Here is a 288,358-nt window from a genome sequence, read left to right on the forward strand (position 1 = left end):
CAAAACTCAGCTTAACCTGTTTCTTGATAGATGAAAAAGCATGGATATTAATGATTTGGTCATTCTATTGGTCTTTACTTGCAATCTGTATGATGATGTATATGAAGACGTTAACTTTTAAGGCCCTTGTTGGTAAAATAATTGAATGGTGAGTTTTGGTAAATAGTATAGAATGAAAAAGGGTACACAAATGACTAGACAGGGCCACATCTGAATCTGGGAAAAGTTAGGAAGCTTGTATAGCTGAATGTCTCTTGATTTTTTTCAGTGTCTAGTGGGATGGAAAAAATGGTTAGTTTTTTAACAATGAGGTTTGAATAACTTGTCTTTAAAAAAATTGTAGTAAAGTGAAAAATGATTTAGAAAATAGTATTACTACAGATATGAGCAATGGCTTACCTGGGGGAAGATTGGTTAGTTGGTTCTACCTTGAATTATTTTTCTTCGTGGAAAAAAATGTCATGCCAAAGGATAAAAACATAGATAAGAGGTAATAATTCAAGTTATTGTTTGCCTTCATAATAAGGAAGTGGCTGAAATTAAAAGCTTTAGCTCTGTGTTCATGTGGAACAACCTTCCACATTGGTCAAGTGGAGAGAAGAGGGCAAGACACAGGAGTGTTCATAGTGTGCTGTCATTCCTATAAAAATACATAAGCTTGATTATGCAGAGTATCTCTGGAATGATCCCCAGAAACTGGAAATAGTGGTTTGCACCTCTAGGGAGAACGATTTCCTTTTCACTATCCTTTTGTAGGTTGTACCATGTGAATGTATTACTAATACACACGTTATATATTTTGTTGTTGTTGTTTTCTATTTTTATTTTGGCTGCATTGGGTCTTCGTTGCTGCACACGGGCTTTCTCCAGTTGCGGTGAGCAGGGGCTACTCTTCATGCGGTGTGCGGGCTTCTCATTGCGGGGGCTTCTCTTGTTGCGGAGCACGGGCTCTAGACGCCTGGGCTTCAGTAGTTGTGGCACACAGGCTCAGTAGTTGTGGCGCACGGGCTTAGTTGCTCTGTGGCATGTGGGATCTTCCCAGACCAGGGTTCGAACCCATGTATCCTGCATTGGCAGGCAGATTTTTAACCACTGTGCCACCAGGGAAGCCCCACAACATAGTTTTTAAAAGGAACTCACAATATTGTGTTTACAAGATTTTTCTTCTCAAGGATAAGCGTTCTCAAAAACTCTAAAGCTGTCCATTAAAAAAAACATGGTATAACTGCTGTGATTAAGAAATGGATAAAAATAGTTGGCTGTAAGGATGATGAGCTGTGAAAATTAGTATTATTATCAAAACATAAGTAAAAATAAACCCATCTTTTTTTACTACTTAGGGACCTTTTGAGTATTTCCGAGACAGTAGGAGACTGACTGCTGTTTCAGAGACCTCTGAAGTCCGCTACCTTAAATAAACACTGACCTCTTAGCAAGAAGGTCCGCTTGTTAAAAATTCTACCAACAGCAACCTGAAAACGTTGTAATTTACCACTTCTTTCCAAGTATCTGGGCATTGTTCACTCATTGGGAAAGTCACAAGAACGGGGGAAAATGTTATCACTTGTGTTTGATTCTTAAAATATTTTAAACCTGAGAGAGGAAAAACTGGATGTTAAATCAGTGAGCAGTATCAGTCTCTTCCATTCAGCCCTGATTTCCAAAATGGAGAACAAGATTGAATAGCATTTAACTTATTCACTGGAAAATTTTTGTTTTTTCCTTCATGCTGTGTCATTTAAAACATTGAGATAAAAGTACATTAAAGAATGGAATGTAAAATGTGCATGAATTCTGGAGCTGAGATGGGAGTGAGGAGGACCCTGATTTCGGGCTTATGTAAGCGGGTGGATGATGAAGCCCAGAGTTGAGGGTTGAGGCGTACGGAGCAGATAGAGCACTGTAACTGGAGTCATTCTCTTCCATCTCGCCTGCCAAAAAAGAAAAGCCTGGTTCTGTGCTGCCAGGAGCACCACCCTGGCACTGGTCCTAACCTAACACGAGGAGCCTGCCTCAGTGTACACCTCTACTCCCCTTGCCCCCAGTCCTTTCCCTTCCACAATTCCTCATGAAACAGTTAAACCTCAACTACTTTGCTAGTCTAGGAAGGGGAAAAAAAGACCTAGTGGGGAAGTGAGAATGGTTTAATAATAATAAAATTGTCGGGGGAAAACCATTATTAATTTCATTTTTGACATGGCTGAGGTGCCTGTAAGACACCCAAGTAGAAATTTCTAACAGACACCTAGTAGAAAAATCTGGGTATATAGGTAAGAGATTTGGGGTCATTCTCTTACAGTCAACGAGGCCATGAGGGTAGATGAGGTCACAGGAGAGTGTCCTGCAGTGGATCTTGGCTGCACATTGGAATCAACTGGAGGACTTAAACAAACAAACAAAACCACAGCACAAAACTGATGCCTGACCTTGCCTCCAGAGATTCTGGGGGTGTGGCCTTGAAACTTCTGAAAGTTCTCCAGGTGATTCTACCAAGTAGCCAAGTCAAGAACCCTTGGCTTTAGAGTTGGATGAAAACCCAGGCCTGATCCCTAGCCCAGAGAACACAAACATGTGAGGATTAAGCAGAGGAAGGAGCCTGTAAGGGAGAGTTGTGGCCCCTAAAAGAGAAAAACAGAGGTGTGTTTCAGAAGCCAAAGAAAGACCATTTAAGGAAGGAGGGGTGGAGAGTCACTGCAGGGAAGGCTCTAAACGTGTCCATTTACTACCATGCTGCCTAGACATTACTAGAACGCAGTAGAAAATGGCACCCCCCAAAGCTGTCTTAGTTGAAAAATCCATGCAAGTGATGCATTCTCTTCTTTAATGTATTTTAATTTTAATATAAAGGTAATATTTAAAATGACTTAACCATAGAGGAAAAATGAAATAAAAACTCCAAATCTTATGAGCCACCTCAAGAGATTATCTCCATCTTCTGGATTCTTACACTTAAATTGCAAACAAATTGCAGCTGCTTACAGCCCTGACTTACCTGTTCATACTGATTACTTGCTGTAGAAAATTCCACATTTTTGCAATTATCAATAATTTTAAATTAAGAAATAAGGCATAAATCCCCTGGTTAGGTGAGCAGGTTCTAGTGGGAACAGGTCAACAAGTTTTCTCTAATACTTATCTGTGAAGAAGTTTAGTTTCAAAGTGTTATACGTGCAGTTATTTCTTAATGCTCTCGTGATGAAAACTAGTTTTCTTATTTAAGCATTATTGACATTAACAAGGCTTCCACATAAATAATTATTGCACTCGTAGGTTTTCAAAAGTTTGTTGGATAAACTAATACTTGTATTGATTTATATGAGTTGTAACAGTCAACTCCTCCCATGTCAGGAAAAAAAAATCCATTCATTTTGCTAAATCAGGAAAAGACAGGGAGAAGTACACACACCACCTACAACCCCAAGAGTAATGCTGCTTTATCTAGTCTCAGGGAAAGTATTCTGAAGTTAGGCAGTTTGGTATCAGGTCTTAGTCACACCACCCAGCTGGGGCTTTTTTAGCTGGAGGTACCTTTGGGATGACAGGGGCAGGAGGCAGAAAGGAAGAGGAGGGAGGGGTCAAGCCCCCTTGGCAGTCTGCTGCATCCGGAGCAGCTCACTTTTGTTTAATATAATGGACTCCATTATATTGATTTCACATGAAAATAGGATTCTTTGCTTAAAAAAAGTTTGAAAACCACTGGATTAGACTCTAAAGTCTGGAAAGACTTTCAAATTGCATATATTTAAATCACAATATCTTTGACATCAGTTAACTACGTTTCCAATATGTTTTTGGCAATCTAAAGTCTGAGAAGATTAAAAAAAACCCACAACTAATTTCCTCAAAGATTGAAATGGAAATATAAATAGGTAATGTCTCAAAACTGCAAATTCAGGATACAAGCTGTACTGAAGAGAAAATAAAGGAAAGGAGTTGAAATAAAACAGATGACACCTCTTTTTCAAATGTCACATTTAATGTTTTCACCACTGTACTTCAAATCTACATTGTACAAAGTGACCAGTAAGTGTGCCACGGTAATTGACCAACCTCTGAGATTGTACCTTTCACACCAGTGTCTTCTTGGGCTCTTTTGATACTAAACACGTTTCTCATTCAAGTGAATTGAAATGCTTCAGTTGGGTTGATTCTCAGGAGCCTCATAAAAAAAAAACAAAGATATTGCACCATCTTTGTTTAGTAATTCAATGTTTGTTTCTTTCACAGCAAATAATTACTTCATTGAAGTTAAAACTTCCAAACATAACTTATTAATAGTCTTCAAATTCAGCTCAGATCACTCAAGATGAAAATACTCTGCTAAATACAGATAACTTACAATAACTTTAACAGTTAATTGTCCATAACACACACCAAGGTTTTTCCTAGACCAATTTTAAGACGATCCATTAGTATTCCTTGTACAGGTGAAAAACGATCTTCAATTTTCTTGTCTTTTTATTTTTAATATAAAAGTTGGAAGGGACATTCAAGTTTCAAGTCTCCACATTGAACTTAAAAAAAAAAAATAGTCATCATCAGCATGTGGAGGTAAACAAGCCAAGTTGTATAACTCCAGGAGGTAGAGGCCTTCAATTTGTATTCATATATACATATGCACAGAAGAATTCAGTGTTCCAACAGAAAAAAGAATTTGTCAAAAAGTAATAAGTTATTTACTAGTGTGACATTTCAAGACTCCCACAGCTTTGCCTAAGGACACAAACACATTTGACATAATTCCCTATGTGCCTTTTTTTTTTGTGGCTTAAATTTTTTTTTAAATTTGTTTTTGTCTTTTATTTATTTATTTTTTACTGTCCAGTGCAGGAAAAGTCTCACAAAATTTCACAGACCTAAAATGTGCAAGCTAGTTCTCTCTCTATACAGCAATGTTGGGATTCTTTTGAAATTAGCCCAGAAATGAATTATTTACACACATGAAAGATGCATGCTTGGGGGTTCTTTTATGTAAGAAAGAGCAGAAAAACTTCTAATAAAAATAGATTAAATATATATATATATATTTATACTGGGTAAGGAAAACAAAAGTTTAGTCTCTCCTAGTCACAAATTCATTCTCTCTACCAACAACATTGGATTTTAGACAGCACACATCACCGTCACGGCTCTAATGAGAAGCTAATTATAGGGCTTGATCATTAGGTGGCATGCCCCTCCCCCCTCCCCCCTCCCGAGGTGCAGCCACGATCAGCTCACGTGGCTCCATGATTGGTCGCAGGCAAGGTTTCCAGATTCTTTCATTTTAGAGAACCCCAAATTTTCAGGAATGGCTCAAATATCAAAATGTATGACTGTCCTTTGTGTGTGTGTGTGTGTGTGTGTGTGTGAACAATCTCACTTCATTTTAAAAAAGAATAACAAAACAAAAAACACAAAACCCCAAACTCCCAAATTTGGTTCAATTATCTTTTGTTCTGAGGTGAGCCATAACAGCTGCACTAAATTCATAAAACATGTGCAACTCTGGGTAAAATATTTTTCTTCTAAAAGCACAACCACTTTACAAGATTAAAAGTCTAGTAACATTTCTAAATATTATTCATATCATACAAGTAGTGGTTGTTAATTTAAAACTTCATTAGTAAAATTACAGTACAAGCATGATTAACCTCCAGAATTGCAAATCCCAGACTCCAGTGGAAAGCTACATTACATCTTCAGTAGTACATTATCTTCCACCGTCACTCCCACACCAGAGGAGATGGGGGCATCTCAGACGGCTGAGCAACAGTGGAACTGGAAGAGAACAGAGACACGGTGAACCAGTTGTAGCACCACAAAAGGCAACAGGGCAATTCACTGCTGCCTGTTTTCCCCCTTCCTTTAAAAAAAAAATTGTAAAGTCCATTCCTGGATTTTTATTTGTTTCTTTTCACTTCTCTAAAGGTGCATTTGTTCCAAACTGTCCATGTAAGGATCTGTATCTATAGTGAGGCGATATGGTACAGTAGCTAATGAGTGGGCTTGAAAGCAACACATCATTTACTAGTTGTATGATACCGAGCAAATGCCTTCATCTTTCCTCTCCTGGAAAGGGATGCTATCCACCTCATAGGATATTGTGATGAATAAATGAGATAATGTATGTTTTTCACAGTGCCTACTTCATAATATTAATGGTAGCTATTATAAATAACCTTAAAGGATACAGAATTATCCATTTAAAAGTAGCTTCTCAAAATAAGGTGATTTTAAGTGGGAACCTATTTTGAATGAGCCTCAAAAGCATTCTTTTATCAAGTTTTAATTGATAATCATTTAGCACTTGTTATCCACAGATCTGTTTTATCAGTTATTTCACATGTCTGTCTAATGTTGCCAAGATTATAGACTTGAGGGGGTTGTGTCACTTTGCTTCCTAGGGGCCCAGGATAATGAATAACTTGCACCTGAAAGGTATTAAAACCCCTAATTGACTCTTAGGGAAAAATATTAAAACAAAGTAATTTTAAACCACAGGGAAGTAAAAAGGCAACTTAATTCCTTCTTTCTACAGAAAAATACATGGAAGGAATGAAAGTCACCTGATTTTAAAAATTATAAACAAAAATTCTTGACCTTGGTTCAATAAATTCAATCACCTTCAACACTATATCAAGGCCAATTAAAAGGAAAGGGAAGGGAAGGGAAAGACAAGCAAGGAGGAGAGGGAAAAAGGAAAGGGAGGGAGGCAGGAAGAGTGTGGCCTCTCAGATCAAAGCCTCCCTTCGTGCTGCTCTGTGATACCTGAGCCAGACCCTGTTCAACTTTTTCCTTCGCCACGGGCCCAGTGATAATCTTTGCCAACAGAGGGCGCTGAAAGGGCATTGCAAGGTCTTTTTTTTTTTTTTTTTTTTTGCTGTGGAAGGCCCAGCTTTGGTCTACCCAAACTTTCTGGCAAGTTTCTCTCCACCTAGCAGGCTCTTTGATGGATCAGCTCTGCTCACCCCTTTTGTAAAGTTTCTTCACCATCATGCTGTGTTCCTGTGGCTCCTCTCCAAAAAGGTCCAAATCTTATTAGCCTTGGGTAGAGGGGCTTCCTCTAAGTTCTCAACTTCTCCCTTGTTCACTCTCCCTCAGTCCAGAGGGAGTACTTGCTTTCCACATTTGCTACTTTGGACTCTTCAGAATCCTCTTGCATGCCTTTTAGTAGTTAACCATCTTTTCCTAGTTAATGCTTGTTATTAAATTTTCCCTGTTCATATTACTGGGTGTGGTTTCTTTCTCCTGACTGGACCTTGATTGATACAAGGAGTTAGGGAAAAAGAGATGGAGGAGGTAAGGACAAAGAGAGATCAAGAGAATGACGCTTTCTAGATTCTGAAGGAGGTTTATAGCTCTATAACCAGTAAGACTATTGGTTTCTCTTTAAACAGGGTACACCAGCAGTCCACCTATAGAATAGAATTTTCTTGCTTGCCGTTATTATTATGGTGGTGGGGATGGCAGTGGGAACTGAGACGACCATGTGCAACTCCAGGACAGTGGCTGCCACGCTGCTGGCAGAGGAAGATCCCCATGTACTTGACCAGGCAGCTTAATGGGCATCTGGGGAACTGCCAAGGCAGCCACAGCGAACTGGAGCTAGTGTAAGAACAAATGCTTACATTTTTAACATGCTTTTGACTAAGTCAGAACTCACAACAGAAACTTTCTGTTGGACCTTTTATCTATGTTATCTAATCTAAATAAAACCAGAAATATGCTGAATGACAAACTCACAATGGCATCCTTTTAATTCTAACAAGAAAGTCAGAATTACATCCATATAGTTACCTAATAAAGCTCTTAAAAGCAGCAGACTGAGGGTTGATGCAGAGAGGCACTCTGTTTCCTTTCTGCTGTTCCAAAATGAACTGATGAATAATTTCTGTGGAGAAAACAAATATCATACAACCCACGCCAATTTGCAGGCCTGGGAGCAGTGGATTTTCAGGTTAACTCTAGTCAGCATCTGAACGGCATTTCCTAGTGGTTTAGTTAAACACACACGTCATCTATCAGGCAGAATCCAGTGGAACTTTTCTGAAACCAAAATGACAGGTGCTGCTAAACATAGGCAAAACCCCGCACAGTGCCATTACGGGGGTTGGAAACCCCATGAGTGGGAGGTGTAAAATGGTCTATAAATTTGAGAGTGACTCCACTGGGTTGGCATTATAAATGAACTCTTCTAAATTGCTGGTAATTATTGCCTTTTTGAAAATCACTTAAAAAACCTCAGTTGGTATTTCGGTACATAGTTTCAGGCTGGTCACTTTGGGGACTACTCTCTTCTAAAATGTCCTAGAGCAGACACTTAAAACCACTCAGAATTCTGGCTGTCTTTACCCGCCCCCCAAATAGGACATCGTGTCAGGAAATTTTATGAGCAGACTATTAGAAATCCCCTTCTTGTCATCATCCAAGGAATGATTCCCTCAGTGGATGTTTATCCTTTTAAAAACTTTGCATGTTATATAAAGTCTAATATGTATCATTCCATGAAATCACACTGAGTGAATACATATTAAATATACTGAGTCACTCTAAGTAAGTCAGCTTTGAAAACAAGAACAAAATGTTCATTCCTCTGCCGTACCTTCCCCTGGATATAAAATCAGTGTTTTTATAACACACACAGCTTTCTTGGCATATGTGCTCCGGACAAACAGCTGTATGCAAGTTTGTAAAACAAACATATAAAGGAGCTTTGATCTCCATCCAGAGCTCAGCTTTCCACAGCCACATAACAGAAAATGTTACCAGTCACCCCACCTGGCGGAAGACCAAAAAAGCAAACTCACCTTTAACCTGTCGGACAGAACTGAGGTTCTTCTCAAAAGTGTCATCAAACTTGGGATTGGTGATGGGCTCAAAGTCACTGGTATAAACTCTTCCAGTAGAGGTGGAAAAGCAACATTTACACATACACGTGTGATATCGTAGTCGCCCTTCATCTAGGTAGGGGTGGGCTAAGGCATCCTTAGCGGATATTCTTTTGGACTGAAATCAAATTTAGAGACCAGCACATCAACACTGCAGATAAACATGACTGTCCACACAGGATCTTTCACGAGCCACAGTGACTGCTTTACACAGCTTATACTTAATTTATGGAACATCCTGTGTAAAGGGATAATTGCGGACGGTGAGGGTAAGAGAGTAATTGAATTTGGAGGTGGGTAACGTAGCAGTAGAGGGAGTATATGACATAAGACAACAAACTACTGTGATAAACCACCATACGCCACCAGAAAGCACTTAGAAATGAGCCTGCTAAGATCCTGAAAAGTTCCTACCTTGAAATAGATATATGCAGGGTCAAAAATGACAAATATCATGACATTCAAATATGTAATGCTTTGGAAGGGATATATTTACATTTAAAATAACAGTTATATTTTCTAAATATGTCTCAGCATTTAGAAGAGATGTGATCATGGTGGCAATTTTACAAAGCTCCTTGAAACTTTTATCCTATTGGATACCAAATCAACTTGGGCAAAAGCTTATCTGAAAGCGGCTGGAGTTAGGCATCAGCTAATGAATGGCCTGTATGCCATGTTTTGATATCCAGCCCAGTGTGAGGTATCAGCAGCCTGGGGTTTTCTGGCTCTTCAGATTAGAACATTTAATATACTAGTTTCAGGTTACATAAACCATAAACTTTTAAACTCATTTCTCCATGAAAAAAAGAAAAAAGCTGTCCCTCCTTTTAGCTCAGTGGGTATGTAAGTACTACTGAGAGAAGGTGGATTTTAAAGGATTTAAGGATGACTCAATAGTAGAGAGTAGAACACAAACTGACACTTTGCCCTGCTTATAATATGATCCAGCACTTGACATAACACAACTAAAAAAAAGAAAACCATCTGCACTCAAACCAAAAATAACTGGATCACCGCAACTGGTTCTGGTCCCCCAAATAATAAAATGTTAAATATTTCCCATAAACCTGGATTCCCTAAAAACACTTTATCTCTGATTTTTTGCTATGCTAATGTTAAAAGGCATGTCATGACATTTTGGGATATGATAATAACAAGAGAAAGCTGCTGTTTATCCACCATGAAGAGATGAATGTAAGCTTCACAATCCTGGTTTTGTTCTTTTGCTACTTGTCATGTTTTGTATTTGGTGATGCAGCCCTTCTGAAGTCTGACTCACTAGGCACGCTTAGCAACTAAACTTTTCCTTTTCTTCCTAAATGAGCCCAACTCTTCCCAGAGGTTCCACTGGCATCAAGGTCTACTGTCAGAACCAAAAGAAACAGGACAGTACACCTTGCCTGGGTCTGGGCCCCTCTCAGTCCTCAGCATCTCTGGCCAGTCTCATGTGTGGGATTGAGCTCTTTGGCTTTTGCCCACTAAATCTGGTTATTGGCCAAGTCTATTTCTGTTTCTGACTGAGCATGGCTGATTGTGTCCAAATTGGTGGCAGCAGTGATTGAATCTGGGTTTTAATTTTATCATATGACCATTAAGTCACTTCTGTCAGGTGGCAGATGTCAGAAATTGGGTCCCTGTCAGCTGCCACCAGCAGATGGAATTTGGTTTCACTGTTAGTCTTTTTTGTTTGGGAATTCTGGTATTTCCTGAAATTTCAGATGCAGAGCTGAAGAGATTTTGGTGTTTTCCTAACTATGGATGGCACGCTCTGTTTGTATGTTCCTTGTGCACCAATATGGGGTTCTCTAAAGTGTCTTACCTAAGAGAAGCCTTTGAACAAAAAGTAAATCAAATCCCTAGCATGCAATGATCAATTTTCATTTCTCTAAACAAATTAAGGTCTTTTTGGGACTTCTGAAACAAGGCTAAAGAAAGGAGACTCATTTTTTAAGGGGTATGAACACTGAAAAGAAAAACTGTCCTGTTAAACTGAGGAAAAAAAATCACAAAATTTCTCAGATTTAATAGTGATGTTCTTTTGAAGGAATTGATGGTGCATAATTATGTCCTCTATGTCTTAATTACATCTCGTTTAAGTAATCAACATTTGTAATAGATACGGACACTTCACTTGTTTATATCCTAGATTTTGTTACTTTATCAAAATTGGCTCTTCTAGTTTTGAGTAAGTGATAAAATTTTCCATTTTACAAATATAAATGGATGTACTTCGTATACTTCTGAGGGGAGTTAATACATCATATTATGAGATCTCTTAAAATCCAATGGAGCAAACTCCTATTGCAACTGGCTTTTAGAAACAGTATCAACACATTAAAGACATAAAAAAGAAATGGAAAGATTTAAAAACATTATTCTTATGAATAAAATATTTTGGCTCTTTAGAAATTTTTGCTTGCTCAAGTTATAACTCAAAGATTAAAAAAAGCTTTAATTGAGAGTTAAAATAATACTATTACTTGATTACTAGATTACAAAGTAGGCAAAATATTTCTCTTAATTAACTTAGAAGTTTTAATATCCGGTATATAACTGTATAAGATAATTGTATACAAGATGACTCTTTGGACAAATCAGTCTGAGTTAATAGTTATAAAAATTTAAAAACACCTGTACAAATAATGCTAATACAATATTCTCATTTATATAAGTTTTAGGTTTGTTTTCTCATAAAAAGCCTAATCATTTTGAATTTGATTTTTTTTCCTACTGGTTTTGCTGGTCAGATAAACTAATATTACTTTGTCTAAGATTATGGAATTGCAAATTATGTGTTAAACTAAATGAGATGAATCATAATAGGTAATGTGTTTCTAAAAAGAAATTAGTTTTTTGTATGCTACGAATCATAAAAGACTTAATGAGTCAACTAAAATTTCAATCTCCTAATTCTTAGTTAACATTAAGACCTTACTAACATTAATTTGAGTTAATAAATGGTCTTTGGATATATGGACAACATAATTTTAATATACCTAGGCTCTTCATTAATACAGTATTGAGTAGCCATCAATTAACAGTTAAAAAAGATGTGCAAATACCTTTGGGTTAAAGTACATATGTATTGTTTTAAAGAATGTAAAAGAATGGGTGATGATAGGAAGATGTGTATACAAGATAACAGTGTTTTTTTGTTTGTCAAGAGAAAAAAGTAAATAATTGTCTAAATTCCTAATAATTATTGTTGTGCTTTAAAAATATTGCTTGTAACTGTTTACTGCCTTTAGATAAATTAAGGTCTCTGGAGATTTGTTTAATGTCATCACTATTTTGAGGTAATAAAACCCTCATTTCTTTCTTCTTACTGTATCACTAACCCTCAAATTTAACAGGTTAAAACCAGAATGAAACATTCTTTAAAAATGGTATCTATTTCTAAATGAACCCTCAGAACTAGAAAAAGAATCCTTAATATCAATCATAAACTAAATTCAGTAAGCATATGTCAGAAATAATTCCAGATAAATCATATCTCCTTCTTATTGATAAAGCATATCTCTTTCTTATAGATAAATCTAATTTGTAACTATGACCACACCAAAGGTTTCATTTAATTAGGTGTGACATCCCACTGTTAAGGAATAAGGACTACATTTCACATGTAGAACTGATGTCTAAAAGGCCTCCCAGGAAATATGCGTGGTATCCGCTGTATAGTTCAGTAAATTCCAGCCTTAGAGTTCCAGCCATGAGCTCCTGGCAGGTCAGGATCATAAATAAACATGGGATCTCAGAGAAAGAGGATACCCAACAGCTGTAAGTACTGCGGGAAAAACCTGGTACAGGTGAATTACATAGTTCCTCGTTCTTAATCTAAGTAGAACTAATAAAGAAAATAACATATTTCTGACACAGAAAAGTAAATTTAACCTCAGGGCCTTTAGAAAATCCTCAATGGGCAGACAGAAATTACCTGTGAAACCTTAAGTTATTGTGCCTCTAGTTTTGTTAACCATACAAAAGGTCTTTATGTACTAATCAACATCTCCTGTTAGCTACGCAGATAAACTTGCAAAATAAAATATCAAACTAATGACACTAAACCACTAGCTCATTCAGCAAATTACGTGGCTGAAACTGTCTTTAATGGCAGGAACTTGACCACAAGGGACTATGGGAACAAGAACTGCCACTCTGTCTTGCTTCCCGTATCACTAAGTACCTCACATGCCAAAGTAAACAAACAAAAGGAAAACAAAAACACCAACCAAACAAAAAATCCACTTTGCACCCTGAGATGTAATAAAAATAACTTGATCACTCTGATTGGTTCTGGTCCCCCAAATAGAACCCTGTTTCCCACAAACCTGGACTTCCTAACAAAACATTTTTATCCCTAATCTTTGTTATGCTGACATCTGAAGATAGTTCTGACCTCTGTGGATTTAATAATCATGTGAGAAAGTTGCTGTTTTCTCATCATGAACAAACCAATGTAAACTTAACTGGTAATTTTGTGGGTATTTTTCCCCTTTAAATACCTGTTGTATTTTATATTTGGTGACTTCCATTTACTCTCAGCAAGTAAAATTTTCTTTCCTAAATGCTTCTGTTTTTTAGTCTTCTTTGACAACAGTTATTGGCATGGATGTGAATAATGAATATTCTTTGGACAAATGAATAAATGAAGAGCTGAACTTTGCCCCAGAAGAGTCAAATCTAGAAATGGCATTTGGAAAAGCCACCATTTCAACAACCCAGAGTAAATATTTCCTTACGCAATACAATGGGCAGATTTTTTTCAAATAATATTAAAAAAAATTTTTTTTTCCTAATTCAAATTGGTGTCAAACTCCTTTTACAAATACTGAGATAAATAAGGATGGTACCGTTCCTTATCTCTCTTCACCTAGACTCTTAAGTGTTAATACTCAAACTTCTGTGTGATGGGTGAGCATGATACACATGGAACTGGGGGCTGAAGTTTATCTTTTAAAAAGTCATTATTCATTAAAAAAAAAGTCACTATTTACATTGCCCATCTATTCAAAGCCAGGATGTTTTTCTTAGAACACATATTTTTAATTCATTAAAAAGATATAAAAACAAACACTACTTACTGGATCAAAGACCAACATCCTGCAAAGGAGATGAACAGCTTCATGTGTAGCCTGGCTAGACAGGGTATAAAGTACAGGAAGAGATGGCTGTGAAAAAATAAAGAATTCAAATATGCAAGTGAGTCTTTGTGTAAGTAGATGTGGAATACAGCCAATTTATGACAAGGTAAGTGCGCAGCTCAAAAGGTGTGTGCACATGAGTCTCAACTCAAAGGAAATGAGTATTCCCCTCATTAACCAGTCTTCAAAAGCAACAACTGTCACTGACTTGCAGTGGCATATTTTATATTGCATGATTACCCATTGTAGGTCAGAGCACAGAAGAGCCTATGAAAAATGAAAGCTAATCCTGAAAATATGGAGCTCCTGTTAGCCTTATATCATACACGCTTTGGCAAGAAGGGAAGACCAAACACGCCCGAGGACGGGAGAAAAGAAGATTTAAAACCTTGGCTACATGCAAGTAAACTGTGCAAAGTAGGCATGAACTATGTCTTACGGCAACATTACCTTGCTAAAACACTAAAGGAGCCTTAGGACACTCGGGAATTTACAGAATCTTCTAAGAAAGGATGACACCAGTTTAGCACTGATTACTCTCACTCAATAACTGTCTTTTTTAAGTGGCAGGCATATCCACATGCCTATATCTAACCCTCTTGCACGGAGGCAGGGAGATGACTCTAATGACCTGAGAAGCCACAGAGCTTATAAAGCTTTTATTTCGCTGCTTGGAGAGTCAGGGATGAGCAGGTGAATGGCATCACTGCACTGTCTCTCACGCAAGTAACACTAAAAGGTCTCCTTATATCTCAATCACGGGCCTAGAATCCTACTATGATAACCACTAACATCAAGTATTTTACATATCTGCCTCCTTCCCTCAGTTAAGCTGTAGAGGAAAATTCTACAAGAACAACAAGACACCTCAGAATCATCAGGAGGTAATTATTCACCATACAGATGTTTTCTTCAGGATCAAGAGTAACAGATGAGATGAGATGGGGGTTCTAGTTTACTAACTAATTAGATAAATCAACATCCTGAATCTCAGTATCCTTAAGTATAAAATGAGGAGGTTGGACCAAATGATCACTGAAGTTTACTTTAGTTCTAAAATTGCATGACACTTGATAGGATTACTATAGGTAAAAAGCATTATGTGCACAGAACCCATACATAGTTGGCATTTAAATATTTGTAGATGGGAATTCCCTGGCAGTCCAGTGGTTAGGATTCTGCACTTCCACTGCAGGGGGCACGGGTTTGATCCCTGGCTGGGGAATTAAGATCCTGCATGCTGTGGGGTGCGACCAAAAAAAAAAAAAACCCCCAAACCCATATATATATATATATATATATATATATAATTGTAGACCAATTTACTACTCCTTGATGCATTTACATGTTTTCCTGCTCAAAATATGTAAATCTATGGCAGCTCTGAAATTATTTGTATTAGTCAAGATAAAGGAGGGGGGATTGTGGAGAGCGTGGGGAGCGGTTTTAACTTACAATTTACATATATTTTCCGTAAGAACTTTTTTATTGTGTAAAATGAAGTAATTTGATATTCTTAAAAGATTCCGATTCTTGGTTTGGCTGTGAATAGCTGTGCTTTTTTTCACTGGCTTGTGCAGGATGGCAGCCAAATTCCAGTCAGTTTTTACTGACCAAAATGTCTCTCCATAAGCAATTCTTTTCTTTCCACTCTCAAAGTGAATCTACCCCTCATCCCATTTTTGTGGTGCAGGCAGGTTATAGGGAAGGGAACACTGGAATGAGTACTAGAAGACGTGGCTTCAAATTCTAACTCTGCCACCACTAGACTCAGATAAGTCACTTGAACCTTGGCTTTCTCATCCATTAGACTGCACAAGTACAGACCTGTTTACCTACCACCACCACTGCTGATCATCTCCTAACATCCACCAAGTGCCAGACCCTGAGCTAGGTGCTGGGACAACAAAGATGAATAACACCTCTCTGTGGCCAAGGAAAACATATAAACAAACAGTTCCAGAGGCCATTGAATAGAGGATATAAGACAAATTAGAAGGCAAAACTTACGACTCAAGGACAACTGGGTTATGGGATGGGGAGCTTGTGAAAATCAAGAGTGGATGTTTAAGGCTACCTGAAATTTTTAAAATCCACCCCCCCATATTATCTTTCTTTACAGAAGTATACCCCAACAAATACACTAAAAATAAGCCTGTTTCATTTCAGCCTAAACAGTCATCTGATATGCTTTCTCCTTTCCTGTGTTTATATTATATATGCAAGTTAAAAAGAGGGACAAAGAGTCAGTTCAGTCATGCCGGTACCTCTCTAGAATGACACCTATTAATAATTTAGCATTGGCTCCACAGGAAAGATGCAATACTAGAAATGCTGCATTTCTAATTCCATTTTCTTCCCCTCTAATTTACCAGCCATTATGCCCAGGCAAGAGGCCCTAGATGGTATATGCCACAGTCATCATGAGGCAACTGCAGAGCGTGGTCACCCCAGCAGCATGGGCCAGGCTGCACAGGGCCTGTTAGATATTCCTGATAGTCTTCACCCAGCAGCAGAGAAGCTGAGCTCCTCAGTCAGCAGCGCTGAGTTGCACCATGCGCAGTGCACTCTAGTAAGCATTTTTGGGGTTATACAAAAGAAACCCCCAATTGAAACATAAGAAGTTTGAATTGAATGAACTCTCTACCGTACTCTGAGTCTCTTAACTGTAAGTAAGGTCCCTGTCAGGGGACAGGACCATTTTCACCTCAGTGAAAATATTTTACCTATTTCTGACACAATTAGCTGAGAACAATCTGAGGAATGATGAAGATCTAAACCTTTTAAGAGATGAACAAAGGGACTAAGGGCTGATAAGAGACTTTTCAATCCTACCAAAAACGGCAGTGCCTCAACAAGTATCTGCCTTAATAGATCCCTGGGCCATGGCAGCTAAGATTTTGAGTTGTGGAAAAGAGACACTAAATTAAAAATGCCGGGCCTCCCTGGTGGCGCAAGTGGTTGAGAGTCCGCCTGCCGATGCAGGGGATACAGGTTCGTGCCCCGGTCTGGGAGGATCCCATATGCCGCGGAGCGGCTGGGCCCGTGAGCCATGGCCGCTGAGCCTGCGCGTCCGGAGCCTGTGCTCCGCAACGGGGGAGGCCACAACAGTGAGAGGCCCGCATACCGCAAAAAAAAAAAAAAAAAAAAAAAAAAAGCCATATAGTGTTCTTGTCTGCCCCCCGTTTCCTGACTTTAAGGGAACCACTCCCTTTTTCACTCTCAAATCAAGTGGTTTGGCTGGGCTTGATTTCAATCTCTGAACTCCAAGGATGGGCGTCTGACCCAGGCCTGGCCAATCATATGGTATATTCCCCTGAGCACCACGACTGGTTCCAGGATGGGCACACAGTTAATACAGGTCAGGAACATACAATGGAATGGATAAGCTAAGCCGCACCTCCAATCCTTTTATCCCTATCTACCTTTATTAACTGGGATAGAAAAGACCCATTTTTTTTTTAGCTTCTCTTGCCATCTCAGAGGCCACACGTCACATAGTTCTGGACAATGACATGTAAGCAAAGGTTTGCTAGGCAGGCTTCTGGGAAAACGTCTGCTTTCCTGATAAAAGGAACCAATAGTGCTAGTGCTCCCTCTTTCCTCCATTGTTTTCCTTTGAATATGGATATGATTTCTGGACAAGCTACAGTCATTTTGTGACCATGAGGTAACAGGCAAGAGACTATGAAGTCAATATTCTAAAGATGGCAGAGCAGAGAGAAAGAAAAAAACCAAAGCCTCTATGACATAACTGAGCTGCTATGCCATCACCAGACTGCCTACCTCTGGGACTTCATGATATGAGGAAAAAAATAAACTTCTATTTCTTTAAACCATTGTAAGCAAGGTTTTCTATTACTCATAACCAAATACATTCCTAATGGAATCAGAGACCTTCTGAATATTTTTATGGATCTCTTTGGGAAAGCTCTTTCCTGAGGATTGATATGCTAATAGAACGCAGGGCTGGACTACTGGTTCCATTTTTGCAAACACACGGGGGAAAGCCTGTCTGAAAATGAAGCCACCACATAGGAAAACAGAAGAGAGTCAGATTCCTGGCATGAAATATCACTTGACTACCTGAATCCAGCAGAGCCTGAAGTCAGTGGTAGCTCACAACTTTTCAGTTATATGAGCCACTAAGTTCCCTTTTTTGCTTAAGTCAGTTTTAACTGTCTCAGTGGAAAGAGTCCTGACTGATGCCACATGCAAGTATGTATATTAATCAACCAACACAAGTATATTAATTTGAGGCAGTAATCTGTGACTTTAAGAAGATAGCCAATAAGGTTCTCCTGCGTATATATATTTTTAAAAAAGTCCCAACAAGTAATAGTACATATTTCTTCTGTTTGTACAAATTATGTAAATAGATGCATAGAAAAATATGTCTGCAAAGATACTCTAAAATTAATCCAGAGGAGACTAGGATGGCGTGGGGGTTGCTATGGATGACTAACTCTGTAAAATTTTTATTTTACATGTACTCACGTATTACTTGCATATATACCACAAAATTTTTAAAAATTGCTTTGAAGGTATATGTGCCAGGTATTGATAAATTAGTTTAATATTCCTGATACTGGCCAGTAAACTGAACATAACACATCTTGTTAGTTCTTTCTATTTATATAGAACCTTCCTCTAGGTTAAGACTTACTGTGCTCTTCTAAGGCAGTTAGGGCCCAAATGATTCTATACTTCTAAACTAAATGCAACAGAAGGACATAACCAGCAGGCGGCTATTTAAAATACCAGCACCTACATCTCTAGTAGTAAATCTACGTTTACTAGTTCGGGCTGGTTTTAGAAGATAACACACTTTACCCATTGCCCTTTTTGCCTGTGAAAATGGAAGCTCTGGAGTCACTAGAATCACAAGGGAACCACAAGGGAAAGGTAAGGCCTTGACCAAATGTCTGGCAGATAATTTGAGAGGACTGTCAAACTCAGTCTGTCATTTGGTCTATCAATTAGATCAACCAGATCTTCTAATGATCAATCAGATCATCTAAATGCCCAGTTTAAAAGAAAGCAAGGCAAAGCCCAGGAAAATTAGTTGCCGAGTCTTCCTGTTCAAGCCTTCTCTCTTCTGTTTCGGTTTGTTGTTCCTAGGAAAAGTATTCCCCTTACTCACTCTTCACATCATTAAGCTGTTTTGTCCAAAGGAGATTAGGAAAGTGCTTCTAAAAAATGCTGCTAAATCGACAGGGTGGAGATAATAACCATCTTGTCTTTCTCAGCAGTGACTTGGCTGGTTGCAAGTAATATTGATCAGTGCAAATCTGGCAATCTCTCTTCATACTTCTTTTCTAACAACATTCACATCTGATTCTGTGTTAGTGGCAAGAGTGCAATAGAAACAGCTTCACATTCCTGGCTGGAATAAGAGATACCAGGTATTTCGGCTCAGTATGTGGAAAGGATATCTTGAGTATACATGCACTAGGTTATGGTACTGAGGTCAAAGCTCCACCCCCAGTAACTTTTCCCGGACACATCAAAAACCAGGATACAAAAGCCAGGGGTCATTTATTAGCAAAGGTGCTACAAAAATATTTACTTTTTCCTATAGCATTGGGAATTACTATATTCTATTGGGTTTGACAAATATCTTAACATTTTCTTACTTATGGCCATGACATTAAAAAAATTAATAAAACCTACAAGTAATGCTTTTGTTTAAAAATTCTCATTTCATTATTCTGTTGGAAGAAAACTCTGCCCAAACAGATGGTTACCAAATACAGAGCCCTCCTTCTCCTCTTACCTGTTTGTGAGGACCCCTGAGTATGTGTGCCTTCGCACCTTCACAAGCTGTCCTCATTGCTTCCAGTGATGGGGTGCCCAAGAGATCTGTGATCAAATCCAACTATGAGGAAACAGGAAGTACAGATGGATAGTAAGCCCATGGAAACATTTCATTACTCTTAAATCACAGTGTTAGAGATGAGGACCAAATTTGGGGGAAAAAAACATTAAGGCGACGTCCAGATTAACTGGTAGGAGCCTCTATGTTCACTTTCTGGCCTTTTTAAAAAAAAAAAAAAAAAAAAAAACCAAACAGATAAATGTTTATTAGGAATCCGTAAGATACAAATAGAGAAAACAGTTTTGGCAAGCGTGGCATTCTAAGGCTATAGTAATTTAGGGTCTGCATCTGCCTGCCCTGTGTCTTGATACCGCAGCCTCTATGATCCTGGTAGAAACGAGCTCTCTCGGTGATGGCTAATGACTGTTCTGTTCAAACAGCTAATCAATGGATTCTGATGCTTCAAACGGATTCAGGCTCATCGAGGAGCTAATCCAAACCAGGCAGCTGTGATTTAGTAAATACTCAGAACATTCACACCTGAAATAAAAGCTAAGTTTGGGCCAGTGCAGACCCTTTACATTCTAGTTATGCTAGAAATCTCTTACACTGGTGAAAAACCGTGTGATTTAGAAAACTATGACACCGCATAAGGCCACACCTAATTAGCTGTGCACAATAAAGGAGACCAATAAAAATGGTCTTCTCACAAACAAGTCTTTGTAGGTAGCAAACTACCTTAACAATTTTCTTTAGTGCTATGATTGTTCTAATTTCATAACCCAATTAGCAATAACATTTCATTCTAATTCCTCCAGGATGGAAAATTCTTATCCAGCGAATACTTATTTTCCTGGTTCTGGGGTTGCCAAATACAAAGCACTATTTTCTGCACTTAACTAAGCTATGGGGTAGCCATCAGTATCACTGCCCTCCAGGATAATAGAGATTCTCAAGTAGCTTGTTTTGCACAGAATAAAAGATCTCTATATAAAAGCTCTTTGGGAAAAGTGTGTTGGCGATACTTTTGGACCTCTAACAACTACACTAAAGGCCGAAGGAAATGACTGGCTCATGAAAACAAATGGAAGTATTGAGAAAGTTGTCTAAAATGGGTCAGACCTATGGATGAGAAACATTTTTATGAAGTCTGCTGGTACTACAGGACATAGGGTATTTATTTCTCGAAGATAAAGGAGAAAATGCTACAGAAAATATCTACTTCCATTTAGAAGTTAGACTCTTTTTTTCATTTTAGATCTTGATTTCTCACTCCAAAATACACTGATGACTGATAGATGTGAAGGAGACTTCAGTGGCTACATCACACTGGCAAACTCAAGACCTATGTTATCTCTCTAGAAAATGAGATATTTGAATTCCATTCCAGTTGCTTCACACTTTCCTTTGTACATTCTTTTCAGCAGCAACCCAAGATCCTTGTTCAATATACAGTATTTGAACAACATCTTAATTTTTACTTAAGCTTTTCTGTAATGGCAGCTTATGTCCAGATATGACATATCATCTTACAGGTAAGTCTGTTAAACTCTACCTTCTAAAGAAATTGAACAGTAAAGTGAATATTATCAATAGTATCCAACATTAGATTATATATGATAATTTTTTATCACCAGGATCAATTTTAAAACATGTAAACTTAAACAAGAAGACTGAACATATAGCAGAGAAATAGATTTAGATGTTGATCAGAGCATATATAGTTTCTAATGTATCAGTTAACAATTCTTGGTAGATAGAGCATAAAGGAAATGATTTCATTTTTGGTCAAGTGCATGAATTATTTGCGAAGATACACAATAGTTAGGTTGATCTTTTAAAACGTGATCAATCAAATCTTAACACTCCCTTGCTCAAAACCCTTGCTCAAAAACAGAGAGCTTTCCATCACACTTGGACAGAATAAAATCCAAAGTCCTTATCAGGTCTCCATGGTCAGGCTCCTTCTCTCTGACCTCATCTCTTACATACTCTTCCTTTAATCAAGCCATCCCTCCAACACCCACACTTGCTCCTGCCTCATAGGGCTTTGTTATGCTGGTTGTCCCTTTTGTCCCAGGTATGCTCCTGGCCTCACCTCGGTCCAGGCACCTTCTGGTTGTCCCTTTCCCTGGAATACTTCTTCCCGGTATCTTGCTGCCTCATTTCACTTGGGTCACTCCTCAAATGTTATCCCTTCCAAGAGGCCTTCAGCACTGCACTGCTCCATCATCATTCTCTATCCCTAACCTGGTTTAATTGTTTTCTTCATAGAATGTATCATTACTTGGGATTATATTTATTGGTATACTTATTTTCTATCTCATGTGAAAGTTTCACAAAGCTTTGTCTTATTTATGGCTGTATCCCTCACACCCTGGCATACCACCACCACCACCATCATAACTGCTAACATTTACTAAGTGCTTACTAGACCCCAGGCCTTACTTTCAGCTTTACTACTTCATTTAATCTGCACAACAATCCTCAGGAACAGTTTAACTTGCCCAAGACTTGACAGAGAGCAAATGGCAGAGCTAGGATTTGAACCCACCACTTTGATTCTACGGCCTGACTCATCATTGTTACGTTATTCTCACGCAAACAATATTGTTAAAATTTATGAATAAAAAATACTTAGGAATTACCCCAAAGAAAATATGGGTAGTGATGAATTAGCTATAAAGACAGACAGTTAAAGTATAATATCAGGAACGGTTTCCTAAAGCTACAGTTTAATCAGCTCCTGATGTTCTCTGCCACATTTAAATATTTTAGCTCAATAAAGGTTAGAAAGGGTTTCTAAATGTTCATATTTAAAGAAGTCAACACTTAAAATTTATATTCTAAGCACAAAGTGTAAGTACATTAAGTCACCAAATACATTTTCATGTCAGATCCACTCAGTTAGAAAGAACAGAGGCCCTCTAACCACTGAAGATTACACCTGTGCAAACTGTTACATCGGAGTCTGCTGCCATGCATCAATGCGTGTAATAAAGTCAACATTCCCTCTAATAGGCTCGTAAGTTGCAAAATCAATATCTCTGTCATCTTCAACTTCATAACTTTCTGAATTTTAAGTGAACTTGAATTTGTTAAAAGCAATTTAGACAGTACAATGAATAAGCCCAAGACATGTGTGCAAGATGGCTTTTCCTTTAAATCTGTAACAGAATTGAAAAGCTCCTAAAGCCTAAAGTGAAATCATACCTGCTGAATGGGACTCTGTGCCTGAAACAGTATTCTTCGTCCTAGTAGTTCTGCAAAGATACATCCGACAGACCAGATGTCAATAGCATTGCTGTAATGACGGCTGCCCATCAGGATTTCCGGAGCCCGATAATACTGAGTAACAACTTCCTGAGTCATGTGACGGGATTCATCTAATTCTTCCACTCTGGCCAATCCAAAATCACAAATCTAAATAGAAAAGATTATCAAAATAGTGTCAAACAAATATATTTACAAGTGAAAAGGTAAAACAAAATAACAAAAAACTAAAATCTTGATAGACCTCTGAACTTTGAAAAGTTTTCAATGATATAGGCAGAGTATATTTGTGTCAATATAATTTGATCTTATTTGGATGAAAGGGAAGAAAAGTCTCAAACTTCCATATTTCTATATAAAATGATGTATTATAAAGATATGCTTTTCACTTTTCATTTGTTTTCAACTGTAACTAACTAAACAAACAAAAAGCAGCTGAATGCATACTTCTAGGTTTAATGAACAAATCAAGCTAATTTATTTTCAAGGCTGGCTTATGGAGGAAGAAATTACAAGGAAAATCTTAAAGACCTCCTGAGCTAACTATGTTCACTATCTTTTGTTTGTTTGTTTGTTTTTGGCCACACCACATGGCTTGCAGGATCTTGGCTCCCCCGACCAGAGGTGGAACCTGGGGCCCTGGCAGTAGCGCCAAGTCCTAACCACTAGACTGGAGGAAATTCCCATATGTTCACTATCTCAATGGAATATATATAGTAAAATTTCTTTAAAGCTATGGGTTTCAAATGGAGTCCTGCTGAATCCAGTTCTGAGGAGATACTTCAGGAGTTCTGTAAACATTTTACCTAAATTTCACATGTATCTATTTAATTTTTTTTTTTTTTTTTTTGCGGTATGCGGGCCTCTCACTGTTGTGGCCTCTCCCGTTGCGGAGCACAGGCTCCGGACGCGCAGGCTCAGTGGCCATGGCTCACGGGCCCAGCCGCTCCACGGCATGTGGGATCTTCCCGGATCGGGGCACGAACCCGTATCCCCTGCATCGGCAGGCGGACTCTCAACCACTGCGCCACCAGGGAAGCCCCTCACATGTATCTATTTAAAATACACACTCAAATGTGTGAATATGTCAAAGTGTAGCACACTGTAGAATACCAATGCTAACAGGTTCCTTCATTTCTTCACACCATAAACATTTAATTAATTGAGTGCCTGTTATATTTTAGACAGTATGCTAGAACTTGGAGACATAATGGTAAATGAGAAAGACTGGTTAATTTACATGCAGACCTAGGAATAAATCTTTTCTTGCTCTTTCTGTTTAAGTGAAAAGTATTTGGAGGTTGCAAGGTGAGCTGTCAGTAAATAGCAGCAGTGCCACCACCAGCAACTTCTGCTTATTTTCAGCAATTACGATTTTCTTGATACTGGGCAACCAAAACAAAAACTGGGAGCACTGAGGATGAGATAAGAGAGGAATGACCATCTAAGTTCCAGCGTTGTCACTGATGAACTCTGAGTCAGTGTTTGTTTGTTTGTTTTTTTTTTTTTGTGGTACGCGGGCTTCTCACTGCTGTGGCCTCTCCCGTTGCGGAGCACAGGCTCCGGATGCGCAGGCTCAGCGGCCATGGCGCATGGACCCAGCCGCTCCGCGGCATGTGGGATCTTCCCAAACCGGGGCACGAACCCGTGTCCCCTGCATCGGCAGGCGGACTCTCAACCACTGCGCCACCAGGGAAGCCCCTGAGTCAGTGTTATAAGGGACAAAATAACACTTTTTATCTGTCTTCTAAGTTGAGGTCCCAGCATAATATTTCATTTGAAAAAAGGGTCTGGAGGCTTAAAAAAACTTGAAAACCACTGCTTTAAAGAAAACAAATTTTACCCCTAATTTTTGGTAATCCTCTCTTTTTATCTTGAATTGTGCTATATCTGGTCACATCAAATGAATTCATGTTTGTAGGTGGGGATGAAGAAGTATAAAGCCAACATCTTTAAAACTTAAAAATGAAAGTAAATTTCCAGACCACACAGAAAAAACTATACCAAAAAGGAAAAAAGGCATATGTTGTTTATCAAATCCTCCCAAAGGCCAGTGTTCAAATAACACATAATCTTTAAACGCTCTATTACTTGGCAAAAAAATTTTAGGATATCTTTTAAAACAAAACTAAAGGAAAGGACTGAAATCCACTTTACTTTTCTTGTATTTATACTAAAAAGAAAAAAAAAAAACAACCAACCACCTACCCAGCAGAAAATGTTTTCTCTTATAAAACAGATCTGGAATCATTTTTGGCAATTTATCTGGAAGACAGGCTAAATTCAAAGTAAGAAGCTTATATGGTCAGATAACCAAAAAGATATTCGATTTCCAGCAAAATTATCTGTTTTGTGCCTAATAGTAAACAAAATATATTCACAATCTGAAAGGACGTTAATTTTTAAACAATGTTTTATCATAATTATTTTCTATGCATTTTTACGTTTGAGAAGCGAGAATTACCATCAACAGACTGGCACTCTACTCTGGTTTTTAAAAGTAGGCTGCTAAGACAAGTTAAAGAAACAGAGCAAAATTTCAATTTGTTCTGATCTGTATGTTGTTTATTCATAAATGACATTTTCTTTTAGTTATTCATGTAGCCAGAGGTTACACCACCATAACGATTTGGAAAATGGACCGCAAGCAGTTAATGGCATCAAGCATGACAGATTCTACACAAAAGCTTTGTGAAGTTCTCCAACCAGAAACTGAAATAAGAAGAAACTGGCTTAAATCGTCATAAAGTGATTTGGTATGAATAGGACAAAGGATTCCTGACTATAAGGTTTTTTTGTTAAGGACCAGGATTTATTTATTTATTTATTTTAAAAATCTTTTTATTTATTTATTTATTTTTGGCTGTGTTGGGTCTTCATTGCTGTGCACGGGCTTTCTCTAGCTGCGGAGAGTGGGGGCTACTCTTCATTGCAGTGCGCAGGCTTCTCATTGTGGTGGCTTCTCTTGTTGTGGAGCACGGGCTCTAGGCGCACGGGCTTCAGTAGTTGCAGCGTGCAGGCTCAGTAGTTGTGGCTCGCGGGCTCTAGAGCACAGGCTCAATAGTTGTGGTACACGGGCTTAGTTGCTCCACGGCATGTGGGATCTTCCTGGACCAGGGCTCAAACCCGTGTCCCCTGCATTGGCAGGCAGATTCTTAACCACTGCGCCACCAGGGAAGTCCCTGACTATAACGTTCTTAATGTTTTTTTTTTTTTAAGAATTAAAATAGGTTATGGGGATAGGTTACAGCTCTTTTTATTTTTTTTATTTTTATTTTAAAATATTTATTTATTTGGCTGCGCCCGGTCTTAGTTGCCACACGCGGGATCTAGTTCCCTGACCAGGGATTGAACCGGGCCCCCTGCACTGGGGGCGTGGAGTCTTAACCACTGGACCACTAGGGAAGTCGCTACAGCTCTTTTTAAAAAGTGAAAAGGTGGCAGGGGAATGAACTCAATGACCTATAGAAGGAATATTTACTTTAGTGGTTTTTGGGACAATTAATTTTCTGTGGAAACAAAAGAATGAACTACAATATTAGTTGTTTTCAGGGAAGATATGAAAAATAGGTGTTTTAAATCTTCCTAGAGTTAAAACAGGAACAGACTTCTTCAAGGATAGAGTGAAGGGAAATTTTTTATTCAAAAGCAGTATAACACATCAGCTTTTGAAGAAAATTGGCCCACAGTTTAAAGAAGGCATTTAAGATAAAACTGAAATTCATTTATATACTTGGTTTTAAGGTTTAGTTTAACTGCCAACAAGCTAAGTACTAATGACAGTCTTGATTATGTTTAAAATAAGACAACATTTATAAACAGTTCTTTTCTTTTTCAAATATATCAGTTGAAATGTTAAGAATATTTACTGTGGGGCTTCCCTGGTGGCGCAGTGGTTGAGAGTCCGCCTGCCGATGCAGGGGACACGGGTTTGTGCCCCGGTCCGGGAAGTTCCCACATGCCGCGGAGCGGCTGGGCCCGTGAGCCATGGCCGCTGAGCCTGCGCGTCCGGAGCCTGTGCTCCGCAACGGGAGTGGCCACAACAGTGAGAGGACCATGTACCGCAGAAAAAAAAAAAAGAATATTTACTGTGGACTGAAGCACCATATAATACTTTAGCCACTCATAAAATAAGAGGAGTTTTAATTTGCTTACACAGAGATGACTCAGCTCTAGGAAGGCCCTTATCTCTAATTTCTATGATAGGGAAAAATATGGTGGGCCCCTCACTATTTAGGAGTTCTGCTAATACACATCTCTATTAGGGGTAGGGTGTATGTACACATGTGGATTTTGCTATTCGTGAACCACTCTAACAAAAGACAATGGGGTAGGGATGGTACTGGGGTAAGAATAAAAAACTGAAATTGACACCTTGAGATTTGCGGGCCGCTAAACATAATAAATCCTGTAATCAATACCCCTTCAGAGGGATAACTGAGAATTGGTTACTGTATACCGTGGAAATACATTTGAACCTTTCCTGGCTTAGTATTTTCAGTTTTAAATGTTTCTATTTCCCTACTTTGCTGCCTCAGTCAAACAGCATATAAAAATGTTAGCTGGGCCTCCCTGGTGGCGCAAGTGGTTGAGAGTCCGCCTGCCGATGCAGGGGATATGGGTTCGTGCCCCGGTCTGGGAGGATCCCATATGCCGCGGAGCGGCTGGGCCCGTGAGCCATGGCCGCTGAGCCTGCGCGTCCGGAGCCTGCGCGTCCGGAGCCTGTGCTCCGCAACGGGGGAGGCCACAACAGTGAGAGGCCCGCATACCGCAAAAAAAAAAAAAAAAAAAAAAAAAAAAAAATGTTAGCTGTGCAAAAACATAGTCTTCTTAAAAGCCACACTTGATTCTTACGTAAGTAGAAGCTTACTGGTCTTCCAATCTTTCTTCTGATATACACTTCCTTTATAATGGAACAATCTGAAAAGAAATCACCTTCTCTATTCTTATTTCTAGTCACACTGAAATTCCAATTCCAATGTTTCCAAAACATGTGCAAAATATCACAAAGAAACCATGAGCCAAGACTACAAATTAGTTACTATGTCCATGACTAGTGATATTGCTAGAGAACACTGGGTTCTTTAAATTTTGGTAAAGTGATGAAAATAAATTTAACCATTTCTTTCACAAAAACATGTTCTTTAAACATGCCTTGATGTTCCAATTTTTTCTTACATGTTTAAATAAACTGAAAAGCTACCTTTAGAACACAGTTGCTGTTCACAAGGAGATTCCCTGGCTTAATGTCTCGATGTAAAATGCCAGCTGAATGGAGATATTTCAAACCTGAAACAATAAACAGATTTAACTGAAGATACTTAATTCTTTTTACTCAACCAATGATTTGGGGAAAACCATAGAAACAAGAGTACAGGATTTTAAATTGTTCTCTAAATAACTGCATAATGAACATTATTAAAAGCTTGACTTAGTCCTACCTCAAAAAACTATAGTTTTGCTACAGTAAAATAAAATGTCATCAAAGGTTTGCACAGTCTAGAGATAATGTCTATAATTCGAAAGATTATCGAGGTTTAAGTATATAGACAGGCATTCCAAGCACTGGAGTTAAGGCTGACCAGACCAATAGCCTTGAATTGTTCACAAGTGTGGCTACTGGAGCTCTGCTATTGATACTCTCAACCTGTGATTGTGAGCTGCTCCCACAAAATAGTTCCCATCGACCAGCAGGGAGCCTTTCCCAGGACAGATCTTCACTGATGAGACAAAATTCAGAAACTTGCCCAGGTTTGTTGGTAGTATTCTCCACCACTAAGAATCAAGAGGGTAATTAATTACTTTAAAAATATTTTTGACATCTTGAAAGACTGTAGGCTTTAGCACTGCGAAAGATCACAGCTTCAAGGCTGAGCCTTCTGAATAAAATATAGCAAATCCCATTTTTTTTTACAAGTGTGAAAAAAAGATCCAATATCCAATATCTCCCCTCTACCCCCACCCCACCCCCATCTCCAAATATCAACAAATCTATAGAAGGGGAACTTTCTAGCTTTAACACTGTGTATGTGCTTTAATTCTTTTGGCAGATGCTTGTCAATTTTTATAAAGAATGTCTTAATTCTTTGAATCCCGTGGGAAAAAAAAAGTACTTTACTAGGTAAGAAAACTGTTTCAGCTTTAAACAACTCTCCATTTGTAATGGCAAAATTCTGAGGGACACACCTGATGGCCAGAGGACGCTCCAACAATGTCAGCCCATATCACTTTTCTGTCAAGTCAGTGCTCTTTAATGAGCCAGCCTACAGAATTAGTTAGCTGGCTGTTTCTATCAGTCTCCTCCATGCTTGAAGAGTCATTTTGCTTTTCTAGAGTTGAACTCAGGCATGCCTGCCAACACTCAGGCCAGGCCCACCTACTGCTGGCTTGAAGAATGTATGTTATCCATAGGGAACACAGTTCCTTTTCAATTTAGTCATCTGATGCCAGCCACACACTCCTACTAAAGGCTGTTTAGTGGAAACTCTGTGACAAAGCATTCTTGTTTGACAAACCATCTTGCTTATTTACCTCTCTATATTAACCCCCTCGATTACCTAATGAATTAGATAGGGCCTTCTCTTCCACCACTGAAAATAAGAACCACTTGGCTACCCTTAAAAGCCTCTTATTAAACGTCAAGTACAGAAATTATTAAATATACCTTGGTCAAAAGAAAGAAGTTGTTAGGGAAGAAGTAAGCCTTGGAAGGTCAGATTAGTTCAAATAAAAAGCAAAACATTTCATTTATACAGTGACACTACCTTTTTCTTCATAAAGAAAATCTTACCTCGCAAAATCTGATAAAGAAAAACTTTGACATGATCTGAGCTGAGTGGTTGAGGAGAGACGATAATTTTATGTAGGTCACTCTGCATCAATTCTGTGACAACATATCTTGAGGTTTCAAGTTAAGGAGAGTTCCGAGAATTCAGCCCCCAATCCCTGCAAAGTAGGTACCAGGTCTAAATAACTTCTGTTCTTAAGGCTGGAAAAAGCTTAGGGAAAAAAAGCTTCTAGACAGCATTGAAGAGGTGACAATTCCAGCCCTCACAAGATAAAACACTGCCAAAACTAAAGAATTTAAAAAAGTTAGCAGAAGTAAACAACCAAGTGACTTCACTATAATTAGCATTATAAAAGAGAAAACTAAGGGTAAATATTTTCAACGACAGCTGGGCCAGGAAGAGTGTGAAGACCAGTCTGAGGGTCTATTCAGACGTGTTACTGGAGTGTCCTTTGAACCCCAAGAGAGGGTTGCTGGTCTCACCCTAGGCCACCATGGCACCAATGGAACAGATGACAACCTACCTATTAACTGTGGCTTAAGTTGCTCTATAAAGCATGGTACTCCTAAAAATATGCAAAATGGTTAGTTCAAGTCCAAATCTCTCTACAATCTTCACAACTGAATTCTTTTATTATTTAACTTTTTATACATTTATACTTCCCTTACTAAATTTTAAGCTTCCCATGCTTTGCACTCTGTTATACCCTCAGGGTTTTGCTCAATCAACATAAGGCAGATGATCAAAGGCTGGGGCGCAGGGAGCAATGGAGATGGGAATTCAGGACTCTTGTGAAGGCATCACCTTTTGCTTCATCTAGAAAAGGAAAGATTCATGTCTTACTCTGCCTGCAGTTAAGAACTCCTTAAAAGTCTGGGTGAGCTTTATGATTTAAATAATATAAGTTTCCTTAAGACAAGGGGAGACGGCCTTTGACTTTAGGAGGCTCCTACCAGGATTCAAATTCTTTTGACATCTTGTAAAAGTCAGTTTCACATTCTGAGTAAAACAGTAAGGCTTCCCTGGCCCTGTGTACCTGAAAGCAGGGAAAGGCAAGACAAAAAATGTCAGTTGTTTTGCTTTCTTACATAGTTCCTCAGATCCTAAAATTCTTCTTCCAGAACGATATTATGGAGGCTGTAGTCTTAGGGTGCTTACCATTAGCTGTAAATGAACTAAGAGGCCCTGGGGCTCTTGTTTTAGCATTTACATGCTTGTTTTAAGGGTAAATGCTGGGCTTATAAAAATAAAGACGAGAAGGAATCTGCCTTCAAAACTTAAATTTTCAAAAAAGTGATGTTAGGCTTTGTATCTTACCCTTATGAGCTTTAAAAAGTCTCTTGTAGTAAGTGATTATTATTTGGGGAGAAGGATTTAAAAACATTTCTAATTTAATGTTTTAGCAAAAACAGGTAGGAAAAGGGACAACTTGGGAGTAAGGAGAATAACTGATAACACTCGACACACCATAGTTGGAAACGCCCTCCTCCTTGAGACATTTTCTTCAACTGGCTAGCAGGACACCCAACTGTTGACTTTCCTTCTCCCTCTCTGGTTCTTTCTTCTCAGTCCTCCTTTGTCGGTGCTCTTTCCCAAGCACTTAATGTTGAAATGCCCCAGGGCTTAGTCCTCTTCTCTCTCTCTTTTTTTGGTCATGCAGCATGGCTTTTGGGATCTTAGTTCCCCAACCAGGGACTGAACCTGGGCCCTTGGCAGTGAAAGCACAGAGTTCTAACTACTGGACTGCCAGGGAAGTCCCTGGTGCTCTTCTCTTTCGATACTCACTCTCTAGGGTAATGGGATCCAGTCCTATGACTGACGGACTTTCTTTCTTTCTTTCTTTCTTATTTATTTCTTATTTATTTATTTATTTATTTATTTATTTTTTGCGGTATGCAGGCCTCTCACTGTTGCGGCCTCTCCCACTGCGGAGCACAGGCTCCGGACGCACAGGCTCAGCGGCCACGGCTCACGGGCCCAGCCGCTCCGCGGCATGTGGGATCTTCCCAGACCGGGGCACGAACCCACATCCCCTGCATCGGCAGGCAGATTCTCAACCACTACGCCACCAGGGAAGCCTCCATGACTTTAAATAACATCCATGCTGATGACTCCCAACTTGGTACCTCTAGTTAATCTTCTTTCCTTAAGTCCAGCCTTGTCTATCAAACTGTCTACTCATCATCTCCACGAGATGTCTAATTGACAGCTCAAACTAACATGTCCAAGATGTATTCTCTATCTTTTCCCCACCACACACTTTCTAGGTGCAGGCTTTCCCACAGCAAACCTATTTTTCCAGCAGGTTGGTCACACCACAAACCACAGACCTTGGAGTCAACCTTGATCCCTCTCTCACTCTGTCTCCAATCCTATTGGTTCTTTCAAAACTTAGCCACAGAATTAGACCACTTCTTATCATGTCCACTATTACCAGCCTGGCCCAAGACCCCTAGATTTCTAAAACAAAGTAGCCAGAATACATTTCTCACTGTTATATTTTATCTGTATATTGAGTCACTTTATTATATAGAAAATGCAATTTTAAGGTATTTATACTCTTAGGTTTAACTTTTATGTTAGGTTTTATTAACCAGGCTCTTTCCAAAGAAATTAGTGAGGAAATGGGATTTGGCATGTAGAATTCTTAATAGTTAAAAAATCTTTTTCTTATAAAAATTTCCTAACACACAGAAAACTTGGAAGAATTAAACAGTGATCACCATATATATGCCTACCACGTAGATTTACACTTAACGTTTTGTCATATTTGCTTCAGTGCACATTTATCCATGGCCCTTTCCATTCACCAATTCATCTTATTTTTTAGATGCACTTCACATAATCATGCTTTAGAACGAAAGCCAGATTATGTCACTTTCCTGCAAAACCTTCCCATTTCATATAGAGGAAAAGTCAAAGTCCTTAAAATGTCCTTGCAGGGCCATAAATGATCTGACTTTCCTCCTTCTCTAACCTCCTGTCACTTTCCTCTTTGCTGTTCTCTGAAAATGCTAGACACACACTAACCTTAGGCCTTTCCTTCTTCTCTGCCTGGACTGTGCTTCCCCAGACATCTACTTGGCTAACTCTTTCACCTCCTTTGTATCTTTGCTTCAATTTTATCTTTCGATTGAGGCCAACTCTGACTACTCTAATAATGTGTCCTGCACTCCTCGTCCAATTGCTACCCTCTCGCACAGCCCTACCTTTTCTTTTTTCCTTTAGTACTTATCCTATATAATTTACTTATTACATCTATTGTTTGTCTCTCCAATCCTTCTCCATGAGGGCAAGGGTTTTTTCTCTGTATTGTTCACAAGTCTATCCAAAAGTCTCAGAAGAAACAATGCCTACATATAGTAAGTCCCCTGTAAATATCTGTTGAATGAATGAATATATATTGAGCACCTACTAGGTATTAGCCACTCCATTAAGTATTTTAAATATATCATCTCATCTAATTTCCATGGCAGTCCTACAAGATAGGTAGTGGTATCCCCAATTACAGATGAGAAAATTGAGGCTAACAGAAGGCAAGTAACCTGCCTAAGGTTACATAATAGTGAAACTGACTATGTTTAAATTGTTTCAATGGACCTACACAATTTAGGATTTTACCTTCTTTTCTTTTGAGTTATATTTTTTAAAACTCTAATAAAATATACTAAATGTTGAGTGTTCTTTATAGAAGAATTTCAGCTAATAAATACAGAAGTAATGATACATTAGGGGAAAAAAAAATCACTGTTTTGCAACCTCTATGACACCATGGATCTAAGGTACCAATTATCAATGGTTGCTAAAACCACTTGAAAGGAATGAGACCCACATCAACTCAATCCACCACTCAATCTTAGCAGCACTTATTGTGGGACAAGATATTATGTCCCTGTGATATACACACCACTGCCTAGAAAATATTCATATCTTAAAAAACAATATAATCAATCTTCTAGTTCTAATTATCAGTTTACTAGAAATATGGGAAATAAAAAGACATCATGAGGAAGCAATCAGCTAAACACACAATGTGGATCATTCTCCAGGAAAAATACCTCCAAAAAATCAATGAGAAAGAAAGAAAGAAAGAAAGGGAGGGAGGGAGAAAGAAAGAGAGAGAGAAAGGAAGGCAGGAAGGAAGGAAGGAAGGAAGAGAGAAAGAGAAAGAGAAAGAGAAAGAAAGGAAGGGGGGCGTTGTGAGGGGAAGGGAAGGGAGGAATGTTTGGGATAAAAAGTCTCAAGAAATATAATAACCAAATGCAATGTATATTTGTTTAGATCTTGATTCAAACAAACCTGATTAAAAAAAGAGACCTTTGAGGCAATCAGGGAATTAGCTAATTTTATTAGGTTATGATGGTTATGTTAAGGCCCTTACCAGTTAGAAATGCATATTTAAGTATTTTTAGGTGAAATAATGTGATAGTTGGGATCTACTTTAAAATAAGACAGCTCTCCTTTCCCCCTCCTCTCAATAAAAAGGAAACGAGACTGGCAAAATGGTTAGTAATTGCTGAAGCTGGGTATTGTGTACATGATAGATATTATACTATTGTCTCTCCTTCTGTGTATTTTAAAAAATTTTCCAAAATAGTTAAAAAAAATTCATCACAGAACTAGGGAAATACAAAGAAGCCAAAGAGTATAAAAACTACATAGAATCCTACCTCTTTGAATTAACCTATAATATCTTCATGTAAAAGCTGTGTATGCATACCTATATGTATACTTAAAACTGGGATTATAGTATACACATGGCTTTGTTGCCTGTTTTCTTGCAGAATTTTTATTACTGTAGAGGGTTCTAATGTATGGATATATTTATAATTCATTTAACCAATCTGTCATTGTTGAATATCCAAGTTATTTCTAATTTTTAAAACTATTTTTAAATAGCCAGGAGATAAATATCCCACATATATAGCTTTATGTGAATCTGATTATTTCCTAGTGATATATTCCTTGTAGTGGAATTATCGTGACAAAGTAGATCATATTATACACACACACACACATATATATTTTTTAACTTAAAATATCTTGTGAATATCTTTCCATGGTATACAATTCTTTTATATCATTTAAAGTGCTTAAATAGGGACTTCCCTGGTGGCGCAGTGGTTAAGAATCTGCCTGCCAATGCAGGGGACACAGGTTCGAGCCCTGGTCCGGGAAGATCCCACATGCCACGGAGCAACTAAGCCTGTGTGCCACAACTACTGAGCCTGTGCTCTAGAGCCCGCGAGCCCCAACTACTGAAGCCCGCGTGCCTAGAGCCCGTGCTCCGCAACAAGAGAAGCCACCGCAATGAGAAGCCCGCGCACCGCAAGGAAGAGTAGCCCCCGCTCGCTGCAACTAGAGAAAGCCTGTACGCAGCAATGAAGACCCAACGCAGCACCCCCCCCAACAAAAAGTGCTTAAATAGTATTCCAATTTATGTAATGTCATGACTTAAGCAATCTCCTATCAATTGGCCTTTAGGTTATTACTGTTTTGACTGTAATGTAGCTTTGTGTGTGTGTGTGGTGGGGGGGGCGGCGGCAGCACAGAGCTTTAATTTTGTTTCACGAAGGATCCTCAATTACGATCCTCTCGGGTTAATCCATTTCTCTATAGAGAAGAGCCCTCCAAACTTTTGTCTTGGAGGGCACAGGCCAGGTTGCCAGTGTTCTGTATAAGTGGGGGATGGGGCCAAAGACACCACAGCTCCACTCATGCTGTCTCCAGGGAATAAAGCATTATATGGTCTCCTGCGGAATAGGAGACGATCTGAACATTTGAACATCTTACTACTTCTTACACGGGCTTGCAACCAATTCTGTGTTTAGGCCTACCTGCATCCCTACTTTCTGAGATACTTGATGCCTCCAAACCCTGAGCTGCTCTGATGTTCTGAGCAAGAACTAACTTGTTTCTGGGTTCTCATTACTGCCAGCAGAGGTTTCTGCCTCTTCTAGTTTGAGTTCCTAACCCTTTACTGACATTTTAGGGGGGGCTGCAGGAAGAATTGGCAGTAAAGATCTGTGTTCTATCAACTGTGTTTTCAGATTGAAAACTGTTTACATGTTTATTGGCCATATATATGTGTGAGTATGAGAGAGGGAAAAAGAGAGGAAGAGTGAGAGAGAGACTTGTTTCTTTTCTTTACTCAATTTTCTACTGGGGTGATAATTTATTTGTAAAAGTGCCTTACATATTAAGGATATTAACCCTCTTGTATATACTAAAAATTTTTCCCACTAGGAAATCTTAATCATAGGATAGAGACAGGAAAAAACTTCTATTTGCACCATTAAGCCTTAATCAGAAGTGCTAATATTCCTGAGTTGGTTCCAGAAATCTCAAGGGACGAAAACAAAGGAACATTACACAGGAAAAAAACCAAGACAGAACAACAGAAAACCAGAAAAACTTCACAACTGCTATCCCTGTATTAAGTACTATCAACTTGCAGTTTTACTCAGGGAAAAAAAATTCCTAATGAGAGTACTCATCTGTATGGGATGTCAGCCATGTCTTCTGAGTTTATTGACAATTTTTTCTTCCTGACAGGATTGAAAAGTTCTTGCATGGAAGTGAAGAGCAGGTTATATTATATTCTATTCTGCCTCACATATCTATAAAATAGGCAGCCAAGTTGCGATTCCAGAATCTTTACTGTTACTGGTGACAGTTGGTATGCATGCAAACAGCAGAGAGAAAACATCTTAATTTTCAAGTTATCAGGTTGAATTCTCAGTGCTGGCACCTGAAAAATCTTGCTTTGACTTATAAAAGGAACAAATTGATACAAAAGCCAAAAACAGAGAATAAGTATGAAATAATGTCATATGCTTTCTTCTAACAGTGACTACATTTTCAAAGAAAAGGGAAAAGCAAAACACTGTCTGGTTGGAATGGGTACTGTTCTAATCAGATATTTTATAAATAATTACTAATTTCAGAAAAAATTCTTACATTTCACTTAGCATTACGAAACCTATATTTCCAGATCAGGGTGTTGTTCACATCCTAGACCTGTTGGATTTGAACTGACAATGTTGGACCATTTTGACCAACAAAAATAGTAATTTCACATTGTTCAACCTAACACAGAGCAAAGTATTACCAGATATCAAAAAAATCCTGAAAAACAAGGCATTCAAAATGAATGATTTCAAGTGGTAAGTCAATTCTTCTATACTAAGAGCCCACACATACGTGCACAGTTTCTTACAAAATATAAACCAGCAGGTATTCCCTCTGTTAAATGCAAATAACTAGATTACTATGTTACTGTCCTCAGGATCTGTGAATTTAAAAAACCTTTCATTCAACCTCCTGTTACAATATTTAAGAAAGAAGAGTTTAGAAGAGTGTTACTTTCATATCTCTGCTTCTTGAGAAGATGACATGCTTGGTTAAAAAAAAAATGAGGGTAGGTTAATAAACTCTTAATTTAACCAGAAAGTCCAGGGCAAAACCACATACAGTCCTGTCTACCTTGACCATTTTGTTTACCTTTGTGCAGAGATGCTTTCCCCTCCTCTAATATCTTTTAAACATAAAAGTCTGATAAAATTTAAATGTATGATTTTTACAAAGTGATTAAAACAGCCACTCTGCAGAGAGTAAGTTCTGTCAAGCTTTAGTTTAGCAAAGTAAATTCTTCAGGGTTGAAATGAATATTTTTCACCTCACGAATAAAGCATTTTTTTCTTCACAGAAAACAAGCCAACGACCAGGCCAACCTTAAAATATTTTATTTCTCTGGAAAACACAATTCCTGAATTTGGACATTTAACAATATAGCTGCAGAAATTTAGAAGCAACACACACAACTTCATGATAAGGTTTCTGCTTTGCTCTAGCAGAAATCCTCTGAAGTCTCAATCCCTAGCATAATGTCTCCCAGATGTCTCAACTAGTTGCCATGCCAACTAAAGCAGCTTAAATTAAATGAGGGCCTGAAAAGGCACCTGCATCACTCCAGGTCTGTTGCGCATTAAATAAAGCTCTCTTGACAGGGACTCAGAGGTGCCATTAACTTGAACAGCAGCTATCTGATTATTGTTTCTGAGTAATTTAATGAGGGTCTCCAAACAAGAAGAAGAACAGGGTGCGCTTTCCCTCTCCCGGTCCTTCTAAATGGGACAGCCTCTCCGACAGCCGGTGCACCCACTAGGTCAATGACTTTGCTGTGGCCTTTTAAGTTAGCATTGGGTAAAGGTAAAACACAGGACCAAAGTTAGGACTTTCAGGAGAATATCAGCAGATTAACCATTTTCCCTTATTAAAACTCATCATTAAAATTATGGTTGTAAAAAACACACTGTGCATGGTATGCCAACCTCAGAGCGATCTGAACAGCGCTGCTATAAAATAAATTGCTGCTGATTGCAGCAATTAGTTAAGTAGCTCCATGAAATATGGATTTCAAAATGTACTGATTTGCTTCAGAAAAACGAATGATGCAAATTAACAATTACAACCGCAAGGGTGGGGGCGGGGGGGATGGCAGCTCTTGATGCCTCAGGTGCCCAAGAGACACAAACGTTTCTGTGTTGTTTTAAAGAGTTAATTGTGTATGGTTTTTTGTTTTGGTAATACTGACATTTCAGAAGCTTCTTTATATATAACAGGGTAGAAAATAGTCCCTTTGCTGCTTTCTCAATTATTAGTCGATGGGGAATATCACTTAAGAGAAACACAAACTTCAGCTAGAGAGGTTATGTGATCTACCCAAGGTCGCATTCAGTCCCGACTCCTAGTCTAGCGCGCTCTCTACCCCACCAAGCTGCTTCCCATAGCAGCTTGCCTACTATTCCCACTTCTTAACCAAATGTCACCACAACATGCAGATTACTTTGAAATAAAGAATAGCTGAATTACTTTTAATTATGTGCTATGAGGAGAAGAAAAGGAAGCTAACTTTCTGTTGAAGCTACTTATGTGCCACTTTATATGTCATCTCATTTAATCCTCACCAACAATACCTAATTTGTAACTATTTCTACTAAGATATGAGCACATCGAGGCTGGGACAGGTTAAGCTGCTGACACAGAGCTCGGATTCAAACCCAGATTGTCATGAGTTCTAAGACTGACCCTTTCCATGAAATTCTGCCTCACTCTGTTTACTATCAAGAGAGAAAATGAAATCCGTAAGACTGACATTATTTGCATGTTGCAAAAACCAGGTTCCAAGCAAAAATCAGAAAATCAGTACTGCATTACATGATGTGGCTTTCAGAATCCCTCCCTTGCCGTGTGTCTTCAAATGGGAAGTCACTCTCTTCGTTCTTCAACAAATATTCTCAACAGCAGCACGTGCCAGACACCGTTCTAGACACTGGAAATTTGATGGTCTATAAGAATGTCACTGCTGTCACTGAGTTCATAGCCCACCAAGGGAGATGGACAATTAAACAAGCAATTACAACAGATTCACTCAAAGATCACAACAGTGTTATGGCTGTTAATCTCATAAAGCCCCTTAGGCACTGCTTTGGGATTGAATACGCCAGATTTGCCATCACACAGCCAACAGGAGTAAGAGGAACAAAGTAGCACAACCAAGAAATATTCTTCTAAAAAGATAAATCTCTAAATTATTAGAATTGCTGAATTCCAATAACTAGAGATTTAAACCTTTAGTTAAATATGTGAGAAACCATCAAGATTTCTTCAGTTCCTACTGAACTTCTAATTAGATGCACATTCTAATTGGCAGTTTGCCTATATCTATAAAAACACATACATACTTTCCTTAGGTTTCCTAAAATGGTTCACCTTAAGACTTTTTTTAAAACACATGAGAAATAACAAAAATAAAAGCAACTAACACTTATTGAGCTTTCTCTATGTGCCAGGCACTTTCTAAGCACTTCCTACGAATTATCTCTCTGAGTTCTCACAGCACAAGTGGTAGGTTATTCTGGAGACTACTTGTTCTCTTTTTGAGTTTTAGTCTTTCCTTTTGGAAGGAACTGAATCCGAAGATGCCTGAAGTAACTGCCCAAATCCACACAAGTACTCTTATTAATTTCTTCTAGGATCTGTAGTCTTAGTTCTGTTACTAGTAGGCCACAACCTCAAATAAGCAGCAATCCCACCTTTTGCTGAAGGATGATCTCAGTTTGGTGAAGAATATTTTTGAGCCTACTATGTGCCACTTTTAACACAGGTCACCGCATTTAATCCTCATAACAACCTGGAACTACTCCCATGCAACAAATCTAGGCTGGGGGTGAAGGAATGTCAGGTGGACAGGCTAAATAATGATACTCCTTTGGCCAGCAACTGAAAAATAATACAAAGTTTCAAAAACAAAATCATAGAGGCAAGTTTTTCTACCTTATACTTTCTCTGCCTCTGTCTCTTTCTACCTCCTGAGTTACTTCCTTCAAGTCTTATTCTTTTCACCCTTTTTTCTTTTTAATTTATTTTTGGCCACTCTGTGTGGCATGTGGGATCTTAATTTCCCGACCAGGGGTCAAACCCACGCCCCCTGCATTGGAAGGGTGGAGTCTTAACCACTGGACTGCCAGGGAAGTCTTCTTCCACCCTTCTTAGTCAAATCACAAAGCTAAAATTGACAATTCAATAAACATTTTTCTGTACCTATGAATCATGTATGCTTACTTGCATAGCTTCATATTCCCTATTTTTTTTAACGGATAAGGAGAATTTTAAAAATTCACGTGTGCGCACGTCTGTGTACATATAAAGAAGTCCCAGCTAACTTTTTGTGTGTGGTGGGGTAGAGGGTTGGGCTAGTAGTCCTTGAGAAGAAAATGGGAAAAAAAGAAAAAAAAACTGAACTAGAAAAATCTCTGAACAAGAGATTGCTGGAAATATAGGACAGGCTTTGGTGGGAGATCTAAATTGAAAATATAAGTTTGTATATTATATTACATTAGATATGGTAAGAAATAAACAAGTCTCTACTAAATGAAATCTGCCACAGATGGGGTGTTAATTTTGCTTTTGGTTACGATCTTTTTTTTCTTGCACAAAGTTTTAATTTTTTTATTAAATTTTTTTCCCATTCTTTCCTTCTTTTATTAAAAAAAAATCTGGATTTTGAAATTATGGAAGCATGTCATTTATAACCATGAGTTATAAATTCAACCTTACTGATATGATGTTCTTTAGAATAATGCACATCAGTGTCAAGAGCTGAGTTGTTAGTGCATAGAGCCTAAATATAATATGCAGGACACCCTGCTAGACTCCCACAGGGGTTGCTGAGGAATAAAATGTGTTCATGGAGAACAGAGGTTGAAGCAGGAAAAAGCAAAAATAAGAAATCTTCTGAGGATCAATCAAAGAAATGAGGTAGGAATGTATTAGAGATACCAGAAAGGCAGAGAAAAGGGAGGAGTGTTTAGGATTAAAAACAGTTTTGTACAATTTTCTTTGATGCAAGAAAGGATTATGGGCAAGATGACTAGGGAACTAATGTAGATGGACAGAGCCTGGCAGTCAACTACCCCTCAATGGTAAGCCTCCCCTGACCTCTTGCTCCAATTAAAACAAATCTGTACTACAATCAATATTTGTTTAACCCACCTTTATGATGCTGCATCTATTTTAGGAAGTCTTTTAAGAATGCATGATAATCAGCCTCATGTCAGAAAGCCTGACTACTCCAACTGTCAAGTAATTTTGCAGAAAAAGCTATATCATCACCACAGAAACAAATGCTGACATCAAATTCTGACCTTCAATTATGAGTAAGATGATTGAGTCCTTTTCTGTTTTTAGGAGTCATGGTTACTCAGGCAGTCTCAGAGGCTGCAGGACTGGTGCCAACAGCATCTTTGTTTAACCACCATCATTTGCATCAATAAATACTGACTAGGTACACAGTGGGTGTAGAGAGCATGCTAACTCAATGACAAAACAGAGAAAAAAGATGGATGAATGCAAGGCAACATTCAAGAGATTAGAAAAAGCCTGAGATTGATGTGTAAAAATCAGGTAGAGAAAACAAGAAGGAAGCAAAAAGATTTTAATGTACACAGCCACAGAAGCTTGATCAAAAAAAAAAAAATAGCTGATATTTATTGAGAGTTTTCTATGTGTCAGACTTCCAGCTTAAACTTAATTTGCCTCATCTACCCCTAATTACTCTAAGTAAGTCCTATTATGATTCCCATTACACAAATAAGTGAAGAGGTTTAGAGAGGTGCAGGAACTAGCCAGAGGTCTTAGCTGGTACACAGAGGAGTTGCTGCCAAATCCCAGCTTTTGTTCTTGACCTGTGCTCTGTCTTTCAAAAGATGAAACCTCAAAAAAGGTGAACAAAATAATTCTACTTAAGAAGAAAGAGAGCATATTTTTAAAATGAGGAGTTAAACGGGTTTAGGCAGTGTGGTGTAGGCTTTGGAATCGAAGACAAGGTTAGAATCTCGACTCGGTCACTTACTGGCTTGGTAACATTAGGCAAGTTAAATAACTTCTCTGAGTTTGTTTTTACTTTTATAAAAGAGGCACAATGAAAATAAAAACAAAGGAAGAGGCACAACGATACCTACTACACAGGGTTACTGCCGGGTTTAGATGTTGTATGTGAATCACATATAAATGCCTGGCACAAAGGGAAGAGTGATTACGTGGAAGCTGCTGCTACCATCATCACCACTGTTATGGGAAGAACACATGTGACTATGTTCTTATCTCCTCCTAACATCCCCCCCCCACCCTAAGAAAAAGCCAAAGGAAATAAGTAAAAAAAAACAAAAACAAAAACACACACACATACAAAACAGGCAACCAATTTAAAAAGCTCTTTTAAGGTACTGATCTTAAAAAGAAAGATCAGAATCTCAAAAGGATATTACTGCTGAAAAGGAAAATTATATTCACTTCTTATTAACGGGGTCTCATGTATTAGTTTTCTTGGCACCAAAAAACAGTACGTCCATTCGTGATAGTCACATTCCTTCATAAGAGGACAAAAACCCTTTTCTTAGACCAAGAAAAGTTTTCTACAGGGCGTACTGCGTATTACTTTTGAGAAAGAACTAGGGTTGGTTTTGGACAGACTGGAAACTCAAGGGAGCAATTAAAAGTGTTAATCTCTGTGAGACCTCCACACAGGGGACTCCTGGTTTTGGTAAAGGGCTTCTAGTAACCTGAAAAGTTTCTCAGTCTGAGCTCAGGGTGGTAAAAATTAGCTATCATACTGGTTTCCCCTAACTGATTAGTATTCCACATATCCAAACAACACACACATGAAACAAAACTCTGCTTGGCTCATGCATATCATATTTCCTTTGGAAAAATGCCACTTCAACCTAATCCTATTATCTACCATCTGGGTTCTCTTGCCACCTCTAAGTGATGTAGTAGTAAGAGGAAAACTGTCAATAAAACACACAATTATTAAACCTATCACCAACAATTAGGCACTCTTAATTTTTAATAATGACATTCATATATTATACAGAGAGAAAACCAATATAATAAGTAGTACATAAATAAATTGTACTCCAGCTAAAATACAGATTTGTGCTAGTGCACTGTAGGTCTATTAAGTTCCTTGACGTACTGCTCTCAAATAAATTGAGTTGGTAGCTGGAGACTCAGCTGGTCTATGAAGTGGCTAAAAGCCCCACTGCTTCCCATATCCTCCAATTAAGGCAGGTCTGATATATTTAGTGGCTTCTGAAACCTCTGGGCATGTAACACATGCCTCCCTGGTGTCTACCAACCTTAAAAAACAGAAATAAAGTCAGAACAGTGGGATAGGACAAAAAGATCAAATAAATAGTCCTACGAGCATCCCTAAACTCTCATACCTGAATTAAGTGTGTCAAGAGGCTAATAATCAGAAGGTTAACCAGTTCAAGAGAATGATAATGGGGTTATTTAGGTATGGCTTTGTTGTTATTCATTATTACCCTCTATTAGTTGGGAAGTCTGACAGCATTTCATTCCCACCAGCTGGGAAGTTTTAGAGGTTTATTTATTTTGTAATAGAGGTGAAAAGACTAGATTCTAGCTTTAGACTTTTTTTGGCTTCACCTGAAACACATGTGTTTCAAAGAGCTGGTATGAATAAGTTGCTCTGACTATAGTGACTCTCTTCAAAGCAGAGGGAAAAAAATTCCAACTGTGAGCTGGAACTTTAAACAGTTCTTTTAAAACAACCTCAGGATTTGCTAGTACACTAATGCCGAGGTAATCTTTGTGCAGTCAGGAAGGGACTACTACGAGGAGATGTGACCACTACTTTAGGGCATAACAAGGGGAGTGGTTCTGGGACTGTAGGTTGAAGGAGGAGGTTAGGTCTTATCTTTCTAATTAATAAGAAAGGTTTGGTTAAGGTAATGGAAAAAGAAAAAGTAGTAAGAAAGATATAATGTGGATGCAGTCTGGATGGAAGGCTTGGAGCTGCTAGCAAGTTGTATACAGAATATATTTTCTGGTAAGAGGAGACCACGTAAGGGAATATGAGGTACTGAGGTTGACAACCCATTCCTCATTAACAGCTCACATCTTATTAAGACAAAAAATCTTTCTATAATTAGGCTCGGTTTGTTACTGACAGGCGATTATGAAAGTCCATTTGTTTGTGATGAGTACTTGCTAATGCCATCTGTTGGTAGTTGGCTTGGCGCACTTTGTTTGCATCACAAAGTTCATAGGAGTTCCTATTGTCTTCTAGCTTCACTTCCTCTGTAAGGCCTTCCCTTACTACTTTTATAGCACTTAAGTGCCAGGTACTGTTCTAAGTCTATTTAACTATCCCAATTTATTCCTCAAAATAACTTTATGAGGTAGGTACTGTTATAATTTTCATTTTATTAACCAGGAAATTGAGGCACAGAGAGGTTAAGTAACTTGCCCACGAAAACACAGGTTGGACTTCCCTGGTGGCGCAGTGGTTGAGAGTCCACCTGCCAATGCAGGGGACACGGGTTCGAGCCCTGGTCCGGGAAGATCCCACATGCCGTGGAGCAACTAAGCCCGTGCACCATAACTACTGAGCCTGCACTCTAGAGCCTGTGAGCCACAACTACTGAGCCCGCATGCCACAACTGATGAAGCCTGAAAGCCTAGAGCTCGTGATCCACAACAAGAGAAGCCACCGCAATGAGAAGCCTGCGCACCACAACAAAGAGTAGCCCCTGCTCGCCACAACTACAGAAAGCCTGTGCGCAGCAACAAAGACCCAACGCAGCCAAAAACCAAAAACCAAAAACCAAAAAAACCCCAGAAAACACAGGTAGTAAGAGGCAAAGCTGCGATTCAAATCTAGGTGGTCTGGTTCCAGACTCCATGCTCTTTGCCACTATGGTAGATTTTCTATTACCTCAAGCTAGCAGAATGCTGACTAGGTCGGCCCTGAACTGATGATAAAGATTTTGAAATAAACAGAGGATAAGGAGCTTGTTCCCATTTCATGATGTGATAGTAAGTCACCAAACTCAAGACTGCTCTTGTCAGGCAGCAGAACTAACGGATGATGAAAGTATGGCAAGCAGAAGGAGTGGGAATGGCACTGATTTCAGAGTGCAGTTATTTAGGCTCCAACATCAAGAACATGTATTGGAGAAGCCACCAAGGCTTTGTAAGGAGAAGAAAGGGAGATTCGTGGTGGTCAATTTCCTAATATAACCATCCTCTAAGAATATGTAATGAAGGCCAATTTTCCATATTTCCATGTTCAGGCCTGCCAATCAGTCTATAACTTATATTGTTTCCAACTCTCAGACAAAAGAGAATAAAGCTGATTCATTACCCAGCTTCTACAGTCAGTAAAAACCAGGGGAATTTATAAACTCTTATGAATAAATGACTGCTATTGATAAGGGCTATGCAAATATTTCATAAGAAAGCACTGCTATATAAGTACTTTAATAATAGAGAGCTAACCGTTCTGGACAGCTCAAGTTGTGCATATATGTGAAAATCTGTGATGTGGTCTTATGTAAAAAAACTACCTATCAGCTTCAAAAACTCTGGCCACCTAGAGTTCTGAACTACAGCGGCTGACCTGTCTGCTTAACTGAACTGAAGTCTGAGAACACATTTAATGTTCTATGTGCAATCAGCAACTGAGGTTGTATGAGAAACTATTAATGATGAGTTAAAAGCCTTCAGATAGCAAAATAAGGGTATTTAACTGGTTTAGCTGGGTTGGGAGAAGAAAATGGAGAACCTGCTGTATCAAATTATTTCCTACAGAATGAATATAGACAGAAAGCTTTGAAAACACAATTTTAATCCCTGACTTCAGATATTAAAAACTGGACAATTCTTTCTTCCATTTCATTCTGGACAGAGACCAACACTAAGCCAAATTATAAAAAAGAAATCTTACAATATTAAATATTTATCAAGTAGGAGCCATCCATGTTGGTCAACAGTTTTACAACTATTTGTTTTAAAGTCTTCATCTTTATGCAATATGAGTTAAAACAAATATGAAAATCAGGTGATTTTTCCAAAAGGACGTGGTGAATTTTTGGTTTAATAAACTATAGTATGTAGATACCCAGGTCTGATTCCTGGAGACACAGATTCTCTTATATGAGAAGTCCAAGAATGACAGTTAAAATATTCTTAAACTCACATTAAGCACTAATTCTGAAATCCTGCCATTCCTGTTGGAAGGAAAAATCTCACAACCATAAATATGGGAGACTTAACAGTATCCTTTTCCTCACATTTTTTTCTTCCAAAATCAGGTCCACAGAGGAGGGAAATTTCAACCTCGATCTCAGATATATAACTGCCTATGAAATAAAAACGAGGGCATTAAATAGCATGGATAATGAAAATCTGGTTTATGGGTATTGTTGATTTCAAACAATGCTTTCCATGTGAAAGAAAAACAGCAATGCATCACAGAGAAAATTGCTTTCTCTGGTAACAAATGATCAGCCCTAAATCTCATCATCTTCTTTGCAACAAAAACCATGGGCGTCTTTGCAACCAGAAAAAAATTGGTGTGTGCTTCAATTAGAATCACTGACCTTTTCTGAAGCATGCCGGTGCTTCTCTATAGAAATCAATGGAATAAAAGGTCACGGTGTTAAAATGTTTGAATATAACAATCTCTTTCCCAGGCTAAGGCAAATTCCTCTTCTTTTTAAGGTAACTAATTTGTTGTATAGAATATCAAAAATCAAAAAATAAAAACTACCTTTAATTTGCGATTTAAAATTGACTAAAAAAAGAAAAAGAAGTCTATTCTACCACCGGAAAAAAAGAAAAAAACCCTGGAAAGTTGTCATTTACATCCCCTGTCATGGCCCAGAAAATTCTGTTGGCTGAGTCCTTGTCACTAAGGCTATAACCACAAATGCAATGAAACAGAAAAAGCATCCTAGAAAATATTACGTTATTTCAAACCTCAGCTCTTTTCTTCCCAAAGTACCCTAGAGAAGGCAAAGGCAAGCTTCTGCGTCTGTCAAATGTAGGTGGTAGAGCCTGGGATTACTAATCTTCCATCATCACAGCCCTTCAAAGCACGTAAATGCACATATACACAAACCCAGACATTAAGAGCCAAGGAACAGGATTTCCCTGGTGGCCGCAGTGGTTAAGAATCTGCCTGCTAATGCAGGGGACACGGGTTCGAGTCCTGGTCCGGGAAGATCCCACATGCCGTGGAGCAACGAAGCCCGTGTACCACAACTACTGAGCCTGCACTCTAGAACCCACGAGCCACAACTACTGAGCCCGCATGCTACAGCTACTGAAGCCCACACTCCTAGAGCCCGTGCTCTGCAACAAAGACAAGCCACTGCAATGAGAAGACCTCGCACGGAAACGAACAGTAGCCCCTGCTCGCTTCAACTAGAGAAAGCCCACAAGCAGCAACAAAGACCCAACACAGCCAAAAATAAATTAAAAAAAAAAAAAAAAGAGCTGATAAGTAGAGAAGGAGTAAGCTGCCTTCTTTTCTCCTACCCTTTCCAGGCTATGGTTGGTCCCACTGCTATGCTCAAAAACCTCTTAAAAAATACACAACAGAAGCTAATTCCACATTCCACATTCTCTCATCCTTGTCTTTTCTAGCAGCCTATACAACAATCCTGATTTTAGCTACATGACACAAAAAGCTAGTTTACATTTGTGTATTCAAATTCTCCCAGGTGGTCACTGGTAACTTCAACATTCATACTGAGAATCATTCCAGTGCTTTAGTCTAGTGGATCCCAACCCCGAGGCCACATTAAGTTCACTGGAGGGAAGTTTAAAAAACAAACTGACGGATGCCTAGGATCCAACTCAAACCAATTAAATCAGAATCTCTGGTGCTCAACATTGCTAATTATTAGAGAAATGCAAATCAAAACTACCATGAGGCACCACCTCACACTGGTCAGAATGACCGTAATTAAAAAGTCTACAAATAGCAAATGCTGGAGAGGGTGTGGAGAAAAGGGAACCCTCCTATTCTGTTGGTGGGAATGTAAGCTGGGGCACCTACTATGGAGAACAGTATGGAGGTTCCTTAAAAAACTAAAAATACAGTTGCCATATGATCCAGCAATCCCACTCTCCCACTCCTGGACACATATCCCGACAAAACTATAATTCAAAAAGATACACGCACCCCTCCCCCATGTTCACAGCAGCACTATTTACAATAGCCGAGATATGGAAACAATCTTAACGGCCATCGACAGATGAATGCATAAAGGAGATGTGGTACACACACACACACACACACACACACACACACACACACACACACACACACACACACACACACACACACACACACACACACACACACACACACACACACACACACACACACACACACTGGACTATTACTCAGCCATAAAAAAGGATGAAATAATGCCATCTTCAGCTACATGGACAGACCTGGAGATTACTGTATTAGAAGTAAGTCCAAAAGAGAAAGACAAATACCATATGATATCACTTGTATGTGGAACCTAAAATATGACACAAATGAACTTATCTACGAAAAAGAAATAGACCCACAGATAGAGAACAGACTTGTGGTTGCCAAGGGAAAGTGGGGTGAGGGAGGGCTGTATTGAGAGTTTGGGACTAGCAAATGTAAACTATTCTATATAGAATGGATAAACAACAAGGTCCTACTGTACAGCACAGGGAACTATATTCAATATCCTGTAATGAACCATAATGGAAAAGATTATGAAAAAGAATGTGTGTGTGTGTGTGTGTGTGTGTGTGTGTGTGTGTGATCTCTGGGATGCAGGGTCTGTTCATTTCTTCTCTTTTTTTTTTTTTTTTTTAAGTTCCCTAGGTGAATGTGATGTGCAGCCAGGGTAGAGATTCTCTCTACCCCTCAGTTTCTCAACCATCTGAACTCTAAAGACTTTCATTATTATTCTACTTCATCCACTTCAAAGCGTGGCTTTAGATCTTGAAGGTACTACAACTTGTTCTTCCTTTCTTAGAATAATCTCCATATTCAAACCACACAACTACTCCTGCTGAGCCTGCTATTTGCTGTCATCCCAACATCTGTCTTTGGATCTTGCCTCTCCCCTTTCTCAGAGTACGCCAAGTCCTCTTCTGATTTCAATTGCTTCTCTATCGATGTGGCCAGCCATTCTGTAATGTTCTAAGCAGCCCCTCAGATTTCTTCATTTCCTTGTCTTGCCTCTGTAAATACCCAACCAGCCATCAACTCGACAACCTAGGCTGTTGAGTACATGGCTAAAGAAGTCCCAATCAGCTGCCAAAAATCCTTCTGTCCTTTCACTATATTGTGCACAGCAGTCACTACCTCTCAGCCCCAAAAGTCAGGTCCTTGTTAAGATATTTTTAATTAAAAAATTTTTTTGGTAAAATATACATAATAAAAATTACTATTTTAACCAATTTTACGTGCACCATTCAGTGGCATTAAGCACAATCACAGTGTTATGCAACTATCACCACTATCCAATTCTAGAACTTTCTCATCACCCAAACAGAAATTCTTTGTTAAGTTTATAAAGTACGCTTCCAATTCCGTCATTCCTCACCACAAAAATCTTTCATTGGGCCCTAAAATGCCTACTGAATAAAGATGAATTTCCTTAGTTCAACATTCAAGGCTCTCTATGACTTGGCCCTAACTAGCTTAATTTCTCATTATTCGTACATTCTAAACTCTAGCCATTCCCTAAAAGATGCTAATACTTACTCCCTCCATTTGGAATATCCACCCTCCTCAATGTTACCCATCCAAATCCTTCTCATCCTTCCATACTCAACTGAAATGTCTTTTCCTCCACGAAGTCTTGTGTTTTCTTTTAAAGTCCCACATCACCTGTCTATATTCTTTTGGCACATTCTACCATATATAATAGTTTTTTCTTTACATCTTATCTCACCCCACAGACTTGAGGGAAACATTGTTCTTGAGGGAAAACATTAAGAGGCATCAGTGGGTTAAGAGCACTCTTGGCCCACTGGACCAGTCAACATGGGTTCAAATCCCAGCTCTATCATTTTTAAGTGACCTTGATCAAGTTATCTACCTCTCTGAGCTACAGTTTCTTCATTTTTAAAATGGAGATAAAGGTATTTAGAACAATGCCTGACACACTAAATTTAAAAAAATTAAAGAGCCAAAGAGTCAGCAGGTACTAAGGTGGTTAAAGTCAGAAATTTTGCTGTTCTTGGATTGTTCTGCTAACTCTTCCTTGGTTTTGTCTTTCTGTGTCTCTGTCCTAGGCTTCAGGGCTAAGGAGCCAGAATTGGTGACAGTGGGTAAGTGAAAGTTTTTGTTTTAAATCATCAAATGCTTTTCAAGTAATCAGCTTGGAAACTAAAATGAGAAAGAGTAAAAAATCAGATCCTCAACACTCTCAGGATATGTAGATTTTTTTCTATCACTATACTTTCCAACCTATATTATAATTATTACTTACATGATTGTATCCCCCACTAGATTACAAACTTGAAAGGCAGAGACTATCTTATTTATTTAGCACCTACTATATGTTAGGCACTGTTCTAAGTGCTGGGAATACAACAGTGAGCAAAACAGAAAAAAATTCCTGGTTCTAGGAACATAGTTGATGCTTATGCTTATCAAATAAATGAAGAGGAAATTCTAACAATATGGGAATCTTCAAAACTCCTAAAATGTAGATTTCTGGTCCTTGCTGGTACTGTTGTTGCAGAAAGAGTGTACTTATATATGCATATACACATTTTATTTTGTTTGTTCTTAGCTTTTCACTGGCTCCTAAGATTCCCTGAGGGTTATAGAGCTGTTTCATAGCACTAGGGAATTACATATTGTGTATATAAAATATAGTATACTAACACTATCAAGTAAACTACTGCATTTGGGAGTAGTTTAAGTGATAGCATTACATTATTGCCTACCAAGGACTTTAACTGGCTGAACTGGATGTGTAGGTTCCCTCACTGCCTTTACGACAAGAAATTCCTGTTTAAACACTGCCTGCACAAGCTAAACCTATTATTCAAACGGACATTTCTGAAAGTGAAAGGAGAAACTTATTTAGTACTTATACCAGGACATCAGGTAAAATCCAGGAGTCCTGGCAAACTGGGATATATAGTCATCCTGTTAGACTTCTTGTTTCCATTGGTTTTAGGTTGTAATTGTTTCTAGCACAGAAGACCTGTACCATCCATATTCTTCTCCATAAAATGCTAAGACTATGTTTCAAGTTAAAAAGAAGCTTTTCCCAAAGCAAGCCAAATTTTAATTTCTAATCCAGTCGGCATCTAGTACTTTCTGGGAAGGGGCCTGTTTATGTTACAGAGTCCAGAATCCTGATGGAAGCATGATAAGAAATGTTTTCCAATCAAACAATTAGAAACTTGTTTCTCTTGGATGAAATTTCAGTAGGCTCAAAGTAATTAAATGCCAAACTGCTTTCATACACATTTCCAAATAGGAACTCAAAGTGCAAAATGAATAATGTAATCCTTTAACAAGCTGAAAGCTCAATTCAGAAAAAATATAATCTTTCTTAATTATTAAAGAATATATTTTCTAGGTGTATATATTAGATTTTAAAACTATGAAAACACAAAAGCTAAAAGATACAGAGGTCATAGTAGAATTTATTGCTCTTTCCATACCTGACTCATCTGTTGAACCCTGTAGGAAGATTTGTAAACAGTTATAATCACTGTCTTTTTAAAAGTTGCTTAAGGAAATATCTAAAGATGCATGGTCTTTCAAAACCCAAGCTAAATCTTTGGTGAGCACTGATATAATCATTTTTATTACAGTTTTAGGGGAAAACATATGATTAACTATGTGATACCCATGTTGATACTTATTGTGATTGTGACACTTGATTACATCAAAATGTTCATAGACCTCAGATTTTCGAAAATGATATTAACTATTCAATTAGTTTAAAAAAGACCTGGTTTAAAATACTATTTGCAAAAACTTACATATGCAATGTAACATCCCAATTTTCTAGTCTTAGAAAAAAGTGTAATGATATGGTACTGTATGTTCAATGGAAGATTACTAAAGATTATTTCTTTCCCTTTACAACTTAAATAATATGATATATATTTTTGACTCTATAAACTGACTCCTTTATTGACTAAATATTAGAACATCTATTAGATGAATAGCTATATGTGTACACAGAACTTACCTAAAACAAGAGCCTCAAACAGACCTCAAAAATAGTTTCTTCAAAGCACAATTCCAAGATCATATATTTAAAATTCAAAATATTATCCATTCTAAAATCCTCCAACTTGAAAAAAGCACTGTCTGAAACAATGTGTAATGTGTATGCCATGATTTTGAGATACTATAGCGGGAGCTGCTGGCACAGAGGGATAATATGCTAAGTTGAAATCAAACAGTAACTTGAGATCCTATTAATCCTCCATATTTTTGTGCTGTAGGTAGTAAGTTTTCTTATTTTTCAGAGGGAAACTGAGGGGAAAACTTTTTTTGCTTTGACTACAACAAATTTATTTGTATTAAAAAGCATAGGACACAGAAAACTTTCTATTTAGAATATTAGAAGAATCAGGCAGAGCATATATGTAATAACTAAGGCATTTCTTACATTTCCATTTAATAGCTGTTGTAAAACACAAAATTTTAGTATTCTGTTTCCCAAGCTAAACCATGCCTTCCTAAAAAGTCTTTATAACCCTGTAGAAGCTATAGGTTTAATTCTTTTTTATGTTAACAGGATTTGGTGCTTTCCAAATGGCACCACCACTGGAAAACACCTTTTTTCTGTGTATCATTCTACATATAGCTAAAAATTATATAACAGAAAAAAAGAATACTGGGGTTTAGGTTTGAAGGTTTTTCCATCTGTAGCCAGCTAATTACTGTGAAAGCACAGGTGTCAATCTTTTAACCTGAAGGTAAATAATTAAATAAAAAAGTAAAACATGTAAGTAAATGGTGTACTAGGGGTTCCATGAATATTTTATGACAAAGGCTTTTAATTTAAACATTCATGAACAATTTTAGGGAAAGAATTTCATAGAAACATTCTGCTAGCTAATGAAATGTGCTGAAATCAGCTACCAACCACTCATGGTTTTAAACCATAACTATGCTAAAATTTCCTCTGCTCTGCAAGTATTTGAAATAATAATGAATCCAGGATCTCCCAGACTCAAGTTATGGCCTATAATAATAAGCGATTGAGAACTCCTAGCTTATAAAAGCACACATAGGGTTTTTAAAGGAATGACAAACCCAAGTACAAAAAATTAATGCCTGATGTAAACAATTCATGCTTGAAGTATAAGACAGACATGGATATAATGAATTAGCTAAGTTCAGTGAAGAAAATCTAAAAATATTTGACATTTGTTTAAAATACTCATATTCACCAATTACATGAAAACATTCTTTCCCCACAGATGGCCTAAGTGCAGTAAAGGGTTAACTCAGCAGATCTGGGTTGCCCCAAACCTACACATTCCAAAAGCCTTTAGGACTGGCCCCCGACTGGCTCCTGGGAAATAACCTCTGAACTCTTGCAATATCCTGCCTCATATGATTGTCTTAGTATACCTGATGCTTTGGCCATACCAGATGGCTTATGCTAACAATGTGATTTATGGTGAACACCTGTTTTTGTTCACCTGGGGCCCCAGCTGTATTAGTTCAACCTCTGGGTGAGGAGAAGGGAGGAGGGCTGAAGGCTGAGTTGCTAAGGTCAGTCCCTAAGGCTCACTGACCTCCAATAAAAGCCCTGGACACCAAGGCTCAGGTGAGCTGCCCTGGTCAATAACATTTACCTGTGTTGTCATACACTGTTGCTGGGAGAATTAAACTCTGTGCAATTCCACTGGGAGAGGACAACTGGAACTTTGTGTCTGGTTTCTCTTGGACTCTGCCTTACGTACCTTTTTCCTTTGCTGATTTTAATCGATATCCTTTTGTTGTAATAAACTGTAATTGTGAGTAGAATAGCTTTCCTGGGTCCTTGAGTCCTTTCACTGAATCATCAACCCTAAGGGTGATGTTGGGGACCCCTGACATACCTGTAAATCCAGTAAAATTCTTATTTAATAAAGAAAATTTCTTAATTTCCAAAGAGGCAGAGACAGTATGACCCACTCAGAGGAACACCTTCAAGTATGTGGATGCCCTTCCCACCAACAAAAAGGATAAAGAAAGTGGCTCCTGGCCAGGTGTAGAAAGTTGCTTCTGCTGAATGAAACAAGTACTGCCCCCATCTTACCAGCTTCCTTCTTTTCTTCAGTGAGGAGCCAGGTAATCTTCAGGAAGTCTAAGAAATGGAATCCTTAATGCTCTCACCTCAGTTGCTACCACTGACCTATAGCTGAGGAGAAAAGAACTTTCTCAATCCTTCTATTCTTAGATTAATTTTATACTTTAAAAAAAAACATGTGTAGGGCTTCCCTGGTGGTGCAGTGGTTGAGAGTCCGCCTGCCGATGCAGGGGACGCGGGTTCGTGCCCTGGTCCGGGAAGATCCCACATGCTGCAGAGCAGCTGGGCCTGTGAGCCATGGCCGCTGAGCCTGCGAGTCCGGAGCCTGTGCTCTGCAACGGGAGAGGCCACAGCAGTGAGAGGCCCGCGTACCGCAAAAAAAAAAAAAAAAAAAAAAAGGCGTGTGTCAGAACCATCTGGCCTGGCCCAAGATCTCATTTTTGTATACCAAGAGGTATACAAAGACACTCTATCGGCCAGGAGCTGGTCAAGGGCCAGTCTCTTCTTTGGAATATACAGGGGTGGAGCACCCCAAGTCCACTGAGTTAACCCTTTACTGCACAAAGGGATTAGTTCCACAAAGAACTGGTGGGATAAAATATCACCAAGAGTTATGGTATTCAAGAGCTCTCTTTAATTTTCACCTTACCCCAAGTGGTGGATAAAAGGGCAGTATTACCTTCTTGACTGATTGGCAGTTGTTGTATAGTGATAAGAGCACTTTATTGAGTTCTACTATAACACAGCTGCCTCAATGTTTTCACCAGCAAAATGGGAATAGCAATACCCATCTCACAAGGCTGTGGGGATTAAATGAAATATCTGTTCAGAAGTCTTGTTTTGTGGTATCACCACTCAGGATATATTGATAATGTTGTGCTCTGTCAGATACTGGGGATTTCAAAATTACCTGGTTCCAGGTACTCAACCACTTCTGCAAGGATGAGATTTAATACACTTCAAGGCATGAACCCCAGAAGATGCTAGAAGAACAAATTAATAAAAAATTGCTCCCTTCTTTCACATTCCCTGGTTAGGATACATTTCTTCAAAATAGTCAATGTGTGGAGGTTGGAGTATGTCAAGGGCAGAGAGTACCTGGGAAAAGGAAAAAAAAAAAAAGCCAAATTTAGAGAAACAAAAAAGAAACAAAATATGACATAAATACAAAAAAAACTATTAACTCATTAATGATTTTAGGCTTGGCTACAACTGAACACTGAGATTAACAAAATTTATCAATCAAGAAACATGGTCTAAAACATTAAGACAGGTTTTGTAAAATCACTATCAAAGACAATTTTACTTACGCCAATATGAGAGAGGCAATTGGGTTATACTACATGCTACCAGAACCCCTGCACAGGAGAGTGCTGGAAAGAAATGCCCTCGTCAGAGGATCTCAAATACAAAAAAAAGCAAGCAGACTTTTAATAATCAGTGTTGCTCTAAGAGCATGAGGAGCCATATCTACCATTCATTCCTTTACTCCTCTGTTCAAAAAATGTTTACTAAGTGCATTCTATCTGGCAGGTACTGTGGGAGGCTCTCGGGGAAAGCTGATGAATAAAACTGATAATCATCCTTGTTCTGGAGACCACGGGAGAGGAAGGCATTAAACAAATAGTTACACAAAAATATAATTGTGACATTTATTATTATGAAGGGAAAAAGTAAAGAGGAGTGGGAGAAAGAGCTTCCCTGAAGCAAAACTACTCTAAGAGTTGAAGGGTGAATACGTGTTGGTCAGGCAATGTAAAGGCACTGAGGCAGAAAGAACCAGGCAGATTCTAGAAACAGAAATGCCAGTGCTTATGGAACATAGTGGGTGGGAAGAAAATAGACTAGGATAAAACAGAAGAGAAAGGCAGGGTTATATCACACCAAGTCTCTTTAAATTATGGTAAATGTTTTGGATCTTATTCCAAGTACAAAAAAAGAAGTCACTAGGGTAGGAAAAAAAGACTTTAAGGCATCTGAAATTCAAGTCCTTTATAAAAGCAGCACACTACCAATGTAACTTCTGCCATCGAAACACAACAAATAGGCCTTCTTTCCCTACCAGCTGTTTATCTACTCTTTTAAGCCCCATCTATGATGTCACACCTAAGAATCTGAATCTATCTTGCTAATGAGAAATACCAGGCTCAAAGGATATAGAAGAAATTATTTAACAGGAAATAAACTGTGTAGTACAAGTTCAAATTTTCTGAGCTTAGTTTTTTAAGAAAAAACATTTTTTATAATGGAGAATTTCAAACATATAAAAGTGGGCAGAATAGTATAAAGAATACACATGTAATCAAGACCTGGCCTTAGCAGTTATCTACACATGACCATTCTTGCTTCATCTATGCCCTCCACACTCCCTATACAATTTTGAAGAAAATACAAGACTTATTTCAGCTATACATCAGTAAATATCTCTAAAAGATAAAAACTTTAAAAAAGTACAATTATCAAATCTGAAAATTTACCATTTTTCAATACCATCAAATATCCAGTGCTCAAATTTCTAATTTTCTTTTTTTAAAAAAAGTTTGTTAATCTAAATCAGGAGCTGAAGAAGATTTATATATTATGGTTGATTTATGTCTTTCAAGTTTTACCTACAGATTTCTCTTCCATTTCTTTCTCTTTTCCCCTTGCAATTTATGTATGGAAGGAACCTTGTTCATTTTAAAGGTTATTCTTTTTTCAGCCAAGAGTTTGTCACTTCAAAATTTTTAATTAAACTAAAACCTCCTGTATTGAAAAAGCTTTCACTCACTTTAAAACCAGTTAAATATAAAGGTTTTAAAATAGTTTAGATGTTTTATAAAGAATATCTATATTTCCTTTCTGAATTAAAATGTTTATACTTAGACTCTTCGTATAAATATAAATAACAGATTTTCCAGTTCCTTCAAAGAATAACTTTTATCATATGAAAGATAAATTATTTCATTTCTATATTTTTAAAAACCTATAATTAGCTAGTGTCACAAATTCACATAAATTCATTTCTCATTATGTGATAGAAAAAATTTTAACATGAATATTTGATGCCTGTGGAAGGCAGTTAAAAATTAATGTTTTACTTGACATCTTTTGGACTCTAAGCTCTGTATCTGAACAACATACATCCTGTCTTGGGGGAAAACAGAATGCAATGAGTGACAGCGTCCATTAGACAAAGCTATTTTACACTTCAAATCTATCTGCTATAATTAGAGGTTATCTAAAGGAAAGTGACAACCATACATTTTAAACCTTGATAGAGAAGAATGAGGCTTTCTTACTCCAAATTTGATGAGGCTTTTTGTAGAAAAGCTGTATAAAACAGGGTTAGACATTTGCACCAAAGCATTTAGCTGTGATTCTTAGCTTCGAAGGTACAGTATTTTAAACTCTGCCTGGAATTTTTGAAATGGCTGTTGTCTTATACTCCTGTTCTTTCTACCACCTCAAAATGTTTATCAGATGATGGCATTCCACAGTGTTTCTAGGTGGCAAAAAACAGTGCTTAGACCATTAGAGATGATCCATGAATCTCAGAAGTGGTGTAAATGAGCAAGTGAGAAGGAATAGTAGCAGAGTTTCAAACTCCAGACTTCATGCCTGACTCACTATTTAAAGAGCCCAAGTCCTTCTATAACCCCTCTACTATCTGTGGGAATAAAGTACATGAGATTAGCCTTATGATGTAAATAGGAGGACCCTTGTAAAGACTTTGACTTGTAAAGAGTCAAAGTATCCCAAAACACCACAGACTCGTCAGAGGATCTCAAATACAAAAAAAAGCAAGCAGACTTGTTTAATTAAAAAATGAACTAAAGCTACATCCTTAAATAATAGTCATTACCAGTGTCTCAGCATACTTCTCAAATCTTAAAGAGTTGGACAAAAGCTCATTCAGTAGCTGCTTTCTAGAATTTTAACCTCTGTGATGTTAGAAGATTCACTATCAATTGGCTACATGATGAGTTAATGGCTTAGTGTCCTTTTTTTTTTTTTAAATAAATTTATTTATTTATTTATTTGGCAGTGTTGGGTCTTCATTTCTGTGCGAGGGCTTTCTCTAGTTGCGGAGAGCGGGGACCACTCTTCATCGCGGTGCGCGGGGCCTCTCACTGTCGCAGCCTTTCTTGTTGCGGAGCACAGGCTCCAGACGCGCAGGCTCAGTAGGTGTGGCTCACGGGCCCAGTTGCTCCACGGCACGTGGGATCTTCCCAGACCAGGGCTCGAACCCGTGTCCCCTTCATTGGCAGGCAGATTCTTAACCACTGCGCCACCAGGGAAGCCCGGCTTAGTGTTTTTTTTAGTTAATCCTTTATCAAAAAAACAATTGCTGTGAATAATCGCAATCCTAAATGTAAAGACTAAAAATTTAACTGTTTGTAGAGTGCATTCCCATAATTAAGCAAAGGAGCTCCCACCTCCCCATTCTCTCACCACCACCCCCACCGGTATAGATTTCAAGTTCTTTCAAGTAGCGACTATTACTATTTTTTATAGAGTTGTAAGATATAAAATAAAGTATACAAATCCTAAGCGTATAATCTGATTAATTTTTACATACAAAGTGTATATCAAGATAAATATTTACTCCATGGCTAAAATCCAGATCAAGAAATTAAGGATTTCAAGGCCCCCCTTGCTCCTTTCCAGTCAAAACCCATCTCTGCTCAGAGGTGACGATTATTCTCATTTCCATCACCATAGACTCCTTTTGCCTGTCCTTGAACTTTATACAAATTGAATCATAATGAGTGAAGACCTTTGTATATGGCTTCTTTCATTTACTGTTACACCTGTGAGATACACCCATGTGTGGATCCTCATCCTTTTAATTGATGTGTAGTATACCATTATATGAACTAACACAATGTATTCATCCAGAGTACTGCTGGCAAACTTTTGGGTTGCTTCCAAATGGTATCATGATAAAGTTTCTATGAACATTTTTGTACATGTCCTTTGGTAGATATATGCAGTCATTTGTCTTGAGTATACCAAAGAGTACAACTGCTGGGTCATTGGGCAGGTGTATATTTAAGCTTTAGCAGCAACTGCCAGGTTTCCTAAGTGGTTTTAGGAATTTACATTCTCACCAGCAATGATGAGTTTCGGCTGATTTGCATCCTTGTCAACACTGGGTATTGTCAGTCTTTTATTTAAGCTATTCTGGTGAGTATATAGTAGTATCTCACTAGTCTTAATTTACATTTCTCTGATGACTAACGACTTTGAGCAATTTGTCATATGCTTATTAGCCATTTGGTTATCCTTTTATGTGAAATTCTTGATTAAGTCTTTTACTGATGGGCAAAAATTCTTGATTTGTAGAAGTTCTTTATAAGATATATGATGTTTAGATACAGAATATACAGTCTGAAAAATGTCAAGTAAAATATTTATTTCTAATGGTTTTCCTCAAATGCTAAATATTTATTTAAAAACTTGTTCTATCACATAATATATTCTGGAAACAAGTTTTCTGTTGGATAATGCCTGAGGTCTGTCTTTTCATTCTCTTAAACTTCTGATGAGCATTAATTTTTAATGTTAATGTTAATGGTGTCCTGTTTAACACTTTTTTTAAAAAAAGGTCAATGCTTTACTTGTCTAGTTGAGAAATCTTTGCTTATTTCAAAGTCATGAAGACATTTTCCTATGTTTTATTCCAGAAGCTTTGTTATTTTACTTTTCATATTTAAGTCTATGGTCCATTTTGAATTAATTTATGTATATGTCAAGAAGTAGATTTTTTTCATATGGATATCTAATTGATTCCTAAGTCTTTATTGAATTTGTTACAATAGTGCTTCTGTTTTATGTTTTGTTTTTTTGGGCACAAGGCATGCGGGATCTTAGATCCCCAACCAGGGATTGAACCCACACCCCCTGCATTGGAAGGTGAAGTCTTAACCACTGGACTGCCAGGAAAGTCCCTGATTCCTGTTTATTGAAATGGCTATCCATTTACCTCTGGATTGCAGTGGCACCTGTCTTGTAAATCAGGTGGACATGTATGTGTATCTCAGTTTATAGACTCTGTTCCATTAATCTATTTTTCTGTCCTTGTGCTGCCTTGATTATTATAGCTTCACATGTTTCAAGTGTGAATCTCCAACTTTGTTCAACTTCTTCAAGATTGTCTTGAGTATTTTAGGTCTTTTCCATTTCCATAAACTTTAGAATGTCTGTCAGTTTCCACACACACATACGCATAAAACCCTGCTGGGATTCTCTTTGGGATTACACTGAATACATAGTTCAACTTGGGAAGAACATGGGTATTAACCACAGTGAGTACTCCAATTCATGAACACAAGAGCCTGTATTATTTTAAATGCATCAAGGATCTGCTCAGTACCACAAATTTTAGGCACAGAGCACACAAAACCAAATCCACTGATAAGTAACTTATTCTAAGTATCCTTTGCCTTTTCACACTCCTTAGCAGCAGACCCATTAGCATTAATAACGTCTGCAGCCAAACAGCTTATCTGCGTTCCGAGAAGGGTCCTATTGGTATGATTCTTTATCCTACTTATGAACCTAGAGAGGCCTTATTTGGGTTCAGTCAGACTATACAGAGGAAAACAAACGATCCCCCTTTGCCTTCACTACCTCCTCTTTTGCCTCCTTTACTCCAGAACTAAAAGGTTGGGAAAAAGTAACTCCAAGAGAGATCACTGAGGTTATCATTCCAGACTCCGAGATTTCATATTTTTTTCCCCTGTCACTTTCACTCACTCACTCACTCTTCAATAGACTGACTACCTACCGTGTGCTTAGTGCTATGGCCTAAGGACAAGAAAAACCCAAGAACTCTATTACAGGGGCTCTTAGCAGGAATCAATGGGTCCTAAGGAGGCACTGGGTGGGCATTAAAGGACTAGTAAAGGTCTAAAATGACATAAAAATTATGTGTATATGTATTTTTCCAAAAGAGGGTTCATGGCATTCATCAGATTGTCAAAGAATGAAAAAACCTCAGTCGTCCTTTTTCCATGCTGATAAAATGACAACTCTGTGTGTGTGTGTGTGTATGTACACACATGCACAAGTGCACAGATGGGCAAAGTAGAGAATATTTTGTCAGATTTTATAATAGCTCAGATTTTGACTAGACACTACTGAGAGGCCGAAACGACATCAATCTTTAGAAAGTTAAACCCATTTCTGTTTCTCTAAGTTGCTACATCAAGGCGAACCTATCCCTTTAAGATGAACAACCTTTAAGGAAAAAAATGTGCGTGTGTGTGTGCATGTGTGTGTGTGTGTGTATGTGTATCTCAATCAGTCAGATCACCTGAAATCAATGAATATGATACAGTGACTTTGAAGGTTCTGTTCAAAAGAAAATCTAAAGGCTTCCAGGGTTTTGCAGCTATTCTCTGACACATAAAAAGCCATCCAAATTAAAATCCAACCTTCCTACAACAGCCAGGTTAATCTTTCTAAATGCCATTTTCATCATGACATTCCTTTCTTTTCCTTCTATTCAATCAAATGTTAATCTCAAAAGGCTCATCTTAAGGTTTCTCCCTGTTTAAAGAATCTTTGAGATTTTAAGTCCATGACAATTACTCTCTTTTTCTTAATAGTACAGTACTTGTCTGTCATCTTTCACCTGAGAAGCTTTAAAAAAATACAGCTACCTGGGTCTCAACCCCAGAGATTACAATGTAGTAGGTCTGGGATGAAACCCATGAATCTGCATTTTTAAGGCTCACTTGGTGATTCGAATATATTTTTAGGTTTGGTTGCCCAGCTTTTCACTATGTGCAGAACACACAGTGTCCTGTATTAATGTTTAACCATGCAGGCAGTCCTCCCACAGCACTGTTATCACAGTATCACATTACTAAACTCCTTTAGGGTAGAAACCCCTAGAAGTTGATGTAGTTTAGGGATATAGGATGTGCACAATAAATGTTTACTGAATTAATGAATATGGGCCCTGAAGCAAGACAGATTTAGACTTCAATCTCGTGCCACCTTGACATTGGGCAAATTACTTAACTCTAAGCTTTGGTTTCCTCCTCTGTAAAGTAGGGATAATAAGCCCTATCTGACAAGACTTTTAAGTATTAAATTAATATATGTAAAGCATCTACACATTTTCTGACACTTGGTAACAAATGCTTAAACACCCGGTCCACTTCCTTCAAAAAAGGACAATGTTTTGAACTTTTTTTTGTATTCTCCACATGACCTAGCACTGCACTCTGCACACAGGACACAATTAATAAACATCTGTTGTCTTAACTACATCAAATACCAGTTGCCTCTTAGATCGGCATTCCACACATACCAGGTAGGCTGGCCCTCAGATGCTTTTGTAGATCTCAGTGCACAGCATAAATTCATTATGTATAAAATAGTGGTGCCATGATGTCCCATCTCCAACTATTTGCCTCACTTTTGAACATTCCCACAGAAATCACAAGCACTCTTTTACGATACAGCTCAGGAGCTCGAACAGTAGTTGCTGTGTTTTAATATGTGTGATTTTCAAGAATGCAGTTTGTTTCTTTTCTTACACTACTCACTCTGACACTATCTTTGTAACTTAATTACTCTATAGGAATGAGTCATGAGCAAAGACAGCAACATATACAGATAGCAGCCTATTACACCACCCCTCCTTTATAAAAGAAGCCAAGATAAGTTTGAATAAACCATTGAAACCCTTAGAAAGTATATTTCTGATGCCAACTTCAAAATATTTATTGTGGACCCCTTTACTTGAGTCTCTGACAATGTACATACGGTTTGTACTCTTTGATGCTGGGGTGGCACTCACTCAGGCAAATTCAAGAAATAAATAACAAAGCAAGCACTAGACATCATTCTAAAATCACTTCCAAAATTTCAGGAAACAGTTATAAAATAGCAACTGGAATGATGTTTTCAAAGTTATTGAAAGAAACAAACACATTGCTAGGCAGTTCCAACTGAATGAAAGATAAACAGTTACTTTCTAAAAAAGTTTAAGGAAAATGGATTTCAAGAGGGGTAATCAATAAAGTGAAATGTGTCAAACCAAGGAGCTTCAAGTGAACATATTATAAGTTTGATATTCCTAGTTTTACCAAATAGTTCAAACTGTTACAAATCTCTCTCTTAAAGTGTGACCTACACTTCAGCCAAAGTCCTTCAGGTTCCTGTGCAAACAAGCAGTCAGACTCACAAGAAATTACTGTTTTCCTGATTTTTATTTCAGCAATTAAAATTGCACTGGTTGAGTACCAAATGCAGAATGTGAGGCAGTTTTTCTTTTCAAATGAAACTGAAAACTAATAAGAGTCCAATGCTAACATCCCCCAGGTAAATTTTATACATACCAAACTTTTAATTCAGGATTAGTTGAGAAGAAGCTCTCTCAAACCACTGTGATTCTATTTCCCCAAGAATCCTGACATCTCTAAACACAGCCATAAATAAGATAAACTATTATCTTTAAAAGCTGTATTATTTTTAAGAGGAGAAACTTTTTTCTCACATCTTTAATCTCTGGTTTAAAATATTAAAAGATATAAATAAAGCATTTAAAATCAGGGGCCAATTACTTCTATTTAAATCACTCAGACTACATATTATACTCTATTTTTATGTTATACATTAGTATTGTTCCCAAGCTAAATATTAACATTTGCTTTAAATGAATTAATATTTATCTGTCAATCAATAAATCCTAGAATTCACTTAAACTTGCTCATTCACAAAAAAGGTCTAATTTGTCTCAGGTTTCCAAATCCCTTAATATGGTACATGTACCCTTTTTAACTCTCTTTTGCTCTTTACTAATATAATCAAACATACTTAGGAAATAGTTTATCCCAAACACTGATTTCACTTACATTATCATGTTTAAAAAAACACAACATCTTCAATTCCCGGAAGACCCTTTTGCAAGAGACCAGATTCTGGAAGACGTTGGGCATCTTTTTGAGTGCTACTCTCTTTCCATCTCTTGGATCTGTTACTGACCTAAAGACACAATATTTAGGGGGAGAGGAAAAAAAGACAGAAAAATCAATCCCAAACTTTGTTCTTCAGTGTTTCAGAGAATGACAAATACCTTTATGTTAAAACACTCAATATTAAATCCACTTAATAATGTTTCAGGTATCAGTGAGAAAGATAAACAAAACTATAATCAAAGAGAATGTTTAGCCCACCCAACTCATTTGCCATGCTTTTTTCTTTTTTTAAAATCCCTGTCTAAATTTCTATAAACACTTAACCTTCCTGAGAGGTCACTTAGCAATACATCTGAGGTAGGAGGGCTACTAGTGGTAAAGCCATTTTAAAGACGGGAGAAAAAGTATTGAACATTAACACGACTGAAGTCAAATTAGTTTTATGCTTTATTTTCAGAACCAAATTCAAGATGGAAGAGGTGTTCATTCAGATGTGGTCACTTTTAGTTGAATGTAGAGAATACAATTTGAGTATTTTGGTTTCTTATATAAATGAAACATCTTTTAGTAATACGGGTTTCAGGACACAACAGTGTCCCCTCATGAGTCTGAGTGGCAGCTTAGGAGCTGTAGCTTCTAGGTTATGGTAACTTCTTCCCTTTTGTTTCTCAGTTCTTGGTATGATGGCTGCCTCTTGTGGTTACTCTCTCTTTAATAGCTCAGTGTCCACCTTTTCTCTCTTTTAGCCTTCTAACACCTATATTGCCAACTCCTTGTATTATATTTCCCTGTGCTTGAAGTACTAATGTGTTTCCATTTTTCTGATTGGACCCAATCGATACATATTAAATCAAAGAGTTTTGCTAAACATGGCCAATTGGCCATCTGGCTAATCGAGTTTCCATGAATTAACCTAAAGCTTTTTTCCTTCCACCCATCACTGATGACTGGTTGTCTTTGTAGAATTTATTCCTGTCAGATTTATTTTGCTAGATTCCTATAATGCTCGGCTACCATTATCTTTCATTTTCTGTTTCAGCCATTCAATGCTTTGGCTATTCCTCCCAGATTTGTATCATTTTGAAATCTGGTCTGTATGTCATCAATGCCTTTATCCAAGTTGTTAATTAAAGTTTAGAACAGGACTGAGGACAGAGCTCTGCAACAGATACAACACTAGAAGCCATCTATGAGGCCGGCATCCAATCATTAATCTGTGTATGGTTAGTCAATTATTTATTTATTTAATTAACTGCAGTCACTCAGTTTATTTCTTCATCTTGTCCACAAGGAAATAAGACACTCATCAAACTGCCTTCCTGAAAATAAAGCATTCCTAGTTTTTACCTAAAAATCATACCAAACTTCTTTATGAATATCATCACTTCTTTATAAATTTATCTTAGTGATTGCTACTTCCTAAGTTCTTGTAAAACTCTTAAACAGTGCATTCTAGTATTTTTAAAACAGCATGAGGACTTCACTTTCTCCCACTGATTGAAAATTTGCTGAAAATTAAGTATTATCATTTTCAAGTCTTCAATAGCTTGAAATGTAATTCAAGTAGGCTAAGAGACCGAACATTTTTGACTGTTGTTTAAAAAACACCAACAAAAATCCATAACACTGCTTAGAATCCACATAATCTAGGAAAGTAAAGTAGGAAGGAAACCAAATATTACATTGACTATTAAAATTTTTTTCCTGTTTAAATACACCACTTCTGTAGCTAGATACTAGAAGATAAAAGTCAATGAAACAGCAAGGAAGGGAAATTCTGGATCACACATTGCACAGTAGTCACTGCCTCTCGAGTCTTCTTTAATCTAGAACAGTTAATTAGCATTTCTTTATCTTTTATGACATTGCCATTTTGGAAGAGTACAGGCCAGTTAGTTTTAGACTGTTCCTCAGTTTGGGTCCATCTGTCATTTTCTTGAGCTTAGATTCAGGTTCTGTATTTTTCACAGGAATAACACAGATGTCTTCTTAGCGCACCACGTTAGGAGGCCCATGAAGTCGATTTTTCCCATTACTGGTGATAACTTTGATCACTTGGATGAGGTGTCTGTCAGGTTTCTCCACTGCAAAGTTACTATTTTTTCCCTTTGTAACTATGTAAATATGCTATTCCTCATCAAACTCTGACCCACTACCTTTAGCATCCATGGATTTTTTTTGCCTGAATCAATGATTATTACTATGATGTTGCCAAATGGTACTTTAATAATTTTTAATATGTCTAACAGCTAGCCTGCACAATAAATATTAATTTTTAAAAATGAGTAAATTGATTTAACACAATACCCTTTCCAAAGACCTCATGCAGCAATACTTTGCAACTTCTGACTTCTTACTGGTCTTGACCCTACTGTGGTGAGGAAAGCTGCTTTAAGATAAACCCACTCCTGGCTCAAGGTTAGTACTGTGCCTTGTAATGTTTTAAGGTAAAATTCACAAAGCAGCATTTTATTTTATTATTCATGCAAAAGCCAGTCATGCCTGTGGCTGGTAACAATATAATCTCATGAATGTGAATGGCAGTGCAGTAATTTCACGCCATGTTGAGTTTGTTCTCTCTTAACTTGAAGTAGCAGATGCTTTAGTTCAGCACAAACAGTATCACAGAACACAGATAAGTGTGGAAGCCTGTTACACAGGAATTCTTTTATTTTCTTTGTTACTGAAAGGCTTGCTGTGCTTAGTTTCTCTGCTGCTGCAATACCCTGGTTATTTCAACTGCACTTGTTAATGAAGCTCCAGCTGTAGAGATAATGAACAACATTTAGGGCAACTTTCCTCATTTCAGAAAGTGGAGCCATCCTTCGACCTACAATTCACTTATGACCAGTTACTTTCTCTAAAATACTGTTCGCTCTAAATGAAAACAGTACATCTGTCATTTCATCTGATTACCTTCATAATCATTCAAGTTATATTAACAGGCACTTACGTCCTCAGTTTTAAATTAACATTTGATTCTGTAAACACTACATTAAAAATAATGTTTTAGAAAGAGAAAAACAAAAACAAAAAAATAAAGTTTTAAGGGTTGTGAGAAAGAATCTTTTCTTACATCTGCTCTGGGTACATCAATCCTTCTCTGCACTTAGAATTTAAGTTCAACTGCTTTTTAAACAGCCAAAAGAATCCATGAGCCATTCTTCAGAGAGATAGAGTCAGTCAAAAGAGTACAATATCAAAACAGGAAGCGTTTTAGATCTGGTTGTGGTCGTTTTTTGTTGTAGTTTTCTTAATCCCAGGAAACTGTGACCACTGCCACAAATCTGCTTATATTACTGACAAGCAGAAGGGGTGAAATGAAACAAGAGTAAAACTTATCATTGGGGGTACTTTCCCAGGCACTAGAATGTTACATTATAATATCTTTTTATTAGTATAACTAATCAGCAAGAGTCCCCAAGAAATTAAATGCTCCTCATTCATTTTATGTGAAGAATCTTTCCCCCATGTATTTTAGCAGTTTTAAAGTTCATGGTGCTTATACAGGTTTTTAACTATCCAAAGCAAAAAAAAAAAAAAAAAAAGAGAGAATGCTTCAACTTGGATTAAGAAAATCAGGTTCTTCTAATTCTAGTCACATTAACTTGTAATCAGCAATTCTCTACTTTTTGCTATACATACTACAATTACTATGTCAACTGTACCAATACAGTACACATCTCAGTAATAGAACTTCCTAGCTAGACTCTAAATATTTAATTATTGCCTTCACATTCATTTCAAGATTCACTTCCTTAAAAGTTATTTTTACTTGTATGTAGATTAAGTTTCCTTGAGAAAACAATAGCAAACTATGAGACAAAATTTTTGACAACAAATAAGTCTAGAAAATGTTTATTTGTCCCTAGTACATATTATATGTTCATGGACACTACAGGTTAAATATGGAATTTATTTGTATGACTCTGGTTTTTATAACCAGAACTTCAACTCTATCTAGCTTGTGTGCACTCTGACATAATATACAGAGTTGCAAACTATTTAGAAGCACAAACCTTCTAGGTTTCCCTGCCCCCACCCAAAAACACATAGAAAAGGATTCTCATCTTTCATATTTAGATAATTTGTTCCATCAGTTGGGGTTTTCTGATGTTTGGTTTTTCTTTTTAAATGTTTATACAAATTTGGTATTTGCTGAGTTAGCTCTATACATGAGAAAGCAATCCTTTTCCTTTAACTTAAGATACTTATAAATGATCCCTAAATTTGTTAATCTGATTATTACAACGAAAAAAAGGTCTTACACAGTAGCCAAACCAAAGCAGTGAAATAGTTCTTTCTTTCCCTCCTATCCTAACACTACCAATCAGGAGAAGCAAAACATCTACATTTAACTGGGAGAGTTAATAGGAACTTATCCTCTAACTCTGTGTCTAAGTAACTATAAACAGCAATGATCCCAGCAGATGAGACACAGCACTGAGCCATTCTGATCTGTAGGGAGAGACCCAGGAAGGGAAGGAGGAAGAATAAGGAACAGGCAAGCCATCCAATATCAAGCTGTCACATTTATTCTCAAATACTTGTTATTGTAAGATCTAACTTTTAAGACTGTCTCAACTCCCCAAACCAATAACCACTGAATAAGTTAAAATATAGGTGAAAAATTATTTAATGCTAATTATTGTTGTCTTGGGAATATTTTATGGTTCTTTAGAGCATGAATTAATTAGTTCCATCCTTACTGTAGATGCCGGGAAGACAGAGAGACTCTTCCTCCTCAGTCACTGTCAAATATCGCTGTGAGAGGGCCTCCCTGGTGGCACAGTGGTTGAGAGTCCGCCTGCCAATGCAGGGGACACGGGTTCGTGCCCCGGTCCGGGAAGATCCCACATGCCGCGGAGCGGCTGGGCCCGTGAGCCATGGCCGCTGAGCCTGCGCGTCCGGAGCCTGTGCTCCGCAACGGGAGAGGCCACAACAGTGAGAGGCCCGTGTACCGCAAAAAAAAAAAAAAATCTCTGAGAGTCTGACCGGCCTGCACAAAAGCTGTCACATTGCCTTTTCAAGGGGGATTTTCTCATGTTAGAAGGTGAACATGACATAGCCTAGTCTGCCAAGTCTAGGAAGTTTTCATGGCACACTACCCACAGTCTTCTAGAAACAGACCTGTGAACATTGTATGGGGAGGAAAACCAGCTGCAGTGAAGGAAAGGTTTCTGTACAAAACCACAGAGGAAAATAATTCACAACTGCAACTCCTTCTTGCATTTTAACAACTTTGGGCAACAGGAGGTTACAAAGGGTAACCAAAACGAAAACTATGTCACACAAAAATAGGCTTGCTTTCAATCCCATTGATGAATTCCTGAAAGATATGTATTCAGTAACAGGAACACTGAGGAATATAAAGATTTTTAAAAAAAATTTAAAGATGGCAGTTTCTGTTGTACATTAGTTTCATAAATGTTGAAGACATCAAATGAAAGAAAAGGACAGTTTTACTCACATGGTAGGTTTATAAGATTATGGCTTTATCAATGTCAAAAATTGTAATGAATTTAGAAACAAACTTCACATCATCAGAAAAAGTTTTTAAATTATTATTATTTTTTAAGATTATTTATTTATATTTTATTTTTGGCTGTGTCAGGTCTTAGTTGTGGCACACGGGATCTTTGTTGAGCCCACGTGGGATCTTTCGTTGAGGCAGGTGGGCTTCTCTCTAGTTGTGGCATGTGGGTTTTTTTCTCTTCTTTAGTTGTGGCACACAGGCTCCAGGGCATGTGGGCTCTATAGTTGTGGCGTGCGGGCTCTCTAGTTGAGGTGCACGAGCTCAGTGTTTGTGGCACACAGGCCTAACTGCCCCACGGCATGTGGGATCCTAGTTCCCCAACCAGGGATCTAATCCGTTTCCCCTGCACTGTAAGGCGGATTCTTTACCACTGGACCACCAGGTAAGTCACAAAAGTTTTGTTTTTAATTGCCATAGAGAATGCTTTATCATTTGATATTTTAGTGGTTAAGCTAATATTTTAATAATTACTTAACATAAAATGTAAGCCTCAATATGCTGTAAGTTAAAAGTAAACTGTCTGAACACACCAAGAGTAAACTGCCATTTTTGAAATAAAAGGGAAAATTTGAATATGGTTTAAAATTATGATTATAAATTAAATTTCTATATTTCTAGAGATGTATATACTAAGTATACATAGGTGAAATGATGAGATCTAAGATTTGTTTAAAAATACTTCAGTAATAAATATTGTTGAAACAAAGCAAATCTTGAAATTATTGTATTTGAGTAGTAGGTTAATGGGGTCTAATTATTCAAAACTAAAGAAAGTGTATATTTGCAAAATTGCAAAATAAAAAATTGAATGAAAAAAATTTAAATGTTATTCATAATAATGTTAAAAATATCCAATATTGGGATTAAAACTAAGAAAAGCTAAGCAAGACTTCTACACAAAAGGACTAAAAAACATCACTGAGAGAAATTAAAGACATAAATAAATGGAGAAACATACCATATTCATGAATTAGAAAACTACTCAATATTGTAAAAATTTCAATTCTCCCCAAATTGACTTATAGACTCAGTGAAATTCAAAACATGAAATGGTTTTCTTTTTGTGAAACTACACGAATTAGTCTTAAAAGTTTTTATGGAAATGCAAATATGCCAAGGACAGCTAAGACACTCTTGAAGAAGAATAAGGTGGGAAAAGTTGCTCTACCAGATAAGAAAACTTATTATAAGGCACAGTAATTTAGCTAGTGTAATAGACCAATGAAATAGAAATATGGTTCAGAAACAGATTCTCCCATATACAGACACATGGCTTATCATAAAGGTGGCTCTGCAGACAGGAAGGTTGAGCCCTAAGCTAGCGTTTCTCAATTTCAAGCCCATCCATCTAAACACGGCTCTACAATACTGGGGCTAAGACTCTGCAAACCATGTTTTGGTTTTTCCAGCTAGCTCCAGGGTAGACTCTGCTAATAGAGGGCTTTAGAGACTGCAAGGCTGGAGGAGCAAAAAGGAACAGAGGGCTCTTATCCAGATGCGTACAGAATTCCTACAAATCAAGTTTTAAAAAGGCTTGAATAGGCATTTCACAAGAAAGGATTAATTCAAATGGCCAATAAACATATGAAAAGGAGCTTAACCTCATTAGTCATTTGGGAAATGAAAATTAAAACCAAATGAGAAAGTACGATATAACCACCAAAATGACTAATGTTTAAAAGTCTGACAATGCCAAATGTTTGGTGAAGATGTGGTGCAATGCCAATTCTAATACACTGCTAAGTAGAAGTGTAAATTGAACAATCACTTTGGGAAACAGGTTGGTTTTATATACTAAAATGAAAATAAATATACACTGGAACCCAGCAATTTGACTCTTAGGTATATACCCAAAAGGAATTTGTGTACCTATACACTAAGACACAAACAAGTGTGTGTGTCCATGGCAGCCATATCTTTAATACCCTTAAAACTGGAAACTCAAATATCCATGAACAGCAAAATGGATAAACAAATTGTTGTATATTCATATAATGTAATACTCTATAGCATTAAAATGAACTACTGCTACATGCAACAACATAGATAAACCTCACAAACATAATTTTGAGCCAAAGAAAACAGTCACAAATGAATAATAAGATTTCTATATAAAAAATATAAGCAAAGTTAAACTCTAATGTTTAGGGATGCACACTTGGTAGATAGAAACTATTAAGAAAGGAAGTGGTTATCATAAAAGTAAGGACAATGGTTATCTTGGGGGGTACTTAATGATGGGGCAGAGAAGAGAGGACTTCTGGGTGCTACCAATGTCTTATTTCTCATATGGATGACGGCTAGAGGTGTGTACTTTGTGATAAATCACAGAGCTGTATGTTTTATTTCGTATTGTTTCTCTCTGTGTTATTATATAACTAAAAAGGTAAAGGCTAACTTCCCAGTTAAATTTGAGCATAAAAAAGCATTTTAGATTGAAATCTATATAATGAGTAATTTTTAAAGAGGGTGATTCTTTACTTTTTTCTTTTTTTTTTTGTGCTATAGATACACATCTACACCAGCCCAATGGATTCTATCATACCTTTCCTTGTGCCACTGGTTCATTCTGTAGAGAGGAGTATACATAATATCTTCCTTATGTTTTGATTGAATTCCAAAAGAATTCGCTTGCTTAAAAAAAAAAACAAACGTTTTCTTCATCATTACACAAGAATATGCTATTAAGGAGCATTCCACAGAAGAGTGCTGTCAGCAGAATTATAGCAGAACTACAGTCCCACCCCTAATCTAATCACAATCTCCTAACTTCTATTGTGAAGCAAAATGCTGAAGCAGCTACAATATATAGATATCCTTCAGGTTTTTAATTAGTTAGGCTTTTAAAAATAACCAAACCCCAAAATATTGCAAATACAAAACAGGAGGCAAGACTTCCAGCTGTGGCAAACTGAAGAAATCAGCAAATCCTCTCCCAACAAAACTACTACAAAACTGGACAAATGTGTCAGAAACAACCATTACAAAACTCCAGAACACAACTAAAGTCAAATGACAAATTTAAAAGTGTTTAGTTATGAAAAATGTGGAACTCTGGGTAAGAACAGTGGAAGTCAGTGGTGTTACTGCTTTGGGTTGCTCCTTATTCACCCCCCACCCCAAGCACAGTCCACGCAGTACCTGGGAAGTGCTGGCCACAGAAACCAGCGGCTTCACTGCCGCTGAAGTGATTTGAAATGGAAGGCAAAAAACCCATACCCAGTGGCATTGAGAGTAAAACCATTAAACCCAACTAGAAAAGAAGAGATAAAGCCTACAGCTCTGCTAGCCTGAGGCTGCTGTCCCAGTTGGGAAGAGGTGCAGACTAACAGAAATCCAGAAACTTAATAAGGAGATTCTGGAAATGAGAGCCACAGGGGGCCTGGTAAACTGTCTATGCATTCCTGGCTAACTGGGGGCTGCGTATATGCTCAGAGTTGACTGGAGAGGTCCTAAGCTCTCCACCTATCAAGGGCTGACTAGGAGGCTTCCTACATATGAAGGGAAGAAATGAGAAGCTTAGCAGAAAGTAAAAGCTGAGGCATGCCTGAAAACTAGATGAGCTCCCTAATACACTCACAGAAGGCTCAGCAAAGGGTAGAAGCCTTACTGGCTCAAGATGTTTGAGCACAACCTTTAACTAATCACTGGCTGACCACTAAGCTATGGGACTCCAAGAAGGCCAAGGTAAAGATGAAAACAAAAACAACTGAGCAAAAACTTGAATGGCTACAATCTATAGGGGAGAAAGATCCCGCATATTAAGTCAAGTTACTTAAATATAAGCAAACATACATAACAACAACCTTCAGACATGGGAGGAGGGCTGGGGAGGAATCAGACCCAGGGTTGTTACAATATATTACCAAATATGTCCAGTTTTAACAACAACACCAACAAAAATTATAAGACATATTAAAAAAAAAAAAAAAAAGGAAAATGTGACCCATATTCAGGGGGAAAAGCAGTCAACAGAAACTGTTTCTGAGTGGGCCCAGATGCTGTATTCAGAAAAACTTCAAAAGCAGCTATTATAAATATGTTCAAAGTATTAAAGAAAAATATGGCGACAATGACACAATGGAAAATCTCAATACAGAAATAGAAACTACAAAAAAGGAAACAAACTCTAAAGTTGAAAAATACAATTAGAAATGAAAAATTCACTAGATTGGCCCAAAGCAGATTTCGGATAGCAGAAGAAAAAAAAAAAATCAGTGAACATAAAAGACAGATCCATAGAAATTATACAATCTCAAGAACAGAGAGGTAAAATCTGAAGAAAAATGAACAGAGACTCAGAGACCTATGCAATAACACTGAATGTACCAACATACATCTAATGGGAGTACCGTGAAAAAAGGAATGAGAGAAAGGAGCAGAAAAAAAGATATTTGAAGAAATAATTGTTTAAAACTTTCAAAATCTGATGGAAGAACAATATACAAAACTCGAAAACTCCCAAGTAGGATAGACGCAAGAATTCTGCACCTAAACACTTCATAGTCAACCACAGATCAAGTTAAAGACAAAGATAATAATTGAAATATGAAGAAAACCAAGACAATTAATGACTGACTTATCATCAGATATAACGAAGACTAGAGGGAAGTGGAACCCCATAATTGCAGTGGTGGTAGTGGGGCAGGCAAAAATTCTATATTCAGTTAAAAAAGACCCTGTCCTTCAAAAATAGAGGCAAAGTGAAAACAATCCAAGATAAGTAATGACTAAAAGAGTTTGTTGCCAGCAGGTTTGCCTTACAGGAAATAAAAAGAATCCCTTTGGTCTGAAAGGAAATGACCCCAGAAGGTAACTCAAATCCACAGGAAGAAATGAAAAACAAGAAATGGCAAATACGTGGATAAATAGCACAATATATTGTTGGTTTTAACATATATAGATGTAATATATATGACAATAACAGCACAATAGGGGGAGGGAACTGAGCTATATTGGAGCAAAGTTGTTGCATTCTACCAGAATTAAAATACTATTAATCTGATATAGATTGTTCAGAAATTAAGATGCATACTGCAATCCCTAGAACAACAAATAATACAATAACTAAAAAACCAAAGGAGGATTAAAAAAAAAACAAGAGATGAGTTAAAATGGTCAAATGAAAAATAGTTGACACAAAACAAGAAATACAATTTTGAAATATGGATTTGTTTAACACAAAAGATAAAAAGGAAGGCCAGAGCAACAAAAGAAACAAGATATATAGAAAACAAATACTGTAGCAAAATGGCAAATGTAAATTCAATCAATAATTACACTAAATGTGAATGGATTAAACACTTCAATAAAAAGCAGAGATTGGGGCCTCCCTGGTGGCGCAAGTGGTTGAGAGTCCGCCTGCCGATGCAGGGGATACGGGTTCGTGCCCCGGTCTGGGAGGATCCCATATGCCGCGGAGCGGCTGGGCCCGTGAGCCATGGCCGCTGAGCCTGCGTGTCCAGAGCCTGCGCGTCCGGAGCCTGTGCTCCACAACGGGGGAGGCCACAGCAGTGAGAGGCCCGCATACCGCAAAAAAAAAAAAAAAAAAAAAAGCAGAGATTGACAATTTTTAAAGTTTTTAAAAAATAAATATATTTATTTATTATTTATTTATTTTTGGCTGCGTCGGGTCTTCGTTGCTGTGCGTGGGCTTTCTCTAGCTGCAGCAAGCACAGGCTACTCTTTGTTGCAGTGCATGGGCTTCTTATTGCGGTGGCTTCTCTTGCTGCGGAGCACGGGCTCTAGGCACGTGGGTCTCAGTAGTTGTGGCATGCAGGCTCAGCAGCTGTGGCTCACGGGCTCTAGAGCGCAGGCTCAGTAGTTGTGGTGTACGGGCTTAGTTGCTCCACAGCATGTGGGATCTTCCCGGATGAGGGATCGAACCTGTGTCCCCTGCATTGGCAGGCGGATTCTTAACCACTGTGCCACCCGGGAAGTCCCAAGATTGACAATTTTTAAAAAGCAAGATTCAACCATATGCTGTCTACAAAAGACACACTTTAGATTTAACAATAAAAATGTGTTGGAAGTTAAAAAAGGTAAAAAGACATACCACAAAATGGTGACCACAAGAGAGCTGCAGAAGCTATGTTAATACAAAACAGAACAGATTTTAAGACAAATATTACTAGAGACAATGAGGGACATTTCATAAAGATAAAAGGGTAAACACATATACGATAATTATAAATGGTCTACATAGTTAAAAATAGACTCTCAAGATTCACAAAGCAAAACTTGACAGAAGAGAAGAAACAGACAATTCAATAATTATATTTGGAAGTTTTAATACTCCACTCTCAAAGATAAAACAACTAGGGCTTCCCTGGTGGCGCAGTGGTTGAGAGTCCGCCTGCCGATGCAGGGGACACGGGTTCGTGCCCCGGTCCGGGAAGATCCCACATGCTGCGGAGCGGCTGGGCCCGTGAGCCATGGCCGCTGAGCCTGCGCATCTGGAGCCTGTGCTCCGCAATGGGAGAGGCCACAGCAGTGAGAGGCCCGTGTACCGCAAAAAAAAAAAGATAAAACAACTAAACAGAAATTAAGCAAGGACAGAAAAGAGTTAAAAAAAATACTATCGACTAACTTTACCTAAGTGACATTTACAGAACGCTCTACCTAACAAGAACAGAATACACATTTTTCTCCAAGCACACACAGAATGTTCTTTAGGAATGCCCAAATGCTAAGTCAAAAAACAAGTCTCAGTAAACTAAGAAGGACTGAAACCAAAATATGTTTTTCACACCACAGTAGAATTAAATTACAGACATTAGAAAGAAATTTTAGAAATCCCCAAATATTAGAATATGAAACAAAACAAAGAAGAAGTCACAAAGAAATTAGAAAATACCTGAATTGAATAAAAATTAAAACACAATATATCAAAATTTATTGGATGCAGTTAAAGCACTGCTTAGAGGGAAAATGTATACCTTTAATCAGTTATATAGAAAATAAAGCCCTCAAATCAGTGAGATATAAGCTTTTACCTACAGAAAACTAGAAAAAGAGCATATTAAACCCAAAGCAACCAAGAGGAAATAACAAAATCACAATGGAAACAATAAAGAAAAAAACACATCAAGAAAATCAATGAAATAAAAAGTTCGTTCTTTGACAAGGTTAAAAAACATTGACAAACCTTTAGCTAAACTGATCAAGACAAAACAAAGATACAAATGGACAAAATCAGGAAGTAAAAGGGGACATCACTACTAACCCTACACAAATTATTAATTAAAAATATTCCCTCAATGAATGGCCCACGTCCAGATGGCATCATTGGTCAATTATACCAAACATTTAATGAAGAAACAGTAGCAGTCTTTCACACATTCTTCCAGAAACTGAAAAGGAACCACTTCCCAACTCATTCTATGAGGCCAACGTCAGACAATGACAAAAGGACTGAGTTCCTTTATCACAAGAGATAAAAACTATAGCTTAATATCCTTCAAGAATATTAATGAAAACATCCGTGAGTAAGAAATCCAATCCAGCAACATAAAATCCAACCCCCATTTATGATAAAAACATTCAACAAACTAGAAACAGAAAACTTCTTCAACCTGATAAAAGGGCATATGAAAAACAGAGCTAATATCTTACTTCACAATGAAAGACTGAATGCTTCCCTTTAAGGAATAAGGCAAAGATGTCTGCTCCAGCCATGTCTATTTAAATTTTACTGGAGGGTCTCATCAGTGGAAAAAGCGCCCCCCCCCCCCGATTTTTTTAAAAAAAACATCCAAATTGGAAAAGAAGAACTAAAACTGATTTTATTTGCAGATGACAAGATCCTCTATGTAGAAAACCCTAAGGAATACACAAAACAGTACTTAAACTAATAAACAGGTTTATCAAGGTTGCAGGATACAAGATTATTATACAAAAACCCATTTCTTCTACATGCCAGCAATGAACAATCTGAAAATGAAATTAAGAAAACAATTCCATTCACAACAGAATCAAATCAAATCAAGTACTTAGGGAACAAGTTTAACAAACGAAGTGTAAGATATACAGCAAACTATGAAATATTGCTGAAATAAATTACAGAAGATTTAAACAGAGAGAACACTTCATATTCATGAATTGGAAAACTCAATGTTAAGATGGCAATCTCCCCATAGTGACCTAGATTCAGTGCAATTCCAGTCAAAACTGGAACCCTCACATATTACCAGTAGGAATGTAAAATGGTACATCCACTTCGGAAAACAGTTTGGTTGTTTCTGAAAAAGTTAAAATAAACTTATCATACGATTCAGCAAATCTACTCATATATTTACACAAGGGAAATGAAAATATATGTTCACACAAAGATTTCTATGTGAATATTCATAGCGGTACTATAGCCGAAAAACTGGAGTCAAATGCATCAACTAGTGGATGGATAAACAAACTATGGTACATCTATACAACAGAATAAAAAGGAACAAACTACTACTTCCTTACAAGCTACCACTTACATGGCTAAACCTCAAAAACATTATGCTAAGTGAGAGAAGCCAAACACAAAAGACCATGTAATATGTGATACCATTTATAAGAAATTTTTGGAAGAGACATTTAGAGAGACAGAAAGCGTAACGGTAGTTGCTCAGGGTTGGGAATTGGAATGGGTGATTGACCACAAATGGTTAAGTTTTGCGGGTAATGAAAATGTTCTAAAATTGGGTCGGGGTGATGATTGCACAACAGTGGAAATTTACTAAAAATTACAGAATTATTACATACTCATGATGGGTGAATATTATGGTATGTAAACTATGCCTCACTAAAGCTGTTAAAACAAAAACGACACCTCAGAATACTGACTGTTTACAACATTCTAGACCCTATTCTGATTTTATGCTATATAATTCCCCCCTTGATATTTATATAGTTTTTCCATTTACCGACAGAGATTTCATATTTCAAAGAACACAGAAAAATCATAACTTCTCTTTTTTTTTTTTTGCGATACGCGGGCCTCTCACTGTTGTGGCTTCTCCCGTTGCACAGCACAGGCTCCAGACATGCAGGCTCAGCGGCCATGGCTCACGGGCCCAGCCACTCCGCGGCATTTGGGATCTTCCCGGACGGGGGCACGAACCCGTGTCCCCTGCATCGGCAGGCGGACTCTCAACCACTGCGCCACCAGGGAAGCCTTCCTTTCTTCTTTTAATATCAGCGTTTTGTTAATCTCTAATTCACTTGGAAATTCCTATAATGTATGCAATGAGGAATTAATTTTTGGAACTGAATGAATGAATCCATGAATCAATCTGTGGAACTGCTACTTTGTTTTATGGTTTACTTGTTTATTTTTCAACCAATACTATTTGATAATTATCACTTAATATGTCTTATAACTTCTTCATATATACATTATTGCCATATAATCAAATTCTTTGAAGCAGCTACCATCAAATTTAGCACATCAGAATCAACTGGTAGGCTTTACGAAAAGAAACACAAAAACAGAACAACCCTATTTCATTACTTCCTAAGAATTTGTATTTTTAAAAGCTCCCAGATGACTCTGACTTTACTCAGATTCAAGAACTACTGCTTTAAACACAGTGCTTTTGTAACTTTAGGTACATAAGAATCACCCAGAATTCTTAAAGTCTTAAGGTGAAGATTGATTCACTAAGTCTGCAATGGTGAATTAAGGTTCTGCATTTATAACAAGCTTCCAGGTGATGCTGATTTTACTGGTAGCAAGGTTCTAAGATATGTATCTTACTTGGTTAAATATTAAATATTAAATACATAAGGTAAAAACGGGATCTTAGTATACTTGGCCTTCCCATTAGCCAGGGTATAAGTCCTCATTTATTCTAACTTTTTTTATGCTTGCCATTAAAGTTTTATTGTTCACATATACAGAGTAAGCTAAAGTGTCATGTCTAGTGCCCTAATTTTTGTGACTGCCACTTAGGGGATGCCTCTTGACTGCCTGGCTCTGGAGGCCAGAGGATTTTGTGTCCTGGTCCCATGGGACTGTAATGATTTGTGTCATCCAGAAAGCAGCTCATACCCCATCTGGTGCCTTGATTTTTGTTACTGCTGCTGGGGACACCTCTACCCTTCCTGGCTCTGGTGGCCAGCAGGGCTTATACGTGTGGTCCCAAAAGACTGTATATATTTGCATACATTTAAAAGCTGATGCCTGAGGATCTGGCTTCTAGTTGTCCTGAATCTGGGTGCTGAGACCCTCCCTTTTGGAACACTGACAGGTCTTAGCACATCCTCAACTACTAGGAACTATTAAAAATATAGGGGACTTCCCTGGTGGTGCAGTGGTTGAGAGTTCGCCTGCCGATGCGGGGGACATGGGTTCGTGCCCCAGTCCAGGAGGATCCCACGTGCTGCGGAGCGGCTAGGCCCGTGAGCCACGGCCACTAAGCCTGCACGTCTGGAGCCTGTGCTCCGCAACGGGAGAGGCCACAACAGTGAGAGGCCTGCGTACCATAAAAAATAAAAAAAAATAAATAAATAAATAAGCTGCTCGGACAATCACAAAGGTTTGAGAGACAACCAAGAGCTGAAGTAGGGTTGAATGATAAGGTTCATCTCCTACATAGGCCAGTCCTTCAAGACTGGGAGATGCGGTTGCTTCATCTACTGTATAGAAACCAACAGAGAGTAAAGCAAAATGAAGACACAGAGGAATATGTCCTAAATGAAAGAACAAGATAAAACCTCATGGAAAAAAAACCTTAATGAAACAACAGAGATAAGTAATTTACCTGATAAAGTGTTCAAAGTAATGGTCCTAAAGACGCTCAGTGAACTGGGGAGAAGAATGGATAGACACAGTGAGAACTTCAACAAGAAATGGAAAATATTAAGAATGTACCAAATATTTAGAAATCACAGAGCTGAGGAATACAATAATAGCACTGAAAAATACACTAGAGGGGTTCAACAACAGACTAGATGAAGCAGAATAAAGAATCAGTCAACTTCTAGAAGGCAGTGGAACTCACCCAGTTAGAACAGCAAAAAGAAAAAAGAATGAGAAAAAGTGAAGATGGCTTAAGGAACTTTTATGGGACAACATCAAATGGCCTAACATTTGCATCATAGGGCTTCCAGAAGAAGAAAACAGAGAGAAAGGGGCAGAAATATTATTTAAGGAAATAATGGCTGAAATCTTCCCCATCTGGGGAAGGAAACAGACATTCAGATCCAGGAAGCCCGAAGAGCTGCAAATAAGAAATATATAGAGACCCATACCAAGGCACATTATAATTAAAAATGCCAATTTAAAGACAAGGAGAGAATAGCAAAGGCAGCAAGAGAAAAATAACTTGTTACATAAAAGGTAACCCCCCCCTAAGGCTATGAGCAGATCTTTCAGCAGAAACTTGTAGGCCAGAAGATTGTGCATGATATATTCAAAGAGCTGGAAGAAAAAAAACTTGCAACAAAGAATATCTTTCCGGGACTTCCCTGGTGGTCCAGTAGTTAAGACTCTGCACTCCCAATGCAGGGGGCCCGGGTTTGATCCCTGGTCAGGGGACTAGATCCTGCGTGCCAAAACTAAAGATCCCACACGTGGCAACAAAGATCCTGCACGTGGCAACCAAGATCCCACATGCTGCAGCTAAGACCTGTTGCAGCCAAATAAATAAATATATATTTTAAAAAAAAGAATATTCTACACAGCAACTTTATTAATCAGAAGTGAAGGAGAGATTCCAAAAAAAGATTTTCAGACAAGCAAAGGAGTTCATCACTGCTAAACTTGGTCTTATAAGAAACGTTAAAGGGACCTCTTTTAGCTGAAAAGAAATAGCACTCATTAGTAACAAGAACACATATAAGGGGACTTCCCTGGCAGTCCAGTGGTTAAGACTCCATGCTTCCACTGTAGGGTGCATGAGTTTGATCGCTGGTTGGGGAACTAAGATCCTGCATGCTGCATGGTGCAGCCAAAGAAAAAAAAAGAACACATACAAAAGAATAAATCTCACTGGAAAGGTAAATATATAGTAACAATAGTGGATTAATCCCTTATAAAGATAGTATGAAGGTTAAAAGACAAAAGTAGTAAAAAATATCAATAACTATGACTATGATAATTAGTTAAGGGATACACAAGATAATGATGATTGCTGGATCATCTGGCAACTCTATTTTCAGTTTTTTGAGGGACCTCCATACAGTTTTCCATAGTGGCTGCACCAATTCACATTCCCACCAACAATGTAGGAGGGTTCCCCTTTCTCCATACCCTCTCCAGCATCTGTTATTTGTAGAGTTTTAAAAATGACTGCCATTCTGACCAGTGTGAGGTAGTACCTCACTGTAGTTTTTATTTGCATTTCTCTAATAATTAGCGATGTTCAGCATCTTTTCATGTTCCTTTTGGAAGACTGGCCTTTATTTTTATGTTCTGTCCTTATCAGGCACCATATCTGTCTGCCTCACAAAATAAATTAGTAGCCTTCAGTGTTTTGTAGCTAATATGATATAGGTATCATACGTTGAAAAATATTCACCAGTGATCCTAGCAAATTGTCTTGTGTTTCCTATTACAATTGATTTATTCAAAGTATCTAGCTGTGTAGTGTTCTAGATTTTTTAAGTCTAGTTTCTAAATTTTTATAAATGCTATCCATTTCAGTAGTTATGCTAATTTTGTCTACCTTATCACTCTGTTCTTTTCATAGATCCTTTTGAGATTAGCTAGTCCATTATATATAGATATTTTTTTCTTGTCAAAACAGGCAGGTAGAGTTGAACAAAACTCTAAGTTTAGCTTTGCCAGTCTTACGAGCTGAAAAATTGGTGATGGGGGTTTTTATGCCTTTCAAGTAGTACATAGCCTTTTGTAGTATGTATTTCTCTTTTTCGACTGGTTGAAAACCAGCTATGTTTTGCTACTCATTTCTTAGTTTTTGTACCATAATATGAAGATGCTGCATGTAAAATTTATGCTGAAAGTATTTACTTAAAAATTGTGTGTATTCAAATCTGTGCACTAAAGCACACACGCCTACTATTTCCATTTCATTCTCTCAAAAATTTACCTTATTATGTTACTGAGAGCAATTAGTTTTTGATTTATTTGAATTGAAATTTTAATAGTGAGGGACTTCGCTGGTGGTCCAGTGGCTAAGACTACGCACGCCCAGTTCAGGGGGCCAGGGTTCGATCCCTGGTCAGGGAACTAGATGCCACATGTCGTAACTAACAGTTCGCATGCCACAACTAAAGATCCCACATTGCACAACTAAAAAAGATACTGGGGGCTTTCCTGGTGGCGCAGTGGTTGAGAGTCCACCTGCCGAGGCAGGGGACATGGGTTCGTGCCCCGGTCCGGGAAGATCCCACATGCCGCGGAGCAGCTGGGCCCGTGAGCCATGGCCGCTGAGCCTGCATGTCCAGAGCCTGTGCTCCGCAACGGGAGAGGCCGCAACAATGAGAGGCCCGCGTACCGCAAAAAAAGAAAAAAGAAAAAAAAAAAAGATACTGCATGCCACAACTAAAAGATCCTGCATGCTGCAACTAAAGATCCCACATGCCACAACAAAGAGATCTGGTGCAGCCAAATAAATAAATTAAATAAATATATAAAAAACCAAATTTTAACAGTGAGATGTTGTCTTCTACTCAGCTGTCATGGTATATAGCTCTTGCATTTATCAGTTTTTGTTTCCCATGGGGTCCTCTTATGTAACCTGGAACACATCTGCTGGCATATAAGAATGGTGAATAAGACATATCCCAATTTTACAAAAGAAATTTTGAGATACTTCATGTATTTTCATTATATATGAATTGAAAATGATTTTAAATGTACAGGAAAGCACTATTTTGTTCACATAAAGCATACTGTATAATAAACAATTTAGTTGAGGATAATAAGTTCTGAATATGCAAAAATATTCTCAAAACTAAGATAATTTTCTTTTCGGCCGCGGGGCTTACGGGATCTTAGTTCCCTGACAAGGGGTCGAACCTGTGCCCTCGGCAGTGAAAGCATGGAGTCTTAACCACTGGACCGCCAGGGAGTTCCCAAAACTAAGAAAATTTAAGAAACAAATTGTTTGAGGTATGTTTTCTTTTTTTTTTTTTTTTTTGCAGTATGCGGGCCTCTCACTGTCGTGGCCTCTCCCGCTGCGGAGCACAGGCTCCGGACACGCAGGCCCAGCGGCCATGGCTCACGGGCCCAGCCGCTCCGCGGCATGTGGGATCCTCCCGGACTGGGGCACGAACCCGTGTCCCCTGCATTGGAAGGCGGACTCTCAACTACTGGGCCACCAGGGAAGCCCTTGAGGTATGTTTTCAACAACATAGATATAATGAGGCACACAAATCATAATTCAACGTATTTTATGCTAGGTTTTTCAACCATAATATGGAAATGAAATAAATCACCCCCAACAGGAACATCAAACATTGCAAATAATATTTTTCATATCTTGGTGTTCTAGCATAGGGCTAAATTCACCCTTGGCTCTGGGCAGAAAAGCCTGCTGGCATAATGCAGGGAGCAAACTGACTCTAATGAGCAGGGTGATCATAATTAGCTAACAATGTCTGCCACAGACCCACCTGGGGAAATGGGGGTGGAATGGAATGCTACTGTTAACAGATAACAAGGGCTTTCTTCTATGGCCAGTGATGGGTAAATCACCAGGTCTTCTTCATGGCTCACTCAAAGAATGACAGGGGGAGGATTTGGCTGCCCAAACATCTGGCAGGGGTGTAACTGATGACTGACTCCTTACTTTTTCCTAAATCCATTTTTCACCAGCAAATGACACCTGCATCCCTTTGAAGAGTAATCCATATTTTCTCCCACTTGAAAAGACAGCTAGAGGGAAGAAGAAAATACCATCCTAGGTTTAGATCTGAAGCATACCAGCCTTTGGATCAAACAATGATTTAAAATTTTTATATTACCAGCCCATATACATATATATATAATTACAAACTATAAAATCTCAGGTAAAGAGGAATTCATTTGCTTCAGCTACAGCTCATTAGCCACCTGTTATACCACAGTTAGACTATCAGGTGTACATTATTACGAGGTAAGAAGATTTTTTTCAGTCCTCCTCTGGGATATGAATTTGAAAAACAGCACTGGGTGAAAGTAGGTGCCTGTCTCCTTTCTCTTCAGCTAAGACAGAAAACCTTGAACCAAGGTGAAGATTCAGTGTAGCAATCAAGATAGTCATGCAGAATGCAGCTGAATACAGGAAAATGGTCTGCTGCCTGGCATTTTACTGAGGAGAACACCTGAAAAAAAAACACCTGACGAACAGAAGCCTAGCAGAATTAAACTGGGATTTAATGGCGCAACAGTTTTAGTAGTGGAAGGTCAGAGAAAGCGACCACAAGAAAACCACAAAATGGATTTAGAACTAGGACAACCTGAGTTTGTTCTTAGAGTTTCTTTTGCTAATTATATCCAAAATACCATCCCAGGAAAAGGAAAGGCTTTCCTTAACCTATAGGGTTCCATATAAAAAGATTCCAAGACTATTACTACCACCTCCTACCAAATAACTGCAAATTACTTCCACACGAATCCTGAATCATCCTTGAGAGCCTTGCTCTGCTTATTGTCAGTTTCACTTCAGGAAAGATGAAACTCACCATCAAAGTCATGAGGATGAGAAATGTCAAGTTTGTTTGCCAAAAAATGTCTATCTGAAAACCACCACTTAAAACATCTAATAAAGATAACTAAAATCTAGCTCCTGTCTTCCAGTGACTGGCCCCACTTTGATAAAGTAAAAATGATTGTTTATATATAGCAATTTGTTATCAGGTCACACAAATCCCCAGTAGAAACAAACCAGAGAAATAAGAACTGCCAAGGTCTACCTAAGAAAGAGGCTAGAAAGGCAGCTTTACATCTAGTCCAAGATGGTATCTTAAAATCTCTGCCTGCTATTAGAGAATATAGTAGTTTTGGTGACCAATATAATAAAGTGAACATCAGGCAGGAAACATTCATCACTAGACAAAGGGTAAATGGGGAATCTCAAGCTGAAAAGGAATTCTGAAGTGTTTCACTTATTAAGTAGCAACTACAACCAATAATACAAATAGAATGAGAGTATACAAAATGATAAAGGTATGAGTCAAAAAAAATTAGTAGGTAAAGTGGTCAGAATAAATTCTTCAAAGAGCTTATCAATCTTAAAACTATCTCGCTTGGAACAGAAGTATAACCTACAAACCTGCTAAGTTTAGGAAGAGAGTAGAGTTTTGCCTGTTTTCAAAAGTATTTATTCAGAACTTAGTTTCAAAAGTTTATCAATGACATTAATTTGCCACCACTGTGATAACCAGACAAAATTTAAAATGTAAGCATATTTCCAAATCCGTTATTATATCATTTATAAATATACATTAAAAATTCCCTTAATTAAATCTCTAGGATTTTAAATATGTAGTGACTATCTGAACCAGCTCTCTTGAACTGTTTTTAATATATGGCTGAATACAAATAACTTTCAAACAAAAAGTTTCACATTACAAAAGTTTCAAAGTTCAGAAAAAAGAATAAACCATAATTTTAAAAGGTGAGTGCAAAAAATATTTTAATTTTTTAAGTAAAGAGGCACACAATGTATAATCTCAATGTCTAAACTTCCAGAGAGCAATCTACAGGACTCATCCTTGTCACTCTCACATTTGTAACACTATATATAAAGTTGCAAGACTGATACAAAATAAAATTTCCTTTCACTTCACCACTGTTGTTATTATTATTATTTTTTTTTCCAGACGTGCAGGCTCAGCGGCCATGGCTCACGGGCCCAGCCGCTCCGTGGCATGTGGGATCTTCCTGGACCAGGGATCAAACCCGTGTCCCCTGCATTGGCAGGCAGATTCTTAACCACTGCACCACCAGGGGAGTCACATAGTTATATATTCTTAAAATGGGCAAGACCTTTCTAAGTAAAACAAAAAGCATTACTCATAAAATAAAAATCTGTCAAATTTGACTATATAAGAATTATAAGCACTATAAGAAAAAAAGAAAACCAGGAAAACATTTTAAAATATGATAAATAATACTTATCTTTCATGTATAAAAGTTTTTACAAATTGATAAACAGCTCAATGGAAAAAAAGTGGACAAAGGGCATAAATAGGGACTTCACAGAAAAATATATATGGTCCATTATTTAAAAAAAGAAACACTGATTGGAGGAGAGTAACAGAATCTAGACACTACATAACACAACATTTGTCATGTCCAGGATACAACCCCAAACTATCTGATATATGAAGAACCAAGATAACGGAACACATGCTCAAGAGAAAATAAAATTTGGCAAGTTTGACTCTGAGATGAACCAGAGGTTTAAACAAAAAACAAAGATTTTAAAATGGCTGTTATGATCCTCAATAAAATAAATCAAAACATGTTTTTAATAAATGAAAATCTCATCAGAAAAAAAGAAATCTCAGTAGAAAAATAAAGCCAAAAAGACAAAAGCAAATTCTAGAGCTGAAAAGTTCAGTTTCTGGGAAAAAAAAAAAATTCAATTAATAAACTTAACAGCCAAATGGAAACAGCAAAGGAAAAAGTTAGTGAACATGAAGATATGTCAACAGAAATGATCAAAGATGAAGAACACACGCACACAACATTTTAAAAAAATAAAAGAACAGGGCTTCCCTGGTGGCGCAGTGGTTGAGAATCTGCCTGCTAATTCAGGGGACACGGGTTCGAGCCCTGGTCTGGGAAGATCCCACATGCCGCGGAGCAACTGGGCCCGTGAGCCACAACTACTGAGCCTGCGCGTCTGGAGCCTGTGCTCTGCAACGAGAGGCCGCGATAGTGAGAGGCCCGCGCACTGCGATGAAGAGTGGCCCCCCCCTTGCCACAACTAGAGAAAGCCCTCGCACAGAAATGAAGACCCCACACAGCAAAAATAAATAAATTAATTAATAAACTCCTACCCCCAACATTTAGAAAAAATAAAATAAAATAAAATAAAAAATAAAAGAACAGTCTCAGGGACCTATATGATTAGATTAAACAGGCCAGCATATTTGTAACTGGATGCCGCAAGGAGTGGAGAAAGAAAATGGGACAGAAAAAATATTTTAGGAAATAATGATTGTAATTTCCCCAAATTTGATGAAAGCATCACAGTCAAACTATTGATATACAAACATGAAGAGCAAATCTTGAAGGCAGCAAAAGAAAAACAACATATTATACATAAGGTAAAAAAATACACTGATCTACAACCTACTTCTTATCAGGAACCATGGAAGGCCAACAGAAAGTGGAATAACATCTTTGAAATGCCTTTGAAAGAAAACATAACTCATACTTCCATATATTCAGTGAAAATATCCTTCCAAGAATAAAGGTAAAATAGAAATGTTCACAGACTTTTTTAAAAATTAAGAAAATTAATTGGCAGCAGACCTACAATACAAAAAATGCCAAAGAAATTTCCTTAGACTTAAGGGAATTGATACCAGATAAAAACTTGGATCCTCAGAAAACAATAAAGAACACTGAAAATGATAAATATCTGGTTAATGCAAAAACTTTTTTCCTGATTGCCTTTTCCTCTTAATTCCTTATAAACCATTAAACAGTTCAAAGAAAAACCTATATCACTATTTTATGGTTCATAATGCACTACATATAACAACTATAATATAAAGGATGAGATGGTTTGAGAGCTATAACACTGCAAGATTTCAATATTTAATGAGAAGTAGTATGTTATTAATTGTAGGTGAGCTGTGAAAAGTTAAGGATGTATACCACCATCCCTAGGGCAACTACCAAAAACATAATGCAAAGAAGTACAGCCAAAATACCAAAAGGAAATTGAAGTCAAATTCTAAAAATATACTTCAAATAATCCAAAAGTGAGGGGGGTAGAAAAAAGGAACATAAAAACAAAAAACAGGTGACAACAGAAAACAAAAAATAATATGGTAACCCAAACCTGACCACATCACTAATTATGTTAAACATTAATGGACTAAAAATTACAATTAAAAGGCAGAGACTGTCAGAATGGATAATTACCCACTCTGTGCTGTCTATAAGAGACACAGGGACTTCCCTGGTGGTCCAGTGGTTAAGACTCCACACTCGCAATGCAGAGGGCCCGGGTATGATCCCTGGTCAGGGAACTAGATCCCGCATGCTGCAACTAAGATCCTGCATGTCACAACAAAGACCCGGCACAGCCAAATAAATAAATATTCAAAGAGACACAGTTAAACCATAAAGACAGATAGGGTAAAAGTAAATGGATGGAAAATAATACACCATGTAAACAGTAAGCATAAGAAGGCTGGAATATTAATATTAGATAAAACAGATTTCAACACAAAATTTATTCAAAATACAAAGAGAGGTATGCTATATACATAAAGGACAATTTGTCAGGAAGACACAGCAATCTTAAGTGTGCATGTGGCCAATAACAGAGCTTCAAAATAAATGAAACTAAAATTCACAGAAAATAAATGAAACTAAAATTCACAGAACTAAAAAGAGAAGCAGGGCTTCCCTGGTGGTGCAGTGGTTGAGAGTCTGCCTGCCGATGCAGGGGACACGGGTTCATGCCCCGGTCCAGGAGGGTCCCACATGCCGCGGAGCGGCTGGGCCCGTGAGCCATGGCCGCTGAGCCTGTGCATCCAGAGCCGGTGCTCCTCAACGGGAGCGGCCACAACAGTGAGAGGCCCACGTACCGCAAAAAAAAAAAAAAAAAAAAAAAAAGAGAAGCAGATCATTCCACAACTATAATTGTGATTTTAACACCTCTCATAGTAATTGGCAAAGCGGCTAAGCAATGTATCAGAAAAGACATAGCTGACCTTTCCTTACTTTGTATTTATAGAACATCATACTCAACAAAAGCAGAATAGAAATTCTTTTCATAAGCATATGCTATATGTTTACCTGATAGACCATATCCTGAGCTGTAAAACATTTCAATAAATTAAAAAAGATTAAGATTATATAAAGAATGTTCTTTGGCCATAATGGAATTAAATTAGAAATCTATAACAATAAGATCAAGAGAAAAACAGAAATATTTGGAAATTAACAACACACTTCTAAAAAATCAGTGAGTCAAACAAGAAATCACAAAAGAAATTTGAAAATATTTTGAATGGAAGGAAAATGAAAATACCACAGAGCAAAATTTGGGATGCAATTAAAACAGTGTTTACAAGGAAACTTACCACTTTGGATGACTGTGTTAGGAAAAGATATCCGACATCAATAACCTGAATTTTCACTTTAAGAAGCCAGAAAAGGAACAGCAAATGAAACCCAAAATAACCAGGAAGGAAACAATAAAGGGCAGAAATCAATTAAAGAAAAATAATAGACAAAAATTAATGAAACCAAAAGCTAGTTCTTTAAAAAGACTGATAAAATTGCTAAGCCTCTGGCAATACTGATCAAGAAAAAAGAAAAAGTAAGAGAGGCCACAACTTATCAGTATCAGAAATGAATATGGGTATATCACTACAGATCCTGCAGCTATTAAAAGTATAAGGGAGTATTATTAAAATTTTTATGCTAATAAATTTAACAACCTAGATGAAATGAACAAATTTCTTGTAAGACACAAATGACCAAAACTGACCCAAGAAGAAACAGATAACCTTAATAACCCTATATCAACTAAAGAAATTGCATTCATACTTTTAAAACTTCCTTTAAGAAAAATTCAAGACATAGATGGCTTCCCTGGTATATTCTATCAAATGTTTAAGGAAACAAAACCAATTTTACACAAACTCTTTCAGAAAATAAAGAAGGCAGGAACAATACTCAATTCATTTTATAAGATCAGTATTATCCTAATATAAAAGGCAGACACAGACATCAGAAGAGAATTATAGACCACCTCAAGAACATAAAACATAAGTAGTAAAAATCTTTAACGAAATGTTAACAAATTGAATCCAATGGTATATACAAAGGAAAATCCATCACAATCAAGTGGGGTTTAATCTTGGAACTCAAGGTTAGTTTAACTTCTGCAAATCAAAGCAATTCACCATATTAGCATAAAGGAGAAAAGGAACGCAACTGTTTGAATAAACACAGAAAAAGCACTTGACAAAATTTAATATTCTTTCATAATTAAAGGTACATGATAACTTTCTCGACCAGATTAAAACTAACAGCTAAAATCATACTCAATGATAAAAAGCTCGAGAATTCCCTGGCGGTCTAGCGGTTAAGACTTCACCTTCCAATGCAGGGGGTGAAGGTTCAATCCCTGGTTGGGGAGCTAAGATCCCACATGCCTTGTGGCCAAAAAACCAAAACATAAAACAGAAGCAATATTTTAACACGTTCAATAAAGACTTTAAAAATGGTCCACATCAAAAAATCTTAAAAAAAAAATGACGAAAGGCTCAATGTTTTCTAAGATCATGAACAAGGCAAGGATGTCCACTCTCCCCACTTTCATTTAAACAGTGTTCTGGAGTACCTAGCCAATGCAATAGGGGGGAAAATAAATAAAAGGCATATGGGTGAGAATTTAAGAAGTAAAATTGTCCTCATTGATAGATGACATGTTCACGTACATATCAAACACTAAGGAATCTACAACAAAGCTACTAGAACTAATAACTTAATGTAGCACAGTTCCAGGATATGAGGTTAATAAACAAAATCCAAGTGTATTTCTATATACTATCAATAAACAATTAGAAGATAAAAATTTAAAAAACAACCCCATTTACAATAAAATAGAATGAAAAAATAATATACTTAAGAATAAATTTAACGAAAGATGTGCAAGATCTATACACTGATAACTACAAAACATTGCAACGGGAAATTATAGACAACCTAAATAAAAATATACTATGTCCATGGGTCCATGTTCATCGGCTTCAAGGCCTTAATATTGCTCAAATAGCAAACTTCCAAAATTGTCTTTATATTCAATGCAATTCCAATCAAAATTCTGTAATCTTTTTTGAAGAAATCAACAACTGATTTTAAGGACTTACAATACCTGATTTTGAGACTTATTATAAAGCTACAGAAATCGAGATGGTGTGGTATTGGCATAATGATAGACACACAGACGTAAAACAGAGTAGAGTCCAAAACAGACCCATGCTTACATGTCAACTGATTTTCAACAAAGAGAGGCCAAGGTAGTTTCAATGGAAGGAAAGAGTTTTTCAATCAGTGGTGCTGGAAAAATGGGATAACCATATGGGGAACAATGAACATGACCCTTAACTCATGCTATATACAAAATTAATCCCAAGTTAATCACAGACATAAATATAAGAGTTAAAACTATTAACTTTCATAAAAAATAGCAGGAGAAAATTTTTGTGACTTTGAGTTAGACAAAGATTTCTAAAATAAGACAAAGAAGCACAAACTATAAGAGGAAAAAAAAAAAGATGAAATGGACTTCCCTGGTGGTGCAGTGGTTAAGAATCCACTTGCCAATGCAGGGGACACGGGTTTGAGCCCTGGTTTGGGAAGATCCCACATGCCGTGGAGCAACTAAGCCTGTGCGCCACAACTACCGCATGCTGCAAATACTGAAGCCCCCATGCCTAGAGCTCATGCTCCGCAATGAGAGAAGCCAGTGCAATGAGAAGCCTGCGCACCGCAACAAAGAGTAGCCCCCTACTTGCGGCAACCAGAGAAAGCCTGCGTGCAGCAACTAAGACCCAACACAGCCAAAAATAAATAAATTAATTTAAAAAAAAAGGTGAAATGAACTTTATCGAGATAAAAAAGCTTGCCTTTCTACAACTAACAAATGCTGGAGAGGATATGGAGAAAAGGAAACCCTCCTATGCTGCTGATGGGAATATAAATTGGTGCAGCCACTATGGAGAACAGTATGGAGAGTCTTCAGAGAATTAAAAAGAGAGTTGCCATATCATCCAGCAATTCTACTCCTGGGCATATATCCAGAAAAAACTATAATTCAAAAAGATACATGCACCCCCTACGTTCACTGCCACACTATTCACAATAGCCAAGACATGGAAGCAACCTAAATGTCCATCAACACATGAATGGATAAAGAAGATGTGATACACACACACACACACACACACACACACACTGGAATATTAGCCACAAAAAAGAATGAAATAATGCCATTTGCCGCCACATGGATGGACCTAGAGATTACTCTACTAAGCGAAGTAAGTCAGAAGGAGAAAGACAAATACCATATGACATCACTTATATGTGGAATCTAAAATATGACACAAATGAACTTATCTACGAAATAGAAACAGACCCACAGACATAGAGAACAGACTTGTGGTTGCCAAGGGAGAGAGGGGGACAGGGGAGGGCTGAATTGGCAGTTTGGGGCTAGCAGATGCAAACTATTATATATAGAATGGATAAACAACAAGATCCTATTGTATAACACAGGGAACTATATTAATAACCTGTAATAAACCATAATGGAAAAGAAAAACGAACAAAAAAACACACACAAAAAACTTTTGCTCTTCTAAAGAAACTGCTGAGAAAATGAAAAGGCAAGCTACTAAATGGGAGAAAAATTTTTTAAAACATGACAAAAGGCCTGTATCCAGAATATTTATATCTCTTTCCATAGTAAAAAGACTAACAATCCAATTAAAAATGGGCAAAAGACGTGCACACTTTATAAAAGAAGATATGCAAGGGACTTCCCCAGTGGCACAGTGGTCCGCCTGCCAACGCAGGGGACACAGGTTCAAACCCTAGTCTGGGAAGATTCCACATGCCACACAGTAACTAAGCCCGTGAGTCACAACTACTGAGGCCTGCGCTCTGGAGCCCACGCACCTAGAGCCTGTGCTCCATAACAAAGAGAAGCCACCGCAATGAGAAGTCCACATGCTGCAACGAAGAGTAGTCCCCGCTCGCTGCAACTAGAGAAAGCCTGTTCACAGCAACAAAGACCCAACGCAGCCAAAAAAAAAGGGAGAACATATGCAGATGGAGAATATGCACAAGAAAAACAAAATTCAACATCAGTAGTCAAAGAAATGCAAACTAAAGCCACAGTGAGATTCTACTACACACTCACTCTAGAATGACTAAAGCTTAACAAGACTGACATTTTTAGCACTAACCACACTACACTGTGATTATGGACATGTCTCTCTATTCCAATAAAATATAAGCTCATAAGGGAGAAAAAAAAAACACTGACAATAAAGAGTGGTGGTGAGGATTTGGAGAAGCTTGAACTCTCATACATTGCTGGTGGGAATATAGAATATACAGACACACTGGAAAGCATTATGGCAGTATCTTATAAACTTAAGCATATACTTAGCATGTGACCTAGCAATTCCACCTCTAGGTATTTGCCCAAGAACAATGAAAATATATATCCATGTAAAGACTTGTACACAGAAATTCGTAACAGCCAAAAATTCAGTGCACTCCAAATGTCCATCAAGTGATGAATGGTAAATTTTAGTACATCCATAGTATATGTAATACAACTTGATATTACAAATAATTGAACTGTTACTAAACAACATGATGAATCTCAAAACATTATGCTAGGTAAAAGAAGTCAAACACAAAAGACTATGTACTATATGATTCCACTTGTTTGAAACTCTAGAAAAGACAAAACTATAGGGACAGGAAGTAGATCAATAGTTGCCTGGGGTTGAAGGTGGGAGAGGGGACCAACTGCAAACGAATGGGAAGAAACTTTTTAGGGTTAGAGATCCATTCTAATGTCCTGATGGTGATGGTGGTTGCACAAATGCATATAACTATCAAAGTTCATCAAAGTGTACCATTAAAATGAGTCAATTTTACTGTATATATAAATAAAACTTTAAGAAAAAGAACACAGTCAGAAAACAAAAGAAATGGTGCTCCACTTCACTAGTACAAACACTCTGATGATATAAATGTTTATGTCCCCCCAAAATCTGGTCAGAAATCACTTTTGATTTTCTGATTAAGTTAAACAGTCTACAGTAGGATAGAGTACTGGGTACAAGCGGCCCAAAGTAAGATAAAAGACTGCGATAAAAATGCTAGATCTTTTTAAAATTAATTAATTAATTTATTTATTTATTTTAGGCTGCGTTGGGTCTTTGTTGCTGCACGTGGGCTTTCTCTAGTTGCAGCGAGCAGGGACTACTCTTTGCTGTGGTGCACGGGCTTCTCATTGTGGTGGCTTCTCTTGTTGTGGAGCACAGGCTCTAGGCGTGCAGGCTTCAGTAGCTGTGGCACGCAGGCTCAGCAGTTGTGGCTCGTGGGCTCTAGAGCACAGGCTCAGTAGTTGTGGCTCACGGGCTTAGTTGCTCCGCGGCATGTGGGATCTTCCTGAACCAGGGCTTGAACCCGTGTCCCCTGCAATGGCAGGCAGATTCTTAACCACTGCACCACCAGGGAAATCCAATGCTAGATCTTAACAAAGAAACTGGTTTATGTACTAAACGTTTTGTGCCTTGGTCTAATATTAACATGATGTCTGTGTAAAATGACAAAACGAACTACTGTTAAATCACATTATATTTCCTGTCATTCTGCATTATCCCAGATTGCTAAATGTGTTCTTTCCAAGAAGTTTGATTGAATTACTGTATACATTTACTGTCCTATGTGACAGTTTTGTCACTGTTAGAGATTTCAGTAATTAAAATGGGAAACAGAAGTTTAGGTTATTTTCCTTATCAAAACTATCTTCCTTGGAGCCACATTATTATGATGGTTTTCATGCTCTTGTACATTGCATGTCTTAAGCTGAGTGCAGTTTAGGGGATCCTCTCTAATTTCAGGAAGGTACTTCTTTCCTTCACCACTGTGACCTGACCTGTGACAAATCTGTACTATACACTATGTAAATGGCTAACAAGTCAATTGCTAACCAACTGAATGTACAAATCTTAGTGCTGGTGCTAAAATCTCTTCATAATAGTCACCATGATCTCAAAGTTTGTTTCAAAATTTGCAAGCATCAAGTGTCAATCAAATGTGAAGATGAAACACTAATGAATGTTGAATTCTCACACTTTAGGTGTATTTCCTTTTTCAGATTTTTTGGTTCTCTGCTATTTTTACAGTACTGTTTCATTTAAATTTCCTACATGCCAACTTCGTTTGTGTGAATGAAATAAAATTGCAGTATATACATGTTTAAAAAAATAACTTGTTGTTTAAGTCAAAAAAAAAGAGAGAAAGAAATGACATTGAAACCAAGAGCTATTGTTTTTTCTCCAACTGCCTTGGTAAATACTATACTAATGATGAAAGGCATTAATTAGTACAACATTTCTTGAAAGTAATTTGGCACTGTACACCTAAATTCTTTAAAAATGAGTGGACCTTTTGACCCAGCAATTCTATTTCTAGGAATTTTTACTACAGAAATAATCATAAAAATTAAATAAGACTATATACAAGAATAGTATTGGAAAGCTTTTCATAATGATGACAAATAACTGGAATAAAGCCCTGTATGTCCAACAACAAGTGATCAGTTAAATAATAAAACATCCATTCAATTAAAATGATGTGCCCAATAACACACGTGTCCTTCCCGATGTATGAAAATATACTTCTTTACTGCATTTTACGTTGGTACCTTTCACAAAAATGTTTATCCTCTACCTGTGGGAGTTATGGTATAAAGAAGTGACTAGGGCTTCCCTGGTGGCGCAGTGGTTGAGAGTCCGCCTGCCGATGCAGGGGACACGGGTTCGTGCCCCGATCCCGGAAGATCCCACATGCCGCGGAGCGGCTGGGCCCGCGAGCCATGGCCGCGGAGCCTGTGTGTCCGGAGCCTGTGCTCCGCAACGGGAGAGGCCACAGCAGTGAGAGGCCCGCGTACAGCAAAAAAAAAAAAAAAAAAAAAAAGAAGTGACTAATAACTATCACAACAGTCAGATTTCTAACATTAGAAGAAAACTAATTAACCATTACTGTCCTCTTTTACCCCAGATTGGGCATATGAAGTCATATTTTCTGTCTAATTCTTACAACGATTAATGGAAAGAAGGAAAAAAAGAACCTTTGGACTTAGTATTATCACAAAAGATCTGATATGAGCAACTATTTCACTTCAAAAGGGCTTTGACCCACAAATTTAATTAGTTATTTTAATGATTTACTTAACAGTTTGCCCTGTAATAGACAAAGGAGTAACAGAAGGTTCTAGTATACACTTTTTAGGTTTGTATTACTTGGGTCTCAGTTCCTTATCTATAAAAGAAAAATGGTAAGGTGCAGGATTGGTCATTTCTAGTTCTAAGGAAGATTAATATACTAAAAATCAGTCAATGCTTTTAAAAATTATTGGCAAATGCAAAGTGTTAAGAAATAAACCTTTGTCAACTAGTCTGGGATATCTTGTAAACATTCACTTAAAGAAGAAAAAAAGAAAGAAAGAAAAGAATAAGATCCTTATTAAATCCTGGTGAATTTAAACCCAGGGAACATTCACTATCAACCTGTCAAGGAGACTAACAAAGGCAGGAATCACAACTAAAAAGTGATATATCCTCAATGGTTTCCTAGTTGCTAAAATTTAAAGTCAGTTATCTTACTTGAAGACAGTGAAAATGTATAGCATCTATCAATATAACCACGTCAGCATCAGGAAATAAGATGTCTAATAGTCCCACAACTACAGGTAATTCAAACAGAAAAGAACAATACACCAACAGTTATTTGAGGCTAATAATTTATTGTGCCTGCTTTAAAGTAATGTTTCCCAATCCAACGAGGTTCAGATATTCAAAGTAAGGATAATTAATTTATAAAAATGAAATACAACTTGGATTTCCACCTAACAAATAGTATTATGCCTAACAAATTTGCCCTGCAACTCAGCATATTTTAATTCAAAGAAGAGAGTAAATAACCTATGTAATATGTTTGTAAATTTGACTATGAAGATTTGAATTTCATTCATTTAATGCCAAATCAAAGAAAACAACTTAAATTTACAAATACTCAAGAGATGAAACTTATTTATTAAACCTTCTTAATAAAGGAAATAATTACATTTGGGAGAAATGGTCAATTATAAATATTATACATTAGTTAAATTTAAATTTTTCCATGATCAATCAATTATCTGAACTATCTTTGCAATATGAACATTTTTTATTGTGCAGCTGCCTTCAGAAGTTACACGATAAAAATAACTTTTGGGCTTCCCTGGTGGCGCAGTGGTTGAGAGTCCACCTGCCGATGCAGGGGACACGGGTTCGTGCCCCGGTCTGGGAAGATCCCACATGCCGCTGAGCGGCTGGGCCCGTGAGCCATGGCCACTGAGCCTGCGCGTCCGGAGCCTGTGCTCCGCAACGGGAGAGGCCACAACAGTGAGAGGTCCGCGTACCGCAAAACAAACAAACAAACAAACAAAACCAAACTTGTAATATGGCCCTTTTACCTTGGTGCCTCATTTTTAAGTTAAATTACATCCCAAACCAAAGTGAAATACAATGTGGAATCTAAAAAAGATGATACAAATGAACTTACTTACAAAACAGACAGACTCACAGATTTTGAAAACAAACTATGGTTACCAAAGGGGAAAGGTGGGGGGTGAAGGGATAAATTAGGAGTTTGGGATTAGCATATACACACTATTATATATAAAACAGATAATCAACAAGGACCTACTGTATAGCACAGGGAACTCTACTCAGTATTCTGTAATAACCTATATGGGAAAAGAATCTGAAAAAGAATGGATGCATGTATAACTGAATCACTTTGCTGTACACCTGAAACTAACAAAACATTGTAAATCAACTACACCCCAATGTAAAATAAAAATTAAATTAAAAAAAAACAAAGGAAATAAACAAAAAAACCAAAGTGAAACACAAGCATTTGGCTCAAGCAAAGTTCCATCAGGTGGAAGAAGAATAAAATGGTCATTAAGTGTGACTGGAGATGGTGGTGATGGGATGTGATGCTGCAACATATTAAGACACAACCAGACAAAACAAAGCATGAAACAAGGGAAAGGCTCCATCACATCATTGTTTAGACCCCATAGTGTTGCATTCATATATCCTACAAGGCAACTGCTGGGAGAAGAACGCACCTCTTATTTTCTAACAGAAAAGCAAATGATTCTTTAATTGCCAATAGTAAGGGATTTCTTAAAAGTAAATTTTTATTAGGGCCTCATTTCTTTATTGAGGAAGACAAAGATGTTTCAATATTATTTTTTTATATTTTATATTTTTTAATAATATTTTTCAATATTATTTTTCTTTTTCTCTCTGCAGTCTGGAAATAGAGGTGGGAGTGTGTAACTAGAGAAGTGTCTTCAAGATCTATGGGAGCTTTTAACTGACTTATATCAGTGGCCCATTGAAAGCATGTCTTTTGACTGCCAGGTGTCAGGATTCCAACATTAAAGTTAAGGTAACCTCTCAGTCCAAGTGCAATGGTTGACAGACATTTTCTCCTCCTTCAGTACTCCTTTGATTATATTTCCTTAGGTCCAGAGATCTGAGGCTATACTAGAGGAAGATTTTTAAAAATTTAAGAACACTTCGTTTTCAAAAACTCAAGTCTATACCAAGTGAGTCACAATAATAACAGTTCTGTTAGGTTTTGGTCGGCACATTTTTTTAGGCTTAATTAAGTAAACTAGTGTAAAAGTAAACTATATTGTACTTTTTTTCTCATGTGTGAAATTATAATTTTACATAGTAGAATCAAGAACATATGCATTTTGTGATCCTCTTCAACAATTCCTATTTTCAGTGAGTCAGTATGAAGTCCAGAATGCTACTTAAGCCTTGTTTCTGTAGTACAGTGGCTAGCATGTTCATGTCACAGAATGCTGTTTAAACTAGATTCTTCTGAAACCAGTTAAGTAGCTACCATTCTTTTTCAACTTTTTCAAAAGAAGTATATTCTTGACCTATAAAAGAATGCTTGTGCTGACAAATGCTTGAATATCACTATTTAATAAGTAAGGCATCATGATGAATGTGCAATTACATCTCATCTGTGAAAGAGACTTCGATGAAGAAACATGGGAAATTTTGGAAAAGTAAATTCTCCATTCTGGTGTTATCATTTTAAGAAAAGAGCAACAGTTGAAACACAACGAAGAGAAAAGGACAGGAACATACTTGAGGGAAGATGAATTCTATTTGAGCCAGCTATTTTAGAAAATCCTAGAAAACTTACAGTGAGTGTCAGAATGCCATCTGGCTGTACTACTGATGTAATTTTTTTTTTTCTTCTTTTTTTTTGCGGTATGCGGGCCTCTCACTGTTGTGGCCTCCCCCGTTGCGGAGCACAGGCTCCGGACGCGCAGGCCCAGCGGCCATGGCTCACGGGCCCAGCCGCTCCGCGGCATATGGGATCCTCCCAGACCGGGGCACGAACCCGTATCCCCTGCATCGGCAGGCGGACTCTTAACCACTGCGCCACCAGGGAGGCCCTGATGTAATTTTTAAATGCAACTTTAAGGATTGATGCAATCCAGGGGAAGCAGAGGGGAGGGAAAACTTAAGGGAATAATCACCTCCACTATATTTAAGTGCAGATTTGGCATCATATGATACTTTACATCCTGATAAAGAAGTGAATTTTACTGACACCTTGCTTTATAATAAAGCCCTTGAAGATTAAGAAATTACACAATAGCAATAGGATCCTTGACTCTAGAATTGAGCCTTGGATAGACAGATGCATCTTTTCCAAAGAACTCTAAATTTCTTTCACAACTATGTCAGTTATAGTCTGGGGAAGAAGAAAAAAAAAAGTAAAATAATTCCATCACATGTAGAAGCTACTAATCTGTGTTAGAAATGGAATGAATCAGGTGCATTGCCATGTCGAATAGAATGGTCAGCAAACTCTTCCCTAGGGTCCAGGTGACTGTCTAAGTTGACTACCCTCCTAGTTGGAGGGGTACTGCATTGCTGGGGAGAGAGGGAGATAAAACAGGAGGACGAGGACCAGGAGGCAGCAACAGTAGTATGGTACCATATATAACTCAGTCTTTTCTCCCATGAATACAATCCTCTCCTAGTACACACAGCAACCATTTCCACTTGAGGTGGCTGATGGCTATTACTTGTGCCTTCCCAATGCTCTTTCTCATCTTAGACTGATAAGCAGATCACATTCCCCACCATCCAAAAAGACTTCTTAGGAAACTCAAAAAGTGGAGCTAGGGCCTCCCTGGTGGCGCAAGTGGTTGAGAGTCCGCCTGCCGATGCAGGGGATACGGGTTCGTGCCCCGGTCTGGGAGGATCCCATATGCCGCGGAGCGGCTGGGCCCGTGAGCCGTGGCCGCTGGGCCTGCGCGTCCGGAGCCTGTGCTCCGCAACGGGGGAGGCCACAACAGTGAGAGGCCCGCATACCGCAAAAAAAAAAAAAAAAAAAAAAAAAAAAAGTGGAGCTAACCCCTTTCCTCTTTCATTAAGGAAGAGCTGTAAGGATGTGTACTGAGAACTGCCTCTGCCATGTGGAAAAACCAATTCAAGAAAATAATCACAATTTGCACAGAAAGAGAAAGGAGACAAGAATCCTGATAATATTCAAGTCTTACATTTCATTTATACCTAAGGCTAGTTCTACTTCTATCCATCTTGAAGTCTGGTTATATGAGCCAACAAATCTTTTTTGCTAGTTTGAGTTGAACTTTTGTAATCCAAAAGACTCAACTCTTACACCAACTTTTACTAGATGTTCATTTTTACCTGTATAAAAATATTAGCTTTTGTCTCTCCTTCCCTTCCCCTCACAGATCATAAACATTGTAATTTGCCCTTCCAGCAAACCCCTAGGAGATGTCAATGTCTAAAATAATCTTTCTTCAGATATTTAATCTCTTCATGACTGACCTTACATTATATATTATCATGGATGCAAATCAGTAGCTCCTTTGTCAACTCCCTATATCTCTCCCCAGACTACTTCCCTTTCTGGTATGCAAGCCTTGGACTCAGCCAGCAAAGGACAAGTGGCTATAGCTGGGTTAATAGTGCACTGTTTATAAATGTACCCACGATAGTCATTTCAAAGGTGCAAAAGAGAAAAGCAGCCTTATTGAAATGTGTTCTCGCTTTTAGATTCAGGACGGGAACAATTCGACATCAACTTTCAAACTACTTGGGCTCAACTACTTTTGGATTTGTTTTGGGGTGGTGTATTTGTTCAGAAATCTGAAGAAAGAATGTAACCATTCCCTATATAGCAAATCCTAGGGACTTGTGGAAAATTATAGCCTTTTCAGAGAACTTAATTTCACTTCACGTAAATAAAAACAAATCATTTTACTTGTTTAGAGGTTATGAAGTATCATCTGGTGAGGATATAACTGCTACGGGCAAAACTTGCAAATCTATCATCTTCTAGTAAAAATATTACAGCTTCTTTCTGCTACCCTTGTTACTGAGCAATAGTCATTTTTTTGTAATCTTTCTTGTCATTCTCTTTTTGGAGATGTTGAGTTGAAATTCTAATGTGTTCTAATGCAAACCATATCCTGACTTTGGCAGTCTGACAGCTGAATAAGGCCTGACACAATGTTCATCAATTATTAACACTAGCAGGAACCATTAAGGAGTCTAGTGCAACATCAATAAATTAGCTGAACAAATGAAATAAATGAATAGTGAGAGCCTTTGATGTGCAATTTTCATGGGAAAGATTGTTACCTTCATTTTTCAAAAAGGAAAATTGATGCCCAGAGAAGTTAACAAATTTGCCTTGGGTCACAGAGAATAAATCGCAGTCCTGGGATTGGATTAAAGTGTTCTGTTTTCTATACCAGGCAGCTTCCTCTGTACTCTGAAGGTCTACGAAGCAGCAATGACAAAGCCGTCACTCTATACCTTCTAAGGACCCCTTTGACCACAATTACATGTCACAGAATTCTCCTTTTTATTATAAATCGCTCCTCTTGATATGCTTATAGAGTAAGTTAAGGGAATATGCAGTGAGGACAGGGAGGGAGAATTAATGGGGACCGCCCACAAAAGCTCTACTTTTGGAAATGCTATTATATATAGATCAGCCTACTTTAGGAGTGCTCAATTTTGGTTTCATTAAGTATGTATGTATTTCAGAGCCAGAACTATATTTTAAAAACCCATTGTATATTTTTCCAGCATCTGGTCACAAGAATATTTCAAAGAAACCAAAGTCCTTTGTTTCATTAACGTATGTTCCCACCTCCTCCCAAACCCCTTCCCAGCCAGTTATCATTCATTAGTTGGGAGACAGCATTTCTCAAAAATGTAGATTAGGAAAAGTATAAAAATATAACAAAAATTAAACCATTTAGTTTCTTAGCTGCTTCTGCACAAGGACAGGACAGTCTGTTTCACCTTTATCTCCCTACCACTTGTTACACGGTAGGTGTTTGTTGAAAGGGGAGGCTTTACTAATGTAAACTTGGTTAGAAAACAAGGAGTTTTATAAAATACGTATTGTTCACTGAGCTTGAGGATAGAAAAACCTTAGTAACAGAAAGATAAATCCTAAAATACTGTTCCAAAATATTTATGTAGTTAATGGGAAAAAGAAAATTCCTTGGCAGGGACTTCCCTGGCGGTCCGCAAATCCACTGCAGGGGGCGGGGGTTCAATCCCTGGATGGGGAACTAAGATCCCACAAGTGGCCAAAAAGCTAAAAAAAAAAAAAAAAAAAAAAAAACCATAAAAAAGAAAGAAAGAAAGAAAAGAAAATTCCTTTGCAAACTATGGTTTCCTCCAAAGAGAAAAATAAATATCACCAAAATGGAAAAATTACCACATACTGAGAAAATGTTCTAGATTGGTTTTTATTTGTTGTAAAGAAACATGTATATCTATAAGTTTTCTGAAACTGCTAACATATTAAATGCTACATTTCAATTATCTAAATTCTTTTTCCAAGACAAAAATGCTGACAAGCCTTCCCTTTCCCTTACCCTCCATTCTCCCTTTCCTCACCTCCCCCGCTTTTTTAAAGCTACAAACAACATACCAATCTTGAGGCATTAAGACCAGAAGCATAGGACCAAAGAAAAGTTGGTCCTGACAGCGGAGCATTTTACTTTAAAAATGGGAAGAAAAAGCCGCTGTGCAGGTGCTACATGTCACCAATCAGAAGAGGTTTTGCTCTTTGGCAGCACATTTAAGAAAAACATGTATATTGTTAGTTATAATGATTTCTAGGTCTTTCTTGTTCAACAAGGGGCACCTACCCGGCAACATTTCAAAAGATGATTAGAATGACATTCAGGACATAGAAGACAGGCTAGTTGTCAAAAGAGAAAAAAACGTGATGCCAGCATGACAAAGGCTTTTTATTTTGGAAGATATATAACAAGTGTATTATTTTTTTAAAAAATAAAATAAAAGGCTAAGAAGGGGACATTACCCAGTATGATCTATTTTACTTGGATTAAATGCCATAAAACTTGCAATGTGTCTTTTGGGATACCTCAAAGGGTAATCAACAAGGGTCTCCTAACAGGAAAAGGAATGGTCCCACAAAACAGACACACGCATTTTACAGAGTGCTATGAAAATTCTGACCATTACTTTTTAAAGGAGACTAACTGGAAACAGGTCTTGAATCTATGGGAATAATTTTATTTGGTAGATTATCAAATGTAGCTAAATATGGGGATGAGATTTATGTGGGAGCACTTATTTTATATTTAATAAAATGGAAGCCATGGAAACTATAAGAACTATATTGATATCTGTTCAAATCAGTGATAATATATTTCAGACACAAATGTAAACAGAGAAATTAGACACTCACGTACTCATTGCCCAGATAAAATGTTTGCTACATCTGCTTCAGATACCTTTTGTTAAAATATGAAATGCTATATAGATGCATCAAAAGACTCTCCGTCCCTCACTCTCTCCCTACCCAGAGTTAACCAACATTCTGAGTCTGGTGTGAATCCTTGATATTCATACTTGAAAATGTATCCATGTTGATCCGTCTACATTGAGTTCACACATTTTATGTGTAGCATAGTATTCAACTGTATGAATAAACTATAAGCCCACAGATCCAAGAAATTCACTGAACCCCAAGCACAAGAAAATTATACTAAGGCACATAATAATCAAATTGTTTAAAGCTGGTGGAGCATGGGGGAATTGGATGAAGGTATGGTCAAAAGGTACAAACTTTCAAATAAATAAATAAATAAATACTGGGGATGAAACGTACATGATGACTACAGTTAACACTGATGTATGTTATGGTATGTTTGAACGTTGCTAAGACAGTAGATCCTAAAAGTTCTCATCACAGGGTAAAAATTTTTTTCCTTTCCTTTATTATACTGCATGCCTTAAACTTATACAGTCCTATATGTCAATTATATCTCAATAAAACTGGGGGAGTGGTATTGCTTAAAACCACTGATAAAGAGAAAATCTTAAAAGCAGTCAGAAAATAAAGACATATTACATACAGGAGAACAAAGGTAAAGATTATAGCCTATTTCTCAATGAAAACAACAACATGTGGAAGACACTGGAGCACCATCTTAAAAGTACTTAAATGAAAAAAAGTCATCCTAGAATTTCAAATCCAACAAAAATAACTTTCAAAACCAAAGATGAAATAAAAACTTTTTCAGTCATGCAAAAACTGAAAGAATTCATCACCAGGAGACTTGCACTGTAAGTAATGGCAAAGGAAGCCTTTAAGCAGAAGGAAAATGATACCAGACAAAAACCTGGATCTACACAAAGGAATGAAGAGCATGGGACTAATAACAGACCTTTTAGTATTATTTAAATCTCCTTAAAAAATAACCAGTGTTTAAAGCAAAAATAACATGTGGTGTAGGGTTTAAAACATGTATAAGTAAAAACAAACAAAAAAGTTTTAAAAAAACAACGATAACATGTGAAAGTAAAATATATGACACCAATAGCACAAAGGCTAGAAGGAGAGCAATGGAAGTAGACTACTGGAAGGTTCCTGTAAGGTTCTTACGCTATGTATAAAGTAGTATAACACCAGCTGATGATGAGTTAAAGATGTATAGTATAAACCCTAAAGTAACTGCTAAAATAACAAAGCAAAGAGTTATAGGTGAAAAGCCAAACAGAAAAATAAAATGGAGTCATAAAAAGTATTCATGCTCCATATTTAAAAATTGATAAATTGGAAGTCATCAAAATTAAGAACTTCTGTTCTTCAAAAGACACTGTTAAGAGAATAAAAGGCAGGTCACCAACCTGGAGAACTTATCTGAAAATCATATAGCTGATAAATGATTTGTATTGAGAATAAAAAACTCTCAAAACTCAATAAAAGTAAACAATTTTTTTAAAAATAGGAAGAGAGTTGAACAGACACTTCAAAAAAGATATACAAAAGGCAAATCACTAGTCATTAGCAAAATGCAAATTAAAACTACAGTAAGATACCACTACATACCTATTAAAATATCTAAAATTCAAAAGACTGACCCTACTAAGTATCAGCAAGGATGCAGAGAAACTGGAACTCACACTGCTGGAGACGTAAAACGGTAAACCACTCTGAAAAACTGCTTAACTTAAGAAGTTGTACAGGGATTCCCTGGTGGCACAGTGGTTCAGAATCCATCTGCCAATGCAGGGGACATGGGTTCACGCCCTGGTACAGGAAGACCCCACATGCTGTGGAGCAACTAAGCCTGTGCGCCACAACTACCAAGCCTGCGCTCTAGAGCCCGTGAGCCACAACTACTGAGCCCACGTGCCGCAACTACTGAAGCCCACGTGCCTAGAGCCTGTGCTCCGCAACAAGAGAAGCCCCCACAATGAGAAGCCCACGCACTGCAACGAAGAGTAGCCCCCGCTTGCTGCAACTAAAGAAAGCCCACGCGCAGCAACGAAGACCCAATGCAGCCAAAAATAAAAAATATTAATATATAAAAAATAATTTCAATTGTTCTTGAACTACTAAAAAAAAAGTTGTACATACACTTACCTTAACATCTAGCCATTCCATGCCTAGGTGAAATGAAAACATAAGTCCGTGCAAAGACTTAGACATGAATATCCATAGCAGCTTTATTTGTAGTAGCCCCAAACTAGAAATAACCCAAAACTATGGTATATCCCTACAACAGATTACTACTAAGCAATAAAAAGTTATTACCTATTGATTTGTGCAACAACATAGATGAATTTCAAAATAAAAATGCTGAGTGAAACAAGTCAGATGAAAAAGAGCACACTCTATATGATTCCATTTATATAAAAATCTCAATTTTATGCAAATAGATTTTATTTTCTAAATGCAAACTAATTTATAGTGACCAAAAGCCTGGAGGTGGGGTGGGTGAAGTAGGGAGGCATGGAAGGGAACGATTACGGAGAGACAAAGGCATCTTTCTGTGGTGATGAATATGTTCAGAATCTTGACTGAGGTGACAGTTTCATGAGTGTATACATACATCAAACATATTGTGCAATTTAAATATGCACAGTTTGTTGTATGTATTAAATTATAAATTATACATACAGTATTAAATTATACTTTAATATAAAGCTGCTTAAGTAATCTTAACCTGTTTTCTAAAAAGGTACAAACTTTCTGTTAGAAGATAAATAATTTTGATGATCTAATATATAACATGCTGACTACAGTTGATAATACTATATTGTAAAACCGAAATTTGCTAAAAAAGAACTTTAATGTTTTCACCCAAAATAAATAAATAAATAAATACAAGAGGTGACAGATGTGTTGATTAACTCAGTTGTGGTAATCCTTTCACATGTCAAATCATTGCACTGTACACTTTAAATATATTAAAATTTTACTTGTCAATTATACCTCAATAAAGCTGAAAAAAAATCTTCACTCATTTTCATTAATGACATTGGTGTTGGTATGCTGAGTGCTGTGTATGTACTACAGAATGAAACAAATGCACACTTATGTGATGTTTTACTTCTGTCATTTCACATGCCATTGAAGACCAGGATTCTCAATATGTGAGAAAGGAGATACAAGTGTAAGATCAGAGTTTAAATAATTAATTTCTATTTGAAGTATCAGTATAAACTCCTGATGTTATTTTATCTTAAAAAGATCTGTCCACTGAAAAAGCCTTGGAAACAATAACCAACCCAAAAAGAATGAGTATCTCTTATGCCCAGGGGACACTGGACAAATGGCTGATTCTAGGTCTGGGGTAGGAAATGTACAGGATGAGCCTGGAACATTTTGCCATATCTAAACTACCAGGATTATGTCAAAAGGACAAAGAAGACCAGTGCCAAGACAGTATAATTTGTACATCAATAAAGATAACTGCAACAAAATTAAAATATCAAATATGTTTAAATCCGTAAGTTAATAATTGGTCACTTTTGGACGATGGTAGTGAACCAATACATCATTTTGAAAACAGATAAAGGGGACAAATAATGCATTTATCCTACTTTTACAAATCCTACCTATACAATCTATACCTACCAACAGATAATCAAAGAGAAGAGGAAGCTTCACTTTATAGAAATATTTCAGCTAATAAATGAAGAGGAAATGGTAGAATCAGAATATCACTACTTTGCAAACCTCAATAAATCGATGGACCTAGGTTTTAGTCATCAATGTCTACTAATATCAAAAAAAGAGAGATAACCCAATATTATGTGTCTCCTGATCAAGTACACACCACTATCTAGTAGTCATGCCCACCCATGAAAAAACACCAAAAAACAAAAAAACATGGACATGATTAAGCCTCTAGATCCAACTACTAACGAACAGAAAACAGAACAGAATAACATGCTAAACCACATGGATGCAACCAGTAAATCTCAGTAAACTCTAAGAAAAAACCACCTAGATTCCTTAAAATTAAATTATAAGAAGAAAAAGGGGAGAAATATGGAGAGGGAATCACTCCCTTGATGTGGTCATTCTCAGAGTATTCTAACCTTTCCTCCTTGATGACTTCATCCTCTGTATTAAGCTATAAGCCTGAGAACTGATGACTAAATCTCTTAGAGCTGACACCACAGAGGTGACATGGCCTCATCATGGGTTATAAATTCATAGTACTAAAAAAAAATCTTAGATATCATCCAGCCTAACCATCTAACTAATACATTCATCTAAGGCAAACAAAAACTTTGAACAAACAAAAGTGAATAAAATCCAAATTTCTTATCCTAACATTCAAATCTCTGTTTCTAGTTTTATCTCCCTTCTCTAAATATATCCTATTCTACTGCCAAACTAGACAATGAAATTTGTGTAGCACTCACAATACTGCAAAAGATACAAAAAGCAATGATATATAAAATTTAGTCCTGTTGACAAGTCACAGCCTAGACAATTCTGAAGCCTGGAAGACTTTAACCCGATCACTGCCCCTTTTTGGATTAGCAGCTAGGTGGTTGAGTTCTTTCTGTTCCCAGCTCTAGCACTCAATCAGCTTTCAGACTTGATTCTAGAAATCAAGCCTCTTCATTGGTACACATAACTCTGAAAACAAATGGAAGACTTACCACAAGACAATTTTCTACATATCAGACAGTGCAAGGGATAGTACAGAAATGGGAAAAAGCAGATTTAATATACATCATAAGGAAGTTCTTTTCCTCTCCTTATTTCTAAACCACGTGACTATTATTTCAAATAGTTCTCTGCATACAGTTTTTATGATCAGTCAAAATCCTTTTAGGAAGGCCCACAATAGAAACCATTGCATTTAACTACACAGTATAACCCATCTTAATGGTTAAAAATTTCCTTCTAAAGGACTATTTAGGTGTAACGTTTAGGATAAATAAGAAAACCCTGAGATGTGCACCTGCATATGTTATGTTACTTAGTCACTACAAACATGCTATTTCCTCAATGTTTGCATTTTAAAGCTTTTACAGCCAAAAAGCACTCTACTCAATTCAAAAATTGACAGGCTTCAGGGAAGACAAATAAACCCTTTTGGACCATCAACTTTAGAGGTCAACATTAAATTCTGCTCTTCAATTTCATCTCACAATCCAAACTGATCCCAAAATAAGAAGAGCAGCAGGAAACAGAGGATTGTGCCTCCCTAACCCCACTTAGCCTTTTTCCCAGCTTCCTGTTCACAAGGACAGGGAGGCATCCTGGTGTTGGACAAAAGGAAACGATAAAAGTTGGATGAACATATTAGCAGAAACTTGTAATTAGGCATCTGGGACTTGGAAAGATGCATTTTGCCAAAATATCTTCTTACAATCCAGGTAATCCAAGTGAACTTTATCTGCTATGCTAGCACCCTTTATTTTTCTTTTGAACAGCTAATAATGTTTAAAAAATACAAGATTCCATAGAAAACTATTTTCTTTGTCTGGGCCTCTTAGAAAAAGACAATCATAATATGTTGCAGATGCACTATTTCTGTTTAAAGCGTTACTTTAAAAACAGCAAGAATTTCGGGGGAAGGGGGACACCTCCTCTGGCGTGGTTGACAAGCTTTCAGTGACAAGGGGCATAAAAGCATCCCTAACACATGCTCCTGAATGGTGATTTGCTTAGGGACTTAGAATGTGCCTGGAGGTGTCAATATCAAATGACAACCCGACTAAAAAGAAACCTTCAAATCAACACAAAGCTGACTGCCTTTGCTTCTGCAGCATACACATCATCAGTCTATGTGAAGGGTTAACAAGAGAGGCTTCAGGATAAAGCTCAAAGGTAAGCTTTATTCAATCTTGCCCCACAATGGAAAACACTATGAATAGTTCTCTGTGGTTTATATTTGTTACTTTGGGCGGGGGAGGGCAATGGGGGAGGGTGGACATTCTAATTTTTAAAATTCATTTAATGTTGCAATATAATTACCCCCCAAGAATGTATAATAATCATTATCATTTCTTTAAAAATCCAGCTCTAAAAGCAAAACTGATTACATCAAGGAATCAAGTCCCTTGAATAAAATGCATACCATTAAAAACATAAAATAAAAATAAATAAAATAAGATTTTTAAAAAGCAACTAGTTCTAGCATTTATATGTTTGGCTTTCTGTTTTCAACAAACTTTCAAAATATATAGCAAGATATATACTATGTTTATCTACCAATGTGGTTAAGGAAATGCTACAAACAGAAGAACTAAAGTGCTTGCAGGATGCTATACTTGGTACTGTCCCCATTGTGCTTCTCACAGAGGTTCTCTACTTCATTAGCAGCATGAACTTATGCTGCATTCATAAGTGTGCTATGTTCCAATAATTTAATGATCTCTTTTTTTTTTAACTTTTTTTTTTTTTTTAATTTATTGGCTGCGTTGGGTCTTCGTTGCTGCGTGCGGGCTTTCTCTAGTTGCAGCGAGTGGGGGCTACTCTTTGTTGCGGTGTGCAGGCTTCTCATTGTGGTGGCTTCTCTTGATGCGGAGCACAGGCTCTAGGTGCGTGGGCTTCAGTAGTTTTGTCATGCAGGCTTCGGTAGTTATGGCACATGGGCTCAGTAGTTGTGGCTCACGGGCTCTAGAGCACAGGCTCAGTAGTTGTGGCACACGGGCTTAGTTGCTCCGAGGCATGTGGGATCTTCCCGGACCAGGGCTCGAACCTGTGTCCCGTGCATTGGCAGGCGGATTCTTAACCACTGCGTCACCAGGGAAGTCCCTAATGATCTCTTTTAGACTGTCACAATCCTAGCCTTGTGGGGTCGGTGGGGTGGTGGTGGTAGTGGTGAGTATTAGGGATCACTTTTAGAATTGGATGAAAGTTAATGGGTCCTCTTAAAAAGTCACGCACGCACAAAACATTTTACACAATTTCAGGGATTCACAGACATTCTGAAGCCACAGACCTGCAGGTCATAATACTGGGAAAACTAGATATCCACATGTAAAAGAATGAAGCTGGACTCTTACATCATATGCAAAAATTAACTCAAAATGGATTAAAAACCTAAATGTTAAGACTGGAAACTATAAAACTCCTAGAAGAAAACATTGGGAAAAAGCTTCATGATACTGGATTTGGCAACAATTTCTTGGATATGACACCAAAAGCACAGGTGACAAAATAAAAACAGACAAATGGGACTGCATCAAACTTAAAACTGCACAGCAAAGGAAACAATCAACAGAGTGAAAAGCCAACCTACAAAATGGGAGAAAATATTTGCAAACCATATATCTGATAAAGAACTCCTACAACACAAAAACAAACAAAAAACTCGATTAAAAAATATGCAAAGGGGCTTCCCTGGTGGCGCAGTGGTTGGGAGTCTGCCTGCCGATGCAGGGGACACGGATTCATGCCCCAGTCCGGGAGGATCCCACATGCCACGGAGTGGCTGGGCCCATAAGCCATGGCCACTGGGCCTGAGCGTCTGGAGGCTGTGCTCCGTGGTGGGAGGCGCTGCAGCGGTGAGAGGCCCGCGTACCACAAAAAAAAAAAAAAAAAATGCAAAGGACTTGAAGAGACATTTCTCCAAAGAAGATATACAAATGGTCAAAAGCATATGAAAAGATGCTCTGTATCACTAATCATTCAGGGAAATGCTAAAGCATACTGAGATATCACCTCACACCATCAGGATGACCATTATCAAAAAAACAAATGCTCGTGAGGATGTGGAGAAACTGGAACCCTTGTGCATTGTTGGTGACTATATAAAATCATGCAGCTGCTATGGAAAACTGTACAGAGGTACCTCAAAAAATTAAAAAGAGAATCACCATATGATCCAGCAATCCCACGTCTTGGTATATATCCAAAAGAACGGAAAACAGGATCTCAAAGGGTTATTTGCACATCCATGTTCATTAAAGTAATGTTCACAATAGCCAAGAGGTACAAGCATCCATCCATCAAGAGAAGAATAGATGAAGAAAATATGGTTGTCAAGTTGACCCTTGACAGTGCAGGGGTTAGGGGTGTTGATGCTACATTCATGCATATAACTTTGCAGTCAGCCCTCTGCATCCAAGGATTCAACCAACTGCAGGTTGTGTAGTACTATATTTGTTTTAAAAAAAATCTGTGTATAAGTGGACCCGTGCAGTTCAAATCCACGTTGTTCAAGAGTCAACTGTACATAAAATGGAATATTATTCAGCCTTAAAAAAGAAGGAAACCCTGTCATATGCCACAATATGAATGAATATTGAGGATACTATGCTAAGTGAAATAAGCCAGTCACAAAGACAAATACTGCATAATTCCACTTATATAAGGCATCTAAAGTAGTCAGATTCATAGAAACAGAAAGTAGAATATGGTTACCAGGTGCTGGGTGAGGGAGGGATTTTTGTTTAATGGGTATAGAGGTTCAGTTTTGCAAGATGAAGAGTTCAAGAAATCTGTTACATGACAATGTGCATATACTTAATATTACTGTACTATTTAAATATGGCCAAGATGGTAAATTTTATGTATTTTTAAAAGTAAACCAAAACAAGAGATAACAAGAAAAGAATCCATAACCGTACAATAAATCTAGGGTGAGAGGATGAGGCTGTTTTTTAAGGGTCCTTTAATGCCATGCTAGGGCTTTGAATAAACTTTTTAAACAAACAACTGAAAGAATGAGATAGAGGGGGGGCTACAAACCAAATACTTAATGACTACTCTGAGTCTGGCACTGTACTTAGGCACATTACACATATCATCTCATTAAATTTTCCAGTAAGCCTGCAAATGAGTACAAAATAACATGGAAAGTGGGTGAAACTGGCATAAGGAGCCCAACTAGGAGAACACTGCAGTAATGCTGCTCTAAGGAGATAACAACAGTGATAACATTTACTAATGCTGCAGCTGGAATGACCCCTAAAAAGTCTTCAACAATTTCCTGAACCAGGTTTAATTTTGCTATCAAGAGGAAGATTTTGCAGGTTTTTGGTTTCTTCTATATAATTTCTTTTTTTCAAATGGTAACGTGATCATACAATCCAGCAATTGTACTCCTTGGTATTTACCCAAATGAGCTGAAAACTTATGTCTACACAAAATCTTGCATATGAATGTTTAGAGCAGCTTTATTCATAATTACCAAAACTTAGAGGCAACCAGTATGTCCTTAAATAGGTGAATGGATAAACTGTGGTATATCTAGACAATGGAATATTATTCAGCACTCAAAAGAAATGAGCTATCAAGCCACAAAAAGATAAGGAACCTTACCTGCATATCACTAGGTGAAAGAAGCCAATATGAAAAGGCTACACATTACATGATTCCAACTATATAACATCCTGGAAAGGGAAAACTATGGAGAGAGTACAAAGATCAGTTATTGCCACAGGTTGGGGGAGAGGGAAGGATGAACATGTGGGGCATAGAAGATTTTTAGGGCAATGAAACTATTCTGTATGATACTTTAAGCTTGGATATGTCTTTATACATTGGCCCAAAACCATAGAATGTACAACACAAAGAGTGAACCCTAATGTAAACTATGGATTTTCAGTGATAATAAAGTGTCAAAATTGGTTTATCAATTGTAACAAATGTACCACGCTTGCGTGGGATCTTGATGTGGGGAGGAGGTTTGGATGGGGGATGAGGGCAGTAGAGGAGTTGAAAGGGATAGCTGGGAACTCTGTACTTCCCACTTAATTTTGCTGTGAACCTAAAAATGCTCTAAAAAATAAAGCCTATTAATTTTTAAAATGGTAACATGATTTATTTTACAATATAATCAAAGGAGATGCTTTTCAATGCTTGAAAAAAAGAGGCATGTTACTGCAGGAAATCTTCTAGTAAGTAAAATTTAACTTTCTCCTATTGGATATGCAATGATCTAAACTCCCGTTCAGCTACCTTTACCAAAAATAATTACATATGCTTTCTAGGATGAAAAAAAATGTACAGTACTTCTTGGATTGAAGCAGTCCTTTCATAATTTTAGCTGACTGAATCAATAGAAGCGTTAATAAGCTTCATTCAATGCAACTTTATTTGCTTATTCTTTTCAGTGTTTAAATAACAAATGTATACTTTAAGGTAGAACATCCTTGTAAGAATTCTGTTCCATAAACCCAAATTATAGGATGCTTGAGAAAGACTGGAATTTTCTGTCTCTATTTGTTAAAAAGAATTAATCTTGTTTCAAAGCTTACAGAAAGAGAACTATGCCAGTACAATAATGTAAGGTTAATGTTATAAAACATGAAAATCTAGAATTCGTTTATCACCTCTGGTAGAATGAATAATAACACATCACTGACAAGAAGAAGCTGAAGTTTCCAAACATTATCTTATTACTTCCCTCCATACTAATGCAAGGTTTAATGTAACAGTATTCTCTGTGTCAAATTGATCAAGATGCCTGATTTTAATCTCTAGATTAATGTTTTAGATTAATTTACAGTGCCAGATGCCTAATAGGCTTAGAAGCAGTTATAATTTAAGTATCCCAAGACAATTCTCCAGAATGACTTTTGTCCCCAAGGGCTGGCAAACAGGGGAAGGAAGGGAAAGGAGGTTTGTATCTAGTATAAGAAAGAAAAGTACAATGCAAAGAAAGACAAGAATAGGAAAAGGAAGGAAAGGGGGCACAGGTACTAACAAAAGAAAGCACCAAGAAGAGAAAACAATAAATAGAAAAAGAGCTGACATGACACACAGTATTAGATTAGTATAATTTTATGTATATCTCTGACTATAAATCTCAGTCTTTCATGCTACATTGTTAGTTCAGAGGCAGAAGAAATAGGGAGAGAGTAAAATATGCCAGTGGTGAGGTGAGTCCAATCATCACTTTGGATTCTTATCTGGTAAGACAGAGGACAGATATTTGAATAAAATGCATGTACCAATAATTGCTAACCCTCTCAATCCCTAGTTCTTTCCTTCCATTGTTTTATAAACCACAGGTTCTCTGTATTTTGTTCACATAATTAACTTTAAACTTAAAATACATACACATAGATGCACAAAAATGAAATACCTTCTCCATTCTCAGGCAAAATACCTGGAGAAAAGGACCTTTTCTGTTAGAAAAGAATATAGCTCTCTCTTATTATTTAAGCTGATCACACTAACTTTAAAAGTATTCAAATTTTAAATTATCATTATCATTTCCTTTAAAAACCCAGTCTCTAAATTAGAAATAATCTGAAAAGGCTCATAATCCTTTTTCGCCCCCAAACACTGTAACAACCACAAATGTCAGCAAAACAAAATTCTCCTTTCCTCAAAACAACTCACTTTGGGACTTCCCTGGTGGCACAGGAGTTAAGAGTCCGCCTGCCAACGCAGGGGACACGGGTTCGAGCCCTGGTCCGGGAAGATCCGACATGCCCCGGAGCAACTAAGCCTGCGTGCCACAACTACTGAGCCTGTGCTCTGGAGCTTGTGAGCCACATCTACTGAGCCCGCGCGCCTAGAGCCCGTGCTCCGCAACGAGAGGCCACCGCAATGAGAGGCCTGCGCACTGCAACGAGGAGTGGCCCCCACTCTCCGCAACTAGAGAAAGGCCACATGCAGCAACGAAGACCCAACGCAGCCAAAAATAAATAAATTTATTTTAAAAAAACAACTCACTTCATTTATGACACAAATGAAGAAAACAAAAATGGACTTTCCACTTCACTTGTTTTAATTTGCTGTATCGCTACATTAGAAAAAGTTTTTAAAAGATAGATTTCATTGATTGTTTTAGTCTGTATTTATATCCACCCCATTCCAAAACAAATGGGAGATATCTAAGAAAGAAAGAAAGATTTAAAAAGAAGAAGAAATAAGAGTCGAGGGAAGGGGAAGAAAAATAGGAAAGTTACGAAGTGAGGATGGGAGGCCTAGAAGGTAGTCTGTAGACAAAACGTAAGCTAAAATATTCTACATTTCTTAACCAAGGAGGCTGTACATTTGGCTGTGAGTCTTAGAGCAGTAAAAGCAAAAGAGGAAAACCTAAGAATGGTTTTTAAGTTGAGGCAGTTTCACTCAAATGCCCAATTTTGTCAAACAAGACAAATCTGTGAGCATGATAGTTACGTCAAAATTCCAAAGAGAGTCAAGAAGATAAAACAGAGATGAACCTGAGGCACAAATTGTAGAGATGTTGCTGTTTAAGCACTGCTAAGAAGTTGCCATACAAGTTGTTCTTGCCTGTATATGTAGGTGCTGCATGGAAACAGCCCCATAACTAACACAAATGAGGAAAGGTTACTTTCATTTCTAGTGATTACTTACATTTGATTCAGAATTTCTGGCAATTGCAAACACAGCCTGTTCAGTGGCAGACCTTTTAAAAAAGTTGTTGCTAGTTTCACATAAATCATCTTAGAGAGGAGAGGCTTCTACTTGAATAACATCAAGATTCAGTTGTCTGAATCAGTTTAATGCTGAGTCTAATTCTGAACGTTTTAAGAAATTGATTCGTCTGCCAGATCACATGATATAAACTCACAGGCTAATACAGCCAATACTCCCTCTTATGAGGAAGGTAAAGTTACACCATATTTCATTAACTGTAAGATGCCACCACTGGTAAATGTGCCATTATTTTATGTACCACCAAAAAGGAAAAACACCCACACTGTTTATTAAGCTGTGGGATACAACTGATTGTAAGAAATGTCCTGATTGTGGAGATGTTAAAATGAAAAGTGGGTATCAGAAAAACGTTTACATGTGAGACACGCTCCTTTGAGCAACACGAGCCAGCATGCTATCCATCCCCCAGCCTCTGGTACTGGCAGCTCCTCTTGCCTTCTTCTCTGACCTGGGCCTTTCACTATTGTTAAGTCATCCCAACCTCTGCTCTAGTTGGTCTTCTTGCCAACCTGTCTGTACTCTCTACTCTCTACCAGGTATTCTTCCCATCTCTTTTTCATACCACTACTTAATTCTTTTCCTCATCTGTACATCTTCAGCTATGAGAAAGAATGCTAGGCAGAAGGGATATGTGTTCACAAAATTAGCTTCTCAAATAGACACCATTATTTTTTCTTATTGTAGGACAAGTATATAATAGCCACAAAATGACTATGTAATTCACCACAGAAAGAGAGACCTAAATTCAGGAAACAGGAAACAATAGCACCCACTATCACCCCCCAAAGTAATCAAGGTCATCTAGGAAACATCCTTTAAAAAAAAAAAAAAGTATCCCAGGGGCTTCACCTGGTGGCGCAGTGGTTAAGAATCTGCCTGCCAATGCAGGGGACATGGGTTCGAGCCCTGGTCTGGGAAGATCCCACATGCCGCGAAGCAACTAAGCCCGTGCACCACAACTACTGAGCCTGTGCTCTAGAGCCCGTGTGCCTAGAGCCCGTGCTCCGCAACAAGAGAAGCCACCGCGATGAGAAGTCCACGCACCACAACGAAGAGTAGATCCCACTCGCCACAACTAGAGAAAGCCCACGCACAGCAACGAAGTCCCAACACAGCCAAAAATAAATAAAATAAATAAATTAAAAACAAAATAGTATCCCAAAGGCAAAAATTCCCTTTGATGTTCCAGACACAAAGTTCTGCTTCCAAGAAAATTCTACATATTCTGTAATTTTAAAGTAAATTGGAATTGGGACCTAAATCTCCATTTGTTCCAATATCATACCACCCCAACCCCTCTGGAGATTTTAAGATAGATAACATTTTAATCATACTTAATCTCTCCTTAAATATGACCAGCCCAGCAATTTACCAAACACCACATAAAATTATTTTATTTTCAATATGCTGAATAAACTTTAATTGCTTTATAAGTTATTTGCTAAAAAGAAACAGCAAATTAAGTTATAACAGTCCTAGCTAAAAGCTTAAAATTTCAAAATTTGTTTTAAAGGTTTTGAGAACTCAATCCAACAAACTTTAGTGATTACGTATTACATGCTAGGGACATAGAAATAAATAAAATCCAGTCTGTATCTTTGTGTCTACAGGGATATCTCCCCTTTAAGAAAGACAGGTATATAAAGCAGGATGGAAACAAATGTGAGGGATTAATTCATTCTATCTTGGAATAGATCGGGGTGGGACTTGAGCCAGGAGGAGAGAATACCTAGAGAGAAGAACATCTGAAGTGAGTGTAAGAGTAGAATGCTTTTTTCACAGTGGAAACGAGGGAAGAACATCCCAAGTTTGGAGAAGGCCTGAATGTGGACTTTATTTTTCCTCTATATTATACCTTGTCACAATTCAAAAACGTCTAGAGGTAACACACAATGATACATCGAGTATAGGCAAAAGGAAATTAGGTTGAAAAATGTACCTGAAAATGCTATATAAAATATATGGCTAACCTTGAGGGGGAAGCAAAGGAATTCCTGAGGGCAGAAACAAGAAGAAAGCATAAATTCACAAGAGTGAGGAATACTGTAGCCAAAGTTTTCCCTAGAGTTACTGGCCAATCCTTGGGGGACAAAAGTCTAGGTTTTAATGGGCTACTTGCTGAGATGACAGGAGGCTACTCGGGTCCTACCATGGAGACAGACTGGATTAACAACACGTCTATAAATATGCCAAGACTCCCCAAAAGGCTGTATCCTTACTAGGTAAAACAGGAAAAACCTCATTCTGCAGAGGGAGATGATGGGAATAAAAATCTTTACTGGCTTTGGCTCATGGTAGAACAGTTAAACCAATATATATCTTCACTATAATTCTTAACCACAGTCTGCACCACTGTGGGGCTAGAATTCAAACTAGTTGTGTGGCCTGAAAAACTAAGGTGAAAAATTTGCCTAAAAATAGGTGGTACCTCTAGACACTCAAATTATCTCTGAAAAAAAAATCTGATTTCTAGCCTCAAAAAATTACAAGTTCCAAAGACCATGAGCTCGCAGTTTTAAAAAAATCACAGGAAGGAACAAGCACCTATGAGTCAGAGCCAACTAATAGTAAACTATAGAATTAGACCAACAAAGACTACAGATAATACAATTATCAGATGCATAATATGAAATAAGGATTTTTAATATGCTTGAAGCAATAAAATAGGGAGAAAAGTATTATACAGGAATAGGAGACTACTAAAATTGACCAGGCAGATTTGAAAATAGACAATATATATTACCTATGGACTTTAAATATGCATGTTAAAATTTCTAGGGCAACTGAAAGAACAGAAATAGGGTATGAAACTTAAAGATAAAAAATTTAAGGGCTTCCCTTGTGGCGCAGTGGTTGAGAGTCTGCCTGCCGATACAGGGGACACGGGTTCGTGCCCCGGTCCGGGAAGATCCCACATGACGCGGAGCGGCTGGGCCCGTGAGCCATGGCCGCTGAGCCTGCGCGTCCGGAGCCTGTGCTCCACAACGGGAGAGGCCACAACAGTGAGAGGCCCGTGTACCGCAAAAAAAAAAAAAAAAAAAAAAAATTAAGTATGTATTGTTTACCAGCAACGTATAAAATATAGGACAGAGAAGTGTTGAAAGTAAACAGATAATAAAAGAAAAGCTAAAAGATATACCAAAACACTAAACAAAGAGAACTGGTAGCGAGTTAACCATTTCCAGTTACGGTATAAAAGTTAACGAGATACTTCTTCTAACAAAGAAAAGAGGCTGGGTAAAAGCAACAATATCAGAGTTTTTTGGTTGGTTGATTATATACATGAAAGTTGAGAATTCAAAGAAATGGAAATGAACTAAATTCCAGAAAGGAATGAGAAAACATCCAAAGCCCCTTTCATTCCAAGACACAGTGGAAGGAGAAAACTGGCCACTAAGATGGGTAAGGAGAAAACCACAGAAACATTTTAGCAAATTTTACTGGCTGAAAATAGGCTGGTTTGATTGCCTAGAAACTTGATGATCTCTAGACCCAAGGTTTGTACCTTTTCTGCCAATTCTTTCTCATGGGGTCTTCACAGTAGGATAGAGCAATACGACTGCTGAAAGAGATGCCACTCAAGTGCCATGGTGCCTTGAGTGTAAAGTTGTGGTGGGGCAGGAGGGTCTACAATTAGTCAATGACGTTAGGCAGTGAAATTAAAAATTCAAACATCATTTCCAATAGCAATGAAAAACATTAGTTAGGGGTAAATTTAACGAAATGTGTACAAGATCTCTATAATGAAAACTCCAAACTACTGACAAAATAATTAAAGACAAAAATAAGTGGAGAGATATACCATGTTCATGGATTAGAAGACTCAATTTTATTAAGATGTCAATTCTTTTATAATCTATATCTTTTATATCACCCTAATCAAAATTTCAACATATTTTAAAAATAGAAATTGACAAGTTAATTCTATATTGATATGGAAAAGTAAAGTTTTAGAATAGCCAAAATAATCCTGAATGAGACCATGAAATTTGAAGGGCTTTCATTATCTGCTTTCAAGAGTTACTTTAAAGAAGTGGTTCTCAATTATGGGTGATTTGTCCCCTGGGAGACATTTAACAACGTCTGGAGACATTTTTGGTTGTCACAACTGGGAGGATGCTACTAGCATAAAGTGGATAGAGGCTAGGGGTGCTGCTAAACATCCTATAATACATGGGATAGCCTCCCACAACAAATAAGTATGAGGTCCAAAATGTCAATAGTGTTGAGGTTGAGAAATCCTGCTCTAAAGCTACAATAATCAAGACAGTACAGCATTAACATAAGAATAGAGAAAAAGACCAATGAAACAGAATTTAAGTCCAGATTAGACTATACTTACACAATCAATTGATTTTTCCACAGCAGAGCAAGGCAATTCAACAAGAAAAGGAAAGCATTTTCAACAACAGGTGTTGTAAGAACAGGTCATCAGTATTAAAACCCAGTAACAACAACAACAAAAACTTTCAAACCTTTACCTTATTTCATATACAAAAATTAAATTGAGATAGGGAATTCCCTGGCAGTCCAGTGGTTAGGACTCTGAGCTTTCACTGCCAAGGGCACGGGTTTGATCCCTGGTCAGGGAACTGAGATACATACACATATACATATATGCATACATAAATAATTAGTTAATTTAAATTGAGACAGAAAAGTGACCTAAACATAAAAACTAAAACCATAAAATTCCTAGAAAAAAAAGAATATTTTTATGACTTTGGGGTCAAGCAAGAAACATAAATGAACTGCAAAAACATGTAGATAAAACAAGACTGGCACAAAAGAATACATATTGTATGATTCCATCTACATAAGATCTAAGAACAAGTAAAATTAATCAAAGAGGATAGAAACGAAAAAAGTGGCTGCCTAGGGCAGGACAATGACAGTACATGGTTGAATTCACTAGGGTGAACTTCTTGGTGATGAAATGTTCTGTATGTTGATTGGGGTGGTGCTTACTATTGTCAAAACTCATCAAACTGCATACTTAAGATCTGTATATTCTGTTACATGTAAATCACAATTTTAAAAAAATTTTAAGAAAAAGTAGCAGTTGCATTACCAAAAGATAAACCATGGAAAAAGAGTTTTTAGAGGTAAAAGTGAGTACATATTCAGAAGGCTCAACATAACAGAAACATACAAATTCTAAACCTGCCTGTAATATGAGCTTCAAAATATATAAAAGCAAATATTGAGAGAAATAAGAGGAGAAATAATACAAATTTGCCAGAGTAATAGACTTTAAAAATACGTTTATCAATTGAAAGGTTATGCATATAAAATATATTTGTTTACATAAATACTTAATTATATAAAGTATATATATTTAAATAACACAACTAGCAAACTTCATCTAGTGAACATACACAAAACATTACACTAAATAACTGCAGAACAAACATAAGTTTCAAACACAATAGAATATTTATAAAAAGTGATCATATACTAGGCCATAAGGTAAATCTTGACAAATTCAAAGAAAATAGTATTATGTAGACCACCCATTCAAATCACAACAAAATGTTACAAGGTAGTAACTTGAAAATAAGTATCAGTTTTGAAAAGTAAAAACACACTTCTAAATAATCTACAGGTTACAGAAGAAATAAGGGATACACAAATATGGCCAGCTGATTTTTGGGAAAGGTGTAAAATCAAATCAATGGAGAAAAGATAGGCTTTTCAACAAATACTGCTGGCAAAACTAGACATCCATATACTAAAAAAAGGAAGCTCAGCCTAAACATTACACCTTATATAAAATTAACTCAAATATGGATCTCAACATAAACCATAAAACTATACAGCTTTTAGAAGAAAACGGGAGAAATCTTCATGACCTCACAGGCAGAGTTTCTAAATATAGCACCAAAAGCATGATCCATAAAAGAAAAAAATGATCAACTGGACTTCATCAAAATTAGAATGTTTGCAGCACAAAAGACACTGCTGAGAGAATTTTTTTAAAAAAGAACTACAAAACAGGAGAAAATATTTGTAAATTGCCTATTTGAAGAAGATGTCTATCCAGAAGATATAAAGATTGCTCAAAACCCATTATTAAGAAAACAAACCACCCAATTTAAAAATGGGCAAAGGCTTAAACCAATACTTAACCAAAAAGGATAAAGAGACAGCAAGCAGGCACATGAAAAGATAAATGCTCTGTATCATTAGCTATTAGGGGAAATGCAAAACCACAATGAGACGGCAGCACATACCTACTCAAATGACTAAAACTAGGGGGCGGAGGGGCGGTGATGGGTAACACCAAATGCTCACGACCACATGGAGCAACTGGAACTCTCATATATTGCTTGTGGGAACGCAAAATTGCAATCACTTTGGAAAATACGTTGGCGTTTCTTACAAAGTTAAACATATACTTATCATTTGACCCAGTATTTTCTGAAGAGAAATGAGAGCATACATCCACACAAAGATCTGCATATGGGCTTCCCTGGTGGCGCAGTGGTTGAGAGTCTGCCTGCTAATGCAGGGGACACGGGGTTTTGTTTGTTTGTTTTTTTTGTGGTACGCAGGCCTCTCACTGTTGTGGCCTCTTCCGTTGCGGAGCACAGGCTCCGGATGCGCAGGCTCAGCGGCCATGGCTCACGGGCCCAGCCGCTCCGCGGCATGTGGGATCTTCCCGGACCGGGGCACAAACCCGTGTACCCTGCATCGGCAGGTGGACTCTCAACCACTGCGCCACCAGGGAAGCCCGGGGACACGGGTTTGAGCCCTGGTCTGGGAAGATCCCACATGCCGCGGAGCAACTAGGCCCGTGAGCCACAACTACTGAGCCTGCACGTCTGGAGCCTGTGCTCTGCAAGAGAGGCCGTGATAGTGAGAGGCCCGTGCACCGCGATGAAGAGTGGTCCCCGCTTGCCACAACTAGAGAAAGCCCTCGCACAGAAACGAAGACGCAACACAGCAAAAATAAATTAATTAATTAATAAACTCCTACCCCCAACATCTTCTTAAAAAAAAAAAAAAAGATCTGCATATGAATGTTCACTGTGGTTTCATTTGTAATAGGCAAAAACTGGAAACCCAAATGTCCATGAACATGTGAGTGGATAAAAAATTGTGATGTATAAATACAATGCAATACTATTCAAAAGAAAAAAGGAGCAAACTATTGATATGCAACATAAATCATAAGGGCTGAAATGTGCTCACTGGATTTGGTACCTAGCTGCTAGTTCATAATAGGTCACTGGTCATTCATTCGTCAGAGCAGTTTGAGCTGTATGGTAAGTGTAAGAAAGATGCATACAGTGGACTGGGAGTAAATGAGAAGTGAAGGAGTAGAGACAACTGAAGACCAATCTTTCAAGGAGCTTTGCTGTGAAGGGAAAGAAAGGTTAGACTGGTAATCTAGAGGATGATAAAGACTGAATGTAGGCATGAGCCTTGGGCGAGTTCATAGGCTATGGGAAGAGGTACTATAGAGAGACAACGACTAAAATCTGAGAGAAGATAATACATGGAACAAAGCCCCCGGAAAAACTGGAAGAGAACAGGATCCAGAGACAGGAAAATGAAGGAAAGCTGAATAATGTTGACACACATTTGTCTGTGGGTGTAGCAGGAAGTTATCCAGTTCCTCCATCCTCTGGCTTTATGTTCTCTGTGAAACAGACAATGAAGTCATCTGTGGAAAGTGAGGAAGAAGTGGAGTAGGAACTTAAGGAGAGTGAAAGACATCTGAAATAGCTGCTGTGGGAAGTGGAGAAAAAAACTGACTTGAGACAAGTATAAGGCTGTAGAACACTGAAAGTCCAGCAAAGGTTATAAACCATGAACTATGTCAAACTGCCATAAAAGTTTCTGAATGTCTAGAAATGAGCCTAAAGTAAGAAAGGAGAAAGGTATTTTCATCACTGCTGGCTTGTAATAAAGTTTGTAGTCCACACCAGGAGTAGCACTGACCTAGTACTACAGTTGCCTTCTCCTAGTTTCTGTTCTTACTGCAAACCATTCTCCTCAGTACTGCCTATGCACCTTATAAAAAGAAATCTGATCATTTTAATCATCGGTTTAACTCATTCAGTAGCTTCCTAGATTCAAATAAAATCTGAAGGTATTACAATACAAACAAGGTCCTTCTTAATCTCATCTCCTAGTAATCACTCTCTCATCCATCTCACCTTTCACTCTAGTTATAATGAACTAATTCCAGGTCTCCAAACCTACCATGGCCTTTCAGGTCCCCATGACTTTGTACATGAAATTCTCTCTGTGCTATCCTTCCCCATCATCCCTTGACCTTTCACCATCAAAATTTAACTCAGATGTCACTTTCCTAATTAGGCGTACTACAAAAAATGCACTACATAACTACACAGGCTACCATTCACAATATAACGCTATAAGAACTGTCCCTTTGGAATCGTACAAAGTGAGGCCCTGGGTATCCCACCTATATCTTCCTGCTGTAAGTATCCTGGACCTATCTGTATGTATAGTTCAACTGTAATGTTTACAAAGATTCAAGTACAAGCTTCTTCAAAGTAGGGATTGTGTCAGGGAAGCTTCCTTAGCCTCACAAATTAGACTAGGTATCATAACCACTCTGTTTTCCTCCATAAAACAAAGATGCTAAGGGCTAATAGGTAACAATAAACACAGCTCATATTTATTGTGTGTTTACTATGGGCAAGGCGCTCTACTAAGCATTTTACATATATTATTTCATTCAATTCTTACAAGAGTCTGAGATAGGTACCATCATAATCCCTGCTTTATAGAAGAGGAAACTGAGACACAAAGAGCTAAAGCAACTTGCCTGAAATCACATGGCCAATAAGTAGCAGAAAGTTAGTTTAGGTAGATTACCTCAGGAGATTTGTTTAATGTCTGCCTTCCCTTCTTAAGGTCATATTAATATGCCCTCAGGGCTCAAAGCCTAGTACACAGGTCTTCAATAAATACATCTGCTAACTTAAAGACGACTCTCAATTCACACCTTTACACTTAGTCCTACTAAATTTCTGCTTGTGGATTTCTGCCCATCATTGTCATAGCACTCTCTCTGAATACCTGTCATCTACTATGCCGGCCATCTTTACGGGCTCTTATTTTTTTAAAAAAATAAATTTATTTATTTATTTATTTATGGCTGCTTTGGGTCTTCATTGCTGTGTGTGGGCTTTCCCTAGTTGCGGCGAGCGGGGGCTACTCTTCCTTGTAGTGCACTGGCTTCTCATTGCGGTGGCTTCTCTTGTTGCGGAGCACAGGCTCTAGGAGTACTGGCTTCAGTAGTTGTGGCTCGCAGGCTCCAGAGCGCAGGCTCAGTAGTCGTGGCACACAGGCTTAGTTGCGCCAAGGCATGTGGGATCTTCCCGGAACAGGGTTTGAACCCATGTCCCCTGCATTGGCAGGCGGATTCTTAAACACTGCGCCACCAGGGAAGCCCCCTAGCTCCTACTGATTTGAAAATTTGATAAGCCTTATAGGTTACTGTCCAAGTTATCAATAAAAATGTTGCAGAGTCCTATATTTAGAATCAGAAAATTATTTTTGACATCTTAAATCTGGATATTCACTCAACTACTTAATTGAAATCACAGCTTTTTAAACTATTTAAAAGGCTAAAGAATAGACCTATTACTTTGGTAGAGTTTTCCACAAAACATTATTTTGCCTTAACTTTTCTCATGGTATGCAGTTTTTCAACAGGTAAATAAACACTCTTTTGTCATTTCATTCAGTTTAATTATATATTAGCTTCCAAATGCACTTCTCAGGGTTTCTCATTTTGTCATGATTCCTTTCTGCTAACCCTCTATTTGTCATTAAAAGCTCCAGAAGAAAGAGTAGGGAACAAGATGTTCCATACTACTAAGTGAACTTTTATGAGGGTGAGGGGATAAATCTTCCAAAAGTTTGACTCTACACACATCTTTGCAGAAAAGAATTAGGAATTTTCTTTATATAGACAAATACAGACAAAACATAAAAGGACTTTCAGACTGTAAAATTATCTCCTCTTTCAGGAAAGCATTTTAGGGACTATTTTTAAAGAACAAAGTTCAATAAGAAAGATACAATAAAATGATTTGTTTTTAAAACCTAAACTGAGAAACAAAATGAGAAAATGAGTCGCCTGAGGAAAAAATTGTGTACATACATAAATCTTCAATTTTAAATTATTTTTCCTCTTGGAGACTATATTAAGCTTTGTAATTGAAGTATGCTAGCATCAGACATTAATATTACTCACCCATGAAGTTTATTTGGGGGTAAAGTGTCCCAGTTGTGTTACAAAACTGACAATGTAACAAACAGAAAAAAAGATAAGGGGTGACTTGATTATTGTCTTAAAGATAAAACAGTCATCAATCTGTCATAATTTAATAATTTTTGCTAAAAGTATTTATCCCATAGTTTATTATGTTAGTTATTAAACACACGACTTTAATATTAAACTTTTCATCATTATTCAAAGACACCAAAGTAGATTTTAGTAAAATTTTAAATGTTTACCTAAAACAGTATATAATTCCAGGTTTTGAGTTTTTAATAAGTAAGGACTTTTTAAACATATTCACTTTGACAATCCTCAGTCACCCCCGCCCCACCCCCGAGACCTAAGTGTCATAGGAAGCTTAATAATGGTATTTACATTCAGTGAAAGAGAACTAAATGAAAGGAAATGGGCATAAAGTTAGTATTAGATACAGAACTTTTGACCAGAAGGGCAAGAGGGCAATAAAACTCAGAATTAAGCCACTAAATGAGGACTACGGAGTCACAACTGCAGGCATTCTAGGAAAGAAATGCCAGCGACTTACCCCATCAATAATTTTCTCTCTCTCTCTGGGGGTTCAATACCCTGTTCTTATTTATGCACTTTCAATAGGCATCACCTCTCAAATCTTCCCCACTAAATTACATGGCATTATTTTCTTAAAAATTAATTTTATAATAAATTGAACAATCCAAGATATCCCCTATATAGCAACACTGAAGGAAGGAATCATCAATTACTAGAGCATTAATTGAGTGTACTGGATAAGTGATCTTTATGTCTCTTTCACATCTGTAACTAAAAAATAAAGCTTCTGCGGAAAGAAGCTGCATTTCTAGTTTTGAGCAAGAATGGATCCTCATTAGGTACTTACATGAAATACAGAGACCCCACAAACCACGTAATAACTTTTATTACTCTTATTCAAGTTAAGAACTCAAGTGACATAGCATACAAATTAGCTGGTGCTACTTTCGTCACTAGCACTGTTGCGTCATAACTAAGGCATCAGAAAAATTATCTCTGGGATCATTCAAAATCATGACTTTTAAAATGTCTTTTTTCAATTTTCTTCTAACTATAAGATTACGGGCTCCTTTAAGGGACTTCCCTGGTGGCCCAGTGGGTAGAACTCCGAGCTCCCAGTGCAGGGTGGGGGTTGGGGGGTGTGGGGGAGCAGGCGGCCCAGATTTTTGGTCCCTGTTCTAGGAACTGGATCCCACATGCCACCACGAAGATCCCATGTGCCACAACTAAGAACTGGCGCAGCCAAATAAATAAGTAAAATAAATATTAAAAATATCTAATAGGATTACAGACTGGTAAAATACTAAAACTGGAAAAACTAGTACTTCAACCTTCCAACTCTCAACAATCACTGGGGAAGCCTATGTAAAAGTAACTATTCCTACCACTATCTCTTATACACCATGTTTACTAAGAATTAGTTATCTGAGGATGCAGCTTTTAAAAAACAGCAGGTGCTCAGTATTAAAATTCAGGGGTTATTCCCTAAAACAAAATTCCCCAGAACTCAGGTTCAAAAAACAACAGAATAATTACAGTTTAAGTTAAGAGAAAAACAATTAGTTCATTCTAATAGAAAAGAATTATTTTTATTTGGTAAGGTAAACAAAATGGTGAAACTTATGCTAATATCTTTGAAGCTATCGAGGACACCATAAAAAGTTAGATGGAGAAGACATTTAAAGGCATACTACAAAGAACCATTTTTATATTAAACCTAATTGAATGTTTCCTTTGGTTTGAGGAGCCTGAATAAATGGGTCAACTATCCTCTAAAGTATAAAGATTCTGTATAAACTCTTATCATGTGTTCCCTCAGAGACTCATTAAAATGTTGACAAATAAAACAAATTCATCTCAATTCTTTATCATATTTTAAAATTAGAAACAGGAACCAAATTTATTAAGTTACTGCATTCTCTATTTATACCTTTCTTTATGGAGTGCAAAGTACTTTATTTACTTATTTATTTCCTGCAATTTATTTATTTAATGTTTTTTTTTTTTTTTTTTTTTTTTTTTTGGCTGTGCTGCACAGCATGCGGGATCTTCGTTTCCAGACCAGGGATCGAACCTGGGCCCCCAGCAGTGGAAGTGCGAAGTCCCAACCATTGGACCACCAGGGAATTCCCCAAAGCACATTAAAGTCCATTTAAACTTTACCATATGTATAAAGCCCCAATAAGCAAAACCAAACAACAGGTTGTTTAGGGAATTTTATGTGGTGATAGAACTGTTCTAAAACTGGACTATGGTGATGGTTGCACAATTGTATAAATTTACTAAAACTCAATGAACTATATATTGTGCTCTAAACGGGAGAATTTCATAGCATGTAAATTATACCTCAATAAAAAAACTCTTTTAAAAATAAAGCATCAGGCTTCCTTTGGTGACGCAGTGGTTAAGAATCCGCCTGCCAATGCAGGGGATACGGGTTTGAGCCCTGGTCCAGGAAGATCCCACATGCCGCGGAGCAACTAAGCCCGTGCACCACAACTACTGAGCCTGAGCTCTAGAGCCCGTGAGCCACAACTACTGAAGCCCGCGTGCCAGAGCCCGTGCTCCCCAACAAGAGAAGCCACCACAATGAGAAGCCTGTGCACAGCAACGAACACCCAATGCAGCCAAAAATAAATAAATAAATACATACATTTTTTTAAAAAATAGTAAAATAAAATAAAAATAAAGCATCGAGAGAATGAGAAGACAAGCTACAGATTAGGGGAAATATTTGCAAAAGACATATCTAATAAAGAAGTTATCTAAAATATACAAAGATTGATTAAAACTCAACAATAAGAAAACAAAAACAATCTGATTAAAAAATGGGCCAAAGACCTTAACAAACATCTCCCCAAAGAAGATATACAGATGGCATATAAGCATATGAAGAGATGCACCACATCATACGTTATCAGGGAAATGCAAATAGGAGATACCACTACATACTGCTTAGAATGGCCAAAATCCAGAACAACAACAACTGCTTGTGAGGATGCGGAACAACAGGAACTCTCATACATTGCTGGTGATAATGCAAAATGGTTCAGCCACTTTGGAAGGCAGACTGGCAATTTCTTACAAAACTAAACATACTCTTACCATACAATCTAACAATCATGCTCCTTGGTATTTACCCAAAGCTCTGAGAATTTATGTCCACACAAAAACCTGCATATGAACGTTTTTAGCAGCTCTATTCATACTTACTAAAACTTGGAAGTATCCAAAATGTCCTTCAGTAGGTGAATGGATAAATAAACTGTGGCACACCCAGAAAATGGAATATTATTCAGCACTCAAAGGAAATGATCTATCAAGCCATAAACAGACGTGGAGGAACCTTAAATGCGTATTACTAAGTGACAGGAGTCAATCTGAAAAGGCTTCATACTGTATGATTCCAACTACATGACATGAGAAGGGAAAACTCTGGAGGCACTAAAAAGATCAGTGGTTGTCAGTGTTTTAAGGGGGAGGGATAAATGAATACAGAGCACAGAGGATTTTTAGGACAGTGAAACTATTCTGTATGATACTACAATGCTGAATACTTGTCCTAATACATTTGTCAAAACCCACTGAATGCACACCAAGAGTAAACCCTAGTGTAAACTACATACTTTGGGTGATAATGAGGTGTCAGTGTAGGTTCATTGATTGTAACAAATTTATCACTCTGGTTCAGGATGTTCATTGTGGAGGAGGCTGTGCATGAGCAGGATCAGTGAGTTTATAGGAACTCTGTAGGTTCTGTTCAACTTTACTGTGAACCTAAAACTAAAACCTAAAAAATAAAGTCTATTTAAAACAAACAGGGACTTCCTGGTGGTGCAGTGGTTAAGAATCTGCCTGCCAGTGGACACAGGTTCGAGCCCTGGTCCAGGAAGAGCGCACATGCCACGGAGCAACTAAGCCCCTGTGCCACAACTAGTGAGCCTGTGCTCTACAGCCTCAGAGCCACAACTACTGAAGCCCGCATGCCTAGAGCCCGTGCTCCACAACAAAGAGAAGCCACTGCAATGAGAAGCCTGTGCACCGCAACAAAGAGTAGCCTCCGCTCGCCGCAACTAGAGAAAGCCTGTGTGCAGCAACGAAGACCCAACGCAGCCAAAAATAAATAAATAAATATAAAACATATAAAAAGATAAAATGAAGCAGATTATACACCATGATTAAGTGTATATCTCAGGGAGTTATCTCAGGAATTCAAGGTTGGATCAACATTTAAAAATCAATTTATGTTCAATGCCCTTTCATGATTAAAAACACAAACTAGGAATAAAAGAGAACTTTCTCAATCCTATATGGAGCATCTGGAAAAACCCACAGCTAACACATTTAGCAGAGAAAGACTGAAATAACTTCTCCTTAAGATCAGGAACAAACAAGGAAGTCTGCTCTTGCCCTAGAAATTAGGCAAGAAAATAAAGGCAGCAAGACGGGAAAGAAAAAGTAACACTCTCTTTGCACATGGCATGATATTGTATATAGAAAATCATGAGGAATATATTTATAAACTATTAGAACTAATAAAACATGTTCAGCCAGGTTGCAGGGCCAGATTAATATACAAAAATCAGTTGTACACACAAGCAACAAGCAATCTAAAAATGAAATTAAGAAAGCAATTACAATTACAATATCATTAAAAACAATAAAAAAAAATTAGGGATAAACTTAACAAGAAGTAAAAAACATACTCTGAAAACAAAATTGAAGAAATTAAACAAGATCTAAATAAATGGAGGACTTCCCTGGTGGCGCAGTGGTTAAGGATCTGCCTGCCAATGCAGGGGATACAGGTTCGAGCCCTGGTCCAGGAAGATCTCACACGCCGCAGAGCAACTAAGCCTGTGCGCCACAACTATTGAGCCTGCACTCTAGAGCCCGCAAGCCACCACTACTGAAGCCTGCATGCCCTGGAGCCTGTGCTCCACAACAAGAGAAGCCACCACAATGAGAAGCTCACGCACCGCAACAAAGAGTAACTCCTGCTCTCCACAGCTAGAGAAAGCCTGTGCACAGCAACAAAGACCCAACGCAGCCATAAATAAATAAATAAATAAATTTATAAAACAAATGAATGAATAAATAAATAAATAAATAAATGGGAAAACATACCATGTTCATGGATTAGAAGACTTAACATTGTTTAGATGACAAAATTCCCCAAACTGATTTACAGATTCAATGCAATCCATATCAAAGTCCCATCTGGCTTTTTTTGCAGAAATTGGCAAGATGATCCTAAAATTCATATGAAAATGCAAGGGACCCAGAGTAGTCAAGACAATCTTAAAAAAACAACTTATTACAATGTGATAGTAATCAACAATGTGACACTGACATAAGGAGAGATTTATAAAGCAATGGAATAAAATTTGAGAAATAAACTATTACATTTATGGTCAACTGATTTTCAACAAGAGTGCTTACTGAAGCACTCAACATTCAAGGTCATTCAATTAGGAAATAAGAATAGTCTTTTCAACAAATGGCAATGCAGATACCCACATGCAAATGAACAGTGCAGATACCCACAGATACACACATGCAAAACAACGAAGTTGGACCCCCTACCTCACACCATACAGAAATTACTCAAAGTGGATCACAGACCTAACTATAAGAGGTAAAACTATAAAACTCTTAGAAGAAAGTATAACTATAAATCTTCATGATCCTGGATTAGGCAAAACCTTAAATATGACACCAAAAGAGCAAGCAACAAAAAACAGATAAATTGGACTTCATCAAAATTAAAAACTTTTACGCTTCAAAGGACACCATCAAGAAAGTGAAAACAATGGGAGAATATATTTGCAAATCATATATCTGATAACGGACTGGTATCTAGAATACACAAAGAACTTAACAACCTCAAATGTACAGAATAGGCAAATCTAGAGAGACAGAAAGGTTAACAGTTGCCAGGGGAAGGGGGAATGGGGAGCGATTTGCTAATAGATAAGAGGTTTCTTTTGGTGGTGATGAAAATGTTCTAAACTTAAAATGAAAATTTACTCTGTGAATATATAAAAAAACATTAAATTGTACAGTTTAAGTTGGCAAATTGCATGATGTGAATTATATCTCAAAAAAGCCATTTTTTAAAAAGCAGGTAATAATAAACACAAAATTCAGGATAGTGGTTTTCTCTTGGCAGGGGAAGTAAGGCAGAGAGATGGAGTCAGATGTATTTTAAGGGCAGCTTCAACAGTGTTGATTTTATCTTCTATTTCTTAGGTTAGGTTGTGGGTTCATGGATACTTTTTTATTATTCTTCATAACTTCAATCACATATCTTTTATATATCTCAATATTACATTTATTTGTTTGTTTAAAGAGCACAGGCCTGGGTGAAAGCTCTTTTCTACCATTTGTTAGCTAGGAAGCCTGAGGCAAGTCATTTAGAGCTTTCTGAGCTGTAGCTTCCTCCTCTAAAAACAGGGGCACTATCATGTACCTCCTTATGTTTATAATAAAGAAATTCTTAGCGTTTCTTTAAAGTAGAAGTTATTATTATAAAATCCAAAGTGAAAATCTACTATACTCTCACCTCATTATAATAACCATTGTTGGTAGATATCCTTTCAGACTTTCCTGGAACATATGAGTAAATTTTTTTTATATTTTAAGGGGACAATCTTTGACATTGATTTTCACTTAATAAATTGTGAGCATCTTTCAAAGATAACCACTTCACTATTCATAGACATTTAGGTTGTTTTCAGTCTGGGGGGATTTCCCCCAGTTTTTTTGTTTTTTCTTTTAGACTTTTTTTATGGTATATTTTACCAAACACACATCTTAAATTTCTACACAGATAAATCTGATGTTCTTGTCTTGCTTTGAAGTCAAGGTAATATACTCTTCTCCTTCTAAGATGATAAAAACAGTTATCCATATTTTCTTCTTACTTTTTGGCTTTGTTTTTTACATTTAAATCTTTAATCCACTTGGACTTTATGAATATGGATCTAACTTCATTCTTCCCCACCACTAGCTAAACACCCCAACAAAGATACAAAATAAACCAGTGATGTCCTGGAGCTAGCTCATACTGGCTCCTGAGAGACTGTCACATTTTCTGGAATTTTGCAAAGCTGACAGTGAAAAATAGAATTTGAGAAATAAATTATTACACTTATGGTCAACTGACCAACATTTATGGTCAAACTGTCAAAAATTAAATTATATAAACTTACAATGAAATAAATTATATTTAAAATAAAGGTAATAAATACTCAGAAATCATCATTCCTAATTATCTTATTATGTTTTATGCTTTTACGGTTAACATCTACTTTACCTGTATGGTGAAAACAGTTTACAATGGGTGTGCTACTGTTTTTCTTTTTCCAATTCAGCATTTAGTGACTTCAGGTTGCTAGCTTGAAACTGGCCATTACAGGAGTATTAGTATTTACACCACAGAAATTGGCAAGCCCTACAAACTAGAGCTTTTTTATTTTTCAGAGAACCTGTTGTTAAACATATACCAGCACACCACAGAAATAGGCCATTTTTTCTCAATAATTTTAAAAAGGATCTCTAGTACACACTAATCTGCATTTACTCATAAATTCATAGAACAGCATAAGGAGCTTAGTATTTTTTTTTTTCCTGTGCTAGCATCACAGACTGCTTTGGTATGTTTTGATATATTAGATGACACTTTAGACACAGTTTCTATTTTTCTAACATGAGATCACAGCACTGCATTGAGAATGTATTTTTCCTAAACAATTCAACAGCATTCTTATTTCAATGTAGATTATAAAAATAAAGGACTATTTTGGTGAATAGTTGGTTATTGTCTATTATTTTTAGATTAGGGCTCTTTACTCTTAAGAAAAAAATCCAAACACAAAAAAGCAAAATCACCACCATGGGGCAGTCTAAGTACCACTCTGTTTTCTCATAAAAATTCCTCATTGCATGAGGAAGTAGGGATCTATGTAATGGCAAAAGTCAGTGGTAGTACTTTTCTCCGACAGTCACCATGACATACAAACTTAGCATTAGGAACTTTCAGCTTAACAACAAACACTTAATAAGTACCCACCAAGGACCATGTTAGGCTCTGGAGATGCAAATGAAACATGGTCCCAGCTTTTGAGGTTCTCATCATTTTTAGTGGATCAGTGGGTAGAGAATGTGTCTTAAGTGACTACAAGCATTTGCTTTGATTAGTACTGACAGGGAAAGAGACAGAAACAGATGGATTTTCATTTGTCTTCTAAGAACAAGCATTTACCTTAAGAGGAAAAAAAAAATCGAGGTATTAAAAAAAAAAAGTCTGACTTCCCTGGTGGCACAGTGGTTAAAAATCCACCTGCCAATGAAGGGGACACGGGTTCAATCCCTGGTCCAGGAAGATCCCACATGCCGTGGAGCAACTAAGCCCGCGCGCCACTACTGAGCCTGCACTTTAGAGCCCACAGGACACAGCTACTGAGCCCGTGTGCCGCAACTACTGAAGCCCGCATGTCTAGAGCCCGTGCTCCGCAAAAAGAGAAGCCATCGCAATGAGAAGCCTGCGCACCGCAATGAAGAGTAGCCCCCGCTCACCGCAACTAGAGAAAGCCCGTGTGCAGCAACGAAGACCCAATGCAGCCAAGGATAAATTAAAAAAAAAAAAAAGAAAAGAAAAAAATAAAGTCTGCCCACCTACAGAGACAAGCTGATGTGCATTGGTAACTAGATCTTCAGCACCTACACCAGTTAAACATCACAGTGTCCCTATTTTAATGTCTTTCCTGCTGAGGTACTTTAAGAAGTCAGTGATTTATTTGCAGATACCACTATCAACTGCCATCAGGTAAACCAGTATCTGCTGTATATATCTTTCTTACCTGTCACAGGCCATTTAGATTTGAACTCCAGCTACCTCATTCTTGGTGTTTATGTTATGAAACTACGTAATGTAATAGCTGGGTGGACTCACTAAAACAACCCACTTTTGCACATAAACCAAAAGACTGTACTTTTAAAGACTTGCTGTACATTTGGGGTTTCTCATTAACAAAATGTCTTATATCGTAGCCCAAGGAGCAAACAAAGCAGCTGCCCTTTTCATATACACAGTTGTGGCTTGATATACACAGTGACAATTTCAACCATTTCTAATCACTAATATTTTAAACTTTAAAATTTATTTCTTAGGAATTTGTGCTACATATGGAAATAATCATCACCCTTTGGGAAACAATGTCTCATTTACTGAAAGTGAGTTTAACAAAGGAATTATTTGGTACTGAAAAATACAGAGCAGTGAATTGGGTGACACAAACCACAACATCATCGGCTCATGTGACTTTATTAGGGTAATTTCCTTAAATATATATATATAGTAACTTAAAATTTAGCTTCAACAATGTAATATCCTCAGTCGTGTCCTCTGTCATAAAATTGTGAAAACAGATCTTAGGTTCTTATTTTGAAAATGTCCCTTAACTCCCAATCTGAGATAAATACCCCAAAAAAGAAAAACTTTGCAGAATGGAATATTTCTATTCTGCCTGAAGCCTAGTTTTGACTGGTATGTTTCAGTTGCACATTTGATTCACACTGAATTTTGTTTTAAGTATTAAGAGAATAAATAGCATTCCAAAAGTCACAAGCTTGAAAATTTCCAGTTCGTTCTCTAGTTGGAGACCGTACAAAACTTATTACATGGAACAGTGAGTTGATGCAGTGACCATAAATTTCTTAACACTGTAAGTCTAAATTTAATTGAAACCCAATCTCAGCAAGTTCTGTAAAAACAGCCTCAAAGTAGATAAAGCAAAAGTCACAAAATGTTAATCTAGAAGAATGGTTTATGGGTATTATTATTGTACAATTCTTTCAAGATTTCTGAGGTTTAAAATTTTTCAAATTTTACAGAACATGATTACATACATGAAAAGAGTGAGCTGTTTTCCACCAAAAGCCTTGTAGTTCATGACATTAAGCTTTTACCAGAAACCTTAGAGTCACCGGCACACAAAAACCAAACAACAGCGTATTCTAAATACTCTATTTTTTTTTCAGAAGCATTGTTCCTGGTTTCATTTATAGAGTTTTTGTTTTATATTTGTTTTGTTTTGCTTTTAGAAGAACACTTCCTCCATTTTCAACAGGCATTAAGTTGGACAGGTATCACTGGTAAAGTAGCAAAGATTCTGGCTCAGCCTCTTACCAGCTGCATGACCTTGAACAATTCTCTTAGCTTCTTTCTCTGCGTCTCAATTTTCCCACTTATAAAATGAGGCAGTTACACTAGATGCATTCTAAAGTATCTTCCAACTCTATAATTCCTTTCAGATAGAGCTCTAGGCTTGTGAGAATGAAAAAATTAGCCCTCAAAAAAAAAGGCCAAAAACCTACCTTTGTAATGTTAGTGAAACAAATAGGATACAAAATTGTAAATATACAATGTAATAATTGTGATCCCAACGCTAACATTACAAACACACACATTCCAGATTTTAAAAATTGAAAAAAAAAATACACCAAAATACTATTAGTGGCTATCTCTGAGTTGTAGGTTAAAAATAGCTTTTTGGTATTTTCCAAGTTTCCTACAACAAACATATTATTACTTTGATAACAGAGTGGAAGGAGGGAGTTGAAGAGCAAGGGAAAACCCTTCTCTTATGTGCTAAGGGAAATGTTACCTTTGGAAAGCATTCTAGAATCTGAATGAATTTTTCAAAAACAGTTGGGTGTTAATCAGAAAAAAAATCTCTGGTATAGTCATTTACTTGACACCTGTCAACAATCATTCAAAAGCTGTTAGTTATATGTCCTAGGTTAGTAAACTTAAGGAGGTACTGCATTTTTTCACACATACTGAAACTGGTAATAACAGTGATAGCTGACATACACGCATTGCCAAGCACAGTTCTAAGACCTTACATATGTATTGATTCATTGAATCCTCACAACAACCCTATGAGATAGATATACCATTATTTACTATCCCCATTTTACACACGAAAACCAGAGGTTAAATAATTTGCCCGCAACTAATAAGGGGTAGAGTCAAGATTTAAATACAGGCAGTCAGTCTGTCATCAGAGTACAGGCTCTTAACTATTAAACCATCCTGTCCCTTTGTACTTAAATGTCCTTTTCAGGTCATTCTTTAACTTCCTTTGCTCTCAAAGTTCGTCTAAACTACTTTTCTTCAACCTGAAAAGAACTAATATTTAAGTACTGGGATAAAAAAGACTGGCCAACCTTTTAACTTGCAAGCTTAAAATTATGATTCATTTCTAAGTCATTACTTCAAAGGTACAGGAAGTATAACTTAATCTCCACACATATCACCAGGTAAACAATATGATAACACCTGAGAAATTAAATATGTAGCATTAATTACTAAGTTAAAATTGGAATGTTTTTAATAAAAGACGCTTTATTGATTGATGCTAATTTGTCCTCATGAATATTCTGTGAAAAGAGCCCCTAAAACCAATTGTTGTACCTTTCTAAAATTTCTATTTTATTGAAATGACATTTTAAACCATGTTGTAATTAACTAGTTTGTTTTCTAAAAGAATGCATCAATATTTATTTTGAACACTGGCCTTAGTACACAACCAGTTATCTTCACAATAACCTCAAATACTATAACATGCAGAACCTGGAAAAGCAACACAAAGGAAGCCAACCAATTCAACATAGTTGGAGGTTCTCACCTAATTCTTAGGCAATTCAAACCCAAACCAAGTATACATGTGTCTCTTTTTCTGCACAGTACCATTACCTGTCAATTTTTACGGTTTCTGGGTTACTTGTACTAAAGCTCAAACTTCCCCACATCTGTATTACTAAATTTCTAGCCCTGTCAAAGTAAATATAGAAAGCAATAGCTTCCTATCTTAAAAAATTAAAAAGAGAAGAAGTGGAGAAGTGAGAAAAAAAAAACTTTGCATCAGGCTGCCTGTTAACTTAGATGTGTAATGAGACAATCGCCTGATAATTGCGCCCTTTGGGTGCTTCTGTACTGGTAAGATAATAAAGAGAAATAAAGTCACCTGGTTTATTTCAATTTACTTACACAATTTGCAAATCTGTAGCTCTCTGCCATGGTACATTAAAAAAATTAGCATGTAAGAAAAATCACCTGCTTATGTAAATTGGGGGATGGTTTTATCCACGCAGACAGAAAAAAAAAATGGCTGCAATCTGGGTCAAATGACTAATTTTATCCATTTGAACAAATGTCTCTCTTCACCTTTTCTCTGTAGCTCAGAGCAAGAATTTTAGGTCAAGGAACGGATAAACAAAAAGTTTCTGTGTTGTTCATTCCCCTGTAAGAAGTTTGCTGCCTCACACTACTGAGCTCTATATTACTTAAACTGAATACAAGACTGAGAACTTTATCTAGATAACAAAACCACAACACTGAGAGAGGAAAGAAAAGAAATCAGTGGAGGATATCTGATCCAACTGGGAAGGAAAGCAAAAATGGCAAGGATCAAGTACCAATTTTACCTTTTGCTACTTTAGGCAAACAGGGCTTCAGAAAGGAAAATACTCCAAATAATTCGGGGCAGGCAGGACAACTTCTCTACAAAGAACATTATTCCACTTTGCTCTATAAACACACCCTGTCAAGTTCTTCTGAGTCTGACATAAGTTAGATGAATGCGTACCTGGTCATTTAATGACTACCCTCCCAGCATTCGTTGCTGGAATTCATCCCTCCCACTTATAACTGACTCCATCTCCAGGTCCAGGGGTGGACCTGACTGATCCCAAAGTAACCTTATCCCCACTGACAGTGACTGGTTCAGAAATGAGTAAACAACCCAATAAAGGCCAAAGAGATTCTAGAACTGGGCTGGTCAATAAGGTAGTCAGTAGCCCCATGGATACTGAACACTTGAAATTTGGTTAGTCCAAATTGAGAAGTGTTGTAAGCGCTAAGAGACACACTGGATCTTGTACATTTTGTATGAAAAAAGGAATGTAAAATATCTAATTAATGATTTTTATAGTAATAACATTTGAAATGATAATATTTTGGATAAATTAAGTAAAATAATTACTAAAGTTAATTTCACCTGTTTCTTTTTACTTTTTTAGTGTAGAAAATTTTAAATCACATTATGTGGCTTGCATTATACAGCTGACCCTTGAACAACTCGAAGGTTAGGGGTACTGACCTCCCCTGCCCAGTGCAGTCAAAAATCCAAGCATAACTTTTGACTCCCCCCAAACTCAACTTCTAGTAGCCTACGGTTGACTGAAAGGAAGCCTTATTGATAACATAAACAGTCGATTAACACATATTTTGTGTTATATTATATACTGTATTCTTACAACAAAGCTAGAGAAAAGAAAATGTTATTAAGAAAATCATAGAGGAGCAAACACTTTTGCAGTGCTATTTACAAGATGAATCATCTGTCAGTACCTGTCAATACCGTCTTATATGATACAAAACACTGTAGGTATTACACGTATCACTAACGCTAGACGTCCAAAATGAAAAAACATGAAAAAGAAATTAATATTTATTTACAGGTATAACTAGTCATGCATTGATAACAAAGAAGCAGCAATATGGTAGCTTTATGGTAGGCTAGTTTAATCAATACGAGTATTGGAAACATTGTTACATTTTTTAAAAAGCCAGTTACCTGTGATGATAGGCTGATATAATTTCTCCAACTGAGTAAATAGCGGGGGCAGGGAGCACACTGTATGTTAATGTAATTCTTTGAAAGCAAAGTTATAAAAGAGTAAGAAAACTAACACACTATTAATTTTATTTTAAACATCATTCACCTTATGCCTATGTAAGGATAGACTAGTATCTACATATATTTTATGCATTCATGACACCTTTTACTTAATTTTTTGGATATTTCTAGGCTATGTGGTTTGTGAGTTTTTTCAAATTGTCACAAATCTCTAAGAAAGTTTCCAATATACTTATTTTTAAAAATCTGCATATTAAGTAGACCCGCACAGTTCAAACCCATGTTGTTCAAGGGTCAACTGTGTATCTAGGGACAGCGCTGCTGGCTTACTGAGGACTATTGAGGACAGCTATGAAAGTGCTCCCTTCCTCCTGTGGAAGAGCTTTAGGAAGTCGAGCTCCCTCTATCTCTGGGCATTGTATGCCCTAAACTGCTACAGCCTTAAAGCTGTGACACAGCTCTTTTTCTGGGAGATCCATCTGCAAACTAGTAAATTCCCCACGTAAATTCAGAATTTCAAAGATTCGTAAAAACAAAACATTTTAAATCAACTTGCTAGTTAATGTAAGCACTGGTAGGCAAATCAGCTTACCTGGTTACTCACAAAAAAAGACAAAATACTTAACATTAGACTTTCTTTAAATATTTAAAAATCACTCCAAATATTTAAGAAGGCAAGCAAATAAGTCTAAAACATTAAAAAGGGAAAGTACTATCAGGAAAATAATGCCAAATTTATATTGAGGAAAAAACTGATTGCCCATTTGCAAATAGGCAGGCCCTTCACAACTGCACCACAACATGTATAATCATTACCAATAAGTCAGTAACAGGAGAAAGTGAGTCTTTTGGACAAACTGCACACTTAAAATCTGATCCCAAATTTGAAAACTCTATGTAAGTCATCACACTAGAAAAGGGTTACATTTACCTCATCCTACCTTTAAACAATTTGACAAGCTATTCAACATCTGGAGTCCTGAAGAAAGTTGTCTTGTGGTCACTAGCAGAATCTATTTGCCCAAAGTAATGCCAGAATGCTTTACAAATATTAATGCAATTTTATAATATAAACTTAGGAAGCACGGGATTTTATAAATGAGGAAACCAAGACTCAGAAAAGTCAAATAACTTTATCAAGGTCATACAGGTGTTGGTACCAAGGCAGGGACCAGAACCTTGTCTCCTAACAAGTTTAGTTAGTACTTTATTACCCTGTCATTTAAGAAAAAGAATCCTCCTAAGGAAATGGTGCCTTGAATATGATAAACATCAAGTTCCCTGGTTTATTAAACTATAAATTACAACTTGGGATTTGGGAGAATTTTATTAACAATAAAGTGCTGCTAACACTGAAGACATTCTTTAGAGACAAACATATATATATATATATATATATATCAGAGGGGGAAAAAAATCATACAATCATTCTCTCATGTGCCATCAATGATCTGCTTGCTAAATTCAATGGCCTTTTTCCACCCTCCTTTTGACTTTATCTGCACCAAAGACCACTCCCATCTTCCTAGCAATCTTCTGTTGTGCGTAGGTTGTCAATCTATGCACTATGAACATATTTTCCTATCTGACTGCCCTTAGTTCCACCTCCAATAATTTCTTTCACCTACAACTGAGAACATTCCCTAAGGCCCAGACCTCAGCTACCTCTACTTTTCCATTTACATATCTTAAAAAAAAAAATCAATCTGAACAAGTCACTCCCTTACTTAAAAACTTCCAATGGTTGCCATTCCTAATGTTTCAACCTGTTTCATTATTGTCCACCCCCAGGAGCGTTTTCAGACATTTTCCCCCTTAACTGCCCCCCCATGAAATTTTAATACCATAGTTATGTTGTATATCTGTTTATGTACTGTATGTATATATGTGCTTTACTCATAAAAAGAGTAAGTTTTATTTGCCCCTCTCCCACGTACCAATGGCGTCTCATCTCTTCAGCAGGACACTCCAACCTCTTCAGGATCTAGCTCAAGCTTTCGTCTCCACCCTTATCTCCTATCACCTTCAGCAACTCCAGCCCCGTGAGTCCCCTTCACAAGGGCCCATCCACCCATAATGCCCTTCCTCGCTGTTGACTCTCTCATTCTCTTTCTTTTTTTTGACTCTCATTCTTAAGACTCAGTAGTTGAGGTATTATCTCTTCTAGAAAGCATCCATACCTTCCACAGAAATTCCTCCTCCGTATTCCCAGGGAGTATCTCTATTGCTGCATTTATGGCAGTGAATTACAACTATCCATTTACAAATCTCTCTCCCCCACTAGATCATAATCTCCTTTAAATCCTTATCATCCAGCACAGTGCCTGGCAAACAGTCAACACATAGTAAATGAATATTATAAGAACGAGTGAAAATAATCTGTCCTTATGTTTTTGACGGTTTCCAATTTAGTTTCAATTCTCCATCAAGACTCCCTGAGAGCAGGGAAGTATCACTTTTCATACTGTTTATTTAACTGTAAGCTCCTTCAGGGCAATACTGTGACTTAAACATCTTTATATCCCAAGCACAGTACAGGTAACAGCGGAAACTTGAAACAGGTTTGCTAAATTATTAATAGAACTAAATAGCCTCATTAGTGCCTACAACGGTGCTGGTCTGTAGCAGGCTGACAATAAATATACTTGGACTAGTGACTTCCAACATTGTCAAAACCTTCCATATGATTCAATTAGCCAAACTAATTCAAAACACAGATGTGAAACTGGGTTTAGGTAAAGAGCACAGATCATGATCAAAGGCAGAATTCCCTGTACAGAGTCCCTCTACTCACACCATTACAATTAACTATTAAAGTTGAACTCAGTATAGTTTCCTTAGAAGTCATCTTTTCATAATGCCTAAGTGCCAGAATTTTTTCTAATGTCTCTTGGCTAGGTACCTTAGAACTACCGACTAGGTCTATGAGGACTTGTCACGTGCTTATTCACAGTATTACGGCTGTTGCCTCAGGCACTCTTTGTTACCCCCCCCAAGCAACAAAAGGATCAAACTGACAAGCTATTTTAGTTAGGAAGTCATTGTTGATCTGCATCAGATGACCCAATCAACAAATATTTCACGTGAGTATTATGGAAGCACAGGGAATCATAAGTAAAACCCAAATATAATCTTACAATGGAAAGAGCTTCTACCCAATGACTTCTTTCTGTTTGGTTGGATGACAAATGGAAAAGTTTCTTTGGCTTTGACAATTCCCATCAAAGAAATCAAATCAGCATATTAAGGAAACTTACAGTAAGGTTTTTTTTTTTTTTGCGGTACACGGGCCTCTCACTGTTGTGGCCTCTCCCGTTGTGGAGCACAGGCTCCGGACGCGCAGGCTCAGCGGCCACGGCTCACGGGCCCAGCCGCTCCGCGGCATGTGGGATCCTCCCGGACCAGGGCACGAACCCATGTCCCCTGCATGGGCAGGCGGACTCTCAACCACTGCGCCACCAGGGAAGCCCAAACAGTTGATTCTTAAACTGCTAGGACATCAACAAATCTAATAAGAACCACCAAGAATAGACACTCAATTCTACATATAGAAGTCAGTGAAACTCTAATGCTCCAAGTTGTGAAGATAATGAAATATTCCAGTACTCCATTAGAAGCTGGCTTTTTATATCAAGGAACAACAATGCTACAGTTGCCTAAACTTTGAGGATTAAATCCCAGAACTTGAGACTCAAATAAATATTCAGTTAATGTACTTTGCAAATATTCTTCTAGCATAGCACATGAAAGGGAACTATTTCTACCCCTATTTCTTTTTCAGGACATGCACCAGTGGTACTAACTGACAGCTAAAAAAGATGCATGTAATTTTGAGGGATATTGTTGTTTTAGCTTGTTTGACAAGGCAATTCTTTCTGAAACATATTCTTTTAGGAAAAAAATCATCTTTTTTTCTTTTAAGCTGATATTCAATAGCAGAACATGACATTACTCCCTAAGAATACAATGAGTTTCTTTTGTTGTGTTTTGGGTTTGTTTCATTTTTGGTTTTTGAATAAAATCTGCATAATCTTGTCCAGGAGCCCAAGTACAAAATGACTTCCAGTGTTACAGGCTATGGAGTTTCTCTCGCCAAGAAACCAGTTCAATATCATTAGACTGTGTTACTTTTATTTTCTCTCTTTGCCTACTCTGCTTTATGACAATGAACCTACAGTTTCTAAAAGTAAGTTCGTTTGTAGTTAAAACTAACAATATAGATTTCCACATTTCTAGTTTCACACGGATGCTTTGTTATGTCTAGAAGAGCAACCGTTTCCTTTTTATGGTGCAGGCTCTGCTTCTTCAAAGCTCTTTTCACAAAGCAGACCCCCCAAAGAATCCAGCTGTGGCTGTTAATCTTGGCTGATAGAGAAACTTCTCAATACTACAGATTCTCAACATGTAAAACACAGTTAATAACAGAATACACTTTAGTATACCACTCTTTCTGATGCAACTAACTCCAGCATTTTCCCAAAATTATCCCAAAAGCATTCCTCATTTTTCCAAATTATAGTTTGCTATTTGAGGAGTAAGAGGACGAGAGAAAACATCAGAAAATACATGATGCCTCTAATTTTCACAAGATGAGCAAGCTAGACAATCTCTGCCATGCATAAGGATTTACATTGAATAATTTTTGATTAAATCACACATATTTCCCCTGCCTCACTGTGATCTTCTTTAACAATTCACACCTTTTCATCCAAACACAAGTAAAATGAATTTCTACTAAAGCTGAACTTTGACAACATGGATGTCCTTCATTTGTTACATTCTGAGAAAAAAAAAAATTCATGTCCTTCCAGGCATGGAAATCCATACTTTCTAAAACAGTACAGACGATCTGACTAAACACCTACCAGGTCCATACAAACATGTTTATTATGTTTTTTTATGCATTTGTTTTTAATTAATTGAGAGAATTGGACAGAATATTTTACCCTAACTCTAAATTCAACCCTCCTTACTTCCCTGGCATATAGCACAACTAAGGGGACACTCTATGGTATTTAAAGTCATGCCACCAAAAAATAGTCTGCATGTTGATTTCACCTGATAAATCTGATCTTATGTGAAGCCACTTCTATGCACATTCACACAAGTTTGATTCTCCTACTAAAAATAACCACAATAAAAACCAGCTAACATTTATTGAATGCTTACTGTGTGCTAGACAGTGTACTCATTGGTTTACAAGGATTACCTCATTTAATCCTCATACCAATTGTATGAGATGGGTGCTAGTATTAGCCTCACTTTATAGATGAGGAGCAGAGAGGTTAAACAATATATCAAGATCACACAGCTAGTAAGTAACTAAGGAGCAGTACAGTGATGCTTAAGTTTCAAACTACTTAAATAAAAGTAACCTGCTGAAGGAATTAGAATAATAAAATACAAAGTTCTCCAACTTTACTTGGAGTACAAAGACAAGAGACTGAATGAATCCCAGGATCTTTGATCTTTCAATTAATCAGATAAGTAAAAAACACTGATTTTATAAAGTAGAAGCTTTTCCCAGACTCACTTTTATTAAGGTGGCAATAGGTACCATGAATTCAATCTGATATTTTCGGCTGCCAATGTCACACCTGCCTGGGTTTAGCGGTCCTCAAACCTTTCTCATGGGGTCAACTTCCTCCAATTCTCAAATGCATACACTTCACGAGCCCCTGAAGCCTTTATGTTATAATACATCTTTAAGAACAGTATAACTTACTTTCCTCTGGCAAATGTGAACTACAGACAAGAAGGTATTTACATTATTCTCACCAAACAACTGAGGTTCCTGTTTGTGAGTTGTTTTGTGTTTTGGTTTTGCATTATGAAAATGTCCATATGGGCATTTGAAAGCCTCGTTATCTGATAAAGAAGGTCAAATTATATACAATGCTTTGATAACCCATGAACAATATTCTGTCATTGGCAATGAATGTGTCTCAGGCTACCCCGTGATATTACTAGGTAAACTGGAAACCTTACTTTGAGATAAAACACAGCAGAGAGTTGTTAATGAAACCTTAATTGAACTGTCAAAGCACCACCTTTACCAGCAAGGTAACAGGTAATTCACTACTTTTACACACCTGTCCAACACTGATAGGTTATTCCAATAGTTAAATTCAGCAGAAAGATAAATCAAGCCTGGTAGACTAAATTGTTCAGTGATAAATCTGAATGGTAAAATGCTGCATCACTTCTACAAATATCTCTCCTTGTCTACATGGAGAAACAACAATATCCCTCAAAATTATATGCAACATATTTAGCCATCAGTTAGTACCACCTGGTACATGTCCAAAAAAAGAAACGAGAGCAGATATAGTTTCTTTTCATATGCTATGTCAGAAGAAAAATACTTGCAAAATGCACTAAACATATTTGAGTCTAAGTGAATCTTATAATGCCCAAGTAGTTATATGGTGCTTTGAATTAAATGATGTATCATTAGGAGAATATTTTTATGTTCCATTTTCATCACTTTAGAAAATAGTTGTTTCAGACTCATTAGGTGCCTTCTAAATTAAAATGAAAATTTTTCGTTCAGTTAGTTAGAAAGTAAAAAAGCTCACTAACATCTTTAGCTTGGGTTTGAGAATACTAGTGCAGTTCACTATGGTTTGGTGTCCAGATCTCTAGTTTTTAACAATCTTACTCATGTCATGTAGCAGTCAAATTCCAAATATAATAAGCAATTCAGACAGCAAGTCATAAATATATAAATATAAAAATAGAAAAGAATTTGCATACTAAAACACACACCTGGAACTCTTTCCTCTTTTTTTATACCAAATTGTATTTCACCTGTAACAGCTGATAAAAACAATCAATGCAGCTAAGTAGAAAAACTTGATTAAAGAACAAAGGAGGACCTGACCAGGAGATCAAATAACCAAGCAGCAAAGATGCCACGACACTGTGGTAGGTGCTGGGGAAAAAAAGAAGTACTCTAGCAGACACAGTCACTACCCTCATAGGGCTTACAAATGTAGTCAGACAGGGCAAACGCACAACAACTGGTGTACAGAGGAAGATGGCACAGAGACGGAGGTACTTCAAGGGTCGATCACTGAAAGAACCTAGAATGGATTCAAATCAAACACATTCAGATTTTCATGTATTGGTAATTCAGAACACCCACTACCAGAATGTTTGCTGTGGGATATGTTTCAGCACTACAGTTCCTCACCTCCCTCCCCTTAAAAAAAAAATTCCCTTAGCACCAACTTGAAGTTAAAACTTCTACAAATCACATCACCATTTGATAGAAATGTAGGTGAATAACATCTTTAGAACATAGTCAAGAATGCTGCAACCCATTTCCCTTTCAGCATCTCTAGTTCTTAGCACTGTAGGCAAAGCACTAAAATGAAAGAAAGCCTCCAGGTCTAAGAAAATCCAAACAAATGCTCAGTAAATCAATGACAAAATTTAAAGCAAGGAAAGATCTTTTTCCTGCCCCCTGCCCCTCCTGCTTTGAAATCCTCAAGGGTTGGACAAGGAACAGCAGTTCACAGGGCAGTCCCTGAGGATAGGATATGGAAGGGATGAGAGGAAGGCAAGAACAGGCAGGTCCCTGAGCAGAGACTGAAAAGGCACCATTACCGGCTGCATTCTTTCCCACCAGGAATCCCACACACCTTGGAGAACTTGCTGAGAAAACACTGGACTTCACCAGTTTAGAAAAAGACGGATCGGATCACTTAGTAGCCTAGTTTATAAAATCTGAAATGTAAATAAAGATGGCCAGATATAATGCAAAAATGAAACATGTCAATTATAGCCTGAAAAGCAATGACGAAAAGGAGACATTTACCAGACTAGTTCCAAAGAGTTCATTTTCCTGTGGTGATGGGGGCTTTTCTATACATTAACAAGAATCTTTTTTTTAATTGAGGTATAGTTGAAGGAATCTATTTTTGAAGCACTGAAAACATCAATTCATCTATCCACACCAGAATACTTAATCCTTGGGGGGAAAAGCTCAGTTCATTCTGGTTTTGAAAGAAAGAGGACCCTACAATGATAAATACATTTTATTATAAACTACTAATCTTCCTAAGAAGGACAAATAGACAAAATGTTGCATTTAAGAAGCCCTCGGACTTTAAAAAGTACACTAGCACTAGCAAAAGTAGAGAAGTTTCATGTTTAAAAGTATACTTCCTACTACAGCAACCAACCAAGGGATAACAGCAACTTACAAGCCACTAAATGACACTAAAACATTACACTGAATGTGGGCCACTGCATAGTTACAGTCTACTGACCTCAATTGTGGTACTCATGTGTGATGCTATATTTAATGCATTCTTATCAAAAGACTAAAGCTACATACTTCCCAACTGTAGCTTTACGGTTTAAAATAAACCACTCATGCAATGACTTAACTGGTTTAACTATGAACCTTATCTTCCTTCTGGGGATCAAGATCACAAATTAAGGAATGAAAAGACAGAAAGAGCAAAGTAGTTATGCAACGTATACCCCAATGACAAGACTATTATAAAGAATCCAGTTTGGGTCAGTTGTGACATTTGCTGCAATTGGGCAACTGATTCAAACTAAATCGAACATGAGAGATGGCCAAGGTCTGTGTAGAAATAAGCATTCCATGCATTCATCTATTTACTGAATCTCCATTCAGTGGCTTGCTTAGGTTCTACACAATAGGTCTGGTAGACAACAAACTTGTGTGAGTTACTCAACAGAGGGTGCTCCACCAAAGCTGTCCATGACTCCAAAGCACAAGCCTAGATAACCGATGCCATCAGGCCTCTTTACCAGGTAAGGAAGGGTGCCTTCCTACAGTTGAGCCGAGAAGCTTGTTCCACTTGGGTTGACATGGAGAAAACCATGAGAAAGGGCTTGCCCAACGACAGCCATGAGAAGAAACCAGGAGAAGCTGTGTTTTTCTTTGGATACTCACCAGACGACACCAAAGGCTCCATATCCAATAGGTCTATCCGGCTCAATATCCAGCTGCTGTTGTGGATGATGCGAGTGCTGATGATGGTGCGCCTTAACTGTGGCAGCTGCGGCAGCCTGTACCTGAGCTGGGGCTGCTGCAGCTGGTCCAGGAGCCTGACCCGGTGCCGGTGATGGGAAATACGGCTGCTGCTGCCCAGGGTTTAACATGGCCGCAGCTGCGGCCGCTGCTGCGGCAGCCGCAGCTGCGGAGGAGGTATGCTGCTGTACGGGGTGGACAGCAGCAGCCGACCCGGGATGAAGATGGTGCTGAGGGTGGTGGTGGTGGTGAAGGTGAGGAGGAGGGAGGTGTGGAAGGTGGTGGTGATGGTGGTGGTGGTGCCCTGCTGCTGCCGCAGATGTACCGCCATTGTAAGCCGCCATCATTTTTGCGTTGGCTCTTGCGCCACAAAGAGACATTCAAATAAAAATGCCCTTTGATTGGAAAGCAAACTGGGTCAAGCTGTCATTTGGCCATTTAAAAATGAAGAAAAAACCCACTCACTCCACCTCCAAAAACATGGAGCGGAAGTGGCTTTATGTCTTCATCAGTCAATCCAGACAAGTTAGAGGATCTTGGTGTTTAATCTGGGGGTGAGTGTGTGTGGAAGGGTGTGGGTTGCCCCAAAAAATAAAAGAGAAAAGAAAAAGAAAAAGGAAAAAGGGACCCCTTCCCCCCAGGTTTCCTGCCACAAGTGGGTACTAAAACTCCATCCTTAATTCGGGGGAGGTTCCAACTTTGAATGTGGGAATAAAGGCCAAACCTCCCGACCCCCTGAACTCCACACGCGAAAAGGCTCAGGTAACACAAGACCCTGGGAATCCTGTAAGAGGCTTGACCCATCTACCCCTTCCATTCCCACATCCTTTTCTAAACACCTACCACCTCCTCAAAAATGCAACTGAAAAAAATGCCAACCACCCCAAAGTGAAAAGATGGGGGGAAATGTTCAGGGAAACTAGCTCCCCCCCTCGAACTCTCAGGCCTTCCTACATCTCCCCGTACTCCTCGTCAGGTTGACCTGATTGGGGGCGGGGGGGTACTAAACTTTCCCGAACAGAAAAGAGCCAGGGAAGGAGGCAGGAGGGACAGAGTGAGCAGAGGAGGCGACAGGACAGAGAGGAGAAAGAGAACCGGGGCAAAGTGAAGGTAAGGAGGTGCGGGGAGCAATGAAAGAGAGGTGGGCAGCACTCGGACGCCCAGACACAGGGAACCGCCCCGGGAGGAGGTTACGGTCCCGGGGCCAAAGAATGGGAGCCCCGGGAGACGGGCGGGGTGCAGTCGGAAGCGGGCTGACTCCTGCCCCCGCCGCCGGCTGCTTCTGCTGAGGAGGGTTGGGGGGGAGAGCGGGTGGGTCCCCCCGCGCGACGGCCCCCGCAGGGCTCAAGGCTGCTCCGTCTCCCCCCCTCCCCCCCACCCGGCTTCCGTCCCCGCGGCCGCTTTCTCCTCAGCCGCCGCGGCCGCTTTCTCCTCGAGCCGCCGCCTCCTCAGCCGCCGGTGCCGCCGCGGCCGGACTCACCTCCCCTAGCAAAGCCGGATAGAGCGGAGCCAGCGGCGGACACGCGCAACCAGCCGCCGAGGCCCCGCCCCCGCCTCACACTGACCGGCTACCCTAGCCAATCCACGCCCACCTGTCCGCGTCCGCCTCCAATCCCGGGCCGGGAGCTTCAGACAGGCGCACTGTTCGGCCAGTGGCGACAGAGTGTGGGTCTCCTGGGGAAATCCCGCCCCCGACCCGGGATGGGCAGATCGAAAGACCAATCAAAAGGCAGAGTTGGGCCTGACCGACAAGACCAAAAGCGAATTAAACACCAAAGATCTCCGTGACATTTTCTTTCGCCTCTCTCCTCTTTTCTTTTTCTTCTTTTATTTTTTTGGCAGGAGCAGGAAGCTGCGTGCTAATCCCGCCTGCAAAAGCTGGAAGAAAGGGGTGGAACGAAAGAACCAATCGTGAGCCGGGGACCAAGAACAGAGCAACCAATCATTGGCTTGAAGAGGAAGTGGGATGAGACTGGGACCAGATAGACACTTGACTTGACAAATGGAAAAAAAGACTGATCTCTGTCCCACCCTTCAGGTCTCCTATAGGTCAGGATTGTGGCGAATTCGCTGTCATATCAGCGATGATTAGGGGGCGGGGCCAAGTGTAAGGGGTGTGGTCTAAAGAAGGGGGCGGGACCTAGATGAAGAAGGCGGAGTCCAAATCATCCATTGATTGGAATCATCTACTACCCCTTGTAAAAACATCAGGTGTGGAGGAATAGGAGCAAAAGGGGATGTCGAGCTTCAGAAACTCAACCAAGGTTACTCAACAAGACAGTCACTGAAGAAACTCAGTAGACTGACAGTTCATAGCCTATAGCTGGTCCTCCATGGCTAATCCTCATAGTGGCAGAAAGACGCGTTATTTCGTTTTCACAACTACATGCTCACTGAACGATAGGGCTATTGATACTAATTAAGACAACAAAAATAATAAACTTAACCACAAAGACTGTAATTTTCTCCTATATTTTCTAATAAGTTCTAGTCATTGAAATCTTACTAAAATAACATCTTTCACTTTCACATAACCTCACTTATCTTAATTTACTTTTCTTTAAAAATATGATATAATAGGGCTACCCTGGTGGCGCAGGGGTTGACAGTCCGCCTGCCGATGCAGGGGACACGGGTTCGTGCCCCGGTCTGGGAAGATCCCACATGCCGCGGAGCGACTGGGCCCGTGAGCCATGGCTGCTGAGCCTGCGCGTCCGGAGCCTGTGCTCCGCAACGGGAGAGGCCACAACAGTGAGAGGCCCGCGTAGCGCAAAAAGAAAAAAAAGAAAGAATAAGCTTACAGTACCTTACCCTTACTAAAATTGTGCACTCAATCCTGGAAATCATCGATTCCTCTTTTGCCTGCCCACTCCTCCCCTTCTAGTCAATCAAGTCTTAAACGCTTTTGAACACTTGTAAACACACACACACCCTTCTCCCCAGTCACCACAGTATTACCCAAATGCATGCCACTAGCATCTTTAATTAACGCATCTCCCAGCCTGCAGGCTAGCTCTCCTCTAATCCATCCTCCACTGAGAGCATTGCAATCTTTTAAAAATACACGTCTGACCACACCCCTACCCTTGAAAAAAGTCAGTAAGTCTAAATAGCCCAGCTAGATCTGGTTCCCGCCTTCCTCAGCAGCCTTATCTCTCACCTCCACCCTCTATACTCCAGACATTCTGAATTTCTTTCAGTTCCTCAAATGGTTTGTTACCTCCAAGCCTTCATGCATATCTTCAGCTCCAAACACTCCCCACTCCACTCCTCTAACTTATAGTTCAGGTCTTCACTTTTTTTCTGGAAAGCTTTCCCTAACCCTGTGGTAGAGTATGTGCTTCTGTTATATAGATATGTAACAAGGCACTACCTCCCTCATAGCACTGAGAACTCTTTATTTTTTAATTGTTTACTGAGTTTGACCAGGACAGAAAGCTTGTCTGTCTCACTCTGTGATATGCCCAGTTCCTTGGGCAGAGTCTAAAAGGTGAAGGTAATAAAGATTTGCATGCATTTCTGAGAACAGAAGTGGGTACCAGTCCAAGCTCTGCTATTCACTAGCTTTATGACTTAGGCAATTTAACTTTTCTGAGTTTCAGTTGCCTCGACTGAAAATGAAGATAATAATATATGCCTCATCAAGTGGATTAAATTAAGGTGATACATTTTAAAGTTCCTGGCAATATATGTTCATTCTCTTTCAATCAGAATCTTGGGTGTGGGGGGCAGGAATCTGTTTAATAAGCCCTCCAGGTGATTCTTACATGCACTAAAGTTTGAGAAGCACTGGCCTAGAGGAAAGGGGCTGAGTCAACTTTACTTTTCTGTATTTAGCATAGCACCTGGCACCTAGAAAGTGCTCAATGCATGTGAAATAAAGAAATACATCCAATTCACCAGAAAATTATTGCATATGAAGAGCTATTTATTCCTGCCACAAATATATTTACTGAGCACCGACTCTATCTAGGCATTGTGCTAGGTGCAACAATAGGTGAAGGGAGACAAATTAACAGTCTGCCCTTCAGGAAGGAGCTCTAAGTCTGGTGCAAGAGTTTCCAAAATGATGTGTGCACACACCAAGCAGTGCACAAAGTGAGCCACTGGGCTCCAAAAAGAAATTAGTACAACTTCTATTTCTGCTTATTTTTTATTTCATCTTTTTAAAGTGTCCATTTTGTCAGTGTTTTATAATGTACATAATATACAGAGTTGTGTACATGTATATTATGTATAAATAGATAAAATATGTAAATTGGGGATTTATGCTCCAAAAATTTATAAAAAATATTGGGAAATCACTAGTCTAGTGACTATTTAATGTCCATGATTTAGATCAGCTCTGTCCAATAGAAATATAGAGAGTAACATAAAACATTTTAAATGTTCTAGTAGTCACATTAAAAAGTTAAAAGAAACTAATTCTATTTGTAATTTAATATATTTTATCTAAATCAACATATCCAAAGTTTGTCATTTTAAACATATAATCAATGTAAAAAAAGATTGTGTATATATGTATATATATATATATATTTTGATACTAAGTCTTCAAAATCTGGTGTGTATTTTACATTAACAGCATATCTCAACTAAATTAAAAATTCAGTTTCCTCCGTCATACTAGTCACATTTCAAGTGCTCAATAGCTTCATGTGGCTAGTGGCTGTCATATTAGACAGCACAGATATAGATCATGGGTTTGAATCCCTGCTCTGACCCTTACTAGCTGTATGATCTTGGGCAAGTTCCTTAACCTATCTTAGTCTGAATTTCCTTGTCCATAAAATAGAGAGGATCCCTTACTTCTCCAACAGTTGCGATGATTCAAATAGACAATAATGGAAAGCACAAGCCTAGGGCCTGCCCCGCTCCTCATGGGGGCAGTAAGTGGAGTGGTTATTATTAGTATTACACTCCAAGGCAAAGTGTCCTACATGTCAGATGAGAAATACACTTCGGGCACTGCTCAGTTCACGTCCCCAGCATTCCATCCACATGGAGTCGGCCTGACAGACACTCAATTCCCCTTAAACACATCACCAGACAGTACAATATCTGTCCCTTTCCATTCTGCTCCATTTTCGAGAGCTGAGCATGATGAACGAGAAGTTGGAAGTGACTCAGCAGGATAGCACTTAAAGCCTAAAAAAAGCACGCAGGACATCAGAATGCATAAGCAGGAATAGAATGTGCAGGAAGTGGGAGGTGATCTTCCCTTTCTTCCAAGAACTGGCTCCCCCCCATGAGTTGTCTGCGGAGACTATGCAGCTTTGGGCACTTAACACTTTTGAGCTTTAGTTTCTTCATCTACTTTGAAGTAGAAAATATCTACTTCAAAGGGATATTGAGAGGATTAAATAAGGTTATGTATTGACATATGAAAGACCTAGCACAGTGCCTGACACAGATCAGCCACTCAATACAGGTAACTTCCTTCCCACTTCTAGGTATTGGTTATTGATCAGTTTTTTCCCTGGTGTCTCCATTCCCAGTGCTCTTCAGAGAAACGGGGCATAGTAAGAAGCTGGGACTGGGTAAGGCCAGACAAATCCAGGTTCATGTGTTGTCCAGGCCTTCTGAAGCCTTCTAGCATCCCCAGAGCTGGGCTTCCACTCAACTCAACAACATAGCTTAAGCCCCACGAGAGCTCCCTTTGCATGTATCTGAGGACTTTGGCTTCATCTCACCCCTCTCCATCTTTCAGCCCCTGGGTGAGATATTCATCCCAACTCCAAACTCCAAGACCAAACTTTAGCCCTGACTCATGTCCTTGGCCAGGAGAGCCAGGCAACGTTCAACATTTTCCCCCTTCCCAGGTGAATCAGTGATGAACATTTTGCCTTAGTTTTATTAAAAAGTTTTAAACTATGTGATAAAATTGATATGTTTAACATTTATAGGTGCCCTTTGTCATTTTGACTTCTTAAATCAATAAATGAAAGTATAACTCACATGCATTGGACATACAATAAAATAAGGCATCTTTCATAATATCATATAGGAAATGTCCTATGGATCCATTTTCAGCTTGGACTCCAAATGTGATAAGATACTTTTCACTAAAAGGGCAATAAGGAGCCTTGTACAAAATTTCCACCTATCCACTCCCAGTACATCAAGTTGCAGAGCTCAGCCTCCAGGACAGAATAAAGGTTGCCCTCCCTAAAAGCCCTCAAAGACAGTTGTTAGAAAGAGAGCTGCGGCCTTAAATAGGCATTCCTAGATTAGCAGGTGAAACCAAGTTCTCTAAGACCACACTGAGCACTGTGTAGGAAAAGAGTAAGACTGGTTCCAATGCCTTGCTGCAAATTGGAATCACCTGGGGATCTTTAACAATTACTGAAAGCCTGGCTTCAGTGATACGATGGTAAATGTTTAACACTCAGCTCTTTAGAAAGAAAGAAAGAAAAAAAAAAGCTCTGATTTGGAACCCATTTCCATGGTATGAAAACTTCTACCATGGTTGATTTCAAGTTACCAGTATGACTTCACTAAAGGTGGAACTGGGAAGAGATATATACACAACAGTCTCCTAAGGCACGTGGCAGCTGACCACTGCCTGGCATCCATCCCACCCCATTTATCTGGTATGGGGTCTGGCCTGGGCATCAGTATTTTTTAAATCTTCGCAGTAGGTTCTAATGTGTTTGCAGTAAGCTTGGAACCACTGGGCTAAGGGCCTCATAATAAAGGCCCAGAAGCAAGAAACAGGCCATTTCACTGTCTTTCAGTGAAAAATATAACTGACAACTAGATTTAATATTTGCCTCCTCATGTCAGTACATTTTCTCCCACTAGGCAAGCCTCCACAGGAAACTAAATCATTGGCAGAAGGTTGCTCAGTGGGCATGGTCTCAGGGCACAGGGTGGAGGCGTGGAGGGGAGGCTGGTGGGACATCTGAAGAGCCAAGGTCATTTTACCAATGTAACTGTCTGACTGGAGATTCCTGGTGGTGCCGGAAACACTGATAAATTCCCCCTCTGGGATACCCCTCCAGGGATATCACAAGTCTTCTATTAAAACCATCTGTATTCTGACTGGGTGGCAAGCACTTGATTTGATCAATTCTTAATTGTTACACTTTCAGCTGTGCTGATTGAACCCTAGTCATTTTGGTTGAAGTGTACATAACTCTCCACAGGGGAGGTGAGGGACGAATGGCGTTTTCTTCTAGAGATGGCTAACTGGGCCCCATCTCTGGGTTCCCATAGCCCCTCTGCTTATTTCTCTCATGGTGCTTATAACACAGCATCACAGATGTTTACTTGTCTGATGCTCTGGGAGCTCCCTAAGGGCAGAGACTGTGTTCCTATTTTCCTCTGCATCCCCAGTGCCCAGTGTTGGTTCTTAAGCTGAAGTAAATCGAGCTCGTCCATCACATTATAAAGTATTTTAAACACAAATAATTCACAAATAGATTGTTGTTTTAAATTTTTCAGTTTTCTATTTAAGCAAATTCTCCCTTGACCCTCTCATCCAATCCTACTCTCCTCGGAGGTAACCACTATTCTCAGATAAATGTGCATCCCAACTAGACTATTTTATGGTCATTTACACACACACATACACACACACACAGAAATCGAAATATATGGTTTTACTTTTTGTTTTAAAAATACATGCTACAGAAACTAACACACCATTGTAAAGCAATTATACTCCAGTAAAGATGTTAAAAATATATATATGTGCTATTATCCTACACATCTAGTCTTTATAACATGCTTTTTCACTTAACAATATGTTTTGGGGATCTTTTCATAATTATCTAATGTGTTTATTGTTCTGCTTTGTTCTTTCAAAATGTTGAATTCGAAAGGAAACCCTGAAACAAGGATTCAAGCACAAGTACTTTATGTGAGAGGTGATACTAGAAAATACCAGTAGAGGGATGGGGAAGTGAGACAAGGAAGGGAAGGAAGCCAATAAAAGGTGTTTCATCAAGCAAGTCATCACTGTAGGTAACCAGAGCTCAAGTCCTCGGGGAACTCTGGGAGTCAGTGTATGACCTGAGTGTGGAACCCTCTACCTGAAGAGAGCTGGGGCATCACCTCCCATCTACCATTGGTTGAGGGCTGCTTCAGAGAGGGATTAATTCCCCGGTACTTTTGGTTTGCCATGATCCTGGGCAGAGAGCACTCTGGTGGCCAGAGAAAGTCCTCAGACAAGGAGATGCAGGTGCTAGCAGTAGAAAGTCAGCGGGCATACAGAGACATCGTAAATCCCAGGTTCTATGGGGAGAGCACTGACAGGGTCTGCTACAGAGCAGGTATGCCTTACTTTATTATATCATTTTCCATTGAAGTTGCTTACATTTTTTAGCTTTTACAAAGAAGGCTTTCACAAGTGTTCCCATCCATGCTCCTTACACATGCATGCAAATATTTCTTTAGGATAGATGCCTACAAGTGGGTCCATCCATCACTCAGCGTTTCTCTCTAATTTTATTCTCCCAGGTGAGGGAATGCCTACTGTGATCCACTCTGAACTTCAGGCTGCCAGAGTGTGAATGTCCTCTCTTCCTTAATCTCTCAATCTTGCCCTTTCAGGAATTCTTCCACGATTAAAGAGATGAGGGCACCTAATGACTTTCCTACCACACTGGATGGAATTCCCATGGCCTTGTCTTTTTTCTCCACAGGCATCCCTATGACTTTACCCTTGTCTTCTGCCTTCAAAATCTGTTGCTGCTGGTATGTTTCAGATTATAAGTCGTCCTCTGGTAATAAAAATCAAATTTCAGAGCAATGGCTTCTACTCAGACAGGTACTTCCCCTCTATTTATCTGCCTAGGCAGGCCATCATTTCCAAATAAAGAGCACTTGTTTACAACCTGTGACAGCATCTGGGCGATCCTTTTTATACAGTAGCTAGCACAAGGACACAATTAGGACTTAAAATTTTTCAATTCAAAACATCAATTCAAATTTTTATTTTTACTTTTTATGTCAACATTATGGATCTGTAGTGTATATCCAATAAATATTTTAACTTTAATAAATTTTGACAAACATACATAGTGACACCATGTAATCACTACCCCAATCAAAATACAGAACATTTCTATCCTTGTCCCTTTTCAGCCAATCCTTCCCACCCTTGACCCAAGAAACCACTTTTTTTGCTTCCCATCCCTATAGATTAGTTTTGCCTGTTCTAGAATATCATGTAAATGCAATTATACAGTAATTACTCTCATGTAAGTTTTCTTTCACTTAAAATGTTTTTGAGATTCACCCATGTTTTTGCATGTATGAGTAGAACTTTTTATTATTATTATCATCGAGTAGTATTCCATTGCATAGGTGGATCACACAGTTTGCTTATCCATCCATCAGTTGATGAACTTTGGGGTTATTCCCAGCGTTGGGCAATTATAAATAAAGCTGCTATAAATGTATGTGTATAGATTTTTGTGTGGACATATGTTTTCATTTCCCTTGAGTAAAGACCTCGAAATAGGAATGCTGGAGAGTAATGTAAGTGTATGTTTACTTTTATAAGACACAGTCAAACTATTTTCAAAGTTATAAGTAACATTTTACTTTTTCACCAATATATTAAGAGTTCCAGTTGCTCATCCTCACCAACACCTGGGACCATAATCTTTTTAACTATGGCCATTTTAGTGGATGCATGGTGGTATTACTTTGTGGTTTTAATTTGTATTTCCCTTCTTACTAATGATGGTAACCACATTTTCATGTTCTCATTGGTCATTTGTATAACTTTTTTGGTGAAGTGCCCTTTTGAAAAATTGAGGGTAGCTATCCTTTATATATTCTGTATATAAGTCTTTTGTTGTATATATGTGTTGTGAATATTTTCCCCAGTCTATGGCTTGCTTTTTCAACTTTTCTTAACAGTGTTTTTGAAGAACAGTAGTTTTAAATTTTGATAAAGTGAAATTCATCCATTTTTTTCTTTTATGGCTTGTGCTTTGGTGCCCTGTCTATAAAATTTTTGCCTACCATAAGGCCATAGGATTTTTTTTCTTATATTTCTATCTTTTACATTTAAGTCTATGATTCAGTTTATTTTTGTATATGGTGGTGAGGTAAGGGTCAAAGGGTTTTGGGGGGATTCCCCCATTTGGATATCCAGTCGTCCCAGCATCGTTTGTTGAAAAGACTATCTGATTTTCTCCATTGAATTACCTTAGTACTTTGGTTGAAAGATAATTTTACCAGATATGTGTAGGTCTACTTCTGTAAACTCTATTATTTCACTGAACTATGTGTCTGTCCTTATGCCAATACCATATTGTCTTAATTAATATAGCTTTAAATTACATCTTGAAATCAAGTAATTTAAATCCTCCACCTCAGTTCTTTTTTTTCCAAAATTGTTTTGCTTATTCTAGGTCATTTGCATTTCCATATACATTTTGAAATCAGCTTGTCAAATTCTAGCCATAAAAAAAAAAAAAGCCTTCAGGGATTTGGATTGTTACTTCATTGAGTTCATAGATCAGTTTGAGGAGAAATGACATCTTAACAACATTGAGTCTTCCAACCCATGAACGCAGTATATCTCTGTTTATTTAGGTTTTCTTTAATTTTCCCAAGCAATGTTTTGTACTTTTTGGTGTACAGGTCTTTTTTTATAAATTTATTTATTTTTGGCTGCATTGGGTTTTTGTTGCTGCACGTGGGCTTTCTCTAGTTGCAGGGAGCGGGGGCTACTCTTCACTGTGGTGCGTGGGCTTCTCATTGCGGTGGCGTCTCTTGTTGCAGAGCACGGGCTCTAGGTTCACGGACTTCAGTAGTTGCAGCACGCAGGCTTAGCAGTTGTGGCTCGTGGGCTCCATAGCGCAGGCTCAGTAGTTGTGGCGCACGGACCTAGTTGCTCCGCGGCATGTGGTATCCTCCTGGTCGAGGGCTCGAACCTGCATCCCCTGAACTGGTAGGCGGACTCCCAAACACCGCACCACCAGGGAAGACCAGGTTCTTGAACATATTATTGTTGAACAACATATTATTATTCTTGAACAACAACAGATCTTGAACATATTATTTTAAATTTATCTGGAAGTATTTCAAGATTTTTTAATATTATTTTAAATGGTATTGGTTTTTAAATTTCATTTTCCACTGGTTCATTGCTGTTATATAGAAATACAATTTATTTTTTTATAGCAACTTTGTATTCTGTGGCCTTGCTAAATTCACTTATTAGTTGTAGTAGCTTTTTCTTCTAGATCCTTGAGGATTCTCTAATCTTATTAATCTCTAAATAAAAACGGTTTATCTCTTCCTTTCCAATATTTAGGCCTTTTATTTATCTTTCTTGACTTACTGCACTAGTTAGGACCTTCAATGAACTGTTTAATAGAAGTGGTGAGAACAAACTTCCCTGCCTTGTTACCAGTCTTAGGAAACAATCTTCTAACATTCAGTCTTTTAGCATTAAGTATGATGTTATCAGTAGGTTTTTTATAGATGTTCTTTGTCAAGTTCAGGAAGTTCCCCACTAGTTTTAACCTGCAAGTATTTTTAGTTTCATTGTTTACATTTCACCATGATGAAAGTTGTTGGAACTCTAGATCTTGGTTCTGTTTCCTCTGGTAGTATTATGTAGAGAGCATGGTTTTGGAGTCAGATAGACTTGAACTCTGCCACTTTCCAGCTGTACAAACTTATTCAAATTCTCTATTTTCCACCTCAATTTCCTCACTTGTAAAATAAAGATGACTAATTTTTCAAGTTTATTGTGAATGATATTTGGTTTCTTTGCATGTATCTGGCACAAAGTAGACACTCAAAAAACATTATTACCCTCTCTCAATCCCTTGCCTTCTTTTAGTAACATGCTTTTGACTTTATAATGACATTTATGATGTCTGCCTAAATTTCACGATAGGGTTTTCTAAAATGGGTATTGGTCACGTAGGAAGGTCAAGATCTCATTGGTGGATGACAATTCCATGGTTCACCATAACGTGACATCAAATCAGGTGCTTCCCTCTGCTGACTGCAGATTCCATAATTATTCCTAAGCTAAGACTTTCTGGGATTAACATGTTGTCCCAACCACTACAAAAACAAATGCACTGTTGCAAATGATACCTAATTATATCATGTCCACTTCTTTTAATAGTATATCCAGAAAAGATGATTCACAAGTCTTGGCTCCAATTCAGATGTACAGAGAAACTTTACTGTTAGTCCATACACATGTCTTCTTAGGCCTGAAATTCCCCTGCTCTGAACACAGCAGGAGTCAAGGATACTAGGGCAAAAAGTGTTACAACTCCCAAGGAAGTGTTTCCAAATGTCAGTCTCAGAGCAAATGCCTGATGAAGTGTTTCACAGAGACCTCTGTAGAACAAGAAATATAGGGATGATTTGTGAGTTCTTCATAGAGCTAAATGTACTGTTCCTTATTCTAAGATTCTCTCTCTCTTACCTTTTTGGTGTGAAAATGTCCCCGTACTGTTGTTTTATGATGATAGTTATTTATTATCCTTATTTGGTAAAATAAATTAGCAAAATTATCTTAATCTACTGCACACCACCAATTAAAAACATAAGATACTGGGACTTCCCTGGTGGCGCAGTGGTTAAGAATCCACCTGCCAATGCAGGGGACACAGGTTCAATCCCTGGTCCAGGAAGATCCCACATGCCGCGGAGCAACTAAGCCCATGAGCCGCAACTACTGAGCCCACGTGCCACAACTACTGAAGCCCATGCACCTAGAGCCCAGTGCTCTGCAACAAGAGAAGCCACCGCAATGAGAAGCCTGCACACCGCAACAAAGAGTAGCGCTGCAACTAGAGTAAGCCCATGCACAGCAATGTAGACCCAATGCAGCCAAAAATAAATAAATTAATTAATTTAAGAAAATAATAATAAGTTACTGGCCTGCCTAAGAGATAGCAGAGTATATTTTCCAGGAGAACCTCAGTATGCCTAGATTTGTGTCATGGTAACAGATTGTATATCACCATTATTACTTAGGGCAACTATGGACCTGCTTGGAGTCACTTCAGAATTCCAGCCTTTATTCTCTAACAGGGGTGTCCACCGCAGTGACAAAACTGTAAGGGTGTGGATGCAGAGAGCCTGTGATGCTCTAGTGGATTGAGGCCAGCCTCCCCTGACCTGAAAAAAGTGTAACTGTCAATTTTGTGGCTCTAAACAGGGGGATATATTGGACAAGTTGAAAAAATATAGGTGAACAAATACCAAGAGAAAGGGCCCACATCAACTTGTTGAGTATTTCGGGGAACCCAGGATTTGTGGGAAGCCTGCTGTAGGGTACAGAGACAGAATCATGAGAAGAAGCTCAGCCAACTTGGCTGACACTTAACCTTATAAGCCTCCGTTTCCATAGCCGCTAAGTGGAAATGATCACCCTGCCTGTCTCTCTGGAGTGTTTGCTTGTGGATTGAATGATAATGGATAGGAGGGTGCTTTGCAAACTACAACGTCCCGGACAAATTTAAGAAATGACTCTCTTTTACTCTGTTGACAATTGAGAAGGCAATATTTCTAGACATATGACATAGCTCCAGGCAAACGCTTTACTGAGAAGAGATGATGGAAATGTACATGGCCTGTAGGCTAAATACTGTCAGAATGTGTTACCACCAAATAAATCTGGACAATCGTATTTTTAACTCCATGCTCCCAAACCTAGTAACTAGGCAGAAAAGCTCAGCTCTGGTGAAATGCTGGATGCAAACTGGGGTCTGAGGTTCACAAAAAAACAGCCAGGGTCTGTGTCAGCTGCCCATGCCTCCATATTCTGGATAAACTTCTCAGAACACATTTGGGCTACAAAGATATGCTGGTGTAAATTCAGAAGATGTTTTATCTGAAGACCTAACCTAGCACGAGCAGATTTTTCAAACAACAATAAATTATTTTAATTGCCCTAAAGTCCATGCTGTTAGAGTGTATTCAGATCATAGGCAGTTCTTTAATAATAACAGTTATTAAGTTAAGTGCTACCTATGTAGGGGGACTCTTTTAAGTTCTTCAGTATATTCTCATTTAATCCTCCCAACAAACTTATGAGGAAGGTACTATCAATATCTCCATTTTCAAGATGAGGAAACCCAAGCATAGAGAACTAAGTACCTTACCCAAGGCCATGCTTTTAATAAGTGATGAAGATTGGATTTGGATACGGCAGTCTCTCCCCATAACCTATTCTGCTCCTCTGTTTTTTTTTTTTTTGTTGTTTGTTTGTTTGTTTTTTGCGGTACGCGGACCTCTCACTGTTGTGGCCTCTCCCGTTGCGGAGCACAGGCTCCGGACGCGTAGGCTCAGCGGCCATGGCTCACGGGCCCAGCCGCTCCGCCTCATGTGGGATCTTCTCGGACCGGGGCACAAACCCGTGTCCCCTGCATCGGCAGGCGGACTCTCAACCACGGTGCCACCAGGGAAGCCCCTTGCCTGATCTGTTTTTTAACCTAAGGTATTCATTTGCCCAATTGCAAGATTCTCCAGGGCTTTGTTATGCTAGCACAAGTCAGTACCTTTAAAAAAAATGACACTGATATATATTCACTTAAATAAATTAATGTACCCATCTCAACTGTTCTTTTTGGCTATATAGATAAGCTCACATTCCAAAGCATGTGACTCTAATACTAAAAAAAAAAAAAAAAAATGCTTCAGGCTTTATGCTGATACATTTGTTGTGAGCATTACACAAGGTGATATAAAACCATTTTACACAGTACCTGGCACATAGTTTGCACTCAATAAATATTACTACTGTTATTGAGAAGTATCAGGTCTCTTCTTTTTTTTGGTCATGCCACGTGGCATGGGGGATCTCAATTCCCCGACCAGGGATCGAACCTGCCTCCCCTGCGGTGGAAGTGCAGAGTCTTAACCACTGGACCACCAGGGAAGTCCCAGGTCTTCTTTTCTCAACATTTGTTAAGGTATGTCATTGTGCCAGAGATTGCATGAATGGAAAGGTAAAGAGAGAGTAAGGAGATGGGGTGAGAGGCATTTCATGATTTATTAAATTATGAATACAAGAACCCCACTTCTTACAGAAATAGAAAAAGTGCTAGAAATGCAGCAATAATAAAATATACAAATGTGCATCTGAAAGTAGTGTTATAAACCAAGTATATAGAAAAGATGAGGTGGACCTGACTTTGCATTTTGATTTATTTATTAAGATACACTTAATGATAATCTACTAAGTGCCAAGTTACATGTTAGGTGTTAGGGATACAACACTGAATAAGAAAGATTTGGTTCTTGCTTTCGTGGAGTTTACTGTCTACTGTTTACTGTTAACTGATACAGCAGTTAATAAAGACACAAAAAATAAATATGTAATTACAAATTGTGATAAATACTACCCATGTCTAATAGACAACTCAAACTCAAGTTATCCAAACAGAATTCTTTGTTTTTCCTTTGTACCTTGTTTAGTGTTCTCCATCTCTGTAAATGGCACCATCCTTCACCAGTTATTTAGATCAAAAACCTTGAAGTGATCCTTGACTTTGTTATTTCTAATATCCCAGCAAATCCCATCTTTTGGCTTTACCTTCAAAATGTATCCTGAATCCAACTTCTCCTTCCCATTCCCAAGACCACCTCACTGTCCATGCCACCATCATCTCTCACCAGGAATATCCAACACATTTCCCTGCTTCCACCCTTTCTTCTGTAAGGTCTATTCTCCACACAGCAGTAAGGAGTCATCTTATTTATGACTTACAATGGTCATTTTAGCATCTTCCTCCAGAATATAATACCAGAGAATAATTGTAGCCAAGGAGATGAAAGACTTGTACACTTAAAGCTACAGAATACAGGGCCTCCCTGGTGGCGCAGTGGTTGAGAGTCCGCCTGCCGATGCAGGGGATACGGGTTCGTGCCCCGGTCTGGGAGGATCCCATATGCCGTGGAGCGGCTGGGCCCGTGAGCCATGGCCGCTGAGCCTGCGCGTCCGGAGCCTGTGCTCCGCAATGGGAGGGGCCACAACAGTGAGAGGCCCGCGTACCGCAAAAAAAAAAAAAAAAAAAAAAGCTACAGAATACTGATGAAAAAAATTAAAGAAGACCTAAATAAATGACATTCCATGTTCATGGATCAGAGACAATATTAAGATGGCAATACTATCCAAAGGCATCTACACATTCACTGCAATCCCTATTATAACTCTAATAACTTTTCTTTTGGTAGAAATGGAAAGCCAATCCTCAAATTCACATGGAATTGAAAAGGTCTCTGAATAGCTAAAACAATATTGAAAAAGACGAAAAAAAGTAGGAAAATTAAAACTTCCCAATTTCAATTTCAAAACTTACTACAAAGTTACAGTAATCAAAACAATGTGGTGTTGGCATAAGGACAAACATATAGACCAATCAAAGAGAATTGAGAAACCAGAAATATACCCATATATTTATGGCCAGTTGATTTTTTGACAAGCGTGCCAAGTCCACTGAATAAGGGAAGTATAGTCTCTTCAACAAATGGTGTTGGGAAAATTAGATAACAACACGCAGAAAAATGAGGTTGGTCACACTATAAATAAAAACTAACTCAGAATGGATAAATGACCTAAATATAGGCGCTAAAGGCACAAAAGAAAACAAGGGTAAATATTTATGATCTTGGACTTGGCAATAGATTCTTAGATATAATCCCACAAGTATTAGCGACCAAAGAAAAAACAGATTAAGACTTCATCAAAATTAAAAACTTCTGTGCATCAAAGGACTTTTTTTTTGCGGTACGCGGGCCTCTCACTGTTGTGGCCTCTCCCGTTGCGGAGTACAGGCTCCGGACGCGCGGGCTCAGTGGCCATGGCTCACGGGCCCAGCCGCTCCACAGCATGTGGGATCTTCCCAGGCCGGGGCACGAACCCGTGCCCCCTGCATCGGCAGGCGGACCCCCAACCACTGCGCCACCAGGGAAGCCCTCAAAGGACATTTTTAAGACAGTGAAAAGACAACCTACAGAACAGGTAAAAATATTTGCAAATTATGTATCTGATAAGCATCTAGTATCCATAACATATAAAGAACTTTTACAACTCAACAATAGAAAGAAAATCCAATTTAAAAATGGGCAAAAGACCTGAACAGACATTTCTCTAAGAAGGCACACAAATGGACAAAAAGTACATGAAAAGATGCTCAACATCCTTAGTCATTAGGGAAATGCAAATCAAAACCACAATGAGGTACCACTTCACAGCTACTAGGATGACTATAATAAAAAAGACAGATAATGCAGAGAAACTGGAACCCTCTCATGTTGCTGGTAGGAATGTAAAATGGTTCAGCTACTGTGGAAAATAGTTTGGTAGTTCCTCAAAAATTTAAACATAGAATTACCGTATGATCCAGCAATTCCACTCCTAGGTATATACCCAAATGAATTAAAAACAAGTACTCAGAAAAATTTTGAGTACTATAAGTATCTTAAGTTAAAAAAACCATCAGGCAATAAACTAGTACTCAAATAAATACACATAACATGCATGCTCATAGCAGCACTATTCATAATGGCCAAAAGGTGGAAAAAACCCAAATGTCCATCAGTGGGTAAATGGATAAACAAATTGTGGTATGTATATGCAAAGTAACGTTATTCAGCCATAAAAAGGGATGAAGTACTGATACATGTTACAATGTGAATACTTTGAAAACATGTTAAATGAAAGAAGCCAGACACAAAAGATCATATATTGTATGATTCTATTTATATGCAAATTCAGAGTAGGTAAATCCATAGACATTGAATGAATATTGGGGGTTGCCAGGGGCTGGGGGGAAGGGAGAATGGGGAGCAATTGCTTAATGGTACAGGGTTACCTTTTGAGGTGATAAAAATGTTTTACAAGATAGAGATGGTAGTTGCACAACATTGTGAATGTGCTACATGCCACTTAATTGTTCACTTTAAAATGGTTCATTTTCTGCTATGTGAATTTCACTTTTTACAAAAAAGAATAGTCCTTTTAAAAAGGAAGTCATATCAGGTCTCTGTTCGTGGTTTTAGATGTGGTCAAAGAGTCAGCATGAGCCATATCAGGCAGGGCCTTACTATCAAGCTTCATGGGATGTCAAGTTGTCATCAATCAAAAGCCATTTACCATGAAAACAACTGCCTTAGGGACCAGAAATATAGACCAGAACTTTGTCTCCCTATAAAAGAGGAGGTCAGAAGCTTGCTTGAAGGAGCAAGAATTAGACCCGGGGACAATAGGTTGATGGTGCCTACTGACATCAGCCTTGGGTGGCCTGATTCCTCCTTCTCGTAACAGAGGTGGTTTTACCTATGGTCCATGATGGTCCAGGTCTGACTGTTGAGGCTCCCTTGGCGATGGGCACTACCAATCCTTGCTTCAGCACCTTTCTTTTGTCTATGTTCTCTACACTGACCAAATTTCTTTTTCCTCTGCACTACCCACCCATTCAATTTGACACATTCTTCAGGGCTATTAATATCTTCAATTACACAGAGGAGGCACCCTTGTCCTTCAGGTGATTGCATATGTCTAATCCCATCCATTGTCTTATTTAAGGTCCAAGGTGTGTGTGTGTGTGTGTGTGTGTGTGTGTGTGTGTGTGTGTGTGTGTGTGTGTGTGTGTGTGTGTGTGTGTGTGTGTGTGTGTGTGTGTGTGTGTGTGTGTGTGTGTGTGTGTGTGTGTGTGTGTGTTTTGATAGGCACCTCATTTATAGACTCCATGTAGCCACAATATTCCCAAAGTAACCCAAGGGGCTGGGTAATTCTCAGTTCAACAATTCTCAAGTAGACTAGAGGTGAGGGTACCGTGGGAGAGGAAAGGGCAGTGAATCAAAATCACCTAGGGAGCTTTTCTGAACTGTGCATAGTTGACTCCTTACCCCACAGCCAACTGTGATAGACCAGAGGGTTGGAGTGGGTGGTGAGGACAAGTATGAGTATTTTGGATAAACACCACAGGGAATTCTGAAAATCTTTCCCTCCTCCCCCATACTTGTGAGAACTTTATATACTTCAAGGGAGCCACTGACTGTGGCTGGGAACTTGAGACACACTGACCCTTGTATCAAAGGAACTATGCCTTTAATCTGTGAATCTGGAGCCCAGCTGCTTTTGAAGAGACAAGGCGATCCCACAAAACTTCCTTGGATACTTCTCCATCAGCCAGGTCTTTGCCACTATTTTTGTTTCAGAACCACCCACCTAGTTGAGGCTTTCTTTCTCAGGAAAGGCATTTACCCAGCAGAGTTCTCACCCACCAGAAAGTGGAAAAGATGAGGACTGGTGGAAGTGTGAGCTGAAAGGCAAAAAAGAATATTTGTCCCCCGATGACTGATTCTCCCCTCACCCCCTGCAACTACTTCTTTGCAAGAGGAAAGACTAAATGGTTTCAGAAAGTGAAGGAAAGAGAATGAATTCATAATCACTTTTGTGGTGGTAAAGATGCAGGTTGAATCTTCTTTACAAATGGTCAAATACCCCAACTCACTTGGAATCTGGGTTGGTGAGATAAGCAGAGTGCAATGCCAGCTTCAAGTTGTTTCAGTTGCAGAGGGTGGTGCTTGTCAGTGGAGATGGTTCTTTTCCTTGGGAAATTTGTTTGTTTTTTAAATAGGCAGTATATTCCTTTCTATAAAAATTTATTTATTTATTTATTTATTTATGGCTTCATTGGGTCTTCATTGCTGCTCGTGCACTTTATCTAGTTGCGGCGAGTGGGGGCTACTCTTCGTTGGGGTGCGTGGGCTTCTCATTGCGGTGACTTCTCTTGTTGCAGAGCACGGGCTCTAGGCACGTGGGCTTCAGTAGCTGTGGTGTGTGGGCTCAGTAGTTGTGGTGCACGGGCTTAGTTGCTCCATGGCATGTGGGATCTTCCTGTGCCAGGGCTTGAACTCATGTCCCCTGCATTGGCAAGCGGATTCTTAACCACTGCGCTACAAGGGAAGTCTGGGAAATTTGGAATATATGCAAGAGGAAAAGGAACCAGTATAACTGCTGGGATTCTAACAGCATTGAGTTGCCCATATGATTTGTTGGATTGCACAACAGTAATATATGAGTGGGTTTTAGCAGTGGAATTTTGTCTATCAGTTGCTTTAGCACAATGCTTTAGCACAATCTACCAGAGCAGGTTTGGTGATAGTAAGGACTGGCGCTGTCCCAGCCCATCTCCCTCAATTTCTCTCCCTAAAACTAAAGGTCACACTAAGATCTTCACCTTGACAGGTGGCCAGATCAACACAGCATGGGGTGACTAAGTGCTTTAGAATTGCAGCTTTCAAAATGGAACTGATTCCTTTGGCAGATGTGGCCAGGTGTGGCAGTCTGCTCTCAAGTCAACAAAAAATCATAAAGGTGTTTTCTGCTGAGTTTCGTTTGTAAACTGGCCAGATGGGGCCTACAGAAATCTTTTATTTGGTCCACATGATATTTTAAAGTTTTAATTTGAACGAATACCTGATCTCTGGCTTTTTTAAAAAAAAAATCAGAAGCTCTGGTAATATTGCATTTCTGTATGAAAAGGATTAACTGGAACTAAGAAGGAGCATCTTCCTTTAGACAGTTCACCTTAGTCCTCACTACTCACGCAGGACGCGGATGTGCTATTTTACCCATTTGAGCTTAGACCTCCTTCATTGTACACCCAGCAGCCAACACGTCCCCGAACACTTAAAACCAAAAGGAGGAAGCACCAGTCCCCTATCTAGAAAAACCCAAAAAGAACCTCCAAGTAAGTGCAAATCCCCTCAAATTGTAATGGGGGAAACACATGGGAAGTTCCCTGGAGATAAATTAGAAATCCTCCTGGAAGACATACCAGATGGTGGAGAATGTGGTGGCTGCTCTGTAGTAGTACTGAGGAGGTTAGCATTAATCCCTGTGGAAACAGTTCTCTTACCTCCAACAAGTTTATTTCTAGGCTCATTAGATATGCAGTAGCTCTCAACTGAAGTGAGTGTGCTGGAGTTGAGAAAGTGTTCCTGGTATTGACACATGCTTCCTTTTTTAAATTATTAATTCATTTTTATTTACTTTTTTAGTTTTGGCTGTGTTGGGTCTTTGTTGCTGCATGCGGGCCTTTCTCTAGTTGTGGCGAGCGGGGGCTACTCTTTGTTGTGGCACGTGGGCTTCTCATTGTGGTGGCTCATCTTGTTGCGGAGCACGGGCTCTAGGTGCACAGGCTTCAGTAGTTGTGGCACACGGGCTCAGTAGTTGTGGCTCATGGGCTCTAGAGCACAGGTTCAGCAGTTATGGCGCACGGGCTTAGTTGCTCCGCAGCATGTGGGACCTTCCCAGACCAGGGCTCGAACCCGTGTCCTCTGCATTGGCAGGCAGATTCTTAGCCATTGTGCCACCAGGGAGGCCTGACACATGCTTTCTGATTGAGAACCACTAGTCCTAACCAGTCTCTAAGTCCTGTGTGATCATTTCCATGGGGACTGTAGTTCCTCCTTCAGAACTGTGCCTTGTCTCTGAATTCCTGAGGATTATTTATAACTAAAGGCAGAAGAGAGGGAAGCCTGAGGCTTATAAAGGTTGCCAAGAGCAGTGGTTCCAGTAATAATTTGTGAAAAGCTAAGGCAGCTACACAAGCATTTTCCTAAGACATGGAAAACAAAGCCAGACAGAATGAAACTATAAAAGACATTAATTTCAACCCAGTAGAGGATCATTAAAAAAACTTAATTTTAAAAGTTACATTGTTTTCAAACCATAAACTTATATCAGAATCAGCCTCCATAGATAACTATGTGACATTTCCTAAAAAGTTGAAGGCAGTGATACAGGTTTAGAAAGTTTATTTATCTAAGCTTTTAAAGATGTTGTCTAATCTGGTTTGTTTTGGAATCAGGTTCTTTCTGGTTTACTAAATGCCAAATCTATGGACTCTAACTCAAGTGCTTAAAGCTGTGGCAAGAAGAGCAAGAAAGGCAGGGAAATGCTGATCAGAACCATGGGCAGAGGCCAGGTTCTGGAATTAGAGTAAGGAAGTCCTGGGAAGGAGCTGTCCACACGCTTGGTGCTGATACCCCCAACAGGGAATCCATTGTGAAGCTACAGGCAGAAGCAGTGTATGAGTCAATCTTGCAATCCTAGGAGAGCCTTACCTAGTGAATTTATGCACTCCAAATGGGGGTGGAGGTACTCCTAAATCAGGATGGGATGCGTCTGCACCAGGTAAGGCCATCAAAGCCTGATGCCATTGCTCTTCCCAGATGTAGAAAATGACCCATAAATACCACCAAGGGCATGGGGATATCACATCCCAAGAATCTCACAAAGGGGAATGGTAATGGAACTGACATTTATTGAGCACCTAACTGCCTCTGCTAGGTTCTTTACTTCCAATTACTCATTTTAAGAAACAAGTACCATTCCTCTCATTTTCAACTGGGTAAACCAAGACTCAGAAAGGCTACGTATATTTATCCAAAGTCACATAGCTAGAAGTGGTGTGTCCTTTCTCCCCCACCCCCCTCCCCAGCCACGCCACATGGGATCTTAATTCTTTGACCAGGGATCAAACCCAGGGCCCCAGTAGTGGAAGCATGGAGTCTTAACCACTGAACCGCCAGGGAATTCCCTCCCTCTCCTTGAAATTCAGCCCCTGTATATGAAATTTGTCTAACTTTCAAGCCTGTGTCCTTTTACCATATGAAATTTACCTAGGGCTGAAGTTAAGACCTGAGTGGAACCATGCTTATTGGATGGAAAGGAGGGTGACCCTGGGAAATCAAACTCAGGAGGCAGGTATTCAGGCCAGAATCTGAAGGCACCATGTTAACTCCATTGCCTCTTCTGACTGAGAGGAAGATTTGGTGAAAATAATGCTCATTTTCCTCCTCAACCAGAAACCCATCACTTGTAGTTACAAGCAAGAGGTTTATTGGCAAGAATAACTCTGCCAACAAATGGCGATGATCTCAATTCTGATATCCTTCCCCCTATAGAGAGCACTGGGGCATTCAGTATGCCCCAAATGTACTAATTCTTCACCTCACCCTATCTTTCCGCTTGTCTTCTCTGTCTCAGCTATTTCACTGAACAAAGCTGCAAATCTGTGATCCGTACTTATGCCCACACCACACTTGTTCTTCTCACCTCACCAAAATCTACTGGTTGTTGTTGCCTCCATATATCTTTGCTACTCTTCCATTTCTCTCATTTCTACTCCACTGCCCTAGTTCAGGTCATCATAATCTCCTGTCTAGGCTACTGCAGTAGCTTCTGAACTTGTTTTCTTGCCTGCAATTTTGTCCCCGACTAATCTGTCAAACTAATCCAAAGTAAAGTGAAGCTGACTATGTTATTCCCCTACATTTAATGTAGAGAGCAAAGTGGTTAAGAGAGCTCTGGATCCAGACTACTCAGCTTTGCATTCCAGGTCTGACACTTACTGTGTATCCCTGCACAAGTTACTTAACTTTCTTATACCTTAGTTTCTGTAGCTATAAAGTAGGGATGATAATAATGTCACCTACTTCAAAAAGTTGTTACTGAGGATTAAATAAAATAGTCCTGGCCATTGTCTTATTTCTCTGGTTCCCTTCACGGCAAAACTCCTTGAAAGAATTATCTGTACTCACAGTCACCGATTTCTTTCTTTTCTTTATGTTTTTTAAAAAACTTTTTGTAGGGCTTCCCTGGTGGCACAGTGGTTAAGAATCCACCTGCCAATGCAGAGGACATGGGTTCGAGCCCTGGTCTGGGAAGATCCCACATGCCGTGGAGCAACGAAGCCTGTGTTCCACAACTACTGAGCCTGTGCTCTAGAGCCCGCGAGCCACAACTACTGAGCCCGTGTGCCACAACTACTGAAGCCCGCGTGCCTAGAGCCCGTGCTCTGTAACAAGAGAAGCCACTGCAATGAGAAGCCCGCGCACTGCAACAAAGAGTAGCCCCCGCTCACCGCAACTAAAGAAAGCCCACACACAGCAACGAAGACCCAATGCAGCCAAAAATAAAATAAAATAAATAAATTTATTTTAAAAAACTTTTTGTAATAGAAAATTTCAAACATACACAGAAGGGAAAATTGTTTAACATAGTCCCATGTGCCTATCACCTGATTTTCAATAATTATCCATTTTTGGCCAAGGATTATTTTGTTTCCCACCCTTTCTCCTGGGTTATTTTGCAGCAAATCCCAGACATACCATTTTGTCTGTAGATAATTTCAACATGTGCTTCTAAAAGATAAGAACTCTTTACCAAAAACTTCAATACTATATCAAATCCAAAAAAGTTAAGTCATTTTTAATATAATCAGATATCCAACCAGTTTTAATATTTTCAATTATTTCAAATGTGATGCCCCCCCCCAGTTTGTTTGAATCAAGATCTAAATAAGGGTCATTCACTGTAATTTTTTGGATATACTTTTAACTCTCTTTTAATCTATAAGTTTCCCCCTTCATCTCTTTTTTTTTTTCATTTTTGCAATTTTTCATTGATGAAATCAGCCATTTTTCCTGTAGAGTTTCCCATAGCCTGGATTTTCCTGATTGCTTCCCTGTGGTGTTGCTAAATGGGTTCCTCTCTCCCTGCGGTTTTTGTAAATTGCTGTCAGATCTACAGGCTTAATCAGATTCAGGTTCCTTTTTATTCAGGAGCATGTCTTTTCATAATGGCAATGGTGAGCATTGTCGAGATCCACTCATTCATCAGGGGCTGCAAAATGATGATACTCTATCATTCCTTCCTTATTTGCTAGCTGAATGCTTCTACAGAAGGAAACTCCTCATCAACTATTTGGTTACCCTGAGGAAAAAGGATAAATATTAGATTTTCCCCTTTTATTTATTAATTTTCAAAATAATGAGTTTGTTCTTTCCCATTTTCTTCCGAACCTTCTCTAATCACGATTTCACCCCCAACCATGCTGTTGAATCTATTCTTGTTGAAGTCACCAATGAATTCTATGTTGATAAATTCAAAGGTCAGTTCTCATTCCTCATATTGATCCATCAGCAGCATTTAATATTGAGGATCAACATCTTCCTGAAACACTTTCTTCACTTGGCTTTGAGGATGCCACACTCTCCTAGTTTTCTTCTCATCTCATTGGCCATCCCTTCTCAGTCTCCTTTGTTGGTTATTCCCCCCTAAACTTTTATGTTTTTGTACTTCAGAGCTGTCTTTAAACCTCATCTCTCTACATACACTCAACTCCCTTGGAGTTCTCATCCAGTTTCATTATTTTAAGCTATCATGTATATGCTAACTACTCCTGTATTTATATCTCCAGTCCATATACCCAAACTCCAGACTTATATACAACTGTCTACTTAATATCTCTACTTAGAAGTCTAATAGGCATCTTCAACTTAACCTATCTGAAACTGAACTCCCAATTTTTTCTTAAAACCAGCTTTAACCACGTTCTTCCCCATCTCGATTAATGGCAACATTCTTTCAATTGCTCTGGTCAAAATTCTTGGAGTAGTTTTTTTTGTTTTTTTTTTTGTTTTTTTGCAGTACGCGGGCCTCTCACTGTTGTGGCCTCTCCCGTTGCGGAGCACAGGCTCCGGACACGCAGGCTCAGCGGTCATGGCTCACGGGCCCAGCCGCTCCGCGGCATGTGGGATCTTCCCGGACCGGGACACGAACCCGTGTCCCCTCCATCGGCAGGCGGACTCTCAATCACTGCGCCACCAGGGAAGCCCTTGGAATAGTTTTTGAGTCCTAGTTTTCTCTCATAATCCTTATCTAATTTGTGAAGAAATATGTTGATTCTCCTTTCAAAATATATCCAGGATCAGATAATTTTTCATTGCTACCACTCTGGTCCAAGATAGCATCATCTTTCACCTGGGTTACTGCAATAGTTTCTGGTTCATGCTGTTTTTCTAGTCCTTATCCTCCACTTTCACTTGTATTGCTACCACTCAAAATTTGAGGCTCAACTCAGTCATCCCTTCTTCACACAGCAGCCAGAGTGATCCTTTTAAAATACATTAGATCATATCACTTCTCTCTTCAAAACGCTCCAAAGGTTCCCATCATACTCAAAGTGAAAGCCGAAGTCCTTATAACGGTTTACAAGGCCCTACGTGAGCTGCACCCCTTGCTTCTTCTCTGACCTCATCTCCTACCAGCTTCCCCTCATTTGCCCCATTCTGATCACACTGGTTAGAACAAGCCGAGAGCACTCTTGCTTCAAGGTCTGTGTATTTGCTGTTTCATCTGCTTGGAATGATCTTCTCCTTCCTATATTCTTGCCTTATTCTCTTACTTCCTTCAAATCTTTGCTCAAAAGTCACCTTCTTAATGAGCCTATTCCTGACTTCCCTTTTAAAAACTACACTTCCCCAGCACCATTTGCTCTCTTTCTGCACCATTATCCTCCATTGTACTTCACACCAGTGAATGTACCATCTATTTGCATCATTTATTTTGTTGGTTGGCTACCCCCCACTTGAATGTAAGCTGCAAGACAGTGGGACAGGGACTTCCCCGGTGGCGCAGTGGTTAAGAATTCGCCTGCCAATGCAGGGGATGTGGGTTCGAGCTCTGGTCCGGGATGATCCCACATGCTGCGGAGCAACTAAGCCCATGCGCCACAACTACTGAGCCTGCGCTCTGCAGCCTGACAGCCACAACTACTGATGGGACAATGGAGCATGCTCCGGGGGTTTGGAACCCCAGTTCACATGTGATCCTGCCTCTGCTGTTCCCACATCTTGGGGATGATTCTCGCCTACCTGCTCTTCCACTCCCACCCAGCAACCACTGCCACACTGTGCCCCAGAGGAGCTTTTGGCATGGACATAGGGAAGGTCAGAGATAGGCATATGTATGACCATGGTCCAAGTCTCAGTGTTATCGAATGCAAGTCCATGTGCCCAACACACAGTGAGGCCAAACAATACCAGAATGTGGGAGTCTGGAGCAGAGAAAGGTTTACTGCAGGGCCATGCAAGGAAACAGGTGGCTCATGCCTTAAAAACCACAAACTCAGGAATTCCCCGGTGGTCCAGTGGTTAAGACTCTGCACTTTCACTGCCAAGGGTGCTGGTTCAATCCCTGGTCGGGGAACTAAGATCCCACAAGCCACAGTGCAGCCAAAAAAAAAAAAAAAAATCTGAAAAACCCCAAACTCCCCAAAAGCTTTCAGCGAAGCCCTTTTATAGGAAAGGTTAGGGAGGGGTATGGTTAGCTGTTGCAAACTTCTTGGTGTCAGATCCTTTGTTCCTGAGGTCAGGTCGCAGTCAGGTCACCATGTTCCTGTAAACCTCCACCAAAACAAATGTTATTCTCTGTTCTGACAAGAAAGGGCAAGGTCCCAAGGCTCACTTTCACCCTCCGGAGATCCAGGGCCTGGCTAAGAGGAGGAAGTCCCTGCGCAGGCCGGTTACCCTGCCCGGGAGCGTTCGTCCAGCACCCAGTCTGGGTCCTCCCGCCAGTGTCCACGCCCAGCTGAAGAGGCAGATCTGAGCTGGCGACACCCTCAGGGCCAGGTCCCCAGACCCTGCCCAGCCATCTTCACTGAGGGAGCCAGGCCCCCAGGGTCCAGCCTGCCCTCAGGCTTTTTATTTAAACTGGAGAGAATCATTTGTATAAGATCAATAAGAATACATGTTGTAGCACAGGGGTCCCCATCCCCCGGGCCGCGGACCGGTACTGGTCCACGACCCATTAGGAACCGGGGCTGCACGGTAGGAGGTGAGCGGTGGGCGAGCGAATGAAGCTTCATCTGCCGCCCCCCATCGCTCGCATTACTGCCTGAACTACCCCCCACCCTCCGCATCCCACCCGCAACCCACCCCCGGCAGTAGAAAAACTGTCTTCCACAAAACCGGTCCCTGTTGCAAAAAGGCTGGGGACCGATGTTGTAGTAAATACCCATCAGGTGAATTCCCAGCTCACAACAATTGCCCTTCTTTGAGAATAGCACCAACCACAGAGGTGGACGTGAAGTTAATGATGCGCAATATCCTTGCAACTTAACCCTGACCTCTGGCCACCTCCTACGGGTACACAACTGATCTCAGCTGGACCAATTTTTGAAAAATGAGTGGAGAGACTGAAGCTGGTTGAAGCTGTTACCTTAATGGCAGTGTCCATATACTCCGGTTGCTGAGGCCTCCATGGACCGCGAGCCGTGGAGACAGTCGCCGCCATTAGGTCACGGAGGTGGGGAGGGAGGAGAACTTCGCTGCTGCTTCAAGGCCTGGGCCCAGCCAGTGGGCGGCCGTGGAGAGGGCTCTGGAGCTCTGAGGGGTCCCCAGGCCCCCCAGCTCACCTACCGGCCCCGAGGAGGGACGGCCTGGCGGGCCCAGGGAAGAAAGCCCGACCTCCCTCTCACGGCTCTCTCAGTCGTGAGGACCACTGCGAGGCTGACTGGGCGGAGCGGGATCTCTAACCTCGCGATAAGGTCTCGTGCTAATGCGGCTGCGCGCCCGCTCCGCCCCTTATTATTATATAATAATATAATATTATATTATTATAGGCTGGGGCACTGGGCACCTGCAGTGCCAGTATCTGCCAGTATCTCTGTGCTTCAGGAATGCAACGTTAAATAGCAAATAAAAAAATAGCATGACTGGTGGAGAGAGAGATCACAGAAGAAAGTAAAAAGCTTCTTGCTTTTGAACAAGGGCCCCCCAGTTTTCACACTGTACGGAGCCCTGCACGTCATATAGCCAGCCCTGTAGTGTTCAATAAATATTTGTGGAATGAATGAATGAATAATGTATGTAAAGCTCTTAGAAGTGTCTGGCACGTGGTGAGCATTCAATAGAAGTTAACTATGATCAGCTATTGCCTTATTAGTGGTCTCTTCTTTCTTCAAGTTTATCACTCGACTTACCCCCAACTATAGTTTTCCCCCCCACCTCATGATGTTTCTGGCACGTGTGTCTTTGCTTATTGTCTTCTCTGCTGGGAATTCTCTTTTCCTCTCCTCCACTTCCACTTACATGGCTTACCACTCAACTCAGTTATATCCCTTCCTCTAGGGAATCTTCTCTGCTCGTCCTGGGTCACATACTCCCCTCTGTGCTCCCTTAACATTCTCTATTCTCTTCCTCTATCAGCCTCACTGCTTTCAAGGTGGGTCATTGGTTGAGCTCCACCCAAAGGCCCAGGGCTTCATTTGGCAGGGTTTGGATGTGGCTGTGCTGCTACCCAGGTTAGGTACCTCTTTTGCCAAGAATGAGCCCCCTCCCCAGCCCCTGGCCCCTGAGTTAAATAGTTGCTCTTCCTCTGCCTCATCGCTTATCTGCAGCCAGGTTGATTGCTCTCCCTTAGTCCCCAGAGTCCCAGTAGTACAGGAAGTTGCTTGAACCACAACCTACTATTGGGATTCTGACACTCATCTTAGTTGCAAAAATGGACATGCAGTTCCATTGGCATTGCATTTTCTTGCATTTAGCCTTGTGCGTTTTATTTTGTGTGTATGTGCTTTTTTTTTTTCTTTTTTTTTTTTGCGGTACATGGGCCTCTCACTGTTGTGGCCTCTCCCGTTGCGGAGCACAGGCTCTGGACGCGCAGGTTCAGCGGCCATGGCTCACAGGCCCAGCCTCTCTACGGCATGTGGGATCTTCCCGGACCGGGGCACGAACCCATGTCCCCTGCATCGGCAGGCGGACTCTCAACCACTGAGCCACCAGGGAAGCCTGAATGTGTTTCTTTTTTTTTTTTTTGCGGTATGTGGGCCTCTCACTGTTGTGGCCTCTCCCGTTGCGAAGCACAGGCTCCGGACACGCAGGCTCAGTGGCCATGGCTCACGGGCCCAGCCGCTCCGCGGCATGTGGGATCTTCCCAGACCGGGGCACGAACCCGTGTCCCCTGCATCGGCAGGCGGACTCTCAACCACTGCGCCACCAGGGAAGCCCTGTATGTGCTTTTTAACATCTCTGAGCCTCAACATCTTCATCTGTGAAATGGGAATAAGAGTGTCTATCTGACAGTGTTGTTGAGAAGCTTAAATAAAGAATGCCAGCCCATAGTAAGAGCTTGGAAAATGTCTGCTTCCCCCTTCTGCCTGGTGTATTATTAACGATTGGCATGGGCCCTTCCCATTGGCATAGGCCTCCTGGTTTCCATGCTGCCATGAACACTTTTAAGCTGCCCAGCTCCAGCCTGTATGTCATGCTGGTCCTGCTTCAGTGTTAGTGACTATCTCCCCAGCAGGTCCTCCTGGCCTCAGAGAGGAAAAAAAAAAAAATCATTGTTTTGGTTCAAGTGTGATAAACAGTGATTGACAGGCCTGAAAAAGAAGCTGTTGAATAACAAGAAAAAAAGCCTCTAATTATTCCTCTTAACCTGTCTGTTATCCCGTCTGTTCAATTCATTCTTTGACAACTGTCTCCCCAACCACTCCTTTGCTTTAACTGTTTAGGAATAAATTATTTTGAAGAAATGTGTTTTCAAATAAATTTGTTAAAGCTAAAACGTTGACATTTGGGAAAGTCCCTATCTTCTGATTCTGAGCTCGCCTGCCCTCCACTGAGAGACTGGGGATCACTCTTGCTGGGGAACCATCAGTGATGGCAACTAACAGGGGCACCAGGGTCCAAGACGGGGAGACCAGCTTCTGGTCCTGAATCCTTCACAGTTAGTTGGGCGACCTTCGGGCAATCCCTTACCCTCTTGAGACACAGCTTCTTCATCTGTAAAATGGGCATACCCTACATACTTCTTGGAATAATGGATGTAAAAGCACCTTAGAAATGCAAAAGATTATTATTATTCTTACACGGTGCTCAAGATACTGATCAATTCAGTGAAAGAAAAAGAATGCTTGATTTAGAGCTGGTTGCCTCAGTTCCTGCTCTTGGAACTCAGTCTCTGACCTTGGTCTCTCTGATAGAGCCCTCTGCATAAGTCCTCACATCTCTCCAGTGAAGAGAGCCAGTGAGCTCTTCAGGACTCCCCTGGGGCTGGGCCTGGGGCAGGAGAAGGGATGGAGGAAGGGAGGAAGAGGAAGGTTTTTAAGGAGAAGGCAGGGGAACTCCAGATTTTACTGTGGGAGTTCAGAACCACAGGTTTTGTGGTCTTTATCATGGTTATTGTTACGTTGGCTACATCGCTTGCTCATCTTCCCTGCTGTTGCTGGGCCCTGGGGACCCACAAGTTACCTAGATAGTGATTGTCAGTAACCTGGACATGGTTCAACCCATGGAGTGGGCTCTCTTGGTAGTGAATCCATTGTGGTGTGCATGAAGTCTCTAGTAAGCGATGTTAAGGGGAGGAGCCTGAATCAGGAGGGGAGTCCCTACATAATAGAGTCTGCTTTTGGGGGTTGGGTTGATAGCTAAGCAGCTCCTTAAGAAGGGATCTGAGCATTATACTACTACTACTAATAATGAGCATTTTGAGCACTGCTATACATCAGGCAGATGCCAACCAGGCCTGTCAATCACTGTGTATCTTGCCCCTCAAGATACAGATAAAATTGGTTTCTCCCCACGCAGCCTCCTCTGCAGCCTATGGAAATCTCCTCCTGCAGATTGCTGTGTCTGGAGATGTGTGCTCCCAAGGTCAAATATGCCTTCAGGCTCCTCTGTCCTCTCTTTTGCACTAGATCATTCCAGACCTGAAATTCAGGGCACTTTGTCCATTTCCACAGCTACAACTTCTCACATCAGCCTTCACACAGTCATAGTGTAGGATGGAGAGGGACTCAAAGGGAAAGGTCCACACAGCGCAGTTGGAGCCGCCCTCTCTCTTCTCTTCTGCCTCCCCTTTTCCTCTTTCCTTCTCCACCTCTCACCCCATTCCCCTCTCTCTTCCTCTTCCGCAACCCATCCTGGCTTGCTTTGAAACTGCCATAATTTTCCTCTCTCTATTTATGAAAAGTAATTTCTAAATGAAATATTGTATCCTGGACTGGACCCTGGAACAGAAAAAGGACATTAGTGGAAAACTGGTGAAATCTGAGTAAAGTCTACAGTTTAATGACTAGTACTGTACCATGTTAATTTCTCAGTTTTGACCAATGTCTCGTGTAAGATGTTAACATTGGGGGAAACTGGGTGAAGGGTATATAGGGATTCTCTGGACTATCTTTACAGTTTTTCTCTAAATCTAAAATTATTCCAAAATAAAAAGTTTAGTTTTGAGAAAAGTACTTTCCCTTTTCCTTGCTGATGTCTTAGCACTAACTCTCGTGGTCCCATCTTCTACCCTAAGCTCCTTATCAGGGGAGTTTGCCAGCAAACACAGTTCTCTCCTTAATAGAATTTCTAGTGCCAGCTAAGATAATACAGTTTCCTCTGTTTTCCTTCAAGTGTACATTATCTTACTTAATCTACACAATGACCCATGTGGCTGACATTATTACCTAATTTCCAAATTTGGAAATTGAGACTCACTGTAATTCAGTATTGTGACACAGTAAGCAGCAGAGACAGAATTCAAATCCAGACTCTTATTCCAAAACCCATGCTTTTAACCACTGTGTTAACCTTCCTTCCTTCTCTTTTGGGAGGGGTTGTACTCTTAGATCAGCATTTAACCTCCTTATATCACAAGAGAAGTTACCCTGACAATCATACCGTGTTAATCATCCATGTTATCCATCCATTAATTCAACAAACATTCATTGAGCATAACCGTGGTGTGTGCTGACTGCATATTAGGTACTAGGGTTCCAGAAATGAGTAGGACATGAATCCTACCTTCAAAGGGCTTTACTCTGGTAGAGGAAACAGGAGACCAATTTCAATGCAATTAGACAAGTCCAGCTATAAAACGGTGGAAACAAGGGGTAATGAGGGAGCTATGAAGGTAGGGGTCACCTACACCTCGGGCTCCAGGAAAGGCTTTATGGAGGAAGAAGGACTTAATTTGAATCTTTAAGGATGAATAAGCATTTTCCAGGAGGAATCAGAAGTAGGGATAGGGTACTGCAGAAGGAAACAACAGGAACAAAGGAATGCAGGTGTGAAAGAAAATCCAGGAGGTGTCAGTACTATGGCCTTTGGGGAACACAGAGCATCTGTGGGAGGGTCATGGGAAGTGAAGTAAGAGACCCACCAGGGCCGGATCATGGGGAACCTTACTAAAGAGATTTGACTTTATCCTGTAGGTGACAATGGGAGGGCAGGATGAGTTTTAAGGAAGAGAGTGACATGGTTGGATTTGTGGGTCTGGCTGCCGTGAGAGCAAGGATTAAAGGGACAAGTCCTCCTAAGTTTGTCAGTCCCTTGCCTACTGATAAGCATGGCCTCACGGGTGCTGGATTAGGTAAGACTGGGGTTGCTTGTGGTCATCTGGAAGCCGAACTGTAGCAACAAAGAATGAGGTTAATACAAACAGGGAAGCAGAGCTGAGAGACAGAGAGATTGACAAAGTCCTTCAGAGACATCACTTGAGCCCCTGATTCCAGATGTGCTTGAAACTATCTCTAATGCCTCCCCACCCCATCCTTCTGAATTATATGAGCCAACACCTCTCCATGGATTAAGCTAGTTTGTATTGGGTTTCTGTTCAAGTTATTGAAACCCTCTGTTCCTCAATTTCTTCCTCTGAACTGTAAGATGGGGGTAATAATATTACCCACCTCATAGGACTTTAATAAGAATTAAATGAGATGTTATAGACATAGATATACACACATGATGCATGGGACTGTGTGTGGCACATAGAAAGCACTCAATAAAAGTTAGTTATTTTTATAATAATTATCACCATCTTTATCATTAAACTCCTGGGCTTAAGACCAAAACCATCAATCTGAGCCCACACTCCCTGTCGCTAGCAGAGGGACAGCTGTACTTTCTGTCAGCTTATTCTCCAAAGGCTTAGGATTTGGCAGTTGCTCGTAGAGTATTTTAATGTGGCTCAGTGTTTTCATTTCTGTCATTTTGTTGTAACTGCCCCCTGAGGTGGCTGAAGCAGAGAAATCCCCGAGAAAAAGAAATAACAAAAATAAGAAGCTGTGAAGAAGCCCCCTCATTATTCTCTAGGTTCAAGCTGTTTTTCAGGGTATCTTTTGGTAAGCAGGCGAAGATTTGGTACCTAGTGGCTCAAAGCACAGGTGGGTTGTGGCCCCTGGAGGTGACAGATTGGGTGGGCTGGGGCCAGCAGGTGACAAGGACAATATGGGGAGCTTTGCAGACAGCAGCCAGCGCATTAATGCATTCTTGAGGGAGTAGTTTTTAAATTCATATAACAACATGAAGATCACCCATCAATTAGAGCCACAGATATTCAGAAGCCAGCTTAGAAAACGCTAAAGATTATTTTTAACGACACATACCAGACAGCTGGGCTGACTCCTCTGCCAACTCTGTCAATCTCAGCAAATCTGAGCTAGCATCATGGAAGGTGACAGCAGGGGAAAGGTGGCCCAGAGCAGCATTCCTCTTGGGTTTGCAGCAATTGAAGAGAAACCTTTAGACTATGCAGACCCACCCATGGACCACATCAACAGAGAGAGTAAGAAGCCCCTTTCTGTTATCAGTGTTCATCCAGGCCTTCTACCTGCCCCTGCTCTTGACTGATGAAAGCCTCTTCCACGTTCCTGACTCATTCGTTTTGTCTCTTGCTTTCAGCCCTGTTCTTTCACTGGAATTTAAAAATGACCTTCAGCATCTTTACTTGACCTTTAGTGGTCCCAAGAGTGACTTGCATCTCCAGTTAGTCTGCTTTGGATAACACTCTACCTGGCTGGAACTTCATTATGCACGGGTCTTTCCTGACCCTTTTCCCACCTTCCAACTAAGGGGGCACTGGAAAGCTTTCCTACACTCCTCCTCCCTCTCCCCAGAGAGTCTAATTTAGTAAGTCTGGGGTGACGACTTAGCATCTAAATTTTCACGAGTACCTTAGGTGATCTGCTGCCGGTGGTCTATGGATCAAGCATTCAAACACACTTCTTCACAGCTTCCATGAATGTTCTCTTCCTTATCTGTGTTACTTGTAAAAGGATTTTTTTCCCTTTGGACATGGACTTTTAGGTCATACAGAGAAATTAATTCAGCTTGCAGAGACTTGGGAAATTTATTATCCTCATGAAGTCAAGGGGCCCCACAAGAGTGAATGATGTTATATCTCAAATTCATTGATAAAGAGATTTTACAAAGGTACCATAGATAAGATTTTGCTACTATTACCTTTTCTACCTCTTTCCTTAGAAATCCCTATCTGTCCCATAGAAATCCCTATCCCATGATGAAGAATAAGAGAAAAGACATTCAATGGTGGCCTTTCTGGCCCTTATGTTCTTTTAGATTCCTCACAATGGACAGCACCACTAATCTCACCCTCAATTCCAGAGGTTTTCACCACCCTTAAGCCCTCCACTATGCTTTGAAGACCCCCAGGTTACCTACATTCTGTATATCAGACAGGACGACTTGGGTTCTATCATGGGTCCACAAAGCAAGTGAAGTGAAGAAAAGTTAAGTTGTAGTAGACTTAGGATGAAACAAAAGAAATAAGAAAGACACCATGTAAACAACAGGTAGTTTAGGGCCATTCCCATCTTGAGGAAGGAAGGTGAGATCCTTGCTTCAGACACAGAGAGAAAGGAGAACGGTAGTTTCCTGCCCATTGGCATGCTTTAGTCCATTTCTGTTTGATGATCAGACCTCCATGTGGTTAAGATTCTGTAGCATTATCTTAACTAAGCATTATCTTAATTAAGGTCTCTATGACTTATAATGCAACTCTCATGCTTGATTCTCACAGCCTTTCCAAGAAGTGTAATTAATTAATTCAGCAAATTTTTATTGAGCTCTTATTGTGTGCCACATGCTCTGCTAGGTCTTTGATATAAACACAAGTGAGTATATCAGACAAGAACCTTGCAGTCTAAGGGCTTGCTCATCACAGGTAAACCAAGGATCAGGGAAGCCAAGTGATCTGCCAGGAGTTGTAAAACAGGTAGCGGCAAAGCCACGACTGGAAACCAAGATCCCTGTTCTTTTTTCTCTATAGGACTTGGTTACTGAGCTTATGATCTCTTATCTTGATATCTTGAGATACACATACAGGGACAAAGGCTTTTCCTGCATTGGAGTCACCAGATCCTGACTACTCCCCTCTACCCTCACTCCTCCGAATTAGACTCACTGATGCTTTCTATATGGAGTCCCAGTTCCTCCAGTCTTTCAAACCAATCCTTATTGTCAAGGGTTTCCTCCATCTGTAATCTCAGCCTACTGGCCAGTGGGTTCTGGAATTAGTCTTGATTCTTTAGACTTGGATATGGTGTGCTTAGGGGTAAACCTGAATTCTCAGCAAGACAGTTCCCTTTCCTTCCCGTCTCAGTTCCCTTTCCTTCCCTTCTCAGTTCCCTTTCCTTCCCTTCTTTTTCTTTTCCATTCTTTCTTTTTCCACCCCTAATCCCACTATGCTGGCACTGTTCTGATGACTGGGCTTCTGCCTGGGGGACCTGCAGAGGACTCTAGCTCTCTGTGGGAACTTAAACACTGCCCTAAATCCAGCTTATGTGATTGGGGTCCTAACCCCCTACTTAATTCTTAGCAGCTCTTTTGCTCTTCTTCTGGGATGGTGAAAAGTGATATTAGGTCCTTCTGGCCTGAGTTTTGCTGTGAAGAGACAGGTTATCTGAAGCCAAGAAGCCTGAACCCACTTGGATTCCTTCTGGCATGATCTAACCTACAGATGGGGAAGACTTGGTGCCTGTGCTAGCTAACCCACAGGTGAGCATGAGCTGACCATTTTGCATTCAGTCATGTGGTTGTCCCAGGGGATGCTCTAGGGATTCAACTTCCTCAGCTTGGTCCATGCCTGTTCACACTTCTGCCAGCTCCTTACCAGTCACGTGGTTGTGGTTTCAGCTCACTGTGTGGCTGAGCCCACGTGAATGAGGTCCAATATGGATTTTCCCTGACCCATTTATCGTCCCTTGCCTTGTGGTCAAGCGTGTGTGTGTTCCCTGAGGGAGCAGAATGAGACCCTCTAGCTTATACCAGGGTCATTCCTGGAGCCACATTGCCCTTGTTACAGTGATTATTCCCAGCTGAGCCACCTCAAGATGACGTGTGCACATCAGCAGAAATATATGTAGAAATTAAATGACTCAATGTAGGTAAAGCTTTTTGCAAGGTGTCTGGGATACAGGGAGCAATCAGTCAATTCGTTCAGCACTGGCCCGGGGATCTCAAGTACATCTAGCTTGTAGAAGCATAGTTCAGGAGCCTGGGAGACAAGTGAGCCTGACTACATCTGGTTAGGAATGGCTAAAATGAAACATATCTTCCTTCTGTCTAAAGCATCCTCCACCTCTCCCAAATCACAGGAGTCACAGTCATTGCAAAGTGGGACACAGCAAAGACAAAAACAAGGGGTGTGCATGGACCAACATGACAAAGAGAACAAGGTTCTGGAGTCAGATGGTTTTGGCTTTAAGTCATGCCCCTGCTTGTTATTTGCTATGTGATCTTGGGCAAGTTACTTTACCTCTCTGAGCCTCAGTTTCTGCATCTTTCCAGTTTTGCGAAGTGTCTGACCCAGCATTTAGAAGGGGCTAAGAAAATGATGGGTGTCAACTATTATACTATCCTGTTGGAAGGGGACTCCGAAAGTCAAGCAGGAGGGCTTCCCTTGTGGCGCAGTGGTTGAGAGTCCGCCTGCCGATGCAGGGGACACGGGTTCGTGCCCCGGTCCGGGAAGATCCCACATGCCGCGGAGCGGCTGGGCCCGTGAGCCATGGCCGATGAGCCTGCGCTTCTGGAGCCTGTGCTCCGCAAGGGGAGAGGCCACAACAGTGAGAGGCCCGCATACTGCAAAAAAAAAAAAAAAAAAAAAAAAAAAATCAAGCAGGAGATATAGTAAAAGCTATTGTCTAGAGAAGAAATTAGGCTTAACAAAGTTAGTGTGTGTGGTTTTATGGGGGCTGGTGGCAGTAACTGATTCTGTCCAGTACACCTCTAAGATGGCTCCCAGCGTTCGCCATCTCCTAGTATTCATGCCCTTGTGTAACTCCTTCCCTTTGAATGACTAGTGACTCACTTTTAGCAAACAGAATTCAGCAGAAGTGATGGGGATGGCACTTCCTCTTCTTTTTTTTTTTTTTTAATGCAGAATGCCCATTTATGTTTAAAAAATATTTTATTTGTTTGTTTATTTATTTTGGCTTTGCTGGGTCTTAGTTGCAGCACTCGGGATCTTTGTTGCAGCATGCGGACTCTTAGTTGCAGCATGCATGTAGGATCTAGTTCCCCAACCAGGGATCGAACCTTGGCCCCCTGCATTGAGAGCGTGGAGTCTTACCCAGTGGACCACCAGGGACGTCTGGGATGGCACTTCTGAGATTAGGTTATAAAAAGACTGTGTCTTGCGCCTAACGTGTGCTCTCTCTTGCTCTTTCTCTTGAATCACCTGAGCTGGGGGGATGCATGATGCCATGTGTTAGCAGCCCTATGGAGAGACCCATGTGTCAAGGCAAGGAACTAAGGTCTTTAGTTCCACAACCACATGAGTGATCTTGGAATTGGATCCTTCAGTTCTAGTCAAGCCTTCAGATAAGACCACATCCTTGGCCAACAGCTTGACTGCCATCTCATGAGAGAACTTGAACCAGAGGCCCCCAGCTAAGCCACCTTCAGATTCCTGACACATAAAAATGGTGATATAATAAATGTTTTTGTCTTAAACTGCTAACTTTTGGGTGTAATTCTTTTACACAGAGAGATAATACAGCACCTTTGCTACCTGGGCTTTTAATTTAATTATCTTCTGCCTTGGGGCTTCTCCAAGGGCCCACTCAGCGTGGTGATAATTAGAACTGGGAGACTGGAGTGTGTTGAGGGCACTGCAGTTGTAGGAGAGTGCCTGGAGCAGCAGAAAGTAATTTCACAATGATCTCATCTCTCAGAGAATGGCTGTGAAGGAACACAGAGGCTGGAGAATAAAGCTTCTCTGTGGTGCAAGTCCAGCTGGGCTAGGCAAGGCCTTAGGCTTGGGTTGAAAGTGTTAAAGACAGTGGATTTCCCCTTGGCAAGGTTGGGGCTCCCAGTAGGTCACAAGGAACAGGATGAAACGTGAGAGGGAATTGAGGCAGCACTACAGAGGTTGGAAGCATTGTTGTTAGAGTCCAAAGGACCAGGCTCTCCTGCTTACAGGCTGTGTGATCTTGAACAAATTGTCTAACCTCTCTGAACCAAGCACTTAAAATAGAGATGATAAAAATATCCCCTTGGATGGATCTTCTTGAAGATTAAATAGCATAATGTACGTAAAGCTTTTAGCAGAATAGTTGAATATTTGATGAAGAGTGATATTTCTTTCTTGGAGAGACTGTAGTGCATATTTATTTGGTGAATAGTTGATATTGCTATTATTCCTTTGGAAGGGGCCCAATTTGAGGGTCCTGCCTAGATTGTTTCTGCCGGAGCCTGGGCAGGTGGTAGGGACAAGCAGGGTCTTCCAAAGCAAGGTTGTGGAAGGCAATTTGATGAGTCTCTCCCTGAAAAATAAGTGCACGAGTAAAAGGCCAATGGAGATACCAAGAGATACCACCTCAAAAAGGGATCAAAACATAAGACAATTCATATTCGAAAGCCCAGTAGTCTGCTGAACATAGGATAAGCCTTCAGATAGCACTCAACCCTCATTTGACATAGAAAAACTGTTATAGACAGCTTGTTCTAAGACATCAGTGAACAGAAATGGGCAAAGTTTCTCATCTAGAAGACATGGCTCACGGTTCTCCAGAAAATTCATACAGCGGCAAAACCCAGAAGGATGAATTCACACCTCATTGATGTCAGCGGTTTTACACTAAGGAGAAAGTATCAGTCTAAAGAGTTGGAAGACCAGATAGTACTAGAAGAGAAGTGATGCTTCAGAAATGACATCGAAGTATTTGTATAAAAGGTTACAGAAAATTCATAATTATAAAATAGACATGGTTGATCACAGTAGGATATAAAGAGTTAAAAAGATGAATAAATTAAGTAATAAGAACATATATTACCACTTCCCAAGGCTTGCAAGGGTTATGGTCCTGAGTCTGCTACATTTAGAAAATTATACATGAGTTGAAGTTGCATATGTGAATTTAACATAATTCTGAAGATGAAATATTATATACTAGGCCCTACAGAGTACCTGACATGATAAAGTTGCTCATATATGATCAGGCTCTGAAGTTTTTGAAACATTAGTAGGTAGAAACTGAAAAAGTGCTCATTTACAATTTACAGATCATCATTTTATGTATCTAGATTTAGAGACCTCAATTCACCTTTGGGGAAGACTGCTGCCTTAGGAAAAATCTCAGAATAGCCCTGTAATTATCCAGATGTAAAATGTTATACTTATTCATTGCTCTTGAAGGCAATGGTGATGTCATTGTTAAATTGACTGTAGATATTGAGAATGTAAATTACAACTCTTTAAAGCTACCATTTATTGAATACTTACCATGAGGTAAGTATTAATAAGAACCACTTGGGATGCTCATTACAAGTACAGGTTCTGAGCCCCTCTCTGGAGGTCTGGTTCACTAGGCTTGCCTTAAATCTAATCTTGAGTATGCTGAATGCCAGAAAAGGCAACTTGCCTAAGGTCACACAGCTAGTACGTGGTGGAGCAGGGAGCAGAACTGGTCTGTCTGATCTTTACTCTAGCATGAAAACCCTTGCATAGAGGGAGAGTGGTATCCTACTGGATTGGAAGTACAGGAGCAGCATGGAGCTTCTAGAGAGACCAAGCCTATCAACCACCTTGGGTGGGCCATAGGTATCTGTCTTAGGAAACATGTCAGGGCATAAGTAGTCCCAGTCTGTGAGTACCCAGGCACAAGCCTGGCCCGTGGAAGACAAGTCATTCATGCTAGCAGTCACAAGAAACTACCAACTGAGCTGATAATTATTACAAAGAGGCTGCCATCCCAGACCAGCAAGGAGAATTCATATTCCACAACTCTCTTTCTCCTTCTACTAAGACAGGAGTAAATGCAAAGTGCTGGATGACTTGGTTCCTAGTTCTTTCTCCAGCCAATGACTTGCTAACAGTCTCAGTTACTAAGCCGTAAGGGACTCTGAAAGGGCATATTTTCAGGCAGCCTAATGGCCAGATAGCTCTTTGTTTTGGCCTTAGCTTCCTCTCATTTTCTTAGGTGATCAGCAGGGTTGCTTCTCAAGCCAGCATGAAGTAAACTTTGGATATTTTTTATTCCCACGTTCCCAGAACCTAGTGTGGTGTCCGACACACAATAGGCATCCAGCAAAAGTTTGTTGACTGCATGAATGAAAGAACCAACGACCATTCGGCTGTGAAGGAGACTCGCGTACCTGCAGTTGTGCCCCCTTGGGCATCCCCCTCTCTGGTCTTAAAAAGTTCTTACTCTGCACCTGATGTCATCAGCCAGAACAAAGGAAGCAACTGTGGCACAGATACCTACTGCTTAAGGGAAGCCCACTGTGTGAAAACTTACAGTTAGAGGAATAATAACTTATGACAATGGTGGTTCTTTTAAACAGACATCTGTGAGGAAAGATAAGCAAGACCGCACCATAAAGGCCTTACAGTTGTGGGCAGAGCCTGGGAAAGGCTGTTAAGAATGCAGGACTGTCACAAAAGACAGAAAGGTGTTTCTTACAGTCATAATTATGCTTTAAAAAAACCCAACTAGCATTTTGGTGTGTTTCCTTCCAGTTATTTTTCTTTGCCTATTTCTTTCTCAGAGAGATTGTAATGCATATTTATTTTTTGAATCTTGCTACTTTTTACTCCACATAACATAAACATTTCCCCGTGTTGTTATAAACTCTATAAGTATCAGTTTTAGTGGTTGAATAATACTCCATTTTATGAATGTACCAGAATTTATGCAACCTTTCCCCTGTTGTTGATTATTTAGTTTCTAAGTTTTTCCTTATTGTAACTAAGTAATTCTGCAAAGAAGATCTTTGTGCATTAAACCTGTTCCATATTTAAGATTATTTCCTAAAGCTAGGGGTCAGGAATTGAATCCTAGATCCCAGAGAGATTCTTGAGATTCCCGAGATTCTTGAGTCTATATCATTGCTAATTTGGGGGATTTTCTCATTGTTTTTGGGAATCTAGGCTCTGGATTCAGGTAGGCTGAGCGCAAATCCTTGCTCTGGCACTTACCAGTGTGAACTTGGGCACCTAGGTTGACCTTTCTAAGTCTTGGTTTCTTACCTGTAAATTAAGGCTGATTGCATCCTATTCACGGGCTATTGTGAAGATGAACAAGTAATATATGCCAAGCTCAGTACTTGGCACAGAGTGTGCTCCATAAATACTAGCTACAATTAATTTGTTTAACTTTGATTAGCACCAAGGATGGACCTTTACACTTACACTTATTATCTGTTTCTATCTCTGCGTGTGTGTATATGTGCATGTATTTGAATTAAGATATATTCTTTTTAAAAATACATTTATTTATTTATTTATTTTTATTTTTGGCTGCGTTGGGTGTTTGTTGCTGCGCACGGGTTTTCTTTAGTTGCGCCGAGCTGGGGCTACTCTTCGTTACGGTACGCGGACTTCTCATTGCGGTGGCTTGTCTTGTTGCGGAGCACTGGGCTCTAGGCGCATGGGCTTCAGCAGTTGTGGCACACAGGCTCAGTAGTTGTGGCACACGGGCTTAGTTGCTCCACGGCATGTGGGATCTTCCTGGACCAGGGATCGAACCCGTGTCTCCCACATTGGCAGGCGGATTCTTAACCACTGCGCCACCAGGGAAGCCCAAGATATATTCTTTTAGATTGAAAAAAAAAAAAAACTAAGCCATAAGGAACTCTAAAAGGGCATATATATCAGGCAACCTACTGAACATATAGCTCTTTCTCAGGGTTCATCTAACCCCAACTAGTACCCTAGAGTTTCCACACAGCATCTCTCCTTTTTGCTAGTTTTAAGAGCGATCGTTTCCTGTCATTTTTCTCTTTATAGGTTTCCTTTAAGGCTAACTACATTCTTCAGTATGGTTTTTATTATGTCGAGGGACCCTGTGGGAGCATATCACCAATTATGGAACAAATTCAGAGGGAAAAGTGGATTTGATTTCCAGAAATCTGCAGCACCGGCGACCTCTCTAGGAGCACATCTCTGGGTAAAGCAAGTACTCCCAGGACTAGACTCTGGCTTTGCTCTGGGCGGCTTTGAGCCCTGTAGGCTCACAGAGCACTCCCAGCAGCTGCTGCAGCTTCCCCTCCCACTGACAGTGTCTAGAAATCCATTTCCTGTCTTGTAATTATTTCTCATGTAGCAATTAGCCCCTTCATATCAATGAAGCCAAATGTCCATGTGTAATGGAATGAAGCCTGAGTGCAGGAGACAAATTGAAATGCAGCTTTGGTGTGTGGTGGTGGGACCTCTGAGAGCTCCTCGGGGTCAGGGAGGACGGTCCTCCCTTGCAGAGTCCTACTGTGTGCCAGGCACTGTGCTGGACCCTTTGTATGCCCAATTTCCTAGAATCCTCACACTGACCCTTCCTCTCCAGCATCTTCAGTTTTGCTTTCACTGTCAGAGTGCAGCTTCTGCACACTCCCTCAGCTAGAGAATTTAAACCTATCAACGGTACCTTGATGAATAGATGACACTGCGTGCCAAAGCCCCTGCGGTGCTGAAGAGGGAGGTACTTCAGGAGCCAGCCAAGGTGAGCTGTCTAGAGGGCTGCTTCCCTCCTGGAATTTCACCTGGACCACTGAACCCCCGCAGCCCCGAGGCAGGCAGGCACGCATGGAGTGAGCATCAGGGTGGCACATAGGCTCTTCGGGGTCCCAGGAGGCCAGGGGCCCCGCTGGAGGGGGGGACATCTGGGGCATCCCTGCAACCCTTGGGAGACAAGGCAGGGAAGCGTGGAGGATCGAACCCATGCCCCCTGCCGTGGAAGCGCCGAATCTTAACCACTGGACCGCCAGGGAAGTCCCTCTCCTCTTCTTTCTTTTCCCTCTCACCTCTTCTCAGGCGTCTCCTTCCTATAATCGGGCTGTGTTTGAGGGGGAAATCCATAATCCTTTAGCCTGACAGAGAATTTGTGTGGGAGGAGGAGGGTGGGCACAAATTGCCAGGAAGGTTAAGAAAAGGATAGGAAAGGCATTGGATTAGCAAGCTACTTAGATCCCACTAAGTCCCTTAGATTCCCGATCTCTAAAATGGGGATAATAATCACTGTCTTGCACACCTCACCGGACCCAGGAGAAGGCGAAAGATGACTCATGTTGAGTCAAGCACGTGCTGGTTTTTCAGCGACCTGTCTAGGGAAACATGTATCAGTGCATGTTTATATGTGTGTATCTATACATCTCTGATTGCACACACAATCAACTAAATGTATGCATTTTTGTCTTTTAGAAATTTAAAACCACCATGTATAATAATAACTAGTTACAACTTATTAACTACTTGCTCTATGCCAGACCCTATCTAGGCTCTGTACATATTCTCTTATTTAATTCTCAAAACCCTATAAGGTAAGTGTTATTTGTCCCATTTTACAGATGAGAAAACTGAGATCCCAGGTTAAGACGATCTCCCAAGGTCAAGGACCTAGTTAGTGTTAGAGCTGGAACTGAAATAGCCCTGCATTCTGAGCCTTCAATCTTAATCATGATGGTGTTTCTAAGAACCTGGGCTTTTTCATAGCCTGACATTTTTGGACTCAGAGAGAGGATATTTCCAAACACCATTTCCCCCGGGCTGACTCCTACCTTCCAGTCCATGTGGCTCTGGCTCAAAGCGATCTATTGCTTGAAATGAGAAAGGCTTTGGGAGTGTGCTGTGACTTTCACCTCTGCAGAGACCTGGGATGTTTCTCCAGCTCCATCCCCAGGGGAAAGAGAGCCTTAGCCAAGGCTGCAGGGCAGGGGTGCCAGGGTTCCGGCTGGGTGATGGCCCCTCCACAGCAGAAGGTGGCTGCCTATGGATGAGTCACTGCTGCCCCTCTCTCTCCATACTGCATTGGAAACCACTGTGCCTTCTCCTTTACCTGCTTCTTCCTTCTAGACCAGTGCCCTCTTTTCCTTATTATACAGAATTCTAGAAGGGTTCACTACAAGTCCAGCTCTTCGTCAGGCTGGGAGACCCCTTCTCCATCTTTGCCAGTTCAAACAGTGAGCTGGCAATGGATGAGGGGTTAAGAGTAAGAGCTGGGGGCTTCCCTGGTGGCGCAGTGGTTGAGAGTCTGCCTGCCGATGCAGGGGACACGGGTTCGTGCCCCGGTCCGGGAGGATCCCACATGCCGTGGAGCGGCTGGGCCTGTGAACCATGGCCCCTGGGCCTGTGCGTCCGGAGCCTGTGCTCCACAACGGGAGAGGCCACAGCAGTGAGAGGCCCGCGTACCGGAAAAAAAAAAAAAAAAAAAAAAAAAAAAGAGTAAGAGCTGGGTTCTACAGCCATGGGTTCATATCTTGGTTCTGCCACTTTGTGTCACTTGACCTCTCATGGTCTTCAGTTTCCTCCTCTTTTTTTTTTTTTAAAGAAGGAGCTAATAACATCTGTATTTTAGGGTTGTTGCTGGTATTAATTAACACACACAAAGGACTCCGGACAGTGCTGAGTATACTAAGTGCTCAGTAGCTCTCATTTTTACCCCACGTCAGACACTTCACAAGATGCTTCACACACACGATTCTCATTTGGATCACACGACAACCCTGTGAAGTAGATGTCATTTTATCCCCATTTTACAGATGAGGAAACCGAGGCTCATGGAAGTCAGGTCACACAGCAAGTTAGTGAGAGCTAGGATTCAACCAGAACTGCCTGAGTTCAAAGCTCCTGCTCTTAACCTCCTCACTGCAGTGTCCCTCAAAGACCTCCTCATAAAGAATGTCCCACATGTCTTCCTCCTCCCTCTCTGGGGCTTCCTAAGGGAAACCTCTGCAGTCAGGGAATGGTTGCAGGTGGCTCATGTCATGTGATCAGGGGTGGGTGCAGTGTGATGCTGGTGACCTTGTGGTGGGCTGGACCCTGTGATTGTCAGGGTCCCGTCCAGCACTAATGCTGAGGATACTGTCCCCAAACTGATTTGTAAGGGGTCTGGGGGTGCCTGGCAGAGTCAAAATGTGATCTGAAGGCTTTAAAGGGGTGAGAGCAGACAGGGCAAAAATAAACTTTTGCCTTAATCCATGATCCTAATGATCATCCTAAAGATAAGATTGATAAGATATGAGCATTGCTGAGATTGATTTGCCTAAAGTAAGAATCTCATTTGCATTTTTCTGATTTTCCCAGACTTCCTTTAGCCACATCAAGACAGCTGCAGCTCTCACCAAGGACAAACATTTGAAGTAGATGGATACTGCCCACGTGTATTTATGGGGCATAGTATCCTTCTCACCCACCTGTGTGTATGTTGTCATCTCTTTGACACAGGAGAGGAGAACAGTTTAGGGAACTTCAGGGTGACAACTCTGGCTTGCTAATACAGGGTCAGCCTTTTCAACTTCCCTTTGATCATCTTTTTAACTTATGTAGGAAATATCTAAGGAGCCACAGAATACGCCTGGGTAAAGTGGCTTGAGGAAGATCCTAATTGTCTAGAGTCTGAATTAGAAGATCTAATTTTTTTTTTTTTTACAGTGGAGAAGAAGTGTCAACACATTTTTTTTTTTAAATATGGGAAGTGATGATTCATAAGAAATGAGGAAGTTAACACCGAGTGCTTGCAAGGGGAATGCTAACACAAAAAAGGTGAATTAATACCAGATGATGATGGGATGGTTTAGGAGTTGGAGGCATCAGGAACTGCAAAGAGGTTGGTAAGGAAATGCAATAAGATTGGTTGAAAGTTTGTTAAAGAGCAGATTTTTTTTTTTTTTTTTTTTTGCGGTACGTGGGCCTCTCACTGTTGTGGCCTCTCCTATTGCGGAACACAGGCTCCGGACTTCCCGGACCAGGGCACGAACCCATGTCCCCTGTATTAGCAGGCAGACTCTCAACCACTGCGCCACCAGGGAAGCCCAAGAACAGATATTTCTCTCTCCCATCCAGCATAACCATGAGACTGGCCTTCCTCCATCTTGGATGGAACCTGGAAGTTTGATCTTTGTAGAAATTGAACTGTTGAAATCTAGACCTGAAGATATAAAAAGACCCCAAAACAAGGCACTTCACCATGAAATTGCAGAATTGCAGGCGTAAAAAGAAGGTCCCATAACTTTCCAGAAGAAGAAATACAAGTTGTGTATAAAGGAAAGAGAATAGAAATAACAATGGACTTTTAACAATAAAACTGAAGCTAAAAGACAATAGAAGCTTTGAAGATTTAATTTCTTGTGTCCCTTTTTAGAAACTATTCACATCAACCCTGATAGGTAGCTAGGGCTGGTGTTTTTATTCCCATTTTACAGATGAGGAGACAGAGGCCCAGTGAGGTGAAGGAGTATTAGTTTATATGCTGTGTCAACAGTGTCCCTTTGACTCCCAGTGCTGAGTCTCAAAGCTCCTGACGTTCTGCCCAGAGTTCTTTGCTGTTGGGCCCAGATGTCTGTGAGCAGCTATGAGAAGAACGTCTTCCCTCACAGGGCGAGACTTGGTCCTGGTCATACAGGTAAGACTACATCTTTCATCCATTTGACCTTTCATTGTTTGTCTTCATGGGGGAGACAAGGGCAGTGAAAATAGCTGAGAGCAGGTGATGAGCACATGCATATGTTTCCTGGCAGAGCTGACCACAGATAATAAAGCCCCATGAGGCCATAGTGTCCAAGCTTCAGAGAGATCCCACTGACCCCATCCCTATCTTCAATCTGGAGCCCAGTCTTCTCTATGGACAGCCTCTCTTCAACTTGACTTGGTGATTAACTTCTGTAGTGGAAAGAACAAGGACCACGGAATCAAATAGTCATGGGTTGAGTCCTATCCTTGCCATCAATGTCAGCTGGTGTTCATAAGGGGGCCCTCTATCCAGAACCTAACTTATTACATTATTTCATTTAATACATTATTTTACTTAATCCCACAGCACTGCCATGAGGCAGATTCTAATGTTATTGTCCCCATTCTGATTATAGGAAAACAGATTTATAGAGGTAGAGACTAAATAACTTACCCAAGTTAGACAGGCTTGCTCCCTGATTCCAAACACACACACACACACATACATATATATATGTATATTTTAATTTAACTTTAAAAAACAGATAATTCATTCACTTGCCTCAAAGTTCAAAAGATACGAAGCAGAAGAAAATGAAAAGTCTCTTTCCTGCCCTTTCTTCCAGCTAGTGAGTCCACCTTCTTGGAGGCAACCATTTTTACCATGTGTTTTCTTCCAGAGACTTGTTATATATATACAAGCAAAGAAGCAAGGCTATTGGTTCTGCTCTTTTCTTTTTGTGAGTGCATAAATCTTTTTTTTTTTAACTGAAGAACTATTGTTAAAGTTCTAAATATGTAAGACAACAGTACAGTATTGATTTTGGTCATATTAATACAAAGTAGTATTTTTAGTTAAACACACTATATTCTTTCCATTTCCCTGCCTCTGCTCTTGCTTTTCCCTCAACACAAAATGCGTGACTCCTCACTCATACCTCACATCTGGCAAGCTCCTGGGCATCTTTCAGGATGCAACACAGATGTCATCTCTTGAGAAATCTTCCTCAACTACCCCCTCTCCTCACTTAAGTTTATTCATTTCCTTTTGTCCTCACATTTTCCACACTATATTATAATTATTTTTTAAAAATTAGCTATATTCCCAATAGCCTAATAGGTCTCAGGAGAACATTCATCTATCTATCTATCTATCTATCTATATTTGGGGGGGTAAAGTTCTGATCTTTTTACTCTAAATGGCAGCATTTTGAATATGCTATTCTGTTTCTTGCTTTCTAAAAACTTTTTGTTATAGAAAAATTTCACACATATATGAAAGTAGAGGAAATAATGTGTAACTCCCATATAGCTATCAGCTCGCTTCGACAATTATCTCATATGCCAGTCTTGTCTTATCTATGCCCTCAGCCCTACCCTCCTCCCCCTGATTATTTTAAAGCAAATCTCTGGCATATACTTTCATCTGTAAATACTTCAGCATATATCACTAAAAGAAAATGACTTAAAAAAACCTACAATATCTGTCACATGAAAAAAAAATATATCATAAACTATCCAATCCGCATTCAGTTTTCCCTGATGGTCTCTCTCTCTCTCTCTCTCTCTCTCTATTTAACAGATGATACTTTGTTGAAATCTAAATTCAAGCAAGGTCTACATATTGTATTTGGTTGATCCCTTGCTTTTTATCACCTAACAATATTCTGGGAGATCATTTCATACCAGAACATAAAGAATGGCTTCATTCTTTTTTTCCACTGCAGGGTATTCTTTGTAGGGCTGTACTAGAATTCATTTCACCAGTCTCCTGTTGGTGGATATTTAGGTCATTCCAAACCTTCTGCCATTATAAACAATGCTGCATTGAATAATCTTGTAAGTACATCACTTTGCACACGTGGGAGTGTGTTTGCAAGATAAATTCTCGGAAGTAGAATTTCTGGGTGAAAGGATATATGTATTTGTAACTTCAAAATTAGTGCTGGTTTGTCCTTCATAGAGGTGGTACCCAAGCAACAGATACTCCCACCAGCCATGTGAGTGAGAACAATTTCTCTGTCCTCTCCTCAGAAGCATCATCCTCTCTCAGACCTCTGTCTGTGTGATTTCCTTTCCCTGGAATGTCCTGTCTAACCTTGTCCATCTGGTGAACTACTGTTCTTTAAGACTCAGCTTAGCCCCCCACCAGCGTTTTGGGTTGGTGCTCACTCAGTGCTCTGAGACCCCCTTTTCATAGCACACATCACACTTCATATTGGGTTCTCTTTATTGACTCATCTCTCTCCTCCACTGGTTAGTGAAGTCCTCAAGAGTGTAGCCCCAGGCACGCAGTAGGTGGCCTACATCAACATTCCCCAACCTTTTGGCACCAGGGACTGGTTTCTTGGAAGACGGTTCTTCCACGGACGGGGGAAGGGTGGGGGATGGTTCAGGCGCTAATGCGAGTGATGAGGAGCGGCTGATGAGGCTTCCCTTGCTCTCCCGCCACTCACGTCCTGCTGTGCGGCCTGGTTCCTAACAGGCCAAGGACTGCTACCGGTCTGAGGCCCGGGGATTGGGGATCCCTGGTCTATATGAATGGGTCCATCCAGGTGCTGAAGGACTGAGAGGTTAGGATATAACCTGTGGGTCTTATTCCAGTGGGAGTTCGGGGACTTCTACTTGGGTGGAGCAACCCAGAGTCATGGGTACAAATCTGCTTTTGTAACCCTCTGGCAGTCAAGTATTAGAGCCCAGAAAAAAACCCCAAAGCTTCCCATTGCCCAGCCCCAGGGGCCTGCAACAGATGGCATTGCATCCCTGAGGCCAAGAGGTCTGATTATCCTATACCTACAAATTGTTTATGGATTCTGACCTTTCAAATTGTCTTCTATTTAATCTGAGCTGGAAGACCTTGATTTTTGTTGTTTTAAAATCTAGGCCCTCTTCCCACCCCACAGATGAAGCTGTCATCCTCCAAATTATTATTCTCTGGATGGGCAGGAGCAGAATTAGGCCTCACAAAAGCAAGTTAGGCGGGGCAGGTGGGAGTAATCCCATGTGCCCGAGGTGGGGGAGGGCATAGCAGATGGCTTCCTGGGCAAGCCTTGAAAGCCAGGATTAAAAAGTAATTTTCAGCATGCCGAAAATGGGACTGCAGATTTGGGTCACTGCAATTAACTCTTTCAGGGCTGTAGGCTGCAGATTTGGAGCTAAGAGGAAGTGTCCTGCCCTAAGGGAGGTGCTAGGTGAGAACCCCCGGGTTTCTCCTTCCCGGGCCTCATGGAGATCATCTCCTAGGTCTCTTCTTGAGGAGGGAGCTAAGGCCCCCAGGGTCAGCCTCTTCCTAGAGATGAGGCTCCTACTTCCTCTCTGAATGTGGACTCTGTCAGAGGGACGTCCCTCCCAAGTCTGTGGGAGGCTTTGTGTCTCAAGAGATTGAGTCCATATCAGAGCCCCAAACTGGCACCTCATCCTGTTATCAAAAGTACCTCAGGTATTTGCCCCTCAAAAGATGAAGTGCTGCCTTGTCAATTACTTTCTGTGCTGGAGATGCTACAGTTCCTTCCCCATGCAGGATCTATAGGTATCTGTCCCTGTTACCTGCCCCACCCCCAACAATAATTCCTTTACCTCCAAAACCAATGCATTAAATTCTCTTCCCTGAGGAATGATATTTTTCTTCCCCTGCACTTGTGAATTGTAGAATTGTAATTAATGGGGTTTCCTTTTTCTCTTTGTTTGCCAGGAAGCTCAGAGCCAAATTCCCAAAGTAATTCCATGGTCTCCATGAATGCATTTTATTTTTCCATCTGTCTTGTTATTCTATTCTAATTTACAGATTTCCTTTATCTTGGTTTTGTTTTTCTATTTAAATTGCACTACATGGCTGAATGTATATCCTGTATGTTACATCAAATCCTTTGTACAACTAGGTAGAGTGTAAATAATTAAAAGCAGAAATAATTCCACTTTCATTCATTAATTAACCTTTTTTTTTTTTTTTTTCTTTTTGCGGTATGCGGGCCTCTCACTGTTGTGGCCTCTCCCGTTGCGGAGCACAGGCTCCGGATGCGCAGGCCCAGCGGCCATGGCTCACGGGCCCAGCCGCTCCGCGGCATATGGGATCCTCCCAGACCGGGGCACGAACCCGTATCCCCTGCATCGGTAGGTGGACTCTCAACCACTGCGCCACCAGGGAGGCCCTAATTAACCTTTTAAAACAGGCACCTGTTAGATGCTTAATACTGTAGTAGATGAGTGGCAGCTATAAATAAAGTACATTTAAACATTTATCACCTGTTATATACCAGGTACTATGTATGCCTGGGATTTTTATGTCATCCATTTTAATTTATGTTCAACAGCAATCTTATGACATAAATAATTAAATAAGTTGGAATACATAAAGCACTTAGCCCAGTGCCTGGTACAGTAAGTACTAAGTAAGTGGTAGCTATTCTTCTTATTAGGTATCATTATTCTCATTTTGAAAGAGGAAACTGTAGTTCTGAAAGATTAAATTACATTGTTGTGAGAGTTTAATGGAAATAATGAACGAAGGGCCAGGGAGATATAGGTACAGTAGGCATTTGATGTCTTTTTGGCGACCTAGAATCCATTTTCCTTTCTTTTATTAACTGTCCTTTTATTTCTTTTTGGGAAACACGAACCCGTGTCCCCTGCCTCGGCAGGCGGACTCTCAACCACTGCGCCACCAGAGAAGCCCTCCCTAATGCATTTTAGTTCTTGTGCTCTGCCAGGCTTCATCTCCCACGCCAGGGGAGGAGCATATGACTCAGGCATGGCCAATCAGTGCTCTGAATTTACCTAAACACAGTAATTTGTTCAGGGCTATAACATGTGACTCAGGTTGGACCAATCAGAGTCATCCTAGGATTTGTGTAGGCATTATTGAGAAGAGACTTGTCTTCCTTACTGCTAGGCCTGAGCTTGACCATATGTATGACTGGCATTTGGGCAGTCATACATCTTCCTTCTCTGAGTAGAGAGCCCATTTGATAATAGAGGCAACAAGAGGATGTGGGGTCTAGAGATGGAGGGAGTGAAAAAGTGTCCTGAAGATATCAGTCCCCTGGGTCAAGCCACACCTGAAGCCAACATGATCTGTTCCAGGGTAGTTTGTCTGCTGAGCTGATAAATTCCCTTTTTTGTTTAATCCTGTTTGAGTTGGGTTTCAGTCACTTACAACTAAAAAGAGCCTAACTTATCAAGGCATTCAATAAATTTTTGTTCCTTTTCTTTTTCCACTTATTGGACTTGCCCAGTGTCACAGTGGCAACATCAATATTTGAACCTGTTTCTGGCCCCGAAGCCCATGTGTATCATGTTCCCTGCTACAGGAACTTGCACTGTAGTTGGGTGCTAGACAGAGACAGATGAAACAGGTGAATGATGTGCCATGGGGAGAAAGCTTGGCCATGGTGTAAAAACTGTGGGCAAGTGCTTCCAGAGCACTTTCCCTCTATGCTCTCCTCCCCAGAGTCTGTAAATGGTCTGGGAGAAGCACAAATGCTGATTCACAGACATGCCAGCTGGCTCTGTGTGTTTCTATGCAAGGAGCTGATACTTTCCCTGCTTGTTTAAAGGAGAAATCTTGCCTAGAGCAGAGGCTGGATGAAACAGTCAGAGATACATCTATAGCCCTGGACTCCGACTCACCATGTGACCTCTTTGGTTGAGTCATCTCCCTCCTGAGATGGGCTTTTTTATGTGCACAATGAAGGTTGGCAAATGAGGTACCAATGAGATCTCATAAATCATTAAGCCCGAGGTTACTTCTGGGTAGCCCCACCCAAGTAACTGCAGGACTGGGCCTCTCCTCTCTGGCTTATCTGGTAGTCCCCGAGGGTGTTTGTGAATAAGTTCAGGCTTACACCATCTCCAGCCCTCTGGGAAGACCCTCTGGGAAGGCCCCAGCCCAGGGCCTCGTGTTGCCCACACGGTCACCACTGCCCGGAGTGCCTTCTGTCTGTGGCACATACTCCCCACTACTCTGGACTTTTGATGAGGAAAGGAGGTCCCTTCCCCGTTCCTATTCTTATGGAGAGACTTTCCAGGGAGTTGCCTGCTTATCATGGTAAAGAGAGCCAGGCTCTGGTTCTGCAAGTTTTGTTACTTTCAGTGCATGTCCCCACCTAGGGAAGCACACCAAGCTACACATAGGAGGGTGAAGCAGCCAGTGTCCCCACTCAAGGACAACTTCAACAAGCGTGAAAGATACTATTGTTGCAGGCAGCACATTCAAAAGAAATAAGCCTGGTAAGACAGAATTCTGCAGAATTTTGCTCACCCAGTTTTGACACTCTGGGTGACGGACTCACAATCCTAATAATCAGCTAGGGCCTGCCTCATTCAGGATACAAAAATGATTCAAAGATGGTGCTGGGGGCTTCCCTGGTAGCGCAGTGGTTGAGAGTCTGCCTGCCGATGCAGGGGACACGGGTTCGTGCCCCGGTCCGGGAAGATCCCACATGCCGCGGAGCGGCTGGGCCTGTGAGCCATGGTCACTGGGCCTGCGCGTCCGGAGCCTGTGCTCCACAACGGGAGAGGACACAACAATAAGAGGCCCGCATACCGCAAAAAAAAAAAAAAAAAAAAAAACCAAAAAACAAAGATGGTGCTGGTACATGTTTAAAAACTGACTCTCCAGAAAAAAGCGTGCTTATTATAAATGTCGTATAATGTAGTATAGTTTATGTATAAGTTTATTCTAAAATTTTATAGCTAGAAAGGGTATGTAGCACACAATTTACAAATAATAAAATACATAATGCTTCATTGTAAATTCCATATAGTCAATTGAATCTCACAATACTTTTATTGACCTTTGTTGAACTCTTGTATCCATAGTCAAACTATGGTTGCAATTCAACCATGATTTGACAAAATCAGACTGTGAATAAATGCTTGATTATTATCCGATTCAGCAAAGAAGACACTCGTGTCACTAGACAAGTGAGTATAATTCCAATATGAATGTTGGTTGATATTTTCATTTATGTTAGGGAGTAAGACAAAAGAGAAACAACAAAGATGTATATCAGAACTTCATCTGTTCATCAGTGATGTAGAGACTTCTTTGCTGAATCAGGTAGCAGTTTTTGAAAGCTGAAAGAGTATTTCCTCAATTTTTTGCACTCATCACAATGTAACAATTATAGATACAACACGGGTTTAAATTGAATCTCCATTATTTACATTTTCTCCATCATTTTCTTAAGTCTATACAATCAACAATTTCCATGGTATAAATCCTCCCACCATGGCTGATTTCAATCTACCATTAACTCACTGAATGCGAAGTTGGGTTCTAGCAAAACATTACATATAGTATTTCTACCAAACAGACACAATAGACGTGAGTAAACTCAAGAGCATAGATGATAATAAAATGTAGTAAAATAATTAGAAAGTGGTGAGTTTTGAGTATATATTGCCTTTGTTTTTTTTTGTTTTGTTTTGTTTTTTTGCGGTACGCGGGCCTCTCACTGTTGTGGCCTCTCCCGTTGTGGAGCACAGGCTCCGGATGCTCAGGCTCAGCGACCATGGCTCACGGGCCCAGCCGCTCCACGGCATGTGGGATCCTCCCGGACCGGGGCACGAACCCGTGTCCCCTGCTTCAGCAGGCGGACTCTCAACCACTGCGCCACCAGGGAAGCCCTTGCCTTTGTTTTTAATGTAATTTATTTCACTATCAGTATGTATAATTTTATTTATTTATTTATTTTAAATTTTTGGCTGCGTCGGGTCTTCGTTGCGGCACGTGGGATCTTTCGTTGCAGCCCATGGGCTCAGTAGTTGTGGCACACGGGCTCAGGAGTCATGGCGCGTGGGCTTAGCTGCCCGGCAGCCTGAGGGATCTTAGTTCCCTGACAAGGGGTCCAACCCGCGTCCGTCCCCTGCATTGGAAGGCAGATTGTCAACCACTGGACCACCAGGGAAGTCCCCTAATTTTTTTTTTTGGCCGCGCTGCACAGCATGCGGGATCTTAGTTCCCCGACCAGGGATTGAACCCATGCCCAGGGCAGTAGAAGCGCAGAATCTTAATCACTGGACTGCCAGGGAAGTCCCCCATAATTTAATTTTTAATAATGGCTGTATTTAATAACCAGCTTGCAAGATTCCTGAAACCTTAACAATTGGCTCTTGTGAGCCAGTACAAGCTGTCTCTGGCACTCCACGGCCAAGGATAGTGGCAAATCACGCTCCTGGCTGAAACCACATTTGGTAAAGAGAGCTAGATCAGTTGCTCAGCATACTAATACTGGACGAACTTTCAAGGCCAGTTGTGCTCTCCTGTGTGATATTATTAGCCACATGGCTGAAGGGTCATTCTGGGTGGCTGTAGATCCTCCAGGCCGGTCTTCTCAAAGCATAGTCTCTGGATCAGCAGCCTTGGCATAACCCCAAACATTTTGGACATGCAAATTTTCGGGGCCCTTGCCAACCTACTGAATCAGAACGTCTGGGGATAGGGCCTGCTATTTGTTTCTGAAGTTTCACATGCAAGTTCAAGGTGTTTCTGATGCATCCTCAATTTGATGTTCTTTTCTGAGGACTATAGCTTGAGGAGTATGGCTCTTTGGTGTGTCCCACATCGCTCTCTCATCAATCGGTCCCTGTGCAAGGCTTCACCTCAATCCAATATGCTTTGTAAAACGGTGCTGTGGGACAGGTGCTCCTCTAGCTTCTCTACCCCAGGGCTCAGGGCTTATATGATTCTCCTGTGAACACAGCGGGAAGAGTTTAAATTGCTCTTAGTCAGGAGAGGGGCTTTTTGCTTTGATTGGGGGCTCAATGTAGATGCCCCATTTGTGCTATTCTGTGACACTGACTCTGATATAATGTTAAACATTCTTCCTTTCCTGTAAATTAGCTGAAGTGACAGAAATCCTGGGTCAAATGGGCTTGAACAAAAAGCAATTTGTTATTTTTCGTAGCTGAAGTTCATGGGCTGTGGAATTGGTTGGTTTAGGGGCTCAACATCAGCATCAAGGACTGAGGTTCTTTTTATCTCTCTGCTATGCCAATCTCCACATCAGTCCACCTTTAGGTTGTTAGCAAGATGGCTGCAGTGGCTCCAGCTATCACAGACAGAGTATAAAGTCCAGAGCAGGGCTTATGAACTGGGCTCTATGGACAAACTCAGGGAGCCATGAACCTGAGTGGGAAAAAGAATTACATCATTAGTTTCTACCTGAAATTTGGTGTTTCCTTCAATTATGAGTGTAGGCAATAAACTACAGCAGCAGTAGTGTACTGTGGCTCTGCCATCAATAGAAATCACATGTATTTTCACACGTTATAATTGTGAATAAATTGCAAAATGTTGTTTATGCTTAACCCCACTTTGAAATTATAGCAGTTGTTAGACCCACACTAGATCTTGATATTGAATGTATTAATAAAGTATCACATGTTATTATATCATAAATGTTTTAATAACTGTTACATTATAATTGTTTGCATGTGATATTTATTTTATTTATTTATTTTTTTATTGAAGTATAGCTGATTTACAATGTTGTGTTAATTTCTGCTGTACAGCAAAGTGACTCAGTTATACACATATATACATTCTTTTTTTATATTGTTTTCCATTATGGTTTATCACAGGATATCGAATATAGTTCCCTGTGCTATACAGTAGAAACTTGTTGTTTATCCATTCTAAATGTAATAGTTTGCAGCATGTGATTTATTTTACGTATTTAAAAATATTATTCTAAAAAGGGGTCCATAGAATTCATCTGATTGCTAGAGGGATCCTGTCACCCTAAATATTTTTTTAAAGTTTAAGAATCCCTGATGTGGAAGGAGAAGTGAGGCCATCTCCTCCCATCTCTCTAGGGTTTCTCTCAGGAAGCAGTGCATCTCATTGGCCAGAACTGGGTTACATGACATCCTTGAGATAATCATTGTGAAGGGAAATGGAATTACCCTTGGATCAATCAGATCCACCCCCCCACCCCACCCCCCGCTGGTCAGGGGGTGTGGTCAGGTCCCTCTGAGGCGTGGAGCTACTTGGAGCAGAGTAGATATCAGAACAAATTTGGGCTCTGATGGGAAAGAGGAAGGGGAGAATGGATACTGGTAGGTAGTCCCTCAGGTGCTGTGGGTCAGGTGTTGCTCAGGAATCTGCGTTGCTTTCTGCCGCATATCAGAAGGATAAGACTAGGATAAAAAGAACACTTGGCCAGAGAAGGGAGGCAAGATGGGCTTTTTACCTTTCCAGAAAGTTTCCAGAGGAAAGTATGTATACACTGAGCCTTGGAGAATGAATAAGTCTTAGCCGGGGGGAAGATGGAAAATTGTTCCCAAATGTGGAAATAATATGTACAAAGGCTGGAGATATGAGAAGGCGTGTTGTGTTCTGGGAGCCACGGGTAGTTTAATACTTGGTAAAAGAGGGAGTGGCAAGAAGAGAAGCCGCAGAGGTGGCCTGGGGCACCAACATGAAGGGCACTGGGTACCAAGGTTGGGGTTAGAATTCTATCCTGGTGAACACAGGTCGTTTCTGGGGGATTTTAAGCAGAGCAGTGACATGATCCTATTTTGTTTTTCCGCAAGCTCATTCTGGCTGTAGATAGAATAGACAGAAGGGAGCAAGGCAGGGAGACCACTTAGGAGCCTGTTGTTAAACCAGAGGAAAGAGGGTGGCCTGAACAAAGGCGGAACTCGTGGGGCTGGAGTAGAAAGAATGGCCCTGGCAGGACATAGGGGGCTGGTTGCACATGGCATGAGGGTGGTGGTGAGGGAAATGGACAAGACCCAGATGACCCCCACGTTTGTGATTTGAGCCAGTGGTGGACAGCGGAACCATTCACTGAATAGGAAAAAGGAGGAAATGCAGTTGGGGGCGAGGAGAGGTCAGAGCTGACGACGAGATCACAGGTTCAGAATTGGACAGACTGTGATATAATTTTGGCTCCTGTTGGTGTTGGCATTCCCATCTCTTGTACTTTCCCTGAAAGCTCGAAACCTCCACAACTTTTCCCTGAGAACCACGACACTGGGTCTGAGGGCTCCAAGATCTCCGTAGAAATAGGAAGATCTGGCTGGAGAAGGGATGACACCCAGCGATATAATTTTTGGTCCACTGCTCCAAAGACTTGCTAAAACAATACAACCACTAATTCTGTCTCCTAGTATAACAGGGGTTGGAAGCTCTGCAGGAAAACCAAGTTGTATTATAACTATAGGCTTTTAGGTAAGCATCAAGGGTGATTTTTAGCACCAAACAATGAGGTGTTGAAGACCTTATTGCTTTTGGTCTTGTACAGAGTAAAATCAGACTCAGCAGAATTCAGGGACTTTAAAATAGATGTGGAAAGTGACTCTGAGCCAAGGTGCCTACCACCTTACAGAGTAAATTATCAAGGCAATAAGAGGCTGGAACTTCAGCCTGGGGAAATGGTTAATTGCTTTGGCCTCTAGTTATTGTTTTGGTCCTATACTTACTGTAGAGGGTAGCCTTCCAAGAGAGGGGCTGTAAACTTCATGGCAGGGGGGACCTAGGTAGGGGTGGGGTCGAGGTGGGAAAGGCAAGTAGTTATTGATGCCAAGGTTAATTATCAATCATGGGAAATACGTACCTTTTAAAGACAGTGCTGTCTACCAGAACCCTTCCTTCCATGTTGGCTTCTTCCTGTGTTCTCAGTTCCCTTCATACATACATACATGTCCCCGTCAGCCAAGCATACACACGAGAGGACCCATTCGACAAAGCCTTGGGCTGGCCACTGTTTTAGATGCGTGGATGCATGCAGGGTCCGTAGACAGGGACATTATTAATCCAGGTCCTTTAAAAAGAGGATGCCTGGCTTGAAGAAGCGAATTTCAGGAGGACGTAGATAACTGCGTTGATTTCATACACACCATCCCCCGCCCCACTCTGTCCTGGGACTCAATGGTAGTTGTTACTATTTCTTGATCTCTTGTCCTGGGTTTTGGCCTGGATGGAATGTACCAGTTATGCCGGCCCTGCTCTTAGGAGCTGACAGGCAAAGGCTGACAGCATTCCCATGACTTTGGCTGTGGGCGCGGAGGCGGCGGCTACTGCCGCTACCGCGGGTGTCACCTGGTGGGTGGGGCGGTGGAGAGACAGGTGGGTTCTTTCGCACGCCGAGCGTTTGTGAAGGCGTTTTGTGCTTGGGAGCTGTTTGTGTCTTCGCTTTGCAAGCTGTTGGTTGCCTGTGCTCCGCCAGAGGCCAATTGCCCAGCACGGGGCTCTGCTCAAGCGCTGCCTTAAGAGGCGTGTCCCTTGCAGCCGGGCTTGTCACCTGGGCTCTCTCTCCAGCATGTCCAGGCGTGCAGGTGGCCAGGGCTGTTCTGACGGCACTGGCACCAGGAGCCGGGGACGCAGAAGTGCCTGAAGGCGAGGGATCAAGTCAAGGGAGGTCAGCTCTGGGCTGGGCTGGCAGCAGGCTCCAGAGTCCAGGGGTCAGAGAGGCGGCCAGAGGGTCCTGCCAGCAGCGGGAGTGTGAGCCCTGCTCCAGGGCCCAGACCACGTGTTGCTGGCCTTGCTGGCACTGCCCGTGGAGTGGACGGTTAGAGCTGACAGGCTGGTGATCTGCAGCTGAACCTGATCTGATTCAGGCGAGGGTGGAGGTACCAGAACAGCAGTTCCCAAAGTCCATTCCACTGGACGTTGATTCCATGGAACCTAAAAAGGATGAAAGTGTTCTGGGATTATGTAAATTGAAGAAACACGGAGTTAAATAAAGGGAAACAAATCTCTTTACTGAAAAACTGCTCAAACTTATAATATGTTGAAGAGTGTAGTAAACCTTTAGGCAGGGATTAGAGTATAAAATGTTTCCCGGACCGATTTGACTGTGGAAACTCTCTTGTAGCATCTCTTGGGCGAAGGGTTCCCTAGATCATACTCTGGGAAACACTGCCTATGCTTTCCTTGCATACTGAGTTTATGTGACCAGGCTGGGTGCTCAGATCCTGGTACCAGGATGGTGGATTTTGAATCCTGCTATTGGTGGGGCTACTCTAGGCCTTTAACTTTGGTATTTCTTGCCATATCAGTCGATGAATATGTCAGAGAGGGTCCCCTAGGGATCCAGACCTCTTGATATTAAAACAAGACTGAAGATCTTAAGCTGCTTTGTTCTGAATCGTGAAAGTGACTTAAGGTAGTGAAGTAGGAGTAGCTGAGAGGTGTCTGCCTGTGTTAGTGGTGGGTGCCCATGGCAATAACCTCTGCCTTGAACAGTAGAGAGGGCAGAATCAGTGTGGAGACGAGTCTGCAAGGAGGTTAAGGTCAATGTCGCCAGGCTGAGTCAAAGGGAACAATGTGGCGTAGCAGTAACAAACTGGGCTCTAGGGTTGGATAGACCTCATTCAGATCCTGGCTCAAGTCTTCTTTGGATGTGGAATCCAGTCAAGTTTCCTAACCACTCTGAGCCTGTTCTCATATTTATAAAATGGGGTTAATATTAGTACCCACCTCCCAGGGTACTTGTGATGAATAAATGAAACAGTTCCTGTCAATCACTTAGCATATGACCAGCTACAAATCAGGAGCTCAGGAATTCCCTGGCATCCAGTGCTTAGGACTCTGCACTTTCACTGCCTAGGGTGCGGGTTCAATCCCTATTTGGGGAACTAAGATCCTGCAAGATCCACGCTTGTGCGGTGTGGCCAAAAAAAAAAAAAAAAATCAGGAGCTCAACTTTTAAAAAGTTCTGATACAGGAACAAATATGTCAGCTGACAGAAGGGACCAGGAAACGAATGTGCACTGCTGTACGCAGAAGGCCAGTGGACAGGGACAGGGTGGCTGGGTGGATGGATGGATGGATGCAGTTACCTTGGTGCATTCAGGATGAGTGAGTTGAAGGAAGGAGAGAGGTGTAATATAAATAGAATTAGCTTTCTGCTTCTGCAACTTGGGCTGACCTGGCTTCAGCTTGGCTTTGCTATCACCGGTCAGTGTACGGATGGGAGAAAATCACCAACACATGCAGTCCACTCTGACCTGTGCCATTTGGAGTCTAGAATCCCTTGACAGGCCAGGTTGGTTGTGCAGCTGGGCTGGGGATTGGGGGCTGAAGGCAGAGTCCCTGCCACTGGAGGCCTGGCATCAACTCATGAGAGGGAAAGAAAAGGTCACTGGGACGTTGGGATGCCTGGAACCTAGTGACCTGAGTCGTGAGGTCGCCCATTCACCCTCTGGCTGTCCAGTCCCATCTCCGGAGGTGACTCACATCCTAATGGCAGGGGGCTGGGGGGAGATAATGAGCAGTTGATTTTCCTCCTCTCTGTGTGTAGTGTCACCTCCAGGCCAGGCAGAGTCAATATGAGGAAATGATCTGAGGGTTCAGGTGAAACCTGAATGTGGTGAAGCTTCTTGTGCCACATGAGGGGAAACAAGGGAGCAGCTGGCTTGTGAGTGATTAAGGCCACACCCAGCCCGTTTCAAAGAGCATTCTTCTTGATGTAGAAAGGCTTCCCGCCCAGTCCCTGCCTGGTTCTCTGAGAGGCAATAGGTGAGGTGAGGGAACTCACAGGGCTGTTTAGTATGGTCTCCAGAGTGGCATGCTACAGGCCCTGGAAGGGGTTCTTTCTGGGTTGCAGGATGTGGGTCAGGCTGTGCTGAAATCAAACCAGAGATAGCATCACTCGCCAATTTACCATGTCATGAGCCTTTCCACATTCTAACTCACTGAGTCCTCACAATCCTATGTGGTAGATTTTCTCATTAACCTCATTTTGCCAATGGAGAAACTGAGCCAAGGACAGGTTGAGTCACTTGCTAGAGGTCATATGAGTATTAAGAGCCAGGATCTGAACCCAAACAACACAGCTTCAGAGCTTAGGTGCTGAACAGCTGTGCTGCCATGGGATTTAGCAGAAATGGAATCCAGCGATGGGCTGGGTGAGATGCGTGGCAAAGAGTATGCACTCCTCATTTTTCTTGGTCTGAGCTCTGGGAGGCAGGGTTGTGGTAGGCAGCTGGCTCACAAATGAGATCAGGCCAGAACCGGATATCTGAAGTTCAATGGTCTTATAGACAGAATCAAATAACCACAGAAGCAACTCAGAGACATGTTACTGCGTTAAGCTGCTTGTGGTCTTTGCCAGTGTTTATTGCCCCAGCTTCATACATGATATCTGGGTGGTTGAGATGAGGTTATCTCCTGGTCCTGCACCTGCTCCCAGGTGCTTCAGTGGCAAGAGGATTCTGATTCCCAGGAAGGAAGAAAAGAGCACAGGCTTTAAGTGATACAGTCTTGGCAGGGCTTGAAATCCAGCTCTAAATTGCAGTAACTGTGTGAGTTTGGGATATTTAACCTCTCTGACCCTCATCTGTAAAATAAGGATAATAATATGCACCTCATAGTATTATTTTTTTTAATGGAAGTACAGTTGATTTACTACTCATAGCATTATTATAAGGATTAAATGCCATGATGAATGCACATTATACAGTGCCTGGGCGTGGTAAGTGCTCAGTCTGTGTAAGTACCTCCCCACACTTGCTTTCTTCTCCCTCTTTCCTGGAAAAATATGGTTCTCTGTGGTGAAAAAAAGAAGAGCAAGAGAAGGGCAGTGCAGCTGCAGGGCCTGCAGCCCTCCTCAAATGCCTAGGGCAAAGGAGGAAGTTATTTCTGATTGCAGTTGTGCCTGGAGAGGACAAGAGTACAAAGAGAAGCCTGCTGGCCCTGCCTGGCTGCTTTGCTGTGCTCGCAACCACCATGGCATGGATTCTGCCCCAGGACCTGACACCAGAGACTACACACAGGGAGGATGGGGCTGAGGCAGGCGCCTCAAGGGACAGCTGGGATCCTGGGTACCTTCAAGAGGGCTGAGAGCAGAGGAGGTAGCCCGGAGGCCCTGACCAAAGAAGGAGGATGGGATGGTGACTTCCAACTGGCAGGATGGCCAGCCTGTTCCCCGGAGACCAGCCACAGTGGGGTCCTGGGCTCAGTCCAAAGCCACTCCCTCCCTTCTCTTGCCCTCCCTGGAAAAACCAACCAGGGGGGTTGTCCCATGAGATGTTCAACTTGCCCTCGGAGCCACCAGGAAGAAAAAGGCTGCAAAGAGAAGGCAAGTGGAGTGGATTCATTCATTCATTCATTCATTCACTTATTCCACTAATAGTTATTGAGTACCTCTTTCCTCCACGTGTGTCTCAGGACATAGGCTACTTATATAAGCCTCATTTCACAAACAGCACACTTACTAGCAGTGTGGCTTTAGTCAAGTCACTTAACTTCTCTGGACATCAGTTTCCTCAGTTGTATGATGGGTAAGGAGACACCTACCTGGTATACAGCAAGCACTCAATAAACGTTGTTTTTCTTTCTCCCCCCACCCTTTCTCCTCCTTTCCAAATGTCTGCTGAGGGAGGGAAGACCCGAGGCTGCCAGCACTCATTTACATGTGATTTTTTATAAACATGGGGTGTCTTTTGAGCTGGGGAGGTGGCAGATCTGCCAGAGGCCCACTTTTGTCTTTTCTTGCTCTGCTAACCATGCCTGTTTCAGTTACCTATTGCTACAAAAATGAATCATCCCCCAAAGCAGTGGCTTAATACAACAATCATTTATTATTACCTCTCATGGTTCTGCAGATTAACTAGACTTGGCTATAGGTGGTTCTCGCTCAGGATCCCTTGAGCCATTGCAGTCAGACCATAGCTGGAGCTGGAGTCATTTCAAAGGCTTCCTCACTCACGTGACTGGCATTGATGCTGGCTGTTGGCTAGAATCTCAGTGAGGGCTGTCACCCAGACACCTACATGTTGCCTCTCCATGCGATCTGGGCTTCCTTACAGCATGGCAGCTGGGTTCCAAGAGGACCAGGTAGAAGCAATAGTGTTTCTTCTGCCATAGTCACAAGTCTGCCTAGATTCGAGTGGAGGAAATGTAGACCATGTCTCTCAATGGGAGAATGATCAGTGTCACATTGTAAGAACAGGTGGGATGGGAGATCTTGTTGCAGCCATCTTGGAAACACAATCTGCATCACTGCCCAACCAGGAGGAATGTTCAGAAGGAAGGCTTGTGGCTGGGCTCCCAGGGGTGAAGTTGTTGGTGCACTGAGAAGCACAGGTCCCTTGAGAAGAGGCTTTGGGTATAAGAAGGGGGAGGGTGGTTCAGTCACTACCAAGATAGTTCTTGAAACTCCAGGATTCCAGAACTGGATTAGATTTTCCCACAGGGAAATGGAGCAGAAAAATGGAGAAAGGGAGGAACAACAGAGCCTGGCATTAGGAATTTGTTAAGTTTAAGAAAGAACACCTAATGTTTTTCTGGTGATGTTCTGGTCTTCCTCCAGGGGACCCTACTTAAGCTACTTGAAGAAGGCTCTGGGAACTCAGGTGATGGGGGACTACACTGGGGTCAGAGGTCAGTGGGCACTGACTGTGGCCCCAGATAAGGTAGCTTCAGCCTTCTCCTGGCATTGGTTCTCCTGTTCCACCCCCAAAGCAGATGGCTATTCCTCAGCATTGGTAGGTGATAGGCTGGTCTCTTCTCTGGTAGGCCTGGGACAAGCCCCCTCCTGCATAAACAGAAATAACCACACACCATTCCACTTATTCTTAAAGACGAAGTAAATATGAGAGTGAGTTTGGCATTAGTCTGTAAAAAAATAATTCTCCAGGCAGAAAAAGAATGAAATCTATGGAGATATACATGATCACTGCATGGAAAATAGAAGAGGGAGCTCTCGCTGTTCCATCCCCCTGTGAATGAGGCAGAGATGGATCTAATGAAATCAAATGTATAAATTATACATGGATGGAAACGGGCTCCGGCATAAGGTGTCTGATAGGGTGCTGATGGAAATGAAAATGAGGCTTGAAAGATCAATTCTGCTTTTGAATCAGCTCCAGTCCTGCTGATGCCCCTGGGCCTGCCTGGCAGAAATACCCTGACTTATCAAATTAGAAAACCCCCATCCCCAGATCTTTGGAACACGCACCTTCAAAGTAATTGTTAATGTTTTGGATGATATTTCTGTGCATCACCAGGAATAATAAAAAGGCAGTAAAAAAAAAAAAAAAAAGGCAGTAAAAGTTTGAAGGCCCCTATTTTTTGCTGCCTGATGGCTGATGTAAACCAGACCCACCTCTTCAAAGGGATAGACAGGAAGTTTTACAGTGTGGCTGTTGCCTGCCAAGGGCAGAGGGGGGCCGACTTCTAGGGACAAATGTCATTTGCAGTCCAGTCATTGCTGTGTGACCCTCAGCCTGTCATTTAACCACTCTGGGCTTATCACTCTTCCATCCATCTATCCACTCCTTAACTCACCTATGCACTCAATTAACTTCATGAGTACCTGCTATGTGCCAGCCACTGGGCTACACACATATTTGATGCTCAATATATATAATCAACACAAAGATGAATATAGCAAGTGCCTGACTTCAAGAAGTTTCGTGTCAGAGAAACATAAACAGATAAATTGCAAAACCACCTTGTTAGTGTTAAACCAAGGTTCTTTATCAGAGGGTTTGAAGATGGATAGGTCTGTAAAGGAACAGAGATTGTTTTGCCTGACAAAGAGGATTATTCCCTACTAATGATCATCTGTCCAGGGCTTCACAATGTGCCCTCAGAAAGTCTTTAAGATGACTTCTGCTGAGAAAGTAGAAGAGGAAATAAGCTTAGATTGCAGCAGGAGCTATTTAGGTGAAGTAGAACAGAACTTGACCGTGCATGTTGTAGCTGGACGAGTGAGAAGGCCATGGTTGATGCGGCTCCATGAGGTCACCGACCTTCTCCAGGGCTTTGCACAGGGCCTGGCTCAAAGGATGTGTCATTTTTCTTTAACAAATGAATAAACAAATGATCTATTACCTAGCATTATTTCAGGATAGAACAGATCCTGCCCTGCTTGTACAAGGAAGGTAGACACTTACCTGGCAGGGGAGAGGTGTCACCCTTCACTGCTTGTGATGTTGTTATTTGTACCCATTTGAACTGATGGTTCACTCCCTTTTTATTTTTATTTTTTTAATTTGTTTTTTTCCTTGGCCGTGCCCCATGCGGCATGTGGGATCTTAGTTTCCCTGACCAGGGATAGGAACTGCGCCGCCTGCAGTGGAAGCACGGAGTCTTAACCACTGGACCACCAGGGAAGTCCCTCACGCCCTTTTTAAAATGATGTTATTCAGGGTATAATATATATACTGCAAAGCACATAAATCTTAATTGAACAGCTCAGTGAATTTTTACATATGTCCACACCCGTGTAACCACAAGCAGATTAAGATATGGAAAGTTTCCTGCTCCCCGCAAGGCTCCTCCACGCCCTGCAAGTCACTTCTCTGACATCTTTGCTAATTCTTTCTGTAGACTCTACCTCCATATTCCCACCCTGCATGAAAAGAAAAAAATCGAAAGGTAAATTCGTCTTCAATCTAGGATAAAAATTAACAAGTTGATGTTTTCTTCCTGACTTTAGAAAATCAGTAAATGTCAGCTCAGGCAGGGGGTTGGTATCTGTAGGTCAAGAGCTCCTCAACTTTCCCGGAAGTAGAATTCCTTCTCAACATCAATTTCTTCCATAGACCCCACATAAGAAGAGTTGTTGCCTTTTTAGTGTCTTTTGATTAAGAAAATAACAACCGGTGGTTACCAGGGGCTGGGAAGGGGGGAATAATGGGGAGTTAGTGTTTCATGGCTGGAGTTCTAGTTTGGGATGATGAAAAAGTTCTAGAGATGGTTGGTGGTGATGGTTGTACAGTGACGTAAATGTACTTAATGCTGCTGAACTGTATAGTTATAAATGGTTAAGATGGTATATTTTATGATATAAATATGATAACATTATGAAATATGTCACGTATATTTTACCACAATAAAAAATAAAAAGGATGAAGTATCATTTAAAAAAGAAAATAATGACCCCAATTCCCATGAATTCAGCAACTGGTTGAAAATAAATTTTTATTTTATTAGTAACTGCTGATTCTATATTCATTTGAAAAACAATAGTACATGTGAGCATGAGAGCTATTCTTTTCCCCACGAACAGACAGTGTCGGGTACACACAAAAGTTCCTCAAGCTTAGTCACACCTGCAAGACCCCTGGCTCTTCCCAGTGTCTGAGACCCAGGGATTGAGATGAACTGTCCTTTCCAGCACCCCTCAGTGGAAGACACCATGGCTCAGAGAGGGAAGTCACTTGTCTAGGGTCACACAGCCCGTTCGGAGCAGAGGTAGGATAAGACCTCTGGGCTCAGGTCCCTCTTGCAGGTGCTCTGGTCTCTGCACCAGCTGAGGACCACACGTGCTCTTCTGAGCCTCCGCCTTCTGTTTCCTGCAGATACTTAACTAGATGCGATTACCAGCTTGGCGACTCCTCGCTTGCCTGTCCCATCAAGGCAGGAAGTAGGATATAGAGCCAAGAGATGGGGCCTCCTGATTCCTTTGTAATTTGACCCTGAAGCTCAGTCGGGGAGTGGGGGCTGGTGCAGGCTCATTCTTATCACCAAGGCTGTGTTCTGGCTCCTGTGAACACGGACAGATGCACCTGGTGGCACAACGTTCAAAGCCACGGAGGCTGGGAGTCGGGTTTCAGAATAGAGGTGCTGTCAGAGGCGAGAGTGGGTGCCTTGGCTATTTCGGCGAGAGCTGACACTAAGGAATTCTTCTCTCGCACAAGCTGCGCAGAGCATTTTGCATTGTGGGCTGTCCTGCCTCCGCCTTTCCCTTTCCCAGGCTTGGTGGCTGCTGCTCCCCCTCCCCCTCCCTGACACTGCTAACGACATCCAATTAATTCAGCATAATTTGGTTCATTACAAGCCCTTAGATTGGTAACAGTGTTTTCTCGGAGTGCAGCCTTCCTGGACTTTCTCAGAGGGACAGCAAGGCTCTGAGGCTGGGAAGGGAGGGAGGGCGGAGTCCTGCTTTATCTGCCCAAGAGGGGACCAAAGAGCTGGTGGGTGCCTGAAACGGGCTGGGCTGTGCTCACACCAGCAAAACACATCCTTTCCAGTGCCCCCACAGCCCTGGTTAAAAATATGATTGGAAATGGGGACGTGGCAAGACACCCCAGCAGGAACATCAGGCCACCCTCGGGGCCTGCCAATAGGCGCCAGCCTTGCGGGGCTCGAGATGTCAGTTCTGTGCTGAGTGGGCCCGACTTGATGACTGTGGGAGTTCCTGCAGGGGTCTGTGGAAAGGAGGCCCTGGCCGTGGCCGAAACCCAGCAAAGCTAAGCAGACCGCCAGCAGGGTCTGCTTTAGAGGCCTGATCTTCAGTGGAGAGGAAATGCTTAAGAGAACCAGGACCTGCCCAGACTGGGTGGGGCTGTGGAAGGAGTGCTGGGCCCTGGGAGCAGGCTGGGGCAAAGGACCAGGCAGGTTCCTGGGTCGGGCAGGTTAGGACTGGACCTATAGCCACACCTTCCTTACCCACAATGTGACTGTGGCCTCCTTGATCTTTATTGGCTTTGATTAAGAGCAAGAAAATGATACCTCATTCATTGGCTTGTGAGAACGAAACAGGGTGATGGGAGGCCTTTGATGTGATGGTTAAGGGAGGAGGCTCAGCAGCCAGGCTGCCTGGGTCGCAATCCTGACTCCACCACTGTGTGACCTTGGGCAAGTCATGTCTCATCTCTAAGCCTCAGTTTCCTCATCTGTGAAATGGCGATAACAATAATATCTGCTCAGAGGAGTGCTGTGAGGACGAAATGAGCATTTTGAAGGGTCCTGGTGCACAATACATGTGAGCTATTATTACTTTTCTTGATGATGTGTGTAGAGGACCCTGCCTGGAAGGAACATCATGAAGGCTCTGAAACTGTGTGTCGCATCCTTCTCCCTGATGACTTAAATTCTTCGTTTTTGAATCGATCTCCTACCTATCTCAGAGGATGGATGTCTGTAAGGCTCCTCTAGAAAATCTGTCCTAAGCACTCTCCTCCCACCCCAGGAGGAAGTGATCTTCCCCTTGCCACCCCTGCAAGGATGCAGACTTCCATCCTGGCCCTCGGACATGTGGGTGTGGATGGTTATTCTCCTCTTGAGAGCCAGGACTATAAGGACTGTGCCCGCACCTCACCTAGTGCCTGGCGGGTGGGAGGCACTCAGGGAGGGCCTGCGGGGTGAACTGGTGTGGGCTTGAGGGCCGTGATAGCTGGATCAGGGGGAGGACACATGGCAGAATGAACAAGAAGCTACCTGTGTCGGTGAGTAGCAGCCCTATGAGTGGGAAGCAGCAGCGCTCGTGCCCACCGAGGCCCCGAGGGCTGCCTCTTTCCTAGACGCTGAATTCTCCTGAAACCCTCGGGACACAGCAGAGGAAAGGATTGGGCTGGAACAGATTGGGTAATGAGGTGACTATCCTCCCGTCCCTGCTCTTCCCCCATACCTCCACCCGACCCCCAACCCTTGGTTAATCACCAAGTCTGCAGCGTTAAAATCTCCCTGGGAGCTCTTACAAATCCGGCATGCCCAGGCCTCACCCCAGACCAATTAAATCAAAAATCCCTGGGGGTGGGACCCAGGCGTGTGTATTTTCTCGTCAAGTCCTCAGGTAATTCCAGTGTGCCGCCGAGGTTAAAAATGTCAGATTGTCTAGGGAAACACACTGTTTCAGAGTCTCAGTGACCTCAGGATTGAATGATGTGTCTTAGCAGCCGCATCGATTCAGGTTTCCAATGTTGCTGTCTTAGAGGGGAGATGTAGAGAATTACCGATACTCACTGGGCATCCACTTTGCACAAAGCCCCTGGCTGGGTCTGAAGGGAATACGCCAGTAACTCACAGCGAAGATCATAATAACAGCATTTATTAAGTGCGTATTGTGTGCCAGGCACTTAACAACATTTACTAATCCTCACAAAAATTCACAAATTTTTTATCCCCATTTTAGAGATGAAGTCTGTATGGATGCTGTCAACACAGTGTTCAATTTCACCTTCACGCAACCAGGGCTGCTTATTATAAACATCTGTGAGTTTGGTTTGGGGAATTTTGGGGAGATTTTTTGTTTGTTTGTTTTTTCTGCTTAAGAGACCTGAACATTTTTTTTTTTCTGGCCAAGGGAACATCTTCTCGCAAAGATGGATGAAGACAGTGGATAAACACCCTAGTGTTTTCACTTCTTGGCTGGAACATCTCTGGAGTGTATTCTATACCAGTAACTCAAACTTTGCTGTACATTAGATCATCTGCAGAATATAAAAAAATTTTGATGCCCAGGCCACATCCCAGGCCAGTTAAATCCATGTCTCTGTTGGGGGAGGGGACTCAGGCACATGTATTTTTTTTAAATAAATAAATTTATTTATTTGTTTTTATTTTTGGCTGTGTTGGGTCTTCGCTGCTGCACCTGGGCTTTCTCTAGCTGCAGTGAACGGAGGCTACTCTTCGTTGTGGTGCGCGGGCTTCTCATTGCAGTGGCGTCTCTTGTTGCGGAGCACCGGCTCTACGCGCGTGGGCTTCAGTAGTTGTGGCACACGGGCTTAGCTGCTCCGCGGCCTGTGGGATCTTCCCGGACCAGGGCTCGAACCTGTATCCCCTGAATTGGCAGACGGATTCTTAACAACTGTGCCACCAAGGAAGTCCCTATATGTATTTTTTAAAGCTCCCAGGGGATTGCAGTGTTCAGCCAAGTTGTGAACCTACAGTCTACATGTGTCCCAGAGTTGCCCAGCAGGGCTGAACTCCAGTGCCCAGTGTTGTAACTTGCTTAATAATGTACCCTATTTGGGGTTCCTTCCTTTCCCTGTGTCACTTCCCCATTTGTCTCCTGGAAAATTCTGACATCACCTCCTGCTACACTTCTTATTTTTCTTTTTATTATTATTTTTTTTTGCGGTACGCGGGCCTCTCACTGTTGTGGCCTCTCCCATTGTGGAGCACAGGCTCTGGACGCGCAGGCTCAGCGGCCCTGGCTCACGGGCCCAACCGCTCTGCAGCATGTGGGATCTTCCCAGACCGGGGCACGAACCCATGTCCCCTGCATCGGCAGGCGGACTCTCAATCACTGCTCCACCAGGGAAGCCCCACTTCTTATATTGAATCCTGGTTTCAGGATCTGCTTCTGTGGGACTCAAAGGAAGCTGAGATCTGGAAAGTTTAAATGTCTGGCCAAAGGCCTCACAACCAGGACACAGCAGAGGCAACTTTTAAATTTCCGCTCTCCACAGACTTCGCGATGTAAGGAAAGAGACAGGTATTCAGAAAACTACAATATAAGACAAAAGGACATGAAAGATCAAATAGATCTTCAAACAGAGACCAGAGGAACGCTAAAAAAAAAAATCCAACCCAGCAATTAAATGTGATTGGGAGTTTGGAAAGGCTACACGGAGTTGAATCATTTATGCTAGGCAAATGAGAGGGGTTTCTCTAAGTGGAATGTGGGCAAGGTCATTGCCAATGTTGGACCAACACAAACCGAGGCCCAGAGACAGAATCCAGGGCAGATCTGGATGGTGAGTGGTCAGCGGGGATGTGGTGTGAGCCAGGGCTAGAGGAGGTGGGGGTGGGCTTAGGCAGTCCCTGAAGATCAGGAAGTTCCTCTGGTCTCCTCAGCCCCAGGGTCTTTCTTTAGCCTCCCACACTGGATCTCCTTCTAAGGCACAGTTGGGCAAGAGTCTTCTCTCTGTCATCTTTTATGAGTCTGTTTAGGCAAGGGGCCAACCCAAAGTCGTATTTGGGGACATGAGTGGGAGGGAGAGAAAGAGGCCTAGGGATGTCCAGTCCTGCTGGTGAACCTTAGGAAGGGCAGCCATCCCACCCGCACAAAGCGCCAGGGCTTGGGGGTCCAACTGATCCCACCCTTCTCTCTCCTCTCCCCACCCACCTCTCTGCCGCTTACAGCACTAGCCTTCTCGTGGTCCAAAAGGCCGTCTGCTCCTGCTGCAGGGTCTTTGCCTCTGCTGTTCCCGCTGCCTTGAGAGCTCTTTCTTCAGATCTCAGAATTGTCCCTTTCCCCATCACTCAGAATTCAGCTCAAACATTACTTCTTTGAAGAGGCCCTCTCAGGCAATCTTCCCCCTCTTTCTTTCCCTCCCCACAAGTCTCTCTCACATCAGCTCATTTGATTTTCTTTACCTCACACAACACATCTGAAACTGATCTTGGGTCTCTTTCTCTTTCCTTCCTTGTCCTATCAGTCTCCCCTTTGTGGCTGCATGAGAGTAGGTAGGACCTTCTCTGTCACGTGTGTGTCTGTCCTCCCAGCTCCTAGAACGGTGAATGATTGAGCCGGGCAGGCCCAGAGGCCCATGCAGTGGGGCCTGGTGACAGGAGGGGGTCTGGGTGAACTCTGGGGGTGGGAGGGAGGGTGAGCTGTCTTCGCTCTTCTCCACGCCTCTGTGATGATGAGCGGTGCTCAGGCGGCCAGGCTGGTCGGAGCGAACAGCTCCTAATGGTGACCAATCAATACAGACAGAGGAGTTAGATCAGGTTAAGACCCAGCTCTCCCGGGTTGGTGTCATGCCATAAATGGCCTCCCAGCAGCTCAAGGTCAAGGGCACATCTCCCACACCACTCCCAGCCCCCACTGCCTACAGGGGCCCCTCTCTCTGCTGTCCAGGAAGCCGACCCAGCCCACAGGCAGTTGCTCTGGGCCGTTGCTCTTCTTCTGCTCTGCCTACCTCTCGTCTCACACGTTAGAACGCCCTCCCCTTCTGCATTTTATTTCTGTGCCCAAGATCTGAGGTGGTCACACATACGCTGACGTTTAAAGCCCAGCCGGGAACTCAATCAGTGTGGTCTGTCCTTCAGCACCCCGGGAAGCTGTGTGGCTGCTCCAGGTCTCATCTGGCTCACACCCCATCGATTTGTAATGGTATCTGTGGGCTGCTGAAATTACATGTGGAACCTGCTTTGAGAAAAACGGGAAGCAGTGTAGCAAAGTGCTCAGGAGCCTCGGAAACCAGATTCCCCTGACTTGAATGGCAGCCTCCGTCATTTGCTGGCTGTGTGACCCGGGCCACTTGCTCCACCTCTCTGAGTCTCAGTAAAGGGAGCTGACTGGAGTCTCTACACTGTAGGACTGCAGTGATGATAGAATGAGCTAATAAACGTAAAACATGGAGAATGCCGCCTGCTAAGTAGTGCTATATAAATATTCGTTATTGTTATTGTCTTTGGACCAGGGGTAGAAACAGTACCCACCTCCCAGGATTGTTATGAGGATGAAATGAAATAATTCACATAGAATCCACTTAGCATGTTGTAAAGACTCAACAGATATTAGTTCTGCCCCCACAGCTTAAGGAGACAGAGTCTGGTGAATATAAGCCAAGGATAAGGATCCTTTGAAACAATGATAATCGTCAGAAGTCAAGAGGGTTTGATTTATGAACTCCCGAACTTTTTAGGAAGATGACTCTCAAGCAGAGCAAGGTTGCCATGAGGCTGACTGGGATCCAGGCAGTGGGGAGCCGCTTTGTCCCAAGGATTTGGTCCAGGCTGAGGTGCGATGGGAGGTCATCTGGGCTGGGAGGGGCGGTCACGGGTCCCCATGTGACTCCTTGAGCCTGATTAGTGAACCGTGGGAGGTAGAAATCCACCCCCAAGGAGCTCCAGGCTCCCGGTTTCAGATACAATGTCTTTTTTATATATCTACCCTGTGTCTGGGCCAGGACCTGATCATATGCCTATTTGGATTGAGGGCAAAAGGGAGAGAGGGCCGGGAGGGAGGATTAACAATTACCCAAGTCCTATAAACATGACCGGAGACAGCCCTCAGGACTGGAATGTGACAGAAGAAAAGCGCCTGGAGAAATGCTGCGTCTGCAGGAGGGAGAGGGAGAGCAGCCAGAACTGGGCTCCGGGCTGTGAGTTTTACATGCATTCACTACGTGTGAAGACCCTGGGAGGATGGAGCAGAAGTGATGTGTCTGAGGCCTGAGGTCATGCGGCTAATGAACGGAGGAGCTGGGTTTTGAACCTGGGTTTGTGGATTCCAGAGCCTGTTTTCCCCACTGATTGCGCAGGTCAGGACCTTGAAGGGGGAGAGACAAAACAGAAATCTGCTGGGGCTTACCGGCATTCTGCAAGCAGAGGGTCCACTGTGTTGTGGAGCTGTCAACATTAGGTCGCTAGAGAGCAGAGTTCTGTTCTGGGTCAAGGTTAGTGTGGTCATAGCTTTGTGGGCAGTGCCTCCAGATCTCCATCCGCTTGACTTGCGTTCTGTGCTCATCTTCAGATTATAAATTTAGTTCCCAGGGATCTTGCTAACAGGAAGAGGTGTCCCGGATGCAAACATACTTGTTCCTCCTCCTGGCAAGGCCCGCTTCCTGTAATGACTGACAGGTTTTGGACTGCGTAGCAGTGTGGGATAGAGGAAAGAGGAAGGATTTTAGAGTCAGACTGTCTTCCCCCACTCATTAGTCCGTAAATTCTTCTCTAAGCTTCAGTTTCCTTCCTTATCTGTAAAATGGGGTTTAAGGGACTTCCCTGGCAGTCTAGTGGTTAAGACTCCGTGCTTCTACTGCAGGGGGTGAGGGTTCGATCCCTGGTCAGGGAACTAAGATCCTGCATGCTGTGCAGCCAAAAAAAAAAAAAGTTTTAAAAATAAAATAAAATAAATACAATACAATACAATACAATACAATACAATACAATACAATGCAATACAATACAATGGTGTTTAATAAGATCTACCCTGAGGAGATATTATAAGAAATGCCTAACCCAGTACCTGGCACACAGTAGGGACTCAATGAAGGGTAGATATTTTCGAAACACATTAACGTTCTGATTTGTTAATCAGCCTTTTGTGAGTTGGTCTCTCAGTCATTGGGTAGCAACAGAGTCAAGCTGAGAATTCCACTGGGTTATAGAGAGCTAGACTCCCAGATGCTGACCCTTGGGAATGCCCTGGGAGAAGCCAACAGGCAGGGCCAGGCTTGGCCTTGAGGAGGTTTGGGTCTAGCGGACCACAGTGGTCAGGATCCCTGGGAGCCGGATCCCTGGAGAAGCAGGAAGTGGTCAGAGCATAGAAGAGTGTCTGAGGAGGAAAACTGAGGGCCAAGGAGTTTATGAGTCCTCAGCTCTTAGAAGACACCAGGAGACCAACCAAGCTGAAAGCAGGGGGCCTGGGTACTCAGGAGTGGCCAGGAAGCCAGAGGCTGGACCAGCCCCATCCCTACCAACCCCCTGCATGTTCACAGTCCCTGGTGAGCTTGGGAAAAACAGATTCCTGGGCCCAACCTTGAAAATTCTGATTGGGTGGATGAGGGTTGAGGCCCTTAAAATTGTATTTTTAAAACATCCTCCACTGCAGAACAGTGTGTATGGTGTGCTACTATTTTATATATATTTGCATAGGTTTAAAATATTTCTGAAAGGATACACAAAAACCTCTAGTAATTGCCTGTGGGGAGAACTGAAGGTCAGGTGTGGAAGGGAGACGTTTCATTTATACCCATCTATGGGATGGGAATTTTCTTTATCCTGTGCATGCATTAAAATAATTACATTAATTAATACAATTTTTTAAAACTTATTGAGGTAAAATTCACATAACATAAAATTAACCATTTTAAAGTGAACAATTCAATGGCATTTAGTACATTTTCAGTGTTGTGCAACCAGTAACTCTGTCTAAAACATTTCCATTATGCCAAATAAGCCCCCTTACCCATTAAAAAGTTTCTCTCTACTACCTCCTCCGCCCAACCCCAGGCAACAACCAATCTTTATTCTGTCTCTATAGATTTGCCTATTCTGGATATTTCATTTCATTTTATATGATTTCACACAAATGGAATCATCCACGATGCCATCTTTTGTGTCTGGCTTCTTTCACTTAGTATAATGGTTTTGAGGTTCATCCATGTTGTAGCATGCATCACTTTCCTTTTTATGGTTGAATAATACTCCACTGTATGGATATACCACAATTTGTTTATCCATTCATCTGGAGCGTGGTTTCCACCTTTTGGCTATTGTGAATAATGCTGCTATGAACATGCATGTGCATGTATTTGTTTGAGTATCTTTTTTTTTTAAGTACTTTTTAAAAAAAATAAATTTATTTATTTAATTTATTTATTTTTGACTGCATTGGGTCGTCATTGCTGCTCACGGGCTTTCTCTAGTTGTGGTGAGCTGGGGCTATTCTTTGTTGTGGTTCACGGGCTTCTCACTGCAGTGGCTTCTCTTGTGGAGCACAGGCTCTAGGTGTGCGGGCTTCAGTAGTTGCAGCACATGGGCTCAGTAGTTGTGGCTCGCAGGCCCTAGAGTGCAGGCCCAGTAGTTGTGATGCACGGGCTTAGTTGCTCTGCAGCATGTGGGATATTCCCGGAGCAGGGATTGGACCCATGTACCCTGCATTGGCAGGCGGATTCTTAACCACTGAGCCATCGGGGAAGTCCCGAGAAAGAAGGAGGGTGGGGGGAGGAAGGAAAGAAAGAGGAAAGAAAGGGAGAAAGTCTGATTGTTCCCCTAGGGATGAATGGCCCTGGAGCTGGGCACAGTGAATATGGCGCATGGGGACAAGGCGTGTCAGTGGGATGCTGCCTGTTTTCAATTCTTTTGAGTATATACCTAGGAGTGGAATTGCGGAGTCATATGGTAATTCTGTGTTTAACTTCTTTTTTTTTTTTTTTTTTTTTTTTTGTGGTATGCGGGCCTCTCACTGTTGTGGCCTCCCCCGTTGCGGAGCACAGGCTCCGGACGCGCAGGCTCCGGACGCGCAGGCTCAGCGGCCATGGCTCACGGGCCCAGCCGCTCCGCGGCATATGGGATCCTTCCAGACCGGGGCACGAACCCGTATCCCCTGCATCGGCAGGCGGACTCTCAACCACTTGCGCCACCAGGGAGGCCCTGTGTTTAACTTCTGAGGAAGCAAACTGTTTTCCATAGGAACTGAAATATTCTACATTCCAAGTAATACAATTATAAAGATTTCAAAGGTATTGGGTGCAAAAGAACAAAGTAAGCTCTTAAGCTTTTGTTTTCTAAATTGGAAAACCTAAATCTTCGCCTAAACTTTAATCGAGTTCATGGTGCACACCTTGACTGGATCTTGTGTTCCACGGCTGGCATGAAGAGCGGGGGCTTGCTCCCTGCACCCCTTCTGCCCACTTCTCCCTTGCCCAGCACACCCTCAGTCACTTGTAACTTATTGTTACCGACTCCGAATGGAAGCTTTCAGTTGCTCTATTCTTCCTCTTTTCTTTGAGGGGCTGTCAATGGGGGAGGAACTACAACCTTAGCTGCTATAACCTGTGTTGTCTGACTAGCTGGTGTGTTACTGGCTGCACTTCTCAGAGAATTAATCCCATAAGTGTGAATGATAAATGATGAAAATCTGGCACATAAATAAGGATGCAGGCAGCGTCCCACGGACACGCCTTGTCCCCAGCTCCAGGGCCATTCATCCCCAGGGGAACAACCAGACTTTCTCCCTTTCTTTCCTCTTTCTTTCCTTCCTTCCTCCCTCCCTCTTTCTCTTTCTTTCTCTCTCTCTCTTTCTCCCGCCTTCTTTTCTCTCTCCTTCCCCCGTCCCTCCCTCCCACCTTCCTCCCGTTCATCATTCCAACATTTATGGAACGGAGCAACTAATCTGTACCACACCCTTTAGATATCTTTATTTGAGTTATATGTTGTAAGACTCATAATGGGAAGACATTATTGTCCTCAGTTCAAAATAAGGAAACAGAGATTCAGAGAAATTAAGAAAAATTTCCAAAATCACACAGCTAGTATGTAGTGGAACGAGGACTTAAAGTGGGTTCCTTGTGGCCTAGTTATTTAGAATTCCTCTTCTCTTCCTCTTCTTTTCTTCCTTCTTTCCTCTGTCTCCTTTCCTTCTACACTTATTTCTAACATACTCTGTGTGCCAGGTACCCAAGGTAGACACCAAGGAAGTCACAGTGAATAAGGTGGACAGGTGCAAACTCTTTCCTGTTGCTCCTTCATTGAGTCCTGTGACCCCTGGGTCTCAAATCTGTTCAGTGTCGTCTCAAATGTTCTCTCTCACATAATGAACAAATGTAGCAGATCAAGGAGCTGTGTCGTTGAAGATGAATTAAATTCAGGCCCTGGGTTCATGCCTCCTTCCATCTCGCCCCCAAAGCTTATACTTCAGAGATGTGATGAACAGATCTGATCGTGCCATTCCCCTGCTCCAACCTCCTGTGATCCAGGGCCCTGCAGACATTTCTGTGACATGAGAAATGGTAAAGACCCAAGAGGGGCTCTCCGTAGGAGCTGAACCCCGGGGAAAGATCTGGGAGAGCATTTGGAGAAGCGCTTTTCTGTACATAACGTGCAATTCATGGACAGAGTGGCATAGCTGGGCATCGGGCCATGGAGGCATTTCTCCAAAAGAGGATCAGGGAGAGGGCCAAAAGACCACCTCTCCTTAGAGGTCCTCAAGGCGTGCGCACTCCCAGTTCATTCGTGTATGGCACTCATCCCCTCCCTTTTTCATTGTTGATTCAGGTAAGTTTGTGCTTATATTATGCAAGTAAACTTATGCTGAGAGGTAGCAATGTTTATTTTAGTGGAAGCAGGTATTTTTAATAGTTTTGTAAATCACACCAGGATTGAATTTATAGCATCATTAAGGATCTGAAGGGGTCACTTAAATATTTAAGTTAGACTTTGCTGCTGCAGTTTATGGGAGATAGTATTTGCTATCAAATGTCTATTGTAATTCTGAGCAAGGCAGAAGGGTAAGCTTGATACCACCTCTCTGCTCCCCCGACCCTCCACTCCATACCCCAAGTTTCTACATTTCAAAGTGAGGGGTTGTGGACAGCAAACAGGGAGACTTGCTAGTGTCCCTGAGTTCCTACCAGTCTCCTCCTGTGGATTAAAGAGGTCAGATTTGGAATCTAGATACCCAGAGTCCGAGCTCTAGGCTATCCCATTGTGGGATCTTGGACAAATCACTCAAACTTACTGGACCCTTTTCCTCAGCTGTTAAAAAAATGTTGGGGGAGGAGGGGGAGTGATTGTAACACCACCTTAACTACAAAACGACACCACATCTCAAGATTGTGGCTAGACCCAAGTGAGATGAAGATGTGCTTAGTAAATTATACTAAGTTTTGTGGCTCTTATAATTCTCCATCCTCCCTCTGCTGCTGAGAGTCAGGGCTGAGATGAACCAGGAGCCTCTGAAGGGAGGTGTGTTTGTTTCCTGTGGCTGCCATAACCAACCACCACAAAGTGGGGGGCTTAAAACAACAGAGGCTTATTCTCTCATAGTTCTAGAGGCCAGAGGTGCAAAATCAAGGTGTTCCCGGGGCTGGTACCTTTTGGATGTTCTGAGGGAGAACAAGTTCCGTGTCTCTCTCCTAGCTTCTGTGGCTCTGACAGTCCTGATGGTTCCTTGGTTTTTAGAAGCATCTCTCCAGTGTTTGCCTCTGTCTTCACATGGCTTTCCCCCTGTGTCTTTTGTCTCAAATCTCTCCCTCCTTTCTCTTATTAGGACACCAGTCATTGGCTTTAGGGCTCACCCTAAATCCAGGATGAGCCTTTCATGAGATTGTTTCCTTAATCATATCTGTCGTGGTCTGAACGCAAACTCGGGTTGGAAAAGAATTTCCAGACACAAGGCAGAATGTAAAGAAGATAGAATTTATTAGAGGGAAGCGTCGTTGCCAGAACAGCGGCCCGACTTCCTAGTAGTCTGGGAGAGTCGAGCCCGAACATGTGCTATTGATCAGTTTTTATAGCCAAAAAACAAAGGAATGGTCCGAGGTGAAAAGTTTGGTCGAGACACATGTACCTTCTTTCTATAGGGTGGGAGTGAGACAGGCCAGATGCCTTTCCTTATTTGGGACGGGTCCCGTTGCCCACGTGGGCATCACCCAGGTGGGCTCAGGAATTTCGTAACCATCGCAACATGGTGGGGAGGGCGAGTAAGAGTCCGGTAGGGGGTGTAACGCCGACACTTTTTCAGGCAGGGTCGTCCTTTGTCCTTGAAGCACCATTGTCCTTGGAGCACCACAATATCCGCAAAGACTCTATTTCCAAATAAGGTGATACTCGCAGGTGCCAGGGGTTAGGACTTGGACATATCTTTTCTGGGAGGACACAATTCGATCTGCTACAAGAGGGAAAGTTTAAATTCTTTTCACGGGAGGAGGCTAAAACTAATGACAAGGGTGATGATCTGGGTCAGATTGGTAAGGGTGAGAGGTAAGGGATGGAGGGAGGGATGGAGACCCTGGAGGTGGGGGTAGGGACTGGCTTTTTTTTTTGTGGCATTAGCTGTGAGGTATATGGACATGACTAGCACTTCCAAAAAGCCAACTGAACCAGACTCCACTTGTCTCATGCCAGAAGAGGAGTCCCGAATTTGGTACCTCTTGGTATTAGTTGCTCTACCAGACACATTGATAAGAGCACGGACTTTGGAATAAGTCTGCCTGGGTGCTAATCTGGGCTGTATGACTTTGGGCAAATTACTTAATGCCCAAGTTGCGCTGAGTTCCCTCAAAGCAGATCCTGGGACAGGATTTCAGTGCACTTGATTTATTGAGGGAGTGAGTACTCTTGGGAGAAAAGGGGTGAGGGATGGCAGAAGGATCTAAGCAAGGATGTAATCCCAGCTAGAGTCTGTCTTTCACCTGATCCCACAGGGAACACAGGGGGGTGAATTGCACCCCAGAGCTGGTCCCACTTTCCAGTGGCCCCATCCTTCAACAGTTGACCTACTGTATAGCACAGGGAACTCTACTCAATATTCAATAATAACCTATATGGGAAAAGAGTCTGAAAAAGAATGGATATATGTGTATGTATAACTGAATCACTTTGCTGTACACCTGAAACTAACACAACATTGTAAATCAACTAAACTCCAGTATAAAATAAAAATTAAACTAAAAAAAAACCCCCAAAACTGTTATCAGCTGAGGGCTGCCACAGTGGAAGGAGAAGCAGTGTGTAACTTCGCTAGGTGAGACCACTCCCATTTCGCCAAGGGCAATTCTCTGGAGGAGAGGCAGTTATGAATCATTAGCAGACAACACATATAGCTGTTGGAGGATGGGTGTGCCTACCCCAGAAAGAGGGTTAACTGTGTCTGCTAGACTTAACTTTGTATAGTTTAGTATCCTCCTCTACAAAGTGGAGCCAATAACAGTTAACTATCTCATAGGATTGCTATGAGGATTAAATAGGTTAATATATGTGAAGCCTGCCACATTACATGTTCAGTAAATCTTAGCTATGATTAGTGTATTTTTTTTATTGCTGAGTAACAAATGAGCCCCCAGTTTTGCGGCTTAAACTACAAAGATTAAATAACTCGGTTTCTGAGGGTTAGGAATCAGGAGTGGCTAAGCTGGATGGCTCTGGTTTTGTCTCTTGTGAGGCAGGAGTCAAATGTCAGCGCTTCCAAGATGGCTCCCTCACCAAGGCTCCCTCACAAAGAGGCCTGAGTTCCTCCCCTTGGACATCTTCACAGGCTGCTTGAGTGTCCTCATGACACGGCAGCTGGCTTCCCCCAAAGTGAACAATCCAAAAGAGAGGACAAGGCGGACGCTGCAATGCCCTCTATGACCTAGTCTTAAGTCACACACCATCACTTCTGCTGTATTCTATTTGTTAGAAGTGAGTCACTAAGTCCAACCCATACTCAAGGAGAGGGGAGTTAAGTTCCAACTCTGGAAGGGAAGAGTATCAAATAATTTGTAGAATTTCAAATCCAACACAATTAGCTATTATTAATTTCTATAGCAAGCTTGAAAACTATTGTGTTGCCTTCCAAGGGAAATCCGTGTTTGACAAATGAACACACAAGTGGGCAGTGAATGAATCTCTAGTGATGGGTCATTCAGGCACTTAAGTAAAGTCCCTGGCTTTGTAAAGGAGAGGCTTCCAGGGCCCAGAGAATAACATCGTACCTTCCATGTGCACCCCAGCAGGCCACCAATGCCCCAGGAAATCCCACTTCTCTTGGTCTACTGGTGGGGCCCAAGAATCCGCATTTAGAAGCTCTCAGCCAGTAAATGTCAGGTGCAGCCAGGTTTGGGAACCCCTGGTGTAGGCAATTATTTTACCCTCCCTAAACTTGTACACACACATACACCTCTTAATTCTGTTTTGCTTGATCTTCCAGCTTCCTGCCTTCACACACATATCTTTCCCAGTTCCCTTCAGGTTGCATTACTGGTTTTTTGGACCTTGTGCTTTTCAAGCTTTGCCTGCTTTCTGGCCACCAGCTCCAAAGAATCCCTAGCTCCTGACTGAGCCAGTCTCTGGTGGGTTGAGGGGGATTCAGGCTTAACCAGCCTTCCTGTCCTTTCTCTCCACATACAACTTCCATTCTTTACTACTGGATCTATCGTCCAGGTCTTCACTACCAAACCAAAAAGACGGCGGAAACAATGATTCAGATAATTCAGACACTCATTCAAGCAAAAATGATGATTTTATTTCTCTTGAATGATTCAGATAATTGTTTTAATTCTCAGCTCCACTTTGTCTCTGGAGCCCTGGCCTCTACATTCTGTGACTCTAGTTAAAATTTGGTCTCCGTGATAAGTATTTCTGATCTAATTGTTTCCTCCATTCGTGTTCCACAGGGAGTATTTTCAGGGAAGAGGATCTGTAGGTAAATGAGAATTAACTTCAATCCTTGGCAATATTAGAATCAAAATAAAGCTGTCATGGCAGACCCGCTGTCTCCATTTCACTTTCTGGAAGGCCCCACTCTATTTTATCCTTCTCCAGCCCCCGACACACTCAGCAGCAAGGAACAAATTATCATTCATTAAACTCTAATTATTTTTCCCATTTTTCAATACCATTTGCTGTGTATGTGTGCAGCACACAAGCCTGTACTTCACTGTCATTAAATTAGCAATAAGTCTTGTTAGCATAGCATCCATATTAATAGACAGGGTTGAGTGATGCTGTTAGTGACATGGTGCCAAGCCAAATGCCCTTCACAGAAGGGACATGTCCTCATCTGGGAGCAATCCAGGCACCCAGCAGCTGTAAGGGATTTGAGGGGACTTAACAAAGTCCTAGGCTGTTTTGAGATAGCTTCAAGTCTTCCGTGGGAATCTATAAAAGTTCAAGCAGAGACTTCTCACTTTGGGAGAAAAGCCCATGCTTCTTTATTTGGGTGTTACCGAGACTGGGGACTGACAGGAAATGACAGTGTCCTATTTTATTGCTCACAGAACAGCAGTTCAAAGAGTGCACTACAGGACTTCCCTGGCGGTCCAGTGGTTAAGACTCTGTGCTTCCACGGCAGGGGGTGAGGGTTCCATCCCTGGTCAGGGAGCTGAGACCCTGCATGCTGTGCAGCGTGGCCACCAAAAAGAAAACAAAACAGAAAGTACATTACAGATCCTGTTCAAGCTGGCCAGGCTTGGACCACTCCTCCTGACCCAGGATGTTCAGTCTTGGGCACCTGTCTGGGCAACATAAGATTCTTCTGTAATTTCCTCCTAGGCTAGGTAACCCTCAAGTGGTTGTCAGGGATATAATATTGATATATGACAGGCCAAGTCCTATATCTTATCAGTAGGGGAAGGTTAGCTGTGCACCTACTTAGCCAGGGTTCATGGATAAAACAGGTCTGGTGAATCTGGCTCAAGAAACCCAGGTCTGTACAAAGTCCACCCTTTTTAATAATACTGAGCATCTCTTGCTAGAAATCCAAAGCACGGTCTCTTTTATTTCCTGTTTCCCACTGCAAAACTTTGTCCTGAGTTCTGAAAAGCATGCAGACTTCCCAATCACCATTTTTCAAACAAATGCTGTCCAAAGAGGCACAAAGTGACCTGCCCACTCCTCAGGGTCCCACTTCTCACCAGGACCCCAATTCCACTGTACTTGTTAGGTGGTCCTTCCCAACAGAAGAAGCCCATGTTTCACTGGCTACCCATCCACCCTTCCTGACCCCAGCTAAGCTCGGTAGCCTCTGGGGAAGTTCCCTGATGAGGCCCAGGTCTTACCTGGTCTCCCACTTCTCATCTTAACTCATCAGATTTAGAATCTGGGACCTAGAAGGAACAGAAGGAAGAACCTGGCCCAACATTTTCATTTTGCAGTCAGGTCCGTGGAACTGAGGCGGGGGCGGGGAGGGGGGCTTAGAATAATCCATCCTCCCCCACCCCATCCCTCCGCAGACACCTGGCGTCCCTTCACCTATTGTTCAGCTGGGGCTGGCAGCTCCCTGCAGTGTAATCACCCTTGGCTCATTAACAAGCTGTGCTCATTTGCATATCTAAATATCCCTGTACATAGAAAACAGAGACGATTACATCTTCCCCTAATGTGTATACAGGAAAAGGGCAGGGAGGAGGCAGACAGGAAAGTCAGATCACACACCCCCTCCCCTGTCACTCACATTCACCTGCTGGTCAGTTTCTTTTTTAAACCAGCTCATTCTTTCCTTGCAGACAGAGTATTGAGAAACTTTACCTTGTGTTTAATCCCTCCTTCCTTTTCATTTGGAAAAGGTAAGATTCTTCCTTATTTTCTTATTTTCACCTTTTCTCCTCTGGCTCTGATTCTGGGAGGAGACCCCATCCCCATCTTTAACAAAACAAAACACCATAGCCCTCTACATCCATCAGCTTTATGCAAATGTATAACCATACCCATCGCATTCAGCATGCTCAGAAACAGGAACTGTCTATCTATAGATCAGCTTGATTACAGTTCATTTTTATACAGCTTGAGAAGCGTGAAAAGTCACAGGCTGGGGATAAACCAGCCCTAAATCATCATACAGATGATCGGGACACATGTAGATCATTTATTCCAGAAGCGCCTTGATGGGCCCCCAGGATCCATCCTATGGATTTCTTGTCAGTTCATAGGAAAGGATGTTGCTCAAATGATGCCTTCTAGGGCAGTGCCATCTTAATCATTGTGCGTGTGTGTGTGGGGGGCACTTATCTCCACCCAGCCGCCAGCTTCCTCGGAAAACAGCTTCCAAACAACGAACGCCAGGGCAGGAGGACCAGCCCTGAGAAATGGAGGGGCTGGGGAGGAAAGTCTAGACAGTACTGGGACTTGCTCCCAGCTTTGTCACTCACTCCATTTAGTCTGCAAGCATTTACTGGCCTCTCTGCTAGGTGAACAATCCCCACTAGTTCTGAACACGTTTATTTAACAAATGCTAGTAAGTGCTTGTTAAGTGCTAATCTTTGTTTTAACTGCTTTACAAATGCTAACTCAGTTAATCCTCATCACAATCCTATGAGGCAGGTACTATCATTAGCCTCACTTTACAGGAAACTGAGGCACAGTGAGGTTAAATAATTTGCCCAGGATCACACAGTCGGGAAGCATGGTCCTTGGATTCTAACTCAGGTAGGATAACTGCAATCTGTGCTCTAACCACTATGTAGAGTTTCCAAGTAGCTGGAGCAATGATAAGATGCAGTAAACACTATTTGGTGCTTGTTTCTGTAGGATTCATTCACCCTTCCTCTGCCAACAGCTCTCTAGTCTCTCTGTGAATCCACCTCTCCCCAAGGTGGTTGGGGTGGGTGTGGCCCCATCCCCAGTTCCAGGGGGTGGGTCTTCATTTGTTTGAGCCAATCAGCATATCCCATCCCCAGCCACCCTGATTGGTAAGGGACAGGCACATGGCCACAGAGGGAGAGTCATGGGGATTCTGAGGGAGCTATCTGGGGAGTCCGTCTCTTCTATGTGACGGTGCAATGTGAGGAGGATGAGCTGCTGGATGAGGGGTAGTGAGAATAGAACAACCACGTGGAGCTTAAGAATGAGCGTGTGGAAGGAAGAGCAGAGAGACAGAGACAAATCAAGTCCTTGCTGAAAACGTTTAAGCTGCTGGATCAGGCTTTGCCTGAAGCTAAAGTTGCCTCCAAACTTTTAGTTGCCTGACACATACATAGTAGGCTGTCAATAAATATTTGTTGGATACATGAACTAATAAAATCCCTTTATTTGTTAAGCCAGTTTATTTATTTATTTGTTTGTTTGTTTGTTTGTTTGTTTGTTTATTGGCTATACCGCATGTTGTGCGAGATCTTAGTTCCCCGACGAGGGATCGGACCCAGGCCCCCTACAGTGGAAGCATGGAGTCCTAACCACTGGACCGCCAGGGAATTCTCTGTTAAGCCAGTTTAAATTGGGTTTCTGTCTTGGGTCTGGGTGCCACTTTATAGGTTTCTCTAAGCAGGGACTTTTTGAAAGTGACCATAGGATTTGTTAAGGGTAAGTGAATCCACACTCTGAAATGAGACCTAGATGTAAAGTGTGATCCGCATTTATAGGCTATAAAAGATCAAGCCTCACAGTGGTTCCTGCAGTCGGTTCCCCGCTCCCTAAGGAAGGGTGATCTTCGTGGCCCGATATGGCTGCACGAGGAGCTCCTGGTCAGCCAGGATCCTCTCCCTGGGTTCCTGCTGGTTTGCCCTGAGCTTGGGATCAGAGTGACTCTACCCCCTAGATCTTTATTATTAAAACCACCCCCATCCTTACCTCCTTTCCTTCGGAAGATTAGGTATCTTTCCTCTAGTTCAACACCTACCGTTTGTCCTCAGTCCCATCCCCTCCCATTCCAATCTGGGCCTTTTGCCTCATCAACTTTTATGACCCTTCCCCTTCTCATATCTCCAACTGCTTCTGCTCAGCCTATAAATATGCTCAAGATTTTTGCTTTTTAATGACTGTGCTGTAAAAAACAGTAATTACGGTGATTCACAGTTTTTATTAATCACATAGATAACTAAGTAAGTATTCTAGTATTTCATGGAATTATTTGGAACTTCTAATAATTCTGAAAGCTATGTAGGACAAAACAGCATAGGTTCTATTTTAGATATGTTGCAGTTATACTTTAAGTGCATATTGTATAGTTAAAATTTCTCTGAAAGACTCTTTTCTCTTTCTCTTTCCTTTTCTGACTTATCTCCCGTGCCTTCAGAAACCATTCATGTGTATAATATGTGGAAGAAACATCTTTAATTAACTTAATGAAAGTATATTTTTTTAAAAAAGATTTTTGGGGGCTTCCCTGGTGGCGCAGTGATTGAGAGTCTGCCTGCCGATGCAGGGGACGCGGGTTCGTGTCCCGGTCCGGGAGGACCCCACATGCTGCGGAGCGGCTGGGCCAGTGAGCCGTGGCCGCTGAGCCTGCACGTCCAAAGCCTGTGCTCCACAGCGGGAGAGGCCACAACAGTGAGAGGCCCGCAAAAAAAAAAAAAAAAAAAGATTTTTGCTTTTTAACAAAACTCTCCCTAACCCAAGGTCACCTGTAACCACCCTTCAAACTTCCTCCCTTTTTTTCCCCTTCTGGTTCCTCAGAAAAGGTCTCTGTACTCTCTGCCTCTTTTTTTTTTAATTGTTTTTTATTAATCTTTATTGGAGTATAGTTGATCTACAATGTTGTGTTAGTTTCTGCTGTACAGGAAAGTGAATCAGTTATACATATATTCACTCTTTTTTAGATTCTTTTCCATATAGGTCATTACAGAGTACTGAGAAGAGTTCCCTGTGCTATACAGTAGGTTCCTATTAGTTATCCATTTTATATATAGTAGTGTGTATACGTCAATCCCAATCTCCCAATTTATCCCTCCCCCCTTCCCCTCCCTGCCTCTTCTTAACTTTCTGTTCACTCTTTATTTTTTATTTTTTTTATTTTTTTGCTGTACGCGGGCCTCTCACTGCTGTGGCCTCTCCTGTTGCAGAGCACAGGCTCCGGACGCACAGACCAAGCGGCCATGGCTCACGGGCCCAGCTGCTCCGTGGCACGTGGGATCCTCCCGGACCGGGGCACGAACCCGTGTCCCCTGCATTGGCAGGCAGACTCTCAACCACTGCGCCACCAGGGAAGCCCTCTGTTCACTCTTGAACTCATTGAAGCTCACTGGAGTCCCAGTCCCAACTCTACTAAATTGCTCTTGTGATGGTGACCACCTTAATTGACAAATCCATCAGACAGTTTTTGGTGTATAACTGATTGCCCTTGACACTGTTGATTCCTCTTTAGCATCTTCTTCTGTGACAGTAAACTTTCTTGGTTCTCCTCCTACCTCCCTGACTGTATTGCTCAGGATTCTTTTGGTAACAGGTGGCAGAAACCCAACATGAACTGGCTTAGTTCAAGTTGGGTTTCTGATAAAGACAGACGTATGGATGGAACTCAGGAGTGACTGAATCAGGGACCATGGTGGTAGACTGTCCAGGCCCTTCATTGCTTCTCCTTCCTCCCTGGTGTCTTCATTCTCTCAGACCAGGTCTCTCTATGTGATAAGAGACATGGCTCCTGGCTTCAAATATCTTAGAGAGTCTGAGAACTGCTTTCTCTGACCTCAAGGTAAAAAATCTCAAGGAGGGCCTCTGTTTAACTTACCTTGAGTCAAATGCCCATCCCTGGACCAATCACTGCAATAGATTAATCACTGTAGTCAGGAAGGCAGGACCTATAAATAGATGGCAGTTCCCAATGGAGCCACCTGGTTAGAAGATGTATTTCCAGAAGAATGATGCTCCTATGAGCAGATAGAGCACTAGATGTCCATTATATTGTTTTTCGATCTCCTTCTCAACTTCCTATATCTACCCTCTAAATGCCAGTGTTCACCAGGTATGTTAGCTGGGATTCGGTATAGCATTGTATAACCAGAAAAAGCAACATTGACTTGAACAAGATAGCAATTTAACTAACCCTCATAAAAATGTCCAGATATTTGCAGTCCAGAGCTGGTATGGCATCTCTATTTCAGGAAGTCCTCTTTCAATTACTGCCTACAGTTCCCTGGGAGTGATCCTCATCCTAGTGATTCAAGGCAGCATTCAATTCCAGGGAGCAGGATAGGGGAAAGATGTAGAAAAAGAGTAAAAAGGGCATGAACTGTCTCTTAGGAATGTGCTCAGGAAGCTGACATCTGACATTCCATTAGCCAGAATACGGCCACACCTAGAGGCAAAGGAGCCTGGGAAATGCAGTCTTTATTTGGGTAAGTCATGTGCTCAGCTAAAGTTTCTATGGCTATGGGAGATAGAAAGAATGGATATTGGTGAAGGCAAGCAAATAGAAGTCTCTACTGCACCAGGGTTCCATCCCCAGCCCACTGGTTCTTACCCAGTGTGTTCTTCCTCGTTCATCTCATTCACACTCAGGATTTCAGTTTTCACTTATATATTAATGACTTCAACCATGTTTCTTGAGCCTGGCTATCTCCCTGAACTTCAGATTCATATATCCAGCTGTTCACTGGACACCTGGATATCCTCAGGCACCTCGAACCCAAGCTGACATCTTTCCCACCCAACTTAGGTCCTTCAACTTAAAAGACTTGATCACCATTAAGCCTAGGTTACAGATCATCCCAGGGTTTTCTGTAGAGAGGAATTATGACATAGTCATAGTGAAGAAAACTGCGGTGTTGGAATTGGTCAGACTTGGGTTCAAACCTGGCTCTGCTTCTCACTGGCTATGAGAGTTTGGGTGAATTACTGTATTCTTTCAGTAGGGCTGCCGTAACAAAGTACCACAGACTGGGAGGCTTAAACAATGGAAATGTATTGTCTGACATTTCTGAAGGCCAGAGGTCCTGGATCAAGGTGTCACCAGGATTGGTTCTTTTGAGGGTTTTGAGGGAGAATCTGTCTTATGCCTGTCCCCTAGTTTCTGGTGGTTTGCTGGCAATCTTTGGTGTTCCTTAGCTTGTAGAAGCATCACCCAATCTCTGCCTTCATCTTCACATGGCATTCCCCTTGGGTGAATAGTTCTCCAAGTTTCCCCTTTTTTATAAAGACACTAGTCATTTTGGGTTAAGGTCTACGCTAATGAATAATTTTAACTTGATTACCTCTGTAAAGACCCTATCTCCAAATAAGGTCGCAACCTGGGGATTAGGACTTTAACATATAATTTTGAGGGGTACATAATTCAACCTGTAATAATTACTTAATCTATCCCTGGAGGATAATAATACACTACATAATAAGGATGCTGATAGCGAGACCCACGTTGCAGAGTTGTTGTAAGATATTGTAAGTAAACCTTCTAAGCACAAGGTTGGTGTTAGATAAATGCCAGTTTCCTTCTACCTGACTGTGCACTGCATTGCAACTTTGAGACTCCTGGAGAAAAAAAAGATGTTTCAGGGATAGTACAAAAACCAGAGGGTGAAACTATAGTGAACATTTATTATTCTCTTTGACCTTCCAGCTTCTGCCGTTTTCCAGTGTTTCCACCTAATGAGTTTTGGAAGAAGTAGAGTCCATTACCTAACCCTGGAAGCTAAAAATACCAGCTCCCTTGTCATTTCAGGTCAGTTCCAAGTGTGATCTGGACACTCTCTGTATAGCCTTCAAACCTGGTTTCTTAGCCTCTCCAGAGATACCGCGAACTACAAACATCCTTTAATAAATTAATTTTCTGCTTCAATCACTCAGAGTTGTCATCTGTTGCAACTAAGAACACAAACTGATATGGGGTCCAAAAGGTATAATTTTAGGCACCAGAAACTGCTCTGTTATGGGAAAAGCATGAATAGGACACCTGTCTGTTCAGCTGAGATTCTGCCTTATACTCAGAAGACAGGACGATTAGCATGCAATTAAACTGACCACTTATACTTGGAAAGACAGAAATGTGATCAACAAAAACAAGGAGGCATCAGTCACCCTATGAAAGTGACAGGTAGGAAGGTGATGCCAGCTGGTCTGGCAGAGCTGCTGGAAGAACTGTTCTGGAATGCTTCTTCCACCAAGTATATAGAAATAACCACAAGTCAAGCGGTGAGTCTATCTCACCTGCTCAGAAGTTTGCCAAGTGACACTTAGAAATAGGGTGAATAGGGTAGGAATAAAAGAAACACTGACTTTCCAGCCAAGAGAGAAGAGATTGTTCATCCTGTGATATGCTTCAAAGAAAAAATTCTAACATTCGGACAGATTTCTTAGATTATAAAGCATCATTTTCTTTCCTGTTGCTTGAGCTTTTATAAAGCTCAAGTATAAAGTTTATGGGAGAATTTAAAAAGTGGACATGAATGGCAGAAACCCAAGAATCTATGCGATGTTAAATAAAATCTTAGATCTCTAGAGAGGACTGATGTGGAGACATAGATCAAGAATTTCAGAGCTGGAATGGGCCTTCTCGGTCTTATATTCAGGTCCTTTTTATTTTACAGATAAGTAAATTAAAGCCCAGAAAAATTAATAGCCCAGTGTCCTAGGGCCCACTTGGGACCTATGCCTCATTCCTGACTAATAGTCTTCATTATATTACTGTCTCCAAAACCAACCAACCAGCAGAAAACATACAGGAGGGACTTCCCTGGCGGTCCAGTGGTTAAGACTCCGCACTTCCAATGCAGGGGACGCGGGTTTGATCCTTGGTCAGGGAACCCACGTGCTGCCGCAGTGAGGCCAAAAAAAAGAAAACACATGATGCCGTCTGTGCAGGCCGATTTTCCGTGAAGGCTATTTCCGAGGAAATGACAGGAGTCAGTGCCTTTGAAGTTTGATGGGTGAGTCTTTTTCTTAGAAAGTCGCTTCTGAGTCCTGTGTGTTCTCAGAGTGGTAAGGACATTTCTCATTCTAAGCTGTTCGCAAAGATCTAAATGAAGGCGGTTATTAGACAAACAAACCCCAAAACTTTCACTAATGTAAGATATAAGAAGATAAATCATCTAGATATTGTCTACCATTTGGCTTGCATCATATGAGCATCAGAATTCTTCATGAAATGTAAGCTATAAGCAATCCTCCAGCCTGGGCATAAAAAATACAGTCCTCTTACCAAGCAGTAATATTCTTTTTCTGCTTCTACTTCCCCTGGGTAGGTCCAACCTCTGGCTGGTCGCCCGTGGCAGCAGTGTTAATATGTGTCCCTGGGTCTGGTTCTCTTGTCCAATTCCCCCTGCCTCAACTCCATATTCCTGCTCTAAGGCTCCAGCTTGTCACGGGTGTTTCCTGCTGATACCAACAGAAGATGCATGGCTGCCGATGTCCGCCAGCATCTATGCTGAGGCCGTGCCCGGTGTTGAGAGCTGTTATATCTGTGCCAAGGGTACTGTTTCCTGCTGCAGCCAGAACCATTTCTGAGTCATCGCTGGTTGTCATTTAAGCCTTGAGAAGGCTGGAGTATCTTAGGCAATAGCTTTTGTTGACTTCCTTCAAAAGTCATTATAGGTCCCTTGACCCTGGAACTTACTTGATCCCCATCCAAAGGGGCTGACCCTTCCAGGTAACCAGATTCAAGACAGACAACCTTGAAGACAGTCACCTGACTTCTCACATCACCCCTCTACCTCTTTGTCTTTGAACCAAACTGGGTTGCCTGAACTCTCTAAAGTAGATTCAAATCCTGTTAGCTGGGTGACTTTCAGTAAGTAGATTAACCATTCTAGGTCTTACAGTCTCAGTTGTAAAATGGGAAAAATACTTATCTCATTGGGTGGCTGTGAAAATTAGACGAGATCAAGTATTCCATGGGCCAGGCATGGAGTAAATATTCCATAGCATTATGGTAAGTTATTCTTAGAAAACCCTTCAGCCCCTAACCAGTTTTCTGAACACATTTAACTCCAAGGATCATTTTATTATTTTTTACATTTGCGTTTCCATTTTGTTCAGCCCTTTCCATGTGCCAGGCCCAGTACGATTATTCATTGTCTTGTGTATTTCTCACGACAGTCCTTGGAGATAGGTACTATTGAAAGTCTTGATTAAGGCTGAGTAAATTGAGGCCCTTAGAGGTCGTGTGGGCTTTCTGAAGGCCATCCATCAGGTAGGTGGTGGAGTCAGGATTTGAACACAGAACAAATAAACTCCAAGGCTTGTGATCTTACCTGCTCTGATGTATTGTCACTCTAAGATGAACACAACTTAGTCTCAGTAGAGTTCCTTGCTGTAGGGTTTTTTGTTTTGGGTTTTGTTTGTTTGTTTTTGAACTATATAACTGAAGAAAATTCTGTAATGTCTTATTAGTTTAACCAGAAAATCCCCATAGCTGGGATTGCAGTCTTTTATCCATCTGCTGTGTTCTGCTTGTTTGTCCACAAGAGTGCCTCTTTCGTTTCCTAATTCAAGTCAGGAAAGGCATGTTACCCTGGGTAAAAACGGTGTTCCCTTTCCATAATTTTTCTCAAAACTGGCCTTGGCTCTCTGCTTCCATGGCAAAGGTACAAGGAAAGGGACAGATACTTCACATTCCTCTTTTTTTTTTTTTTTTGCGGTACGTGGGCCTCTCACTGTTGTGGGCTCTCCCGTTGCGGAGCACAGCCTCCGGACGCGCAGGCTCAGCGGCCATGGCTCACGGGCCCAGTCGCTCCGCGGCATGTGGGATCTTCCCAGACCGGGGCACGGACCCATGTCCCCTGCATTGGCAGGCAGACTCTCAACCACTGCGCCACCAGGGAAGCCCCACATTCCTTTTATTTTTTAAAAAGATTTATACAGATGGGGTATTGTTTTGTTTATTAAATTGTCATGCTTTGCTTTATATTTTTGGAATAACTTTTTGGTTTGATGTCATTTCAGTGTTGTAAGAATAGTACAAGGAATTCCCATATAACCTTCACTTAGATTCACCAGTTATTCACATTTTGCCCCATTTGTTTTCTCTCTCTGCATTTTTTCCTGAACCATTAAGAAATAAGTTGGAGACATCATGTCCCTTTTACTCCTAAATACTTCAGTGTATGTTGTTTCTTAAGAACAACCACATAACCACAGTAGTTACCAAAATTAAGAAATTTTATATTGATACAAGAGTATTATCTAATCAATAATTCATACTCAAATTTCTTGGAATTATCAAAATAATGCCCTTTATAGATATCTTTCCAGGTCTATAATCCACTTCAGGATTGCACAGTGTGTTAAATAATCAGATCTCTTTAATCTGGGACAGTTCCTCAGTCCTTCTTTGTGTTTTTCACCTTGACACTTTTGAAGATTAAAGGCCAATAATGTGGCAAAATGTACCTAAATTTGTGCTTGTCTGGTGTTTTCTCATGATTAGATTCAGGTTATCTACATTTGCAGCAGAAATATCACTGAAGTAATATCGTGTTCTTTTTGGTACATCATATCAGTGGGTACATAATGCTGGTTTGTTCCAATACTGGTGATGTTAACTTTGGTCATTTAGTTTTTCTTTACTAGACAGTTCCCATTTTCCCTTTGTAATTAATAAATAATAACAAAAATAGTCTTTCTTAGTTTCAGCTTTTTCTTCTTTGCCAAAATATCTACAGCAGCCCTGATATTAGGTCTAAATTGGGAACAAAGCTCATTCTAGAAGGAAATCCCAGTCTCCTTCTCAGTCTATTGTCCTCTTTCTCTCCTTTTTTTCTTACTTTTTAATCGAGGTATAATTTATATATATCTTATGTGTATATAATCTTAAGCATACAACTTGATGCATTTTTACACGTTTATGCCAGTATAACCACCACCCAGACCAAGATACAGAATATCGCCAACTCCCTAGCTGAGTTCTTCGTGCCCCTTATTAGTTAATTCATTTTCCATAAAGGCAGCCACCAATTTATTATTTTATTTTATTTTATTTTTTATTGAATGAAAGATTCTTTAAATTCTATAGTGCTTTACAAGTTTTGAAAGTTTCACACAGATGATTTCATATAATCTCATAATAACCCTTTTTTCCCCCTTACCCCTTTATTGACCCTCCCCCCTTCCCTCTCCCTACTGGTAACAGCTAATTTGTTCTCTACATCTGTAAGTGGTAGCCACCATTTTAACCTCTACCACTGTAGATGTGTTTTGTTTATTCGTGAACTTCATATAACAGAATAATTCAGTATGTATTCTTTTGTGCCTGCCTTCTTTCACTCAACATTGTATCTGTGGGATTCATCATGTGGGGCATGTAGCAGTCATTTGGTCTTTTTCATTGCTGGGTAACATTCCACTACATGAACATGTCATAAGTTATTTGTTCTAATATTTTTGGACATTTGGGTATTTTCTGGTTTCTAGCTATTATTCATAAAACTACTATAAACATTTCTATATTTTTAAATGCACATAAACACTCTTTTCTGTTGCATATCCAGGAATGAAATTGCTGGGTCCTCTTTGTCTTCTGTCCTTCACTGATGAACTTCTCAAAAGGTTGGTCTGTCCTCTTGCTGTTGCCGCATCCTCGTTTTCCATTTATTTCTCATTGAACTGTGCCTGGCTTCTGCCCACTGCCCTCCTTCTTATTGAAGTTACTCCTGATCAGGCCATCAGTGAACTCCCACTGGCTAAATCCAATGTCCCTTTTGGCTTCTCTTCCGCCTGACCTATCTGCAGCACTTGATAATGTTGACTACTTTTTCTTTGACTTCTGCACGATGGCTTTCTCCTGGGTTTCCTCTCTCTTAGTTCTATGCCTGCCCCTTAAATGTTGGTGTTCCTAGGGTCTAGTGACACAGGAAAACCCATCTTCTCATTCTACATTAGGGGTCTCAAATTAGTGGCCTACCCAAGGTGCTTTGATTGGTCCCCACAATGTTTTAATAATGTTTACTATGAATGTCTTTAGATAGAGGACATATCATCTTTAATTCCCACTGCAGTAACCACCACTCTTTATCTAAGCTAGTTCATGCATCTAAATTATTTTCCTGGCCTCTGAAAGCATTTGAATTTACAGCTCCTCCTCTATTGCTTTCCTTGAGTGATGTCATCTTCCTCCATAGTTTCAATTCCACATGCTCCAAATCTTGAGTTTCCACCCCTCGCTGACGCTCCAGACCCATGTTTTTAGTCCTTTGCTAGATGTCTCCATTTGGACATCCCACAGGCTCCTCACACTCAATATGTCCTCATGAATTTATCATCTTTCCCACCAGGCCCTCCCCTTTCCTGTACTCGTGGTCATGATGAATGGCACCACCATTCCTGCAGGCTCCCAAGCTTGGGGTCACCTTGGATTTCTCCTTCCTTTCCCTCACCTTCCACATCTAATTGGTTGTCTAATACCATTGATTCCTCCTCTCAAATATTTTTCCGAAAGCCTCCTCCTCTCCATTGCTACTTTCATTGTCTTGATTCAACTCCTCTTCTTTTGTCTGGATCATTCCTCATTCCACAAATATTTATCAAGTGCCTGCTAAGTGTTGGGCACTGTTCTAAGCACTGAGGTCAGAGCAGGAGGCACAAAATTAACAAGTAAAAAAATACATACCCGAGAGAGCTTTAGGTAGTTATCAATATTATGAAGAGTGACTGGGGTGTTGAGTGTGTGCATAGGGCTACATGAAAGTGGGTAGTCAAAGAAGACTTCTTGGAGGAGGTGATTTTTGAGCTGAATAACACTGACAAGGAGTGAGCCACATAGAGATCTGGGTGCAGAATTCTCCAGGCAAGGGGAAAGCAGATGCTTGAGACAGAAGACAGGAAAAAACTCAGTGTTTGAGGGACAGCAAGATTGCCTTTGGGTCTGGGGCAGACTGACTGAACAGAGAGGTAAAGCAGGGGCCAGATCATACAGGGCCTTGCAGTCTGCTGTAGATTGAATGTTTGTGTTACCCCCAAATTCATATGTTGAAAAGCTATTGCCCAAGGTAATGGTATTTTGAGGTGGGGCATTTGGGAGGTGATTAGGTTATAAGGGAGGAGCCCTCACAAATGCAGTTAGTGCCCTTATAAAAGAGGTCTGGGAAAGCTCCCTTGCCCCATACACCATGTAAGGTTACAGCTAGAAGGCACCATCTGTGAACCAGAAAATGGGCCTTACCAGACATTGAATCCCATGTGCAATGATCTTCGACTTCCCAGTTTCCAGAACCATGAGATATAAATGTTTGTTGTTTATGAGTTGCCCAATGAATGGTATTTTATTATAGCAGCCCGGATGGACTAACATACAGTTCATAATAAAAGTCTTGCATTTTTATTCTAGATATAATGGGAGGCCATTGGAAAGTTTTGAACAGAGCAGTGATCTGCTCTGACTGATTGTCAAAGGCCACTCAGGTTGCCATGGGAACAGTCAACAGTAGGAGCACAGGGAGGACAGGGAGGTGTCTTAGATCAGGTTCACCCAGAAGCACTGGGTCAAACATTAAGTATGAGGAATTTACTTGGGAGAGGATCCCAGAAAATGACAGTGGAGATGCAGGGAAGTGGGACAGGGAAGGGAAAGGATCGATGAAAGGTGCGTTAAGTGAGTTACCACTGTGGAAAACCAGAGCTTAGTATTCCCGAGGATCTCTGCGGGCCAGTGTAAAACATCCACCTTCGGGAGGAAGAAGGTGGGTATTTATACCAACTCCCTCAGTCACTGGTTGAGGGAAGCTGCTGTTGTGGCTGGCAGAGGTGTTAATTCTCTGCCCTGTGCTGCTGTGTGGGGAGCGGGGACCCACCACCCCAGAAAACCCTCAGGCAAGGAGATGCAGGTGTGGCTGCAGTGGGGAGGCCCAGGAGAGATTATGAGCAATCTCAGAGGGTACTCCAGTGATCCGGGCATGCGGGAGGTGGATGGTATGGATGCATGAGCTTGCTCTGTCAGGGCAGTGGAGGTTCCCACAGGGAATCTTGCAGAAAGGAGCCTAGAAAGGGAAAACTAGGGCCTCATGGTTGCCACTTATTTGAGGGCCACCACTTGAGAATCCCTCTGGACTCCTGGAAATGACTGGAAGGTGCAATAAGAATGTGTTGCATGTAGAGAATGGACTTGAGGACACGGGGGAGGGGAAGGGGAAGCTGGGACAAAGTGAGAGAGTGGCATGGGCATATATACACTAACAAATGTAAAATAGATAGCTAGTGGGAAGCAGCCGCATAGCACAGGAGATCAGCTCGGTGCTTTGTGACCACCTAGAGGGGTGGGATAGGGAGGGTGGGAGGGAGACACAAGAGGGAGGAGATATGGGGATATATGTATCTGTATAGCTGATTCACTTTGTTATAAAACAGAAACTAACACACTATTGTAAAGCAATTATACTCCAATAAAGATGTTAAAGAAACAAAACAAAACAAAACAAAAGAATGTCTTTCAGGGGGTTTTTGGCTCCGAAGTTGTTGACAGGGAAGAGGACCAGTGAAATGTGCTCCTTTACGATTCATGAACCTTATTTCTCCTCTAGCCCCAGGCCCAGGAAAGGAGATTGCCTTTTGAGTCTGTTTTTCTGTGACTGGCCTAGATATCAAGCTCAGACCGTGACTTTCCTGCCCAGTCTGCATTTCTGAACCCTGCCTCCCATTTACCTCCCCAACCTCTGACCTCAGCTTGGTCCTCTGGACTCAAAGCGCCCCCTCCGTCCCTGCACACACCTCTGTCTCTGTCATCTGACCCGGTCGTGACCTCCTGCCGGCACATTGCCTCATCTTGCCAACCTGGCATAACTCCCAGAAAGCCTGCCCTTGGCTTGTCCTATTTCATTTCTCTCCCTAATTTGACACTGACATTGACAGATACAGACAAGAGAGAAGCCAAACGCCAGGGCTTAACCAGTATCATTCAAGCGCCACCAAATTCATCCTTGGGATCCAGGATCACGCCGGCCTGGCATATGAATCTCCACCTCTTGGAATGGAAGTGGAGAGAGGCTTCTGGAATTGACATGTGGAGGAGCCATTTGCCCAACCAGACAGCCCCAGTCTCTAGACTGGGGGCTCCCAGAGTCCAGTTTCCGGAGAGGAGAGAAAAAAATCTTGGTGTGAGGGAGGAACAAGAAGACAGAAAATGCGAAGCTCTGCAGAGATAAGATGTCTGTATTTCATGGTTTTGCCCAAGTGTGGCCCATGGTCTGTGTGGGATCTTCCTTATTCCAAAAGGGCAGTAGCACCTGGGAATGTCTTCCTGTGTATTTACTATTCCACCGCTGCCATATGGAGTTGTCTTCTGTCCCAAGCAAGCAGTCACAGTTAAGAACTCGCTGGCCCTTGATCTTAACATCTTTATTTTGGCACTCTGAATATTACATTTCCAGCACATTCTTTTTTTTTTTTTTTTTTTTTTTTTTTTTGCGGTACATGGGCCTCTCACTGTTGTGGCCTCTCCCGTTGTGGAGCACAGGCTCCGGACGCGCAGGCTCAGCGGCCATGGCTCACGGGCCCAGCCGCTCCACGGCATGTGGGATCTTCGCGGACCGGGGCACGAACCCGTATCCCCTGCATCGGCAGGCGGACTCTCAACCACTGCGCCACCAGGGAAGCCCCGATTCCAACTTTTTGATTAGGATATTATATAGTCATCCATTCCAGAAAACCCACAACTAACGAGTGATTTTATTTCTGACTCGAAATGTCTTTGTTGGGAAAATTCATTTGTTGTGTGATGCTCCTAGTGGAGTGGGTTGAAGGAGCCACTCTTTATGTGTGGGAAGACCTCTGCCAAGTTTCCTTAAAGGAAAGGTGTTGGCTTTTTGTCATCATGGGTGGCAGGTGATAGTGCAGTGGGTGTGTGGTGTGGGTGTGATATTTCACCCGAAAATATTTTTCTAAAACATGTTGGCAGCTAAATCTGGCCAGGTTGGTGGGATTGGGTGGAGTTTTACTTAAAGTGACAAGGCAGGGCACACATCATCTCAGAATTTTAACTGAAATTGAGTTACACATGCTGGAGAGGACCACTCAGGGGCAGCCTGATTCAGAGGGGCCGTCACATATATCCTGGCTTACTGCATGCTAGCTGTGTGACCTTGGGCAACTTACCTAACCTCTCTGGACCTCCAGTTTCTCATTTAAACAACACTACCAAACTCCTAGGATTGGTGGGGGACAAAATTAAATGAGTTAATATTTGTGAAGTATTTAGAATAGAGTTCAGTGCATAGGACTTGCATGAATGATATTATCCTTTCTGCCTCTAAGAATAGAGTCTACCATCTATTAAGTACCTAGTAAATGTCAGGCACTGTGCTAAGAACTATATAGGCACTTACCTTGTTTAATCCTCAAGGATACAGAGTAGTATTATGATCTCTGTGATAATTTCACATGTCAACTTGGTAGCGTAGAGTACCTAGTTATTTACTCAAACACTCATCTAGGCGTTGTTGTGAAAGTACATATAGTTAACATCTGCAATCAGCTGACTTTAAGTAAAGGACATGACCCTCAGTAATGTGGGTGGACCTCACCCAATCAGTTGAAGGCCCGAAGAGCAAAACCTGAGGTTTCCTGGTGAAGAAATTCTGCCTCAAGACTGCAGAATTGGGACTTCCCTGGTGGCGCAATGGTTAAGAATCCGCTTGCCAATGCAGGGGACACGGGTTCAAGCCCTGGTCTGGGAAGATCCCACATGCCATGGAACAACTAAGCCTGTGGCCACAGCTACTGAGCCCGCGTGCCACAACTACTGAAGCCCACGCACCTAGAGCCCGTGCTCCATAACAAGAGAAGCCACCACAATGAGAAGCCCGCGTGCAGCAATGAAGACCCAATGCAGCCAAAAAAAGAAGACTGAGGAATCATCTCCTGCCTGACTTTCTAGGCTGCCCTATAGATTTTAGACTTACCAGCCCCCACAATTGTGAGAGTGAGTGTGTGTGTGTGTGTGTGTGTGTGTGTACATATGAGAAAACTGATGATCAGAGAAATTAAGTACTTGCACAAATTAATGCAGCCAGGAAGTGGCAGGATTTGAATCCAGGTCCCTCGCACCACAAAGTGTACCTTCCACTATAGGATGCTGTCTCTCCAGTCATAACACTGCGGGTTAGAGGACGTTTGATTTCAGGCTGTTTAATGGAAAGTGGAATGTTCTCCTACCCTCAAACTCTGAAGAAAGAACCTAAAGAAGTCCAATTCCTCTGACCATCTGGTCTGCTCTATATTCTGGTGACACTGGGAATAAAGACAGAAGCCGGGAGCAGGGGAGAAAGTAAAGGGAGGGATAAGGATTTTATCACTGGGGTTTTTGCTTGCAAGCAACAGAAACTGACTTTCCCCAAGCTGCAGAAAAAGGAAAGGACTTGAAGAATATTGTTGAGGGACAGCTCACAGGAAAAGTGCTGTGCAGGCTGTACCGTGAGGGCCTTAGCAACGGACTCACTGCACAGACAGGCTGGTGAGCCCACTGCGACTGCAGAGACGAACCTGGAACCTGCTCCTTCTTCCATGAGTGAGGTGCTCAAGAGGACATCCGTCCAGCAGAGCAGCTTAGGTCATGCTTGCCCCAGTCTGTAGCCAGACCCGGAGGCAGGACCTGGGCTTATACTGGGAGGGATGCTAGGAATTACCACCCACAGAAAATGAGGAAAGCTTTATTTCCCAAAAGAAAATTAGGGTACTGGGAAAAAGGGAGATGCACACTTGACAGCCAAAATGATAAATGACCACTATAGTAGCAAAAGAATCTTAGATTAAAAATATTTCAGGATGGGTCCATCACTGGTAGACAAAACAGTCATCAAGAAGGACGAACAGGAGGATGAGGGTTTTTTTTTGTTTTTTGGGGGTTTCTTGCGGTACGCGGGCCTCTCACTGTTGTGGCCTCTCCTGCTGCAGAGCACAGGCTCCGCACGCGGAGGCTCAGCGGCCATGGCTCATGGGCCCAGCCGCTCCGCGGCATGTGGGATCTTCCCAGACCGGGGCACGAACCCATGTCCCCTGAATCAGCAGGCGGACTCTCAACCGCTGCGCCACCAAGGAAACCTGGAGCATGAGTTTTACAAGCAACCCCTCTACCCTCACCACAGGGGCCGGGGGGATTCTCTCACTTCCCCGACCTCTGTCCCCAAAGCTAGTTCTGTTTTTTCTTTACCCAGGATTGATTTATTCAATAAACTAACAAGATCGAAAAAACAAACAAACAAACAGGCCCAGCTGTCCTGTTTGTGGGGTAATAAGGAGCACACCTCTAGGCTTTAGCTTGATTTTTTGGCTCTAGAAAATGGCTCTTTGTACAAAAGTTTTCAAATTAAACATAAATAACAAGAATAGCAACTAGTCTCCACCGAACACTAACTGTGTGCTGGGCAGTGCTCTAAGTGCATTGCTTGATGCTCATCTTGTTTTCATAACAACGCTGAGGTAGGTACAATTATTATCACCACCTTACATGTGAGAAAACCGAGGGAGGTGGAGGTTAAGTAACTTGCCCACACGGCTAATGAATGGCAAGCAGTACAGCTAGTGTCTCTTTACAATTCTAATCCTAAAACATTACGCTGCATAGGAGATTGTCAGATAATCACAAGCAACTAAGGTTCTCCAGGCAAGCCTTCCTCCTAGCTGGAGAGCTGACAGGGTCTGATGCTTGCTTGATAAAGACTCTGCCGTGATGTCTGATCTGAGCCGTTCAATTCCATTTTCTTAATGGCTGTCAGTCAGTTCCCCACTGTTTCCCCTGAGGCTGGACCGAGCAGGGGTGTCATCAGCACTTAGGAGGAGCATTAAGAACAAAGCCTGATGCGGCTGTTTGTTTTTCCCCTGTGAGAGGGCTCATCCCTCAGCACAGTCAGGAGCTCTCGGTGCCCGAATGAATGACTTCCCAAATCGCTGTCTTTCCCGAGGCACCCAGTAAGACCAGAGCAGACAGAAACGAGATGTGAGTTCGGATGATGCTGGCCACCACTTCCGGTTCCTGGGACTTCACTCTTAGACCAGCGATATCCAATAAAAATACAATGTGGCTCCCTAGCACCATAAACAAGAATAAACTCAAAAGGGATTAAAGACCTCAGTGTAAGGCCAGACACTGTAAAACTCTTAGAGGAAAACACAGGCAGAACACTCTATGACATAAAGCACAGCAAGGGCCTTTTTGACGCACCTCCTAGAGAAACGGAAATAAAAACAAAAATAAACAAATGGGACCTAATGAAATGTAAAAGATTTTGCACAGCAAAGGAAACCATAAAAAAGACAAAAAGACAACCCTCAGAATGGGAGAAAATATTTGCAAACGAAGCAATTGACAAAGGATTAATCTCCAAAGTATACAAGTAGCCCATGCACCTCAATATCAAAAACACAAACAACCCAATCCAAAAATGGGCAGAAGACCTAAACAGACATTTCTCCAGAGATATACAGATTGCCAACAAAGACATGAAAGGAGGCTCAACATCATTAATCATTAGAGAAATGCAAATCAAAACTACAATGAGGTATCACCTCACACCAGTCAGAACGGCCATCATCAAAAAATCTACAAACAATAGATGCTGAAGAGGGTGTGGAGCAAAGGGAACCCTCTTGCACTGTTGGTGGGAATGTAAATTGATACAGCCACTATGGAGAACAGTATGGAGGTTCCTTAAAAAACTACAAATAGGGCCTCCCTGGTGGCGCAGTGGTTGAGAGTCCGCCTGCCGATGCGGGGGATGTGGGTTCGTGCCCCGATCTGGGAGGATCCCATGTGCCGCGGAGCGGCTGGGCCCGTGAGCCGTGGCCGCTGGGCCTGCGCGTCCGGAGCCTGTGCTCCGCGACGGGAGAGGCCACAACAGTGAGAGGCCCGCATATCGCAAAAAAAAAAAAAAAAAAAAAAAAAAAAAAAAACTACAAATAGAACTACCATATGACCCAGCAATCCCACTACTGGGCATATAACCTGAGAAAACCATAATTCAAAAAGAGACATGTAGGGCTTACCTGGTGGCGCGGTGGTTGAGAGTCCGCCTGCCGATGCAGGGGACGGGGGTTCGTGCCCCTGTCCGGGAGGATCCCACATGCCGCGGAGCGGCTGGGCCCGTGAGCCATGGCCGCTGGGCCTGCGCGTCCGGAGCCTGTGCTCCGCAACGGGGAGAGGCCACGGCAGTGAGAGGCCCGCGTACCGCAAAAAAAAAAAAAAAAAAAAAAAAGAGACATGTACCACAATGTTCACTGCAGCTCTATTTACAATAGCCAGGACATGGAAGCCACCTAAGTGTCCATCGACAGATGAATGGATAAAGAAGATATGGCACATATATACAATGGAATATTATTCAGCCATAAAAAGAAATGAAATTGAGTTATTTGTAGTGAGGTGGATGGACCTAGAGTGTGTCACACAGAGTGAAGTAAGTCAGAAAGAGAAAAACAAATACCATATGCTAACACGTATATATGGAATCTAAAAAAAAAAATGGTTATGAAGAACCTAGGGGCAGGACAGGAATAAAGACGCAGACATAGAGAATCAACTTGAGGACATGGTGGGGGGAAGGGGAAGCTGGGACGAAGTGAGAGAGTGGCATGGACATATATACACTACCAAATGTAAAATCGATATCTAGTGGGAAGCAGCCGCATAGCACAGGGAGATCAGCTCGGTGCTTTGTGTCCACCTTAGAGAGGTGGGATAGGGAGGGTGGGAGGGAGGCTCAAGAGGGAGGAGATATGGGGATATATGTATATGTATAGCTGATTCACTTTGTTATACAGCAGAAACTAACACACTATTGTAAAGCAGTTATGGTCCAATAAAGATGTTAAAAATATATATATATATATTATATATATATAATGTGGGCCACACATTTGAAATTCTTTAGTAGCCATATTTTTAATGTGGAATAAATTTTTAAAATATATTTTATTTACCACAAAAATTCAAAGTATGATCATTTCAACATGTCATCGATATAAAATTTTATTAATGAGGCATTTCACATTTTTTTCATATTAAATCCTGAAATCCAATGTGTATTTTGCCCTGAGCACACAGCTCAGTTTTTTTTTTTTTTAAATATTTATTTATTTATTTGGCTGTGCTGGGTCTTAGTTGCGGCATGCGGGATCTTTGTTGCTGCATTCAGGGTCTCTTAGTTGCAGCACGTGGGATCTAATCCCCTGACCAGGGATCAAACCCGGGCACCCTGCATTTGGAGCGTGGAGTCTTAACCATTGGACCATCAGGGAAGTCCCCACAGCTCAGTTTGGACCAGCCACATTTCAAGCGCTTAGCAGCCCTATGTGGCTAGTGGCTACTGCATCAGAGAGACAGTCCCAGAATGTAATTTTTTCAACCACATCATTCCTCAAATATGAGCACCTGCGAGGTGCCTATCTGGTCTGAGACTTCATGGAATTTACATTTTAGAGAGGATGATGTAGTAAAGAAGTAAACATACAAATAAACAAAATAATTGTTGGTTGTGATGAGCAGCTACTTCAGAGTGAGTTGTGAGGGCATTTGAGTGTGATAGGTGGGGGTGAGGGGATGGGGAGTCTTCTCTCAGGAAGGGCCATCCAAGCTAGAACCTAAGGACAGAAGGAATCAGCATGTGAAGCGGAAGGAGAGCCTTCCAGGGGAGGCCATTGGTGGTGCAAAGACCCTGAGGCTGGAAAATCCTTGGTGTGGGAGATGCAGAAAGGATGGCTGTGTGTTTGGGCACAAATGGCCGAAGAGTTGAGTAGGCAGGGACCAGAGTGCCTACTTAGGGTTTGGGATTTCGTTCTAAACAAGAGCAGAAGCCAGTGACCCGTTTTGAACAGTGGAGTGGTGGGGTCTGACCTCAGTTTTAAAAAGATGGCTCTGCCTAGTAACAGGATAAGTTGGGCCAAACTCCCCACACCCAAACACATAGGAATGCCTTTCATTAAAAAAAACAAAACTAAACAAAATGAAACTGAGCTATGTATCTGATTTTGATAGAAAGAAAGGCAAATAATCTTGGATCAGAGACTAAGAGGGAAGTTAAACACAGAGCAGGAAGATCCTGAGTGGACTCTGGCTGCTGGGGGAGTGGGGAGAGGAGTGAGGCCAGGAGAAAGTTCCAGAATACAAACCCTAATGGATGGAGGCTGGAGTTTTCATGTCCGTGCTCGGCCTGCTTGAAAAGGGGACTTAGAACTGAAGTCCGTTCATAAATGCAGGACCCTGAAAGGAGTCTCCCAATCCCCAATGAAATGGTTTAAAATACCTTCCCTCACCAGCTCAGGGAGGAAACAAGAAATCTTGTCTTGGTTTGGTGGGAGAAATAATCTGTCAAAAATTAGAACTGCCATCCTGTGCCATGTGGCAGGGGAGATTAAAAAAAATTACACTATCTGAGTGGTGTGGGAATTAGCAAATTGGGCCCAGACCAATGGGTTGGAATCCGGTAGGACAAGGACAGGGAGATCAGGTTAGGAGGCTCCTGTATTATTTTGCAGGGTTCTTGGTCTTTACTGTGCAAATGGATCTCCTGGGGATCTTATTAAAATGCAGATTCTGATTTTCCAGGTCTAGGTGGGGGCCTGAGACTCTGCATCTCTAACAAGCTCCAGAGTGATGTCAGTGCTGCTGGTCCCCAAACCATTCTTTGAGTGGCAAGGCTCTATGCAACAGATAATGGTGGCTTAGACTAGGTTGGTGGTGAGATAAATAGAAGAGGATGTATTCAAGAGGTAAGTTGGGAGAGGATCGATACTGAAGGACAGATGTGGATGAAAGGGAAAGGGAATCAAGGACACCCAAGCTTGGGTTTTTGGCTTTGGTAACTGGGTGATGGTGGTACCATTTATTGATGTAGGGAAGACGAGGGCAGGAATGGGCTTTTTTGGGGGGTGGGTTGGGGAACGGGACTGTGTGTGGGAGGGATCAAAAACTCAAGGTCCGGCAACTGCAAATACCATGTCTTATCTCCTTTCTATGAAAAATGTTACTAGGAGGCATCCAGGACATGGATGATCTATTTTCCCAGCTTGGGTTGCTAACAATTTTTGCTTTGTAGGTCCAATCTGCCAAGTCTTAACAGCCAACTTTGTAAATGGGATGCAGAAATGACCAGCAAACCCCTCCTATCTGCCTTTCACACAATCAACACACACTTCCCCTGCTTGGTATCAGTGATGACCATGACACAAATCAGCTGAATTTAAGCTCTATCTACTGGGATCTTCCAGACTCCTCATCATGCAGTCAGTTTGAGTAAGTAGAGTGCTTGTGCATTGCAGTTTCTAATCAATGATATAACGTGCAGAGTTAAGGATTCTTTTTGGACAAATATTTCCTTAAAAAAGGAAAAGAAATTATCTTTTGTGCCAGGCACTCTGCTAGGTACTTTTACAAACATCATCTTCTTCAGTTGCTACAACAGTTTTTCCAGATAGGTTCTGTTATTCCTCTTTTCACAGGTGAGGAATGTGAGGCTCGGAGGGATGTGTACCTTGTTCAAAGTCCCACACAGCCAAAGAATGGAAGGGTTGGGAGCTGAACTTCTATCAGCCTTGGTTCAAAGTGAAAGTTCTTTTTATACTGCTCTGGGGGTTCCCAGTTTCTGGCTCTGTGCCATGTGTGAGGCAGGATGCACAGAACTTCAGAAAACATCATTCCAGTCCTTGAGGAGTTTAACGCAAAAGGAGAGGGAAGACAATCTTGCAGACCTATTTGACATATGGCCTTGCATTGCTAGTTAAATGCCAATTGTATGATCAGGCCACCCCAGATGGCTGTTCTCTTGCTCTCTGTACATACCCCTCCTCGACCAGTGCCTGCTTCACCTACACCCTGCTCACCTGACTGGCCTTCCCTCTTAATCATAGAGACTAATCAGCAAATGCCCGTGTACTTGCTCCCCGACCCAGCTAGTGATTGTTCTAATCTTTAGGTCAGAACTATCTCCACTAGGATATTTTATCAAAGGGGTGGTGAGGGCTTCTCTGGTGGTGCAGTGGTTGAGAATCTGCCTGCTAATGCAGGGGACACGGGTTCGAGCCCTGGTCTAGGAAGATCCCACATGCAGCGGAGCAACTAAGCCCGTGAGCCACAGCTACTGAGCCTGTGCGTCTGGAGCCTGTGCTCCGCAACAAGAGAGGCCGCGACAGTGAGAGGCCAGCGCACCGCGATGAAGAGTGGCCCCCGCTCGCCACAACTAGAGAAAGCCCTTGCACAGAAACGAAGACCCAACACAGCCAAAAATAAAACAAATAAATTTATATTAAAAAAAGGGGGGCGGTGAGAGGCGCGCCCCTCTGCTGGTTTCCCTGGCAACCGATGAGCCGACCTGACTTCAATTCCTCCTCTAACTGGTAACCTCCCTCTTCCCCTGGTAGCAAGACTGCTGCCATGTCCTGCCCGCCGTCTGCCTTGCAAGGTGGGGGTGTTGCTCCAGGACTTTGCTTTAGACATGTAAGCCCCTCCATCCATGAAACCATTGATGTCTCTCTCGCTGACTCCGGGCTCTTTCTTTGGTCCTGATGCTGGGCAAGTACAGGGCTTGCAAGCCTGCAGGGTGCAGCCCAACACCAGTGTCATTGGAGAAATTACTTCAGAGTCAGGGCGAGGGAGGCTCAGCAGAATGTTCCAGAGACGGTGGCAATTTACACCATGTTTGTGAGTATGGCGAGGACCTGGAGAGAGAGGAGACCCTCCCAGGCCGCAATACCAGGTCGTGGGACTAATGCAAGCCAGGCAAGATGGCAGCCTCTGCTAACAAGCTTTCCTCCACTCCCATCTTCCCCACTAACATCCATCCGGATTTTCTGGGCCCAGGTTGAATGCCTGATGCCTTTAGGCCGAAATAGCTGTCCATTTCCCATTCACTCATGACACCCTGTGATTATTTCTGTCACTGCTATTTCCATATTAAATGATTGTGTTTTCTACTATATATAAAAGAGATAACTAATAAGGACCTACTGTATAGAACAGGGAACTCAGTACTCTGTAATGGCCTCTGTGAGCAAAGAATCTACAAAAGAATGGATATATTTATATGTATAACTGATTTACTTTGCTGTACACCTGAAACTAACACAACATTGTAAATCAGCTATACTCCAATAAAAATTCTTTTTAAATTAAAATAAAAGATTATGTTTTGTGTTCCCTTCTTGAGGTCAGGGACTTCATATATTTTTGAATTCCCAGAGACAAAACAATGCCTGGCACATAATAAGCTCTTGATAAGAAAAACAATTTTGGGAAGAATTGAATATTTTTCATGATGAGTTTCCTCTCCTCTGTGCCATTCTGTTAATTGGCTTGTTCTACTCCTTATTGGTTGGGATATATCAGTGATTTAAACAAGATAGTGTATTGCTTCCATGTAAGAGTAAGAATAGAAGCAGTCCACAGTGATAAGGTGCCTTCATGGTGTGGGATACCCAGGATCCTGCTGGCCAGTAGCTCTGTCACCTGTAGTATGTCGCCATTTATTTGCACGGGTGAAGGCTCACCGCCACATCTGCGTTCTAGGCAGCAGGAAGGGGCAAAGAGGGAAGACAGGCCACTTTCTTTTTAAAGGTGGAAGCAGCACATCCCATTTTCAGGACCTAGTCACGTGGCTGGAGATGGCTACAAAGGAGACTGGAAAAAGGTCGTTTTCATCTGGTCAAACATCTAAGATCAAAATTCTATTGCCAGAGAAGGAAAGAACAGATACGGGGGTGTGGGGAGGGCAGAAGCAGCAGTGTCTGCCACACTTTCTTTTCTTTTTTTACAAATTTATTTTATTGAAGTAAAGTCAATTTACAATGTCCTGTTTGTTTCTTGTGTACAGCAAAGTGATTCAGTTATACCTGTATATACATATTGTTTTTCATATTCTTTTCCATTGTGGTTTATTACAGGATATTGAATATAGTTCCCTGTGCTATAGAGTAGGACCTTGTTGGTTATACTCTCTTTTCTTTTCTTTCTTTTTTTTTTTTTTTTGCGGTACACAGGCCTCTCACTGTTGTGGCCTCTCCCGTTGCGGAACACAGGCTCCGGACACTCAGGCTCAGCGGCCACGGCTCATGGGCCCAGCCACCCCGAGGCACCTGGGATCTTCCCGGACCAGGGCACGAACCCGTGTCCCCTGCATGGGCAGGCGGACTCTCAACCACTGCGCCACCAGGGAAGCCCTACTCTCTTTTCTTATACTGTCTTATTCTAGATGTCCAGATAGTTCCATATGATATGCCTGACCTATTTTTTTTCTTGCCAAGTTACATTTTCTATTGAATTACTTGCAGTTGTTGAATCATGTATGGTCATCTTGTCTGTCCTCTGAGAGCATGAATTCTTTCATCTGTATCTTGCACAGCCTTGATCGTATAGCATGCCTTGTGCCTAGATACTCAATCAATAGTTGCTGAATGAATACGTGGGTGAAGAAGAGAAGAGTTTTGTCATTATGCCATTACCTTGTCTCTATGGAATGGGATTTATCAGTTACATTGAGTCAACAGTACAAATAAACCAGTATTATCCATGTGGAGTTCTCACAAAATGTGGAAGCAGTAAGGGACATAAAAAACATCCTCTTCCCTGCCCTTTGGTGATCACTTGAGCCAGGGAAGAGTCAGATCTAGGACCAGTGACTTTACTCCCAGGACACATGTCACGATGTCAACTGTACCACGACCATCTTCTCCCCCTTTCCTCTGGCTCTCCTTCAGGAGGAGGACCCACTCTCCCCTTCATAATTCTAGAAACACTTCTTTTAACTTAGAATACAAATACCAAGGGGGCAGGGGTGAGTAAATAGTCATCAGGATCTACAGTTTCTAAAGAGTCCTGATACTACCTTCCCTGTACATTCTGATCAGCGGGTTTGGCTTGTGAAGGTGGAAATAGCTCCTCCACCTTATGCAGCTGGGTTACATTTTGGCGATACCAGGGCCAGCTGGCCCCTGAGAGGTCTGTTACCATGGCAAACAGTAAGGTCACCTTGTGATTACCCACTTGACCCGAGCTTGTTATGTCTAGACACTCATGCTGAGGGCGACATCACCCAGGAAATCAGAGACTCATAGACCTGCCCTAGTTTCTGATTTGTCACATTTTCCTCCAACCTTCTGGACCCAAGACAGCGTTTCCAGCTCCTTTCATATTCCTGTCTGGCATTTCCTCGCTCTCTGCCCTCCTGGGGCAAGGCTGCTTTCGGCCAACAGACACTGCCCCTCCCTCCCTCAGTCCAGGAAGGGCCCTAGCCTCTATGACAGCAAATCCATTGCACCACTTAAGTTTAATTAGAGCACAATGACTGATGATTAGTTTACACATCAAAGCACTGAAACAACTCAACAAATTGGCCCCATCCCAAAGCCCAGCACAGGAGTTGGCCTTGAACTCAGAGGCTCTGCCCATGGGGGCCCCGGAGCTGGCAATGAAAGCTGGGGAGCCCCATGCAGAGGCACACAGAAGGAGTTCTGTTTCTCTAGAGAAGAAATGGGTGCCAGCTGTTTCCCACCCTTATTGGGCCTCTGCATCTCTCTCACCCTGGCTTTCCACCTCCGAGCTCTCCCTTGGCTGCAGCTTAAAGTTCATGTGTAGTTGACTCTCGGTAATTTGGAGACAGATTATCAACCCGTGAGTTACCCAAGCCCTTTGCTAATTCTCTTTTTTGCCCTGTTTACCCTCCAAGTGGGATCTTGACTGTTCATTAGGACACCTACCAAGGAAGGAGAGAGAAACAGAAAATTCATCTTCAAACCAGGCCACTTGGCTACCAGCTGCTGATTTTTGGTTTGCATTTCAATGGGGGAAAAAGATAAAAACTATAGATTGTGAAGAGGTAAAGGAATTATTTCTGGGTCTCCTTCATGCACATTCTCCGCCTTCCTGTGGATGACCAAGAGCCAGGTGAACACATGAGAGCACGTGGCATTAGACTGTTTCTGTCGTTTATCACATATTTCAGATCCCTTATTGTCATGCTGGGGCTCCAGAGAGGCTGATGTTGTGTTGGAAGCGGTTTGGTTCTTCTGGCTCAAAAGACCAGTCTGTTCATACTAACAATCACTTAATTCAGTGATTAAACAAACAAAAAACCCTAAAAGTCCACCCAGTAGTTGAACTGAATTGACCCTCTCACTTGGTCTACACGCAGCCTCGTGGAAACAACTGGTGTGTCCTGCTTCTTTGCTGAGATGACCTTTTTAAAGGTGGAAGCAGCACATCTCCCATCTCTTCACATCCCATTTTCAGGACCTAGTCACATGGCTGGAGATGGCTACAAAGGAGACTGGAAAAAGGTCTCCGCTTTGCCCTTCTTTGACCATCTCATCAAAGAAGGTCATCTCATCAAAGACAATGGCAGAGCAGAGACTTGCATCTGGGTCTTCCTTTGTGGCCCTTATCTCTCAGGACTATGTGATATTTCTAATGGTCGGAAGAAAACAGGGCTGTGGCCACATAAAAATCTCACAGAGCACAAAGGCTCAGCCCTCTCTCCTGAACAATTAGTGGAGGCGCAGTGCATGGTGGGATTCTTGTTTCCTCGCTGTGGGCCGTGGGGGTGAGCGGGCATCAGCCTCACCACTGTGATGTGGGCAGACAGATGAATGCTGGCTGCCTGTAGCACAGGACAGTAGGCGGGAGCTGTACTGGGTTCAGACTGCTGTAAGCAAAGCACTTAGGAGGATGACACTGCATTATTAGCATAAACCAGGAGCCTATTGATCTGGCTGATTAGAAAACCTTCCAAGGCACTGGGGTAATTAGCACAATTTACAGCGTAGCAGTTATCAGCTTCATTGCTTAATTAACAATGTAAATATCTTTCTAAATGACATTTTATAATCATGATCAGACCCTCTAGCATTTGCCCTGTTCACTGCTAATTCCTTCCCAGATGTACAGATAGTCGCCTGACATCCCATTTCGGCATCTCATACGATAAAGCAATTGTCTATGCCCCACATCTCCTCTTTTGGATCTTACTAGGGGTCTGTTCTGCATTCCTCTCTCCAGCCTGAAATATACAGTCTGCCAATTGAATTGCCAATTAAAAGTACTTAATTAGATGTGAAAGGGGAGTTCTGTCATGTTCTGGATTCTGAACTATTTTTTATTTATGTGCTTAGCAGGATAAGTCATCTTAAATTAGCATCACATTTTTCCCTCCGAAGAGCACGTGAGAAATGAGGCTATTAGGAGGAGAGGTTTAACACAATATTTGTGTACACTAGTCATGGGTGCAGAGAATCATCCCAAGCGCATATGGTGCTTTGGCAAGCAGGGTTACTCTTCATCTTTATTTTATTTCCTTATCATCTCTTGTTGAATTAATGTTTGCAATAGAATATTTGGCCTTCGTTATCAAACATATGTGCAGGGAACTTGATTGTTTGATTTATTTTTTAACTTTAAATTTGCCTATTCTTTTGAGTATCAGGGTCATACCAAAAGATTATTATTCCATGTCTAAGTTTCAAATGACATACAAACAAATTCAAATCTTTATGCAGCCCTGGGGGTGGAAAGTTCAGAGGCTCATAACCCTGTCTGGAAAGAATGCCCCCAAAGCTTCCCATTACTGGAGGCTTGATGATTTCAGCTGGTGGATTATTCACTTCTGGTCTTTTTGCTGCTACTCACTTTATGGTGAGCAGTGCAGTTACACATCTACAAAGTGTGCAGAAAGGGGGTTTAATACAAACCAGTGCATATCATATTGGTAAAATGGTAGGGAAGGCCAATGAATTTTGGAGGAATTTGCTGTGGGTTTTAATTAACCGTCTTGCCCTTGTTCCCCATTATCACTGATTTGTGTGATAAGTGCCAATTATATGTGTCATAAGTATACTCCTTTTTGCTGAAGACAAGAGATCTTATGTGTGATGCAAATCAGGGTTCTCAGAATGCTAATTTTGTAATGAGCCAATGCATTCTTCAAGGAGTTTATAGTCTAGCGGGGAAATAAAACATGTGCATAAATAATTATAATGCAAAGTAGAGAACTGGTGTGCCATGAGACAGTACAGAAAGAATTATGGCCAAAAAAGAGGGTGGAGGAATAAATTATAGTTGAGGGAGTTAGGAAGGCCTGCTTGAAGGTTGGGGTAAATTGGCATAAAAGCAAACTGAGAGTGTAGGGTGTGGTTTCTAGAGGAGGGGAACAGCAAGAAGAAAACACAGAGGTGGAACAGCATGAAATTTAAATGAGGAACAAGATGTTTACCATGGCCTTTACAGGAGGGACATGAAGGAAAGCACTAGAGGGAATGCTGCAAAGGTAGGTCAGGGCTCCATTGCACAGAACCTAGCATCCAAGGCTGAAACACCTGCACCGCTTTTTGCAGACCTCGGATTGGCCAATTTTTTTTTCCTAAAGGTCCAGAGAGTATTTTGGGCTTCGAGGGACCAGTGGTCTCTGTCACAACTGCTCAGCTCTGCCATCAAAGCACAAAAGCAGTCAGAGACAACATGTACATGAATGGGCATCACTCTGTTCCAGTAAAACTTTACTTATGGACACTGAAATGTGAATTTCATATAATTTTCACATGTCACAATATATTCTTCTTTTGATCTTACTACTCTCCTCTGCTGTTGTGGTAGGCAGGGGCATGAAGCTGTAACCGTCTCCTAACCTCTGAGCTTTTCTTTACTTTTGAACATATCCCCATAACCACAGAGAGCCAAGTGCTGGTGAGCTTGGATCCAGGGCGGCAGAGAACCACAAAGTCAGGGTGTCAAGCAACCATGATGGCGTATGCATGCATCGGTGGCTGTGGCCCTGTGGACTGGGACTAAGCTTCAGCATGCAAGTACTAGGGTAGCGCTCCCGATGGGCTTAACAGTATTTGGTAATTAAAAAGAAATACCTTAGGGCTTCCCTGGTGGCGCAGTGGTTGAGAGTACACCTGCTGATGCAGGGGACACGGGCTTGTGCCCTGGTCTGGGAAGATCCCACATGCCGCAGAGCGGCTGGGCCCATGAGCCATGGTCGCTGAGCCTGCGCGTCCGGAGCCTGTGCTCCGCAACAGGAGAGGCCACAACAGTGAGAGGCCCACGTACCGCAAAAAAAAAAAAAAAGAAATACCTTAACAATCCATGTGTGGTAAGTGTGATACATAGACTGTCCTCTACTTTTATGAACCTACATTTGGTACACTACACACTGACATCCCTAAACCAACTTCCCGGTGCTGAATTAGGTCTTTCCGTACATCAGCAGGCTAATAATACCTTCCATCCATCTCCTGGGTAAGATTCTGTAGTTTCCAGCAAGTAATCTTCCTCCTCCGAAATCTCCCTGTCCCTCACCAACCTGCCTTCCAGGACTGGGAGGGGGATTTAGACTCGCGGTCCTGCAGGAAGCCTCCTAGCCCCCTCCAGCTCTCCTTCCTGCCCAGGTCCCCTGAGAACTAGTGTAGGGCTCAGAGAGGCTGGTCTGGAAGGAATACTGAACCATCCTTTTCCTTTGTGACCTGGATCAAAGCCGTTATGTCTCTCACTTCCAGATACACCAGACACGACATAGGATTTTTTAAAAACATAAAACGTATTTTTTTGTCCGATTTGGAATTACATGTTTATGCTTGAATAAAATATATCTCATTTATCTCCTTCCCCTTTATCTTCTCTGCCCTCTCTTCTCTTACTCACAAAAGTCTTTTTTTCTAACAAGAGCTAATGTTGAACACTATATGGCGAAGAAAATGTTAATTACGTAACTAACATAATGTGGCAATGTTTCAAGAAGGAAGGTGTCGTTAGCTGATGCAAAGACTGCTGGGAAGTAGAGAAAACTAAGGACAGAGAATGAGCCATGGCTTATGACAACGTGGAAGCCACTGAAAACCTTGTTAAGAGCAACTCCAGTTGGGCTTCCCTGGAGGCGCAGTGGTTGAGAGTCTGCCTGCCGATACAGGGGACACGGGTTTGTGCCCCAGTCCGGGAAGATCCCACACGCCGCAGAGCAACTGGGTCCGTGAGCCACGGCCGTTGAGTCTGCACATCCGGAAAAGAGCAGCTTCAGTGGCATAAAGATGGAAGCCTACTGTATCCCCCAAAGGGTGAAGGGGTGAATGAGTGAAGAAATGAGACAGCGTGTGTAGACAGCTAATGATGGCTTCTTCACTTAGATATCAGTTTATTTATTTATTTATTTTTTAAATTTAATTTATTGTTGGCTGCCTTGGGTCTTTGTTGCTGCACGCAGGCTTTCTCTAATTGTGGGGAACGCGGGCTACTCTTCGTTGCAGTACGTGGGCTTCTCATTGCGGTGGCTTCTCTTGTTCAGAGCACGGGCTCTAGGCGTGTGGGCTTCAGTAGTTGTGGCGCAAGGGCTGAGTTGCTCCGTGACATGTGGGATCTTCCCGGGCCAGGGATCGAACCGTGTCTCCTGCACTGGCAGGCGGATGCTTATCCACTGTGCCACCTGGGAAGTCCCTAGATCTCTGTTTAAATGTCACTTCTTTGGAGTGATCTGAAGTAGCCCTCTGGTGACTATCACATGACTATATGCTATTTCTCTGCAAAACACTTATTTATGATCTGATCGTGTGTTCTTTCTTTCTTTGCTGTTCTCTGCCACCAGGACGTCACACATGCACAGTGATCTTGTCATGTTTTATTTCTCTGTATCCCCAGAACCTAGAAGATCGCTTGGTACCTGTAGGTATTAAACCTATGTCGAATGAATGGATAAAATTTGGCTGTGGTGGGGGGTGTAGAAATAGACTGGATAAATAGCCCAGTGCTTCTCAAACTTTAACGTGCCTGGGGATCTTGTTAAAATGCAGATTCTAATTGTGTAGATGTGGGGTGGGAGATTCTACATTTCTAACAAGCTCCCAAGTGAGGCCCATGCTGCTGGTCCGTGAATCCCATTTTGAGTAGCAAGGCCTCTGGACCACGGTGGTACGTTGCTTAAAATGAACAGGTGGAGAAGAGGAGGTTAATGATGTGGGAGAGAGGGGTAAACTGCAGGAAGGCAGAGGGGACAGAGAACCAGCAGGGGGTCTGGTGTTTTCAAAGGCAAAAGGACACTGTCCTCCTTGTAACAGGAGAAAAGGAGAAGGGGTGAGAAGGGGAGGAAGTGCTTGACTGAGGGTGTCTAACTTTTCAATGAGGTCATCAGCAGAGAGGGAGGGTGGAGGTGGGCTGTGGGAGTTCTGAGAAATTGTCATTTTCTTTCCAGGCAGCATCCAGTATGCCTTTGAGTTTGGAGCATAAATTTAAAGTGAAACATGGGACTTCCATGGTGGTCCAGTGCGGACTCTGCGCTCCTAACGCAGGGGGTCTGGGTTCCATCCCTGGTCAGGGAACTAGATCCTGCGTGCATGCCTCAACTAAGAGTCCGCAGGCCGCAACTAAGAGTCCGCATGCCACAACTAAGAAGTCCGCATGCCGCAACTAAGAGTCCGCATGCCACAACTAAGACCCGGCGCAGCCAAAATAAATAAATGAATAAATAAATATAAAAAAAAATAAAGTGAAACTCATCAGCTCTATTGTGTCATTTTCCCAACATTAATCCACTTGGGTGCAGGTTGGAGAAGGAGGATGACAGGGTCATCCAGAGCACGTGTGACAGAGGGCAAGAGGAACCAGGGAGTTGAGGGTGTTGGTAAGGGGGCGTGATTTTAATGGTGGACCACAGGAAGCGGGGCACAGGTATGGGGACACTGCAACACTGCTACTCAGTCTTTGCTCTCATGGGGCTCTAGTGGGGAAGACAACATACGAATATGCGTATGTATTAAATATGAGTGTACATGTGTATGTAACTAGCAGAACTGTCAGTGCCTTACCCATAATTCCTTGAGCCTTACATTGTGCATACCTGGCTGACTTGCAACTGCCAGCATCTGCACCTCTGCCTGAGAGCATTGCAAGCCAGAAGTATCAGGGGGTCAGTGCTGCTGAGAGCATCATTCAACCAGTAACTAACAGGGACTGATGTATAATTACCCCGGGTCCCACGACCCTCCGGTGGGATAACTGAGGTGTGTGTTCCACATTGGTTCCCCAGCAGGATGAAGCTTGTTTCCCTTGGTGGTAACTTGCTGGGCAAGTTTCTCTTTATGGGCTGCCTTCCCTTCCCTGTCTCGCTGCCCTTAATGGATATTTTCTAGGCTCACCTTCCAAATAAATTACTTGCTCTCGAATCCTCACTTCAAAGTCATCTTCTTCTGGGGGAACCCAAACTCAGGTTATATAATTATAAACTGTGATGCATGCCTCGGAGAGAAGTACAGGCTACTGTCTGGGAGGAGAGGGTTATCTGCCCCAGTGTCTAGTGGGAGTAGGGGCATCAGGGAAGTTGATCTAAAGGAGGAGCAGGATGGAAGGAACATGGGGCATTTGAGGGTCTGAAAGCCCACAGTGGCCCCAGCAGGGGACCAGGAACACCAAGCGAAGCCTAAGAGGGCAGACCCTGCAGGGTCTTGCTGGATGTGGTAAGGAATCTGGAATATCTATTCAGGGAACATTGAGAAGCCATGACAGGGGCTAAAGGAGGACAGTGTCAAGATCAGATGTGCTTCTAACAAAAAGTGGAGAAGGACAGGAGAGCGGAACTGGGAGAGATGGAGCCCAGAGCCTTCTGCCAAGACTCCGGGCTTTGCACGGAGTTTTGCACGTGGAGGAGTCTGAACAAATGTTCGCTGAAGTGGAAGGTAACTATTAACTACCTATTTGATTGACCAAACACCTTACTTCCTGGCCAAAATGAATAATGGTTTCTCTTAATTAATGATGCTCTTTTGTTCAGGGCTGCTTCACTTAACTTTATCAGGCCTTTCTCTTTGGGGAAGGATCAAAAAGATAACTTCCTTTTACTTTTTCTCATTCTCTACTTCTCTCCTTTTTTTGTCCCGCTCTTCTCTCTCCCACCTCGCCCTCTATGCTTTGTCTCTCATCTTCCTCCAAATAATCCTATTTAATAAAGTTGATCATTTCAAACAGTCTCCATTTCTATTAACTGTGGCATTTAATTCTTGTCTGTGGCCATCTTAAGGCTCTGCAGATATAGTCAGTGGAAACAGAATTACCCTTTGCGAACATGATGATTTTAAAGTGGATCTTTAGTCAAATGCCATCAAAATGCAAAAAAGAAAAATATTCCCAAGCACACTCACTCCTTTGTTAATATCTCCATATACACACCCAGGAGGCACATATACGTTTTATCGGAAAAATTCCATTCCAAAGCAGATTTATACAAAAAATTTCATGTCTGTGTGCATGTTATTTATAATCTGAAATCATGAGACATTGAGCATATTTTCAAGAGATGAAAAAGTAGAGACTCAGTATTCAGAGATAACATACATCTGATCATCAGTGTGGTCTCACGTGTGGCCACTGTAAATATATGACCACAGAACTCACTAAGAATATAGAATGATATATACCAGTCAGCAAGTTTAGATTTATGGAGCTGCAGAAAGTAACACAAGACAGAGAGAGGTCCAGGAAGGCTAAAACCCAGGTGGTAAATTACTCTCCAAGTGTGTGTTGTAAACAGTCACAATTGTACCCTTCTCCCTCTTTACTCTTTTTTTTTTTTTTTTTTTGCTGTACGCGGGCCTCTCACTGTTGTGGCCTCTCCCATTGCGGAGCACAGGCTCCACAGCCATGGCTCACGGGGCCAGCCACTCCGCGGCATGTGGACCAGGGCACGAACTCGTGTCCCCTGCATCGGGAGGCGGACTCTCAACCACTGCGCCACCAGGGAAGCCCCCACCCTCTTTACTCTTTTTATAAATATCTTTAAATCCTTGCTCATCCCGTTCTTCAACCCAGCAATTAAAGAAAAAAGACACCAGTTGTCTAAGATTTCACGTAACCTTTCATACCCAATATCTTCATTGTCTTAAAAAAAGAAATCTTCAGTAGTCAGCGAGGGTTATGTTTTGCAATACCCCAGGGTGGAGAAGATCTGTTCACTGGGGTGAACATTTTCACCCTGATGTCCCCTTTTGGCACATTCACCAGTCACCTCATGCCCCTCACCCTGTGTTCTGGCAGGATTTGAGACATGCAAATTGCAAACTGGTCAATAGCAACTTTGCATATTTTGAATAGAGGAGAACCCCATAGTACCACTCAGTCTGTTCACAAGGAAATCTGAGATAATGGGGGATGAGAACAAGGGCAGACCAAGCGTCCTAAGTGTTTTCTTCAAAGTGTTTATTATGCTTATTAAATCTATTGTACAGTGATGAATGAATTTGAATTATTTACATGGTCAGCCTTTGAGACAATAACCTGATTTAATCAGAGGATGCAAATGTATCTTGTCTCTTTGAAATCTAAAAACAGGTTTAAACTAGAAGAAACTTCAGGACTTGTAACTTTCCCCACAAATATGGTTACAAACCTGCAGTTGTCACGTTAAATGACATATTGTCAGAAATCAAGAGAACGGAATGATGTATTTCTTAGGAAAGTCGATAAACGCCCCTGGGAGAAAATGTCCCCTGGACAGCCAACTCTTGGGTGACAAAGTTCTCAAGTAAAAAAGTCTTTCAATTCTGTTCATCTCGAAATATCATGCACCGTCTGACATGAGGGTGTTCATCTGCTAAAATGTCAGTGGAAGGGAAAATGACGTGGTAAGAATGGTTGGGTTTTCATTAGATTGTGGGCCTGGTGTCATTTTAGTGAAGGTTTGGACTGGTACGAATTCTTCAGTTTTACTACTCAAGCTGTAAGAACCTAAGGTTGCTGTCATATTAAAAGTATTATAATCCAATTAGTTCACAATCTAGGTTTCCATAACGATTTGGAAAACAATTGGAAATTGGTATCCAAGCCTACCCTACTTTGGGTTATTATTATTTTTTTCTTGGACGCTTATAAGGAATGTTTGTGAAAGGTAAAATCTCGTGTGTTTGTAAAGACAGAACAGGCACCCATGGTTCTGAAGGTGGAGACTTTCTGAGGTAAAGTGAACAGCTTGCATCTTGAATATTTTATAAGATCTAGGTATTGGAACAATGTTTCTGATGCAGGAACACAGCGATCAAGGAACAAAAGAGAGATAGGGCCAAAGAACAGACTGTAATATTTCTTCAAAATATTAAGTGATCCTAAGGCTGAAAACAGGAATGGATGGTGACTGCAGATAGTTCCTTAAAAGGGCTCTAAAAGCTTAATGATTTGTCAATTGGATCAACACTAACGATGTGCCTCTGACTATGCGTGTGTAAATAAGGGGGCTGATTTATGAGGGTACAATCATATGTTTCAGATATATTTGGTCCAAGTCTACACATTGAAAATAAATGGAAGGATTGAGGTCATTATCTGAATATTTCAGGGGAGGAACCCCCAAATGATTTGGAGGAAGGTTAGTATGTTAGGTGAAGCGGGATAAAAAAGAAGGAAAGAAAAGAAAGGAAGGAAGGAGGGAGGGAAGGAAGGAAGGAAGGAAGGGAGGAAGTGGGGAAGGAGACTCTAAAGGAGGTTAGGAAAAAAAGAGAAAAACTTTAAAAAACACTTCTGTTAGGAAATATCTCCTGCTTTTCTTACCTTAAAGGAGGAAAAGAGATCTCCAGATGCCACCAGGGAGCAATGTTTTCCTTAAAAAAAAAAAAAAAGGAAGAAGAAGAAGAAAGAAAAAGGAAAAATAAAAAGTTACCTTGTTAAATCAGCTACACATGGAGTCTGTCTGTGTAAGGAAATCGGCCTTTTCATTACAAATAGTTTTAAAAAGCCCTAGAGAAGAGAGACGTGAACAGAAGCAATATTATCCACTAACAACCTAACTCCCTTTCAGGCATCAGCTGAGAGAAGATCAGTAGCATCGTTGAACAGGGGGTTTGTCTTAAGATAAAGACTCATCTTTATCTCTTTCAGGATATAAAACTTGTATTTAAATCAATTCAGAGAAGCACTTTAGCTCTAAACATTAGAAAGCGGGGAGAGCCTATTTAATAAAACAACATTATTTCATTTTCAAAGAATGATACTGGCAGTCGCTGTGAGTTTAAATTCTGTATTCTTTTCCTCAATTATAATTATAGATGGGTCTGAAAGGAAGCATGCCTATTACTCTCATATTTATTCTTTTGACAGGTGTTATGGGACTGTAATTTGATGAAATGACTCAAAACGCAGATTCCCATCCAAATATAATTCCCGTCATCAACAAGAGTGGTTTAGGAAAAGTCCTTCTGCAAGCCTTTTCACAGATCTTGAACACCCCTCAAATTTTAGCAGCAATCCATACTCAGGAAAATGGGGAGAGCCTGTCTTCAAGGCTTATATCCGAGGTAGCAAAAGCCAAAAGGAAGAGTGGGTGTTTAAGGTAAAGAAGGTTGTGAGTGGGACAGCTTTATTTTTCAATCGGGTGTACTCAGATCAGGGAAAGGGCACCCAGTAGGGTTTCCTCATTCACAGACCCCAAGTCCCGCGCGCGGCCGATAGAGGGCGCTCGGCTCAAGTCGCCCTGCAGGGGCGGTGCTTCGGCGATCCGGGGGCGCAAGCGCACTGGTGGTCGCTGCGTCCGCCGCGTCCGAAGCTGACATTTTCCTGTGGAGGCTGGTGAGCCGCTAGGCTCCGGCGGAGGGCGGGAGCGCGGGTGGGTGGACGGGGGCCTGAGCCACCCGTGGTGGCGGGGAGTGGCTGGAGATGTGAGGTCTCGGGCGTCTTCGGCCTGCCGCGGCTTGTGGAAGACTCAGTGCCGCTGCCTTTCCTTCCCCGACCCTCTTGCCTCTGGAGAGCCGTGTGCCCCGGAGCGCGGCTCCTGGACGTGCCTCAGGTCTCGCGGGGGGCGGCTCGGGCGGAGGAGGCCCAGCACGCCGGGGGGTTGGGGGCGCCACGGGGAGCCCAGGGCTCTGCGGGCGCCGGGCCCGCTGGTGGAATGTTCCTGACGGGCACACGTCTCCGCCGTCGGCCTCAGTTTGCCCATTTTCAAAAGCAGTCGTGGCCCCTGCACGGGCCGAGTGCCCGCAGCACCCCGTGAGCGCGCTTACCTCGAGTCACCTTCACCTTTTGATTTACGCTTCTGCCTAACTGATCAAGTCACTCCGTGGCCTAAACCCCTGAGCCCTTAGGACTAATCTTTCCTTTTGTTTGTTTTTACACAGCATACAATTCACCCACTTCAAGTGCGCAATTCAGTGTCTTTTAGTTTAGTCGCCGGACGCAGGCTGCGCACTCTGCGTCCACGTCCACCCAACCACACTCTACTCGTCCTTCAGACCTCAGATTTAATGTTCCTTTCTCAAGAAACCCTCTCTGACCCTTGACTGGGTGAGGGACCCCATGAGCCAGTCTCTCAGGGACCTGAATTCCACTTTGTAGTATTTAGTTATAATTGAATACTTGGTTTTTATTATCCTCTGTTACTGTGTAAGTTCTGTGGCGTCAGGGGTTGCCTTGATTGTTTCCGTAACTCCAGCAGCTAGCACCTTTTTGGTGCCCAATGACTATTTCAGCACACACGTGCCTTCTGTGTGTCAGACTCTGTACTGTACTAGGGATACAGCCATGAACAAAATAAACTTCCTGCTCTCGTGGAGCTTACGTTCCAGTGAGGGAATGAATACAAACAAATAAGTAAATATATATCGTGGTGAAAAATGCCTTGAAGAAAAAAGAAATGCCAGGAAGAAAAGAAGAAGGGACTATAGTGTGGTCAGAGAAGGTCTCTTTTTTTTTTCTTTTTTTTGCGGTACGCAGGCCTCTCACTGTTGTGGCCTCTCCCGTTGCGGAGCACAGGCTCCGGACGCGCAGGCTCAGCGGCCATGGCTCACAGGCCCAGCCGCCCCGCGGCATGTGGGATCCTCCCAGACCGGGGCACGAACCCCCGTCCCCTGCATCGGCAGGCGGACTCTGAACCACTGCGCCACCAGGGAAGCCCCACAGAAGGTCTCTTAAATGAGACTTGGATACATGGGCGTGTGAGCCACGTGGGTGCCTGGAAGAGTGGTTGGGTTTGTGAGGACAAGCAAGGAGGCCGGAGGGAGGAGGAGCACGAGAGAAAAAGGGTAAACCAGGCGCTTTCAGCTCAAGGGTCCTTGGAGACAGGCCCTGGGTGTGTGTAGAAAGAGCTTGAGTTAGGAAGGGAGAAGCCCAGCTGTGGCTCTTAGCTGGTTCTTCTGTGTGACCTTGAGCCTCAGCCTTCTTCCTCTGTAAAGTGGGAGTAACAGGATTGGAGCTTAAGTAGGCCCTTTGAAGTACCCAGCCCAGTATCTGACACCTGGTAGCTGTACAATACGTCAGTTCCTGTCTTTGGCCCTCGAGTAGCGTGTGTTGTGGCCTGTGTGGGCAAGTCCATTGGCACAAAGCAGTCTCATATCACCAGATTCAGTTGAGGTTGCTGGTTGCTCTGCTCTGGAAACAGCATGTTTGCTTTTGGATGATGTTTCTGGTTTGCTTTGGCTGGAATAGCTCACTAGGCTCACTTCAACTGTAAAGGCCCAGGGTGGTTTGGGCTGACAAATGTGATGTTCAGGATCCTTTGAGACAGCAGGTGTGGTAGAAAGAGCTGAGGATTCAGAGCCAAAGGATCTGAGTTTGAGACCTGCCTCTGCCACCTGCTGGCTTTGTGACTTCAGGACAGTCCCCTTCTTCCTGGCTTTAATTCCTCTTTGGTAAGTGGGAATCCATCAGCACACATTTATTGAGCTTCTGTTATGTCCCGGGCACTGTTGACTGTGGAGGGGTGACTAATATAGTCTCTGTCCTCCAGAAGCTGACAAACAGCAAGGAACACAGGTAGTCAGGTAGAGTAGGAAAGGGTAAGACGTCCAAGCACCGAACACGTGCCAGCCCCTGGGCTAGGCAGTGTACTGATGTTAGTTTGAGTGATCTTTGCAAACCCCCCATGAGGTACATATTCTGTTGTCCAGTTTACAGAGGAGGAAGCCGAAGGCCAGAGAAGGTGAATTTAATGAGAGAAGTGGGAACCAGACTTCAGAGGGCCTTGGATAAAGAACATTCCGCAGAGGTTTTGGAGAAGGGTGTGTTTTTTAGGAAGTGTCCTTGGGTGGCACTGTGAGGGCTGGACTGGAAGGAGAGAGGCCGATAAGGAGGCATTGTTATAAAGCTGGGAACCGAGATAGTGTCCGTGGGGCTGGATCTTGAGAGCCTTGACCGTGTGGGAGAGAGACTGGAGGCGTGAGGATTATTCCCCGTTTCTAGCTTAGGAGAACATGCGTTCAAGCTGGAGCCCCGGAGTTGGGGGGAGCAGAACCACTCTGTTCCTATATTGCGACTTTACCCATCCAGAAGAATAATTGCATATTTAAACAATGTCCTGTGCAGGTTTAATTTAGCTTTATCAGTGCTCAGTGAGGCATAATTTCTGGTTATTTTCTGTAGTTCCATTCTTTTCTTTCTTTTTTAATGTATGACTTTTTTTTCCCCATTTATTTTTATGTGCCCTATGTCAGGGCACAGGTTAGGGAAAGACAGTGGGATTAAATGGGGCCGAAGGCCTGTTTCTCAGCATCTGTAATGGTGATACCATTTGGCTCCCAGGAAATTCCCTTTGTGACTTTATTTTCACTCTTTTCCTTTATTCTGTCACATTCTCCTTGGGTTTCCTAAAAGCTTTTTTTGTTTTTAGTATTTCTCTAGTTGCCCCTTTTCTTTGTGTAATTGACATTAGTCTTGGGACTTGTTTTTTCATCTGTATGCAGGGGGAAGCCATAGATGAGGTCCTTGGGTTTCGGAAAAGCATGGAACAAGGGTTTATGGAGAAGGTTGAAAACCAAGAACTGGATAGAGTATAGTCAGGTGCTTTCATGAATGCTTGGACCTGGTCCTGAAGGAGCCCTGGGGAGAGTTCTCAGTGGGGTCCTTAGCCCTGATCTGGGCAGCATTTGCGAGTGGCTCAGATATAGACATAGGTAGTGTTAGAAGCGGGTAAGGGCAGGGGCTTTGGAATAAAATAGGCCTAGGTTTGATTCCTTACCTGACCATGTACTAGCTGTGTGGCCTCTGGCAAGTAACTTAACCTCTCAAGAGTTTCAGTTTCCTCATCTGTAAAATGGGGCTAATGATACCTACTCCATAAGATTGTTGTGAGGATACTTGAGATAACACATGTAAAGCTGTCAACACCTTCCTGACATATGCTAATCACTCCCTGAATGGTAGGTAGTAAGACATGCCATCAGCTCTGCAGAGGCCAGGGGTAGGAGAGCCATGTAACACGTCAGGCCGTTCATCTCTGTGGTCCTAGGGCTGAGTCCAGAGTCACACATGGGATAGATGCTCAGAATGGCCTTGCATGGGTGACTGACACAGCTTGCTGGGCTTACTCTCTCTCTTTGTACCCCCTTTGTACCTCGTATGTGATTGTTTCTGTGCTTTTGTTGTGCTGAATTGAGCTGGATAACAGACAGGATCAGGTATTCCAGAGATTGGCAGATTGTGACTCTGGACTGAACTAATAAAATACAAGATGGGGAAACAGACTTAAGAATAGTTCGTGGAAAAATGGTTCCTTTGAGCCGAATGCCAGGGCCATGTGAGGGCCAGAGCAGAGAATGCAGTCTGGGCTGCATTCCTTGGATTCCCAAGTAAAGGAGGTGGCATTGCCATGTGAGTGCCAGTGCCCACGGAGCCGGTCAGAACACAAGCAAACCATGGTTTTTCCCTCTCGACAATATGTTGAAGAGTGAGATGGATAATGAAGGGATGCATGTGTGTCCAGAAGGAGGAGGGCGGTGAGAAGGAGAAGCATTGGGGGTTACGGTACCTTCAGGATGCTTATCTCGGAAAAGATATGACTGGGGGGCTGGGATGATTGACTTTGAATAATGACAGACTGGACTTGGTGGTAGGTTAGGGAGACTTTAGCCCCAAAGGGCAGAGCTCAGAACAGCGAGTAGAATTTTACAGGGCAGATCTTAGCTCAGAAGTGAAAGGACTTTCAGCGCCCTGCCTTGAGGGAGAAAAGGTGGGTGACTCCCTGCCAGGAGAAGAGATTCTTTGACACCAAGTGGGAGAAGGTCACTTTCAGCTCTTTGGCATCCTGCTTTTGAAAGGTGACCTACTTTGCCCTGTTTCTATTCATTCAAGTTAACACCTTTTCCTGAGAGCCTGCTACTTCGGTGGCCGCAGGATGAGTAACCGGCATTCAGTTCTGATTTGGGAAAAAGCTAAAACAGTTTCACGTGATCTGTAGTTTGATTTAAAGTAAAAAAAAAAAAAAAGTATTTCTTTTTCTCTCTGATGTATAGAGAGCTAACTGAATCAATGAAATGCACAAACCTCTTCTGACCTCAGTCTGCACCAGAGGCTTTCTTTAGCAGGCCATTCCTATTTTGGGTAGAAGCATTAAAAGGGCATCATAACATATTGTTTTCCCTTTTGCTGCTCTTCCAGGGGCAGAGAAGGGCCTGGGAGAGGAACCTCATATTCAGTGAGCTGCTGTCATGAACCAGGCATCTATGTCTCTTATTTATTTATTTATTTATTTATTTATTTATTTTTATTTATTATTTTTTTTTGCGGTACGCGGGCCTCTCACTGTTGTGGCCTCTCCCGTTGTGGAGCACAGGCTCCGGACGCGCAGGCTCAGCAGCCATGGCTCACGGGCCCAGCCGCTCCGCGGCATGTGGGATCTTCCCAGACCGGGGCACGAACCCGTGTCCCCTGCATCGGCAGGCGGACTCTTAACCACTGCACCACCAGGGAAGCCCTATGTCTCTTATTTAATCCTCACATCAGCCTTGCCATGGTTTGGGGCCCACATGCTTCACTCTTCCACTCAGTCAGTACTCAGGGACAGAAAAGTGGCCTGAAAGTTGTTGGGGAGAGGGAGGATTCAGTCTGACACCCCTCTGTTTAGTGGCCACTGTGTTCCAGGCACTGTGGGAGTAACAAAGTGACAGAGGAGACTGAGCCGGGAAGAACGTAGAGTGCGTGGGGATTTGGTTACAGATGGGATAGAGGTTGGTGGTTGATTGGGGAAAGTCTTCAACACCCCACCCCTCCATCACCATGCATACATACTAATGACCCTAGAGTTTGTTCTGTGGGTGCCATTAAAGGATATCAAGCAAGGGGCTCACAGATGAGATTTTTGTTTTTAGAGGCTCATTCTGGCTGAGCATAGGGAGGGATTGAAGAGTTGACGTTTCAGAAGGGTGTTGGATTAATCCTGGAGAGAGTCTCTGAGAGCCTAACGGGTCCTTGGAAAAGGAGGGGCCCCCTTTCCTTCAAGAACTCAGGGAGGTTAGAGCACTGGAGCTGGAGCCGGAGCCCACATCCCAGCTCCACCACTCCCTGGTTGTGTATCCGTGGGCATGTCAGCCCACTTTTCAGCCTCAGTTTCCACATCTGCAAAGTGGGGATTATAATGCTTTTTGTCAGAGGGTAGTTGTAAAACTGCACCATGCCTAACGCATCAGTCGGCTCTCAGGCGAGGCTGAATTTCATGGTGGTGGGGAGCCGAGGATATTCTTGTCTGATGGCCTCTCCAGACTGAGTGAGGTAGGAGGCGTCAGTGGCCTGCGGGAGTTCCTGCTGGTGAGCTGGAGGGAGGCTAAGGAGACTGGAAGAGGCCTGGAGTATTTGGGTGGGAAAGGGAGGGTGTTTCTGCCAGAGGTGATGGCCAGGAGTACCGAGGCATGGAGGACCCTGCAGAGGGCAGCGGTCCTCACTTTATAATGGGCAGGAGCACAGGCTGTCTTGGCCACATTTGGACCTCCAGGGCCTGAAGGCAGGGAGAAGGCTGAGCTGTTGTTTCCTCAAGCTTGGGGATTGGTTGGATTTTGAGGTTATTCAGTCAGCAAGCATTGATGGAGGAGTCCACTGTGTGCTCAGGACTGTGCTAGGCACTGAGGCATTGAGGTGGAGGATCTGACCCAGTCCTTGCCCTCGTGGGCTGGTGGAAGAGATGGACAGGCAAACACAGGGTGATTCCTGCACGTACAACAGCCTGTGGACACACAGATAAAGAAGAGAGTCTAGTTCTGTGTGGGGGTAAGAGGGATAGGAGGAATTAACCGAAAAGAAATCATTGGAAGAGTGTTAGGAGCTCACAGAATCAAGGGAGAAGCCTAGAGAACTGTGCAGGAACCTAGACATTTCTGGAAGGCCAGGCAGCAGGACCTTCAAGGACAGTTCAGAGCAGGAAGAAGCTGATCAGGACACACTTCTCAGGGGTGCATAAACTCATTTGCCGGCTCTTTGTAACCATGTTCAGGAACCTATTTCCAGAGGTGGCATATACTCAAGTGGCCTAGTTTGGGTCTGATGCTCTCCTTGTGGTTGGGAGAGATGCAGCCACTGGTGGAAGTCTCAGCAGGCCACACTCAATGGGAAGGAGTCATCCCTTAAAAAGAAAATTGGGGGTGAAGGAAGCTGTTAGGAAGAACCACAGAAATGTATTACAGGATGAATACAAGTCCTTTTGGGGCAGGGGCTAGTGTTCCAGGCAGCACTCACCGCGGGCTCTGGAGCCAGACTTCCCATATGGAGGGCCTGGCTTCTGCTCTCACAGCTGTGTGACCTTGGACAAATTTCCTCCCTTCTTTTTGCCTCCATTTCTTTATATGTAAAAGGAGAGGATAATGGTACCTCCTGTAGAGTTACTGAGAAGGTTAAAATCAGTTAATTCTTGTGCATTTTTAGAATAGTGCCTATCGCATGATAAGTATTCAGCAAGGCAGTTGTAATAATAACTGTAAATGATGACGCTGATGATGATGATTGTTATTATCATTCAAGGAACTATAGGTGGTTTTTGTCAATGTGCCTGGCAGGTAGAAGAGTGAGGAGGGATGAATCTGGGCAGATAAGGATGCTTTCGGAATTGGCATCAGCCTAAAGAGCTTAAGACTTTATTCACTAGGTGATGGAAAGCCATGTGTGATGGTTAAGTTTGTGGGTCAACTTGACTGGGTCATGGGGCGCCCAGATATTTGGCCCAACATTATTCTGGGTGTGTCTGTGACGGTGCTTTTGGATAAGATTAACATTTAAATCAGGGGACTGAATAAAGTAAATTGCCCTCCCTCACGTGCGTGGACCTCATCCAAGCACGGGAAAGCCTGAATAGACCTTTCCCTACTGAGAGAGAATTCTCCTGCCTGATGCAGGCTTCGTGCTGGGACACTGGCTCTTCCTGCTTCTGCAGCAGCTTCTGGCCTTCTGACTCAAACTGGGATATCAGCTCTGCGGACTTTGAACTTTCCAGCCTCAATAGTCCTGTGAGCCAATCTCTTATAATCTCTTTCTTTCTCTCTATCTCTGTATATGTATCTGATTGGTTCTACCTCTCTGGAGAACCTTAATACATCTGTTATATGCCAAGCATTCTGTCACGGTGCTGAGACTACAGCAGGCAAACGTGACACAGGCTGTCGTGTGCCATCAGAGTTCAGTTTGCCTGGACTCAGTAGCCAGTGTTGGGTGATGTGACGCGGGGTGGTGGGCAGGGGCCAGAGCAAGAGGGGGCCTTGGAGGCCATAGAAAGCAGTATGGATTTGATACCGTAGACCAGTGCTTTTCCAAAGTTCAGTACCACTTTCATGATTCCTGGCATATCCAGATTTCAATTACATTCTTACTTGCTTGATACATTTTTAAAAATCACTTTTCTGCCCGTTCAGTTTTTAAACTGTTGTAAGCCATAATACCTATGAGATTATGGAATTTTTTTTTCTCATTACACATGAAAATAAATGTAAAAGCATGACAATAAAAAGATGTCGTTCCATATACTGCTTAAAATATTTTCATCTTTGTCCCACATTTTGGGAAAAGTTGTCATGAGTGGTAGGGATGGGATGGACATCAGGGGTTTTAGGCAGGAACGTGACATGCTGAGATTTATGTTTTGGCAAGATTCACTCTGGCTGTTGAGTGGAGAATAGATTGTCGGACAATAGATTGCTGGGAACTCTTGCAGGTGTCTGCCTGAGTTGTGATAAGAGTCTGAACCGAGGATGTGCAGTGGAAATAGAGAGGAGGGGGCAGATTTGAGGGGCCTCCAGAGGTAGAATTTGATAGGACTTAGAGACCAGTGGCATGCGGACTGAGGAGAAAGCAGGTTGTCTCTGTGATGGCTTTGGTTTGGTTGCCTGGGAAGACAGAGGGGTCTTTACAGATGCAGGGAGCTCAGGTGGGGAGGCTAAGGTCAAATCCAAAGAGCAGGATATGCGAAGCAAGGGCTCCCAGGGCTACAGGGTTTGACTACAGATTTAGCAATGATGCTGTGAGGTTCATTGTGCCTTAATAGCAAACCCATGCTTCAAATTAAATTAAAGCATTTTTAGTTTAACTCGTCTGAGTGGACCCACACAGGCATTCTCTTCTAGTTATTACTGAGAATGACTAAGTATTATAATTGAGCTGAAAATAATCTCCCGCCCATACTTGCTGGGTTGGTTTCTAAGTATTGCTTGGGTTTTTAAGTAATGTAACAAAGTTGTGTTCTTTCCAAGTGTTAATTTTAAAGACTGCAGATGGTAACCATCTGTTACACGACTAGCATTTTACAATATTTGATTAGCACTTTATATAGTTTGGGAAAGCCTGCCAGTGGAGTCTGCCCATTAGTCTTCAGTGGTATGTCCTCTGTGGTAGCCCTTGAAGGTCTCTGTCCCCATGATATGTGGCTCCCCTCTGTTTGTTGTGCTGAAGTGTGACTAGTCGGACTGGCAGGTTGATATATGTGGCAAGAGAACCTTGAAGAGCCCTGCCCTGTTTGCACTCTTCCTTAGAGCTGGAACCATCAGAGCTCATTGGTGAAGCAGAATTTCGGAGGGCTAGATCTGTCCATCAGTTAGGACTCTTGGTTGCAAGTGACAAAACAACAAACCCAAACCTGCAGTTTGTTGGGACCCTAGGCAAATCTGGGACTGCCTTCAGGTGCATGGTTTTGGGACTCAGGCGACTTCTTTAGACTTGGTTTCAATCAGGGTCTCAGCTCTGCCGTCTGCTGTGTAGCTTCAATCTCAGGCTTCAGGAGGAGGCAAGATGGCTTTCCTAAGGGTGAAGTCCTCTCAGCATCAAGTCTAGAGGGAAAGAATGAAGCCTTTCCACTCACTCCTGCAGAGGTGTTGAGGTTTGCTCTGATTGGACCAGTTTGTCACGTGCCCATCTGTGAACCAGTCCTCGTGACCATGTGGATAAAGGGCTCTGATTGGTCAGGCCTGGAGTGGAGCCCCACCCAGACCTTGTGGGCTGAGACCTGGAAGGGTGGATTCCCAGTGGCTCATCCCAGGATGTTACCAGGTGGGAGGATTGGGGTGGGGGGCAGGCGGCCACCTGCCCACCCCAGTGTCAGAGTGAAAGGCCATAGTACCAGGAGCAATGGGCAAATTTAAACTGTGGAGACAGACATTTATTGTTGCCAGGAAGATCATATGCTGGAAATGGAATGAAGGAGCCTCTGAAACTAGCTCCTTAGTAAGTGTCCTTTCCTAGTTTGAGATAGATTAGTATTTAGATTTAGTATTCTGGTTCTCTCTTTTTTTGAGTGGGTGGGGATTGTCTTCTTTTTATGTTACTTTAAAACTAAGGCCCCTCACTTAATCTTGGTCTGTTAGCTTCTCCATTTGGAACACAGTGAGCTTCTCTCTTAGAGAGGGGAAATCTGTGCAGAGGAGATAACAGATTCCATTCAGTCCAGTTCAACAAACAGGGCACGAAGCATTGGGGCCCGGGCCAGGCTCAGTAGGTCTGGCAGCTGATGAATCCCCAGCAGTGTGGGAAGCGCTGTTACAGCTCCAGGAACGTGGCACTGCACCCCCCCCAGGGAGGGACAGTCACTAAGGGCTTCCCAGAGGAAGTGACACTGACCTGGCCCTGGAAGGATGAACACAAGTTCCTCACATGGAGGAGACGGGGAAGGGAGCTCCATGCTGAGGGGGCTGTGTGTGCAAAGGCACAAGAGGTAACCTACTTGCCAGCTGAAAGGGTCTGGGAGAAGTTCCTTGTGTCTGACTCTGGGGTGAGCTGAGAAACTGGTTCCAGAACTCATTCTTGTGTCACTGTGGGGGCGCTGGGGAGTGACAGGCTTCAGGCAGGGGCACCAGGCAAGATGCTGTAGTAGAGGTCCAGGCAGGATCCTCTGGAGCATCTTGTTAAATTGCAGGTTCTGTCCAGTAGGTCTGGGGTGACATTGCATTTCTAATTAGCTCATGGGTGATGTCAGTGCTACTGGTCCAGGACCACGCTTTGAGTAGCGAGGCTCAGACCTCTGGGCATTCTTCCCTCTGTTGCCTGAAGTCAGCTGGTTTCTCAGTGACTGTGACGCAGGATCTTCCTGCTCATCTCCCTTATTCCTCCTGGCATGACACCTCCTCATCCACCACCTAAAGCTGGTCTCCAGAAGGAAGACGACAGGATGAGGCTGTGCCTCTCACCTTTGGTTCTTGCAGGCCTGCTCTGAGCTGAGACTTCTGCAGGACCGAATGCCCAGCCTGAGCTCGGGGTTTGGGTTCCCTGGGGACCTGGCTCCGCACTGTATCAAATACGTCTGCTTCGCAGAGCGCTGGAAGCTGGGGGCCAGGGCTGAGTATTGGCTTGATACCTAGAAGTGATGCTCTGTGTTTTCCAGGGACCGAGGTCTTGCAGATGGCCCCGCTACCGGGGGCAGAGCTGGTCCAGAGGCCGCTGCAGCTCTACCGATACCTGCTGCGCTGTTGCCGGCAGCTGCCAACCAAGGGCATCCAGGAGCATTATAAGCATGCTGTCAGGCAGGTGGGAGTAGGGTCCACTGGGCTTGGGGTGGGGGGCTTCCTGTAATAGGGGGCCTATCACAGGGTTGGGGGCCAGGGGCAGTGGGCAGGGATGGTTTTTCCGGTGGTGGGGTTGGGGGTGGCAGTTCTGTAAGAGCCACTGGAAAGCAGTGCTGGCCAGCTCAGCTCCTCTCTCTGCTTTCTGTTCCGGAAACAGGATGCACCCAGCACAGCAGCTCTGTGCCAGGGCTTGAATAAGGCAGCTAAACAGATAATTAAAATAGAGTGTGAGACATAACATCATTTTGACAGGCATACCTGCCAGTAATGCACAACCTGAATTTAATCATGAGAAAACATCAGGTAAACCCAAACTGAGCAGCCGTCTACCACATAACCAACCTGTGCTCATCAAATGTGTCAACGTGCTGAAACGCAAAGGCAGACGACTGTTCTGGTTTAAAGGGGACTAAAGAGACGTGACAACTAAGTGTAAGGAGTGATCCCAGATTGGATCCTGGACCAGAAAAAACAATGATTGTAAAGGACATTATTGGGGAAATTCATGAAGCTGGAATATGGACTGTAGATTAGATAACAGTATTATATCAGTGTTTAATTTTCTGAATTTGATTACTGTGGTTATGTAAGAGAATGCCCTTGCTTACACACCCAAAGTATTCAGGGGTTAAGGGCATGACACCTGAAACTTTAAATGCTTCCAAAAATTTTTATACAAACCCATATAGAGAATGATAAAGCAAATGTGGCAAAATAGTAACAGTTGGTGATTCTGGTAGGAAATTCTTTCGTAATATTCTTGCAGCTTTTCTGTAGATTAAAAATTATTTACAAATAGAAAGTTAAAGGCTAAAATTTATATAAATATAGTATGGAAAGTTAAAAAAATAGAGGTAGCAACAGAGGATTGTGGAAACATGGAGAAGGAGTAGTTAGCTGTCTGAGGGAGTCTGGGAGGACCTCCTGGAGGTGAGCATTTGAGGTGCTCCTAAAGATAAGTAGGAGGACGTGTGGGGTTGAGAGTGACATATCAGAGGAAGTAACCAGTTCTTTTGAAGGGCCATGAGAGCCACACCAGTGAACCTGAATCTCATGTTGCTTTTCAAAGGCGAACATCTGGTCAAAGCAAACAGCAGCCCTGCATTGCTCTGCTTTGGGCCTGGCTGGATTTTCCAAAGCCACACTCTCCACTGCCCCTCCCTTCCCTGCATGGCTTTCCAACATGGGTCTGGAGAAACTCTGCTCTTCTCTGTGGTGAAGCCATGCAGAGAGCTCAGCCTGGTGAAAGCAGCTTCCTGGGAAGAGCAAACGAAGCAGAGAGATGGAAGTTTCCCTTAGGCCTCTGCTACCTGATAACCTTTGGGCCCAGCTTGATTTGGGGGTAACTTGGGGCCAGTCTTCCTTTTCACGGCTGCCCTGCTGTTCGGAGTACAGGCTGTGTAGGCAGATAGTCCAGGATTCAAATGCTGGTGCCATTGCTTAATGGCAAGTTAGAGTTTCTGAGCCTGTTTCCTCCTCTCAGGGTGGGATCATCATAACTGTCTGTGGAGGGTAAGAGTGATGCTGAGTGTACGGTGCCCACAGCGTGCCTGGCCCACAGCTGCTGCTCTGAAGCTGCCAGTCCTGTGATTTTTGCCTAGTCATCTTTCCCTATGCTTAAACCTCCAGAGTTTCCGAGTTCATTCGGATGAAGACAACCCTGAGAGGATCCAGCAGATTATTAAAAGAGCCATTGAAGATGCTGACTGGATCCTGAACAAGGTAAGTGCTCGGCTTGGACTTCCACCTGCGAGTTGGGGTTGAGGGCTGTAATCTCCGTGACCACCAGGGGTCGCCCCTGCCCCACAGTTGAGACCGATCAGCGCTGTGGAGGCCCCCCTCCCCTCACCAGCCGCTCCCCTCCTCCAGAAGCCCGAAGATGATGGCAGAGGCCCTTCTGGTTGCGTTTAATGCAAGGGGGTGCGCATCCTTAATCCCTGAAGGCAAACTTCTGCCTCAGTGCTGAACAAGCTGAGATGGGGCCACAGGAAGAAGGAAGAGAACAGTCCTGCTGGTAGCAATAGTGCCAAAGCTGACAGCAGCCTTGTGACGGCTCAGAGAGGAAAGCTGGGCGAGGCAGGGTTACTGAGGAAACATTCGAGCGTCTGTTTTGGTAGAAGCAGGAAGGGAGTCAGGAATACAGACAGGCTTGCTGGTCCTTACACTGGTATTAGAACAGCCTTGAGAGCTGGCGCACACCCCACCCCTCTGTCCTTCCGAATCAGATCTCCAGAGGTGGGGTCCAGGATTTGTGTTTTAAACTCAGTGATCGGACTAGTTGGTTTCTGAATGTTGTCTTCTATAACCGGAGATTTTTTTTTTCTTCTGAACGAGACTCAGCTTGAAGGGAAGACTGGACACACCACAATTTTCAATTCCAATGTTCCCAGTGTCTTTCTTATCCTCTCTCCCCAACCCCATCAGCTTCCTTTTCTACTGGAACCAACTAGAGACTTGACTGTCTGATGCCTGCTGACCGGGTTCCACTGCCTCTAAGAAGCCCTTGCAGGAGGCGGCTGAGGCCTAGTGACCACGGTTCTCAGGACTTCCCGGGTCCTCCTCCCCCCCGCTGGCTTCCCTCACCCGCTCGTAATGATCTCTCTGTCTTACAGTATAAAAAACAGAACTGAGACTCCAGGACGTAGTGAGTGCAGCTGCCTTGGAGACACTGATATTGAGAGCCGTCGCTTCGCCTGGCACTAATCAGCGGCAGCAGTTTTGGAATATCCACTAGCCTCGTTGGCTGGGAGCAGGAAATCAGGGGTAGGAGAAGCTGATATTTGCTCAGACGGATCTTCTTACCATGTTTGTGTCTCCAGTGTCTCCTTTATGTTTGCTTTTCCAGCTGGTTATGATGTGAGATTTGGGGAGAATGTGTTTTCTCACTTTGCACTGAAAGTGATTCATTTACTCTGGGCATCATTCTTTGAGACCCAGGGCTGGTGTCCCCTCATATAGCTGCCTGTACAGAGGGCAGGGCATAGGTTTAAGAACCACACAGATCTGGATTTGAATCTCAGCTCAGCAGCTTTTCAAGGGTGTTGGCTTCAAGTCCAGTTTCCTCCTTCATTAGGATTAGATAAGATGAAATCAAACAGCCTGACGTAGGACACGGTATGGGGTGGGGCCAGTAAACATCCCTCTGAGGAAGCCGTCCTCTGCTGCTCCCGCAGTGCTCACACATCTCTCTAGCTCTCTCCACATCAGGTCTTAGTTCCTTGTGGGCTGGTCCCGTCCCTGCCTGTCACCCCAGGCCCCCGCAGTTGCACTGTGCCCAGCGGTCTGCCCAGCAGCTGCTCTTCCTGACACCAGCCCAGAGAGGCAGAAACCCTGGTCCTTGCCACCTTGGGGTTTATTGTGTCCCAGAGTGGCGAAACAAAGAACGCCAGAGCAGCTGCAGTAGATGGCGGCACGTCAGGCTGTGTGAACCTGTGATCTGTTTTGACCGGCCCTTGCCTACTTTACTCCATCTTAGCAGGAAAGCGGGGAGGAGCAAGCCAGCAGTCATGAGGTTATCGTGAGCCTGAAATCGGTGGAGAATGCAGACCTGGGTCACATCCCAACTCCACACAAGTTACTCTTGGGTCACTTACCTCCTCTCCTTCAGCTCCTGTTTCCCTGTCTGTCCAGCAGAGTAATGACCGTACCTACCACTCGGGGCCACGGTGAGGAGTCATGAGCCGTAATGTACACCAAGTGCTTCACCCAGAACCCGGCCTGGGGAGCCAGGGAGAAGGGAGCTCAGAGAGGCTGAGCCCCTTTTCAAGGTCACAAAACTGCTAAGCCAGGTCTGTGAATGTACCAAACACTATAGATTTAGGAGGGAAAGGAGAGCAGCCGGGAAAGAGGGAAGGGAGCGTGAGAGGGAGGGAGGGAGGGAGGAGGGAGGGAGAGCAGCAGGGAATGTCGGGGTAGTGCACTCAGTTGATCAGCAGATAATGAAGTAAATACATCAATTTGTGAAAGCTCTGGTGTATGTTGTTCCCTACTGTGTGCTGTCATACTGGATGTTGAGGATTAGAGATAGGCAAACAGAAAGCTGCCTGGGAGGGATCATTCTTCAGAGTCCTAATTCATTAATTGAAGTGTCCAATCCTAGGTAAAAATAAAATTTCAGAACTTGAATTAAGGTGGTGGTATCTCCCCTCTTCCAGTTGGGATCTGCTGCAGTGGGAAACCCGCTGTCAGAGAAGGGGGCACGGGTGGGCGGCCGTTGCTAACTTGGGGGTGGGGCGGGAGTGGAGGGGCATGCCAGGCAGAGGGGCGGTTTAAGCAAAGGCTCCAAATAGCACCACTTGCTCAGGAACTCCCACACTGTTCAGTGTGGTTGAGACCCTGTGGACGGAAGAGACAGTTCTACAATCATCTCTTTATATAATTGTCTCCCACCTGAGAGTGAACCCCTGGAGGGCAGGGACCATGTGCTGGTCAGTGCAAAATCTTCTGGGCCAGCTGTGTGTCTGCTGCCCAGGTGGAGAGCTGTAAGCATTTGTTGAATGGGAGAATGATAATACCAGGCAACCTGATGTCTCTCTTTTGTTAGAGTGTTTATTGCTTTTTAATAATGGGGGAGGCTGGGAGGTGGTGATTATTTCTTGGCCAAGCACTGGTGTGTGT

General features: G+C 41.3%; 2 protein-coding genes across 4 annotated transcripts; one reads left to right on the plus strand and one right to left on the minus strand.

The window, feature by feature from the left end:
• Positions 1-3,973: 3,973 nt before the first annotated feature.
• NLK (nemo like kinase) lies at positions 3,974-151,674 on the minus strand. 2 transcript variants are annotated; one of them, XR_009530416.1, is made up of 12 exons: positions 150,117-151,674; positions 64,404-64,533; positions 55,592-55,647; positions 29,896-30,002; positions 28,309-28,394; positions 23,046-23,255; positions 19,791-19,892; positions 13,955-14,041; positions 8,790-8,988; positions 7,780-7,873; positions 5,634-5,760; positions 3,974-4,514 (listed from the first exon to the last, which is right to left on the minus strand). XR_009530416.1 is itself a non-coding variant. In XM_060082243.1 (11 exons), exons 1-11 carry the CDS (start codon positions 150,572-150,574, stop codon positions 5,706-5,708), a joined length of 1,584 nt encoding a protein of 527 aa, XP_059938226.1. In that variant the 5' UTR covers positions 150,575-151,674; the 3' UTR covers positions 3,974-5,705. The 2 variants fall into 2 exon arrangements, 1 of the variants encoding a protein (XP_059938226.1); XM_060082243.1 differs by having other exon boundaries at positions 3,974-5,760.
• A 120,856-nt stretch (positions 151,675-272,530) lies between these two features.
• On the plus strand, positions 272,531-287,575 carry LYRM9 (LYR motif containing 9). Of its 2 annotated transcripts, none has more exons than XM_060081972.1 (4): positions 272,531-272,576; positions 283,561-283,703; positions 285,371-285,463; positions 286,354-287,575. In XM_060081972.1, the coding sequence occupies exons 2-4, from the start codon at positions 283,578-283,580 to the stop codon at positions 286,369-286,371; spliced, it is 237 nt and encodes a 78-aa protein (XP_059937955.1). In that variant the 5' UTR covers positions 272,531-272,576; positions 283,561-283,577; the 3' UTR covers positions 286,372-287,575. The 2 variants fall into 2 exon arrangements, with proteins under 2 accessions (XP_059937955.1, XP_059937956.1); XM_060081973.1 differs by lacking the exon at positions 272,531-272,576 and adding an exon at positions 272,715-272,793.
• The last annotated feature ends 783 nt before the right edge of the window (positions 287,576-288,358 follow it).

The sequence above is a fragment of the Mesoplodon densirostris genome, chromosome 18 (assembly GCF_025265405.1).
Source record: "Mesoplodon densirostris isolate mMesDen1 chromosome 18, mMesDen1 primary haplotype, whole genome shotgun sequence".
NCBI classification, from domain to species: Eukaryota; Metazoa; Chordata; class Mammalia; order Artiodactyla; family Ziphiidae; genus Mesoplodon; species Mesoplodon densirostris.

What these genes read in the sequence shown, in the direction of transcription:
- NLK (XM_060082243.1), bottom strand. Translation starts at nt 150,574, where the DNA reads ATGTCTCTTTGTGGCGCAAGAGCCAACGCAAAAATGATGGCGGCTTAC. An exon ending in CACAGAGTCCCATTCAGCAG is followed by an intron (nt 19,893 to 23,045) that starts GTATGATTTCAC and finishes GTTTCCTCATAG; the next exon opens with TTGGATTTGATCACAGATCT. An exon ending in TCAGGGGTCCTCACAAACAG is followed by an intron (nt 14,042 to 19,790) that starts GTAAGAGGAGAA and finishes ATTTTTTCACAG; the next exon opens with CCATCTCTTCCTGTACTTTA.
- LYRM9 (XM_060081972.1), top strand. Translation starts at nt 283,578, where the DNA reads ATGGCCCCGCTACCGGGGGCAGAGCTGGTCCAGAGGCCGCTGCAGCTC. An exon ending in ATAAGCATGCTGTCAGGCAG is followed by an intron (nt 283,704 to 285,370) that starts GTGGGAGTAGGG and finishes TTAAACCTCCAG; the next exon opens with AGTTTCCGAGTTCATTCGGA.